We start from the raw sequence: 288,358 nt of genomic DNA on the forward strand, positions 1-288,358 counted from the left end.
TATACTTTTGTGAAATGTAATCTTGGATCACATAGAGTCCATAAATTAAATCACAAAAGAAGATTCCAAGATGAAATCACATTATTACATAGGAACGCTCAATTTGTCAACTTTGAAATCCCATAATGATGTCCTTTTATTTCTTGATATCCATTTGCTTGTTTTGGTGTTTAGCCCAATGGACGATATCTCAGGAGATCATGTTACAAGTGAGTGCAAACATATGAAGCAACTTGATGGTCTGGAGTTTATATTTAAACAAGTTTGCATTATCCTAGTTTAATTATGTTGCCCATAATGTAGACAAGTCATATTTTTATTTTAGTGAAAAAAGGCTGATCTCAGAAGCACATAAACTGGAACTGGTGGGTCACATGAATGTATAGAATCAACTCTGCTAATTCTATACAGATGTGCTAGTACATTCCTGTAAATTTTCAGACTGAAAAGGAAATGTTAGTTACACCCTTCCCCTTTACAGCCTTGGGTAAAATACTTCACATATTGTACATATGTTTTACTAACAGAAAAGATAAAAAGGTCAAAATTAAGAAGTAGTTACTTTGGGCTTAGTATTTTACAGTAAATATAAAAGAACAAGTGTGTTTAAAACCTATATACAATTCTTTTTCAGATATCAGTCCCTGTATTTCAGTGTATAAAAGTGTGGTTTGTAGTTTTTTTTAGTGATTCAATTACACATATATGTATATCTATTCTTTTTCATATTCTTTTCCATGAATGGTTATTACAAGATATTAAATATAGTTGCCTGTGCTATACAGTAGGTCTTTGTCCTTTATTTATTTTATATATAGTAATGTGTATCTGTTAATCTCCAAACTCCTAATTTCCCCCCACCCCCTTCCCCCTGTTTCTTTTCTAGATCTGTGAGTCTGTTTCTGTTGTCTAAGTTCATTTGTATCTTTTTTTAAGATTCCATATATGTTACATCATGTGATATTTGTCTTTGACTTCTTTCACTGAATTTGATGATCTCTGCTGCTGCTGCTAAGTCGCTTCAGTCATGTCCGACTCTGTGCAACCCCATAGATGGCAGCCCACCAGGTTCCACCATCCCTGGGATTCTCCAGGCAAGAACACTGGAGTGGGTTGCCATTTCCTTCTCCAATGCATAAAAGTGAAAAGTGAAAGTGAAGTCGCTCAGTTGTGTCCAACTGTTAGCGACCCCATGGACTGCAGCCCACCAGGCTCCTCTGCCCATGGGATTTTCCAAGCAAGAGTATTGGAGTGGGGTGCCATTGCCTTCTCCAAGGTCCAACCATATCATGGCAAATGGAATTATTCCATTCTTTTTATGGCTGAGTAATATTCCATTATATATGTATGTATACCATACATACATATATATATATATGGCTGAGTAATATTCCATTGTGTATATATGAATGTATATATATATATACATACAGGCTTATATGTATATATATGTGTGTGTGTGTGTATATATATGTGTGTGTGTGTATGAGATATCACCTCACACCAGTCAGAATGGCCATCACCAAAAAGTCTACAAATAAATTCTGGAGAGGCTGTGGAGAAAAGGGAACCCTCCCACACTGTTGGTGGGAATGTAAATTGGTATAGCCATTATGGGGAACAGTGTGAAGATCCCTTAAAAAACTAAAAATCAACAGCTACTATATGATCCAGCAATCCCACTCCTGGGCATATATCCATAGAAAACTCTTAACTCAAAAAGATACATGCACCCTCAAGGTTCACAGCAGCACTGTTTACAATAGCTAAGTCATGGAAACAACCTAAATGTCCATGGACAGATGAGTGGATAAAGAAGATGTGTTTTATATGTGTGTGTGTATTGGAGAAGGAAATGGCAACCCACTTGAGTGTTCTTGCCTGGAGAATCCCAGGGATGGGGGAGCCTGGTGGGCTGCCGTCTATGGGGTCGCACAGAGTCGGACATGACTGAGGCTACTTAGCAGCAGCAGTGTATAAATAAACCTGTATATGTATATATACATTCATATATATACACAATGGAACAATGGAACATTACTCAGCCATATGTATGTATATATGTGTGTATCTCTCTCTCTCTCTCTCTCTCTCTCTATATATATATATATATAGGCTTCTGCCGGGAGCCGGCATATTGCATATTGAGTGAGGATCTGTAATAGCTCAACTGGAATTCTATCACTGCCGGGAGCCAGCGTGAGGCACTCCGCCCATGACAAAGGTCATGAGGAAGGAGGCTCGGCATACGCAAAGGCGGGATCGAGCCTCAGGAGTCCCCCTGGAAATTCTCGAGCATCTACCCCCAAAACCAGAGTCTGCCTACTTTCTGCTTTGTGCTTTCACCTACACCTCTGACTTTACAGGGGGCTGTCCCCCACTACCTCTCTCTGAAAAAAAAAGAGTTAGCTTACAGCTCCAGTTAATAATTCCTGGGTGTGACAGTGTTTCAACCTACAAACTCCTTTGGAAATCCTCTAGCCTGCCTGAATGGGTTTTTCCGGCCACATGTGATTGTTCAGAGCCTCCCAACTGTGAGAGGCAGGAGATGTTCTAAACTGCCTAAACACAGATTCCTTTGAGTAGTTAAAAGATTGATTAGAAATTGTATTGGTGAAGGGTTTTTCACTTATTGGGCCAATGTGCTGCTAAGTCTCCATACTCCTTACCTACTGTGTCCTTGGCAGTGTATTGATTGATATAATGGGCGTATAGAAATGTAAAATGCAGCTTTGTCCAGTGCTTTTTTGGAGGCTGGTGCCTGACTTTGGAATAATCACCTTTAGAGAAAAATAAGTTTCTTAAAATGTTAACAGGCCTCCGGGCCAGAAGATGATGTCAATCACCTGAACTTTTGCATATGATAAGTTTGAAAGCCTGGCTTAGATTAGAACCAGGAACTGCTGTCCTTGCATGACTCCACCCCTTCCCCCATTATCCTCTATGCATACCTTAAGGTATAAAAACTACTTTGGAAAATAAAGTGCGGGCCTTGTTCACTGAAACTTGGTCTCCCCATGTCACTCTCTCTCCCAAATTCTAGCTGAGTCTCCATCTGGAGCGCGGAACCCACCATGCTTGCTAATTATGCCTGGGCTTCTAAGATCCGACCGGGGAGGCCTCAGTGTCTCCTCTCCTTCGGGAGAACGGAAGGACGCCTGCGGCCTACGTAAGTGGTGCAAACTTCTTGTCTTGAAGTTTTATTGGTCTCCCGCGTAAACCAAGCTACTCAGCCTCTTTTCTCCACTGAATTTTCCTACTGAGCTATCCTCATTCTATTACTCTTTGTATCCTTAATTAACGTGTAATTAAGCAGTTGTTTCCTGACCCTCGCCTATGCCGTCTCTCCTTCGAATACCCTGGATCAGCCGGGGCTGGACCCCGGCAGGCTTCCCTGGTGGCTCAGTGGTAAAGAATCTTCCTGCAATGCAGGAGATGCAGGAAACTCAGGTTTGATCCCTGGGTCAGGAAAATCCCCTGGAGGAGGGCATGGAGACCCACTCCAGTTTTCTTGCCTGGAGAATCCCATGGCCTGAGGAGCCTGGCGGGCCACAGTCCATAGCATCACAAAGTGTCAGAAACAGCTGAAGTGACTGAGCACACATATATATATGTGTGTGTGCTTTTCTCCACAGCTTCTCCAGAATTTATTATTTGTAGGCCTTTTGATGATGACCATTCTGACTGGTGTGAGGTGATATCTCATTGTGGTTTTGATTTACATTTCTTTAATAATTAGCAATGCTGAGCATCTTTTCATGTGCCTGTTGGTCACCTGTATGTTTTCTTTGGAGAAATATCTATTTAGATTTTCTGTCCATGTTTTCTTGGGTTGTTTTATTTTTTGATATTAAGGTATATGAGATGTTTATATATTTTGGGAATTAATTTTATTTAAAACCTACACACAACTCTTTTGCAGATATCAGCTTCCATATTTCAGCATATAGAAATGTAACTGTATTTCTAAAGAGTGATTGAGGGAAACAGTTGATTGAGAAAACTGATATTCATTTCTATTATTCCATGATAAATAATATAGTTATCATGTGGGCATGTTCACCTTTGGAGAATTGATATAATTATACTCCACAGATATTAACAGGGGTATTGACCTCCCTGAAGGAAATATATAGTGACTAAGATGGCACTAACCTGGAATCCTTGACTGGTATTTCTGTATTCTCCAGACCAATACATCCAGAATGGCTCTTTCGATAATAGGCCTATTTAGAGATGAATCACCGGACCAATGGTCAGACACAGAAGAAAACTTTAATGTCTGCCATGATTTTGCTTCGAATGGAGGAATTAGAAATCATCTAGTCCAGGAGGGGCAAATGCATAGTATGAGTACTGACCCTTCTCCTCTCATAATCTCCTTCCCCAAAGAGTTTGAACTTTACTATAGAATCTTTTTCAATACAGCACTGTGGTTAGCCATTGCTATTCACACAGAAATGGCACACGGACTGTCATCCCTCATTTAGCCCAGTGCTCTCAAATGGCAACCCACTCCAGGATTCTTGCCTGGAAAACCCCATGGACGGAGGAGCCTGGTAGGCTACAGTCCATGGGTCACAAACAGTTGGACACAACTGAACGACTTCATTTTCTCCTTTTTTGAAGAGTAAGTGGAGGCTGGAAACGGCTAAGAAACTGGTTAGAAATACCTGGCAAGTAAGTGGCAGGAATAGAACCTGAGTCTCTGAATTTAGTCTTGAAGATTTGTATTCCAATAGTTCTCTGGTGGATATGGAGATTTCTTAATAATCATTAATTAACCAACGAATATCTAAAGACAGCTAAGATCAGGCATTCTTTGTTAAAGTACTTTGCTATAGGGAAAACTATCTGCACCTAAAATAGTGCATGGCACAGAACAAGGACCCATTTTTTTTTTTTTTACTGAAATAAACAAATGCATGAATGAATAAATAGACTGAGAGCTTGATTCAAGCTAGTGGCTGCTTCTGACATAGGAAGCCAGGGGGAAGTAAATGGTGATTTGCCCTTTCCAGAAGCAAATCACCTCCTTTCTTTTGATTTTTCCTTCTTAAGTTTCCTGTTTCGTCATGTGGAGACAGGAGAGTTGGGCAGGCATGGAGGCCTGTGGTACTCAGCCACCATAACTCCATCCAGAAATAGACAGACAGGAGAGGGGTAGCCCTGCTGGAACCGTGTAAGTCCAAGAAAATGTGTCTCATTCCTGCATGGCTTTCCTTCTGAGCTGCACTAAGAATCTAGCCACCTACCGCCCTACTGTGGACAAACAGCACCCTTGCCAACTCACTATGTACTTTAAAGGAAGGGGCCATCTCACTGTGTACCGGAGAGGACTGCAAAGGAGGAATCTTTGTAAGGACTTTGTATGGATTCTAATTTTACTGCCCATGTCATCATTACACTACACTCTGAAAATTCTGTTACATAGGTATTATACCTGAGTAGATTGATAGTTTATCTTTATTTACAACTGTTTTCAATGATGTTACACTTTCTCAACAACTCAGTGCTTGCTGATGAAACACAGTGTCTGTGAACATTCCACGGCAATAGCTTTTCCACTACTCCTGCGTTCCTTCCTGCCATTGCCTTTTCATCATCAATACAGATGTCTCTATATCTTTGCCAATTTATTTGATGTGTTCTAAAAACTGATCTAAACACTGAAGAATTCATTCTCCTGTTGTATATGTTTCAAATGCTTTATGAAGCAATAAATCAATGTAGGTGAACATGGACAATCTACAAATGTCCTTCCTCTTTTCTTCATGAACCATAAAAATTTCATATGTCTTTGTCTAAGGACTAATTTTTCAAGCATGTCCAGAGTGCATTGTTCCTGAGACTAACTTACCAGATGATGTTATTAATTGTGTTTTTGTGGTATTGCTTATACTTACTGCCTTAATAATACCTGTTAGTGTTCATAAACTCATCTCTAGAAGCATCTATACTCTTTTATGTGCGATGTTGTAACTTGTTTTCAGAGAACTTTTTAATGAATTCTTAATGTTGGGGCAGTGGATAAGTCAAAATTGCGTTTGTATATACTTTTCAATTTCATTAATCTGATCCATTTACATCAAAGGAAGCTGAGACCCTCATTGTTATGTTTTATTTTATTTCAGAATGATGTAACTTAGTAGAGACTATAAAACATTGTGTTTCCACAAACATAAGATGGTCAAATCTAAACATTTAAACATAAATGGCAACCCACTCCAGTATTCTTGCCTGGAGAATCTCAGGGACAGAGGAGCCTTGTGGGCTGCCGTCTATGGGGTTGCACAGAGTCGGACATGACTGAAGCGACTTAGCAGCAATGCCATTAAAAATGTAGAATTTTTATTCTTTTCCAATAGATATGTATGATTAATGTGGTAAGGGTCCTAGGGTTTCTCTCCTCCAATAAAGGCTGTTTTTAAATTGGTTGTTAAATTTTAGATATAAGAAAATGTGTTATTCTGTGTGTTTTAACTGCATAAAACATATTGCACTATGTACCTGGGTGTCCTAATTTTTGAGTGATGATCTACATCTTTGCAGTGCTTTTCCCCTCTTCTCATTCCTCCCGTCAGTATAAGCAACAATAGTTGAGGTTTAGTAGACCCAGTATGGTGTTATTTGCTGTTTTTGCAGTGAGAATAACTGACACTCACCCATCTCGTTCTGGTTTTGCAGGTGCCTCACATGAGTCCTGGGAGAGTGTTTCTTTCTTATACTTCCCCTAGTCTTTCCTTCTATGAGAAGGCGTGAGTTTAAAAAACCCACCCTCTCTGCGTCTATGAACTAAGAATTTGCGGGGAGGCACAGACAGCACAGTTTGGGTGCTGGTCTAAGGCATGGGGCAAGATACAGAACATGTTCCCAGCCGAGTCTAGCTCCTTTTTATGTGTCTTTCCAGGTGGAAAGTTTCCAAACCAGACAGTTCACAGGGAAATCCTCTAAGGGTGCCTAGGATCTCTCTACGTCCCTTTTTCTTATTGTGAGGGTCAAGGAGAAACAGGAGAAGACAGGACATTAAGGAGGGCTACTCAGGAGATGAGGAGGCCCATTTAATTTATTTTACAAGGTGTTGGTTTCCTTTAGGAAATTCCATAGAACATGAAGAGTTTTGGTCACTTGTTCATTTCTTCAAGGGCAACAAAGTATATTTCTTGAGAGATCATAGTCTCTAGAGGATAACAATCATGACTTCATAAATGTGCTAATTTTATTCAGATCTCATCAGACCTTCGGTGAAGTATCTCCTTGGATCCACCTGTGAGGGCTCTCATCCCTAAAACATCATCCCATATTTTCATCTTTATCAGTTTTTCCTAGCACCCAGCTTAAAAAACCAATAAATCCATCAGGTCCTCCTGACTGAGGCACTCAAGGCCTCAAGTTTACCCCATCATTTACACAAGTCCATTGTACCCACAGAAAATAGAAGACAATTCTCATAATCTGACCAAGTTACAGTCAGATTACTTCACCACCAAGTAATTGATTTGGCTTTTGAAAATACATAGAGGCAATGCATTTCAGCTCTGACATACAAAGAGCTTGGAAGGGGGTATTTCTGTTCTCAAGAAGAAAAATACTGAACAAATAGGAAACCAATGACTTAGATACATCAGAAAACTGGGGTCACAGGGAAGACTAATACTGTGAAATATGGAGAGTCAAGGTGAACACAGAAATTCACAGTCACAATAACTTATTATTTGGAGCAGAAGCCACTAGAGCCATAAACTGGTAAGAAAAGTTTGAGCCTAGATATATCACCCAACAACAATTTCCATTTTTCTCAAACTATCAAGGAACATTTTAATGAATTGGTGGGGGCCAACTATGAACTAGCTTGAGAGAGAGAGAGAGAGAGAGAGAAACTCATGTGGACCCAGTCTTGGTGGGGATCCAATACTTTGGTGGTTATTACCCTGTTCTCAAGGTGAAGATCTAAGAAAAATCCTCTCATGTTTCTGGCAGAAAGAGGAGAAAAGCAGCCATTTGGAATTATGCCCACATGCTTTCTGTAGCAAAGGCCTACTAACCGCAGGAAAGGACTTAAGTAGATCTTTTCTGACCCGGGGAAGGGCATTTAGCCAAATCAGTTCCCTCTAGTTCTTCTGTTTTAGGTTTTTGGCGTGGTGGGGGCGGGGGGTGGGGAGGGGCTATAAAACATTTTTGAAAGTCACAGTCCAAGGACTTAGGCCCATTCAAAGAATGAGATAATATTTTAAATTATTGAACCTTTCAATTTCCCACATCTTACCATCATGTTTCCACGGCCACAGAGTATCAAAATAGGCAAAAGCTGATAGAACTGCAAGGAGATAAGATAAATCCACATTCTAGTTGGAGATTTCAACACTCTCTTCCTTTCCAGGAACTAGAAAATCAGGAAGGGTGCAGTCAAACTGAAAAGTATCACTTATTGACTAGATCTGACTGATATTTATAGAACACAACACCCAATAACAAAATACTGGACACTTTTTTTTCTCAGTCTTACACAGACAATTCATCAAGGAGATCATATTCTTTAAAAGTATATAGATTATTCCAAGTTTTTTCTCAGATTGCAATAGAAACTTATTAGAATTCAGTAACAAAAAATTAGCTGGAAAATCCCAAATGTTTGCAGACTAGATAGCATGGAGATAGACAATTAATGGGTACCCAATAGCAAGTTCGCAAGTCACAATTCAAAGATCCATTGGGTTGGCCAAAAGGTTAAGTTTCTTACTTTTTTTTTTTTTTAAGTTTTTGCCTGCAATCTGAAAGGAAGGGAATAATATGAAGTTTTACCTTCCTCTTTTGACCAGGCACCACAGAGAGAGATTTGGGACACCTGTCTTTGAAAATTCTCACCTTTCAACCTCCTTTAGTTTCCCCAGGAGCCCATCTGCAGGGTGTGGAGGGAGCAGAGTGTCCCAGTGGATCTCATCCTGGTCACCAGAAACTGAAGAGGAGAAAAAAATAATTATCCCTTCACACGTTATGGTGGGGGCTTCCCTCATAGCTTTGTTAGTAAAGAATCCGCCTGCAATGCAGGAGACCCTGGTTCGATTCCTGGGTCAGGAAGATCCTTTGGAGAAGGGAAAGGCTAACCACTCCAGTATTTTGGCCTGGAGAATTCCATGGACTGTATAGTCCTTGGGGTCGCAAAGAATCAGACATGACTGAGTGACTTTCACTTCATTCACACTTTATGGTGAGTGCTTGACTGAGACTGCTTTTTCTCTAATATGCTGCATAAATGGTTAAAAATTCTCTACTCTGACCACTATAATTCAAAATTGTTTTTGGTAAGATTAACCTGCTTATTCAGCTTAAAAACAACAGTTGGATCACAGCTCAGCTTAAGTCGGACCCAGCTCATCTCCCCACCCGGTCCGATTTCCAGACAGGACCCAGTCCGTCCCCAGACGCAGTCCGGTTCCTAAGTCAGACCCAGTAGACTCACGCTAGTTTCTCGAAGTCCTCTGGAAAAAGAAATACTCAAAGTCTGAAAGCTTGTAAATAACACAAGCTGTGAAGCTAGAATCCGCGAAGAACTTCCTCCGGACCTCCTGGGGCATCGAGAGAGCAAGAAGCTCAAGGGGCTCAACAGGTACCTCCGTTTTTGCGGTGCTCCTGAGGGTCGGGTCGCCTTCAGTTTCCTCTTCTGACGCCAAAACTCCTAAAAAAGAAATTGAGATACCTGACATTTTTTGAGTTTATTTCAATAAAAATCATTTGAATCTGGCAGCATCCAATCTAACAGATATAAAAGGTGCTCTGAAGAGATGTACACACTGAGACTTTTATAGGTAGAGGGGAGCAGGAAGGTGGACCTTATTATATTGAGGCAAAAAAACAAAAAAGCAGGTTGGTTAATTGCATAGTTACTTTCCTTAGGGGATGGCAGGGGTGTTTCGGGGAGATTACCTTCCTAATGCTGATGGATTGGTTTAAGATTCTGTTTCTGAGAGAGCTGCAACTAATTAAAGTCTTGGTTTGGTTGTGTGAGATTTAGATTAAGTGACCTCATTTGGGGCTTGTCTTTTTTTCTAAACAGAACCAAAGCTGCCGCAATTATGATTACGGCTAAAATTTGAGTCTTTATTCTAAGAGTTATACAAATGTTTAATACGTTTTTATCCTCACAACAATCCCCAAGAGGTGGCTATTATTATTTCTATTTTTGAAATAAGGAAACCTAGGCACAGAAAGGTTAAGTAATTATCCATGGTGTGTAACTGAAGGCAACAGAGAAGAGATTTGAACCCAAAAGTCTTCATTCCCCAACAAGTACCTTTAACAGCCTTGGAAAAATCTCTGTGCACATGTGCAAGGTGTTCTAGATTACAAAGGCAGAAATGAAATTGTTGGATTACACGTGTGATCATGGTCTTCCCAGCTGGTGCTATCTTAAATAACCTACTTGCCAATGTAGGAGATGTAAGAGACACGCAGGTGGATCCCTGGGAGATGTGAGAGACAGGCAGGAGGATCCCTGGGTGGGGAAGATCACCTGGAGGAGGTCATGGCAACACACCCTAGTATTCTTGCCTGGAGCCAGTCCACAGTGTCACACAGAGCCGGACACGACTGAAATAACTTATCACCCAGAACACGTGTGAGCATTTTGCTACTTATAGAGTTACAGTACCAGTTTGTAGTCACACCATCGCTAAATGAGTGTTTTATGTCCCAGTCTCGCTCCTCATGCAGAGAGCAGATATTCTGTGTGGTCTAAACTGATCATATGTACTTGCTGATAGCTTGAAGCCTGGAAGTTCTGTGCCTTCAGCTACACTTACAACATCAAATTTTGTTTTGGTTCTGTTACATTTTTTGAACATGGTTGTCTTTAAAATTTTTTCTTTTTTAATCTTGTTACAAGTTTGAATAGACAGCATCCTCAAAACATGAACTTTAGCACTACTTGTATCCTCAATTCATTTTTCACTATAACCACCAAATATTTCTTTTAAAAAATATTTGATTGAAGTTTAGTTGATTTACAGTGTTAATTTGCTGTATAGTAACATGATTCAATTATACATATATATATTCTTTTTCGTATTCTTTCTTTTATGGCAACCGTAAGTCTGTTCTCTAAGTCTGTGAGTTTGTTTCTGTTTCACAGGTAAGTTCATTCGTGTCATATTTTTGATTCTACATGTAAGTGATATCATGTGGTATCTGACTTTCTCACTTCATTTAGTATGATAATCTCTAGTTGTATCCTTGTTGCTACAAATGACCTTCTTTCTTTTTATGACTGAATATTATTCCATTGTATATATGTTCCACATTTTTGTCCATTCATCTGTCAACAGACATTTATTAGGTTGCTCCCATGTCTTGCTTACAGTACATAGTGCTGCTGTATTATAGAACATAGGGGTACATGTATCTTTTCAACTTAGTTTTCTCTGGATATATGCTGAGGAGTGGGATTTCTGGATCATATAGCAACTCTCTTTTTAGTTTTTTGAGGAACCTCCATATTGTTTTCCAGAGTGGCTGAACCAATTTTATATTCCCAACAGTGTAAGAGGTTTCCCTTTTCTCCACATCCTCTCCAGCATTTGTTATTTTCAGACTTTTTCATGATGGCCATTCTGACTGGTGTGAAGTTAAACCTTATGGTAATTTTGATTTGCATTTCCCTAATTATTAGTAATATTAAGCCTTTTCATGTCTTTTGGATGTCTGTATGTCTTCTTTGGAGAAATATCTATTTAGTTCTTCTGCCCATTTTTTGATCAGGTATAACCACCAAGTATTTCTTAAAACTCTTATTCCTTTATTGTATTTACCAAGGCTCAACATGTCTTTGTTGGTCATCTTTCTGATGAATAAGACACTGTGCTAAATTCAAGGGAAACAAAACCAAATTAGGCAGATTTCTTTGCTCTGAAGAACTTATTAAGGAATTAGCTACATAATCAACTAATTATAATGAAATTTGATAAATACTGGAATGGAAGTATAATCATATCCTATGAGAATATTCATAATAAAGTACTTCTTTTTGCTTTAGGTGGGGCTTAAGGATGGTGATGTATATGCTGGAAACTAAAAAATAAGTAGATTTTTTTTTAAACTTTGAGAAGAAAGTGAAGTTATTTACTGAAAGGAACATAAACAATTTCTCGAAGGCCTGAAAATTCATAGCATATTAATAAATCAGCAAGTAGTATCAGTCAAATGGTGGATGATGGGATTTGGGAAAAGAACTTATAGTTTATATGACTGAGAAGATAAATCAGTCAAAACTTTGCAGGTGATTGCCTGGGTGGCAACTGAGAGGAGAGAAAGGGTTGTAGTTCACTTTACCTTCCCAGTTGGGTTTTTATTGGATGGCAGAAAGTGAAGAGGAACTAAAAAGCCTCTTGATGAAAGTGAAAGTGGAGGGTGAAAAAGTTGGCTTAAAGCTCAACATTCAGAAAACGAAGATCATGGCATCTGATCCCATCACATCATGGGAAATAGATGGGGAAACAGTGGAAACAGTGTCAGACTTTTTCTGGGCTCCAAAATCACTGCAGATGGTGACTGCAGCCATGAAATTAAAAGACGCTTAGTCCTTGGAAGGAAAGTTATGACCAACCTAGATAGCATATTCAAAAGCAGAGACATTACTTTGCCAACAAAGGTCCGTCTAGTCAAGGCTATGGTTTTTCCTGTGGTCATGTATGGATGTGAGAGTTGGACTGTGAAGAAAGCTGAGCGCCGAAGAATTGATGCTTTTGAACTGTGGTGTTGGAGAAGACTCTTGAGAGTCCCTTGGACTGCAAGGAGATCCAACCAGTCCATTCTGAAGGAGATCAGCCCTGGGATTTCTTTGGAAGGAATGATGCTAAAGCTGAAACTCCAGTACTTTGGCCACCTCATGGAAAGAGTTGACTCAATGGAAAAGACTGTGATGCTGGGAGGGATTGGGGGCAGGAGGAGAAGGGGACAACAGAGGATGAGATGGCTGGATGGCATCACTGACTCGATGGACGTGAGTCTGAGTGAACTCTGGGAGTTGGTGATGGACAGGTAGGCCTGGCATGCTGCGATTCATGGGGTCGCAAAGAGTCGGACACGACTGAGCGACTGATCTGATCTATCTGATGCATTTTAACTTCACATATCACTTGTTTTCCTTAAAGAAATTTTTACCTTAACAGCTCTTGAAAACTTATACCACTTTTAGACAATTGCTTCTTGTTTTCCAGTATAATGGAGTTTCCCTCTAAAGTCCACTAAATAAAAGTTGGATGAAAAGTTATACTTCAACGTTACTATTTCAAACAAAGGCACACTCACACATTTATTTTATACAACAGTTTCTAATCAAAGAATATTACTTGGAGCAAATTTGAAATACATGCTACATTTGGATGAACCATAATGTGTTTTGCCTATGGCTGCCAAGCAAGAGAAATTAATTGTATCCTTTGTGCTACTCTTCATTCTTGTGCATGTATATGATTTCCTCATGTTTGAAAGTGCATACTTTTCTACTCAAAGATCCCAATCTTTTCTATTTATGTCAAAGCCTTCCTTTTCAGGTAGTTATTTTAGGGTTAAAGTTTTAAGAGGAAGAGAATTCTCAAGTTCATGCTGCTGCTGCTGCTAAGTCGCTTCAATCGTGTCTGACTCTGTGCGACCCCATAGACGGCAGCCCACCAGGCTCTGCCGTCCCTGGGATTCTCCAGGCAAGAACACTGGAGTGGGTTGCCATTGCCTTCTCCATTGTGTGAAAGTGAAGTCGCTCAGTCGCATCGGACTTGTAGCGACCCCATGGACTGCAGCCTACCAGGCTCCTCCATCCATGGGATTTTCTAGGTAAGAGTACTAGAGTGGCTTGCCATTGCCTTCTCTGTCTCAAGTTCATACAATACTTATATTAAATGGTTGCCCAATATTCAAACAAGTGACTTTCCTCTAGCTTTTAAAGAATGATGTTTTACCACTCTTCTTCCAGCCATAATAAATCATCCTCCTTGGGGAATATTATAAAACTTCATTACATTAATTTATATGTACAAACAGCATTTATTCACTGTTACATTGATTCCTTTTATAAGCATTTTTAAAAGATTTATTTGTTTGTTTCTTTTCTCTTTTTTTGGCTGCTCCGGGTCTTTGCTGCTGTGCACCAGCTTTCTCTGTTTGCAATAAGTGGGAGCTACCCTTCGTTGTGGTGTGCAGGCTTCTCAGTGTGGCATTTTCTCTCGTTGTGGAGCACAGGCTTTAGGCACATGGGCTTCCGTAGTTGTGGCTCCTGGGCTCCAGAGCACTGGCTCAGTAGTTGTGATGGGATAAATTGCTTCACAGCATATGGAATCTTCCCTGGTCAGGGATCGAACCTGTGTCCCCTGAATTGGCAGGTGTATTCTTAATCAGTGGACCACCAGGGAAGCCCTGTAAGCATGTTTTTGTTATTCAGTTGATGTACTATCTGTCTGAGAAAAGGTTGGATATATTAGACTGGTATGGACACATCCCATATTTTTATAGTTACCAACTTTTCACTTAGTGGCATTATTTTGGAGAATAAGTTAAGGCCGTTACAGGAGAAATAGGTGCATTTGGATTTCACATAAGATCTCATTTGTGAGAGCACAACTAATAAAAAAAAATTGTAATCTACTTCTGTAGATTGACACGATTATGCCTATTACGTTTGATTTCAAGAAAATAATTAAGTTCTAATCACTTAAGCCAAAACAGATAATTTATTGGGAAAAAAGAAACAAACGACTGTGTATCAGTTATTTCATCACAGAGTGTTCTAAACAACCAGTCTGAGAGGGTAACAGTGAGGGCTGCTAAGGTTCCTGGTAGTTAGCAATCCAGGACTATCTTTTTATCTGTGCTGTGGTTCTAGTTGGCTTAATTCTTGTCTACCTCTGCATCAGTTTTAGATTCCAAGGAAAGATATCTAATTAGCCTGAACTGGTTTACTCCTACACTTCAGTGATGACTTTAAACAGGACACAGTTTCCCAAAGTAGGTTTTTTATTGACTATAAAAATGAGAAAGGTGCTTGTTATAGGAAAAACAACAGATGCCCACCGAATTTTATCAATACCCTCCCCTGTGGCTCAGATGGTAAAGAATCTGCCTGCAATGCAGGAGTCCTGGGTTCGATTCCTGGGTTGGGAAGATCCCCTGGAGAAGGAAATGGCAAACTGCTCCAGTATTCTTGTCTGGAGAATTTCATGGACAGAGAAGCCTGGTGGGCTACAATCCATTGGATCATAAAGAGTCAGACACAACTGAGTGACTAATACACACACACATACATACCAGTTCATACACACACAGAGGAATATATTTTCCTCCACATGTTGTTGTTCTTCAGTCGCTAAATTGTGTTGGACTCTTTGTGACCCCATGTACTGCAGCACATCAGGCTCCCCTGTCCTTCACTATCTCCTCAGATTCATGTCCACTGAGTCAATAATGCTATCTAACTGTATCATCCTATGCTACCCTCTTCTCCTTTTGCCTTCAATCTTTTCTAACATCAGGGTCTTTTCCAATGAGTTGGCTCTTCGCATCAGGTGGCCAAAGTATTGAAGTTTCAGCTTCAGCATCAGTCCTTTCAATGGGTATTCAGGGTTGATTTCCTTTAGGATGGACTGGTTTGATCTCCTTGCTGTCCAAGGGACTGTCAAGAATCTTCTCCAGTACCACAGTTTGAAAACATCAATTCTTTGGCATTCAGTCTTCTTTATGGTCCAACTCGCACATCCATACATGACTACTGGAAAAGCCATAGCTTGGTGATATGGACTTTTGTTGGCGAAGTGATGTGTCCGTTTTTTAATATGCTATCTAGGTTTGTCATAGCTTTTCTTCCAAGGAGCAAGCATCTTTTAATTTCATGGCTGCAGTCACCATCTGTAGCGCTTTTGGAGCCCAAGAAAATAAAATCTGTCACTGCTTCCACTTTTTCCCCTTCTATTTGCCGTGTAAACTTTTAAAAATCCCTTTAGCTGACATAATGAATCTATATCAAATAGAAAGTGCTCTCAGAACTGTAGAGCAGACTAACCAAATGATAACCATTTAGTGTATTCAGCTTCATTTGGAATCTCTGGATTCTACACCATCCTTGTTTCTGCAGCTAGTCATAAAGCCTTACCCCAGCCTTTTATGTTTTTCCTTCACAATGCTTTGTGTGTGTTGTTGTTGCCATTGTATTGTTTTTCTAAACACCTTTTAGACAGTGATGACCTTCTGGTGAACAGTCACATAGTGCATAAATATTTTTAGCCCTGGTCTATTCTGAGAGTTCCACTGGGGAAAACTATTGGTCAATGTCCATACATCAGTATAGAGACTCTTCTTATGTTATCTTTCTTTAAAAAATAGCAGATAAGAAGAGGTGCAATTCCAAAGACTGCCCATTGGAAAGATTGTCTTTCTCCACTGTCTTTCAGGGCCACAAATAAGTAGGACTGTAAATCAATAGACAATTATACTAGCTGTTGGTGAAAGCTGTTGGAGAACCATCTGAACACCAGTTTTCATCCTCATTCATTCAATCAAAAGGAACTGCTAATCTATTGATATAGGTTTAGGAAGAAGTACATCTTTGAAATGTTTGACATAATACAAATCTTTGAAATTCTCCCATGTGGCAGACTACTGTCTGTTCACCAAAATCACTGTGCTTTTATTCTTCCCAGAATTATTTGTTGGTTATGTCTAGCAGCTTCCTTTATAGTTAGTTAGGTGTGATTATGTGACTGTGTTCTGGCCAATGAAATGTAAGCTACCATTTTCAGGGGAAGGCATTTAAGAAGTCTTGTGCTGCTTTTGCAGTCTTACAGACCCCATGTGATCAAGTAGATGCAGAGGATAACAATGTTCTTCTTAGAACACTGGCTGGAACATTTGGTTATGGCAGAGATTTAAGAGGCAAAGATGCTGAATCTCTGTGAATGAATGCCACTGTCCAAGAACACTCATACTGGAGTTTCACATGACAAAGAAATTTACTGCTATTGGGTTAAATGCCTGAAATTTGTATGTATTATGAAAGTTAGTATATTAGGCTCTGGATTGAGGAACACTCATATGTTGCATTTGGCCCTTCCTACCATAAACTTTTACTCTAGATCAGTGAGCTAGGATAGGGATTCAACCAGTGGCTAAAGATAGCCATTCAAATATACATCATTAAGCTAAGAAAATAATCATTGAATAGGTTTGTTGTTCCACTGGCCTTGGGCAAGTACTCCATTTTGGAACTTACCCTATTAACCTTACTCTGACTGTCAGACCACAATAATTTAATGGGTTTCTGGAACTAAGGTTAGCTCATAACCCAAAACCACCTAAAATGTTTTGGTAGTAAACACCTAAAATACTACCTTTCTTTAATTTTCACAATGCAAAGCATCTTAAGTTTCTTTGGGGAAGACTGCAAGAAAAGGCTAGAGAACCTATGTATGGTGTTATAGTAAATCCTTCTTTAGAGTGTGATTTTTGTCTTTACTCAAGGACCTCTAAGTTTGAAAAACTGGCCCAGAGGCCATGACTGTAGTGGATAACTCAGGTTGGTCTCTAGAATATTTTTGGTTATACAGAGCTAGTAAAATCTTACTACCTACCATTGCTACTTCTGTGGTTCCACGATTAACACACTTCAGCTAGAGGTCTCTGTGGGTCTGGCATTCTTGGAACTAGCATGGTCATACTGACTCTATTTTTGATGTGAAAACCAAGATGACATTCCACTAGTACACACTGGAATCTTGTAGTGCCCAGTGTCCATTTTGATTCCTGGTACCTGTACTGTACTGTTTGTTCTTTAACTATGTTGAATTTACCCATGGTGATAAAGATGTATACTGTACTTCAGCCACCACCTGGACTTGGCAACCCAGAGATATTTTCATTAAAGCCCAATTATGGTGGTTCGGAGAAGGCAATGGCACCCCACTCCAGTACTCTTGCCTGGAAAATCCCATGGATAGAGGACCCTGGTGGGCTGCAGTCCATGGGGTCGCTAGGAATCGGGCACAACTGAGCGACTTCACTTTCACTTTTCACTTTTCAGGCATTGGAGAAGGAAATGGGAACCCACTCCAGTGTTCTTGCTTGGAGAATCCCAGGGACAGAGGAGCCTAATGGGCTGCCGTCTATGAGGTCACATAGAGTCGGACACGACTGAAGCCACTTAACAGTAGCAGAAGCATGGTGGTTGGGGGCTAGTGGAGATGATATGTTTATCTCAGAGGATATATATTTTAGAAAAGTTGTTACATTTCTCACATGATTTTACAGTGTGAAAAATCTTTATCAATTATAATAATTGAAATATTATAAACCAGATTAGTCAATTACATACTACTAATGAAAACTTTCTACTCTTCAGGTTCACAGAAAGAAATATAAGACTGGCCACCATGGAAAAGCCACAGTTTGCTAATATTATGTCCATGTGTTTGTGCAACTTTTATAAATTTAATAATTCACATCTTTTCATCACCAAACATTTTAGTATAAACTAATATTCCAGGAAGCTGTGAACCCATTACTCCACCACTTACCTGCATATACACATATAATGTACTATGAGATGCATAGCGAAAGGTTACAGGCACAATTGGAAGTCTACTAAAAATGTTTTAAGGTCATTCCAGTGCATCTATTTTTTTTTCAGTAATTAAGGATTTTGTAATGCATTGAGAGTCAAAGAGTGGTAGAAGAATGATAAGCTTGAGGATAATGATAAATGGTTGAAACTTTATACTTAGCTTTGGGAAATTGGAAACACAATGGATTGGTAAAATGACTACCAATCAATCAGTAATAGCCCTCCTTTTTCACACAGCTGAAAAATGATGATCTTGACTAGAATTGAAGCCAAAGTACCATGAGGTCTTTGCTCCTTCTGCTTTACTGTATTGCCTGCCATGGGTACTTGATCCACCTCATTACATCAGTCTAGATCTATGTAGTTAATAAAATGATGTTTGCTTCAGGTATTAAGATGGATTTACGATGGTGGACTTGGAATAAATATTCTTTTTCATTGATATTCCAGGGCTGAGTAATCAGGGAAATGGTGAGATGGAAGCTAACGCCCAGGGGCTGTAGTACTGAAAGTAAAATGTAGTGGAAGCCTTCCTTAGATCTCAGAGTGAGCAGCATGTACCAATGCAACATGAAAATTCATAGATCCTCTGTGTTTCTCTTTAGTGCTACACAGAAGTGAAAGAAATGGCCTAACTTATCAGACATGAGTTTGAGTAAGCTCTGGGAGTTGGTGATGGACAGGGAAGCCTGGCGGGCTGCAGTCCATGGGGTCTCAAAGATTTGGACATGATTGAGCCACTGAAATGAACTGAACTGAACTGATTAGATACTTGGAAGGTAAAAGGGTTTGTTTTTCTGGTATTGAAATTTTTCTATGGTTAAAGCACTAGTTTTATAGTGTTGTAGAATAAACACTGTGAAGATTCTGTGTCTTATCATTGGCCTGAATGTTTTGTCTCTCTGTATGAGAATGTCAAACTGTTATACAATATTACTTCATACAAGATTAACAACCCTCACTTCATTGTTGAGACAATACCTGAAATAGAGTATCAACTATATTTTTTTTCAGTTAGGCTGAATAGAACAATGAAATCTGAATGGTTATCCTTGTCTTCTCTTTCAAAAAGGGTTTGTCAAGGGACCAAATATGGCAGTAGTCTTTGAAAAGTCTCTCTAGGTTCAACTCCAGGAAGCTCAGATCTTTTATAAAAAGTCCAGCACTCACTGAGTCCCCTAAGAGTGATCAACTGAAGATGTGTAATATGAAACTTCTGTATGAATTGTTAACTTCCCTCAGATGGGGCAAACCACGGTGTCTTTTAATGCACTAATGGTATCAAAATTCATAAGCATCAGATGCAACTGCATTCTCACATTTGATACCAATCTGGTATTTTAATAATAAATTATAATGCAGGGCATGAGGGAAATTATAGCATATCCTCACCTTCAGCTTACTATGGCTTGACAATTTCATAAAGGCTTCTTCAATCAAACCCCCTTCCCAGGTTTGAATAATAGGATCATAACAGAGAGAGAGATAAGGCAGAAATTCAAATTTAGGACTCCTTTTTGTTAACGAGTAATGGATTTCCCATATTCCATTGAACACTTTAACCATTGCTCATTGGCTCATGGGGAGTATTACTTTCCCTCTAGTCTCAAATGAAATATAAATAATAAAAATACTTCAGGAAACTTTTTTTTCAGGATCTGCTCTTAACTCATATTAACACTTATGGAAAGTTATGCAACTACTGGACTTTGAAAACAAATGGAACCTTTAAACACCTTTTTTTTAAAATGCAAAGTTCCAACTATGAGATTTGACCATAATCACATTATTGTGGTTCAAATGTTCTCATTCACAATTTCCCAGCTTTCGTCAGTTCATGTGCTCAGTTGCTCAGTCGTGTCCATCAGTATTTTATATTAAAATGGAAAAATTAATACCCTATGCTTTTCCTAGGAACATATCTTAGTTGCTAAAAATTTTACAAAATTAAAATGTCAGCAGGGTCATACGGATACCTAGTCTTACAGGCACTCAAAGTTTTCATTTATTTCTGTATAGTTCACAAAATGCAAAAGAGAGAAAATTATTTAAAATATATACATAGTAGTAGAATTCTGTTGCTGTAATGTTTTATAACAATCCTAAAAGGGAACTTCAGGCCCTTCATATCTCATCTTTTTAATAAATGATATGAATCCAAAATTACAAGTCTTATTGCATCTCTAACTTCTGCAATATCTGTTTTAAGAATGAATTAACTCAGCATCATTAATATCCTTTCTCTTCCATATCTTTTAAGGTAAAGCATATGGAAGAATTGACAATTCTAAACATAGTTTCCCAAATTAGATATATTGATGGTATACTTGACTGTAAGAAAGGTGATCAGGGTTGTCAGTGAAAGTGGCTGTATTGTAAAATGGAATTTCGTCATATATTTCATGTTTGTCAGTTGAACAGTAATTTTCCTACTTGGGCTTCAGAGAAAACAGCCACTAAAACTTTCATTTTTACTTGAATTTCAGATGAATTTTTAGAGAAGACAAGTTTGGAGGTCTTTGCATTTTAAGTATAATTGTACATTTCTCTTCTGCAATAGTGTATGATTTCAGGCCTCAATTTTAAACAACAACAAAAAAAGATTAGAATAAAAAGATGAAATGTATGGTCAGCCAGGGGCTGACATGAATTTCGGGTTTCCAGAAAACAAGGAATTTTCCTACAAAAAATAGGCTGAATGTTTTTTTATAAAGTTCACGAGTTGTAACCCCTGGGTGTGACAGTGTGTCTTAACTCTCACTAGGTCAAGCAAGTGCCATTCTTTTCAAAGTGATAGGTTCTTATTTCTTTAATATCAAATGACAAAGTACAGTTTCAAAATGTAATAATCTTGTCTTCTGCATTCAGCAATGTTTTATCTCCATCAGTCAGCTTGGCTATTTCTGGCTTACATAATAAATAAATCAAGGATTGCTTTAGTATAGACGTAGAACTTGAAGGTCATGGGGACAGGGATGAGACTCTAGAAAACAAAACTGAAGAATATCTTATTGCCTACAAAGTGTGGAAATTAGCTATGGAGTGGAAATTAATAACAGAAAAGCACTCAAGTTTATGAATCATTCATATATTCAGAGACTTTTTATTGCTTACTGGGTAGTAGATAGACTGCTATTGAAGAGCACACAGTTGGCTGCCTTGGGGATACTGACAAATAGGCAATGACAACTTGGCGATAGCCTTTCCAGAGCTTCAGACACAGTGTTAAGGTTTGAGCAATCAGCAAGGCTTCTGGCGGAGGCAATATCTGAACTGCAGTTAGAAGGAGGAGCAAATTTAGCTAGGGGAATACGTGTGTGGAGAAAAAGACATTCAAAGCTCTCAAGGCAAAGCCTAAGGACAAGAAAACATGATATATATGGGGAAATGCAAGTAGAACTACAAGGCAAGAAGTGTTAAAAATTGCACTCAATTGGCAATAGAGGCTACTTAGCATACTGAAGATATGCTAAGGTGCTTGGACTTCTTCCTAAGGCAGTGAGTAGCCACTGGATAATTTTAAGCAGAGAAAGGATTTGTTTTAAGTAAGTCATTTTGGTGTGCTGTGTGGTCAACGTGCATACTATTGCGGGTGGAGCAGAGGAGGTTAAAGTTCTAGAGGCCTTGAGGGGCTACTGCTTGTAATTCATTTGTGATATCAGAAGGGTCTGCCCAAGGGAATGGTAGAGAAGTGGACAGCTTTGAGAGAACTGGTGAGGAGGGGAGAGGTAGGCCTCTAAGTCAATTCCATTTATTTGCTTTGGGGAATCTGGATGATTGTGTTGAGAGAGGGAGTGCACGGGAAGTCTGGGGCTCACCAGGAACGTCTGAAATAGAGATTGCATTTGGGCATTACGCCGCCTTGCTATACCTTCAAATAAATTCAGCTGTATCTGGCTGAACGGGGATAGCTGGCCAGGACCAAATCTTTATTTCCGGTGCTAGGTTTAGATTAACAGAGGAAACTTGAATTATTGGCCTCTATGAAAGCCCCTGACTGCAGAGGAGAAATTCTCCCTTCAGCAATGTTGGGCTGTAGTCCATTTGGAACAAAAAACCTGGAAGAGGAAAAGACAAAAACTTCATTTGGATATTGTAAAAGGAAAGAAGATATTTCAAAACTGACTGAGTAAAGAGGAGTTAATACCAGTATTACACTCTGCAGCAAAACTCTGTTTTATGTATAGTCATTAAATTGTAAAGAAAAGTTATTTATGTGGAAAGTTTATACAGTTTTTGAGTTTCTGCCTTGACTTACAGAAGTTCACTTTGTAGACTTTTTACCCCCTCTGCTGTCTTGCTGAATATAATTCTCAATTCTGTGCTGTTTCCAAAAATTAATCAGTAGTTTAATTAGCCATACCTATTTCGGGGGTTCCATTATGGCAGCATCTTTGCACTTAATTACTTCTTATCTGCTGAATTACTCTGTTTTTGGACATCTAGGACAGGGAAGATCTTTTGGGACCTGAATTTCTGAAATTGTATATAAAAGTGTATGCATAGGTAGTTGACACCTTTGTCAAGCAGAAAGTGTATTAGAGTTAGTGCCTGGACAGGCAAAGGGTCAGGCTTTTCCAGGTCTCAGGTGTAAATCCTGTGATGTTTCTTCCTTTATTTTTCTCTCATTTATATTAGCTCGAGGCAGAGATTTTGGCTCAGCATTATCTGACTTTCTGACGTCTTTGGTTCCTGGCTGTAGGCAGAAAGGGTCTCTTAACAAAGCCATATATTCTCCCCTTCCTGCTTTCAGATGGATTAGCCCTGATGAAGTGGCCGCCTCATCTAAAGTAGTGAAGCAATTTTGTCTCACTTGGCTCTTCTAAGTAATGGAAAACAACTCTGTCTGATTTAAGGAGAATGAATTTATTAGAAGGATAAAAGGTAGGAGATGAGAAGAGGCCAGAAAATGAGAGCCCGGGCAGGGTCTTGCCTCTGAAATGCTCCGGTTAGAGCGCTGCCTCTGCTATTGCCAGTGTACCGACAGTAAAGCTATTATCACTGCTCATCCCTGCTACTGACAGCGCACCATGAACTTTCATCTCTGCGTCACTCACTGAAGGTACAGAAACTGGGGAGGAGAGCTCCGTGTACGAGACTAGGCACATGTTCCTGTTGCTGCTGAGGCACGAGGAGGAGGGCACACTTGGCTTCCTGTGTGTCAGGAGTGAGCCACGTCTCTCTCCCAGACTCACACAATCAGGATTCCTCCCAGTTAGGAGGGGTTTATGTAGCCAACAAATGACAAATATCCATCCTAATTTATTCTTTTGTCTACCTCTATTTGTTCTGCACACATTTATGTTAAAAATACCTTCACCCAAGGTAATGTAACTATTCCACATACAACTTAAGATGTGTTTCTTCCTTTTCCAAAGGCAGAGAGCCCAAAGTGAGTCAGGGTCCAAGTCCAGAATCTCTGGATGATGTCTATTTTCTCTAGTTTTGGTGCAATCCCACTTCAGAATTCTGCCATTCGTGGCATGTATTACATCAATACTTAGTACCAGAAAACCTCCTCCAGAAAAGGAAACTTTATTAAAATGTGTAGATAAAGCCCTGACTCAACAAGGAAGGAAAAATAGATAGCGGCATTAGTCTTTGTTTCTGCAACTGGCCGCAAGGCAGTAGCTGGTATTTATAACTTTCTTCCTCCACCAAGTGTTTCTGTTTGCTTTGCTCTCTGCTAGCACCTCAGCTGGCCGGAATTCATTACCCAGTGGGGTCACTCAAACCTTCACTCCTGAGGGATCTAAGCTTTTGGTGGTTCTGCCTGAATAGATTGCCAGAGTCTTTGATTAACTTTTAGCACTGGACTTGGTAATATGAGAAGGTGTTCTGTTTATTCTCCTCCCTGCTTCCATTGTATAACAGCAATCCTATTTTTCCTTGAGAACTAGAATCAAACAAGGAAGGCTAAAATACTCTCTCTCTCTTTTTTCTGTCTTCCTTCATAATGACATGAGGAGTGTAAAATGGCCCAGTGGAAGTCTCACTTCCATTAAATGTTGAAAGCATTCCTCTATTTTCTATTATTTCCACACCAGTAGTAGAGCCTGGAGATGATGGAATGGAAAGAAAAATTTTGTGAAGTATCATTAGTAATGGCAACCTACTCCAGTATTCTTGCATGGAGAATTCTATGGATACAGGAGCCTGGTGGGCTATAGTCCATGGGGTAGCAAAGAGTCATACACAACTGAGTGACTAACACTTTCACTTCCACACTAATTGTGAATAGCACCATCTTTCCAGTCCTTGGTTCCTGGATTAATACAACTTGGCTTTGAGAAAAACAGAATCCACTTACTTCTTGCTGGTTCAAAACAGGTACTGCATCTGAGGAACCACGCCATTAATTTTCAAGGTATTTCTCCTACATGATGACTTAAATCAATCTTCACCAGCCTATTCTACTTATTTTGACTCTAGATGTTGCGTACATGATAAAACCAATGTGTCCACTGGTCTTGTTTAATGTAAAGTAAAAACCTTGGTCAGAAGCAATGTTGTGTAGGAGGCCAAGACCCAGTTTACCTTGATGTGGACAAATGCACATTAGTTTTCATTTTGTGGATAGAGGTGGATAGCACTAGAATCCTAGGTTCTTAGCGATCAGTGTTGGCTCTCAGTGTGCATGTGTGCTAAGTCCCTTCAGTCGCGTCCAACTCTTTGTGACCCCATGGATTATAGCCCGCCAGGCTCCTTTGTCCATGGGATTCTCCAGGCAAGAATACTGGAGTGGGTTGTCATGCCCTCCTCCAGGGGATTTTCCTGACCGACATCATTTGTCTCCTACATTGCCAGGTGGGTTCTTTACCACTAGCACCACCTGGGAAACCTTTTGGCTCTCAGACAATGTCTTATATTTCTCTAAATATTTGAATTTTGTCTTTCTCTGTAACACAGTTAATGTAATAAATATCCCAAATCACACAGTTGGTAAGAGATGGAGCCAGAATTTGAATTCAGGTGGATTGACTCTCAAAAACAGGCTCTTATCTCTATGCAATGCATCTCTTCCCTGAAATTTGTTACTTGCAATTGTATTATCTTTCAAGATCACTAACCTCTTCTTTATTGATAGAGGCTTGGGTCTGTGAAATAACTGTTCTAGGAACTGAGAGAGATATCAAGGATTTAATATCTATTTTGGTAGTCTTTTTTTTCTTTTTTTAACCAGACCCCAGAGTTTTTCTATTATTTAAGTCAAGTAAGACTTTAGTGGGTTGTCCTTCTGTTTCAACTCCAGAAACTCCAGAGTTGATTTATCATTGCCAGACTATCTTGGCTGGAACGTTCTGATTGCTATAGTAACTATACTTTCTTTCCCTCAGCGGATTAAATGCCACATAATGGACATCTTACTAAAACCAAGGAATCTGATTCATTGGACATTACTCCCAGTAACATCCCCAAGAGAACTATTATGAAAATACCTTTCTAAAATGTTGGTGCTATTTTCACTAATGTATATCTCCTTGGTGAAAAAAGTGAGTTCTGGGCCCTCTCAGGGAATGTAGAGAGTGAATTAGACAGCTCACACATGGTAAATCCACTATGGTCTTCCTATTTTCTGAAGTATTTGCATTCCTTCCTTTTTGACGTACCAAGGAATGTCTGGTATTTCAACGGATAGGATATGGAAAAATAAACCCTTACTATACCTGTAACTGCAATAGATAGAAACACTTTTTTAATTAAATTATAAATTTTATAAAAGCAAGTGAATGCACACACTTTCAAACATGAAGGAAGAAAATAAGGCCTATGACAATAGGCAGCAGCCCCTCTTGCATACCCGTTTCCCCCGTTTCTGCTTTCAGGGACAAGGATTATCAACTATTAGTTCTTTCTTCTGCTATATTTCTAAATAGTCTGCTTTTTAAAGTTATTTGGAATTTTCCTGATTCTCAGTTATAGATACTATCCATCACTTCCAATGTAGTTATAGCATAATTTTTGGTTATATCAATATTGAAGGTCTACATTCCTTTGACTATATTAATGTTATTATCAACTAAGCTTATAGTGTAGAGATATTTTACTGTTTGGTAAAACTCTTAGTTTTTCTTGGAATTGGTAATGAATTCTTTTAATATTTTTGTTTATTTTGTATTCACTCATTGCTAGCAATCTTCAGATATGTGGAACTCACATAAAATCACAATAAAATCATAAATCAAGTACAACAGATAAGACATCAATCTCACTTTTTTTTTTCCCCATGAGTGACATCCCTTTTTGAACTTTCTGTTCTGCAGTGTTTATTGTTAGACCAAGTGCACATTTGGTGTCCTGAGGCTTCTTGTTACAATTAAGCTAAGACATCTTACATTGCCCTTATATTGAGTTTCATTTGCTGGATGCCATGTCTTCCTTTTTCTCAATTTACTCTTTTGTATTGGTAGAGCATATCCTACTGAGAAAAGATTTTTATAGGCAAATTTTCTGAGATGGTTAACCCCAAAATACCTTTATTCTACCCTTACATTATCTTCTAGATTCTAGTCTGATGCCATTATTTTGTTTTGCATATTTTTTTGTGTGTGTGTATAGCCTCTTGAAGTCAATAGGATTTTTAAAAAATCAGCAGTGTCTGGGATTTCTTATGAAAATTTTTAACTGTAAGGCAGAAAGTGAAGAGGAACTAAAAAGCCTCTTGATGAAAGTGAAAGAGGAGAGTGAAAAAGTTGGCTTAAAGCTCAACATTCAGAAAACTAAGATCATGGCATCTGGTCCCATTACTTCATGGGAAATAGATGGGGAAACAGTGGCAGACTTTATTTTTCTGGGCTCCAAAATCACTGCAGATGGTGATTGCAGCCATGAAATTAAAAGATGCTTACCCCTTGGAAGGAAAGTTATGACCAACCTAGATAGTATATTAAAAAACAGAGACATTACTTTGCCAACAAAGGTCCGTCTAGTCAAGGCTATGGTTTTTCCAGTGGTCATGTATGGATGTGAGAATTGGACTGTGAAGAAAGCTGAGCACTGAAGAATTGATGCTTTTGAACTGTGGTGTTGGAGAAGACTCTTGAGAGTCCCTTGGACTGCAAGGAGGTCCAACCAACCCATCCTAAAGGAGATCAGTCCTGGGTGTTCATTGGAAGGACTGATGCTGAAGCTGAAACTCCAATACTTTGGCCACCTGATGAGAAGAGTTGACTCATTGGAAAAGACCCTGATGCTGGGAGGCATTGAGGGTAGGAGGAGAAGGGGACGACAGAGGATGAGATGGCTGGATAGCATCACCGACTCGATGCACATGAGTTTGAATGAACTCCGGTAGTTGGTGATGGACAGGGAGGCCTGGCGTGCTGCAATTCATGGGGTCACAAAGAGTTGGACATGACTGAATGACTGAACTGAAGCTTCATTCTTTTTAAAAAGCTGTCTATTGCTTATGAAACCAACTGTCTTAAAACATAGTGACTTAATACCATAAGAACTTATTATTTCTCATAAATCTGTGGTGTGACTGGGAAATGTTTTCTGCTTAATATAGGATTGGTTGGGGCACAGGATAGGTTAGAAAGTCCAAAATAGTCTCATTCACATGAATAGCCACTGGTACTGGCCCCTTGCTGGAAGCCTAGCTGGGGCCCCAGTTCTTCTATACTTGGGCCTCCCTGCATGGCTTCTTGGATGTACCCAGAATTGGATTCCAAGATGGGGCATTTCAAGAGAGTAAGTCCTAAAGTACAAGCACACAAGCTTTTGCTTACATTATGGGTGCTAGTGACCCATTTACCAAGGCCAGTCACGTGCAAGACTAGAGTCAGACAGAGGAGAGACTCTTGGGATGTGTGCTTCATTGAGGGCGTTTGAAGTTTACAACAACCTCCCTTAAGTGTTCCTTGCTCTCATTCTCTGTTTATGTAGCTATTTCTTTTTTCCTTGATGGCTCATTTGTGATTCCTTCTACAATGCTAATTTTATAATCTTCTAAAGGTTTTTTTTTTTTTTTGGTCTCTATGCAATGTTTGAGCTATCAGGGAAGCCCTGCATGCAGGTCAGGAAGCAACAGAACTGGACATGGAACAACAGACTGGTTTCAAATCAGGAAAGGAGTACATCAAGGCTGTAAATTGTCACCCTGCTTATTTAACTTCTATGCAGAGTACATCCTGTGAAATGCCGGGCTGGATGATGCACAAGCTGGAATCAAGATTGCCGGGAGAAATATCAATAACCTCAGATACACAGATGACACCACCCTTATGGCAGAAAGTGAAGAAGAACTAAAGAGCCTTTTGATGAAAGTGAAAGAGGAGAGTGAAAAAGCTGGCTTAAAACTCAGCATTCAAAAACCTATGATCATGGCATCTGGACCGATCACTTCATGGCAGATAAGTGGGAAAACAATGGAAATAGTGAGAGACTTTATTTTTTTGGGCTCCAAAATCACTGCTGACGGTGACTGCAGCCATTAAATTAAAAGACGCTTGCTCCTTGGAAGAAAAATTATGACCAACCTAAAGAGTATAGACATTACTTTTTCAACAAAGGTCTGTCTAGTCAAAGCTATGGTTTTTCCAGTAGTCATGTATGGATGTGAGAGCTGGACTATAAAGAAAGCTGAGCGCTGAAGAATTGATGCTTTTGAACTGTGGTGTTGAAGAAGACTCTTGAGAGTCCCTTGGACTGCAGGGAAATACAATCAGTCTATCCTAAAGGAAATCAGTCCTGAATATTCAATGAAAAGACTGATGCTGAAGCTGAAACTCCAGTACTTTGGCCACCTGATGGGAAGAACTGACTCATTTGAAAAGACCCTGATACTGGAAAAGATTGAGGCAAGAGGAGAAGGGGACGATAGAGAGTGAAATGGTTGGATGGCATCACCAACTCGATGTACATGAGTTTGAGCAAACTCCGGGAGTTGGTGATGGACAGAGAAGTCTGGTGTGCTGCAGTCCATGGGTTGTCAAGAGTCGGGCACGACTGAGCAACTGAATTGAACTGATGCAATGTTTGAATGAAAATTAAAAAAAAAACAAAAAAAAAACATGTTTTAAAACAAATATAATTTAAAAGCAAACAAAAACAAAAACAAAAAAACCCATGATGTTAATATAAGAGATAACGAAGAGGTCCTAATTTTTCCCTTTTTCCTTATACTGACATCTTAAGTTATATCAGCATTCAATTATATATATATTTAAGAAAATATAACATCTTGGTTTTTCATTTTGGTGTTTTTGCTTTTTACCTTGAAAACATTAAGGATGTTTGGAAGGAGTTTACTTGACAGTAGTTGACTTGACTCCACTGTTTAAATTAACTTTTAAGCCTGACATTATAGAGTGGTATGAATCAAAGTTCTTTCTTAAAGCCTTTTACTTTTTAAAAAGCCATGCTTATTTTTACTATACAATGATAAAGGACCTTGGTAATTGTGGATATCACTGTTTAAGCACATTATGTTTTAGAGTGGTGATGGTTAGAGATAGTGAATTCTGAGTACATCTTCTTTACCAATACGGTGTGAATGATTTATATTGAAATGTATCCCATGGACAGAGAAGCCTGACAGGCACAGGGTTGTGCAGAATTGGACATGACTGAAGTGACTGAGTACGTATACCGTATATAATTTCACGTATAACTTTCTAGATGATCCTAACCTTCCCTTTTCCCCACCAAAGCTAACACTGTGGATTCAAATATATGTCACCACACCTTTTAAAAAACTAAATCTGTGGTATTGAATTTAAATTAACAGTAAATTATAGTTAAAAACCAAGGGTAGAAGCAATTGATTACACTGACCAGCTCACTATCAAGGATGCACTAGTAACAAGCCATCCTGAAAAATGTGTGAGAATTCTAATTATTGTCTCACTGCTAATCTATGTATGGAAGCCAGTAGATTCAACACTTTTCTTAGGAATGCAACATAAGTACTTAAGAAACTTATTTTTCTATTCTTCTAGAAAAACCACTAGAATATGGAAAATTCCAGCATTTTAGAAATTTTACTCCTCTTCTGGAAAAACTATTTGTACTTTCAAATATATTAGAAATACCCTAACTTCAGGGGTGGTCTGTTTTCCTCTTCTATAAAAATACACACACTCAAAACTGTCTACCCTTCAGCATCAGGAGGGACAATCTACTTTGGAAAATTGGTTATAAAACCCCAATTGTGCTGGGGTTGAGTAGCTGTGAGATAAATTTTAATCTTACTAGTCAAACCATGGCTTGTGCTTGATGTCATTGGGAGTGATATAAAATGTACTAGGTCTGCCACAATAAAATGTTCATTGTTTCTGAATTCTACCAATTTTTTGAATTATGAAGAAAAGTTTTTCTCTAAGAAAGTGACTGAGGTGAGATAGGACAAATTGAAGTGGTTTTTTAGTCCATTTTTTTATATGAATGGGGACCCAATGGATGCAACTGTCATTTTCCCACTTCTCTGTTAGTGGCTGGTCATTTCCTCCTCTTTCCCCCCAGAAACTGAACAGTATTTTTATTTTTTTCTAAAGTTTTTTTTTTTTTAAGTTAAAATAGAACCTATGTATGCAGTCACTATTGACTAAAAATCACATGCCATATATACTACAGAGATATATTTGCCTGATTTCAAATTGCAAAATCTTCTTGGCATTCTTAAATGAAGGAAGCATTTAACTTTTGAATTAGTTAACAACAAACCCAGGTGCACACTTTTAAATGAAAAATCAACATTTGAAAACATCATAAATATTCATTCATTATAAAAAACCTGAAAAATATGACTGAAAGAAATAAAAAGCAATTTAAAAGCTCAGGAACCCATGAAACACATTATTAATATTTTAGACTATATCTATTTTGACTGTTTAAATATATATAAGATGTAAGATAATTTACTGAAGTAACAATTCTTCTTTTGTCCTTTTGCCGTAGGCAATTTCTTCTTTCATCTTCCAAGATAGTGGCCAAGTCTTTGTTCCTTTACCTTAGGAAGTTAATAATGACTTTTGTGTGGCAGAGCCAGAAGTAAAAGTTGCCAGACAAAAAGCAATACCTGTTGAGAGTTTTTGTTAAGGGTGGATTCATGGAGCAGTGAAGTCCGATTGTCTAAGTGGAGAAGGATCTCCAGGAACTGGGTAGAGCTGAGGAGGAGCTTCTAGGACTGGATGTGGAGAAAGTTGTCTGAGGCCTTCTGCACCCTGCGGTTTCCCAGGACTCCAGGGACTGTTGGGGCTTCTAGGGGACTAGATGGGTGGCTTCCTCGGAGGCTGGGTACCAAGTACTGTGGTACTCCATCTTGGTACCGGTCCTGGGCTCAAGCTTGCCATCTCACCTGCAAAGCCTTTGAGTTCAAGTTTCCAGGCAGAATGGGATGATGAACATAACTGCTGCGACCTGTTTGGACTACAAACCAAGGGGACTAGAGCACGGAGAGTTTTCCCAAGTGTCCTGGCCTACATGTGCCTCTGGGCTTCTTGCATAAGCCAAAAAAGGAAGAAGTCCTTACAAACTCAACTGAAATAAAATTTCCTACCATTCAAGTTGGTGGAGATTTGGAGGAAATGCTATTTTAGAGACACATATTAATATGCAAAATGCTAGGCTGGATGAATCACAAGCTGGAATCAAGATTGCCAGGAGAAATATCAGCAACCTCAGATATTCAGAAGAACTATACAAAAAAGATCTTAATGACCCAGATAACCACAATGGTGTGATCACTCACCTAGAGCCAGACATCCTGGAATGCGAAATGAAGTGAACCTTGGGAAGCATCAATACAAACAAAGCTAATGGAGGTGATGGAATTCCAGTTGAGCTATTCCAGATCCTAAAAGATGATTCTGTGAAAGTGCTTCACTCAATATGCCAGCAAATTTGGGAAACTTGGCAATGCCCACAGGACTGGAAAAGGTCAGTTTTCATTCCAATCCCCAAGAAGGACAGTGTCAAAGAATATTCAAACTACTGTCCCATTGCGCTCATTTCACATGCTAGCAAGGTTGTGTTCAAAATCCTTCAAGCTAGCCTTCAATAGTACGTGAACTGAGAACTTCCAGATGTACAAGCTGTATTTAGAAAAGGCAGAGGAACCAGAGATCAAATTGCCAACATTTGTTTGATCATAGAGAAAGCAAGGGAATTCCAGAAAAACACCTACTTTGCTTCATTGACTACGCTAAAGCCTTTGACTGTGTGGATGACAACAAACTGGAAAATTCTTAGAGATGGGACTACCAGATCACTTTACCTGTCTCCTGAGAAATCAGTATACAGGTCAAGAATCAACAGAACCATGTTCCAACAGACATGGAACAATGGACTGGTTCAAAATTGGTCAAGGAGTTTGTCAAGCCTATATATTGTCATGCTGTTTATTTAACTTATATGCAGAGTACATCATGCAAAATCCTAGGCTAGATGAATCACAGGGTGAAATCAAGATTGCAGGGAGATATATCAACAACCTCAGATATTCAGATGACACCACCCTAATGTTAGAAAGTGAAGAGGAACTAAAGAGCCTCTTGATAAAGGTGAAAGAGGACAGTGAAAAAATTAGCTTAAAACTCAACATTCCAAAACCGTAGATCACGGAGTCTGGTTCCATCACTTCATGGCAAATAGATGGGGGACAAAGTGGAAACAGTGTCAGATTTCATTTTCTTGGGCTCCAAAAGCATTGCAGATGGTGATTCCAGCTATAAAATTAAAAGATACTTGCTTCTTGGAAGGAAAGCTATGAAAAATCTAGGCAGTATATTAAAAAGCAGAGACATTGCCGACAAAGGCAATGCCATATAACCAAAGCTACAGTTTTTCCAATAGTCCTGTACAGGTGTGAGAGTTGGACTGTAAAGAAGGCTAAATGCCAAAGAATTGATGCTTTCAAATTGTGGTGCTGGAGAGGACTCTTGAGAGTCCCTTGGACAGCAAAGAGATCAAACCAGTCAATCCTAAAGGAAATCAGCCCTGAATATTCATTGGAAGGACCATGCTGAAGCAGAAGCTCCAATACTTTGGCCACTTGATATGAAGAGTGGACTCATTGAAAAAGACCCTGATGCTGGAAAAGATTGAAGGCCGAAGGAGAAGGGGGTGGCAGAGGATAGACGGTTAGATAGCATCACTGACTCAATGGACATTAATTTGAACAAACTCCAGGAAATAATGGAGGATGGAGGAGCCTGGTGCGCTATGGTCCATGGGGTCACAAAGAGTCCAACACAACTTGGCAACTGAACAACAACAACTAATGTGACATTTTAAGGTGAAATTCTGATCTACTGTACATAAGAGTTCATCTGGGACTGCACTCAAGATGAGTCCCAACCCATGGAACTGCAAACATTTGATTAGGTACTCTAGTATGACTAAGATGACATTTCCTTCCATCTGAGGATCCAGAAAGTGATATAAGTTTATTTGAAGAAAATTTTAATACTGTCCTAGTTCTTAAAACTGAGCCCAGTGGTTCAGAGTGGAAACTCTAAACTGCTTCATAGGTTCAAGATGTACCTCTGCCATTTACGTTCAGTGTGACCTTGGAAAAGTGACTTAGCCTTTCTATTACTTGGTTGTTTTAGCTATACAATGAGATCAACAGTAGTACCCATGTCATAGGGTTGTTTTCAGGAATGAATGAGTTAGAACAGTAGAACAGTGTTGGGCACACAGTTGTTGACATACCTGACACAGCTGCTAAGTTGTGTCCGACTCTTTGTGATCTCATGGACTGAACGTTAACTGTTGCTGTTAACTTTTATGGTTGCCTAGACTTGTTCCCATTACTTTTGGGTCCACATCCAGGATTGCTGAGCATGTTCTGTAGCACATATTGTTCCAACAACTCATTAGAACCTTCAAAGAAGGTTTTTTTGAATCAGTATTTTCCCCCTTGTTGGTAAACTGTTGGTCTGAGATGAAACCAACTATCAGAAGGCATTGTGGCTTCTGGGTTCATTAAGAGACAGTAATGAGAGTGAGTTAGAAAGGATCGTAAAGAATGCTTAAAAACCTCTTAGTGGTTAGAAGACGATAAAGGAAAGAAGGGAAAGCAAATGCAGCCTTTTTCGTATTTGCTTATGACATGACTTTCTCTAGGATTTTTAGATTACAGAAGAGATGTAGCTAGTGACTATATCAGAGAAGGCGATGGCACCCCACTCCAGTACTCTTGCCTGGAAAATCCCATGGACAGAGGAGCCTGGAAGGCTGTAGTCCATGGGGTCACTGAGGGTTGGACACGACTGAGTGACTTCACTTTCACTTTTCACTTTCACGCATTGGAGAAGGAAAGAGCAACCCATTCCAGTGTTCTTGCCTGGAGAATCCCAGGGACAGGGGAGCCTGGTGGGTTGCCGTCTATGGGGTTGCACAGAGTCAGACACGACTGAAGTGACTTGGCAGCAGAGATGTAGAAGGTAAACTCTGAGAGCTCTATTTGCACTTTGAATTTCCACAAAAGCAAAAATTGTTCTTGGAGAGTGGGAAGCATCCATTGACTGCTGTTGGTCTGAGTACTAGGGTAAAAACACGCAGTGGTACTGCTGAGAGCATGGGCTAAGATTCTGGGCCAGGAAATGAGGGAGAGTGTTCTGCTGTGAGGATAATAATAAATTATTGAAAACTGAGGGTTGGTTTCTTAAAGGAAAAAGTCATTAACCACCCTCTAGCATACCACACATACCCATCTGAAACTTGCCTTGGACATTTAACTAAGAGGTAGTGGCAAGAGTGGTTTCTTGGGCTGAGAAATGGTGACTGATGGAAGAATTTAGGTAGAGTGGTGGCAGAATTCCTTCTGCTGTTTCACTCTTAGGTGTCTTATTTGGTGTAGATTTTTGGTATATAAGCATTAACAAGTTAAGGAAATTCTCTTTTATTTTTACTTCATGGGTTTTGTTTTTGAATGGTTTTGTATTTTATCAAGAGCTCTTTCTGTATTTGGGGCTTCCATGGTCGCTCAGTGGTAAAGAATCCACCTGCCAAGGCAGGAGACTTAGGTTTAATCCCTGGGTAGGAAAGATCCCCTGGTATAGGAAATGGCAACTCATTCCAGTATTCTTGCTTGAGCATTCCCATGGACAGAGGAGCCTCGCGAACTACAGTCCATGGAGTCCAAAAAAGTCATACACAATTTAGCAACTAAACAATTACAACAATTCTGTATTTGCTGGGATAATCATATATTTCTCCTTTAATCTGTTATACTGGTGAACTATAGTAATAGGTTTTATATTAAATCAGGGTTGTGCTTCAGTGATGAAGCTTACTTGGTTGTGGTATATTGCATTTATACATGGTTGGAATCAATTTGCTAATGTTATATTAGGGTTTTTTAAATCTATGTTCCTAAGTAAGATTGGCCTATAATTTTCTGTTTTTGTAGTACCCTTGTCAGATTATGATATTTGAGGCTATATTCATCTAATTAAATGATTTTAGGATCTTTCTACTTTTTTAATTCTCAGAAACTTTAAGAGATGATCTTTCTCTTGAATATAAGTTAGAATGTGCCTGTTTGTCTGGTTCTGGTAGGATCTACGTGATTCCTCCAGATTAGGGCTGTTTTTGCTTCAACTAATCTTGGGAGCCTTATATTTCTTAGATCACTCTGAGTTACATTTATGAATTGAGTAATTTTGGTCTGCCTGGGTAGTATAGGTTTAGGTTGAAGAAGGCTACTTTTTAGACCCAGATTTTCAATAATAACTACTCCTCTATTTTCAGTGTTTATATAGGGAGAGTTTATTTCTTCTCATGTTTGAGCAGTTTACAACTTGAGAGTCAAGTTTTATAAGCAGAGGAAATTTTCTCTCCTTTGAGTCTTCCTTTTGATTAGGCTTTGAAGCTTATCCTTATCTCTTACTCTTACCTACATAAGATTGTGAAAATCTAAGTTTGGGGCAGCATCAGGGAACTGTTTACTGACAGCTCATCTTTGCTTTTATGAGGATTATTTGAGTTTTAATCTAAGACTTTCAGTTGACTTCAAAGAAAGGGTGATCCAGAGCTTACTTTGTTAATAGAAACTCAACAATGTTATATATTTATCTTAACATGTATAAGAAATCATTTAACTAGCATGTCAAATCTGTGGTTTTACTGATTTTTTTTAATATAGTATAATACTAATTTCCTGGTGGCTCAGATGGTAAAGAATATGCCTGCATTGTGGGAGACTTGGGATCAATCCCTGGTTCGGGAAGATCCCCTGGAAAAAGGAATGACAACACACTCCAGTATTCTTGCCTGGAGAATTCCATGGACAGGGGAACTTGGCGGGCTACAGTCCATAGGGTCATAAAGAGTTGGACATGACTGAGTGACTAACACTTTTCACTTTCAATATTCATTAAAATAAAGAGTGAATTTAAAATTGGTTGAAAAGTATGCCAATCAGGTGTAAATCATGAAGACAGTAAGCCACATGACTATTGTGTTAATAAATGTAAAGAGTAGGTTTGCACTGATTGTGAAAGCAGATGCAGAGATACTGGGGTACGTTATATAAAGCTGATATAGTCAGAGAGTGGAGAATGAAGCCAGAGAAGCCACAGTTAAGAACAGAAAGAAAAGCAACATTTCTTAGGTATATATGCAAGCTCTTAGACCTCAAAGGAGAAGGCAATGGCAACCCACTCCAGTACTCTTGCCTGGAAAATCCCATGGATGGAGGAGCCTGGTAGGCTGCAGTCCATGGGGTCGCTAAGAGTCGGAAACGACTGAGCGACTTCACTTTCACTTTTCACTTTCATGCATTGGAGAAGGAAATGGCAACCCACTCCAGTGTTCTTGCCTGGAGAATCCCAGGGACGGGGGAGCCTGGTGGGCTGCCATCTCTGAGGTCACACAGAGTCGGACACGACTGAAGAGACTTAGCAGCAGCAGCAGCAGACCTCAAAATCTTATCAGGGTGTCAGACAGTTTCAAGTGGTAACATGAATTACATCAGAGCTTCTGGAAGCTAATCTGTCTCCTCTAGGTCTACCTTAAATATGGAAGGCTGGAGTTATTTATAGGCAGACTGCTGGGCTATGTGCTGGACATCCCCTCGTCATGAGGTGCTAGGTACAGCTCATCAGTCTCTCAAGATTGTACATGAATATATGACTGCAGAGCACATTTTGGTACAAAACGCTCAGGGCAGGAACACAACCCCCATCTACTACCTTCTCCCTAGCTTAGGCTGCTCAAATCTGGTTCAAGGATGCTTCTGAACTCAGTGCTATGGCACAAGAAAAAAGATAAGTTTCTTAGACTTATCTGACTATAGAGTCCTTACATGAACAGCAGAAGTTTTAGAAATGCAGGTCTAGCAGAGATAGCTTGTCAGGAATTATGTGTATCAGGCAGGACCTCAAAGGAAAAAGCTATCACACTCAAATTAGAATAATTTGAAAAGAGTTTATTTATAAAAGAGACTGATTACCAAGGTGTGTGCGTGTGGTACTGGTGGGTACACAAGAGGGAAAGAAAGGCAGAAACCTGGAGCTAACAGAAGCAAGCTTTCAACATCCCCAGAGCTGAATGGACAATGGGAAGGAGATATTACCAGAATCTAGGAGAGATTATCTCATAGAGCAGCCACCTAGAGTGGAAAAGTGACCTTCTGTCAAGGACACAGGCTGTGCAAAGTGAAATAACAGAGTAGCAATTAGGAAAACAAATACTCTGGCCTTCGTTTCCTCCCATTCTCTGTATCCTTCTGGCCAAACCAAACTGGAGGTCATAGGACTTGGGAGCCTATTGGTATAATCCATGCAATTCAGCTTCCCTAGATAGTGAGCAAGGTAGAAAAGGATAGGGAGTCAATTTGGAGGAGGAATGAAGTCAGTAATTTTTGAAATATCAGAACTGAGCTGTAATTGAAGATTAATCAATAACTGCATCAATTTGTAATCAACTGAAATGTCTAATGCTTCACATGTGTTGAAAGTTGAAAGTGTTAGTCACTCAGTCATATCCGATTCTTTGCGACCCCATGGTCTATTCATGGAATTCTCCAGTGGGTTGCCATTGCCTTCTCCAGAGGATCTTCCCAACCCAGGGACCAAACCCAGGTCTCCCACATTACAGGAAGATTCTTTACTATCTGAGACACCAGGGAAGCCCATGTGTAATTATCAGTAAAATTTTTACACTCTTATTTCAACAAGAATTTATTCATTGTGTCAGTCATACCAATTTTCTTCATATTTTGTAGTTCAGTCTTTCTAATTTCACCTATTTTATTCTCTTTGGATGTTATTCTGATTATAGGTCTTTCAGAACTTTCTCAAAATATCTTAGTTTTCCAGGAACTCTGCCACTGGCCTATTTTTCACTCCTCCAAATTTTTGAACTGTCTTGGATAAAATCCATGCAGACAGAATATTTATTGATATTGGGTCATGCTAACTCATTTATCACTTCTGTCTTACTGACTTTGAACTCAGTGCAGTGGGGTATGGAGCCAGTTCAGAAGAATGTTCACTAGGGCTTTACCCTTTTCAGGAATCATGTTGATAGTGATTGTATGGTGACTTTTATTGATGATTATAGTACACTTGAGTGCATAGATGAATGATATATAGCTTTGATGTACTTTGAAATTTTTATTTAATAACAGAATTTGTAAAAACTTAAAACATTTGAATATTGGGCTATATTATATTTCTGAGAGGAAATCACGGTTTAAATGAAGTAATACCAATATACCATGTTGTAGAGAAGATCATATAAAGAGGAAGTGCCAGGAGTTATTATTTTTCAATCACTTACACTAGTCAGTTGATGTGTTTGATATTTTACAAATGGTATTTAATTGAGTCACAATAACATTACTAGTCAGATTATCTGAACTGAGAGAAACATATCTTGTGCTTCCAGAAAAATATTATTGGATAGCATTTTAAGGTCCTTATAACCAACATAAAGTAAATATTTAATGTGGAAGTCTCTCTGCCCAGTGGAAGCCAAGTAATCCAGCTACTATTCAGTAGAAAGGTTAAATTTCCAGGGACACTTGAGGATGGCGAGTGCCCTGGATGACTATAGTATTCTCCCTGTTGTTCTCTCTGCTTTCCTGGGTGGTTCCTCCATTCTGTCACTACACTATTTCTGTGAAAGTGCTGTACTCAATATGCCAGCAAATTTGGAAAACTCAGCAGTGGCCACAGGGCTAGAAAAGGTCAGTTTTATTCCAATCCCAAAGAAAGGCAATGCCAAAGAATGCTCAAACTACTGCACAATCGCACTCATCTCATATGCTAGCAAAGTAATGCTCAAAATTCTCTTAAGCCAGGCTTCAACAGTACATGAACCATGAACTTCCAGTTGTTCAAGCTGAATTTAGAAAAGGCAGAGGAACCAGAGATCAAATTGCCAAAATCCGTTGGATTATCGAAAAAGCAAGAGAGTTCCAGAAAAATATCTATTTCTGCTTTATTGACTATACCAAAGCCTTTGACTGTGTGGATCACAACAAACTGGAAAATTCTTAAAGAGATGGAAACACCAGACCACCTGACCTGCCTCATGAGAAATCTGTATGCAGGTCAAGAAGCAACAGTTAGAACTGGACATGGAACAACAGACTGGTTCCTAATCGGAAAAGGAGTACATCAAGGCTGTATATTGTATATTGTCACCCTGCTTATTTAACTTCTATGCAGAGTACATCATGAGAAATGCTGGACTGGGTGAAGCACAAGCTGGAATCAAGATTGCTGGGAGAAATATCAATAACCTCAGACATGCAGATGATACCACCCTTATGGCAGAAAGTGAAGAGGAACTAAAGAGCTTCTTGAGGAAGGTGAAAGAGGAGAGTGAGCAAGTTGGCTTAAAACTCAACATTCAGAAAACTAAGATCATGGCATCTGGTCCCATCACTTTATAGCAAGTAGATGGGGAAATAATGAGAGACTTTATTTTGGGGGACTCCAAAATCACTGCTGATGGTGACTGCAGCCATGAAATTAAAAGACGTTTGCTCTTTGGAAGAAAAGTTATGACCAACCTCAGTTCAGTTCAGTTCAGTCGCTCAGTTGTGTCTGACTCTTTGCGACCCCATGAATCACAGCACCTGTCCATCACCAACTCCCGGAGTTCACCCAGACTCACGTCCATGGAGTCAGTGATGCTAGACAGCATATTAAAAAGCAGAGACATTACTCTGCCAACAAAGTTCTGTCTAGTCAAAGCTATGGTTTTTCCAATAGTCATGTATGGATGTGAGAGTTGGACTAGAAGGCTGAGTGCTGAAGAATTAATGCTTTTAAACTGTGGTGTTGAAGAAGATTCTTGAGAGTCCCTTGGACTGCAAGGAGATCCAACCAGTCCATCCTAAAGGAAATCAGTCCTGAATATTCATTGGAAGGACTGATGCTGAAGCTGAAACTCCAATACTTTGGCCACCTGACGGGAGGAACTGACTCATTGGAAAAGACCCTGATGCTGGGAAAGATTGAAGGTGGGAGGAGAAGGGGACGATAGAGCATGAGATGGTTGGATGGCATCACCAACTCAATGGACATGGGTTTGGGTGAACTCCGGGAGTTGGTGATGGACAGGGAAGCCTGACGTCCTGTAGTCCATGGGGTCACAAAGAGTCAGAACCAACTAAGTGACTGAACTGACCTGAACTGACTGACTGACACTATTAGGTGTATTCTTTTGGGAAATTCAGTCTAGCCATATTGCTTTTTTTTACTTAAAACTTTAATTTTAATAGTGGTAATGGCACTGAAGCTAAAATAGAAATCCTCAGTATGCCCCTATGAAGCCCTGGGTGACCTGACTCTCTCTTTCCCTAGCTTTATTTCACCCATTTCCTCTACTTTTATTGCCTGGATCATCCTTACCAATTTCTATTTCTGAAAAATTCCTGTCCTTTCAGGTTTCAGATTAAATGTTACTTCTTCAAGGAGGCTACCACTCACCTCTCCACCTCAGTAAGGTCCCCTGATATTCTTTCTAATAGCATCTTTCATTTTTTTTTTTTTTTCAGATTTCTTACTTTGTAAGTATACATGTGTTTCTGTCATTGGCTGCCTTTCCCATCAGACTGTATGTTCCATGAGATGTATGTGGTTCATTGTGGTATCTCTATGAATGGTCTAAGGCCTAAGCACTAACTAGGAGGCACTTAACAACCTGTGCCTAATGAGGGAATAAATGACTGAAGTGCTGTCCTTGTCCTCAAGGGGTTTCATGTTAGAGGTGGCAATGTAAAGAAATATGATCCTTTCAGTGTGGTAAGTCCTAGGAAAGCTGGTGCACAGTAACACACACAGAGCACATCAGAAGGGTCCTACATGTAGGCTCAAGCCATTGGTTCCTTGGAGAAAAAAATAAACTCTTTCTTTTTAATAAATACCATATTAAATATGTGATAACTCAGCTAGTGACAAAGGGCTGAATGGTAGAGACACTCAAAGGTGATGAGAACACAGTCACAGCCTTCCTGGCATTTGCATCAATTTATACCATCAAGGACTAAACAAAAAGCAAAAGAAAATTAAATGTAAAATGTAATTTGTGTGCTCAGTTGCTTCAGTTGTGTCTGACCTTTTGCATCCATGTGGACTATAGCCCACCAGACACCTCTGTTCATGGGATTTTCCCAACAAGAATACTGGAGTGGAATGCCATGTCCTCCTCTATGGGAGTCTTCTCAACCCAGGGATTGAACTTACTTCTCCTGCATCTCCTGCATCACAGGCAGTTTCCTTACTACTGAGCCACCCAGGAAAGCCTGATCAGCCAAAACAGTCTTGAGAAAAAAGAACAAAGCTGGAGGTATCATGTTCCCTGAATTCAGACTATGGGACAAACCTACAGTCATCAAAACAGCATGATGCTGGCGCAAAAATAGATACATACATCATTAGAAGAGACTGGAGAGCCCAGAAATAAACCCCACACATATGCCCAATTAATCTATGGCAGAGGAGGCAAAAGTGTACAGAGGGTAAAAGACTGTATCTTCAATAAGTGGTGCTGGGAAAACTGGACACATAAAGAATGAAAGTAGAACATTTTCTCATACTACATACAAAAATAAACTCAAAGTGGATTAAAGACCTAAATGTAAGACTGGAAACCAGATAGCTCTTAGAAGAAAACATAGGTAGAACACTCTTTGACATATATCACAGCAATATCTTTTGGGTCAGTCTCCTCAGGAAGTGGAACCCAAAACAAAAATGAACAAATGTGATCTATGTAAATTTAGAAGCTTTTGCACAGCCAAAGAAACCGCTGACAAAAATGAAAAGACAGTCTACTGAATGGGAGAAAATATTTGCAAATGATATGATCGAAAAGGGGTTAATATCCAAAGTATATAAATTGCTCATACAACTCAATATAAAAAAAAGTAAACCCAATTTTAAAATGAGCAGAAGACCTCAATAGACATTTTTCCAAAGAAGACATACAAATGACCAATGGATACATGAAAAGATGCTCAACATTGCTAATCATCAGAGAAATGCAAACCAAAACCACAATGAGATATTGTTTCACATATGTCAGAATGGCTATCATCAAAAAGGCCCAAAGTAACAAATATTGGCAAGGATGTGGAGAAAAGGGAACCCTCCTACACTGTTGGTGGGAATGTTATTGGTGTGGCTACTATGGAAAACAGTATAGAGGTTCCTCACAAAACTAAGAATAGGACTATCATGATCCAGCAATTTCACTCCTGCATATGTATCCAAAGAAAACAAAGACACTAATTCAACAAGATACATGATCCTTCATGTTCACAACAGCATTATTTAGAGTAATAATAGTCAAGATGTGGAAGCAACCTAAGTGTCAGTAGAGGAATGAATAAAGAAGATGTGATGTATATATATGTTGTTGTTCAGTCACTAAGTTGTGTCTGACTGTTTGCAACCCTGTGAACTGCAGTATGCCAGGCTCCTCTGTCCTCCACTTCTCTTGGAGTTTGCTCAAATTCATGTGCATTGAGTTGGTGATGCTATCTAGCCATCTATCTCATCCTCTGCTGCCGCATTCTCCTTTTGCCTTTAATATTTCCCAGCATCAAGATCTTTTCCAGTGAGTCAGCTCTTCACATCAGGTGGCGAAAGTATTGGAGCTTCAGCATCAGTCTTTCCAATAAATATGCAGGGTTCATTTCCTTTAGGAGTGATTTCCTAAAGGAAATCCTAAAGGTATATATTTATGATATATTAAAGTATATATTTATGATATATGGTGTATATATTTAAGTATATTAAGTGAAGTGAAAGTCACTCAGTCATGTCCAACTGTTTGCGAGCCCATGGACTATACAGTCCATGCAATTCTCCAGGCCAGAATACTTGAGTGGGTAGCCTTTCCCTTCTCCAGCAGATCTTCCAACCCAGGGATCAAACCCAGGTCTCCTGCATTGCAGGTGGATTCTTTACCAGCTGAGCTATCAACTTTAAAAAAGAATGAAAATTTGCCATTTGCAAAAACATGGGTAGACCTGAAGCATGTTATACCTAGTGAAATAGCTCAGACAGAGGAGGAGGAATACCATATATTATTGCTTATATATGGAACCTAAAAAGTAAAACAAATGAGTGTAACAAAACAGAAACAGACTCATAGATATAGAGGACAAACTAGTGGTTACTAGTGGGGAGACGGAAGGAAGGAAGGCCAAGACAGGAGTAGGCGATTAAAAGATGCAAACTACTATGTATAAAATAAATAAGCAACAAGGATATATTGTACAGCACAAGAAATATAGTGATATTTAATAATAACTTTAAATGGAGAATAATTTATAAAAACATAAGATTCCTATGGTGTACACCCTAAAAAAGTTATAGCATTATGAATCAACTATACTTTAATTAAAAATATAATGGGAGCCATGCCTGTACAGGGCTCACCTAAACAGACCCTCTGTGGGTTATCTTCCATATTCTCTGTTTACCTTTCTGCTAGGTGATTGGAGAGGACCCACAAACACCTGAGGGTTGAACTTGAAGTTCCGAGAGACCATATAGAATGTCTCTCCCCACCAGGAAAACTCATGCTGGACGTTAGTATAAATGAATAAATATATATTGTGTTTAGCTAGTGAGAAAAATTGTAATTAGGGTCAAAATAGAGGTATACCTTAAGCTGTGTGGGTAGTAAAAGAAGGAACTGGGTCACCCTTAGAGGGACTCCTAATGCAATACCCCTTTGATGATGACCTTGAAGCATCGGCTAGACCTAGGTAGGTGAGATTGGACAGTGGAGTGGAAAGGGAAAGATTTATTACAGGCAGAAAAAATTAGGTATGAAAAGGTACCTGATATAGTATCCTAACATAGTCAGGATACTATGCGGGTGGTTTGCAGTAGGGACTTGTCTTGATTCAGCTGGGAATATTGATTAGGGCCTTAGGTAAGCAGAATTCTAAAATACCAAAGATTTCATTTTCTAATCCTTGGAACCTATGAATATGATGAAATTGCACAATTATAAATACATTACTTTACATGAAAAAAGGGGCTTTGCTACCTTTCAGCTTTCACTTTACCTTTTCTGTGCTCTTCAGTCACAGCTGTGGCCTCCAAGCTAGATTTCCAGGGGACTGTTCTTCTCTACATTTCTTCTCAAATATGGACAGAAGCTCCTCTTTCCAAGTGCAGTTTACACAGGCTGGAGTATCAAAATGACTTGGGGAAAAATGAAAAATATATAGATAGTATAAGCAACATCAGCATTTTAGTGTGCAAAGCACACAATTCTGAGTTGTTCACTAGGGAGCACTCCACTTTGCATCCTGTCTGGAGTCAACTGCAGGCACCCACAATTTTCAGGAAAGTCTCTACATCCTGGCTCTCACATCCCTGTGGTCACCATTATCCTAATGCCTTGCCATTTGGGCATGACCCTAGGGAGATAAATGTTTGTCTTGTAAACATATTGATCTTAATGAATCAATCAGTGTTTTAGGATTTAAAAAGTATTTTTTTATTGTGTAAAACTTGAAAATAGGTTAAATTATAAGGAAGAAAATGAAAAATCTCGTAATCTCACCATGTGTTTACTTTATACATGGATATATTTTTAAAATATAGAATATTTGGATATTAGCTCTCTTCTCTTAATTACAGATTAGATAGCTTGATCTTTCTTCCATTGTTAAGATCAGGAGAGGTAGAGTACCTCTTGCTTCCCTTGGGATCTCAATTTTATAGCCTTAAATTGAGAGTCTAAAACATCATGGTATCCACCTGTTAAGCCTCCTATTTCTTACCACAGAAGTGTGACTTTGTTGTTGCTGCTGCTGCTGCTGGTGCTAAGTCGTTTCAGTCGTGTCCGCTCTGTGCGACCCCATAGACAGCAGCCCATCTGGCTCCCCCGTCCCTGGGATTCTCCAGGCAAGAACACTGGAGTGGGTTGCCATTTCCTCCAATGCTGAAAGTGAAAAGTGAAAGTGAAGTCGCTCAGTCGTGTCTGACTCTTAGCGACCCCATGGACTGCAGCCCACCAGGCTCCTCCATCCATGGGATTTTCCAGGCAAGAGTACTGGAGTGGGGTGCCATTGCCTTCTCCAGACTTTGTTGTTACAGGCCTTTAAACAGACAATGTAAGCATGCTTCATTTAGACAGTATGTTTAAGAGTTGAATTTAAGTACTTCTAAGTAGGAGTGTGTACTGCAAGAATCACACATTCACTTCACCTATCTAGCTTTTGAGGGCATTTGAGATTGTGACCATCACCTTAAGGAGATAATCTAAAGTAATGAATAATATAAAATAACAAAATAACCATCTTCTTATAACGTGAATTACGTAAGTATGTAATAGGAGATTGTTCCCTTCATACAAACCCACTATCCCATTGTACATTAAGGAGGAAATAAAAATAATGGCCCCTTATGGAAGAAGAAAGCCACAACTGTGGTACAGATATGGCTCACATTTGAAGGCTGTGGAGATGTCATCCTATACATAATGCCTTCAGAATTCTCTATCAGCTGCTAGGAGAAAAATGAAAGTTTTCATATCCTATAGGTCTGTGTTAAAATACTAATAGTTGTGAACAGAGTGACACACCAAGGCACTGACATGCACTAATGTATTACTGCAGATTAATTTATTATATCAATACATGTCATCTAGGATAACAAGGAGGGCTGGAGGAAATGGAGCTCGAGATGAAAGAACAAAGGAAGAAAAGGTCCAGATTGTGGTGCACAGTCTGAAGTTATATGCAAGCTGAGCCTCACAGTGAGGGACTCACACTGAGGTTAAATAATGAAAGGGAAACAATCAGGAATGCTAGAAATAAATCTCACTACACTGTTTTGGTTGAATTCAGTTCTGATTCCCAGGCCTCAACAGTTTGTTCTCCAACCTTTCTGGTCAAAAGAATCATTATTCCTCCAGTGATGATAACGGTTCCAAAGAACAATCAGATACTCCCCATCCAACCGTCTAGTTCTGAAATATGCCAGAATATTCTTGGTTTGTGCTGGGATGAATAAATGGATGAGGGGAATTAAGAACTACTGACTGGAAAATGATTTTTAAATGCAGCCAAAGAGGCATAATTTTCTTTTTTTCTCAAGAGGTCATTCAAAGCAGACAGAAAGACAAATAGATTATCTTTCTTCTAAAGAGACTGTAGCAGGGGTGTTCCATAAAGAGAGTCCTTTAAAGCTGTTTGATGTAAAGTGTTCTCTTACTGTATATTAGTTAAAAATATTAGAAATATACAATTGAGGTATTTTGTTTCATAGTTTAAAGTTTTTCTGGATTATAGTTTAAAACATCATGTTCTCTTAGGACACTTAAAGAATTTTCAGTGAAACATCTTAAATTAATTATTTTGAATATTTTCATCAAATTGGATTTGGTTATTTCACTCCGAATTATAAATTAAAAAGAATGTTTTTAGAGCTCTAATTTATGTAATTCTAGCTTAGTTTCCCTTGGGATGAACCTCTATGAAGTATATTCTTCATATTTTTAATTATTATTCTATTATTTTCATATCACATTTGGTTTTCATACAGTCTTCTAGAGTTTAAAATAAACATATTGTGTTTCTATAGTTTGTAATTGTCTTTGTGTAATAAAAGCCTTTTTATTTTTCATTCATTTTAAAATATCAAATAAGTCAATCAAACAACTTTTCTTCAATTGAAAATCAGTAATAACAATGAAATTTGCTTTGAAAATCATCTTTACTCAGTGCTTCCTTTCCTAAGAGGTCATATTTTCTGAGTATTAAAAAAAAACTACTATAGAAGTAATATCTATATTCTTATATCTAAATGTATAATACTATGGAAAGCAAGTATCAATGCACATCAAAACGATGAAATAGCTTGCTTATGGATAGCAATAATCTAGAATATATTATAGTACATTACAGGAAAAATTCAGCTTAATTCTTTATGTTAAAGAGGGCAACATTGCTTGGAAGGGAGAAAATTTTCCTCTTACCTTTTCATGTGTGTGCCAAGTTGTTTCAGTCGTGTCCAGCTTTTTGTGAGCCTGTGGACTGTAGCCCGCCAGGATCCTCTGTCCATGGAATTCTCCAGGCAAGAATACTGGAGTGGGTTGCTGTGCCCTCCTCTGGGGGATCTTCCTGACCCAGGGATCAAACCCACATCTCTTATATCTTTTGCATTGGCAGGTGGGTTCTTTACCACTAGCACCACCTGGGAAGCCCTTACCTCCTCATGTTTACTTCTAAATATCATGACACAGGACAAGTTTGTCGTTATGTGTTGGGAACATTATATGAAATAGAGGACTTTTGTTGTGGAGGCTGCCACATGCTCACTCATACTTGCTTCTTCCTCCAGAACACACAGATGTCCTATATATCTTAGTGTTCTTTGCAGTTTGATGTCTCCAGGCAACTGAATTCTCTCTAATGCCACATGGATAGAATTGATGTGCCTTTCAGGCCTGGTCCACTGAAAACTCTTGCACTGTTTCCAATTGTTATTCTCTGTGTCAGTTTCCTAGGTGTATGCAGAAAAGTGAGCAAAGGATTCTTAGGCCTTAAGGAAAGCTTGAGCCAAGTAATAGGAAAAACTTTGGTTCCTGAATGATGCCGAGCAAGAACTCAGAATTAGACTTTGTAAGAGTGATAGTTGAATTTATATTGTGTACACCACTGAGATTTGAGGATTTATTTGCTAGTTGATTGACTTACCTTAGCTAATACAGCTTAGAACCAAGGATTAGAATCTCTGATATGAAATTATGAGATCTCAAATTTTATTTTTTCAGTAAACTTACATTGAAGTTAAGGAAATTGGGTTTTATCTGGCTGTGGGCAATTTGGTTTTCTCCTTCCAAGTAAAAGCTGATAACTTAGACATGTAAAAATGTTTTTCATCTCTTGAAGTCAGTAAAAATTTTAAAATATAGAAAACATATACTAGATCTAAACCAGTACCAAAAATTATTTAAGAAAATGAGAAACTCAGTTAAATAAGTTAAATTGATAGTAAAAAAAAGGTCTTTTTTTTTTTTTAAGTAAGTTGTGTGCAGAGGAATATTAGCCTAAATCCACAGTCTGCTTGTGATTCAGAGAAGATGAAACGATGCTTTTAGAATGCCGTTTGATTCTCAGAGCAACCAGAGCAGAGCAAGAAAAGTGAACATTTTCTAGGTATTCCTTAAATAATCAGGATATTTTGCTCCCTAGCATATTAAGTTCCAGGTTTAGTTTCTTTAAAGAGGGGCAAGAACTTAAAGAGAGTTGTGATGAAATCAGAGTGCAGAATCTTTCTGCATTTTTGTTCCAATCTTATTCCATTTTATCACTTATGCTTAAAATAATATCTTTTTATAGTGACTTGCCATTATCAAAAATTACTTAACATCAGAAAAAAAATTATTTTTTGCATTCATTTTTCATTGGTTTACATAACATTTGATAAAAATTTGTTTTCACAGTCACAAGGATAGTAAGTTTTATAGCAGAATGATTGATTCTTGGTAACCACCCATGTAGTGGTAGCCAAATTGGGTGGCCATGGCAGAGAAAACTCATAGCAGTGAGTATTCAGCAGACCACTGTTGGAGAGAGTCTGCTACTTATTAATGTTATGCTTGGGAAAATGGTCTTTAAGGAGAAGATACAAGGAGAAAATTTCTTAGGAGAGAACACAGGGTGCTGTGAATAGCCATCTCTCCTCTCAAAGGTGTAGGGATGGGGTTGCATTACCTCTTAAGTCTCACATGTAGAGAGGAGGTTTTAATGAGACCATTCTAAGAGTAAGGTATTACTCTTACCTATGAAATCTCTAGAATGAGTGATACCAGGCATCATGCTGGCAGTTAGCAAAGGAGAGTGACTTCATTTAAGGGCTCACTTTCAGATTTTCTCAGGACTAGGAAATATTATCCATGAATCAGGTATGGAGATAAAAGTCAACACAAAGAAGGTCCTATGAGGGCAAGGCAGCCTAGACTGAGGGATAAAGATTTTTGAAGGAGGAAGCTGAAGTTACTGTTATATTTCTTTGAGCTGAGAAAGAGCTACAGAAAGGATAGAAGATGGCTTAACTGTAAAATAAACTCAGAGTTTTAATTATTAAAAGGTTCTGGACATTTTAACATTTCTCTTGGGACTGTTACATCCAAGGACAGGGAAAATCTAGCCACATTAAATAAAATTAAGAGATAGTTGAAGACAAAACAGTGTTTTAATATAATATCCCCAGAATTAGTTGTGTTTCAACTTAATTGAATATAACTTTACACAATACAGCATTAATGCTGGTTTTCAATATTCAAATACATTAAACTGCTCAGAAGAATGATATATACTTAGAAGTCTATCACAGGAATAAACCTATGTTATCTATTTATATTTTCAAAGTTTAATTGTCATGCTACTTTCTTAAAAGCTCAAATATTAACTCATTATATGTTATGTACAGAATAACCTGAATACTAGCCAAAATAGCCTAAATGAATAAGATAAATCTGTCAACCACTAATATTTAAAATAACTGGTTTGTTTTTCATTTCTAATCCAAGTTATTTTTTTATCTCTTCATAAAACCCACCCCCTTCACCTCTAGTATCATCATATTTCTTTGAGTCCCATTTTTGGTATGATTATATCTGTTGCGCATGTATCATCTCCTGTATTTCAATTAGACACTGAGGCAGAACCTTACTACCATGAAAATCTCATAATGATAACCTTTCTTTCCATTAGCATCTTAGGATAATCTGTCACTGTGTACACTTATTATGTTTAAGTACAATCACAACAACATTAAGACAGTGTCTTATTTTATGAAACATCTGCATCTTCTCATTCACAGTTACTTGCTGACTCTTTTATTTATTTATTATTTTTTAATTTCCCAGAGGCTATTCATGGTAATTGCCTCTTATTTTCCTAGTAATAAATCCCAATACTTCAATAACCTCATCTTTAACCCCATTAATTACATCTTCATTAAAAGTTTTCTTATCACAGTATGTTTCTTATGTTTGTTCAGATGGCAGTTTCTTTTATTTCCTTAATAACAGAATAAATTGCTGTTATTCTTCCTGATAATGTAATTCCCTATTCTTTTATAACTGACTTCAAAGTTCCATTTTCTTTTTATTACTAGGTGAAGGATCTAAAGTACACTCTTTTCTCTAAGTAGGTTGGATTCAGAATTTGTACAGAGAAAGTGAAGTATGTAAGTCTAGAAAAGTAACATAAAAGGTAGATAGAGTAATCTTAAATACATACTAAATGAAGGAAGCCTTTCTTAAAATCAACATTCATTATGATTTCAAATATATGACATTCTAGAAAAGGAATAATTGTGGAAACAGTAGAAGTATCAGTGGTTTCCAGGGGTTAGGGGTGTGGAATGGATGACTAGGTGGAGCTCAGAGGATTTAGGGAGCAGTGAAAGTATTTTGTATGACTCTGTAATGGTGGATACACATCACCATGCTTTTGGCAAAACCCATAGAACTACAACACCGGGACTGAACCCTAATTTAAACTAAGGACTTTCACTGACTGTGGTATCAAGGTTGGTTTATCTATTGTAATAAATGTACCACTCAGGGAGGAGATATTAATAGTCAGGAGGGCTATAAATGTGGAAATGGGCATATAAGAATTATCTGTTCTCTCAGCTTTGCCTTGAGCCTAAAATTGCTCTAAAAATAAATTATATTTAGAATAACTTCTCATTTTAGTAAGTGGAAATTCTATTTCCATTCTTGTGATTGCTCAAGAAATCAAAACCAAAAAGCCCTAGACCCCTAGCTCCAGAGTCATTCTTGATGTCTATTCTGTTCATATACCATATCCTATTCATTAGCAAATTTCATTGGCTCCATATTTAAGATTTACTGAAAATCCATGTACTTCTCAACCACCTGCACTGTTACCACCACAGTCAAACCACCACAATCTGTTGTATGGATTATTAGAAAAATATTTTCTAAAAGGTCTTACTGTTTTACTTTGGCAAGTTCAGTTCAGTTCAGTTGCTCAGTCATGTCCAACTCTTGTGACCCCACGGACTGCAGCACACCAGGCCTCCCTGCCCTATCTTTTTGCCTTTTCATATTGTTCATGGGGTTCTCAAGGCAAGAATACTGAAGTGGTTTGCCATTCCCTTCTCCAGTGGGCCACATTTCATCAGAACTCTCCACCATGACCTGTCCATCTTGGGTGGCCCTACACAGCATGGCTCATAGTTTCATTGAGTTAGACAGGCTGTGGTTCATTTACTTTGCCCACCCTTCCCTAAAAGCCATAAAAGTAGACCTCTTAAAATAGATTCTAGTTCACCAAAAAATTGATAGCTGTAAAGAAAACATTTGACAAAGCAAATCATCATTCATAATAAAACCTTTCAACAAACCGAAGAGAACTTCCTTAAGCAGAAAAAATACGTTTATAAAAAACCTACTTCATACTTAATGGTGAAATACTGAATGCTTTCCCTCTAAGATTGGGAATATACAGAGATGTTCACAGTCACCACTTCATTTCAACATTATATTGGGGATTCTAGCTGGTGCAGTTAAGCAAGAAAAACAACTAAGTCATTCAGATCAAAAAGGAAGAAATAAACCTCTATTCACAAATACCATAATCTTTTACCTCAAAAATTCTAAAGAATCTATTTTAAAAACTACTAGAATGAATAAATTAGTTCAGTATTCTTGCAGAATACAAGATCAGTACACACAAAAAAATCAGTTGTATTTCTACATACTGGCAATAAACAATCCTAAAATTAAATTAAGAAAACAATTCCAATACTTAGGAATAAATTTACCTAAAGAAACAGAAGACCTATATATAGAAAATTATAAAACACTGATGATAGAAATCAAAGATGACACAAATGGAAAAATATACCATGTTCATGGATTGGAAGAATCAAGATAGTGAAAATGAGTATACTATCCAAAGCAATCTATAGATTAAACACAATCCCTATCAAGCTACCAATGGTATTTTTCAGAGGACTAGAACAAATAATTTCATAATTTGTATGGAAATGTAAAAAACTAATAGCCAAAGCAATCTTGAGAAAGAAGAATGGAACTGGAGGAATCAACCTGCCTGGCTTCAGACTATACTTACAAAACCACAATCATTGAGACAGTAAGGTACTGGCAAAAAGACAGACATATAGATCAATGTAAGAAAATAGAAAGGCCAGAGATAAATCCAGGCACCTGTGGACACCTTATCTTTGACAAAGGAGACAAAAATATGCAGTGAAGAAAAGACAATCTCTTTTACAAGTGGTGCTGGGAAAGCTGGTCAACCACCTGTAAAAGAATGAAACTAGAACACTTTCTAACACCATATACAAAAATAAACTCAAAATGGATTAAAAATCTAAATGTAAGACCAGAAATTATAGAACTCTTAGAGGAAAACAGGCAGTATACTCTCTGACATACATCACAGGAGGATACTCTATGATCCACCTCCCAGAGTAATGGAAATGAAAACAAAAATAAACAAATGGGACCTAATTAAACTTAAAAGCTTTTGTACAATGAAGGAAACTATAAGCAAGGTGAAAAGGCAGCCTTCAGAATGGGAGAATATAACAGCAAATGAAACAACTGACAAAGAATTAATCTCCAAAATATACAAGCAGCTTATGCAACTCAATACCAGAAAAATAAATGACCCAATCAAAAAGTGGGCTAAATAACTAAACAGACATTTCTCCAAAGAAGACTTACAGATGGCTAACAAGCACATGAAAAGATGCTCAACATCACTCATTATCAGAGAAATGCAAATCAAAACCACAATGAGGTACCATCTCATGCCGGTCAGAATGGCTGCTATCAAAAAGTCTACAAACAGTAAATGCTGGAGAGGGTGTGGAGAAAAGGGAACCCTCTTACACTATTGATGGGAAGGCAAACTAGTATGGCCATTATGGAGAACAGCTTGGAGATTCCTTAAAAAGCTGGAAATAGAACTGCCTTATGACCCCCCAATCCCACTGCTGGGCATACACACCAGGGAAGCCAGAACTGAAGAGACATATGTACCCCAATGTTCATTGAAGCACTGTTTACAAGAGCTGGGACATGGAAGCAACCTAGATGTCCATCACCAGATGAATGGACAAGGAAGTTGTGGTACATTTACACAATGGAGTATTATTCAGCTATAAAAAGAATGCATTTGAATCAGTTCTAATGAAGTGGATGAAACTGGAGCCTATTATACAAAGTGAAGTAAGTCAGAAAGAGAAACACCAGTACAGTATATAAACACATATATATGGAATTTAGAAAGATGGTAATGATGACCCTATATGCCAGACAGCAATGGAGACTCAGATGTAAAGAACAGACTTTTGAACTCTGTGGGAGAAGGTGAAGAGAGTAACATTGAAACATGCCCATTACCATATGTAAAATAAATGACCAGTGCAAGTTCGATGCATGAAGCAGGGCACTCAAAGCTAGTGCTCTGAGACAACCCAGAGAGATGGGGTGGGGAGGGAGGGGGATGGGGAGACACATGTACACCATGGCTGATTGATGTCGATGCATGACAAAACCCACCACAATATTGTAAAGTAATTAGCCTCCAATTAAATAATTTTTAAAAAAGAAAACAATTCCATTTGTAGTAGAATCAAAATATGACTGTGTCATATTTCAGTTCCGAAACCTTTAACACTTTCTTTGCATTCATAGAGTAAAATTCCAGTGTGCTCATCATGTCTTGTAAGGCTCAGCAGTGATCTTATTTCCAGCTACTTCTCTGATAGCATCTCTCTCATTCACTCTGCTTCAATCCTGTTGACATCTTTTCTGTTCCTCAAGTATGGCAGGTATGCTGCATGGAACTCCTGCTTCTCAGATAATTGCATGGTCTGCTTCTTCACTTCTTCCTGCTACTTCATCTTTGCTCAAATATTAACGTATTAGGATCTCTCTCATCACAGACATAAAACAATACCCTTACCTCCATTCTCATTACTTTATCCCCTTATTTTTCTGTATATATATGCACATACACACATACACTCTTATTATGCTACAGTATTTCACATTGAAAACCTTGAAGATTATAGAAAACCTGCAAGAAGAGTCATTCAATACCTTATACTGTGTGCATTTCCCAAGATCACGATCATTCTCTTAATCATGCAGGCTTAATCTCTGCATAGGGAAGATCCCCTGGAGAAGGAAATAGCTACCAACTCCAATGTTCTTGCCAGGAAAATCCCCTGGACAGAGGAGCCTGGCAGGCTATAGTCCATGGGGTCACAAGTGTCGGACATGACTTAGCAACTGAACAAGAAAAATTATATTGGTCCATTGCTATTATCTAATCATTAGTCCATATTTAAATTACTCAGTTGTCCTGATAGCTTTATTTATATCTGTTTTTTCCTTCGATCTATGATCCTAGCAAGAATCACACATTATATTTTATTATATCCTTTATTCATCTTTAATCTAAAACAGTTCCCCAGATTCTTTTTGTCTTTAATTTTATTAAGAATTTTGAAAATATCCTTTAATTTTAATGTATTTAATTATTTTCTCACAATTAGGGTCAAGCTCAAGAGTTTTGTCACAAATATCATATCAGTGGGGCTTCCCTGGTGGCTCAGCATTAAAGAATCCACCTGCCAATGCAGGAGATCCAGGTTTAATCCCTGGGTGGGGAAGATCCCCTGGAGAAACAAATGGCTACTGATTCCAGTATTCTTGCCTGGGGAATCCTATGGACAGAGGAGCCTGGCAGGCTACAGTCCATGAGGTCACAAAAGAGCTGGACATGACTTAGTGACTAAACAACAACAATAACAAGGAATCACACCAATAAATACCTCTGTCTCAACCACAGAGGATGTGATGCTGCCTGGTTTTCCACACTTTCTTGCTTGTTTATCTTTCTCTCTATTAGACTATAAACTCTATAAAAGCTAAAGGTGTGCATTCTTTGTTCACTCTTCCATCCCTAGATCTCATGGGTATTTGGTAAATATTTGTTGAATGAATGAGTACATCCACAATCCACCAGATTTTTCTCCAGCAGAACAGCTGACCGCCCTAGACTGCCATTAGGGAGTGGCAGGCAGTAGGTCCACTGACTCAGTATTCCACATACAGAGATGGCTGAGAGGTCCCAGAATAGGGGGCTGCCTCAGAATTTGGGATATCCATTTAGATAAACATTATTAATCATGTTTCCAAACGTATGTATTATCTATTCATTTATACATTACATCCATATGCTACTCTTCTATTCTAGGTGCATACTAAATGTATACATAAAGGGTTTTTTATGAGTTAAAAAGTAAATGTAAGAAGTTGTGTTGTTTTCTTTCCAGACCCCGGTGGCTTGTTTCCCCATTCCTGGGCTGGGGGAAGGTGGTGGGGTTGGTCCACAAACTTCCCTTTTGAAGAACACTATTTTTATCTTTCTTTGAGCAGAGAAGTTTTAGTGTTCTGAGTGACCTTAGGAGTCTCTTCACTGTTTAGAATCTTGAAAAGGGTCCCACAATTCTGAGCTGATTTTTGGACAGACAGTCGTATGTTGCCTTGTCCTGTTAAATTCCAGTTGTGTCTTTTGAGGCCTACCTGAGAGACTCCTGAAAGTTGCTCAAGCTTGATAATATTTAAGATAAAGATGCTCAAAATTCCAATTTTTGACTTCTAGACATTCAGCCAGGAAATTTCTTTAGTTCTTGGAAAATGGTAGATTCTCAGAGGATAGCCCTTCCAGACCAGGCTTTAAATGATGCAGCTCAAAATGTTACTAGGAATCTGAATCATCTAGCATGCCTTTGAAAATCAGTCCCATAATTATCTGAAGGGATCCTTTAATTAAATCCATGTTTCAGGATGCTTAATCCAAACTGAAACATTCCAGAAGTGTACTTACCGAAAATAATATATTGTGACTGTTTAAACCCCTGGTGCTTTAAATCAGCTACACTAAAGTTGGTCCTCTAGTATCAGGGCCTTTGTTCCCAATTCAAAGTCTCATTTAAGAAGGATAACTTCCCAAAGTATAATATCAATTCATGTTACTGTTTCTTTACAATTTTTTTTTTTAGCCTGGTATGTCCCTATGTACCCTCCTTTCCTTATGATATTACATCAAATAGATTTGTCTTCAAGGCCTTAGATGTTTACATTGTCAAAGTTTTAAAGTTACTCTTCACCATAGTCCTGTGATTTAGGGCACTGTTGCTTAATGAATAATCAAATCACCTTTGAAGGTGCAAAGACCAAGTCTTCCAGAACAATTAAGTGTCTTTTGTGAAACACAGATTTTCTGGGAAAGTATAATTTTGCTTCATCTCCTGAATCATGTATCCTTCAGTGGTCTCAGTGTTATTTACAGTGGGGTTGGCTGTCCAGTGAATGCATCACGCCATTTGTTTAAATTAAGGAAATTGCTTCTTAGTGTTTTTCTTTGTTAACATTTTTACAATAAAGGCAGCTTTACATTGTGAGACTTCAAAAAGCTTTGATGATATACATTTACTTCAAATGAGTGTACAACTCCTAAGGGGACGAAAAGTCCAGTCGGTGTTATAAATTATGCTTGGCAAATGTTATTGGAGAACATTTAAGATGTTTTAGCAATAATTCCACTCAATCTTTTATTTGGGACACGTTGTCATTTTCCTTGTGAGCCTGTGAGTGATTAAAGGTCTTTTGGCCCGTCTCATTAGGCAGAAATCGTTGACCCTATAAATAAGACATCTTAAAAGACTAATGTCCAGAGTCATAAGCAGAAAATAAAAAAATAAGAAGCCATGAATTCAAAAGCATAACAGATACACTCATATTTTTTTAATGTATAATCAGTAGCTGTGGTCATTGGCATCTGCTCTGGGTGTGCAGTATTAAACTTTACAGTTTTCTAAGCATCTCAGGTACCATTTTATACCATTCACTTGTATCCAGCTTTCCATTATTGCTGGCAGTACACCCTTTGGAATGTCTGCTGTACTCAGGGAATGATCTGGTGCCAGCCTCTCATGGAGAAAGAGACCAAAAAAAAAAAAAAAAATCTGTAATTTAAATAAAAAATTGTGGTATAATAATGTTGGCAAGGAGGTAAATGTCTTTAAAATCTTCATATCCTGAACAAAACTCCATTTCAGAAGGGTGGAGTTTTCCCAAAACATTTAAAATGATAAGGATTCTTGAGAAAGATACCTTTCCTTAGTCTCAGTGAGAAGTTACTTGGATTCTAAGTCAGTAAAACATCTTAGAGACATCTAAGCATGTTTTAAAATTAAAAATTAAAAGCTGGCCTTGCTCAAAGTAAACTGAGACAGAAATGATCTTGGATATATTTTCCATAGAAGCACCTGCTTTGGGTACAACCACACATAGAAGGATTTTGGCACAATAAACTGTCTAACCTATTCAAGGGATGATATTTTGGATACTGTTCATGGCACCTTTTAAAGGCAATTTTTAGTGTTCTGTCTAGACTTATGTTCCAAGGTCAGCACACAGTGTTAGAAAACTTTTGTTGGTTGAAATCAGAGACGAGACGAGGAAATTAAAATTAAAGCCTCACCCTCTTTAATGAGACTGTGCCTCAGCCTACAGCGATTCTGGGGAGAACACTGTAAGAGGCCAAATACATCAATATGAGCCAAAATGGATTGCCTTTGTGACCAGGATTACCTTCCTAATATTACCTTGTAATACACTTTAAAATCTAAAATATATATATATATATATATATATATATATATATATATATATTTAGCTTTTATGAGTTAAACATAGGAGGATGACTCAGGTCACTTGACAAAATTATATTACAGTTATTCTATGTGTGCATGTATGCTAAGTCACTTCGATGGTGTCCAACTCTCTGTGACCCCATGGACTATAGTCCACCAGGCTCCTCTGTCCATGGGATTCTCTAGGCAAGAATCCTGGAATGGCTTGTTCTGCCCTTCTCCAGGGGATCTTCTCGACCTGGGGATTGAACCCGTGTCTCTTAGCATTTCCTGCATTGGCAAGTGGGTTCTTTACCACTTGTGCTACCTGGGAAGTTATTCTATATTGTTCATGAAATATGTGTGTATGTTTTTTCTGGTGACATAAACATCTTTTCAGCTTATTACTTTTTTATTCACTAATACTGGAAACAACCTTGTAAAACACATCACTCTATGGGATACTTGAGATACTAAAGATGTTAATTGTATCCCTTGACATTAATTGTGTCTTGTCACTTGGTGGCCATGAGTAATCCCTAGAAGGTACCCACTACTCCCCAGAGTGGAGTTCTACATGAGCAGTGTGTATCTAACACAGTGAAGCTATAACCTTTCAACTCTGCAATTAGAAAGTAGTACAGCCACTATGGAGAACAGTGTGGAGATTCCTTAAAAAACTGGAAATAGACCTGCCTTATGATCCAGCAATCCCACTGCTGGGCATACACACTGAGGAAACCAGAAGGGAAAGAGACACGTGTACCCCAATGTTCATCGCAGCACTGTTTATAATAGCCAGGACATGGAAGCAACCTAGATGTCCATCAGCAGATGAATGGATAAGAAAGCAGTGGTACATATACACAATGGAGTATTATTCAGCCATTAAAAAGAATACATTTGAATCAGTTCTAATGAGGTGGATGAAACTGGAGCCTATTATACAGAGTGAAGTAAGCCAGAAAGAAAAACACCAATACAGTATACTAATGCATATATATGGAATTTAGAAAGATGGTAACAATAACCCTGTGTACGAGACAGCAAAAGAGACACTGATGTATAGAACAGTCTTATGGACTCTGTGAGAGAGGGAGAGGGTGGGAAGATTTGGGAGAATGGCATTGAAACATGTGAAATATCATGTATGAAACGAGTTGCCAGTCCAGGTTCGATGCACGATACTGGATGCTTGGGGCTGGTGCACTGGGACGACCCAGAGGGATGGAATGGGGAGGGAGGAGGGAGGAGGGTTCAGGATGGGGAACACATGTATACCTGTGGCGGATTCATTTTGATATTTGGCAAAACTAATACAGTTATGTAAAGTTTAAAAATAAAATAAAATTTAAAAAAATAAAAATAAAAATAAAATCTTAAAAAAAAAAAAAAAGAAAGTTGGAGCCTGAAATAAACTTTCTGTTTCTGGTTCTTAATACAAGTCTAACAGATACAAACGTGAAAAGCAAAATCTAAATGAAAAAATTTTATGCCATTAAGAAACATTACATTTAAGTTGTTTCCCTGATATTTAAAACAATACTGGTACTTTACTTGTTACCTGATTTAACCGTTACTCCAACCCCATTTTACCTATCAGTGTCCTTAAGCTAAGAGTTAAGTACCTTTGCAAAGAACATCCAGCTAATTCAGTTCAGTTCAGTTCAGTCGCTAACTCATGTCCAACTCTTTGCGACCCCATAGACAGCAGCACGCCGGGCTTCCCTGTCCATCACCAACTCCTGGAGCTTGCTCAGACTTGGGTTCATCGAGTCGGTGATGCCATCCAACCATTTCATCCTCTGTCGCCCCCTTCTCCTCTTGCCTTTAATCTTTCCCACCATCAGGGTCTTTTCCAGTGAGTCAGTTCTTTGCATCAGGTGGCCAAAATACTGGAGCTTCAGCTTCAACATCAGTCAGTCCTTCCAATGAATATACAGGATTGATTTCCTGTAGGATTGACTGGTTTGATCTCCTTGCTGTCCAAGGGACTCTCAAGAGTCTTCTCCAACCACACAGTTCAGAAGCATCCAGCTAATTAGTGCCCACTAAATACTAAGTGTTAGACTTGAATCCAAATTTAACTAGCTCCAAAACTAAAAGTTGTACTTCTGAATTATGGTGCTATGCTACCTATACTGTGTTTCTTATGTTTCCTTTGACACTATGGGAAAAAGTTTATATTCCTCTATATCAGGTGTTTTTTTAACTCTAAAAGCAAATGCAAAATTATACATATATGTAGGTATATGCATTTCTTCTAGAATCATGGAACATAATTTCTATCAGGTTTTCCAGCTTATCTGTCACTTAAAAATGAAAAACCCTGATACAGCAGCATTTTAGTAACTAGCAAAGAATCACCCCTTAAACAAAAAATCAAGTACATCACTAGACTGTTCAAAGAATATGTAATGTGAATGCAAATTACATGTTGATGTGTTTAAGAAAAATGCGTGGTTTGTTTCTACTCTTATTTATACCAATAATGTTTTGTAATTTGCTACAGTTATGCTTCTCTTCAAATTTTAGATTTAGGTTATGTCAACCAAAAAGAAACTTTGTTCCAAAAAAGTGATGGAAAATACATTAATTTATGTGCAGCATGTTACTGGGAGACGTATTTTCTTCATGTTGTATACATTAGCTTAAGGGGAAAACTTGTTTAGAGAGGCATAGCATTACACAGAGAAAAGTGATGAAACCAAAGGAAAATAATGGATAAATCATGAGTGTTTCTGTTATAAGCCAGGTGTATCAAAAGTAGTTACTATTTCTTTAGTTAATGACAATTAGGTAAAAAATAAAGTTAGGTTATATACAGATTATTGTAATTGATGTTTAGGGGTGATAATATGCTATTTTATGATTTATGTAAATTGACACTCGCATTATGTTATATTTCTTGTTCCAATCAACTTATACCTACAAGACTTAATCCCTTCTCACTGTAATCATGATCTCCACTTTCTTCTGTACCTTCAGATGCTTTTTATGTCAGTACATAAGCATGATTTAATCTTTCCCATCATATGACACTCACCTTAATAAGTCTTCAAGCTCTTTCCCCTTCCTTTCTTATCCATTATGAATCTGACCTATTATTGCAGTGCTCATGGCTAGGGTTATTCATTACCTCCTCAAAGCTGTCTTCTATTGTCAGTTTTTAGACTGATTCTTAAATAGTGGCTTAGAAGAATTTGATACTATTAAACATACTTTCCTTACAATTCTCTCTCTCTTTTTTTTTCTGTACCAACACTTTTTCATGCCACATCTTCAAGTTTGATCTTTCTTCCATTTTAGTCTCTTGTCATGGGCTGCTTTTCTTTGGCCAACTCCTTAAATGTTGGTGTTCTTCAGGATTCTGTTGCTAACCTTTGTCTTTTTTCATTCTATATTTGCCTCTTCTGCCCTCATGCATTATTCTAAACCACCTAAATTATGAAGACTTTTTTTTTAAATAAAGAATATCATTTTGTAATAATAAGAGAGTAAATTCATCAAGAGGATATAAAAATCCCCAATATTTATGCATCTAAAACAGTTCAACATTTGATATGCAAAAATGGATAGAACTATAAGCAGAAATAGATACATTATTTTAGTTGGAAATTTTAAGTCTTTCTTATTAATTAATATAATAGATGAAAAATATGTGTGTAGAAGACTTCACCCAACTTGACCTAGACACTGATATTTATAAAACAACTCACTGAATAACAGTAGACCACACATTATTTTCAAGTACACACTGACCATTCATCAAGATAGTCAATGTGATGCATTATGAAACAAATCTCAACAAATTTAGAAGGATTGAAATCACAAAGAGAATATTCTCTGATCAAAGCAGAATTGTTAGAAATCAATAACAAAAAAATTTGGAAAATTCTCAAATATTTGAAAAAAATAAACAGCACACCTTTAAATAAGCTTTTGAGCAAAGAAGTTACAAAGGAAATTAAAAAGTATTTTGAACTGAATGAAAATAATGCAACATTAAAATTTATGGATTACATTAAAATAGAAAAAATGTAGTTTTAAATGCTTAGCAAAGGAGATATATCTAAAAATCTATCATCTAGACTTCTACCTTAAAAAGCACAAAACAAGGGAAAACTAGATCAAAAGTAAATTAAAAAATAATGAAAAATCAATGAAGTAGAAATCAAGAAAAGTAGAGAAAGTACATGAAACTCAAAGATGGTTCTTTGATAAAAAATCAGTGAAGGTGATAAACTGCTAGACTGAACAAGAAAGAGAGAGAAGACACAAATTACCAATATCATACATGAAAAAGGAGACATCAAGATATATCTTACATTGACCAAAAAAAATGCAGCAGTACCATACACAACTTTATACAACAAATAGAGCAACTTAAATGAAATGGAAAAAAATTCTTAAATTAATCCAATTACAAAAACTAATATAAGAGAAATAGGAAATCTAAACATTTTGGTATTTATCTAAAATATAGAATTCATAACTCAAAATTTTCCAGCATGCACACACATAATTCTAGGAAAGAGGACTTCACCAGTTAATTCTACCAAATATTTAAAAAGAAACTGTATCAATCCTATTAGGACTGAGTAAAGCAGTAAAGAAGTTGGGAGTACTTCCCAACTCATTTTACGAGTTCAACATTACTCTGTGTCCAAAACTAGATATTATTAAAAGAACTGAAAACATTAGACAAATATCTCTCCTGAACTTAGGTATAAATATGCTTAATGAAGACAAAGTATACCAGATAATATATAAAAAGAACAATATATTAATATAATGGTCATGTCGAGTGTATTCCAGGAACCCCAGATTAATTTAGCTTTCAATCAATATATAATTCATCATATTAAGAACATTAAGGAAAAAGTCATGACCATATCAATAAATTCTACTGGGAAATATATTTGACAAAATTTAATACTCATTCACATTAAAAACTCTGAGCAGACTGAGGATAGAAAGGAGGTTCCTTTAAGTATGTGAGATGATATGTTAATTAGCTTGACAATAGTAATGATTTTACTGTATATCAAATCATAATGTATTCCTTAAATATATACAGATTTTCTTAATGTATATCTATATCTAAATATTTAAATCTACCAGGCTAATAGGTAGAAGGTGTATCTCATTTTAATTTTTAAAATTTATGCTAGTGAAATCAGTTTTTTATATATATTGGCCATTTGCATTTCTTTCTGTGAAATGTCTCCTCATATGCTTTATTTTGTTTCTATTTAGTTATTCATATTTGTCATTTGGATTTATAAAAGCTCTTTATATTAAAAGCTTATATCCTTTTCTGTCATAAAAGGAACTTCCTCATCTATCTCATCTAAGAAAAACTTAAAGCTAACATCACGTATTTTAGTAAAAAACTGAAAGTTTTTCTGTAAGATCAGGAAATGGCAAGTAGGTTTGTTCTGAAGACATCAGCTCACGTTGTACTGTAGATTCTAGCCAATATAATTAAAGTAGGACAAATAAGTAAGAGGCATACAGATTGGGAGGGAAGATTACATAGATAACTCAGAGGAATCTACCAAGAAAAAAAAAGAGCTACTATAACTATTCAGTGCATTTGGCAGAGTTGTAGAATATAAGCTCAAATGGCAAAAAATCAGCATATTCCCATATACTAGCAATGAAAAAATTGAAATGAAAACTTAAAAATAAAAAAATTTAAACTATAAAATATTTAGGGAAAAACATAATAGCATATGTGTAAACCTGCACAACGGAGAATATGCAAAAAAAAAAAACACCCTTAGAGAACTTTTTGACACCTAAATACATGTGGGTCTTAGGAAGCATCACTATGAACAAAGCTAGTGGAGGTGATGGAATTCCAGTTGAGCTATTTCAAATCTTAAGAGAAGATGCTGTGAAAGTGCTGCACTCAATATATCAGCAAATTTGGAAAACTCAGCAGTGGCCACAGGACTGGAAACGGTCAGTTTTCATTCCAATCCCAAAGAAAGGCAATGCCAAAGAATGCTCAAACTACCACACAATGGCACTCATCTCACATGCTAGCAAAGTAATGGCTCAAAATTCTCCAAGCCAGGCTTCAGCAATACGTGAACGGTGAACTTCCAGATGTTCAAGCTGATTTTAGAAAAGGCAGAGGACCCAGAGATCAAATTGCCAACATCTGCTGGATCATCAAAAAAGTAAGAAAGTTCCAGAAAAACATCTATTTCTGCTTTATTGACTATGCCAAAGCCTTTGACTGTGTGGATCACAATAAACTGTGGAAAATTCTGAAAGACATGAGACAACCAGACCACCTGACCTGCCTCTTGAAAAACCTGTATGCAGGTCAGGAAGCAACAGTTAGAATTGGACACGGAACAACAGACTGGTTCCAAATAGGAAAAGGAGTCTGTCAAGGCTGTATGTTGTCACCCTGCTTATTTAACTTATATGCAGAGTACATCATGACAAACGCTGGGCTGGAAGAAGCACAAGCTGGAATCAAGATTTCTGGAAGAAATATCAATAACCTCAGATATGCAGATGACACCACCCTTATGGCAGAAAGTGAAAAAGAACTAAAGAGCCTCTTGATGAAGGTGAAAGTGGAGAGTGAAAAAGTTGGCTTAAAGCTCAACACTCAGAAAACTAAGATCATGGCATCCCATCACTTCATGGCAAATAGATGGGGAAACAGTGAAAACAGTGGCTGACTTTATTTTTTGGGGCTCCAAAATCATTGCAGATGGTGATTGCAGCCATGAAATTAAAAGATGCTTACTCTTTGGAAGGAAGGTTATGACTAACCTAGACAGCATATTAAAAAGCAGAGACATTACTTTGTCAACAAAGGTCCATCTAGTCAAGGCTATGGTTTTTCCAGTTGTCATGTATGGAGTGAGAGTTGGACTATAAAGAAAGCTGAGCACTGAAGAATTGATGCTTTTGAACTGTGGTGTTGGAGAAGACTCTTGAGAGTCCCTTGGACTGCAACGAGATCCAACCAGTCCATCCTAAAGGAGATCAGTCCTGGGTGTTCATTGAAAGGACTGATGTTGAAGCTGAAACTCCAATACTTTGGCCACCTGACTAATTTGAAAAGACCCTGATGCTGGGAAAGATTGAGAGCAGGAGGAGAAGGGGACGACAGAGGATGAGATAGTTGGATGGCATCACTGACTCAATGGACATGAGTTTGGGCAAACTCTGGGAGTTGGTAATGGACAGGGAGGCCTGGCATGCTTCGGTTCATGGGGTCGCAAAGAGTCAGACACAACTGAGCGACTGAACTGAATGAAATACATGTAGCAATATACCATGTTCATGAATTGGAAGATTCAGTTGATAAAATGCTAGTTTTCTTTAAATTGATCTATAGATTTCATGTGTTGCTGTTCAGTTCCTAAGTCTCATCTGACTCTTTGCCACCCAAAGGACTGCAGCACAACAGGCTCCTCTGTCCTCCATTTTTTCTTGGAGTTTGCTCAGATTCATGTGCATTGAGTCAGTGATGCTATCTGACCATCTCATTCTCTGCTGCCCTCTTTTCTTTTGCCTTCTATCTTTCCCAGCATCAGGTTCTTTTCTAATGAGTTTGCTCTTTGGATCAGGTGGCCAAAGTATCGGAGCTTCAGCTTCAGCAGAAGTCCTTCCAATGAATATTCAGATTTAATTTCCTTTAGGATGGACTGGTTTGATCTCCTTGCTGTGCAAGAGATTCTCAAAAGTTTCTTCAGCACTACAATTTGAGAGCATCAATTCTTTAGTGCTCAGCCTTCTTTATGGCCCAAGCTTTCACATCTGTACATGACTACTGGAAAAACCATAGCTTTCCCTAGTGGGTCAGAGGTTAAAGCATCTGCCCACAATGCAGGAGACCTGGGTTCAATCCCTGGCTCAGGAAGAGCCCCTGGAGAAGGAAATGGCAACCCACTCCAGTATTCTTGCCTGGAGAATCTCACGGATGGAGGAGCCTGGTAGGCTACAGCCCATGGGGTCGCAAAGAGTCAGACACAACTGAGCGGACTTCACTTCACTTGACTATACAAACCTTTGTCAGCAAAGTGATGTCTCTGCTTTTTAATATGCTGTCTAGGTTTGTCATAGCTTTCCTTCTAAAGACTAAGCATCATTTAATTTCATGGCTGCAGTTACTTTCTACAGTGATTTTGGAGCCCAAAGAAAATAAAATCTGTCACTGCTTCCACTTTCCCCCTTCTATTTGCCCTGAAATGATGGGACTAGATACCATGATTTTAGGTTTTTTAATATTGAGTTTCAAGCCAGCTTTTTCAATCTCTTTCACCCTCATCAAGAGGCTCTTTAGTTCCTCCTCACTTTTGGCCATTCGAATGGTATCATCTGCATGTCTAAGGTTGTTGCTATTTCTCCTAGCAATCTTGATTCTAGCTTGTGATTCATCTAGCCCAGCATTTCACATGATGTACTTTGCTTAGGAGTTAGATAAGCAGGGTGACAATATGCAGTTTTGATATACTCCTTTCCAAATTTTGTGCCAGTCTGTTGTTTCATGTCTGTTTATACCTGTTGCTTCTTGACCTGCATACAGGTTTCTCAGGAGATGGTCTGGTATTCCCATCTCCTTAAGAAGTTTCCACAATTTGTTGTGATCCACACAATCAAAGGCTTTAGCATAGTCAATGAAGCAGAAGTAGATATTTTTTTCTGGCATTCCCTTGCTTTCTCTGTAATCTAATGGATGTTGGCAATTTGATCTCTGGTCCCTCTGCATTTTCTAAACCCAGCTTGTACATCTGCAAGTTCTCAGTTTACATACTGCTGAATCCTAGCTTAAAGGACTTTGAGCATAACCTTGCTAGCATGTGAAATGAGCACAGTTGTATGGTAGTTTGAACACTCTTTGGCTTTGCCCTTCTTTGGGATTGGAATGAAAACTGACCTTTTTTAGTCCTGTGGCCACTGCCAAGTTTTCCAAATTTGCTGATAGATCAAAATTCCAGGAGAATATTTTTGTTATAAACTGACAATCTGATTCTATCATTTATGTGAAAATGTAAAAGGACTAGATTAACCAAAACAATTTTGAAAATTAAGGACAAAATTGGAGGACTGATTTCAAGACATTATAAAACTGAAGTTATCAAGGAAGGGTGGTATTGGTATTAGAATAGTCATATAGATCAATAGAATAGATGAGTAATTTCAGAAAGTGATCTGCCCATATGTGCTTCTATTTTTGTATAAGATTCCAATGTAATTCAAAGGGGGGAAAAGGTCCTCTCAATTAATGATGAACTGAATTTCCATTTTGGAAGAATAATTAACTGTAAGCCTTAACTTGATGCTTTTGAATTTTGGTGCTGGAGAAGACTCTTGAGAGTCCCTTGGACAACAAGGAGGTCAAACCAGTCAGTCCTAAAGGAAATCAGTCCTGAATATTCTTTGGAAGGACTGATGCTGAAGTGAAGCTCCAAGACTTTGGCTACCTGATGCGAGGTACTGACTCACTGGAAAAGACCCTGATGCTGGGAAAAGTAAGGACAGAAGCAGAGGGAGGAGACAGAGGGTGAGATGGCCACACACCATCACCAACTCAATGGGACTTGAATTTGGGAAAACTCCAGGAGATAGTGGAGGACAGAGGATCCTGGAGTACTGCAGTCCATGGAGTGGCAAAGAGTTGGACATGATTTAGCTACTGAACAACAACAACAATGCCTTACTTCATTCCATACTGAAAAATAACTCAGAATGGATCTATTCTTAAAAGTATATAGTGGTTTTAAACACATCTGTGAAGTTAACGTCCCTTCAAAATGCTAAGTTTTCTTAAATATAGGCCAGCTTTGAATATGACTAGCCTTAGCAACTTTAAGAAGAGAATGTAGGTGACTACCTGACTCTGGAGTCAAAGTCATAAGAAGTGTGACATCTTTCTGGATGTTGTTGTTCTTGATGTTGTTCATGATGTTGTTTGAACTCAGCCACCATATTGTGAGGAAGTCCACGTGTAGCTGTTCTGGTCAATAACCTCAGCTATGATCCCAACTGACAGATAATATAAACCACCAGGTATGTGAATGAACAAGCCTTCAGATGATGAGGAAGTCCACGTGTAGCTGTTCTGGTCAATAACCTCAGCTATGATCCCAACTGACAGATAATATAAACCACCAGGTATGTGAATGAACAAGCCTTCAGATGATTTTCACTCCTGGCCTTCAAGCTGCCCCAACTGACACTGAGGAGAGCAGATATAAGTGCTTCTCACCAGGCTTGGCTCATATTGTAGTTTCATGAGCTAAATGAATGTTGTTGTTCAAAGCCACTAAATTGTGGTATGTTTTGTTATGCAGTAATAAGACAACTAGAACAATGTAAAAGCTGCTGCTGCTGCTAAGTCGCTTCAGTCGTGTCTGACTCTGTGCAACCCCATAGACGGCAGCCCACCAGGCTCCCCCGTCCCTGGGATTCTCCAGGCAAGAACACTGGAGTGGGTTGCCATTTCCTTCTCCGATGCAGGAAAGTGAAAAGTGAAAGTGAAGTCACTCAGTCGTGTCCGACTCTTAGCCACCCCATGGACTGCAGCCTCCCAGGCTCCTGCGTCCATGGGATTTTCCAGGCAAGAGTACTGGAGTGGGGTGCCATTGCCTTCTCCAATGTAAAAGCTATAGAACTTTAAAAAGGAAAACATAGGAAAATATTCATGGCTAGGGTTATGCAAAGTTTTCTTAAAGTGAAACTAAAACCACACAAGAATAATATTGATAAATTGTTCATCAACAAAATTAAAGAACTTCAACTCTTCTAAAGATCCTATAAAGAAAATAAAAGGGAAAAATTCATAGTGAACAATTATTGATGTTTTCTAGATATTGAAGGTAGTAGTTTTTTTTAATGTATCGGGGCTTCCATTAAACTTTAATTTTTATCAGATATATAGTTCCACATAAGAATATTCCTGGATATTTATAAATAAAAATTTTTCCAGAATATATAAAAAGTGTACCAATAGAATCAACTCTTTTATGCTATGTTAATTTATTTACTCTTGGCTGCACTGGGTCTTCATTGCTGCATGTGGGCTTTCTCTAGTTGCAGTGAGTGGAGGCTACTCTGTAGTTGTAGTGTCTGGGCTTTTCATTGCCGTGGCTTCTCTTGTTGCAGAGCACAGGCTCTAGGGTGTGTAGGCTTCAGTAACTGTGGCATGTGGACTTCCCGGCTCTAGAGCACAGGATCAGTAGTTGTGGTGTGTGGGCTTAGTTGCTCCACAGCATGTGAGATCTTCCCAGACTCTTTTATCACTGAAACATCAAGGAAGTCCACAATCAACTCTTTTAAACTCAGCTTTCCCAAATACAGATAGAGCAGTCTCTTTATTGTCTACAGGGAATTGATAAGCATGAATGAAAGAAGTATTATATTTTCTCTGGGGAAAATATACATATTAATAAAAAATTTATATGCTTTTTCAGTAAATAGTCTGGAATAGAATTTCTATCCTTGAGGACAACCCAGTCTCCAGAGTATATTCCTCTACTGTAAACCTCAGTTGAAGGATTAATTTACATAGCTCATGGATCAGAATTTCTATAGAGAATTGTGAGAACCTCCTATAAGAGCGGGGCAAAAAATTCAAATCAATTCCAAATGTTTTATGCTTCAGTTAGTGTTTATCTTGAATTTTTATTCATTACTGAGAAGAATTGGCTGTGTATACATAAAAAATAATATCTTAAGTGTCTAAATTTTGAAATATATGTGCTTTGTGACTGTTGACAGGCTAGTCTAATGGCATTTTGAATTATGTTTTTATTACATACTTTTATTAAGAACTGTTTAAGTTTGCATTTCATTATTAGTTAAGCATTTCATGTTCATGGTTAATATATGTTTATCTTAATATAATGTTTACTTTTCTAGGGGTAGAGAGGAATCATTTCTATCCAGATGAAAACTATAAATGACTATTTACATGAACATGGAAATAAAGGGAAAGTGAAAAATTTTACTTGGTTCTTGAAATTTTGGGGAAAAGAGCATCTGTGTTTAGCTAAAAAGTCTTTTAAGTGGAATGATTTGTGGAAAACCAGTAACTTCAAAAACAGAGGTCAGATGAGAAGAAACAATGGCACACAAAAACCTCACATTCCATATATCTGAAATATATTTCTCCAAATTAGTTCTTGTTATGGTATTCTAGACCCACAATATATACTAGTACATATGCCATAAATCTAGAATTTATGCTAATCCTGTCCTTTTACTCACCTTCCAAATTTAATTGGTTGCTGTCTTGTAATTTTACCTTCAAAATTAGTCTTGAACGTAACTTTTCCTCTTTGTCAAGCTCCTCTCTTTCCTTCTGAGTTATAATAAGACTTTCTGAATAAATTCCCTAACAGTAACCCTAAATCTATCAGGCCAGGCTGCTAACATAAATAATGAGCAATTTGAAGGCTGTGGCAACAAGAGAGTTTAAGCCCTATTTAAACACAGCAGTTGCTAATCAACCTCACTGATTGTTACCATGAGGGACTATGGCAAAGTCTCGAGTTTAGCAAATCCATTCATTTTCCCAGAAACTGCATACTCCTAAACACACACACACACATATACACACTCACCAGCTGGCAATGGGTGGGGGGCGAGGAGGGGAAGAGAGAGTGAGGGAGAGGGGGAAGAGAGAGAGAGAGAAACGCCCACAGTATAAGAAAGCTCATTAGTACAAAACTGGCAACTGCGCTTTCCTGGAAGCACTGTTCATTCTCTATCATGTCCTATGCCTCAAAATGTTGACCTTTATATACTACATCCTTGAGATCCCTTGGGTTTGTCTAATGAAAGATATAAATAGACAATCAGAGTGAGAAGAAGAAAGTGAGATCAAGATATTTATTTCCTTGGAACCTCCCTGCATATGTGCCTATGTCCCCATTCTATTTTGGCTGTGTCTCTATCCTAAAGCCCTCAGCTTCTGTCAGGTATCTCTCACCATACATTTTTCTGAGCTCCAGTGACTACTACTTTAGCTGTTCTGAAGGCTTCTGCCAGTCTTAGTAGCTGCGAGTCAGGGTGGTGTGTACAGTCAATGCTGTTATGCTCAGAAGTTCCTTGGAGTTTAATGCTCTGTAGTTGCCCTCTTGACATTCTTAGTAATTTTATCTTGGAATTTGTGGTTTATAAGTGAAGTTTGATGGGACAATAGAACAAGTAGCAGGGCCCCAGAGTCTTAACTCAAGCATTGTCCTGCCTCTCACCACCTGCCTGAACATCTGGACAGGTTCTCTGCTGCCCAGTCCCCCACTTCTAGGACCCTGACCTCACTTGGCATCCCCCTTTCAACCCTCACTCAGTGACTGCCTGCTGCAACCCACTGCAAGGCCTCATACAGCCTCCCTTTCCTATCCACTTCAGCAACCATCGTTGCTTCTGTGCACAGTGGGGGCCTGGGTGTGGACATGAGAGAAGACTGTGACTTGGGGGACATGGCCATGGCTGTCGATAGCCTGAACTGGCAGTGGGGTTTCAATGAATGACTCAGTAGGAGTGAACCACTCACCCATCCTTGATCCTTTTGTGTTCTAGCACAGAGGTTGCATTCCCACAGATGTTGCTCATCTCTTATGGGTTGATGAGGTATAAGGTGGGAAGTGGGCACTGACTCTCCCAACCCTGGCTGGCAGGAGGAGAAACCCAGCAGTATGTAGGCTGTATGTGCCAAACCATAGGGCAGACTCTGAGATGACTGTGAGCATCTGCATTCACCCAGTGAGTATTCCCATGCTTGATACTAAATAGCAAATGAATAGCAAATGTGTGATACTAAAGAGCAAACAAAAATCACAATGATCTGACAAAAGAGAGATTCTGAAAGAAAGGGAGATATTTTATATTTTAGTAATTTAATGGTACCTTTTATTCTACTTTTGGAATAAGAATCTCCATATTTTCACTTTATGAAGCGCTTCACAAATTATGTAGCTGATCCTGCTGAGATTCCTGGGTTCTATTAATCATAGGAGATATTGCCTTGAGTTATGTAAAGTGAGAAGTTTGAATTTATACTCCTATGTAAGTCAAGACCACTGGAAGGCCACACTGTGAAAAGGAAGACTAGGGAAAAACATCCATGGTAGCAAAGGGAGACAGTGAAAACAATCTTGTATCTCAGCCTGGACTCTGGGTAGAAAATAATAAAAATTTTCTTGTGTTACTTTTAAAAGATAGATAATGCTCTCATGTAGATCTTGGGTTCAAGATATTTCTATTTAGTAGTTAAGTGAAACTACAAATCAAGAAATTTAATCCGTTATCCCAGAGTAATAAGGTAGTGCCTAAGGGCACCTCACAGAAGAAAGAAAACTCTTTAACTCAGACCTACCATGATTTCCAAATGAAAAACCTAGACATTTGAACATTTGAATTGTGGAGCTCACAATCCACAATTACAAAGCACAAAAAGAAGAGTAACTAAAAATAGAATAGACTAAGGCAAAGCAGAACATTCACACAAGAACTCCTAACATTGAAATTATCTCATATACAATGTAGAATAGTTATATTTGAATTGTGTAAATAAATGATTACTCTGCACCTCTTCAATCAGTTGAAGGGTTTAAGAGCAAACCTGAAGTTTCTGGAAGAAAAGCAATTCTCAAGACTACAATATAGAAATTTTGAGTGGGTTTCCAGCCTATTTCCCTGTGAAATTTGGGCTCAAAGACACAACATCAACTCTTGAATTTCTCTCCTGCCCTACAGATTTTGGACTTACTGTCCCCACAGTTGCATGTGAATTGATTTCTTAAACCTCAGTTGCTCTCTTTCTCTCACCAGAATGGGATATTTTAATAATACACTTGGCTCTCAGTATTTCAAGTATCAAGCAGACAAAATCAGTATGATTGTGGACAATTTTAGCAATATAATCAACAGTGGGACCCTGCCTCTAATAATTTGAATGTGTACATTCTTCTTAAATACACATGGAATGTTTACAAAAATCAACTGTTAGGTTCATAAAACAAATCTTAAGATATTAAGAAAGCAGTATTGCAAAGGCCACATTTGACCACAGCACAATTTTAGAAATCCACAAATTTACCTAAGTACATTTGATTAATTCAAAACATAGTTTTTAATAACTTATAAGTTGAGGAATCAAAAACAGAAAATATTTGGAACTAATATTTGGACCTAAGTGATAATGGAAATCCTCTATCACAATTAATGGAATATTGCCAAAGTTCTTGTAATTTATAAATCATGTATATAATAGAAAAAGAACAGAAAAAATAATGAACTACATATTAAAACTTAAAAAGTTAGAAGTAAGACAGAATAAATGAAAAGAATAAGAAAAACAATGAAGAAATCTGGAAATGACATAGAAAACAAAAATTGCTTTGGATTTATATGGAATTAACATATTTGCTGGTCAAGGATAGTTGAATCCTAGCAATTACGGTTTAACCTAAATACAGTTGAGATAGTAAACTGTAAACTGTAAAGCCTAAAGTTGATCCTGTGGAAATATGAGTAAAATAGAAAGAGAATGGCTGTGAGTGTGAATGAACAAAGCTGGAAAATTCTCTTGTCACTTGTTATTTGTGTGACATTGAACAACTGACTTTTTGACCCTCGATTTTCTTATAAATAAACATGAACAATAATAATTATCTTCTATTATATAAGAATTTAATAAGATGTAATATGCTTATAACATTTCTTGCAGTTTATTTTATATATGTGTGTGTGTGTGTGTATATATATATAGTTACCTTTCCTTTTCCTTAGAATACAAGATAGCATTCATTCTTTTACCCATATTTTCTTTGAAAAAGCAGAAACATCTGCTAGGTTTTATTTCTTAAATTAGAAAGCAGAACCTTTAAGCTCATTTTTCTATAGAAGAACCTCAAAGAAAATGCCATATGAATACAGATGATTTGTCCAGTGCAGAACACATTATAATTAATATCATTATGTTCAACCAAATTATGTTGCTAAGAAGCTATCATTCCCAACTAGCAATGAGATACCCTCTTGTAGCATTTTACTATGGATTAAGAAGAACTAAAGAGGAGAACACATACCAGAAGAAAAGATCCTCAAATAGGACTTTAATCAGGAGTCAGATTCTAATTCTGTGCCAATTGGATAAGCTTCCTCCTGTCTTCACTGTGTAGCTCTCCATATGTCTCCAATTTTAAACAAAACCACTCCCAACAGGAGCTCTACCTCAAAGAGGCCTGAGAAATGGCTGAGTGTCAGAGTCTTCAGGGTACTTAAAATACATTTGCTCTGACAGGATCTTGAACACCTGCAGTTATTTCAAAGGAATTTTGATCCAACAATAATTCACATAATTTATCATCTGGAGATGCCAAAAATTCTTTGAAAAACCGTGCCGTGGTTAGCAAAAGGAAAAAAAAAATGATGGTGGGTGGTAGTATTTTCACATAGGATGTTTTCACAGGAATCATTAAATTCTTATGTTTTTTCTTTCTGGTCTTTGTTTTCTTGTGGTTGAACCATTGACTGTTGATTTATTTTGGAACTTTATTGCATGTTTACAATTAACACAATAGAACTATTCTTTCATTTCAAAGGATTTGAGTTTGCAGTTTTGTTTTTATCTCAAATGAGAGAATATCTGGGAGTCTTGCCTTAAAAACATTGATCATTTTTAGAAATTCCATGATTTCCCTTTGAGCAAAATCACACCAAGATTGAAAATATTTAGCAAATAAGTGAAGAAACACATTTGATCAGAAAGAATAGAGATTTGGATTCTTTACAACCACAGTCATAAAATAAATGTCTTTCATCCAAATTGAGGGAACTTAACAAGCTAGAGCAGCCAGGACACTGTGTTGTGATTCCCTTTGTGAAAACAATCAGAGTGCTCATGAAAAATATCTGTGGGGAGATAGGGACAGTCTGAACATTGTGGCTTATAGAGAACCAGCTTTGACTGAGAGAAATTAGGGAACTATTGGATCCATTCAACATTCAGAATGAGTAAGAGAATTAATACTTTCATAAGCAGATGAATGCAAAGTAGAGTTCACTGAAACAAATCTGTAAAAAAGCTCCAGGTCATCATGATGGAAAAGTTATTTAGAAAATAATGTTTATAAAAGTTCATTTCTTTTTAAGTCATTTAATGTGTATCTTTGTATTAAATAGAAATACTAATATCAGATAGAAAGAGGGGAGCTGGTGTTATCATCTAGCTGCTTTAAAAACAAAAATTATTGAATCAATAGATTCAATAGATGCTCTCCTGCTCCTCTCATAGCAGCTGAGTCTGATTTTGGAGAGAACTCTGATTTCTCCTTTGGGCTGGCCCTCTGTGGAAACCACTGAGCAGTGTTGTAGCTTTTAAAGTGAAGGCTGAGTTTCTTGGAGAAAAAGGGAGCCTTCTACATTTTCTCAGTCTCAGGTTGTTCCTGTTTAATAGAAGAGATTCTTCAGAAGAACAGAGTTATAAAAAATCAGTGTCATTTCAATCAGCTTAACACTTGAGTAATATTTCTGATGCTTCATCCTGAAAAACCTGGATTTCATTGATTTCCAAGAATTAATGTGAATTCAGAAAGGGTGGTTAAAGGATGTAGTGTATGCAAAAATGAAGTGCCCATTTTCAGATTGGATCAATTTTGCCATAGAAATTATTGCCAATGTCATTTTCACTTAGCCCTTCCAAACCTCAAGATTTGGCTTTCCTGCTTGGAAAAAAATATATTGCATGATGCTCCTGAAAGATTTTGTTTTGCACCTCAGAAAACCAAGTTATACCCATAGAGGTGAATGAAAAAGCATGGATGGCCTAAATGAGTCTCTCTTCCAAATGGGTAAGGGAGATTAGGCCGTGGAACATGAAAGCAACATATTTAAACAAGCATTTCTTCTTCATCATTTTCTTAAATGTCCAGATTGATTGACCTACCAGAGAGCAGAAGTGAAGAATGTTGTGGTTTTACTTGGGAGGTGGGTTCAAAAGCTTTTTGCTGCTTAGTAGTATGGGTAATTTTTATTTTATATTATGATGGAAAAACAGGCTTATCCTGAGTAACCTTGTTAGCAAAAAACCCAGTCCAGTTTTTCAAATGGATACTATTGAATTAAGTGTGCTAAGTTAATCTTCAGTTTGCTGGCTTCAGAGAAAAAGCATACCATGTCCATTCTGAAATGGAACGAACGTTAAACACAGCTTTCTCTTGTGCTCCTGGGTGGTTTGACACAATTCTAAACTAAAGACTGGTGCACTCACAGCATGACCAAGACTGCCTCCCCCTCCCTCTCCTGCTGTTTCTTTATGGTGGCCCTTGATTGCAAACCTGCTATTACAGCCTTCTGGAATTCTTAACCCTTTCAAAGTAGTTTTTCCTTTCCTCTCTTTCTTAGTTTGCTCTATATTTCAGTGACGGGTCTCAGAACCTGTGATTTTTGTAGACCTATCATGTGATCAAAATGTTCATAGGTTTCTATGGTGCAACAGTGGTGTTTATTAAACTTTAGTTGTTAGATTATACTCTTATTAAAGGCCTGCTTACAGCTTATGAACAAGAGTCTTGGTTCAGAGAGTGAGGTTTAGAGCCAGACAACACTTCTTGATTGTAAAATGGAGCATTTCTTATTGGCTTTGTGACTTTTGAAATATTTTGGCCTCTCATTAGTTGTCTTATCTAAAAAAGAGTTGAGCGTGAAAGCTACTTCAGAGGGTTGTGAAGATTAAAAAAGCCAGTGTATATAAAGACTCTAATTGTGCTTGTCACATGTGAGCTCAGTAAATATTCATTGTCAATCACTAAAGGCAGAATGTAACTCTTAAGATGTGGGATAGAGCAAATTTTTCAAGATTTAAATGATTCTCAAAATCCAACACTGATGATTGATTTAAACTATCTAGCCATACTATGGATGCTATTAAAAACTAAGATATAAGATATGTAAAATTTTAATCTATATGATAGAAAAAGATTTCTAAAATTTTATACAGCCTTAAGAAGAAAGTAGGCTTATTATAAAAAGAATTAGCCATATGAAAGCATTATAAATAGGTATCAAATGAAAATGTTCCATCCTAGGCTTGTGAAATCCAGTGATGCTCAGAGTTTATAGAGGAAATAGCTTCTTGCTGCCCCATAGTGGCAGTTAATGTCAGTGCAGTTCCTCCTTGCAGGTGGACAGTGGGACTCCTTGAGAATACAAGTACTCAAGTAAAACTGCTACAAAGGTAAACAATCTACTGTAGTCTTATTAGTGAAGACCATTGGGGAAATTAGCTGATAAGAAAAAGAACAGGATTCTAGCTACATACGGAAAAAAACAGATGGGAATTACCTGGTGGTCCAATGGTTAGGACTTCATGCTTTCACTGTTGAGGGCCTGAGGGCCCAGATGTTCTGTCTTTGGTCAGGTAGCTGAGATTCTCAAGCCATGCAGCCAAAGCAAACAAACAAAGAAAAAGACATGTCGGAAAGAGACATCCTGGGATCCTGAGAAGTATGTTGTCTAGGAAGATGCCATTAATTTCTCTCTTTCTATTTTTCACATAATACTACCTTTGTGGTAGTACCTGACATAGGTAACTTGGAAGCCTGGTAACTTGGGTGATGCTTCAAGCCATTAAATATTTTTTAAAGTATCTTTTATTTAAAAGGGAGGCTGAGCTTATAGGCTAAATGCATGCTACTGAACATTGCAGCTACCTTATCTTCTCTGCCATGTTGAGCAATTCAGCTCTGCCTCAAAACTTGCATTTCCTACTCAGCAAGCAGAAGTTATAGGATTAACTAGACTACCCATTCTTAGAAGGCAATTTGTGATCACTAGTTTTTCTAGAGAATGCCCCTTATTAATGCCAAGAAGCTTATCCAAATATTCACACCCCACATATAGATATCTCCCTATTAGGAGTCCTGATAGATAGTTTCTTCATCTCACTGTAGTTTTGATCAGATATTGGCAACTGCTAGATATTGATGTCTCAGATATTACCTGGTTCTGCTCTTTCTTTTAAACTTGAATTTCACCATCTTCATGGTTCCCACACCTAGTATGTTGTCTGATTTGGATCATTTTGACCTCGTGGTATCATCTCTCCCCACCATCCTTTTTTCTCCATTCTCCTGATGCTGCCAAGCTCAAGCTCCAGTGACATCTAAATTTTGCCATAGCTTTCAAACTTACTTCTCTCCCACCCTCCATCAAAAAAAGTATGGTAGAGATAGCATATGCTTTAAAGTCAGAAATATTTTGGTTTGAATTCCAGTTTCATGACTTTGCTGAGTAATCTTTGGCAATTGATCTTAATATTCTTCATCTTAAAATGACAAAATAATTTACTCAAAGGCTTATTCCTACATAATATACAACATACTGTTAGGTACAATGTTGATACTTAGTGAAATGCCAGTTTCCATTTCATTCTCTTCCCTGTGGAGGATTTAAGAGCAGGGTAGTGGAAGGAGCCAGGTAGGCTGCAGTCCATGGGGTTGCTAAGAGTCGGACACAACTGAGTGACTTCACTTTTACTTTTCACTTTCCTGTATTGGAGGAGGAAATGGCAGCCCATTCCAGTGTTCTTGCCTGGAGAATCCCAGGGACAGGGGAGCCTGGTGGGCTGCCGTCTATGGGGTCACACAGAGTCGGACACAATTGAAGCGACTTAGTAGCAGTGGAAGCTGTTGCCTTGGTTACAGGTAATGAAGGAGTGCATTTTAAATAGTAGATAATTTAAAGCAGTAGTGAAAATGACTAAAAGATCATTTACTTGTTATTACGCCAGACACTTGTAACTCTAAACAATGTCAGTGATAGAATATTTCTCCTTTAAAAATCATTTTTGGTATGTATTCTAAAGAATTGATGCTGTTGCTATTGAATTTCAACAGTAAATTCAAGTTATGGTAGCTTCAAGTCAGCATGTTTGTATTAATTACCTTTTAATAAACATTGAATTGTATGGAGCCATTAATGAAGAGAACTTGCTGTAGACTGTCTATGACACATGCAAACTAAGCTTGTTCCTTTAGTACATTCATAGCCAGTTGTAAGAGTTTAAAGATGCTTCAGATATGATTTGGATCTCCCAACCCTGTGGTATTAAATATCTTGCATTTAAACAGTAGATCTGGAGTATCCAATGGTAGATCAAAATCTGTAAAGATAAAAAGTGGAATTTGAGTTTGTTCCACTCAGTTAAATACTCCATTTGGAGTATTTATTTGTGTTTAAATTTTTATGAATTGCCAAACATCTTTATGTTTAAGGCTGTAACTACCAATAGAATATTGATTGCTTCAGGCTATAGTCCATGGGATCTCAAAGAGTCAGACATGACTGAGCATGCATGCACATGTGAAAGAACATTTTCAAACTTAAAATTTATAAAATATGCTTTTCAATCAACTCAGTGAAGACAGACTGACAAATCTGGCTAAATTTACTATTGACTAGGAATATGCAGAAATCTCAGTTTTGATAAAATTGCAAAAATAAGACTCTTAACAGAAACTTTAAGGTTAATATTTATGATTGTGACAGATACATATATATATATGATATTCCCTTTTTCTAAAAATACATTTAAAGACATTAGCAAGTTTATCTATATATGTATATGATTGATACAATATTGATTTTATTTAAAAATTTTTAATGCCATAATTATATCACAAGGCTACAGGAAAAATCTTAATTGTGGCTTTTCTTTCCTGTATATTATCATTATTTACTTTATTTCATGGTTATTAATAAAAATAATTTTGTGATTAAAAGGGAAGTGCTGCTAAAAAAGTGATTGAATTTTCATGTGAAGTGTGCCATTGACCCACCTTAACTCCAATCTTTATCTCTTCAGTTATTTTACACATTAATGCAGTTATATTTCTTGAAGCACAGGTTTGACCATGCCATTTACTTGTTAGATATTTTCTAGGGTTTATTCTTCCACATAGAATAAGACCATATTAAACTCCATTAGTGTATGGCATTCACAGCTTGCTGCCTCCTAGAGAACATTATCTCCCCGTCCTCTTTTCAGGTGTCTTCTGCTTCAGCTACTTGCAAGTCTTCACGTAGGTCCTGTCAGGTCTTGTCCCCTCCCCTGTGCCCTCTCTCTCCATATTCTACTCCCACACTGGACTAAGGTCAACTCTATGCTCTCCAGTCATATAGCCTTTCCCGATGTTCTCAGGGCAAAAATCATGCTCTTTTATTCTGTGTGCCTATTGAGTATAAGATCCCAGAAAGCAAACTATCATGTCTTATCTAATTCAGAGAACCATTGTGGCTGCTTGGATAAGCATGCTGCCTCTTTTGCTTCCTGTTTCCCCTCAGTGTTTGTGCTGAGAATGTCTCATTTGGGGATCTTCACTCAGCCTGGGATCTGAGAAAGCTCTGAAGTTGAACATAAAATTGTATGTTTACCTGTGTAACTGTTAGATTAAATGAACTGAATTCAAAGGGATTTATTTAATGAGCCACGATTCTTTTCAAATATGTCCATTGGGCTAGTTTTTCTTGATCTTGGATAAAATTTTTGAAACTTTCATAGATTTTTCAGGTCCTTTCCTCGCTACTACAGTTTTATTGCAGAAATTGAAAAGTCCTGACTACGCTAAATTTTACTTGAACCCTTTGCTACTGGAAAACAGTGATGTCTAAAAAATTCCCTCAACTCCTTTGTATTCTGGGAAATAGCCTATTGCAAATTACCACCCTTCCCTATGTGACTTAGAGAAGACAAATGGGTGCCCCTTGTTTACCTATGACAAGGCCAGACACAGATCCTGCAAATTCTCTTTCTTTGCCTCATAAATGATTGACTGAACTGCTTGTCCCCACTGATCAATAGAAACAAAATCCTTTATTAACCAAACTTTGGTTAAGTTTCTGTTCTTCCTCCAAGGCCCTGAATTTTGATCCATCCTCAGCTTGAGCATTATACAGTCTCTCCTGAGAGTAGGCTGACTTCAAAGTAAAACATTCTCTGATCTGTTCTCCAGTCATACCACCCTTTTATCCCACTTTCCAACACCTGGTTCTTTCTAGTCTTGTTTAATCCTCCCCATAACAGAAAAACTCTGCCTAAACCCCTTATTTCAGTAGTCCTTTCTTTATTTTTCTGTAATCATTTCGAATAAAGTCTTTCCTTACAAAATCCATATCTTTAAAATTTTGATGTTATAATGCAGTGTAACAATCAAAACTGCAAATTCTTCTCTAATTTAGAACTTCCTTCTGCTCAGTTTAGTACTGCTTTAGATCCGGATGGTCTATTGGCATCTTTTCTCCTTACTTTGTCAGCTCTTCACCTCTTACTAGCTAAGTAATCAAACCATAACCTGCCCATGGGAAACAGCATTTGTAGAAGGGATTCGAGCAGATACCATTAGGATTTGTTATTGATGATATCTAGGCCTTTTTTTCCCCTTTGTATATTTTTGTGAGGTTCTTGGAAAGTTCCACCACCGAGAATATCCAATGCCATATTCCCTCCTCCAGTCAGCCACCTCAGTCTCTAAGCCTCAGAAATCCATCTGGAACTTTTGCTTACCAACTTCTTTTCCCCAAAACAATACCTTTGGGTGGAGTCCTTTTCAAAAGGATCTTAGGCCAGTTCTCTCCTGTGGTGCCATTTCTTTGGAGAAATATTACTCGCTCCGCGTGTACCCCAAGTTTTGTTTTCTCTCTCTGCCTCAGTCACTCAGTGTTTTTATACTTCTCAGTCATGAGACAGAGCCTAGCTCCTGTGTGCCCCACATATCTCAAGTGGATCCCTTGTAGTCTTTCACTTGACTCTACCCTTCCCTCTGCTCTCTCCGCCCAAACATGAAGCAATGAAGGAAGTACCACGTCCTCACTCAATTCTCCCACCTTGTGATAACATCCTCCTCCTCCTCCCTCAAAACTCTTATATGACCTCAAGCCACATGGTGAGCAAAAGATTTCAAAACTAGTTTTTGCAATCCCGTCATAGGTGTTATAGGAGCTTAATCTAGAATATGGGGATCTGTGACACCTACTTTGGGGCCTTTGCTAAAACTATGCAGAAAAACACCCTATAACACATATTACAGTGATTTTTGCATATACATATTACAGTGTTTTTGTTTTTTCCCTGGAGCAATTTGATCAAAGCAATCATCAGATTCTCAAAATAGTCTCCACCACAAAGAATAATAAGACTAATTGGTCATACCAGAAGGCCCACCACATGCTTTTACATCTTTCATGTTGTTTGCTCAGCCTCACTGCTCTTATCTCTTTCTCAGTTTAATTTCTGTTTATCGACGGAGGAGCCTGGTAGGCTGCAGTCCATGGGGTCGCTAAGAGTCGGAAACGACTGAGCGACTTCACTTTCACTTTTCACTCTCATGCATTGGAGAAGGAAATAGCAACCCACTCCAGAGTTCTTGCCTGGAGAATCCCAAGGACGGGGGAGCCTGGTGGGCTGCCGTCTATGGGGTCGCACAGAGTCGTTCACGACCAAAGCAACTTAGCAGCAGCAGCTTGCTTGTTTGAAGTCACCCTTTCACTGATCCTTCATTTGGAACAAATTCCTACCTTCCATGTGCTTTACCACCAGGCTTAGTCACATCTCTGCCTAATACATCCCTTTTAATTAAATCTTACATTTAACAAATACAGACTGCCCCCAACGTATCAGGACTTGTGTCCAGTCATGAGGGTACAGCGGGGAGCAAGGTCAGTGTTGTCCCTGGCCTCATGTTGCATTGTTTCTCCTGCCACCTCAGGAGCTCAAGAACAAGGGCTTTCTGTTTATTAATGTTTCATCTTCAGTATGTACCTTATGGGAAGTGTTCAATATATATATTAAATAAAGGAATTAATGTACACACAAAACATTTAATGTGTAAGACTTTGTGTTAAACCTCATCAGCTGAATGCAAACTATTATGTATGGAATGGATAAACAACAAGGTCCTACTGTATAGCACAGGGAATTATATTCAGTGTCTTGTAATAGACCATCATGGAAAAGAAAATTAAAAAAATATATGTATGTGTATACATATATGCTGGAGAAGGCAATGGCACCCCACTCCAGTACTCTTGCCTAGAAAATCCCATGGGCAGAGGAGCCTGGTAGGCTGCAGTCCATGGGGTCACTAAGAGTCAGACACGACTGAGTGACTTCACTTTCACTTTCCAGTTTCATGCATTGGAGAAGGAAATGGCAACCCACTCCAGTGTTCTTGCCTGGAGAATCCCAGGGATGGGGGAGCCTCGTGGGCTGCTGTCTATGGGGTCACACAGGGTAGGACATGGCTGAAGTGACTTAGCAGCAGCAGCAGCAGCATACATATATGCTGTGCTGTGCTTAGTTGCTCAGTCATGTCTGACTCTTTGTGACCCCATGGACTGTGGCCTGCTAGGCTCCTCTGTCATGGGCATTCTCCAGGCAAGAATACTGGAGTGGGTTACCATGCCCTCCTCCAGAGGATCTTCCCAACCCAGGGATCGAACCGAGGTCTCCCACATTGCAGGTGGATTCATTACCATCTGAGCCACCAGGGAAGCCCAAAAATACTGGAGTGGGTAGACTATTCCTTCTACAGGGGAACTTCCCAACCCAGGAATCAAACCATGGCCTTCTACATTGCAAGTGGATTCTTTACCAGTGGAGCTACAAGAAAGCTACTGAATTGCTTTGCTGTATAACAGAAACTAACACAACATTGTACATCAAGTATACTTCAGTTTAAAAAAACTCATCAGCTTAAAAGATAACTGTCTCAGAAGAAAGAGAATAATCTCATGAGGCCTAAAAAAAGCTTGTAAAACCAACTATACTGAACACTCAGAATTTGCTAGCCTAGTAGCTTCTGTGGTCTTGGTGTGTTGCTTGCCTCTGGAGCTAATGCCTTCCAGAGAGATACAATAGAAGGAAGGTCTGCTCATACATTTTTGTCTAAAACTATACGACACCTAAAACTATAGGACACCACTGATAAATTGTTATGGTATTGCATTTACGTAATATGTACTTAGTATCTACAACATGGGAAATATGTGCTTGGCAGCAGTGAAGATCAAAGTATAGTAAACCAAATTGTCTGTCCTAGAGGAGCTTACAACTTGATGAGGAAAAGAAAGGCAAAAAGCTAACTGTATGATGTAAAGCAAAATATATGGTAAATTCATACTTGGGAAAGTATAGATGATGGTATGGAGGCTCCAGAGGTGGAAGGAAATCACTTGGATTATGGTTCTGGAGAAAATCTTCATAAAGTCGATACCATTGTAGCTGGAACTTGAAAGCTAGAAATTGTGAAAAGCAAAGCTCTTCAAGTGGAGAAGAGCAGAAACAAAAGCAGAAAGATGGGAAAGTACAGTTTATGTTATAGATCTGTGAATATTTACATGTGTGGATTTCTCAACACTGAGCATTTTCAATGTAGAGTCTGTCATTTGTCCCTAAGCGCTTCCTTTAATCTTTAAAGAACAAAGTGATATCTTTAGAGCTTGTGATACCCCCTGATGACCTATAGATGCTATAGGATGTGTTCAAAGGCTTTGGGAGCCCAGGGGCTTGCCCCTTTCTTTGGTGTCTGCTTTTGGTGGGAAGCAAAACAAGTGGACAAATCTCTTATTTTAAACCAACAAACTATTTGCAACAGTTTTCTTGTTATAGCTAAAAGTCTTCTCATATTTTAAAGTTACCGTTAACTTTACATACAGATGCACTAAAAAGCCAGAATCTAGGTCAGTATGTTCTTGGGATCACATTTAAACTTGGAGACCACCATCTGCCCTGCCTGGGAATGGTCACAGCTTTATCGGTCAAATATTTGACTCAGAATCAAAATAGTTTTCCTCTTAACTTAGCCTTTTTCTCCCACATTTATCTGTATTCTCATGTCGATTTTTCGTGTTTTTGTCAACCACCTCTCCCTAGATTTTTTTTTTTTTTTTTGGGTGTACTTCCACTTCCTGGCTGCCTGCACAAAGCCAGGAAAATGCTCCCTTGCTTGCTTTATTTCTCTGAGTCTTTAAATCTGCATGGATTGCTGCTTAAATGATAAGACTGATTTCAATTAGTCATTAACCCCACTGGGTGTAGCCAGCACTGGGCTATCTGACTTACACTGTTTATGTTTTTAATTCTCATCATAATCCTTAAAACAGATAATCCTAGACCACAGTTGAGGAAACTGATGCTCAAAGAGATTAAGTAAATCCCTTAGCAAGGGTCAGGGCCAGACATTCAAAAGCTCTGCCTGCCTTTGAAACCTCTTCTTTCATTGCACAATCTTTAGGCTTTGAGTTGTGCAGTTAAATTTGGGTATATGAAAACAATTTGCCATAAATTTAAAAAATTGGTGAATACTTAAGAAAATATATTTTAAAAACTATTTGTATATAATAGTCATTTTGTTTAGGCTACAGCCATCAATGTTAATACTATAGATCATCTCCCCTTTTCACATGTTCCATCTGTTGCTATTCTCAAATAATAGAACTTGTAAAATACAGCTCAGAAATTGCTTAGACTTACAGGCTGAGCTTAGAGATGCTCCTAGCCCCACTTGCTCCTCTACAGACCAAGAAACTGAGGACTGGGAAAGCTGACTTCTCTTCTGAAATCATCTCTTCTCTTTGCCACCATCTGAAACATAGATGGTGGCAAAGCATGTCTAGAAGATGATTCCTGATCTCTACTACAGGACTTTTTGTGACTAAAGCATATGGAAATTCTTATTTTAACAGTATTAAGTCTTCCAATTCATGAACACAGAATGTCTTTCCATTTATTTGGGTGTTCTTTAATTTCCTTCACTGATGTATTGTAGTTTTAATTACACAATCTTTTACCCCCTTGGTGAAGTTTATTTCTAAGTATTTTATTCTTTTTGATGCTCTTGTAGAGGGGATTGTTTTCATATTTCTTTTTTTCATATAATTCATTGTTAGTGTATAGAAATGCAACTGATTTTTGTGTGTAGATTTTTTTTTTATCCTTCAACTTAATTTAATTCATTTATTAGTTCTAACAGTGGTTTTCTCAGGAGGCAGGTAAGGTGGTCTGGTGTTTCCATCTCTTTAAGAAATTTCCACAGTTTCTTGTGATCCACACAGTCAAAGACTTTGGTGTAATCAATAAAACAGAAGTAGATGTTTTTCTGGAACTCTCTATTGCCTTTTTGATGGTCCAATGAATGTTGGCCATTTGATCTCTGGTTCCTCAGCCCTTTCTACATCCAGCTTGAACATCTGGAAGTTCGTAGTTCACGTACTGTTGAAACCTGGCTTGGAGAATTTTGAGCATTACTTTGCTAGTGTGTGAGATGAGTGCAATTGTGCAGTAGTTTGAACATTCTTTGGCATTGCCTTTCTTTGGAATTAGAATGACAAGTGACCTTCTCCAGTCCTGTGGTCACTGCTGAGTTTTCCAAATTTGCTGGCATATTGAGTGCAGCACTTTCACAGCATCATCTTTCAGGATTTGAAATAGCTCAACTGGAATTCCATCACCTCCACTAGCTTTCTTCATAGTGATGCTTCCTAAGGCCCAGTTGACTTCCAATTCCAGGATGTCTGGCTCTAGGTGAGTGATCACACCATCGTTATTATCTGGGTTGTGAAAATCTTTTTTGTATAGTTCTTCTGTATAGTCTTACCACCTCTTAATATCTTCTGCTTCTATTAGGTCCATACCATTTCTGTCTTTTATTGTGCCCGTCTTTGCATGGTACGTTCCCTTGCTATCTCTAATTTTCTTGAAGAGATCTCTAGTATTTCCCATTCTATTGTTTACGTCTATTTCTTTGCGTTGATCACTGAGGAAGGCTTTCTTATCTCTCTTTGGTATTCTTTGGAACTCTTCATTCAAGTGGGTATCTTTCCTTTTCTCCTTTGGCTTTAGCTTCTCTTCTTTTCTCAGCTATTAATTATTATATTAATATTAGCAACCTTTTTAGAATTTTCCCTGACATTGACTTTTTCACCTATCCTTTTGAATCTTTCTTTGTTACCTCCTGTGTATTTAATATTAGCTGTCTTTTGTTGTTTTTATGTAATCTATCAAAGCTAGCTTTCATTTCCATAGAGTAAGCACTGTTGGTGTATTTCATCTTTCCTAAGAAAAGGCAGAGGAACCAGAGATCAAATTACCAACATCTGCTGGATCATTGAAAAAGCAAGAGAGTTCCAGAAAAACATCTATTTCTGCTTTATTGACTATGCCGAAGCCTTTGACTATGTGGATCACAATAAACTTTGGAAAATTCTGAAAGAAATGGGAATACCAGACCACCTGACCTGCCTCTTGAGAAACCTATATGCAGGTCAGGAAGCAACAGAACTAGACATGGAACAACAGACTGGTTCCAAATAGGAAAAGGAGGCTGTATATTGTCACCCTGCTTATTTAACTTATATGCAGAGTACATCATGAGAAACGCTGGGCTGGAAGAAGCACAAGTTGGAATCAAGATTTCTGGGAGAAATATCAATAACCTCAGATATGCAGATGACACCACCCTTATGGCAGAAAGTGAAGAGGAACTAAAAAGCCTCTTGATGAAAGTGAAAGAGGAGAGTGGAAAAGTTGGCTTAAAGCTCAACATTCAGAAAACGAAGATCATGGCATCTGGTCCCATCACTTCATGGGAAATTGATGGGGAAACAGTGGAAACAGTGGCAGACTTTATTTTTTGGGGCTCCAAAATCACTGCAGATGATGATTGCCTGGTGGCTCAGAGGTTAAAGCGTCTGCCTCCAGTGTGGGAGACTGGGTTCAATCCCTGGGTTGGGAAGATCCTCTGGAGAAGGAAATGGTAACCCACTTCAGTATTCTTGCCTGGAGAATCCCATTGACGGAGAAGCCTGGTAGGCTACAGTCCACAGGGTCGCAAAGAATCAGACATGACTGAGCAACTTCACTTTCTTTCTTTCTACTCCTTGGAAGGAAAGTTATAAACAACCTAGATAGCATTTTTAAAAGCAGAGATATTACTTTGCCAACAAAGGTCTGTCTAGTCAAGGCTATGGTTTTTCCAGTGGTCAGGTATGGATGTGAGAGTTGGACTGTGAAGAAAGCTAAGCACCGAAGAACTGATGCTTTTGAACTGTGGTGTTGGAGAAGACTCTTGAGAGTCCCTTGGACTGCAAGGAGATCCAACCAGTCCATCCTAAAGGAGACCAGTCCTGGGTGTTCATTGGAAGGACTGATGCTGAAGCTGAAACTCCAATACTTTGGCCACCTCATGCGAAGAGTTGACTCATTGGAAAAGACTCTGATGCTGGGAGGGATTGGGGCAGGAGGAGAAGGGGACGACAGAGGATGAGATGGCTGGGTGGCATCACCAACTTGATGCACATGAGTTTGGGTGAATTCTGGGAGGTGTTGATGGACAGGGAGGCCTGGCATGCTGCAATTCATGGAGTCGCAAAGAGTCAGACAAGACTGAGGGACTGAACTGAACTGAACTAAAGTGTTAACAATATAGGTGCTGCTGCTGCTACTGCTGCTAAGTCGATTCAGTTGTGTTCAACTCTATACGACCCCATAGACGGCAGCCCACCAGGCTCCCCCATCCCTGGGATTCTCCAGGCAAGAACACTGGAGTGGGTTGCCATTTCCTTCTCCAATGCATGAAAGTGAAAAATGAAAATGAAGTCGCTCAGTTGTGTCTGATTCTTGGCAACCCTATGGACTCCAGCCTACCAGGCTCCTCCACCCATGGGATTTTCCCGGCAAGAGCACTGGAGTGGGGTGCCATTGCCTTCTCCGAATATAGGCACTAATTGTGGCTAAAAAGTTTGCTGTGGTTTCTAGTTCTATAAAAAATGGCATGGCTATTTTTATGGGGATTGAATTCAATCTATAGATTGCTTTGGATAATATGGTTATTTTAACAGTATTAATTCTTCTAATACAAGAACACACATGGTAGCTTTCCTTTTTTTTTTTTTTTTTGTATCACTTTCAATTTCCTACATTTTTGTTTTCTAGTTTTCGGAGTATAGATGTCTCACCTCCTTGGTTGAGTTATTACCAGATTTTTTAGGTGTTTTATTTTTGCTTTGTCTTGCTGATAGTTCATTATTGGGGTAGAGCAACAAAGGTGTGTATGCTAGTCTTATATCCTGCAACTTTACAGAATTCATTTATTAGTTCTTATGCTTTTTTTTCTTTAGTAGAAACTTTAGGGTTTTCTATATATAGTATCATGTCATCTGCAAATGGGGACAGTTTTACTTCTTCCCTTCCATTTGATTGACCTTTATTTCTTTTTCTTATCTGATTTCTATGGCTGGGACATTGAAATTATATTAAATAGAAATGGCAAGAGTTGAACATCCTTGTTTTGTTTCTGAATTCAAAAGAAAATCTTTCAGCTTTTTACCACTAAGTATGATGTTAGCTCAGAGAAGGCAATGGTACCCTACTCCAGTACTCTTGCCTGGAAAATCCCATGGGCGGAGGAGTCTGGTAGGTTGCACTCCATGGGATTGCCAAGAGTCGGACACGACTGTGTGACTTCACTTTCAGTTTTCAGTTTCATGCATTGGAGAAGGAAATGGCAACCCACTCCAGTGTTCTTGCCTGGAGAATCCCAGGGATGGGGGAGCCTGGTGGGCTGCCGTCTATGGGGTCGCACAGAGTTGGACACTACTGAAGCGACTTAGCAGCAGCAGCAGCAGCGTGATGTTAGCTGTAGGTTTGTCATAAATGGCCTTTATTATGTTGGGATATGTTTATGCTATACAAACTTAGATGAGATATTTTATCATGAATGGATGTGGAATTTTATCAGATGCTTTCTCTGCATCTATTGAGATGATTATGTAAACTTTATCTTTCCTTTTGTTAATGTGGTATATCACATTGATTGATTTGTGACTATTGAACCATCCTTGTGACCCTGAATTAACTCTCACAGGAACATGGTATATGATCCTTTATATTGCTGAAGGTTTCTAAAAAAACTATCACTAGAAATACTATATGATTTAGCAATTCCACTCCTGGGTATGCATCGAAAGAAGACAAAAACATTAATTAAAAAAGATACATGCACCTATGTGTCCATAGCAGCATTATTTACAAAAGCCAAGATATGGAAGCAACCTAAGTGTCCACCAACAGATGAATCGATAAAAAGGATGTGGTGTATATGTGTGTATACATACAATGGAATGAAATATTAGTCATACAATGGAATATTAGTCATAAAAAAGAGTGAAATTTTAGCATTTGGAGCAACATAGATGTACTTGGAGCATATTATGATTAGTGAAATAAATCAGTGAAGGATGAATATTGTATGTTATTGCTTATATGTGGAATCTAAAAAATAAAACAAGCAAGTAAATATAACAAAACAGAAACTAACTCACAGATACAGAGCACAAATTAGTGGTTACCAGTGAGGAGAGGGAAAGAGAAGGGGGATAGAAAGGAGTATGGGATTAAGAGATATAAACTGCTATGTACAAAATAAGTAAACAACAATGTTATATTGCAGAGCAGGGAGAAATATAGCCAGAAGTTTGTAATAACTTTAAATGGAGTATAGTCCATGAAAATATTGATTCACTTTGTTGTATATCTATATCTCTTTCATTGTTTTATCTTCAAATACAAAAGGTTGTAGCAAATTTAGAATTTTATGACTTTGCCTTTATAACTCTTACTATATATTCCAATAGATTACAGCAAGATTCCAATACTGTCAACTTTATTATTGTTTTTGTAACCTGGAAGAAATTGTGTCAGAATTTTTACAGTAACTCACAACTGGCATAGATGATAATTATTCAAATCTGATTTCTCATTTTCCAAGGGTGTTTTCAGGTATCATTAATATTTTGTGTAATTCCTCAGAGGATTTTCTAATTTCAAAAGTATCTGTTGGAACAAAAGATAAAAAAGATTTACAATAAACTAAATTTCTGAAATTGCAAATCAATTCAGCAAAATATGAGAAGTGAATTTTGGATCCATGCAGAACCCTATCTTTTTTGTTCCATGATTCTTTCAGAATATCTCATTGCTTGGTGCTTTGGATAGTTGTCTTGGGTAGGTTTTTGTTTTTGTTTTCCTTATCCACTTTGGATTTAAAACACAAATGGCATTGAATTAGCAGTTAATAAAATATACCACATACCACATTTATTGGTAAAATAACTTTGAGTAAAATCTTTTCATCTAAAAATATGTGTAAGGATTGAGTTAGGAAAGGTCACTGCAGGCTATTAAATACATTAGAATTCTAGGAGATATAAGACATGAACAGTTATTTGAAAGACTAAAAGTCAATTTTAGTTAGGAATATAGTGATCATTATATTTATTACTTGATATGAATTATGTTAAAAGTGTACCTGAAAATTTTTGGTAAGCTTCCAAACTGACACCATTCAGGTTAATCATTTTGGGAAGGAGAGGATACAGAGAATGAAGCTCAGTCTCTGAAATGTTCTTTGAGCCAAACTTGCGGTGACTTTCAGCTTTCATTTCCGAGATCTGTTTTGCAACCTTTTAGCAGTGAGGGCTGAATTGTTGACAGAAATTTAACATTCATGTTTCTGAAGATAAACACAGGCTTATATTTTCAAACTCATAGTTCAGATGCAAAAGGGTCAGAACTTGGTTGACACATAGGACAGATCTCTGATTTTTCTTGCATTGTTGGTATCTTTTTTGTCCAGGCGGTTTTCAATTACAAGCCCAAGGACAAGGTAACATTCAAGTGATGTGATCCCAGGATAACTAGGAGCCCTTCTCCCCCTGCCAGCTTACCCAGATTTCATCCATCTGCTCTCTGGTACTTGAAATTCCCTTAATAAAGAACCTAGATTTAAATTCCACACTTGAAGATAAGAGAAGTGGGGATTAAAACACAAATACTCCCTTTGAAAGAGAACACATTGACTTAAAGTCACACTAAAATATCTGGTTATATCAGATCCTTGACTCAAAGCAGGTTTTGTTGTCCAGGTAAGAGGAGAAGAAGTGAACTTAATAGAAGGAAATATGCATTGCTGCTGCTGCCAAGTCGCTTCAGTCGTGTCCGACTCTGTGCGACCCCATAGACGGCATTAGCAGAGTTTTATAATGAACACTGTTTCCACTTTTCCACCTTCCTTAGGCAAATTCATTTCAGCTACATTCAAGCATAGGTCCCTTTCTTTCATTTGGTAAATACAGTAAGTACTTCTCTTTTTTCCCCCTAGAACAGTTTGCTCTGAAATATTAAATGCTCTAAGTGCAGCTCAGTCTGCTAGTTTGGAAAAAATTACAAACCAGAATTTTGTAATTTGTGTGATTGGCATTTTTGAGCCTCTGCTTGACAACCTGTGAAGTGTTATGAGAAACTTATAGATATTTGAAGATGAGATTGTTCTTTTTTTCTGAAATTCACAAGAAAGTAAATACTTCAAACTTTTTACTGGTCTTGAGAAACATTCCAGAACAAATTATTAAAAGATTGGCTATGTGAGTTTAATAAAATGTAATCACTGACTTTATAAAAAAGGCATAACCAGTTTTGGATTTATTTTCTTTTTAGACTGTGGGCCAGGGCCCTGTTGTAGCCATAGTTCTTCCTAATTTTGCTAAAGCATTTGCTAGATTCTCAAGGTACTAGATGGAGAAATTTGAGCTGGAAAATAGTACAGTTAGATGGATTTGTAACTTGTTGGGGAACTATGTGCAAAGATTACTGATTAAAATTAATTTATGTTATCCTTGGCCCTGTTCTGTTCAATATTTTTAAATGTGACCTTGATAAAGTTGTAGATGACGTGAGACAGCAGAATAGTGTATCAGATGATAGAGTCAATGTCCAAAATTGATTGGCTGCAGTATATACTGTCAAGCTTACAGTGAATAGGAGTAATGTAGCACTTCAATCTCACTGCACAAATTTAAAATGAATTACATATTGGTTAAAAGCAACATGTGTGAGAAAAATTTATGGGTAAAAGTAGTACATGAAAGCAAGCATGGTGGCAGACCCCCTTTACATAGGTCAGATCATACAATGTGATATGCATAAGACATGATGTCACATTTTTAATTGGAACACAGATCAACTATAGTGTGCAAGGAGACAGACTAAAGTAGTGAAAAACCTTGTTGCTTATACTATGAAAGTTTTATGTATATAAAATCTATATAAAATTTTTTTCTGTATATAAAATCACTGTCTTCTTAATTCTCTGTCATGTGGGAGCTGTCATTTGTTGAAGAACCATGAAATATTTCTTGAATTTTTGTCAGTGCTGGGGACAGTGATCATTTCTGTATTCTGGAGAGAGTATCATCCTCTCTCTCCATTATGGACTATGGGAAGTCATGGAATATAGCTCCAATGAATTAGAGAAAACATACCTTGCTTTCCCAAAATTGATGACAGAAGAAAAGAGAGAGAATGCATGGATCCACTGTATATCAAAAAGCAGTGAAGTAATCCAAATATTTTGTTTCATGTTGAATTGCTAAGAACACTTATTAAATGGTAGGAACTAGTGATTTCTGCCTTTTTTCCTTCCACCTTAATGATAATTTTCAGTTGAACTTTTTGCTGTATTATTCCATTGATAATCTGAACATTCAGAAAACTAAGATCAAGGCATCTGGTTCCATCACTTCATGGCAAATAGATGGGAAACAGTGGAAACAGTGACAAATTTTATTTTGGGGGGCTCCAAAATCACTGCAGGTAGTGATTGCAGCCATGAAATTAAAAGATGCTTGCTCCTTGGAAGAAAAGTTATGACTGACCTAGACAGCATATTAAAAAGCAGGAACATTACTTTGCCAACAAAGGTCTGTCTAGTCAAAGCCATGGTTTTTCCAGTAGTCATGTATGGATGTGAGAGTTGGACTATAAAGAAAGCTGAGTGCCAAAGAATTGATGCTTTTGAACTGTGGTGTTGGAGAAGACTCTTGAGAGTCCCTTGGACTGCAAGGAAATCCAACCAGTCTATCCTAAAGGAAATCAACCCTGGATATTCTTTGGAAGGACTGATGCTGAAGTGGAAACTCTAATACTTTGGCCACCTGATGTGAAGAACTGACTCATTTGAAAAGACCCTGATGCTGGGAAAGATTGAAAGCAGGAGGAGAAGGGAAAGACAGAGGATGAAATGGTTGGGTGGCATCACCGACTCAATGGACATGAGTTTAAGTGAACTCTGGGAGTTGGTGATGGACAGGGAGGCCTGGTGTGCTGCAGTCCATGGGGTCGCAAAGAGTCGGACACGACTGAGGAAGCGAACTGAACTGACTGAATCTGAAGGTTATCTGCCTTCAGTGTATGTTAAATGAAATTGTTAATTGACCTCTTTTAAATTTATACATAAAACAATGATGACAAATATTTTCAAAGAACAAAAGACATATTTTTCATACAAAAACCATAGAGAAGAAAACCTGGAAATTTTGAAGTGACCTGTTTGTAGAGCTGCAAAACCAAATTCTGTTTAAAAGTCCGGAGTCCAAAACATTTGGCTTGGGTATTTCTTTAACCTCTGTCAAATTTAAGGAACTTTATTTAAAATATAATTTGGAAGCACATACTAGCCACTTCATAGCACAAAGAGGAATGGAACGGCGAAAAATAACAGCAATTATAGAATTTGTCATTCCAGAGTCTACAAGGTAAAGTATTAGCAACCAAAAGGGATACAGTTACACATCCTTTTGTTGCTGGCACCAATAAGAGAAGAAAGAGAAACTGGGAAAATAAAAGAATAAGGTATTTGCAATTTTGTGGCTTGGGTTACTAAGCACTTGCAATAAATAAAGCTTAAAACACAAGCACATCATCTAAGACAGCTATGTATTAAAAACCCAAAGACCTTCAGAACTAAAGGACTTTTTTTCCAGAGACTGAACTAAATTATTTTGTAGGAACAAAATACTCAGAATGACTGGCTAATTTAGATCATTTAAAACGGCCATATTTGATTGTTTTAGCCATAACTTTTAAAGTGTGCAGTTGTTTGATAAGATAAAACCATAAATTGAGGAGGGGCTAGTTTAAAGTACACAAATGAGTATACAGATGATATTTATGTGTTCCTTTGCTATTTAAGTACTCGTCAGGGTCAGAAATTAAATGATTGATCCCAATAGTAAATTCTTCTGATAGCTACCAAATTTTCCCCAGAAGAAAATGTTTTGCAATTCATCAGGAGATAATTAACCTGTGATTATAATATAGAGAAATTTCTAACTTTCAGTGTGATCAAAATGATATGAAAGTTGGTGATTTAAGAGAAATTTTAGTTGTTACTGCTGCTTTGCTAGTAACACTGAGGTAGCATCTCTAAAGCAAATGAAAATAAATGTGGGCAGAGCTTGCAATTTTGTTTTTATGAACCTGAGTACTTTGGCATGCAAGAAGGCAAAATCGTTATTTTAGGAGGCTTTACAAATCGCTGAGGAAAGAAGAGAAGCGAAAAGCAAGGGAAAAAGGAAAAAATATACTCAACTGAATGCAGAGTTCCAGAGAAGAGCAAGGACAGATAAGAAGGCTTTCTTAAGTGAACAATGCAAATAAGTAGAGGAAAACAATAGAATGGGAAGGACTAGCAATATCTTCAAGAAAATTGGAGATATCAAGGGAACATTTCATGCAAGAACGAGCACGATAAAGGACAGAAACAGTAAGGACCTAACAGAAGCAGAAGAGATTGAGAAGAGGTGGCAAGAATATACAGAAGAGCTATACAAAAAAAATTCTTAATGACCCGGATAACCACGATTGTGTGGTCACTCACTTAGAGCCAGACAGCCTAGAGTGTGAGGTCAAGTGAACCATAGGAAGCCTTACTACAAACAAAGCTAGTGGAAGTGATGGAATTTCAACTGAGCTTTTAAAAATCCTAAATGATAATGCTGTCAAAGTCCTACACTCAATATGTCAGCAAATTTGGAAAACTCAGCAGTGGCCACAGAACTGGAAAAGGTCAGTTTTCATCGCAGTCCCAAAGAAAGGCAATGCCAATGTTCAAACTTCCAGACAATTGTGCTCATTTCTCATGCTAGTAAGGTTATGCTCAAAATCCTTGAAGTTAGGCTTCAGAAGTATGGAACGAACAACTTCCAAATGTACAAACTGGGTTTAGAGAAGGCAAAGGAGCCAGAGATCAAGTTGCCAACATTCATCAGATCATACAGAAAGCAAGAGAATTCCAGAAAAACATCTACTTCTGCTTCATTGACTACTTGAAGATCTTTGATTGTATGGATCACAACAAATAAAATTCTTAAAGAGATGGGTAAATCAGACCACCTTACCTGGTTCCTGAGAAACCTGTATGCAGGTCAAGAAGCAACCTTATATGGAACAACTGACTGGTTCAAAATTGGGAAAGGAGTAAGACAGGCTGTATATTATCACCTATATTTAACTTCCATGCAGAATAGAAGTTATTCACACACCCTGTGAAATTCCAGGTTGGATGAATCATGATTGCCAGGAGAAAGGTCAACAACCTCAGATATGCAGATGATACCATTCTAATGGAAGAAAATGGGGAGGAACTACAGAGCCTCTTGATGAAACTGAAAGAGGAGAGTGAAAAAGCTGGCTTAGAGCTCAGCGTTCAGAAAACTAAGATCATGGCATCTGGTCCCATCACTTCATGGCAAATAGAAGGAGAAAAGGTGGAAGCAGTGAAAGACTTTATTTTCTTGGGCTCCAGAATCACTGCAGATGGTGACTGCAGCCATGAAACTAAAAGATGCTTGCTCCTTGGAAGGAAAGCTACGACAAACCTAGACGTCATATTGAAAAGCCGAGCCATCACTTTGCCAATAAAGGTCCATTTAGTCAAAGTTATAGTTTTTTCAGTAGTCATGTATGGATATAAGAGTTGGACCATGAAGAAGGCTGTGCGCCAAAGAATTGATGCCTTTGAACTGTGGTGCTGGAGAAGACTCTTGAGAGTCCCTTGGACTGGAAGGAGTGCCAACCAGTCCATCCTAAGGGAAGTCAGTCCTGAATATTCATTGGAAGGACTGATGTTGAAGCTGAAACTCCAATACTTTGGCCACTTGATGCGAGGAGCTGACTCATTGGAAAAGACCCTGATGCTGGGATAGATTGAAGGCAAAAGGAGAAGAGGGTGACAAAGGATGAGATAGTTAGATAGCATCATTGACTCAATGAACAGCAATTTGAGCAAACTCTGGGAGACAGTGAAAGACAGGGAAGCCTGGTGTGCTGCAGTCCATAGAGTTCCAAAGAGTCGAACACGACTTAGCGACTCAACAGCAAAAAAGGTTGGATACTTTTCCTGTATTTACTTTCTATTTGAACGTTCTCTTTTAGATGAGTCTGTTCAAATCTTTTATCTGTTTGGGGAGGCATTTTTTTCTTTTCCATTTTGATTTAGGGAAGTTCTTTTTGTATCTGTGAAATGAGTTGTTTTTCAGTTTTAAGTACAGCAAAACAAAACAAATCAGTACCTTGTATTATTTTCACTCTCTTTATGGTGTACATTGATTTTAAAAATGTTAATCTTAATGTGGTCACATTTGTCAATGTTTTCTTTGAAAATAATGCTTTCTTTGTTGCTTGAGATGCTTTCCCTGCCCTAAAATTATTGATGTATTCTTCAATGTTATCTTCTTAAAGTTCCCACTTTTCTAGTCTCTGAAAAGGTTTGTGTAAAAATTAAATTTGTTCCTTAGATTTTTGGTAAAATTTACTGAGAGTCATTTCCCATCTTTGTAGGAAAAGTGTAAACTATTGATTCATTTTATTTAATGATTATAAGACTGTTCAGGCTTTCTATTTCTTCTTGAATTAATTTTTTCAAGTTATATTTTCCCCAAGAATTTCCCACTTCAACTGTGTTTTCAAATTTATTACTAAGGTGTTCATAACATTCTTTTTATTACCTGTATGCAGCATGTATATCTTTAAAAATCTTGTTATGAAATATATTTATATATTCCTCTTTTTACTGGTCTTTTAATCTCACAATATTTTGTCAACAGTTGTTTTCAGAGAAAAAATTTTTGGCTTTATGTTTATATATTTGCCTTTCTTTTCATTAATTTGGATTCTCTTTATCATTTCCTTTTTTCTTTCTTTATGTTTTTTTAATATTTTTCATACATGACCTATTAATTTTAATTATTCTTAATTTTGATATTAACATCTTAGGACATATATTATCTCCAAAGGACAGCTTTAGATGTATCACTAAAGCTTTGATATATTGTATTTCCATAATTATTTGATCAAAATGTTTTATAAATCTGTTTTCTGGACTCTCTGAATACCAAGATTAGTCATCAATAAAATTCTTTTCATATGTAAACCTTAGAAAGTGAAGATTTTCTTTACCTTGAGATTCCTTTATGACTGGGCCCAGTGTTGGTTAATTGTGTCCTTGCTTCTTTCCTGATGTTTCATCATTCTTTTCACCTTGCTTCTTAAAATCACTTTGCTTCTCATGTCTTTAAGCTATATCAGACATTATCCCTCTGTTGATTTCATCTACAGTTCCCTTGGTCAGTCTTTCAGTGTTCAAAAAGTTTTGGTTCTTGACTCATTGCCACTTTTCCCAACACCGCTCATCAGAATTTCTTGTGAAATAAATATCCTCATAGATATTCTTTCCAAAGTTCTGCACTGTTAAATTTCCTCATCTCTCTCCTCAATTCATCTTGTCATCAACCACGCCTTGGCTCTTAATCCTTTGGTCATATCCTCGATGTTGTTATTAATAAAAAGTTTCATGAGCTTCCCAGGTGGTGCTAGTGGTAAAAACCCTCCTGCCAATGCAGGAGACACAGGAGATGTGGATTCAATCCCTGGGTCGGGAAGATCCCCTGGAGGAGAGTATGGCAGCCCACTCTGGTATTCTTGCCTGGAGAATCCCATGGACAGAGGAGACTGGTGGGCTACAGTCCATGGGGTTACAAACAGTTGGGCACGACTGAAGTGACTTAGTTTGCACACATGCAATAAGTTTCATGATATCACTTTAAAGCAGCTCACCCCTCCCCCACCAATAACTATTTTTCCTTTCTCCTTTATTTCCTCCAAGAACCTGAAGCAAAGACTGTTTATGTTCCATATGTCCCCTTGGTCCAACTGCGTTCACCTGAGTTCAGATTTCCCAGCATATTGACAGCACTCCAGCTCAATCACCTGTACCTTTCTTCTGTTTCTCTTCTTTTCTGAAGGCTTTCTCAGAGAAAAACAATTGATGTCACAGGAAGTTCTCCCAGTATGTGTAGGCATACCCCAGAAGTAGGGAAGTGGCACCTAACAGTCCGATGGAAAATCATCAGCCGTTAGGGATAGAGTCAGTGAATAAGATCACAGTCTCCCTGTCTTTGGTAGGACAATTCTGAGGCATACCCTACGTGGTTTTCAGATTGTCCCCTCTAAGACCGAACTCTTGTTGCTCAGCTTTGCTGAGTTTACTTGCTTCCTTGTCTTACTTCCCCACTTTCTCATTTCTTCACTTGTGTGCTGGAATTGTCTGCACTCAAGTCCTTGCCTCAATGTCTCTATCACTCAGTGCATTTTTTCATGTTCTCATTTTTCTTCTCAGTCATTTTAGATTCCATGAGACAAGATTATATTCACTTCCTTGACTATGTCCTCAATTCTCTTGCCCTTCCCAGTCTTTGTCATATTGGACTGAATAAACCCTGACATTTGTTCAACTTGAATCTTAGACTACTATTTATCCCTTTCTCTGGTTTACTATGGCAAATCTGGAAGAATATATGATCTACTAATTTGTTTATCTGTCTATTGCTCCCTGCTAGAATCTAAATGCCATGAAATCAGAAATTTTTGCCTGTTTTATTTCTGTTTTCAGACTGCCTAGAAATGTACACAGTTGAATTAATACTTAATACATATCTTGAATTTCTGAATAAGGCTAGAATGTATGTTTTAGGCAGTGTGGATCTCAGAGTTATCCTCAGATGGTTTCTGAGGAGGAGGAGGACAACATCTTTCCATATATTTCCCTTTGTTTAACTCTCACCTTTCTCTATTCATGTCTTCTTAAAACAGGTGATAGATATCATGACTGAAAAACATGTGTAAAAAAAGATATGTTGGTACAAAAGCTGGTATTTTGGAAATTATTTTCAAATATTTAGCATCTGCCACAGTAATTTTCCTCCCTTTAGGATGGATCAAAACATATAACTAACTAGCTTAGAATAGTTTAGTACATCTTTCCCTCTTGCATAAAGGAGTAATAGTATAGAGTTGTACTAATTTTCTTCTCATGTAAAATATTTTAAATTGTAATAATAATTTTTTGAACACTTACTATGTAAAAGGCACTGCTATGAATGCTTTACATATGTTGATTCCTTTAGTATATGATCAATTCTATGAGAAAGATACTATTAGTTTTATGTGAGGAGGAAGAGTTGCAGAGAGATTACTGAATGATTTTCTCAAAGTCTCATAACTAGAGAGTAAGGGAGTTGGTGTCTCTGTGCTGAACATCAAAGCCAGGTTTTTTTAATTTCAAACTCTAGGCTCTTAATTGCTGTTCTGTTAAACTGTTCTCTTTTATTCCACATAAAAATAAAATAAGACAGACAATATGCTAGTGGACATTTACAATGTGCCAGGCATTATTTTATGCATTATATGAGAAAGCCCCTGAACAGAAACATGTAGCTATGACATTGGATTGCAAACTGGGAGACTAAATCTGTTTCTGTTGTCCCTGGAACCATAGACAACACGTTTTAGTTCTCTGGTCTTAATTATTTTCATCCACCCAACCATATGTTACTGCTGCTGCTAAGTCGCTTCAGTCGTGTCTGACTCTGTGCGACTCCAGAGAGGGCAGCCCACCAGGCTTCCCCATCCCTGGGATTCTCCAGGCAAGAACACTGGAGTGGGTTGCCATTTCCTTTGTGTTAAACACCTCTTAAATGCCTGAAACAGTGGCAGATCTTGATCGAAAACAATAATGAAGGAGAGTGTATCCAAAATACACTCTCAGAGGTGATTGTGGTCTAGTGGAAGAGACAGTCAAAAGTGGCCAGTTAATACACAGTGCAAAAGGTGCTATGACAGCGGAAAGTATGGGATGTTTTCGGAAACATGAAGGACATGAACTGGGGAGGATGTTTCCTCTGTAAAATGAAAGCAGAGGCCCCTACCAGTAGCCCATTATACCCCAGTTAATTAGGGAGGAGTCTCAGAGAAAGCAGTCACACTTCTTTGACTTGAGTTACTATCTGCAGAAAGTTAAGGACTCATTTTAACATTATCACTCTATATCTTTAGCCTTTTTTTTTTTTTTTTTTTAACCCAAGTCTAACCATCCCTTTCACCCTATCTTGACACTGTCTTTTTCACATGTAGAACCCCTGTGTCATTTCTACTTTACATTCCAGAAAAAATTTCCCAGTGCCTGTTCCTCCCCCACCCACTGATTCTGACTCTCAAGAGTACAGGCTGTAATGATAACTCTTTAACTAGCTTCCTAGGCGATACCCCAGAATGTACATTGTGCTTAGAAAAGAAACTACCTCATAGTAGAAACCTTCATAAAATAAGGTTCTTTGGATAGTCAGAAATTAAACCCTCTATGACAAGATCTAAGCCATAATAAAAATCAACTTCAAGAGTAATGTTATATGGTATGCCTTTATTTTTACTTTATAATGATCATCTGTAGTATATGTGTTGTTACAGTGTTTCAACTTTAAACCAGCTTCTCTGTCAAAAGGGGAGCAGCTAATAGATTTGATGTCTCTACTAGCAAATGACCTGAGCTTGGGCCTAAGTCTTTGCAACATTAACCTTGGGAAGTGTTGTCCATGTGGAGAGATACATTAGGCTTCTCTAGAGGAAAGCTGAAATGTAGTTACTTCCCATCATGTAACTTTGATTTGGGGCGGTAACTTTGGAGGAGCAAAGATTATGTCTGCAGATTTTGTCAGTGGACTCTGAGAGGCTCTCTTTAATTGTTAGCAAAATATTAGAAGATCTGGAACCCTTGATGATAACTCTGTAGTTACCTCAAGATTCATCCTATTTCAGATTTAGGAAATTATGGGTCTTAGAGTTATCCTCAGATGGCTTCTGAGGAGGACAGCATCTTTTCATATATTTCCCTTTTTTTACTCTCACCTTTCTCTATTCATGTCTTCTTAAAACAGGTGATAGATATCATTACTAAAACACGTGTAAAAAAATGTTTTGTACATCTTAATCCTGTTTGTAGGATTAAGCCATCAAGATTTGTTTTTATCTCAGTGCCACCAGCAAATAATGATTACACTTTGCAAAACATGAGTTCATTATTGTCAATACCTTCTATATCGATGGTCATATGATCCTTATAAGAAAGAAGTAGATATATTACATTTACTAAAAAATGAGGTAAAAGGCATAGAAAAGTTAAATAATTTGCTTAAAGCAAATAGCTCATAACAGAGCTATCTCTGTGGTTCCTTGGTGTCAGTTCCATCTCATGCTGCTTTTTCCTTGAATAAATCACGCAGCTCTGAGAGTAAGTGAAGGTTTGTTGCCTGGTTAAAAGAAATGAGGCATTAAAAACTTATCTTGGTGTGGGAGATTAAAGATGGTCACCTACTGTTTGCTATTCCTCCTGTAAGGAGGTAGAATATATTCCTTCACCATCTTTGTTTCTGGGCTGGCCCACACAACTTACTTAACCAATCGGTGGGGTAGAAATCACATTCCAATGCAAGGTTACAAAGAACAAACACTAAAGGAAGTACTATTGAAGTAAGTATTAAACCCTCAGTAAAATCTCCGATTGCAGCATTCGTCTAAATATCCATTGTTTCAGTTCCCAAATGATCGCTACTCTTTAGGCTTGAGTCACAATGAACTACAGGCTCTTTTAAACTACTGGTAAGTCAACCTTACATATTAGAGGTGAACTGTATACCCCTTGATCCTTCCTATCACAGATTGTTCATCATTTCATGACTTCAGTATCCAGATTCTTGACCGCTCTCACACTCTGCCTCATGACTACCCAACAACCTTGATTTTGTTTTGGCATGTCCAACTCTTTGTGACCCCATGGAGTATAGCCCACCAGGCTTCTCTGTCCATGGGATTCTCCAGGCAAGAATACTGGAGTGAGTTTCCATTTCCTTCTCCAGGGTATCTTCCCCATCCAGGGTCTGAAACCACATCCCTTGCATCTGCTGCATTGGCAGGGGGATTTCTTTGCCAGTATTGTCAGCTGGGAAGCCCATCCAACCCTCCTTAATTCTATTTAATTTATCTCCAGTTTTCTTCAGCCTTTGGCTGGTAATATTTTTCTTTGACCTAGTTATTCTTGAGAAGTGTTCAGTCTCATCTCTTACTCCTTACTCTGATCACAACATCCTTTCTCACATACCTAAAATTTTCTCCGAAGTTTGATGGTAGTTTTTCTCTTCTCTTTACGTTATTATTACATTATTCTTGTGGCTTCTTCATTGCCATGGAGATAAGGATCCAGGTCAAGATTTCTCGTTATCAAGTTTAAAGTCATATTCTTCTGCAGCCAAACCCCTTATATTCAATATGCCATGAATCTTACTTTTCTTTTCTTAGCACCCTATTTCTGTAAATTTCACTATCAGTTTTCTGAACTCTGGATTCCACTCCCCAGACCACCTAAACTCTTTCTTTCTTGGATCTTATCTCATTAGGCTCATCTGATTTCCCTTTCCCTGTTCTTTTCACCAGTCCAGCCACACTCTACTTCCCTCAGTTTCTTGAATAAATCTCAGTCTCTCCCAATTTGAGCCTGTCCCACATACAACTACTTTTATTTCCTAGAATGTTCTTCTCCCTTCCCTCATGTAGCTGTTTCCCACTCATCTTCCGCATCTGTCACTGTTACTTGTCTCCCTAACAGCTCTTTCCCTCTTCCTCTTTACTGATAGAAATCTCCTCCACAAAATTTATTCAGATACTGTTTCTCACATACTTCATGAGTCTTCCTCTATGTGCAAAGTTGAATTTTTATTAATAGCAAACATTTCTTTATTTATTATAAATTTATTTATTAATAATAATAAACATTATGGTGATTCTGTTTTTCTCACCAGTGGTTGCTTTCAGCATTAGCACAGGAATAATAGGTAAAAGATCAGATCAGATCAGTCGCTCAGTTGTGTCCGACTCTTTGCGACCCCATGAATCGCAGCACACCAGGCCTCCCTATCCATCACCAACTCCTGGAGTTCACTCAGACTCACGTCCATCGAGTCAGTGATGCCATCAGCCATCTCATCCTCTGTCGTCCCTTTCTCTTCCTGCCCCCAATCCCTCCCAGCATCAGAGTCTTTTCCAATGAGTCAACTCTTCGCATGAGGTGGCCAAAGTACTGGAGTTTCAGCTTTAGCATCATTCCTTCCAAAGAAATCCCAGGGCTGATCTCCTTCAGAATGGACTGGTTGGATCTCCTTGCAGTCCAAGGGACTCTCAAGAGTCTTCTCCAACACCACAGTTCAAAAGCATCAATTCTTCGGCGCTCAGACTTCTTCACAGTCCAACTCTCACATCCATACATGACCACAGGAAAAACCATAGCCTTGACTAGCCGGACCTTTGTTGGCAAAGTAATGTCTCTGCTTTGGAATATGCTGTCTAGGTTGGTCATAACTTTCCTTCCAAGGAGTAAGCGTCTTTTAATTTCATGGCTGCAGTCACCATCTGCAGTGATTTTGGAAACCAGAAAAATAAAGTCTGCCACTGTTTCCCCATCTATTTCCCATGAAGTGATGGGACTGAATGCCATGATCTTCATTTTGTGAATGTTGAGCTTTAAGCCAACTTTTTCACTCTCCACTTTCACTTTCAGAAAGAGGCTTTTGAGTTCCTCTTCACTTTCTGCCATAAGGGTGGTGTCATCTGCATATCTGAGGTTACTGATATTTCTCCAGGCTATCTTGATTCCAGCTTGTGTTTCTTCCAGTCCAGCATTTCTCATTGATGTACTCTGCATATAAGTTAAATAAACAGGGTGACAATATACAGCCTTGACGAACTCCTTTTCCTATTTGGAACCAGTCTGTTGTTCCATGTCCAGTTCTAACTGTTGCTTCCTGACCTGCATCCAAATTTCTCAAGAGGCAGATCAGGTGGTCTGGTATTCCCGTCTCTTTCAGAATTTTCCACAGTTTATTGTAATCCACACAGTCAAAGGCTTTGGCATAGTCAATAAAACAGAAATAGATGCTTTTCTGGAACTCTCTTGCTTTTTCCATGATCCAGCGGATGTTGGCGATTTGATCTCTGGTTCCTCTGCCTTTTCTAAAACCAACTTGAACATCAGGAAGTTCACGGTTCACATATTGCTGAAGCCTGGCTTGGAGAATTTTGAGCATTACTTTACTAGTGTGTGAGATGAGTGCAATTGTGCGGTAGTTTGAGCATTCTTTGGCATTGCCTTTCTTTGGGATTGGAATGAAAACTGACCTTTTCCAGTCCTGTGGCCACTGCTGAGTTTTCCAAATTTGCTGGCATATTGGGTGCAGCATTTTCACAGCATCATCTTTCAGGATTTGGAATAGCTCAACTGGAATTCCATCACCTCCACTAGCTTTGTTCGTAGTGATGCTTTCTAAGGCCCATTTGACTTCACATTCCAGGATGCCTGGCTCTAGGTCAGTGATCACACCATCGTGATTATCTGGGTCGTGAAGATCTTTTTTGTACTGTTCTTCTGTGTATTCTTGTCATCTCTTCTTAATATCTTCTGCTTCTGTTAGGTCCATACCATTTCTGTCCTTTGTCGAGCTCATCTTTGCATGAAATGTTCCTTTGGTATCTCTGATTTTCTTGAAGAGATCCCTAGTCTTTCCCATTCTGTTGTTTTCCTCTACTTCTTTGCACTGATCGCTGAAGAAGGCTTTCTTATCTCTTCTTGCTATTCTTTGGAACTCTGCATTCAGATGTTTATCTTTCCTTTTCTCCTTTGCTTTTCACTTCTCTTCTTTTCACAGCTATTTGTAAGGCCACCCCAGACAGCCATTTTGCTTTTTTGCATTTCTTTTCAATGGGAATGGTCTTGATCCCTGTCTCCTGTACAATGTCGTGAACCTCATTCCATAGTTCATCAGGCACTCTATCTATCAGATCTAGGCCCTTAAATCTATTTCTCACTTCCACTGTATAATCATAAGGGATTTGATTTATGTCATACCTGAATGGTCTAGTGGTTTTCCCTACTTTCTTCAATTTCAGTCTGAATTTGGCAATAAGGAGTTCATGATCTGAGCCACAGTCAGCTCCTGGTCTTGTTTTTGCTGACTGTATAGAGCTTCGACATCTTTGGCTGCAAAGAATATCAGTAAGGGTATATTCAGGAGACAGAAACTATATCTGTTATTACAACAGAGAGATTTAACATACTAACGAGGATTGGAGAACTGAAAAGGCAAAAGTAGAATACTCAAGTATTGTGTAAGAAATAGCTGCAGGAAGAAGCAAAGAGAAAAAGTTGAAATTATTAAATTTAGATGTGCAAAGATGGGGCTCCATAGAGGGAGGCCCCAGATATCTATATTCAAAGGAACATAATGAAATTGGGGCTTTCCAGGTGGCTTAGTGGTAAAGAACCTGCCTGCCAATGCAGGAGACACCTGTGATGTGGGTTCAATTCCTGAGTCAGGAAGATCCCCTGGGGGAAGTGGCTACCCACTCCAGTGTTCTTGCCTGGAGAGTCCCATGGACAGAGGATCCTGGCGGGCCACAGTCCGTAGGGTTGCACAGAGTCGAACACAACTGAGTAACTGAGCACACACATACATAATGAGGTTGGTTCTGGTCCTGTGGCAGACAACAAACTGAAATTATTTTGCTGCTCCTCCAGAAACAAACAGCTGCCCCCAGACTGAGGAAACATTCTTGGGGTTACCCTGACAAGAAGAGAAAGCAAACAGGAAGGAAAAAATGCCTTCCCTCATGCAGCCTCAGAGTCTCTCTCTCTCTCTCTCTCTAGCACCCACTATTGGGAAAGCAGGACAGTTAGCAAGAATTCTTTATTCCCAAGCATCACCCATGTTCATGTTTCTTTTATGCATTTTTAAATGCCATTGCTTTGGATTACTCCAGACACAGACTCCTCTCATAAGTTCATAATCCTCTCCATCCTACATGGTCCAGCTCATGACCTACTATGTCCATTATACTTTCCAATTTAATATGACCTTTTCCTTTGCTGATTTGCATGCCTCTCTTATGATGTTTATTTTTCTGTCTCCTGTTATAGTTAGTTATGTGAATGCCTTGACTCAGACATTAAAGGCATGGATTTGGAGTCAGATAGAACAGGGTTCAGATTCTGGGTCCATTACTTAGTGACTCTGTGACCTTAAGTAAATTATTTAAACTCTCTAAATCTCAAATTCTACATGTGTTAATTTAGAGGCACAAGGTTCTTAAACAGTCTCTACTTAATGAAATTCTTTTACTAAATAGAATTTAAAAGATCTTGGTATAGTTTAGTGATCCCTGTATGATATTACATTATATCTAAATGTTAATTGTTTTACATACTGCCCTTTTGTCTTACTAATAAAGGTATATACATCACCAGAAAGATTTCTCTGTAAGTTTAGTGAATTAAAATGGAAATGGATACAATGCATTCTTTTCTTTCTTGATGAGTTAATACTAGTAGATTCATTTAGATTCTTTCACAGAAAGACAGGCTGAAACAAATGGCTCATTTCAAGGATGATAGACTATTAAGGTTCTAGCCACTGAAAGTTTCTACATAACAATTGTGGGTGTATTTTCATCAGTAAAAGTCAAAGTCCTATTATCTATAGCTTTATAAATTATAAATAAGTCATGAAAGATTTAACAAAGGTTAAAAGAGAACATAATTTATTGTTATGTTTTGTTTATAACACATATACTTAGAAGACTATTAGGAGAAAACACAGAATTCTGATAATGTTGAATTTGAGGGATCCTAAGAAATCCTAGGGATTTGTTGGCTAATCTTTTGTCCTTTTCGAAATTTGCTATTAATCATTAGACATAGAATTTTCTGAACATTTCTCCAGCTGTTTCAGATTGAAAGTGGTGCTGTCCCGCCAAAGTCTGGCTCTGTAAGAGCCCAGTGTATTTAACAACAGTGAAAAGGACGGGAGGAAAATATCACCAACCTGGACATGGGCCAAACTGAAAGGGAGTTAAATTCCTGCTGTTCTATTCTTGTTATGGACAGTACAATAATGAAAGTTTTGCATAATCTAAAGGAAATTTAATTTGCCTAAAAGTCTAAGCTGTTTCTAAAATATGGTGAAGGGAGATGAGGGGTTAGGGTAAAGGAGAATTTTAGAGATAGATTGGAAAGAGAAGGATGTCAAATATGTAAACCTAAATTGTATATGCATAGTTTAATGGGGCTTTGAAAGCAAAGCTTAAATTTCCCTGCTATGCTTTAGAGTTTTTCAAGAGTGAATTGCATCTTTCCTAAAAGCCGGTTTAACCTCTAGTAAGGAGGATATAATCTAATCTCCTGCAAGGACTATATTAGGAAAATAAAGGTTGTATTATTCCACATGGTTTGAAAGTGAATGGAAACTCTAACCCCCAGCTCCATCAAGATTGGCTTAACCACCAATGTAAATCACTCTTATTTGGTTATTGATGTCATATGCTAATGATTTTTGAAGCAAGAACAGGCAAACAGTTCAGCTTTGTAGTGAAGTAGGCACGGGCCTCAGTGCTGGGAAAGCTTGGTGATCGTGGAAAAATTACTTCATTCCTCAGCCTCAGTGTCCTCTTCTGTAAAGAGTCAGTAATGCATAGGTTGCAGTTCTGAGAGTCCTGTAAAGTGCCTGATACAATTTCTGTAACACTGAGGACATACTCATAAGAGATAACTACTATACCTATTATGTTTTTTAGTGTTCAGGTCTGAATTATAGGTCCTAAAGAGACTTTGATAAAAAAGTAATAATGCATTTCTATTATACCTAAAATGGCAGATTCTTAATGCATACTCTTCTGTGGAAGAGAGTCAAACTAATAGAAAATTTTCATCCACTTCCACTCTGATCGTAATCCTGAGTTACCATCCCTGAAGTTATTCCTGTTGTCTCTGTCACATCCGCGGCAGGGAAGGCAAAGTTGATCTTCCTTAGGCCTCAGATAGTTTCAACATTGTTATGGAGAAAACAGCAAAAAATGACCAGTACCAGCTTGGCAGTTTCAGGAGGAGGCAAAACTATTAGAAAGCTTTTCTGAATGTGATCTTTATTTTGAAACTGTACTGGAAATTACAGAGTTTGCCTCTTCTATTCCGTTATCCCCCTGAAGTTAATTGAGGCTAAATTACATACTGCAAGCTTAGACGAGGAGACTCCTAGGAAATGTTTCCCGCTCTCTATAGTGTATTATTCTACATGTCAACTTTGAGAATTGCATAACTGAATAATTAAAGTTCACCGGGTCACAAATAAGGTAATATGATACAATTAATTCTTTACAGTGTAAAGCAGGTCGTCTTTTCTTAGAGTTCTTGTTTCAGGTCCAATGAGGAGTAGCTGGGTCCAGATGGAGAACATCAATTCTTTGTAAATAAAACGATTCTTATATTCTGTTCAGATTCATGTGCGTGTCTAAACAAATAAAGGCCAAGAGGCAACTTTTGTGTATGATTGAAGGAACAGAGCTTGTTAACTGTTTTTCTGTAACTTTCTGATATTGCTTCATTGTTTTATTTTTTATTTTCACTTGGTCATAATTATTCATTCTTAAAGAAGTTTTGTTTATTTGTTTTTACAAATTTTTTTTTTTTTTTTGACTGTCCTGGGTCTTTGTTGCTCTGCGCGGGCTTTTCTCTAGTTTCTCTAGTGGCCAGTGGGGACTTCTCATTGTGGTGGCTTCTCTTGTCACGGAGATTGAGCTCTAGGGCACGTGGGTTCAGTAGCTGTGGCTTGAGGGCTCCAGAGCACAGGCTCATTAGTTATGGTGCACAGGCTTGGTTGCCCCACGGCATGTGGGATCTTCTGGACCAGGGATCGAACCCAGTGCCCCCTGTATTGCAAGGTGGATTCTTAGCCACTAGACCACCAAGGAAGTCCCAGAAAGAAGTTTTAATCATGTCAAAGTACTTTTTCTCACCCCTTATTCACCTCCCTTTCTTTAATCTCATGGTTGACTGGAAAAATGAATAAATAAGTTCCTAAGAGGCCAAACCCTGGGTCTTTTCATGATACAGAGGGAATCCAGATGTTCATCCTGCCCCTTACCTCATATAAAGATTTTCATGGAATATCTTGCTGGCCATAATGTGCCTCCTAAAAGAGAGGAGATTTTTTACATCTAAAGTAATATTAAATTAACTTTCAACATCTTCTTTGAAGTAGCATAGGAAAATCCTCTCGTTCAAGGCTGACTTTTTACCTTCTCTGACTAGATTCTGTGTGTTCTCATAGGTGCACCATGTCCAATATGATGTCATTTAAGAATTAGTTATATTTGAGATGATTCATTTCAAGTCTGTCCTTCTGTGCCTCTAATTAGTCACACAGACAACTACTCTGTTATGCTGTTCTTTGAGGGGAAGGTAGACACCAGGATGATCACCAAAACTTGAGGCAGTAGGATTCAGTTTTATTCAACGTGATTTAATTTAACTGTGTGGAAATTATTTTTTTCTTGACTAATTTCAGACAATTAAGTCTCAGAGTTATAACAGGCTACTTTCTCCTAGAATTTTTTTTCCAACTTCAAAGCACATATTTAAGAAATTTATTTATGAAATATGCTTCTGACAAGAAAGAAGAATGTTCGTAAAACCCACATACATTTGGTAATTCTCTGGCACCATAAACTGTTTTCTCTTATGATCTTATCCCCACTGGAATATAACTGAGTGAGCAAGTGGATCTTGCCCTATACCTGAGAAGTTAAAATAAAACACAGATATAGTTTAACAAATAAAATTCTTGTCACTGTTTCCAAGGATAAACACCCAGACTACCCCTAGAAATTCAAGCCCAATAAGTTAAAAGACAGATGACTGAATAAACTAATAACCCCCCAAAATAAAGAGGGTAGGATAGAGAGGTACACCCCAAAGCAGAATGCTTCTAATTTAGAAGAGAAATTTGAAAAGGAAAGTCAATAAAGTATATTAGTGTAGTAGCTGATTTCAGGGCCCAAGTAATTCTGAACCAGTATTTTATGGCTGAATGAAATTCTGAAATTTGAGATGGGTCTTCATGAGTTTCAGGGCACCAAATAGCAAATGAAATCACAGCTGGGCCCCTTGCTTTGAAAAAGTCTGGATTTTTTTAGTGGGTTAATAATGGTAGCAATTCTTAAGATAAAAATCTTTTAGAAATGTACAGTTGGTTTGGATTTTATATGTTTGCCTAACAGACTATGGAAACTCAATATATAGTATTCTATTTGCAAAAAAAAGAAGAAAAAAATTAGAAGAATGTATAAACTATCCAAGGTAAAACAAAATCTCTGTCCAAGTTTTTCTGAAAATATAGGTTATGTTTGAAGAATAAAAGGTTTCAATTATTACACTCTTACTCTGCCAAGAGAGCAAACACAAGCAGACACTTGGATTTATGAGACTGTCAGTGTTGTTTTACTTAAAACAGAACTTTCCTCCCATATCTATTCTCACCCTCTGAGATATGGGATTAAGATACTATTCTCACATTCTGGGATAAGGGATTAATAGTTCTCCACTGTTGTTTCTCATTCTTTATAGCTCTATTACCATGCTCCATTGAGAATATAGCATTACATGTAAAACTACAGCAGAAATTGCATCAAAGAAGTAATGAACAAAAAGATGTAAGAAAGGAAAACTCTGAACCTCAGAATATATTTCTAAAGTCTTCATGTCATTTACTAAATACTTTATATGATTAGAAATACTACAAGGAAACTTTGTAAAATGGAATTTTTGTACCAGACATGTCAATCACATGGAATGTGCCCACTCTCATGAAGTGAAAGTGCAGCATGGCAAGCTGCATTCTGGAGCCTGGGGCCCTTTTCAATGACAACAACCAATTGGCCCAAGAATAAGCACCAGATACCAGGGCTACTAATCCATAGGTGGGGAAGAAACCCTTTCCTTTGTCAAGCATACATAGCTTAGTCCAAATAAGGACAGCAGTAATCACCTAGACCTATCAAATGTTCTTTCCTCTCAAGGATTTGACCAGGGAGTATGAAAAGAATCAACTAGACAGCAACAGGAATAAAAGTAGATTGCTATAGAGGGAGGCACACACGTTCAAAATAGTTATGAAATGGTAATGCTGCTGATAGAGCTAGCAAGACATCAGATTCAGTATCCATGAAAGTGGGTTTAGATTCCTGCCAAACTTCCTTTTCTCTTACTGTCACAAATATTTTAATCAACTCCCATTGCAAAAGCTAGCCTAGTCATGAATTCTGGCAGTCAAAATAACCTAAACCGAGCAGAGAGGGAGATGACTGTCAACAAACCAACCTTTACAGAGCTCGTGATTGTGCAGAGCGCTGCTTTGGACAGGGAATGCCAAGGGGGGGCTTATTCTATATGTGCTCTGAGTTGAGGGATGGAAAATAATAAACAGTATGAAATACACAAAGTGCCAAATATATAATGCTCACCAAAAACCCAATTGGAAAGGATCATTTTAGCACTAGAGTACTAGGTAAGAATGCAGGCTTTGGAGATATCTGAATACAAATCCTACCTGACTCTGCCATTTGTTGACTCAGTAAATTTGAACAAGTTATTTAGCTTGTATGTGTGTGCTAAGTAAATTCAGTCATTTAAGACTCTTTGTGACCCTATGGACTGTAGTCTGCCAGGTTCCTCTGTCCATGGTATTCTCCAGGGAACAATGCCAGGCTTTTCTGTCCATTGGATTCTCTGGGCCAGAATATTGGAGTGTGTTGCCATGCCCTCCTCCAGGGTATCTTCCTGACCTAGGGATTGAACCCACATCACAGGTTTCTCCTGCATTGTCAGGAGGGTTTTTTCTTTACCACTAGTGCCACCTGGGTTATTTAGCTTAGTGGTTCTCAAAGAGTCTCCATACCAGTAGCATCAGCTTTCTTAGAACTTGTTAGAATGCAAGTTCTCAGGCCCTACTCTATATCTATTGCGTTAGAAACTCTGGGGGTAGGGACACTTTTTATCTTAACACACCATCCAAGGGATACTGATGTACAATGAAGTTTGAGAGCTACAACTTAAACCCTTTCTCAGGATCCTTGTTGTGTGTTGTTATGAAGACTGACTGTTCAGGATGTATAATAATGGGGTCTGGAAATTGCAGCTAATGTATTATTATTGTCAAAGTACAGAGGAGAAGGTTGTACCTAAACTAAGCTTAGAAGATGAATAGGATTGAATAAATATGAAGGAAGAGGAGGTGGTACTAGGGAATGAAAACATATAGTGTTTCCAAGGGTAAATGACTAGAGATTTCATCAGATATTTGAATCACATTGATTCTAGGCAATGTTTGCAGGTAGACAGATAAAGGCTCAAATCTCTCCTGTTCCCACCACTTATGTCTTCTGTGATCTTAGATAGTTTACTTAATTGAAACAAATTTATGTAAAATTAGAATAATAATAATCCTCTTAGAGAATTATTGGGAAGGTTAAATGAGATTATATAAGTGATCTCCATATCAGAATGTATAATATTTACTAATATTAGCTATTGCTGTTATCATTATTATCTGTTCATTGCTAAATTATTTCTTATCTCTTCTTTTGGTTTTGTATTTATCTGTTTGTTTTGGTTTTTGTTGTTAAATAGTTAATTCCTCCTCAGGAATTAGCTTAAATATCTTCTCCTCAGTGAGACTTTCATGATGAAATAGAGTAAATAAAGGCCCTTCCCCTTTCTGTATCTTGGACCCTGCTTGTTTTCATCTTTATTTATTTACTTAAAGGATTCTCCCCTGTTAGCAATACCTTTGAGCCTTGGAGTAGTGCCTAGTCATAGTAGAACTCAATAAATATATTTAATAGTTGAATAAATTGTTATGATTCACATAATTATTCACGGAAATCATGCCTACCTATGGCATCTTTGAGCAGGTATCCAACTTGCATCAAGCCATTCTCCAAAACATATCTCTGTTCTACCTGTGGCCAAAGATAGATAATAAAAGGGGCTATCTAGAAAGAATAAAAATGGAAAAATGCCATTTTTTTCTTTTGGGGATGAATTGATGATAGTGATCAAAACAAAGCCATTCTGGTACATATCTACTCAGGGTGACAACTTGCAGGTTTACCTTTTACACATCTTTCTGGCTCTCCCTACCTTTGTGGTAAATTCCTCAAACACACATTCATAAGTTTCCCTGAAAAGGTGTACCTTTCTTTTAGCAGGCAGCAATGGTTTAAGTTTTGTTATTTCTTACTGAAATTTCTGAAAATGCAAAATCAACAGATCTCCAGCAAGGTCCTTTTTGAAAAGTATGTCTTTAGGGGAGATACTTACATCCTGCTGTAGCTGAGAATATTTGTCTTATTCTTATATTTCCCTTCTCTTTATAAATTTTTGCAAGATTATTTTAATAAATGCAGACCATTAGTATGTTAATACTATCATGCATTCTTGGTTAATGCAAAGGTACATGTTTAATTTCCTGAAACATTAGCATAGAAAAGAGTATACAATGGTTACATTATTCTGAAAAACAGAATCAAGCTATATACTTTTTAAAAAAGTTATTTATTTATTTTGCCTGTGCTGGGTCTTCGTTGCTGTATGGGCTTTTCTTTAGTTGCTACGAGTGTGGACTTCTCATTGGTGTGGCTTCCTTTGTTGCTGTGTATGGGTTCTGGGGCACGTGGGCTTCAGGAGTTGTGGTGCATGGGCTCAGTGGTTATCGCAGAGTCAGTTCAGTTCAAGGTCAACCTCTGGACAAATGCAGGAGTGGAGGAAAACTGGGCTACTGATTGGGATAAGAATATGGAACTTTCAAATAATCTTGAGGCAGAAACAAATGAAATTTAGGAGGCAGGCTGATGTATAGCAGTCAGCACTGCCACCCAAACACTGTCTAGGAAAGAACTGGGGGCGAGGGTGAAAGAAGGATGACCTCCAGCAGCTGGGCATGTCTTTACAGTCTGGGGAAGACCTGGCCTATGAACAGTTGTGACATAGGGGCTCTTTGGTGGCTCCACTGAAGAGAGCTCCCAACATTTCTCCATGTTTTAAAACAGCTGTGCACTGAATTCCAAACCAGACTCTGGACCGTCATTCCTCTTCAGTGTTATGTCTTAGCCATCATGAGTCATGCATCAAGCTTTTCCTAGCAAAGCACCACTACAACAGGGCTAGGCACGTCCTGACTTCTAGGAATGGCTAGTAGGAAGGCGAAAGGAGGAGAGCAGAATAATTTTAGATCTTGGCATAATTATAGTGGAAGATTGTAGGGACAAATGACCACATACGGTTTTGATTTTCTGTTTCTTTTATTTGTGATGGGCTGCCTTCCCTGTTATTATGAATAATGAAGCATAATCCCCAAATAAATATCTTTTCTGTTAACATAATATAACATGTATTTGGTAACTGTAGGACATAAAAAGTACATTTCGGTAAACAATTTCAAGATTCAAATGATGCGTTCTACGATGATTATTATCTCAGAGGTGTTTCTTTGTGATTATTCCTAAAACTCAGAAAATTTATCCAGTAATCAATCCATCACAAATCAAGATGCTTCTTTTTATTTTTAAGTATGAATCATGTTTTAAAAACATTTTTGGTTTTTAACTAATAGGGATCTTAGATTCTCCAACAGGGAAATACACATGGCAAAGATAAAAGGGAAAAAAAAAGAGAAAAATTGGAATATTTTTCACCCGTGTTGTTCCTTTCAAGTGGTCTGGAAAGAAGGAGTTCAGTGATAGAAATTGGAAAGACTTTGTCCATGTTTTTGATAGTACCCACGACTTAAATTCCCATCATGGGTTGAAGATATATTATTTATATTTTTGATATTTCTTTCACTAAGAAAATGATTACAGAATGCAAGCTCTTAATTACACTTTAATTTCTTCAATGAGCCCTTGGCAAACAAAGATAATAGTGTCATTTTGGATGCAATTCAGCTATCTGATGAGTGCTAAATTGAAATTTGTTTGATCTAATCCCTCTCATTGGCTCAGCTGATAAGTTAATTCCAAGTGATTGCCATGAAAGCAAGCATCACAAGCCTTATCCTATTGTTGGAAGGCATGTTCTTGGCAAGAAAAGACACCCATGTCTGTGAAGTCTATAAGCATGTCCCTTTATTTTCTTTCATTCTGAGATCAATTTTTTTTCTATTTCATTAAACCTAGGTACACATCCAGTTGGAATTCAATCCCTATGGCTTCACATACTTGCATTTGAACTGATGGATGTTAAACATGGGTTTGAAACTGTTATCTGAGTTCCTTTTTAGTGCTAAGACTCCTTCAATCAGCTTAGGTTTTCCAAACCAGTCCTTGTTCAAGCCCATGTTTCACTGTAAACAAATAACCCTTGATCAAGAAGAGAACTTTTTATTTTCTATAAGGTGGGCAAATATTTCCCTCAAATTCTAGCCCGTCCCTGTTTGGCTGAGTTGCTTGTATATATGAAAAAAGTCTTTGCTGCAGAATTTCAGTGCAATTTCTGATAAGTCACTTAATGAGAGTGTTTTTATTCATAAAACAAAGGGGATAGAATAGGGCTAGATCATTAAATAGTTTCAAATTCTGAAAACTTTTAAATTGAGAGCTTATAAATGTAGCGTGTGATTTGAGAATTTATTCCAACAGTATTATCCTTATTCTAGATAATGTTTTTTTAATGTCATGTTGTCAATGTAAATAATTTTTTTCAAGTAATGATCTCATTGCAGCTACAGTTACCTAAACTTGCCCTAACCAACTCATATGTTCCATACTTTTTCAGATTTGCTTTTGTTTAATTTTAATCTTATTGTAAACAGTGTCATCAGAAAGTATACCTTTTGCTTAGATTGTTTTTGGAATTCAAGGAATGTTTAATGATACTTTAAAAAAAACAAGTACCTCTTGTACTTTATATCTGTTCTTTATTCAAATCTATATAGATTTGAATATATAGAATTATTTATATATTTTATATAGAATTATTTTTCAGCCTATGAAATGTTTTGCATATTTCCTTCCACTTCTAAGCTTCCAAAATAATCTGAAAAGCAGCAGAATCACCACAAAGCAGCACCAAAAGAGGGATAAAAAGCCCCTTAGATTTGTTTTTTGCAATTAATTAACTACACTTTTTAAAAAACCCTGTCATATATTTATCTACTTGTTAAAATGTTGTCGTATATTTAGAATAATTTGGGAAAAGGTAAAAGAGAAAATGGAGATATCCTGGATGTTTGAGAGTCCTTTGATAGAATTATATAAACTAAGTTCAAACATGAGTGGTGGGAAACCCCTGGTGCCCAACACACAAATTTCTCCTTTAGAAGGAGGACATCTGGTGATGCCAGCTTTTGGCTTGAAGCAGTTACCAGGAGAGTTTCAACTACAATTCCACAGGATTCCTTTACGGCTCTTTATGGTCTTGCTTTTTTCCTTGCTGGCACTAAACAGGTGAGATACGTTCTCCTTTGATAATTAGTGTCATCTTCCTTTGGGCCTCTGCATCTCTTCCTAGTTTCCAGTGTAGTTTGCGTTTATTGCATCTTCTCCCATTTTACATTTGTCACGTTGAACCAGCTCAGATAATTCTAAAAAATAGAACACTCTGAATTTCTCTTCCTTTTGATGCTTCCATTTCCCCTTAAGTGCAACATTTTTTCTTTTAAAGGTATGTATTAGGATCTTCCCTGGAGGAGGGCATGGCAACCCACTCCAGTATTCTTGCCTGGAAAATCCCATGGATAGAGGAGCCTGGCAGGCAGTCCATTGGGTTGCACAGAGTCGGGCATGACTGAAACAACTTAGCACACATGCATTAGGATATCTTAGAGGTCATTCTAGTCTCACCAGTATTTTCTGGATTCACAATTTGCATTTGGTTCCAGTTAGCTCCTTGGGTATTTGCATGTACATATTTACTGAGTATAAAGGCCTTTAGATCAGTGATATGATACAACTCTTTAAAGTCAGTCAAAATACTAGCGTCATAAAACTCGCCACACTGATCATGCTGCTGCTGCTGCTGCTAAGTCACTTCAGTCGTGTCTGACTCTGTGCGACCCCATAGATGGCAGCCCACCAGGCTCCCAGTCCCTGGGATTCTCCAGGCAAGAACACGGGAGTGGGTTGCCATGGCCTTCTCTGACACTGATCACAGTTTGGTTTAATTACTTTTTTGTTGTTGTTTTTATTGAAGTATAGTTGATTTATAATGTGTCAATTACTTCAGTAGAGCAAAGTGATTCAGTTGTATGTATATATACATTCTTTTTTTAATATGTTCTTTGCCATAAGGTTTATCATAGGATATTGAATATAGATAGGTCTTGGCTATATAGTAGGACCTTGTCATTTATCCATTCTATATGTGAAAGCTTAGATCTACTAACTCCAGCCTCTCACTCCATCCCTCCCTCAGCCCCCTCCCCCTTGGCAACCACCAACCTGTTCTCCATATCCATGATTCTGCTTCCATTTCATAGAAAGGTACATTTATGTCATATTTTAGATTGCACATGTAAGTGATATCATATGATATTTGTCTTTCTGACTCACTTCACTTAGTATGATAATTTCTAGTTGCATCCAGATTGCTTAAAATGGCATTATTTTATTTATGTCTGAGTAGTGTATTCCATTAAATATATGTACCACAGCTTCTTTAGCCATTCATGTGTCAATATTTAGTTTGCTTCCTTGTCTTGGCTATTGTGAATAGTGCTGCTATGAACATAGGGGTGCATACATCTTTTTAATTTATAGTTTTGTCCAGATATGTGCCCAGGAGCGGGATTGCTGAATCATATGATAATTCTATTTTTAGTTTCCCAAGGAACCTCCATACTATCTTCTATAGTGACTGCACCAACTAACTTTCCCACCAACAGTTAATTATTTTTTTAATGCTCTTTTTTTCCCTAGCAATAAGCTCCATGAGGTCACAGCACTTTTATTTTGTTTTCATTTAGTTTGGTTTCCTTCTGTATCTCACAGTATCCAGCACAGTGCCTAGTACACAGTAAGAACTCATAGAATTCTTGCTGTTACTGAATGTTGGTGATGATGATATTCAAGTCACGTCAAACAATGATAAACATTTATTGAGATTACTATGCATAATTCATTTGATACTATTGCATAATACATAGATTATTAAAGAAAATCTTCAATGCATGATTCATAGGGAAAAAATTTAAGGAAATTTAGAAGATCCCTTTTTCTCCTCAAATGACATGCCCATCTTCTAAAACCTAGAATGTGAGTTATAATGGGCCAAATGTGAAAGTTGGACATAGACAAAGGCTGAGGTCAAAGCCAGACTGGAGGTTAAGTAAAAGATTTCCATGTAAGACGAGTCCTCTGAAAGATAACATCTTCACTCATCACTGAGAGGTTCCTCTTGGTAAACAAAAAACCCCAAGAAACAATGAAACAAAACCCACACCCATGGAGGTGGAAAGTGACAATATATACCTCAGTTCTGCATAGAGCGTCCCTGGTGGCTAAGATGGTAAAGTATCTGCCTACAATGAGGGAGACCGGGGTTCGATCCCTGGGTCAGGAAGATCCTCTGGAGAAGGAAATGGCAGCCCACTCCAGTACTCTTGCCTGGAAAATCCCATGGACGGAGGAGACTGGTAGGCTACAGTCTATGGGGTCGCAAAGAGTCGGACACGACTGAGAGACCTCACTTTCACTTTCTGCATAGAGCAGAATATAGAAAACAACCCCCAGAGAATTTGTAATCCATATTCTGCACCCATTCAGATTGGAAGTCAGAATTCATACTTGCCTGGTGTGACACTTTAAAAAAAACACTTGTAAACATTATTTAAAGTGGCTCTAGACTGATAGTCCTCCTAGGCATCTGCCAGAAGGAAATGTTCACTCTTCGGAGAGAGAATAAATTTCAAACCCATACTTCAAAGAGTTCTCCCAGACTGCGGTTCACAATTACATTATCTCACCATTAAAAAAAACACTCATTCACAAGAAACAGATTATTACAAGTGAGAGTCATGGAAACAGTAAAGCACAGAGTCCAATTTGCAAGAACCATGATACTTGAGTCAAAACTGTATGATATAATGTATGCTCTGCTGCTGCTGCTAAGTCGCTTTAGTTGTTTCCGGCTCTGTGTGACCCCATAGATGGCAGCCCACCAGGTTCCCCCTTCCCTGGGATTCTCCAGGCAAGAACACTGGAGTGGGTTGCCATTTCCTTCTCCAATGCATGAAAGGGAAAAGTGAAAGTGAACTCGCTCAGTCGTGTCCAACTCTTAGCAACCGCATGGACTGCAGCCCACCAGGCTCCTCCGTCCATGGGATTTTTCAGGCAAGAGTACCGGAATGGGTTGCCATTGCCTTCTCCGAATGTATGCTCAACATGTTTAAATGAATGAAGACATTTAAAATGTAATTTAAAATGTAATTTAAAAACAAGAGATTAAAAGATTTAAGTAGTCATATTTAAAAATTAACTAGATAAAATTTCTAAAAATGAAAGTTTAAATTATAAAAACCCTTTAGAATAACTAAACAGCAAATTTGACACAGCTAAATAATCAACTGAAAGACCTGTATGAAGAAAGTATAAAGAATATAGTCCAGACAGGAAAAAGACAGAAAAGGTATCAAAGAATCGTTAAGAGATATGATGGACAGAGAAAGAAAATTCAATGTACATATAATCAAATGAAGGAACAACTAGAAAGAATGAGTGAGTGGCAACTGTCTTTAAAAGTAGCCGAAAAAATATCCAGAATTAATGAAAGATACCAACCAACACATGGATTCAGGAAGCCTGAGTCTTAAATAAAAGTGACTAAAGACAGAAACAATGTGTACGTGGTCTCTTAAAATGCAGAATACCACAGGCAAAGGAAATTTTAAAGCAGACAAAAAGAAAAGGGAGAAAGGCATTTCTGAGTAGCACCTAAAGAACAACAACTCTGGAATCAAGATGTCTATGTTCACATGCTGCCTCAGACCCTCACTAACTGGGTAACTTTAGGCAAAAGGGTGAACTCTCCGTGCTTTAAAATAACAAAACAAAATAGGAATAACAATTAGAATATCTACATCAAACTCACAGAGTTGTTATGAGGATTAAATAAGTTAGTACTTGTTAAGTACTTAGAATCTAGCTTGTGGCCAATGCTAGATGACTATTTTATGAATAAAATTTAAAAATACAAAGGAATAACAGATACTGACTTCTCAACAGCAGCAGTGGAATAAAACAGAATAATTATTCAACATTATAAAAGCAAATAACGATTCATCTGGAATCGTGCAAAAGGGGTGTTTCTAGAAATGTGCCAAACAAAGATATCTTTAATCAAACAAAGAATAAACAAACTCTGATAGTCCAATGACTCTTTGCTAAAAATCCTTCTAAAAAATGTACTTAAGGGAAAATAAGTGATCCCAGAAGAAAGGTCTGAGATCCAGAAAGGAAAGATGAACAACAACATCAAAAGTGGTACACAAGAGTGTAGATTTAAACAAATGTTGACTACTTAAGAATATAAAAATAACTTCTTAAGTAGCATGGAATAAAACACTGGATAACAACAGCGCATAATTACAAATGAGGTGATACGGGTTGGTTAAAGCATTTTTTGAGATCCATTTTACTCTTTGAGAAGAGGGTAAAACGTTACCTAACGTTATAATATGCAAGGATAAACATTAATATACAACATTAATATGGATCCTAGAGATGGGAATGGCAACCCACTCCAGTATTCTTGCCTGGAAAATACCATGGACAGAGGATCCTGGAGGGTGGGCTACAGTCCATGGGGTCACAAAGAGTCGGACACGACTGAGTGACTAACACTTTTAACATGGAAGATGAAATTTCTAGGGGAACCTAGAGAACACTCAAAGAATAGATTTAGAGTATATCCTAGGAAGAGACAAGAGAGTGACTGTTTGGAGTAAAATCAAGCCTCTATAAGACCTGAAGTAAGACCACCCCTCTTTAAGCCATCACTGCATCACTTTCGAGTAAGACTACACTTGATTTGACCCTGAATCTCCATCAGCAGGAGGCACTGGCAAGAACTGACCTGCTGCTGCCTCTCAACACTAGCAGTTTCTAGAGCAACCACAGCCTCTCTGCCTTGGGATCTTCAGTTCCAGATCCTCCAGTTTCTTCATTCAGTTCAGTTGCTCAGTCGTGTCCGACTCTTTGTGACCCCATGGACTGCCACATGCCCGGCCTCCCTGTTCATTGCCAACTCCCAGAGTTTACTCAAACTCATGTCCATTGAGTCAGTGATGTCATCCAACCATCTCATCCTCTGTCATCCCCTTCTCCTCCCACCTTCAATCTTTCCCAGCATCAGGGTCTTTTCAAATGAATCAGTTCTTTGCATTAGGTGGCCAAAGTATTAGTTTCTGCTTCAGCATCAGTCCTTCCAATGAATATTCAGGATTAATTTCCTTTAGGATTGACCAGTTGGATCTCCTTGCAGTCCAAGGGACTCTCAAGAGTCTTCTCCAACACCACAATTCAAAAGCATCAGTTCTTTGGCACTCAGCTTTCTTTATAGTCCAACTCTCACATCCATACATGACTACTGGAAAAACCATAGCTTTGACTATACGGACCTTTGTTGGCAAAGTAATGTTCCTGCTTTTTAATATGCTGTCTAGGTCGGTCATAACTTTTCTTCCAAGGAGCAAGTGTCTTTTAATTTCATGACTGCAGTCACTATCTGCAGTGATTTTGGAGCCCCCCAAAATAAAGTCTCTCACTGTTTCCACTGTTTCCCCATCTATTTGTCATGAAGTGATGAGACCAGATGCCATGATCTTAGTAGCATTATAAGCCAACTTTTTCACTCTCCTCTTTCATTGTCATCAAGAGGCTCTTTAGTTCTTCTACACTTTGTGCCATAAGTTATCTGCATATCTGAAGTTATGGATATTTCTCCTGGCATTCTTGATTCCAGCTTGTGCTTCTTCCAGTTCAGCATTTCTCATGATGTACTCTGCATAGAAGTTAAATAAGCAGGGTGACAATATACAGCCTTGACATACGCCTTTGCCGATTTGGAACCAGTCTGTTGTTCCATGTCCAGTTCTAACTGTTGCTTCTTGACCTGTGTACAGATTTCTCAGGTCAGGTGGTCTGGTATTCCCATCTCTTTAAAAATGTTCCACATTTTGTTGTGATCCACACAGTCAGAGGCTTTGGCATAGTCAATAAAGCAAAAGCAGATGTTTCTCTTGAACTCTCTTGCTTTTTTGATGATCCAGTGGATGTTGGCAATTTGATCTCTGGTTCCTCTGCCTTTTCTAAATCCAGCTTGAACATCTGGAAGTTCATGGTTCACGTACTATTGAAGCCTGGCTTGGAGAATTTTGAGCATTACTTTGCTAGCGTGTAAGATGAGTGCAATTGTGTGGTAGTTTGAGCATTCTTTGGCATAGCCTTTCTTTGGGATTGGAATGAAAACTAACCTTTTCCAGTCCTGTGGCCACTGCTGAGGTTTCCAGATTTGCTGGCATATTGAGTGCAGCACTTTCACAGCATCATCTTTCAGGATTTGGAATAGCTCAACTGGAAATCCATCACCTGCCCTAGCTTTGTTCGTAGTGGTGCTTCCTAAGGCCCAGTTGACTTCCAATTCCAGGATGTCTGGCTCTAGGTGAGTGATCACACCATCATGTTTATCTGGGTTGTGAAGATCTTTTTTGTATGGTTTTTCTGTGTGTTCTTGCCACCTCTTCTTAATATCTTCTGCTTCTGTTAGATCCATACCATTTCTGTCCTTTATCAAGCCCGTCTTTGCATGAAATGTTCCCTTGGTATCTCTTATTTTCTTAAAGAAATCTCTAGTCTTTCCCATTCTATTGTTTTCCTCTATTTCTTTGCACTGGTCACTAAGGAAGACTTTCTTATCTCTCCTTAGGATTCTTTGGAACTCTGTATTCAAATGGGTATATCTTTCTTTTTCTCCTTTCCCTTTTTCTTCTCTTCTTTTCACAGCTATTTGTAAGGCCTCCTCAGACAGCCATTTTGCTTTTTTGCATTTCTTTTTCTTGGGAATGGTCTTGATCCCTGTCTCCTGTACAGTGTCAGGAACCTGTGTCCATACTTCTTCAGGCACTCTGTCATTCAGATCCCTTGAACCTATTTGTCACTTCCTCTGTATAATCATAAGGGATTTGATTTAGATCATACCTGAATGGTCTTAGAGAAGGCAATGGCAACCCACTCCAGTACCATTGCCTGGAAAATCCCATGGGAAGAGGAGCCTGGAAGGCTGCAGTCCATGGGATCACGAAGAGTCAGACATGACTGAGGGACTTCACTTTCACTTTTCACTTGAATGGTCTAGTGGTTTTCCCTACTTTCTTCAATTTAAGTCTGAATATGGCAATAAGAGAGCTTCCCTGGTGGCTCAGACGGTAAAGCGTCTGCCTACAATGTGGGAAACCCGGGTTCAATCCCTCCGTCGGGAAGATCTTCTGGAGAAGGAAATGACAACCCACTCCAGTATTCTTGCCTGGAAAACCCCATGAATGGAAGAACCTGGTAGGCTACAGTACATGGGGTCACAAAGAGTCAGACACAACTAAGCAACTTCACTTTCTTTCTTTCTTTATGGCAATAAGAAGTTCATGATCTGAGCCAGTCACCTCCCAGTCTTGTTTTTGCTGACTGTATAGAGTTTCCCCTTCTTTGGCTGCAAAGAATATAATCAATCTGATTTTGGTATTGACCATCTGGTGATGTCCATACATACAGTATTCTTTTGTGTTGTTGGAAGAGGGTGTTTGCTATGACCTGTGCGTTTTCTTGGCCAAACCCTGTTAGCCTTTGCCCTGCTTCATTCTGTATTCCAAGCGCAAATTTGCCTGTTACTCCAGGTATCTCTTGACTTCCTACTTTTGCATTCCAGTCTCTTATGATGAAAAGGACATCTTTTTGGGGTGTTAGTTCTAGAAGGTCTTGTAGGTCTTCATAGAACTGTTCAACATCAGCTTCTTCAGCATTACTGGTCAGGGCATAGACTTGGATTACTGTGATATTGAATAGTTTGCCTTGGAAATGAACAGAGATCATTCTGTCATTTTTGAGATTGCATCCAAGTACTGCATTTTGGACTCTTTTTGTTGACTATGAGGGCTATTCCATTTCTTCTAAAGGATTCTTGCCCACAGTAGTAAATATAATGGCTATCTGAGTTAAATTCACCCATTCCAGTCCATTTTAGTTGGCTGGTTCCTAAAATGTCTATTTTAAATCTTGCCATCTCCTGTTTGGCCACTTGCCTTGATTCCTGGACCTAACATTCCAGGTTCCTATGCAGTATTGCTCTTTGCAACATTGGACTTTACTTCCATCACCAGTCACATTCACAACTGGGTTTTGTTTTTGCTTTGGCTCTGTCTCTTCATTCTTCTGGAGTTATTTCTCCACTCCTCTCCAGTAGCATATTGGGTATCTACCAAATTGGGGAGTTCATCTTTCAGTGTTCTATCTTTTTGCCTTTTCATAACGTTCATGGGATTCTCTAGGCAAAAATACTGAAGTAGTTTGTCATTCCCTTCTCCAGTAGACCACATTTTGTCAGAACTCTCCACGATGACCCACCTATCTTGGGTGGCCCTACATGGTATGGCTCATAGTTTCATTGAATTAGACAAAGCTGTGGTCCATGTGATCAGTTTGATTAGTTTTCTGTGATTGTGATTTTCAGTCTGTCTGCCCTCTGATGGAGAAAGGTAAGAGGCTTATGGAAGCTTCCTGATGGGAGAGACTGACTGAGGGAGAAACTGGGTCTCTTTGTGATGGGCGGGGCCATTCTCAGTAAATCTTTAATCCAATTTTCTGTTGCAGGGCAGGGCTGTGTTCCCTCCCTGTTATTTGATCTGAGGCCAAACTATGGTGGAGGTAATGAAGATAAAGGTGATCTCCTTCAAAAGGACCCATGCATACACTGCTACACTCAGTGCCCCCAACCCTGCAGCAGGCCACCGCTGGCCCACACTTCTGCCGGAGACTCCTGGACACTCACAGCCAGGTCTCAGTCAGTCTCTTGTGGGGTCACTGCTCCTTTCTCCTGGTCCTGGTGCACACAAGGTTATGTTTGTTCCCTCCAAGAGTGGGATCTCTCCAAGGATGGACATCTTCTTTTCACGCATCTCACATCATTAGGCCTGCAGGTTGCATGGGTTTTTTCCTAGATTTCTTTTTCATAGACCCCTCTATCTTTGAATCACACATCATCAGATTATACTATTTACTACTTGAACTAAGTTAAGTTATCTGTTTCCCCTTTATCAGGGACATATCCCTTCCTTCCTTAAAAATTAGCTCCTGGATTATTCTCTGCAAGTTCTTATAAATTTAAAGTGCACATCTCAGTGGATTATTTTTATTCAGAGGCTGGTGGTGAAGAGGGAGACTCTGCTCTGTGTGGTCATTCACAGATTGAGGGCAATGTATGCTCTGCTATCTTCACCATATGATTTCTAAGGACACTGTTGAGGTCAAGGTCCTAGTGGCAGACAGCAAAGAGAGAACAGGATCATGAAAAATGTTTTTCTGAGGTGGGAAGGGAGACTGAGAAAGGTAAGTCGGGTGGAGAGTACCCAGTAAGAAGCTAATTAGTTAGTGAATAGCTAACCAGTCTCTGTCCTAGTCTTTGCTTCTGGCACCAACTCGCTCTCTTTTTTTGTTTTCCCCGTACACTCATCCTCACCAGGAGGGAATAACCAAAAGTCCCATTCATTTACTGCATCCATTGCAAAGGTCTGGACCTCTAGGTGCTGATAGTACTATTCATTAGGTCTAAACATAGCTCTAGAGGCCTATAGACTAAAGACAGATTTATGGTCCCTACCCTTCCAATTCATCCATACACACACACACACACACACACACACACACACACACAACACAGTGTCTAAGCAGGGACAAGATAATTACAATTCAAATTTGTGCTTTGAAAAGAGATTCACAGCCATGATGAAAGCCTGAGGGGTGAGCATTGTCCGTGCTGTGACCCCTGGTGAATGGAGTTCCTCTCTTAGACCTAGTTTGCTCTCTGGTAGGAATGCTTTTGTTCATTGTTCTTTGTGAACTCTGGTTCCACTTTCTGGGTGGTTTGTCCTTGCCTATTATCTTCCATGGCCACAACTGAAGTGGATTTAAGGGACTATCAATTCTGGGGCTGTAAAACTTTTGTAGCCCACTCCATTCTGGCACACAGTTGGAACCCCAAGAATTGTTTTTTGGCCCTAAAACTCAAAGTGCTTTTCAGTTGGGTTTGTTTTATTTTGTCATTACAATTCCCTTGAAAACTTAGTAGGCTTTGGGTTGATTTGTTATTATTAGTTTACCCACAAACTTCCCTTGACATATTGGTCAAGCCCAGTGTCTGCTTCCTTGCTTCTAGGCCACTCTCTCCACAGAATGTCACCAGATCTGAAGCCATTAGTTTAAGGGAGAAGACCTTTCCCTTAATCAGATCATTGCCACAGAGTTGAGTCTTAATGGGGCTGTGTTGTTTAAGGGTTTTTTATTTGTATTTCCTATGTTTTGAGTTGGTAGCTATGAGCTTTGCTAGCATTGTGAGGCCACAAACCTCTATTTCCTTTTATTGCTGCTTCTAAACAGCCAGTTCTTGCCTGAGCTTATTCTTTCTTCTGAAATATTGCTACCTGCATCTAGTAAAAATCAACCACACTTTTAACATTTTTCTAACTTTCTCACCTTTGAACCAAAGATTCAAAGGTAGTTGATTGGCTTTCCAAGTAATAGAAGTGTCAGTTACTAAGATGCTTGGTCACAGCATAGCAAGGGCCTCCATCTTTCTAGTGTCCAACAGGCATCATTCTTAGTTGGCCATTAAGCCAATGCCATATGTTCCTTCTGTGATCTGGACCGACTGTTGCTCCTGATGTCATCTTTCACTAGCCTCCCCATGACTCCTCATACTCCAGCCACACTGGCTTTCCAAGATTCTATTTACCTTCCTAGTTTAGAGCCCTTGATGTTATCTTTCTGGGTTTAGAATATTCTTCTCTCAGATATTAACATACAAGTTTCCTCTTACAGATCTTCACTCAAAAGTCAACTTTTTTTTGTGAAGCCTTCCATAGCTACCCCACTACCAATCAGTTAAATGGTCATTTTGTTTTACTTGTTTTATCCACAGTTTTGGCTAGTGTGACACCTTCAAACTAGCTCTTCTGTAGCTTCACTTAGTGTGACTTCCCCCATAACCCCCGATTTTGGAAAGCTTCTTTATTTCTGACACACACAAAAAATGTGTTCCAGACTCACATAAGGCCTTCTTTATTCTTTATCCCAATTTTAAAATTAAAATTTTCCAAAAAAATCTGATCTTTCTGAAGATGAAAAAGAGTTTAAAATCTGGATGCTATGGGTACTCATTTAGCTGACATTGCTTTTAGACCATTAGTAGACAATTAATTTCAGTTTAGGGAATTGTTTAATAATTAGTTTAAACTTTTTCAAGTAATAATGCATTTTCATGATTCAAAAGTTAAAATTGTACATATATATATATATACACATATATACATACAGTGTTTTGCTTTCATTCCTGCTCCTTGCATTTTTATTCCCTTGCCCTCTACAATTGACCTTTGAACCACACTGGTTGAAATTACAAAGGTTCACTTACATACAGATTTTTTTCAGTAGTGAGTACTACAGTACTATGCTGCATGATCACTGTTGGGTGAATCTGCAAATATCACAGAACCAAGGATATAAGAAACCATGATACCAAACACGCTGAGTCACTTCAGTCATGTCCATCTCTTTGTGACCCAATGGACTATAGCCTGCCAGACTCCTCTGCCCTTGGAATTTTCCAGGCAAGAATACTGGAGTTGGTTGCCATGCCCTTCTCCAGGGACTCTTTCTAACCCAGGGATGGAACCCACATCTCTTTCATCTTGTGTATTGGCAGGCAGGTTCTTTACCACTAGTGCCACCTGGAAAGCCCTGTACAAAAGGAGGGCCAACTGTAAGTTACATGTGGATTTTTGACTGCATAGAGGGTGGCACCCCTAATGCTGACATTACTAAATACTCAACTATATATTGATTAATTTCTTTCTTTCGCTTAACCCTTTCCATCTTACTCTGTGACCTTTTCCCTACAGATATACAATTTTATTAGTTTCTTGTTTACCTTTTCATTGTTTCATTTTGCAAATACTCATTGCATTTTCTTCCTTCTTATGCAAAATATAGCATAAGATAGATACTCCTCTGTACTTGCATATATTTGCTTAAGAATATATGAAGGCAATCTCTCCACATCAGTGCATGATCTTCCTTTTTGAAAACTGCTTGGAATTGCACTGAGTGGCTGTATCAGACTTTATTCAACTAATTTTTTATTGCTAAAGACTTGGGTTTTTCCCCCCAGTCTTTTGCTCTTGCTAACAATGTTGCAGTGAATACCCTTGTGCATACATGATTTCATACTTGCAAAGACATATCAGTAGAATAAATTATTGGAAGTAGGTTTTCCCCGACTAAACATAATATCTGGAATTTTGTTAAAGGTGGTGAAACTCTTCTGCATAGAAGTAGCATGATTCTGTTTCCCACCAACAATATGAGCTTTTTTCTGCCAAGTTGATAAATAAGAAATGGTACCTTACTGTATAGTTTTACTTTACATTTCTTAATATGATTGAGAATGAGCGTCATTTAATGTGTTTAAGGGGCATTTTTTTCCTCCTATGTACTCTTTGTTCAAATCTTTCCCTCATAGTTTGGTCAGGAATTTTTGGTCTTCTTTCAATTTCTAGTCGCTCTTCACATATCAGGAAAATTTACCTTTATCTGATAGTTGTTGCAAGTTTTTTTTTTCAATGTGTTATTTGTCTTGCAATTTTCTTATACTCAGTTCATTTCAGTTCAATTCAGTCGCTTAGTCGTATCCAACTCTTTGCGACCCCATGAATTGCAGCACGCCAGGCCTCCCTGTCCATCACCAACTCCTGGAGTTCACTCAGACTCACGTCCATCGAGTCAGTGATGCCATCCAGACATCTCATCCTCTGTCGTCCCCTTCTCCTCCTGCTCCCAATCCTTCCCAGCATCAGAGTCTTTTCCAATGAGTGAACTCTTCACATAAGGTGGCCAAAGTACTGGAGTTTCAGCCTTAGCATCATTCCTTCCAAAGAAATCCCAGGGCTGATCTCCTTCAGAATGGATTGGTTGGACCTCCTTGCAGTCCAAGGGACTCTCAAGGGTCTCCTCCAACACCACAGTTCAAAAGCATCAATTCTTCGGTGCTCAGCTTTCTTCACAGTCCAACTCTCACATCCATACATGACTACTGGAAAAACCATGGCCTTGACTAGACGGACCTTTGTTGGCAAAGTAATGTCTCTGCTTTTCAGTATGGTATCTAGGTTGGTCATAACTTTTCTTCCAAGGAGTAAGTGTCTTTTAATTTCATGGCTGCAGTCACCATCTGCAGTGATTTTGGAGCCCAAAAAAATAAAGTCTGACACTGTTTCCCCATCTATTTCCCATGAAGTGATGGGACCAGATGCCATGATCTTCGTTTTCTGAATGTTGGGCTTTAAGCCAACTTTTTCCACTCTCCACTTTCACTTTCATCAGGAGGCTTTTTAGTTCCTTTTTAGTTCCTTCTCTTATACTATTTTCCCCCAATTCTTGACATGTGTAAGTTTTTAATATTATGTGTTTTCCTTTGTCAGTCTTCTCTTATGGCTTTTGGAATTTATATATTTAGGAAAGTCTTCCCTAGTTTAAAGTAATAAGACAATTCACTCATGTTTTCATATCATATTTTATATGGTTTTCTTTTAAAAATATATATATCTGTATTCTTTTTTGGAGTTTTTCTTGGAGTATATAGTGAGGGATCAGTCCAGTTTTATCTTTCTCCAAGTGGCTATTCAGTTGTTCCAAAACCAGTTGTTTAAAAGTGCATCTGAAGCTTATTGATATGAAAAGCCTGGTTTATCATATTTTTTATTTCCCACATGTATTTGAGTCTAGTTCTGGAATTTCTATTCTGTTCTTTTGGTCTACCTTGTTATTCATACTGAGTACGGTACCATTTTTCTTTCTTATATTTTGTGGTATATCTTAGTACCTAGTTCTTTCAATCCTCTATTGTTCTTTGTCTAAGTTTCCCTGGATACTATTGTTTATTGTTTATTTTTATGTAAAAGCTTTAGAATAAAATTTTCAAGTTGCAGAGAAAAAATTCTTTTAGCGCTTTTATTGGGATCTTGTGCCTCTTTTTATTATAAGATACTTAAACTAAGATGGTCAGACTGAGTACTCACATCTCAGTTCCTAAAGTTCCTAACTACTAAAAAACAGGCTTTTCTTATTCAAATTCAAAAATAGTAATCATATAAAACTGATCTTTACTTAAGGCACTGCATATTTCTGGTACCTACGATTCCAGATTTTTCCATTTATAGACTTAAAAGCTTTCTGGAAGCTTTGCCCGTACTGGTCACTTGCAGGTGAAGAGTTCACTTTGCAAGGTCACTTTGTCAGTCTTTTTTCCCAACACTCTGTACAGTTCCAAGTTTTAAGCTTTTGAAAATAAAACTATTTTCTCTTAGAATGATTAAAAGTGCTCTAGGGAAGAACCACTGGTTTGGAGGTCTGTATACAATTGTGTCATTTCTGGATCAAATAACTTCTAGTTTGCTTGAAATTTTAACAATAGTTCTGAGGTTTTGCACATTAAACAAACTTTGAGCTTTCAGCTGAGGAGTCCTGGTTGACTGATTTGAATATTCTTGAGAGATCTACACCTGTGAATAGCAGTGGAAGAATATATTTGTCTCTCTACAAAAGACTCCATCCTGAAATTTAAATTGCATTTTTTAAGAGAAATTACTTGAAAATATATATTCTACTAAAATGGAGAAAAAGTACTATCTGAAAAGAAGAAAAGAGTCTAGTAATATATGAGGGAAAGCTATCATAATAACTATATTTCTCCAACACTGCACATATATAATTTTTGTGATTACTACTTACAGTATTAATGGGGTACCTTAGTAGATATTAGGGGCTTCCCTGATTGCTCAACAGGTAAAGAATCTGCTTGCAATACAGGAGCCGCGGGAGATATGGGTTTGATCTCTGGTTCAGGAAGATCCCCTGGAGAAGGAAATGGCAAACTACTCCAGTATTCCTGCCTGGAGAATTCCATAGACAGAGGAGCCTGGTGGACTACAGTCTATGGGGTCGCAAAGAGTTAGAAATGACTGAATGACTAATACACACACACACACACACACACACACACACACACAGACAGACAAACTAAAAAACAAAGTGTTGGTAGTACTTAGGCACATAAGAAATACCGTAAGTAACTGTAAGACAAAGCGATAAGAACTTTTCAAGCACTCTCATTTAAATTTATAACAACCTGATGGCATAAAGGGAAGCCCAGGTGACTCAGCAGTAAAGAATCGTCTGCTAGTGAGGAGCTATAGGAGAAATGGGTTCAGTCCCTGGGTCGGGAAGATCCCCTGGAGGAGGAAAGGGCAACCCACTCCAGTATTCTTACCAGGATAATCTCATGGACAAAAAGTCAGACATGACTGAAGCATCTGAGCACACATGCACAATAGCTTAAATCCTATTATTACTTTCCATTTTATAGACAAGGACTGTGATGGACTTAGCAATGTCAGTTATAATATGGAGGCATGCTCAAAGCATTAGGAGACTGCCGAGTAGCCTGGAGCTTGGAGAAGTAGGGTGTGATGGTCATCTGTGTCTTTGTGAGAAGCAAAAAAAAAAAAAAAAAAAAAAAAAATGGGCTCTATTCTAGATAACATGATACAGAGAAGGTGATCAGTAAAGAAATATGTAGTATGTAGACTAAATATCACATGTTGATAGACTGGATATAATTGAGTCAAGGGTAATTATGTCTTCCATTGTTTCTTGCTTAGATGATTGGTATAATGAAGTGACTGATGGAGACTATAATTATGGGAGGTGAAATGAGTTATGGAGAGATGATAGCTTGCTTACTTAAATATAATTTTAGATGTTTCTGATTTATTATTTATTATTCTTCTATAAATATTTTACTTTTATGTTGTGTATTTTCTTTGCTTATAAGAAAAGACAGGTATAATGTTTTAAAATACTTTCATTTCTTTCAACTGAACTATAAAAAAAAATCCATAAAGAATTATCTAAAATCAAGGCAAAGGCAATTACAAGAGGCAGAGTTGGAGAGACCTTTGAAGAGGTTACTTTTCCTCTGTAGCACAGTTTATGGACACACCTTCTTATTTTCACTTTTCTGATTCAAAGTCATTGTTGAATTCTCTCACCAAACACTCTCCTGCAGACAGAGTACAAGATCTCCTTCCTTTGTCCCTGCTGTTGTTGATGTCCACACATAGGCCTTATCCTCAGTCAAGCAGCTTGGGTGGGTAGGCAGTGATGGGCCGGGGTGAAGGAGTCTTAGGTCTAAAAGGGCTCTGCTGTAGCTGCTGGACGATCATCTAGGAGGCACATGCTGCAGTGAATCTAACTGACTTGGAGGTTAGCAGGAAAGCTTGATGCAAATTTACTAAAACTCTGGGGCATCAATTTCAAATTTAACTTTTACTGGAGCTGCCTTGGTATCACCATGATAAACAGTATTATATAAAAACACCAGGATGATTCATTCATTCCACAGGGCTTGGTTCACACAGTAAAGAATCTGCCTGCAATAAAGGAAACCTAGGTTCTATCCCTGGGTTGGGAAGATCCCCTGGAGAAGGAATAGCAACCCACTCAGTATTCTTACCTGGAGAATTCCATGGACAGAGGATTCTGTTGGGCTACAGTACATGGGGTCATAAAGAATTGGATATGACTGAGCGACTTTCACTTACTTTCTTTTTTTTTTTTCAGGATGACTCCATGGTACAGAGTATACATAAATCTTAGTGAATATTTAATAAAGCTTAGGTCCTTGAGACTCAGATAGAGAGATACTTCTTGGAGCTCCCCAGCCCTGTTTCTTCTTCTTCCTGGGCTGTATTCCCAATCTTCCTTCTAAGTTGGGTGTAGCCATGTAAGAGGTTCTCACCAATGGAAATATAGGAAGAAGTGTGTGTCATTTAAAAAGTAAGAATAGCTTCTCCAGACTCTCTTTGCCTATTGACTGGTTGCATTTAAATGACCATGAGGTCACCATGATGATGAATACTCAAGGTGGAAGGATGCTTTGTTCCTGAATCTTATGTGAAGTCGCCTGCCCACAAGGAATATCAATTTTGGTTTTACATGAGAAGGGTACTTGTCTTAGCTGAAGGACCCAGACAGTTTTTCTAGAGGAACTAATATTTAAATTAAGACTTTAAGTTGAAAAAGAGACCAAGTGATCTAAATAAATTTTCAATCATGTTTGGATTTATCTATACCAAATCAAAAATTTCATGAAGGATATTTTTAACTCACTCTAGCACAAGCTGGAATCAAGATTGCTGGGAGGAATATCAATAACCTCATATATGCAGATGACACCACCCTTGTGGCAGAAAGGAAGAGGAACTAAAGAGCCTCTTGATGAAAGTGAAAGAAGAGAGTGAAAAAGTTGGCTTAAAACTCAACATTCAGAAAACTAAGATCATGGCATCTGGTCCCATCACTTCATGACAAATAGATGGGGAAACAATGCAAAGAGTAAGAGAGTATTTTGGGGGGCTCCAAAATCACTGCAAATGGTGACTGCAGTCATGAAATTAAAAGATGCTTGCTCCTTGGAAGAAAAGCTATGACCAACCTAGGCAGCATATTAAAAAGCATAGACATTCATTACTTTGCCAACAAAGGTCTGTCTAGTCGAAGCTATGGTTTCTCCAGTAGTTGTGTACACATGTGAGAGTTGGGCCATAAAGAAAGCGGAACGCCGAAGAATTGATGCTTTTGAACTGTGGTGTTGGAGAAGTCTCTTGAGAGTCTTATGCACTGCAAGGAGATCCAACCAGTCAATCCTAAAGGAAATCAATCCTGAATATTCATTGGAAGGACTGATGCTGAAGCGGAAACTCTAATACTTTGGCCACCTGATGCGAAGAACTGACTCATTTGAAAAGACCCTGATGATGGGAAAGATTGAAGGTGAGAGGAGAAGGGGATGACAGAGGATGAGATGGTTGGGTGGCATCACCGACTCAATGGACATGAGTTTGAGTAAACTCTGGGAGTTGGTGATGGACAGGGAAGCCTGGCATGTTGCAGTCCATGGGGTCACAAAGAGTCAGACACGACTGAGTGACTGAACTGAAACTGAAAAGGGGGATGTGCTTTGAAATCAATAAAGTTGACCAAAAAATACCCTTCATGGAATTTCTAAATGATATTTCAATATTAACCAAAAAGTAGTCATTGAATGGAAAGAGGGTATTTTAAAAATGTGTACAGTAATGAGATTCACTTCACAGTCATAAATATATTCTATTTTCTTCATTTATTCAACTTATTAAAGATCAAATATCAGGTGTATTATATCTTGGGGATATAAATTATGAATGACAGTCTCTCCCCTTATGGATAGTCTATTGAAAAAGAAAGCAGTTACACAAAGGATCATGTGAAGGGAAATATAAAGACAAACTGAAATTAGTATGAAGGAAAAAAAACAAAACAAAACTGGGAGATATGAAATACTCCAAGGGTTTCTGATCTAGTCTGAGAGGTAGTTCGGAAGTACTCTCTGAGGCAAAGTGTTTTTGATTTGGGATCTAACAAGTGAGCAAAAGTTAACATGATGAGAAGAGACAAGGGTGAGACTGCTGGGGAGGTCTGAGCAAGGAGGAAGGATGAGAAATTCTGTAGGCCAGAGTGGTTGCAGTATGATAATGCAGGAGGTTTTAAAGCTGCAGCAACCGAGGTCAGAGAGGGATGATGTGAGGCCAGTGAAGAACTTTGCTGTAAGAATAGTAAGATATCATTGTTATTAGTAACATTTTTGTTATCATTTTGAAAATTCATTCTGGTTTAAATGTGGACGGGAATTAGAAGAAGTCAGAGTGGATGTTGGTAGAGCAGTAAGGAACCTATGGAAGTCCTTGCAGGAAAGCCAAGATGGTGGCTAAGCCCAGGGTAGGCTGTGGAGCAGGAGAAAAACAGATGGATTAAGAAGATATTTTTAAAGCCTGAATAAACAAAGCAACCAGTAGTGGCATGGAAACAATATTCAAGAGAGTTCATTTTAAAATTTCTGATTTATTGCCTAAAATCCATGGAATAACATTAATAGGACTGAAAATGTCTTTCATGATCTTTACATTCCATCCAATCAATTTGTTCACTTTCCTCTCAATGTTCATACATTTTTCCTGCATATGTGTATCTAAGATATTTTCTAGACTTTCTGCTTGTCTGTCTTCAATAAAAAACAATTTCTTCAAGTAACCTAAAACTACAGTTCTTTAAAATTAATTGAAAACTTTACAGTAGTTTTCTTAGTAGAAAGCAGATAGGGTTTAAAGCTCTGAAAGGGGATTCTGGATTTAGTGTGGAAGGATCTTGCAATAATGTATTCCAGATGAAAACACAGAAAGATTGGAAAGCCCCAGTCCCCAAGGACTCTTACTTCTCAGTTCCTTTTCTGTCCCCACAGCCTCAACTCTCCACTGTACAAATGGAGAATTTTTCCAAATTTCCAGAATTCCTAATGTTTTTCCTGTATTTCTTCAGAATTCTCAAATGATAAAGTATCCTACTCTCATTGTCTTCTTTTTTCCTTTACTAAAACTGTACATATACATCTTTTGAACAACCATATTTTTAAAAATTATTGGAGAAGGAAATGGCAACCCACTTCAGTACTCTTGCTTGGAAAATCCCATGGATGGCAGAGCCTGGTGGGCTGCTGTCTATGGGGTCTCACAGAGTCAGACACAACTGAAGCGACTTAGCAGCAGCAGCATTTTAAAAATTTACTTTCCTAAACCCTGGGTTCATATCCTATGCCTCACATTGTTCTTTCTTGTCCTATGTGTGAATCTTTTCTTCTGCTTATTTGTACTTAACCAATTTTATTGTTTCTCATTTTGAAAGATTGTTTATTTACTATCATGACTATATAAGTCATGTATAGAGAAATTTTTTTTCAATAATTGAGGAATGTCTCTTAACAGATAGTAGAACAACTATGAGGTTGGAATGATGTAGGTTTGACCACAAATAGCATCAGAAAAATAAATGTGAATCACAAAGTCTCAGTAGAAATTCCTGGAGGTGGACATAAAACTAAGAAAATAATAGTATTATAGTTAGAATATGAATTAAGACAGTATTCTCCACAACAAATTTTGACTTTTATGGTTTCATCAGATCAAAATTCTCCTTCATAGAAAGCAGAAGAGGTGTGTATCAGCATTACTTTTAGGAAAATGAAAACTTTAACATTAGTTTTTAATCTTCTTGACAGCAGAAAATTGAAAGTAGATAGATGGAATGTACATATGTGGGTGATTATTAAACTTTCATTTATGCATAACCACTTTGGCCAACCCACTTCTGATCAACACAAAATTGGAAGACTTTGCACTTCACTGTGGGAGATGGTCCTAGAGAAGTAGATTGAAAGAGAAGGAAAAGTATGAAGTGGTGACATGTGGTACCCCTGCATCCCTCCCTTCCCAGAGGGGTGAGGTGCAAGTTGAGTTTGGGGAAGCAAGGCAAGCAATTGCCCTCAGTATGCCTCAGCCGGAAGATGTTGTATTCTTGGCTACAGATGTGGCTTTGAAAGAGAAGCGCAAACTATAAGACACTGCAGCTGTCCTCTTACTTGACTATAATGGGATCATAAGCAACCTAACACAGGCTCTTTGTTGAGTGAAGAAAAGCATTTCCTTGGGTATTATTTTGAACTGTGTTCCAAAAATTCCATTGTGAATTAGCTGTTTGTTTTTTAGAAAGCCTCTTACCACAAACCGTATTACAATTTAATGTATATAATTATAGTTCCAGCTGAACTATATACTAGCTGAAGTTTCGGCTTCAATCAACCACCCAGTGTAACATTCCTTTCATGGCAAGGCATTCTAATTTGGAAGAAGAAAAATATCTTCCCATTTCTGGCATATTGCTTATAAGCAAAGAGAGGAATGCTTGGTGTAGAGAAGTTGACAGACAATAATATTCTAGGGATCATCCCACTGCTCATTCTTTCTTCTCCCCTGTCCTCATGGGCATTAGTCCTGGAGCTAGGGTTTGTGGATCTTTAGAGAACTCAACTGGCCCATTAAGGGGGTGAGAGTCCAGAGCCAGTAGACATCCCAGACAAGAGTAGTTTGTTTTTAAATTTTATTGAACTTCAGTTGATTTGCAATGTTGTATTAATTTCTGCCGTATGGCAAAGTGACTCAGTTATATATATATTCTTTTTGGTATTCTTTTCCATTATGGTTTATCACAGGATATTGGATATAGTTCCCTATACTATAAACGAGGACCTTGTTGTTTATCCATCCTATATATAATAGTTTGTATCTGCTAACCCCAAACTCTCAATCCTTTTTTTCCCTACCCCCTTGGCAAATACAAGTCTATTCTCTATATCTGTGAGTCTGTTTTGAGTTTTGGAGAAAAGTTCATTTGTGTCATATTTTATATTCCACATATAAGTGATATCATATAGTGTTTGTCTTCCTCTTTCTGACTTACCTCACTTAGTATGATACTCTAAGTCCATTCCTGTTGCTGCAAATGGCATTATTTCATTCTGTTTTATGGCTGAGTACTATTCCATTCGGAGGAGGCAATGGCACCCCACTCCAGTCCTCTTGCCTGGAAAATCCCATGGACGGAGGAGCCTGGTAGGCTGCAGTCCATGGGGTCGCTGAGTTGGACACGACTGAGCGACTTCACTTTCACGTTTCAGTTTCATGCATTGGAGAAGGAAATGGCAACCCACTCCAGTGTTCTTGCAACCCACTCCAGTGTTCTTGCCTGGAGAATCCTAGGGACAGGGGAGCCTGGTGGGCTGCTGTCTATGGGGTCGCACAGAGTTGGATACGACTGAAGCGACTTAGCAGCAGCAGCAGCAGCAACACTATTCCATTGTGTGTATGCATGTGTGTGTACATATATACCATCCATGTGGTCACAAAGAGTCAGACACGACTGAGCAACGGAGCTCATAGCACAGTATTCCATTGTGTGTGTGTGTGTGTATTTACATTCCTCCCAACAGTATATTCCTACCAACAGCTTCCTAGGTGGCGCTAGTGGTAAAGAACCCACTTGCAATGCAGGAGACATTAGAGACATGGGTTTGATCCTTGGGTTGGGAAGATCCCCCGCAGAGGAAATGACAACCCACTCCAGTATTCTTGCCTGGAGAATTTCCTGAACAGAGGAGCATGGTGGGCTACAGTCCATGGGGTCACAAAGAGTCAGACATGACTGAAGCAACTTGGCACCCGTGGGCATGTAATGTCTTCTTTGGAGAAATATCTATTTAGATGTTCATTTTTTGATTGGGTTGTTTTTTATTGTTGAGTTGCATGGCTGTTTGTGTATTTAGAAATTAAGCCCTTGTTGATCACATTATTTGCAAATATTTTCTCCTAGTGTGTAGGTTGTCTTTTCATTTGTTTATGGTTTCTTTTGCTGTGCAAAAGCTTATTAGTTTAATTAGCTTCCATTTGTTTATTTTTGCTTTTATTTCTGTTGCCTTGGGAGACTGACCTAAGAAAACATTGCTATGATTTATGTTAGAGAGTGTTTTGCCTATGTTCTCTTCTAGGAGTTTTATGGTGTTGTGTCTTATGTTTAAGTCTTTAAGCCATTTTAAGTTTATTTTTGTATATAGTGAAAAGGTGTGCTCTAGCTTCTTTGATTTATATGCGGCTATCCAGCTTTCCCAGCACCACTTTCTGACAGGCAACAGTAATTTCTTAATTTGCAGTAAAGAAAATAATTTTCTAGCTTTTTTTTTTTAAATAAGGAAAGATTATTTTTTTCTATATTTACATAAAACTAAATAAATTCCTGTTTAAGTTGCTCTCAACCTAGATGCTGTAAAGTGAGAAATAGTGTGAGGATAAAAGGCAGTCTACAGAGTGGATTCCCTTCCAGCCATTTGTTTGCAGAGGGGGAAATGCAGGGGTGTAAAGCAATGACTTTCTCTGAGATTCATGAGGACTAGGAGCCTTTTACAAAATCAGCAACAGTGTGAAGGATACATCCGTAACTAATAATTTTATACACACTATTCACGTATCTTAGTTGGATAAACCTTGAAAAACCATTTACACATAGCCTTGCTTAAGCTGGCCTTCTGCCCTGTGGGCCCTGCCTTCACTGTGGTAAAATTGCTGATGGCTTTCTATATAGATAACATTTGGGATAGACTTTGTTCTAAAGCTGTCTTCCAGATGTCTCATATGTAAACCTGTACTCAAAGGTTTTCAGTGTTTAAAAATATATTAAAATGGCTATAATTTATATTCGTATATGTTGAAGGAAAATGTTTATAAAATTTTAGTCCTATCCCAATCTGAAAAATATGAAACAACTTGCAATACAAAAACAAAGATTCTATAACAGTGTCAAAAAGTGTAGTTTTTAATGCACATCAATACTGGTATATATAATTATGATAATTCTCTACAACTAATAAGGGAATCATTTGATGCAGGTGATAATGATAATATTCCACAAATAATATACTAGGTACACTACAGTGTATAGATTTACTTATTATATTTTGTTACTCATTCATATTTGTATTTTCTTCCCTACCATTGTTAGGGGAAGCACACTGACTGAAACCTTCCACCCTGGCCAGGTACCATAGTAACCATTTGCATGCGTTGTTTTATGGCAGGAGGTCCTGGTAAGGAACATGGAACTAATAAGCCACCACCAACCAGAAGAGTTCGGGAAAGATCAAAAGGAGACATGACATGTCAGACCACCTCCCAGAATCCTCTCTGGCATCCATCTTGGCTGAATAAGGCGTGCACCACCAGGAAGGACTCTGAGTCAGAATGATTGGCTAAAGACAACCCGAAAACTAATCCCTTCACCATAAAACCTGAGACTGCAGCCATGTGGCAGAGCAGTTCTTCTGGATTCCCTTACTCTACTGCTCTCCACCCAGGCACCCTTTCCAGTAAGATATCTTGCTTTGTCAGCACATGTGTCTCCTCGGACAATTCATTTCCGAGTATTAGACAAGAGCCCACTTTCAGACCCTGGAAGAGGTCCCCTTTCCTGTAACACCATGACCAACTTTTTAAGACATGTCTAGTTTACTTTTATACATTTCTGATGTTAAATATAGTAAATCATCAAATATATTAGTTGAAGAAATAAATATATTCTTATACAGATACCTGTTTCCTTTTTTTCTATTTGTGTTATGGCTAACAGAGACAGTCTGTGGACCTTTGAATATCTTAGAGGAAATGACAAACTAGCCAGTTCTTAAGAAATTTTCGTCAACATTTTCTCCTTAAAATTTTGCACTCCAGTGGATTTTACAGAATTTTTTTACTTTCTTTTCCAACCATAAAATTATGTTCACTACAAATTCCCATTTATACTAGATTTAATTTGATAAATAACTTTTAAGATTTTACCAGTTTTCAACTTTATATATTACAAAAGTTCATTAAAATCTATTCATATTTGGGTTGATAATGTATCTTCTTCATCTCTGTCCTAAAGAAAATATAACCAGTCAAATGTATGATTTACTTTCATAATTGTGTCCTCAATCCAGTTCTTCATTAGTATGTGTATTTGTCAGATCCTACGATAAATTTCCAGATAATATTAATTTTAAAAAGTAGTCCTTTCTTCTTTGGACTTATTAAAAAACTTGATTTCTGGACATTGTTGCAAAGCTGATGGTCTTCTATAAATTTTTGAAAATGTTTGAGGATTTATTTTGCCAACAGATCAATACCGATAATCGAGGTATCATCCTTACTCCAGACAGCACGTTGTAATGAACAGAGATGCCCTTATACATGTTATATAGGTTCTGATCACAAGATGACATGTCAGGGATGGCCTAACTTAATAGAGCTTTGTTTAGTCACCTTCTGGACAAAAAGCAGGTGAGTTTTCCCTTTATCTTAAAACTTGGCTCCCTATAAGAAGGCAAATACTCCTGTAAGGGTCATGCTTGAAATTCTCAGCCATTTTTATTTTGATATAATAAAGGAAAACAACGCTCAATATATTTATAAAAAGCAGAGATCACAAAGATGAATGGCTAAGAAAGATAAGATGTAGCACAGAAAGCCAAAAAGGACCTAATGAGACAATCCTGTGGCCAAGGATAAATGTCAAAGACTATTATCTCAGTGATAGTTTTCAAGATTGAATACCATGCTTATTCCAGTGACCACACACTATAGTCAGTCAACAAGTTAAGCATTAAGCTTTTCTAGGAGTAACATAGGACATGCTTGTTACTTCAAATGACAGATTTCAGTGACTTGAAACCAAGTAGAAAAAATGAAAGTCATGGTTCAGAATAACTGTGCTGAAGTTAGGAGCAGAATCCTGGTGTACACTAATTGTGTGGCAGATAAAATAGTTCTAAGGAACAGCTGTAGGGTAATGGAAATGGCTATGATGAATATAATTCTGTTGGGATGAAGCTCAGGTACTGCAGGAACAAATGCCAATATTTTTCCATACAGGATTAATTACATGGTCAACAGCTGGAATTTACAAGGAGGTGTATTAAATAAAATAGCAGGCAAGCTTGAACTGCATTCCCACAAAAGCCATAAAATGGGAATACCAAGAGAACTGGCAAATGTAATCTTTCACCTATTTTTTTAGGCACAGCTGTCCATATACAAGTTGGGGAGATGGAAATTTGTGGTTAGCCAACTGTGTGCCACATTAGAAAGATTTGATGTGAAAAATTTTATGCAGCAATGAAAAACAAGCAAGCAAACAACAAAAACTTGTTCCTTTACAATGGAAATTGTCTCCAATGCACTTGAATTTGAGTTTGCACTATTGTTATTTCCATTCCCAAAGGGAATTCTTCCATTTATTCGTTGGCTGCATGAGCTTACTTTGTACATGCTGCCTCCAAAAACATTGGAAAGTCAGTCAGTTTTCTTGGAACTTGGTAAGATTTTGAAAATGTGAGATGGAATCTTCAACAATCAAGGTCAAAGAATGATTTACAATAACTTTAGCTGCATAGCCTGATTTATCACAATTCAAAAATTACTCAACCCCACTATACTTAGAAATAAATACAAACTCTTCACTATTGCTTACAAACCCTTGCGTGCTATGCCCCTGCCTCTCTTTCCAACTTCATTTCCTAACCCCTTCTCCTCTCTCACTACAGGGAGATGCACTGGCCTCCTGCCAGTTCTTCAAAAGGCTCCTTCCAGCCTAGCGGAATGTGGTCGCCTCTCCCAGGAATGCTGTTCCCCCTGCCCTTGGTATGTTTGTCTCTTTTTCATCTTTTGGGTCTCAGCTTAACTTACTACTGCTTCAAAGAGGTCTTCTTTGACCACTCTTTACAAATTAGGTCTCCTGATTTTATCAGAATTCCGTCCTGGTTACCTTCATAGAATATACTACAAATTATAATTATTTGCTTACTTCTCGAATATCTCCCGTGCTTAACTGCAGCCACAGTGAAGGTTGAAAGTGCCTTCTGAATGCCTAATACAAGGTCCAAACATTCTACACTGCTCTTAAAAACTAGGTCATAGAATCTGATTGTGAGATATGATGAACATTTAAAAAAATTAATAGAATGGAAAATATCAGAACGCATTGTACAGTATAAGTAATTTTTAATGAAAATGGTGTTTCTGAAGTTGGCATCTGTGTGTGTGTGCATGTGGATCATGGTATGAAATGTGGGCCTCAGGAGAGAAAAAGTAAAAGCCACAGAAAAAAAGGTCCGGTAAATATTCACCGAATCAATGAATTTTTTCAGATGAAAATGCTTGTCTACAAGTCTGCCTATACTTAAGACTGTTCAGAGTAGGAAGTTGCTGATGTGCATTTTCAAATGTACTAGAAAGTTGTCTTTGCTCAAGAAAAGAAAGCTTGTGCTGGTTCCCATCTGAAATTGCTTAAGGTTTCATTCCTTTGCTTTTTACTGTGTTTCCATTTTCATTGCAGAAGGTGTTGTGACATGTAACACTTTGATACTTACTGATTATGTATACATTAGTATTCTTAAGACCCTTTCCCAAAAGGAGATTTTGATGGAAGGAAAGACTGAAGGAAGAGCATGAGTCCTTCAGGGAAAACAGTAACTTTTGGAATGGGAATATATTGTCAGTGGAGTTGAAGAATGTGAAAAGTAGCACATCAAGTTAGCTTACTCCAAATATTTGTCTACTTTACAATTGGCAAAAGCGGGGTCCTAATGCTTCCTGTGGTCAGCCAAAAAAGTGTAGTAGTGGAAAGGAAACCAAAGCGTGTGTTTTAATTTACTTTGGTTATTTGAACCGATCTGCTGTGGTCCCATTGAGCTGTATCCGGTTAGGTCACTGGCTTCTAGTTCCCATGTAAAAAATGCATTCCACATATTATAGTGATATTAAAACATAGTTGAACATTGCAGTTGAGCATTCACATTTGAAATGAAGGATAATGAAGAATAATTTGCTTCCATTCAGCAGTGTAACTCACTTCAGAGACTTAAGAAATCTTTCCAACATGGTTAAAATTTAAAATACTTCCAAAATTTCTTAAAGATCAGAAAGAAAAAAAAAAAACAAAATAAAGAACAAATAATTAAAATGAAAGCATGGTTGTCAAATTGGGAGCTCAATATAATTGGATTTTTCTTTGGAGTTCAGTTTGCTGCGGCAAGGTCTTTACTCACATTCCACCTGAACGACCATCATCCACACCCACTTTCTTTTTAAAGGAAACATTTACTTTTGTGACTTGGTCATAATGAAATACAAAGGACCTCTTTGTGTGTGAAAATGAAACTGGGTGTGAGCCTTTTAAGGAAAAATTAAAGAAGGATGTGTATGTGGGGGGTGAAATTCCCAAGTCTTGCTCAGCTGTTCCTGCCTACCTCCTACTTAGAAACCAGGCTGCCCTGCACAGCCAGGCCCAGATGTTGTGTGTCAGGAAGCAAAACAGCACCTCCAATGGCTCACAGATGAGGGGCTCAAACAGCGCTGGGCGAAGGCTGTGAACAGTGCTGTTACAGCGTCCTGGCCAGAGAGCATCTCAACCAGGCAGCATCTGACAAATGTTTTCCACAGGAATGACTTGTATCTCTTCCTGAAAGTTTTGAATCCTGTTTAGATTTTCAGGAACAGCCGCGTGCAGTTAAGAGTAAAGCAAACGGGGATACCCTAGTTGACGTGACTTATTAGTCACCTGGGACAATTTGGGATAGGATTGGTAGTGCAGGAGGACAAGTCAAACACTCAAAACTGTAAAAAGGAACAGCACCTTTAAGGAAATTTCTGGAATTGGCTAAGAGATTCTTGGAAACTTCTTCCCTAGCAGTACCCCCCTTCTCCATTCCCTCCAGCATTTTTCCAATCTTCAACTTTCTGTCTGTCATCCAAGTTGCTTCCAGCACACCGAACCTTTCTTCTAGTAGACCTTTGTGGTCTAGCCTATCCTGAAACCAATCTTTGTTTTCCCCTCACCGTCCTCTAACTTCTCACTGGCAAATTTCTTAGGCAAGTAGTTTGTACCATATCTCTATTTGTTGAAAACCCAGTATGGTCCCACCATGGTACCAAGACTGTGCTATAGAAATTTACCACTTTTTTTATGCTTAAAGTTTAAGCTTAAAATGAAATGGTCTTCTCCTAGCCTTGGTGCTTCTTATTCTTTCTCTAAAGCCTTTGACACTATCTCATTATATGTTTTGATAATCCTCTTTTAGTTTCTTTTTTTTTTTTATTGTAATCAGTTTATCTCACTCTTTATCTCCTGTCTATCTGTGTGTTTTGTTGTCTTTTTTTCCCCCAACATTCCCTCTAGAGTCTCTCTGTGCTATGTCCTGTGACTCTAGATTAACCTTTGATTAGGTCCTACTTCTCACTTCCCTTTTGCCCTCTCTACTGTCTTGGACCTCTGTTCTCACTGCCTCAGCCCATAGTAATTCTTTGAAAACATTTAATCATACAATATCAACTCTGAACTCAAAACCCTTCAATAGCAATCAGGCAATCAAAGCCAAATTCCTTACAATTGTTATAAGATCCTGAGATCTGGCCCAGGCTGTATTCCTGAGCCAGGGCTCCTGACTCTGTCCTCTGCTCACTCTCACAGGGACTCACTCCTTCAAGACCTCCCTCAAAGTAGCTTCACACATCCTCTCCCCAGGATGGCATGCAGGTGGCTTGCTACACAGGCCACAACATTTAAACTATCGAAAAATAGTTTATCCCTGTCACTCCTTAACTTCTTTTCTTGCTTTTATTTTCCTTTCCTGCTTTTACTTTCCCCAAAGGACTTATCACTATTGTATGTAGTATTTATTTTTTTTATTTATTTTGTTTATTTTTTCCTTCCCCAAATGGAGTATAAACTACTGGAGGATAAAAATATTTGAATGCTTTGTAAATAGTCCTATTCTCAGTGCTTATTATGGTGCCTGGTGTGTAAAAGATACCCAATAAGTATTTGTTGAATAAATAAATGAATATTCAAATATCTTTAATGTTGAAGATCAATAACCATAAACGTGTGGGTTTGTTTCCTGGTGCTCTATTCTGTCTATATTAATCTGTGTCTATCCTTATGCCGACACCACACTGTCTTATGGTGAATCTATATAGGAAGTATTGAAATCAGATACCAAAAGTCCTGCAACTTTGTCCTTCTTTTTGAAATTGTTTTAGCTTTTCTAGTTTCTTTGCCTTTTCATATACATTTTATAGTCAGATTATTATTAAGTTTATTTAAAAGTCATCTAGGATTTTGATTGGGATTGCCTTGTGTGTGTGTGTGTGTGTTAGTCACTCAATTTTGTCCTACTCTTTGTGACCACACCATGGACTATAGGCCATCAGACTCCTCTGTCCATGGAATTCTCCAGGCAAGAATACCGGAGTAGGTTTCCATTTCCTACTCCAGGGGAATCTTCCTAATCCAGGGACCTCCCACATTGCAAGGAGATTCTTTACCATCCTAAGCCACCATGGAAGCCTAAGAAGACTTTGGAGGTCAGATGTTAAAGACAATTTTTAAAGTTGAAGAACACAAGATAAAACAATAAATATTCACTAGTAGAGTTGAACTATTCTTAGTTATTTAAAAACCAGTGATACTGTGAAATGAAAGTACTTGCCTGTCTTAAATAAAATAAGAATTAACTGACTCCAACTACTGTTCAAAGAAAAGGAGAACACCTCAAATGTACAAAGGAAAAGTGAGGGAAAGATTTATTTCCAAGAGGATGAAACATATACAATGAGGTGGGGAAAATCACATTTCTGTAAGCAGCTGATATGACAATTTCATTCTTATGACAACTTCTTTTTCAGGAACTATTTGATAGGAGTAGGGTTCTAAGAGAGACAGAGCACTGGGTTCATGAGGCTATGAAGAGTTGAGGAAGAACTGGCTCTCCTCAGAGAAGACATGGGGAAGTGAGGAGAAAGAGAAGCAACAGTTTCTCTTTGACTTGTTTAGTCAGTTAGACTGACTTTGAAACAGAAATGAGAAGAGTCAAAACACAACACAAGGACATTTGTAACAGAGCTAGCTGTTATTTAAACACCCAGCAGAAATATCTTTTGAAAATGAAGATGAATAAAGATGTTTTCAGGAAAAAAAAGATGGTTTGTTTCTATAAGATCAAAATTATAGGGAGTTTTTCAAGCAGAAAGACCATAATCACAAAGGGAAATTAAAAAACACAAAATGGACTAAAGAGCAATGGGAAGAATAAATAAATGTATAAGACAAATGAGTTTTGAGTGCCTCTTGATCATACAAAACAATGATAGTGATAACAAAATTTTATGAGGTTTAAAATATATAGAATGAAAATGCTATCACAATAATGCAAAGGGAAAAATAGAATTAAGATATTTTAAGTTTCTAGAATAATAGGAAAGTTACAAAAGTAAATAAAAATATTTTAGGCTACAGTATAAATAAAAAAACTTCTATAAATAATAGGAGACAAAAGAAAAGTAACCAATAAACAAATAGGAACAGTGATTTTATCTGGCACTTCACTAAAGAGGATATCTAAATTGCTAATAAACAAGAAAAGATGCTCAAATTGCTTAGTCAATCAGAGAAATGCAAATTAACTTAGCAGAATAAGTAAAAAGGCAGAAAATTTAAGGAGTTGGTAAGAGTTGCTAGAAGGAATTTTGCCGTATTGCAGGAGGGATTGTAAATTGGTACAACTGCATTGAGAATAGTTTGGTTGTGCCCACTAGAGCCAATATATGCCTCCTCAGTCAGAGAGGATTGAGCAACTAACACACACTTGACCTAGCAGTTCTCTGAGATAGGCAGTCATTTTCTTCAGATATATTGTAAGTTGTGAGGGCCCGCTACATAATTTGCAGTGTTAAATGCAAAACGGAAATGAAGGACACCTTGTTCAAGGAGAGATTATTACTGAAAGCTGGAAAATTTAATACAAATCTCTCAGCAGACTAGGAAGACAGAAATAATTAAGGATAGCTCAGGAACTGAATGGGCTTCCCAGGTGGCACTAATAATAAAGAACACCGCTGCCAATGCAGGAGACATAAGGGATGTGAGTTCAATCCCTGGGTCAGAAAGATCCCCTGGAGGAGGGCATGGCATCCTACTCCAGTGTTTGCACCTGGAGAATCCCGTGGACAGAGGACCCTGGTGGGTTACAGTCACAGGGTCACAAAGAGTCAGATACAACAGAATCGACTTAGCACTCACATATGCAGGAACTGAATAATTAACATGGTAAACCTCTTGCTCTTTTTCAGATACACGTATGTGCACACACATGCATGCACACACATGGGCACACACACACAAACACATACCTTATATAGCAGTACCCATAAAATATTTGTAAATGTCATATTAGATTTCAAAGGATAAGTAATATATTCTAAAAGAGTAGAAGTTGTATATAATGTATGCAAAAAATTCTCTCCCCTTGTGGAATAGAACCAGAAAAAAAAAAAAAAAATCAAAAGTCTCACGACTTGTAAAAATTTTCCCTTTAGCCATTTTGAATTTCATTAAATCAAGAACAAAATTTCACAATATTTTTAAAACAGCAAAAAGAAGATATTGCATGATATAATATCCAAAGGAAAATTCATAGAATTAGAAAAGATTCTAACTTTTTTAACTCTAGGAATTCATAAAGAAAAGATTTGCAAATATTAATAAAGCATTAAATATCTGAAAGTTGACAAAAGAACAAAATAGTCAAAATTAGAGATAAAACAGAATTATTACATATGACAGATAATAGTTAATCAGCAAGAAAAGGAAGAAAGCACACGTAAAATTAAAAGATAAAATTGAGAAAGAATAGAGAAAATACTGTTAAACTTTAGAAAATACTCTATTTAACTCTAGATACATACAGAATTGAAAACCTGTAAGAAATGTGTGATTTTCTAAGAAACCAAGGACCAACCCCCATAAAAGGTAGAAGTATTAAATGAAATGAAGAAAGTTTTTAGACTGCAATCCTTTCTTCCATAGCATAAGAATGAAATGTTGACAGGTGAGTACATTGTGAAATGAACAACTCCAATCTTGTTTAAGCTATTTTGAAACACAGAGAGCTCTTAATTCTTTTTAAGAAGAAAATCAGCATTGCAATGATACTGAAACCTGACCAAGGGGGTATTAAAAAGAAAAATGAAAGTCTTGGTTCTTTTCTATTTGTGCAAACATCCCAAATGAAACATTAGCAAACAATATACAGCAACAATCAATTATCAACAAATAGGATACAAATAATATAATTGATCACAATCATGATAAAAGAAAAAAGATCATTTCTCCAGATGTTGAGCGAAATAAAAGCTTATAAAATCTAACATGCGTTTCTGATACAAATTTTATTAAATAGGAAGAGAATTCTACATTTTTCGTAATACTTTATAATCTTTTTCAACTTAAAAAATTTTAATATTTATGTAATCAGATCCATCTCAGAAAGGCACTTCTCACTTTAATATTGAAAATGCATGTACCCTTTAAACTACTGACATTGCTTATTAGACCTGTTTTATAAAGAAGCATTCATATTCAGAAAAGGATGTGTATAAATAAAGATAGTTATTGAGGCCCTTTTGTTCACAGATTAAAAAATGGGAGAAACTATTCATCAGTGGGGAAATAATTAAATACAATTTATCTGTACTTCAGAATAAAAAGTCATTTTAAAGTATGAGATAAAGATGTCCAAAACATACTGTCATGCATGCATTACTTATTTAAACACAAATTTTTAAAAGGATATTAACATATCTTAAGGGACTCATAGGACCTCTCGGTTTGAGAGAAAAAGACAATTGCTGGTTTTCTGTAAGTAAAAATTCAACTTTAGTTTAAAAAACTAAATTATCTAAATCAGAGTTATTGGATTTTGTTAGGTAAAAGTGTCCCATTAAGAAATACATTTTCATTCAACATGTTTAAGAAATAATATAAAATTGTTTTATGCAATGATGGTTCAGAAAAAGAAAGTAAAAAGTGACCAAGATGACATTAAAGTTAGAAACCAATGATTGAACAGGTAAAGAAAATGATTGGAAAAATGAAGTAACGTAGAATGGAAGAAGGAAAGAGGCACAATCACAGAGCCATTTAACACCAAGAGTTAGGTCAAACTTGAGGGAAGCACCAAGAACCAAAACTAAATTCATTTGAGGGAATAACACAGAAATAGAAACCCAGTCAAATAGAAATAGAAACACAATCAAGAAACACAGTCCACCTTGTGAGCATTTTAGAATTTTACCCTAAAAACCAAAAGCTGTGCTTCATATGCAAAACCCTGTACATGTGTGTGAGTATTTTTAATAGAATAAGTTAGTCTGTGCCATGACAACTAAGAAAATGACCTCTAGCAATGCCTGATTTATGGACTGAGCCTGTTGATGTTTAGAGAAAATTCTAGAAGCTGCTGAGGAATGTGGGGAGGAGTTTGTAAGCACTGTTGGAACCAGTATTTGTGAACTGACTAGATGCTATTTATCTTCTCTCACTGGGACAAGCTTCTCATATATTTATTGACTGTCTAATTAAAATAAATTCACAATTAACTATTTCAGTTGTTGAAGTAAGAGTGTTCACATATCTATTAATATCTTGGCATAATATCTGTGTGTATATGTGTGTGTGCATGTGAGAGAGAGGGAGACACAGAAAGAATTGAGCACTGTAAAATATAGATCCCGCGAGAAATTTTGGTGTTGTATTTTCACCTAGACCATCCTTAGTCGCCTCACTGAATAAGTTGCTGATGTTTTACAAAGACGGATGTTATTCAGTGACGATCTCTCTTTGGTTATTGTACCACGGCGATGATGGCAGCTTCGCTTGATTGTTACCATATTCGTTTCCAAATCATCACAAAACACGGGTCAATGGCCCTTTGACTGTTGGCCTATAGGATAGTAAGGTTAGAATTTCTAGATTGTAACAATGTTGAGATTATTGATAAGTTAATTCTTACAAACAAGGAAGATTTTGTAGGAAAGGAAGTAGCAAAAGAAAGACAAAGTAAATCCTATCTATCATTCAGTGAATAGTTACTGTGGACCATGAAATTGTTAAGGGGCTTACAACTACTGTTTTCTTCTTACAAATGAGGTAGCTGTAACACAAAGACTTTCTTAGGGACACACAGCTAGTGAGAGAACCTAGTCTGGCTCTAGAGTTTGTGTTTGACCATAGTGCTATACTATCGCTCAAATGAGAGTGATATTTGTAATGAGACCAAACTAGGGTAAGAATAATTCTTAAAGAAAAGTAAAAAGTGATGGAGAAAGCAGTAGGCCAGAGAGTCATTCATGCTTCACACTCATAACCATTCTCTAAAAGAAACGTGCAGATGTTCTGGCTTGGATAGAGCCAACTTACTACAAAGCAGATTTAGCTTATAAATAGTATAAGCAAATCATTTTTATGTTTTCCTCTTATTGCTCTGTTCTAGGACATGTATTGGGAACTCTTATTCAGGGTTGTGAAATTTCTTTCCGATATATAATTACATGTAGCTGTCTGAAGTATAGTTAGAGAAGATGCTCAGAAAAAGGGATAAAAATAACTTAAACACCAAAGATCTATAAAACTCTTAATCTCGTGTGGGTATAAAAAAGCTAAAGGAAAAGTTATATAGCTTATAAACTTTTAAAAGTATAAAAATTTGATAAACACAAACCTATGTATATGTACATATAGATTTATATTTAAAAGTATTAAATATTTACTAAATTCCTAAGCCCCTAACATTTTTTTATTATTGATGAGAAGTTGGTTTAAATAATGATGCAGGGTAAATAATTATTGGCTTTTGAGTGAAAGACCAAAACTTTATAAAAACAGATTTATGCAGAAAAATAAGGTAAATACAAAATATCACCATCCCGTATTTGTAGTCATCGTTATTGTTGTTTAGTCTCTAAGTCATGTCTGGCTTTCTTTTATGACCCCATGAACTGTAGCCCACCAGCCTCCTCTGTCCATGGCATTTTCCAGGCCAGAATACTGAAGTGGGTTGCCATTTCCTCTTCTACGGGATCTTCCCAGCCCAAGAATCAAACCTGCATCTCCTGCATTGGCAGGTGGATTCTTTACCACTGAGCCACCAGGGAATGCTAGTATTTGCAATGGGAGCCATTAAAGCCACCTCCTAATCAAGAGCTACGTTTTATAAAGGAGGCTGGTTAGTTGGGTTAAATGTTAATGATGTCAGTAAGGCAAGTAATCAGGGAAAGAAATGCTCGCTGAGCAGGCAGCATGGTGGTCATCAAAACTTGAACGGATTGCTCAAGAAAAGTTGCCTTACAGAAGAAAAACTTTGCAGGAGGGTGGACAAGATGGCCCAGGAAATCTTTTGTGGCTCCAAGAACTCTGCATTTGGGATTTTGCCTTTGCCCTCCATGTTATTTGTCTCCTCTTCTGGGCTGTGTTATTTCAGGCTCCCCGCAGAGTGAGGCCCCTCATGTTAACTGTGGATGCAGATTATTCCCATGCTAAGACAGTTTCTCAGTTCCAGTCTAGACCTGTTAAAAACATGTACAAGAGGTGCATTCAACTCATTTTCTTCTGTGTTTCTAAAATAAAGTCTGGAAAAAGTCCAGGGTCATCTTTTAGGCATAGTAAACCACACCCCAACCACAGATTGATTATGGATTTCATGACTTTTAAATGCATCATGAATTTAAGGAACTAAGGTGGTTCCTTGCTTTCTGGAATATGGCAGTTGGAAACGACTTTAGTTCAATGTAACACAAAAATTACTTTGTGTGAGAACACAACATTCTCTGTAGTGTGTTTTGTTCCTGGCAAAGGAATATATCATGTAGCTGGCTTGCTCCTCTTGCCCATCTGGAGGGAGTGGTAACCGAAATGAATGTGCTGGAGTCCGCCTCTCGAATGTTGCATGTTTTCTTTTCAAACATCCTTTTTCTTTAAGGGGAACAAATGTTTTCTCCACAAAGGCCGCCTCTGCCTCCCTCCTGGCTGCTCGGGTTTCTGCCTGCCTTTTGGTTACCGTGTGGCTGGCGATTTTTCAGGGTCCCAGAGGAGGGCTCATGCTAGCTGTTAGGACTGAACAAACAATCCCAGCCGAAACCAGAACAGAATCTCAGCACACGGCTTTCACCATCCCAAGCTTCAGCTCTGTTTCAGTTTCCTGGCCAAATGAGATATAATATCAAACACTGAGATGCTGCCAAGCTCAGCAGCAACACACACTCAGAGTAATCTCTGCCTCCAGATGCCAGGCCTCGTACCAGGCGGTTTACGTAATCACGCTGCATTTAATCCTCACAACAATATTCTGAGGTAAGCATCACCACCGCTGCTTTACATTCAAGAAAATGGAGGTTTAAAGACCCAGAGAGGTTAAGGAAATTGCTCATGGTCGCAGGTCAAAAGTGTCTATGTCCTAATGTTTCAGAAACGTGTCACTCAGCTTTTCCTTTGTCTTGTCCTTTAAAAAATTAAAATTTGACTTACTTCTTGATCTAGCCCCTGGCTATCTTTCATTCCCAGTGAACTAACGTTTATGGAGCCTCCGCTACCTAACAGGCTTTGTGCCTGGCACCAGGGGAGGAGGTGGACAGAGTAGACACATCCTGAATGAATGGAGCTAATCTTTCCAGCCTCATCTGTTAACACTCTCCCCATGCAGCAAATCTTCCAGGCACACCACATGGCTTGAAGTTGTTGACTGCCTTAGTCCTCTCTCATCTCTGTTTCGAAACTGCTGCCCCTCGTGGAATGCCCTTCTCTATGGTTCTCTGCTTTTCTAGCTCCTGCTCTTCTTGCCAGACTCACTGCACGTGCTCTGCTCCACGCAGCCTTCCTTGAACTCCTAAAGTAGAGTAAAGGATCTTTCTTCTGTGTCTGGACTCCACAAGGCCCAATACCACTGAGCCTAGCTATTTGTGTATTATTTATGGCTGCTTTTGTGCTACAATGACAGAGTTAAGCCATTACCAAAGGAGTTGGCAAACTTTTTTTGAAAATGGCCAGATAGTAAGTGTCTTAGGCTTTGTGAGGCAGATGGTCTCTATCACGAAAATCCTGGGAGGTGAGGAAAGTCCTGTCTCTATCTATGAACAGTAGAATGGCCTCTAAACCAGGCTTAGTGGATTGTGTAGCTTAATAGTTATTTTAAAAATCAGAAGTTAAAGTATGCATGGTTGGGAATATAAGAAGTAGATTGTATTGGAGAATCTCTCTTCACCATGAGAAGAGACCATATGATATTTTTGTCATCATCTTCAAGAGGTTTATCCACTCATCTGTGAAATCTCTCTCATACACAAAGTTTTAAAGAAACTTGGAATTCAAAATAATGAACACTCATAGTTATTTATTTTATCTACCCATTTATCCAACCACATGGTGTTTAATGAGGGACTTCCCTGGTGGTCCCGTGGTTAAGACTCCACACTGCCATTGCAGGAGGCATGAGTTCAGTCCTTGGTCAGGGAACTAATATCCTGCATGCTGCATGATGTGGCCAAAAAGGTGTTTAATGGGCATTTACTACTTCTAGATTCCATGGTGGGAAAAGAATACATAGCCAAGAATAAGGCCTGCTGCTGGTAGCCGTTACAGGTTTTAACCTGATGACCAGAGCCTCCCATGATTTCTCCTGTGGTCTCACTTCTTGACTCAGCACCTTTCTCACAGATAACATGCTAAGGTTGTTTTATTTAAATCTGTTTATAAAAATTGTTTAAATGAATTTTAGATGCATTTACTATAATCATTTATTAAACAAATATCTACTATGTACCAGACCCTAGACCATGTTCTAGATGCTCAGGATATAGTGTTGAATAAGACATCAAATTCCTTGTCTTCTGGAACTCATATCTCAGGGTATTGCTTTATATGATAGTAGTATTGTCTGTGCAAAGGTAGAGGATCCATCTCACCATATTTAGTTCCTTATGTGTTACTTTGTGACACATAGTAAATTCACGTCTGATAAATGCCAATGATAGTTTGGCTCCTACTGTGGTTTTTGCCAACTTTAGCCATTCCACATTCTTCTGATATCAGTACCCCATATTTCTCTTGGGAAATGCAAAGAAGCTTAATGATACAGAGGTGAAGTATTAGTCTCTAGAATCAGACTGCCTTTGCAGACACCCTGATATGACTATTTACCATCTCTTTTATCTGGAATCAAGGAACTTCACTTCTCAAGAACTCAGCTTTCTTCTCAGTATGAAGGCGTCAGTAACAGAAAGAACTAGCCTCACAGGGTCGCTGAGCTCCCTTTGGGACCCACATTTTGAGGATTATCAGTCAGGCTTCCTTCTCCACGTTTCTTAGGGCTGGACACAGGACTCTTCCCCAATAATTCAAATCTTATCGCTTTTCCATCCCAAGGGAAGTGTTCAAATGAGTCTGTTAGTTCCTGATATTTAAGTCTCCAGAGCTTCTCTGGATGCTGACCTTTCCAAGCCTTGATCTTCAGCTCCTCATGGATTTCAGAAGCTACTTCATACCTTTACAGTAAAATCTCTGCTTTCTTAAGTTAACTGGCATCTCTATCAATTGCTTACAACCAGAGAACCTGGAAGCTGATATAATACAGTGGTTCACCATGGTCCTCATCTGTGCTGTAGACTAGGATTCTCCTCATAGGATGAGTGTTCATTTTGCCTCATCTTTTTAAATTTAAAGAATGGATTACATAGTCAAACTGTTGGAATTGACATACTCCAGTTGTAGCCCTAGTATTGCTAATTCCTTTTCCTCTTTCAAATGTTTGAATCTTTGACTTTTACTTTACCCTATCAAAAAAACATGTGTGAAACCCAACACTGAAAAGTTTTTAGTCTGTACCAAGGTTTTAAAGAGAACTATAATGTCAAATATAGTCTTTTTTCCTACTGCCCTTGGGGGAAGATAAGAGTCAAGCAGATCGGAGGTCCCACTGATGTCACCCATGTGAGTACTGCTGGGATGCTACATCTGTCTGGGCTGACCTGGTCACTTCATCCGATGTTCTTCAGAAGCTGGTGCTCTCTTTCTTCCTCACAGACTTCTTAGAGAGAGCATTTTCTCAAAATCAAGATTACTCTTAGTCTCATGGTATGTAGAACTCCAAGAGTATGTGAGGAAGAATTTCAGGTTCATGATCGGATTCTTTACTCCAGAGCAAGAGTCCCCAGAACTAGTGATAACAGTTTCACTGAATCTCTTAGAAAAGTATTAACAGGGGAAGTTGGATATTGGCTCTGTATTAGTTTGCTATCGCTACTGCAGCAAATACCAGAAAATGAGTGGCTTAAAACAACACAAATTTATAATCTTGAAGTTCTGGGAATCTTAAATCCTAAAGCAAGGTGTCAGCAGAACGTTCTTTTTCTGGAATTTCTAAAGGAGAATCTGTTTCCTTGCCTTTTTCAGCTTCTGCTTCCATTTCTTGGTGCACGGTCCCTTCCTCTACCTTCAAAGCCCACAAGGCAGCCTCTCCAAATCTCTCTCTTTCTCTGAGCTTTGCACCTGTCATTACATTTCCTTCCCATTATATCTTCCATTTCATCTCCCTCCCCCTTTGCCTTACAAGCAATTTTGTGATTACACTTTTCCCCACAAATAATCTAGCATGTGAGATGGGGACCTCTCTAGATGACATCTCAATGTTCTTGCCTTAATCATGTCTGCAAAGTCCCTTTTGCCATATTTACAGGTCTGGGGTTTAGGACATGGACATCTTTGTGGGGCCATGATTCTTTTCATTGGCTCCATTTCAGTGTAAAACCAGGTAAGCAAGTGTGCAGCTTTAGAATACAAAGGGATTACAGAAAAGAAAAAGGAAGCCCAAAATGATTCACCAAGCAGCAGTCCTACCCTATACACATCCATCAAGGGTGGCATAGCATCGCCTGTAGCTTGATTGCCTAGGTCATCCTTGAGCCACAGCAAACTCTTTTCTCCCAGGGAACCCTCTTACACTGTTGGTGGGAATGCAAACTAGTACAGCCACTATGGAGAACCGTGTGGAGATTCCTTAAAAAACTGGAAATAGAACTGCCTTATGATCCAGCAATCCCACTGCTGGGCATACACACTGAGGAAACCAGAAGGGAAAGAGACACGTGCACCCCAATGTTCATCACAGCACTGTTTATAATAGCCAGGACATGGAAGCAACCTAGATGTCCATCAGCAGATGAATGGATAAGAAAGCTATGGTACATATACACAATGGAGTATTACTCAGCTATTAAAAAGAATGCATTTCAATCAGTTCTAATGAGGTGGATGAAACTGGAGCCTATTATACAGAGTGAAGTAAGTAAAAAAGAAAAACACCAATACAGTATATTAATGCATATATATGGAATTTAGAAAGATGGTAACAATGACCCTATATGCAAGATAGCAGAAGAGACACAGATCTAAAGAACAGACTTTTGGACTCTGTGGGAGAAGGTGAGGATAAGATGATTTGAGAAAATGGCATTGAAACATGTATATTATCATATATGAAACAGATCTCCAGTCCAGGTTCAATGCATGAGACAGGGTGCTCGGGGCCAGTGCACTGGGATGACCCTGAGGGATGGGATGTGGAGGGAGTTGGGAGGGGAGTTCAGGATGGGGACACATGTATACCCATGGCTGATTCATGTCAATGTATGGCAAAAACCACTACAGTATTGTAAAGTAATTAGCCTCCAATTAAAATAATTAATTAAAAAAAAGATCTTTAGACAAAAGTGCCATTATCAATTCCATCATAGAATCATTTGGACTCTAGAATAATGCATCTAATGAGATCACAAAGATAGTATTTAAGCATGTTTATTCTTAAATATTATTTCAAGTTATTTAAAAAAAACACAACTCTTTTCTCCCCTTCTTTTCTCTTTCTTCCATTTCTCTCCAGCTCAGCCAGCCCCATTATCACAGGTGGCCTGAGTATACATGAGGCAGGAGGGTACCCAAGCTCTAATTTGCATCATGATTCCCTTCTTCAAAACTATAACAATACCTTTATTTGTGTGGTTGTTTTTTTTTTTTTTTAATATATGGTTCCCACACTAGATTATAGGTTTCACAAGGCAAGTAAATATATCTGTGCTTGATCACCACTGTATACCTGGTACTTAGCACAATGCCAGCCACCTTAGAAACACTAAGTACTTGTTGAATAAAAACAAGTTATATCATTATACCTTCACTATACTGTGTCTGGGACAAGAAGATTTAACTCACAGGTTTTTTCCTTCCCTGCCAGGAAGGGATGTTCTTCGAGGAGATTATTTAGCTTCAAGACAACATAAGAAATCCCTTCATTTTAGAGATAAGGAGTTGCAAGTCAGAGTAGTTCAATGACTTATTCACAGATCTAAGGCACTCACTGGCTGAGCCTATTTCATCCGGAACAGCAGTTGAGTCAGTCAGAGGTGAACTTGGCAGAAGAAGCAGGTCAGTTTGGCTTTCAGGCATTAGATCCTGATGTTTCTGGCACAACATTAACCAAGAATCACATCACAAGACTTCTTTTCTGATTGCATAGGCTATGAAATTAATCTTAACAGTTTGAACAGATAATGATTAGATGAACCCCAGTTGGAGAAGTTTATTAGGAAAGAGTTGGCAGTGGAACAAATAACCTCCTCCTTAATCCCTGAAACCAGGCGACCATCAAACTATATGTCCTCAGTGATTAAGCTATTTAGGCAGTAACATATAAACCTCTGCCTCATGCTTCCGCTCTCTAGAGTGATTCATGTCCATAAAGATGCTGCTGCTTCGAGGAAAACGTGAGCCTCTTTGATGACAGTTGTTGCAACAAGACAAAAGCATTTTTAGAATTATTGCTATTATCTCATGTGAGAGATGCTGACAGTCTCTCTCCATCTTGCCCCCATAATCCCATTAGATTTCACAAACTTCACAAGGGCAGCCTTGAGGCCATGGCTGAGATAAAGTACTTTCAGGAATGTTTCTTTTCTGCAACTAGAATTGTGATTCATATTTCAAGGGATTTGTAAAAACAGATCCTGTCCACAAAAGATAGAAAAGCCTAGAGTTGCAGCAGGGTAGTGAGGGACTTTGGAAATCATCAGTTTTTTCCCCTTCCATGTAAATTGAATACAAAGAAAAAGTTTTGTGAAAATAGATAGATACCAACAGACCATTCAGGTATGGCCTAAATCAAATCCCTTATGATTATACAGTGGAAGTGACAAATAGATTCAGGGGATTAGATCTGATAGACAGAATGCCTGAAGAACTATGGATGGCATTTGTGACATTGTACAGAAGGCAGTGATCAAGACCATCCCCAAGAAAAAGGAATACAAAAAGGCAAAATCATGGTCAGAAAGGCCTTAAAATAGCTGAGAAAAGGAGAGAAGCTAATGGCAAAGGAGAAAAGGAGAGATATACCCATTTGAATGCAGAGTTCCAAAGAATAGCAAGGAGAGATAAGAAAGCCTTCCTTAGTGACCAGTGCAAAGAAATAGAGGAAAACAATAGAATGGGAAAGACTAGAGATCTCTTCAAGAAAATTAGAGATGCCAAGGGAATATTTCATGCAAAGATGGGCACAATAAAGGACAGAAATGATATGGACCTAACAGAAGCAGAAGATATTAAGAAGAGGGGGCAAGAATACACAGAAGAACTAAACAAAAAAAGATCTTCATGACCCAGATAATCACGATGGTGTGATCACTCACCTAGAGCCAGACATCCTGGAACGTGAAGTCAAGTGGGCCTTAGGAAGTATCACTACGAACAAAGCTAGTGAAAGTGATATAATTCTAGCTGAGCTATTTCAGATCCTAAAAGATAATGCTGTGAAAGTGCTGCACTCAATATGCCAGCAAATATGGAAAACCCAGCAGTGGCCACAGGACTGGAAAAGGTCAGTTTTCATTCCAATCCCAAAGAAAGGCAATGCCAAACTACCGCACAATTGCACTCATCTCACACGCTAGCAAACTAATGCTCAAAATTCTCCAAGCCAGGCTTCATTCAATAGCACGTGAACTGTGAACTTCCAGATGTGCAAGCTAGATTTAGAAAAGGCAGAGGAACCAGAAATCAAATGGCCAACATCCGTTGGATCATTGAAAAAGCAAGAGAGTTCCAGAAAAACATCTGCTTTATTGATTATGTCAAAGCCTTTGTGTGGATCACAACAAACTGTGGAAAATTCTTCAAAAGATGGGAATACCAGACCACCTGACTTGCCTCCTTAGAAATCTATATGCAGTTCATGAAGCAACAGTTAGAACTGGACATGGAACAACAGACTAGTTCCAAATTGGGAAAGGAGTATGTCAAGGCTGTATACTGTCACCCTACTTATTTAACTTATATGCAGAGTACATCACACAAAATGCCAGGCTGGCTGAAGCACAAGTTAGAATCAAGATTGCTGGGAGAAATTTCAATAACTTCAGATATACAGATGACACCACTCTTATGGCAGAAAGTGAAGAAACTAAAGAGCCTCTTGATGAAAGTGAAAGAGGAGAGTGAAAAAGCTGGCTTAAAACTCAACATTCAGAAAACTAAGATCATGGAATCCAGTCCAATCACTTCATGGCAAATAAATGGGGAAACAATGGAAACAGTGACAGGCTTTATTTTCTTGGGCTCCAAAATCACTGCAGATGGTGACTGCAACTGTGAAATTAAAAGACGCTTGCTCCTTGGAAGGAAAGCTATGATCAACCTAGACAGCATATTAAAAAGCAGAGATATTACTTTGCCAACAAAGGTCTGTCTAGTCAGAGCTATGGTTTTTCCAGTAGTCATGTATGGATGTGAGAGTTGGACTGTAAAGAAAGCTAAGGGCCGAGGAACTGATGCTTTTCAACTGTGGTGTTGGAGAAGACTCTTGAGAGTCCCTTGGACAGCAAGAAGATCCAACCAGTCTATCCTAAAGGATATCAGTCCTGAATATTCATTGGAAGGACTGACGCTGAAGCTGAAACTCTAATACTTTGGCCACCTGATGTGAAGAACTGACACACTAGAAAAGACCCCAATGCTGGGAAAGATTGAAGGCAAGAGGAGAAGGGAACGACAGAGAATAAGATGGTTTGATGGCATCACTGACTCGATGGACATGAGTTTGAGCAAGCTCCAGCAGTTGGTGATGGACAGGAAAGCCTGACGTTCTGCAGTCCATGGGGTCACAAAGAGTCAGACACAACTGAGTGATTGAACTGAATTAAATAAAGCCAGAGGTTCCCTGGGAAATATAACCCTGTAACTTTCCTTATAACCTTCTAATTTGTCCCTGAGTCTTTTGGTACATGTTGTGTGAGTAAACGTGAGCTGTTATAATTCTATTTTTGTCCTTTCCTTGAGGAAGTCTCTGCTAGGGTGAGTGGGTGAAGCCTGAGTAAGAATTCTTTGCTATCAGTTTTCAGTACTTCCACTGTCCCATCTATTAGCAGTGTTTTTTTTTTTTTCTCCAATTGAAGATTGAATGTCATTTTTCAGATTTTTTTCAGCGAGGGAGCCTCAGAACTTAATAATGGGTGAAAGAGCCAGAAATTATATAAATAAATACGACCCAGTCTTGGTTATTTGATTTCTAAAGTCCTAATATTTGTATAATCGTAGCCTTATTTTCCCTCCCATTGCTCAGTGTCTCACCATGTGATTGCTTTTAGGTTTTCTAATAGGAGGAATGGAATGGGAAGGCTTCCCTGGTGGCTCGGACAATAAAGAATCCACCTACGATGCAGGAGACCTGGGTTCGATCCTTGGGTCAGGGAGATCCCCTGGAGAAGGGAATGGCTACCCACTGCAGTATTCTTGCCTGGAGAATCCCATGGACACAGGAGCTTGGCGGGCTGCAGGCCACGTGGTCGAGAAGAGTCAGACATGAGCTACAAACTCACATCCACACACACCCCCGCACAACAGAAGAGAAACACAGAGTGCTTTTTTTCTGTTCGACTCATTTCATTTTTATTGCTTTCTGTTGGGTAAGGAAGTCATTACACCCTGAAGGAATAATGAGAGAAGAAAATATGTGAAGAAAAAATATCCAACAGCTTATACTACTATGACATTAACACAAAGCAGCTAAGGGTAATATAGGCAGTCATAGTCATTTCTGGCTGGGTTAGATTGTTTTAGAAAATAAAACTGGACCTGGACATTAGAAGTGTCTGCAAAATAAAGTGAAAAGGAAGGGGAAAAGTACTGGAAACCGTTGGTGGTGATGGCGGTAGGAAGGGTGGGAGCTGTGGTGGTGGTGGGGAGGGTGGGGAGGGAGGTGGAGTATGGACACTGCAGGCAGTGATGGTGGCAACATCATGAGGGTAGAGAGGTGCTGAGGGGAATACTCCTCTTCAGTGACGCTTCCTATTGTCTATAGAGATTTTCCACCACTGGGCTGAGAGACCTGATGTGGTGGTAAATGCGGACGCGGAAAGAGACCCCGCCATCCCTAAGGGAGATTCACTGCTCTCTCTGCTGCCCCCGTAGCTATTTCACAGTGTAGTCCCTCTTTGAGACCAATCTCTTTGTCTTATGAGTTAGACACATCATCTTTCTTCAGTAAATGTTCTAAAATGCTAGTTTGTATTTCGAAGTACCAGAAAATGATTTCAACAATGGATATACCTTAAAACAGAGGGTAGAGTAAACCTTTAATACAAAGGTGTTCTTTCCAGCTGAGTATAATGTTGATTTTTTTTTTTTGTGATTAGTAGGAAAGAGAGCATTTGAAGTGCGATTAGCTTCATTGCCAGTATATTTGTAAAGTTCTTGCAAGAAAGACATTACCTAAGTTCTGTGTCAGTTCAGGAGAACAGTATTTAATCCAAAATGTGCAGGCTGATGCCAAGGAAAATGTTCCCAATAGAGACTGGAGCTGCACTCACTCTGTCCCGTTTTTGAACTCCAATATGGAACACGATGTATTTCATTCTAGGAGTGAACAAAAGGCATGTTCCTTGCATAGTGAATGTTGGTCTCTTTCTGCCACAGGCTCTTTCTCATTTTATCAAGAATTTAACGTCTCTTTACTTCCAATCTCCCCTGCCTAGTGCAGATTTGCCAAGAAGAAAAAAAAAAAGCACCACATGACCATATTTTCTAGATTGCCATTTGAATGACTGTAATAAAGGGATAAAAGTTATTTGCCATCTTGTCTCTCCTCTGTAGCCGCATGGCTGTGTGCACGAGGTGTTGCTGATGTAGTTCCAACAGCAACATCTGGCTGCCTGGCAGTGTGCTTGCTAACTGTGCTGACCCACTGATGGCTCCAGAACTGTTCAGAAGTGCTCTACAGCTTGGCCAGAATATGCGGAGGCCGTAGGGGTTTTCTGTTCATTCTCCTGGGGACTATTTGTCTGTCAGTCACATTTCATGCTAAGGAATTTACTGTACTTGTCTGTGTCTATTTGAAATGAATAAGGAAACTCCTCATTAAAGATTGGGATTTATATGGCCCAAATGGGAGTATTCCCAATGCTGTATTTAGGAAAGTGGAGGAGCTATGCTATTGGTTGAATTGTCCTTAAAATGTCAATTTTCCCCAAGATGGTTTTGGAGTGTTATACACCAATAGAAGCCAAGATGAAGGCTTTCCCCCGCCCCTCCCCAGGGGCTTATGGGATGGGGGGATGTGTATAATGATTGCTAATAGAAATTAAAGTTTTAGAGATTTATGTCAACGTTCTCAAGGGGAAAAGGTCCTGGTAGAGAAACAAAGTATGATTGAGATCTGGTGGAAAGGAGCCAGACGATATGAAGAGGGAAAAGGGAAAGGAAAGGAAGTAAGATTGTGATGCCAGAAATGGGAATTCAAGTTTAAAAAGGAGACAGATTATTGAATATGAGGTTGTGATTAATCAAGAGAAAATGTATGTTGATGGTAATATAAAGTGGTGAGCTTTGAGAAGAGAAGCAAAGGAAAAAATTGCTTTAAAACAAACTATTAAAAAAGGGAAGAGATGTCTAGAAAATTGAAAGTGTATCTTAAAAGGAAAAGGATATATGGGAAAAGAGATTTATCAAGCTAAGAAAGAAGTAAATAAATGAATATTAATAAGCTTATTTAAATTGGACATTAAACTATGATGAATCACAGCATGTTCTCCAGAAGGCAAACTCACATCCTGCTTTTGAAAAGATAATCTATACAAATAACACAAGAGTGTGTATTTTTCACTGGGGTGAGTGATTTTTCTCCCTGGTTCAATTGTAAATGAGAGTGTCCACATGGAAATAAAATGCTTTCTTTGGAATCATGTGGGAAAGAAATGAATAGTACTGAAGCTACAGTATGGTTTACTTCATTTACAGACTTATGACATTAAAATTATTATTATAATAGTAGCCAATACTTACATACAACTTGCTATATGCCAGATAGTGTTCTTAGCAATTTTGATACATTAACTCATTTGATCCTCACCAGCAAATCTATGAAGAAGGAACTGTTTTAGTACTCCTATTTGTGGATGGGGAAACTGAGACATAGAGAGGGTGAGTAACTTGTCCGAGACGCTAGGATGGTAAGAGATAAAGTTGAGATGTAAATCCAAGCAGTTCAACTTCAGGTTCTGTTTCCTAACACTCTGGGAGTTGATGGCAAATATCAAGCTTTCATGTGGAGATCCCTGACCCATGTGCCCCTAAAGTGAGGCTAATATATTAATTTTTGTTCAAAGCTAATAAGAGATTGTAGGCATTAGGCTACAGCTATTGCTGTCTTCCCCGTTCCCAGCACAAGTTATTTAATCATCATGAAAAGTAGATAGAGTTTTGCACAGTACCACATAAGAGTGGCAGATTTTGACATGGTAAACAAAACAATTGCTTTGTTAAAGGTTGTATGATGTCTAGAAAATAAATGGTTCTGCCATCATCCCCCTTGGTGAAGGCTATCAGTGCTTCATAATTACTAAAGTGATTGTGAAAACTCTCAGACAGGTGACTAACTGCATTGCTAATTACTTATTCCCAAAATGATTTAAATATCAATACCTCTACTAGGAGGAGATGGTGGTTTGTTGACAGAATTAGGGAAGTCTTTAAAACTTGTTATCTAAAAGGCCTGGTAGAAGTGCAAAGTATTATTCTCATTTACAGTCCAGCCAGATTTAACAAAAGGCCGAGCATCATAAACCTGCAGACAGAAGGAGTTCCAGGGGGAAAGTAGAGGCTTGCTCATAAGCCAGCTGTGTGGAGGGCTGGACTCCAGCTTCCCATCACGGGTGTGCAGCCCAAAGAATGTTGGCTGCCTCTGGGGCCAGCTGGCTCACACAGGGACCGTGCTCCTGGAAATCCTGAGATGTCTGAGCAGAACTCCAGCAAATAGAATTTTGGTTAACAGAGGAGCAATCTCATCGGCCAGATTTGAGTCAAGCTGTTTTTCAAAAACTTGCTAACTTTAACACGTGACTGGTGAGATGGTCAAATGGGGCTCCCAATACCCGTGTTTAGGGTTCTTGTGAGACTTCAGTTAAATAATTGATACAAAAAGCTTAGCACAAAATCTGGCCCAAGCTAAGAACTCAATAACTGGGTAGTCATGGTCATGGTTTTGAAGTTGCTTTTCTATGGTCCCATGCCTTTGGTGCCTCCTTCACCTTCCGATGCATCTCTTCTTCATGGTTCATGACTGTGTATGACACACACGGACAGATTCCTGCCTAGGGAATCGATGGAATATTACAACATAATGGCAGGTACAGGCAGCCCTCCGCATATGAGTACCTCGCTTGACGGCAGCAATGGCAGATTCTTACCACAATTCCTACGAGACTAGAGCTAGGGTGGCCTCCAATTCTAGAAGGGCAGTGGGGCAAACGGCTTCCCCAGAAATGCCCTCTATCTCCATGGCAACCACCTTGGTCTGCCAGAAGAAATTCTCTCCCTTCCAAGAACTTTGTGAGTGATGTTTAGTCCCATGACTAGACCCTCCACCGTGCCAAAGTAGACCGGTGTGGCTTGTGGCCAGTGCTCCTGCTGGTCGCTGCCTAAAAGAGGCATCACCTGACATTCCTTAGATTTTGCTGGAACTCCTTTGGGCCAGGTTAGGTCAAAGGGCAAACTGAGAGGAGTTAATGAGTTCAAAACTCAGCAGAGCTGGTCTGCCTGCCAGTGTTAGGTCCAGCAAGTTTTCATTGTCCCAAAATTCTCTTTACCCCAGTGACCTAGACACAGCATTGTTTTTCTCTTTTTCCCCCTGTTAATATTTTACTAACATTAAGCTAGTTCTTCTATAAAGAGGGTGACAAAGAGCTCCTGGCAAACATACAGTAGTTTGTATAATTTAAATAATAACAGTCTCCCATATGAAATAAAATTTGTAGGCAAAACATGAAGTAAAGTTGATTCTTTGGCAAATGATACTGGTCAAGAATTAGTGAAGAGTCCAGACTCTGCCTTATAAAAACAGTGACTTAAATAATACCCCTCCAGTCATTAATTCTGTCCTGGCAATTTTATTAATGGCCTCAGCTAGGGCCTTGTTTATTTCCTGTTCATAATATTGCTTGCAAAGCCTAAAATAAAGTATGTATTATTGTTTTATTGATAGTGTGCTATGTTCTAAGATTACACCCAAAGATGATAAAAGGAATGATGATAAAAAGGAATTAGACTTACTGGCTTAAGTGAAAATCAGAACGAAACTGAGGTAATGAAGAATAACAGCTCTGCATTTTCAGCATTTCCAAAATGAAGTATCTGTCTATAACCCTATCTGGATGGGGACCAGCAGGTTCTGGGAAGAATATTAACCTGAATTTGTTGCAGTCTTGTTTCCCAAACTGCTTTATAAACACTTCCCCATATGTGCTGCCAAACTTTGCATTTAATGAATCATCCAAATCTTTTTGCCATATATCCTGTGTAGCAACTGATGATGGAATACATGTTCCTGATTTCTGAGGAGAAATGAGAGCAACACCTAAATTGCCAACCAAAATTGCCTTATAAGATAAGCCTCTTTTAATGTTTGTTTTGATTTTTAAAAATACTGACTGTTAAATTTTAGACCAAATTGCCTTGTAATTTCCTATGGACCATCTCATCTACTTGATACCTTGTCTTTATTCTGATTGAACAGAAAGGAAGTGTAAATTATTGCTTAGTGAACACTCCTATTCCTGCTTTATGATCTTTTGCACTCTTGATTTTACCTTATTTTATGAAGAATTGAGCAGTAAAGGACAGAGGTTCAGAGCACAGATTTTAGAGTCAAGCATGTTATAATTCATGTTCAAGTTCTGCCTCTGAGTAGTTATATGAACAGGGCAAATTACGTAATATCTCTCACCCTCAGCTTCCCCATCTATGCAATGGGAAGTGACAATACTTTCCAAATCTTTTGGCTACCATTAAAAAAAATGTAATGAGTTTTTAGCCTGTTCCATGATGCCTGACTCTGGAACAGGAACTGGCAACCCACTCCAGTATTCTTGCTTGGAGAATTTCATGCACATAGGAGCCTGGCAGGCTACAGTCCCTGGGGTCTCAAAGAGTTGGACACGACTGAGTGACTAACACACACACACACACACATGATGCCTGACACATCAACTATTATGTATATATATGTTGTCTAATTAGTCAGTTTTGGATCTCCACTGTTGAAAAGGGCTACAGAATTAAAAATTCGTCATAATTGCTTTACAGCAGTGTGTTGATTTCTAGCAAACATCAACATGAATCAGTCATAACAAACTCAACTCTTAAGTCCAGGGTTTTCTCAATCATATCCTTTTGTTGTTCAGCCGCTTAGTCGTTTCTGACTCTTTATGATCCCATGGACTTCAGCACACCAGGCTTCCCTGTCCACCATCTCCCTGAGCTTGTGCAAGCTCATGTCCAAAGAGTTGGTGATGCCATCCAACCATCTCATCCTCTTGTTGTCCCTTTTTCCTCCCACCTTCAATCTTTCCCAGCATCAGGGTCTTTTCTAATGAGTCAGCTCTTCACATCATGTGGCCAAAGTATTGGAGCTTCACTTTCAGCATCAGTCCTTCCAATGAATATTCAGGACTGACTTCCCTTAGGATGGACTGGTTGGATCTCCTTGCAGTCCAAGGGACTCTCAAGAGTCTTCTCCAACACCACAATTCAAAAGCATCAGTTCTTTGGCTCTTGGGCTTCTTTTTTTGGCGCTCAGCCTTCTTTATGGTTCAACTCTCATATCCATACATGACTACTAGAAACACCATATCCTAGGCATTGCTATTATAAATAATAATACCCCACCCACAACTCAATTGTGAGCATTCTGTTCCTTGACAACCATGTCCTATATTTCCTAGTTAAAAACAAATCCAACAGTACTTCAACTTCACCAGGATTTCCAGTCCACTGATCTTAACGCTTTGCTGTTTACCACCTTTATCAGATGTATTATTTGTAAATACTTCTCTTATTCTGAGGCTTGCCTTTTTTTACCCTGTTGATAGTATCTTTTGATACACAAAATTTAAAATTTTTCATTAAGCCCAACATATATATATGCATATTTTTTCTTTTGTTGCCTATGCCTCTGGTGTCATATACAAGAAATCATTTCCAAATTCGGTGGTCATAAAGATTTTGCATTATGTTTCCTTTTAAGAATTTTATACCTTTAGGGTTTATATTTAGGTCTTTGATCTGCTTTGAGTTAATTTTTGTATGTGGTATTAAGTAAGGGATAAACTTCATTTTTTTTTTTTTTCTTTTTGCATGTAGATAGCCAGTGTTCCCAGCAGCATTGGTTGAAAACACTGTCTTTTTACCATTGAATGGACTTGGCACCCTTATAAAAATTATTTGATCATAAATGTAAAGGTTTATTTCTGGGCTTTCTATTTTATTCTATTGGTCTATAGATCTGTCTTTATGCCAGTACTATACTTTGATTGCTATAGCTTTGTAGTAAGTTTTGAAATAAGGAAATGTGAGTCCTCCAGTTTTGTTTTTCTTTTTCAAGACTGTTTTATCTATTTCTGCTCCCTTGAAATTCCACGTGAATTGTAGGGTGGGCTTTTCTATTTCTGAAAAAAAAAAAATTCATTGGGATTTTGGTAGGGATTGCATTGAATCTGTAGATCACTTTGAGTAGTATTGACATCTTAACAATTTTAAATCTTCCAATATGGGATGTGTTTCCCTTTATTTGTATTTCCTTTAATTTTGTTGAGCAATGTTCTATAGTTTTTATTATAAAAATATTTTACCTCTTTGCCTAAGTATTTTATTCTTTTTGATGCTATTATAAATAGAATTGATTTCTTAATTTTCTTTTCAAATTGTTTATTGTTAGCGTACAAAAATGCAACTGATTTTTGTGTATCAACCTTCAGTCTGCTACTTTGGTGAATTCATTGATTGTTTCAATGATTTCTTTAAAGAATCTTAAAAATTTTCTGTGTATAAGATCATGTCATCTGCAGGCAGATAATTTTACTTCTTTCTTCACAATTTGGATGCCTCTTATTCCTTATTCTTATCTAATTACTCTGGTTAGAACTTCTGTGTCAAAAAGAAATGGCAAAAATGGACATCCTTGCCTTGTTCCTGATATTAGAAGAAAAGCTTTCAGTTTTTCACCATTGAATATACTAGTTTTGGGTTTTTCATGTATGGTTTTTATCATGTTGAGATAGTTTACTTCTATTTGTAATTTTTAGGTATTTTATCATAAGGAGTATTGAATTTTGCCAAATGTTTTTTTCTGCATCAGTTCAGTTCAGTTGCTCAGTCGTGTCCGACTCTTTGCGACCCCGTGAATTGCAGAGCGCCAGGCCTCCCTGTCCATCACCAACTTACCCAAACTCACGTCCATTGAGTCGGTGATACCATCCAGCCATCTCATCCTCTGTCATCCCCTTCTCCTCCTGCCCCCAATCCCTCCCAGCATCAGGGTCTTTTCCAATGAGTCAACTCTTTGCATGAGGTGGCCAAAGTATTGGAGTTTTTCTGCATAGATTGAGATTATTGTGTGGCTTTTTTCTTTCATCCTATCGATGTGGTGTATTACATTAATCTATTTTTGTATGTTGAACTGTCCTTACATTTTTGGTTTAAATCTCACTTGATCATGATGAGTAATACCTTTTAATATGCTGTTGAGCTCAGTTTGCTAGTATTTTCTTGAGGCTTTTTGCATCAATGTTTATTAGGGATATCATTCTATAGCTTTCTTTTCTTGTAACATCTTTGTTTTTGGTATCAGAGAAACACTATCTTCAAAGAGTGAGTCAGGAAGTGTTTCCTCCCCTTCGTTTTTTGGGGGAAAATTTTAAAAAGATGGGTTCTTGTTTAGATATTTGGTAGAACTCACCAGTGAAGCCATCTGTTCCAGGTTTGGTTTTATTTCTGTGGGTTTTTTGTCATTGTTGGGAGATTTTTACTGCTAATTCATTTGCCTTACTAGTTATAGATCGATGTAGATTTACTATTTCTTTGTGATTCAGTTTTAGTAGGTTTTGTATTTCTAGGATTTTGTTTATGTAATCTAAGTGGTCCAGTTTGTTGGTATACAATTTTTATAGCACTCTCTTATAACACATTTTATTTCCATAGAATCAATAGTAATGTTTCTAATGAAGTAAATTTCATTTCTGATTTTAATATTTTGAATCTTTCTTATTCCATCCAACTAAAGTTTTGTCAATTTCACTGATTTCAAAGAATCAACTTTTGGCTTTATTTCTTTTCACTATTGTTTTTCTACTCTTTGCTCTTTGTTTCATTTATCTGTTCTAATTTTTACTGCCTTTCTTTTGCTAGTCTGAGGTTTCTTTTTTTTTTTTCTTTTTCTAGTTCCTTAAGTTGTAAATTTAGGTTTATGATTTGAGGTCTTTTTTGTTTTTTAATGTGAGCCTATAAATTTCCCTTAGTATCACTTTGACTGCATTTCCTAAATCTTGATGTGTTGTGGTGGTGTTTATATTTAACTCAAAGTATTTTCTAATTTTATTTGTAGTTTTTTTCTTTGATCTTTAGGTTTTTTTTTTTAAGTGTGTTGTTTAATTTCTACATTTTTGTGAATTTTCTAGTTTTCCTTTTGTTATTGATTACTAACCTCATCCTTTGTAGTTCTGAGAAAATTCTTTGTATGTTATCTATATTTTCAAGTCTACTGAAACTTTATTTGTGGTCTAAATAGTTATCTTGGAAAATATCCCATGTGTACTTGAGAAGAATGTGTATTCTCTTGTGTTGGATAAAGTGTCCTGTATGTGTCTGTTAGATTGTGTTGTTCAAGTTTGTTTTTCCTTACTTATCTTTAGTCTGGTTGTTCTATTGTTGAGTGTGGGCTATTGACATCTCCAGCTCTTATTGTAGAACTGTCTATTTTTGCCTTCAATTATGTCAGATTTTCTTCATATATTTTGGTGGCCGTAATTGTGAAAGTGAAAGTGAAGTCGCTCAGTCGTGTCCAATTCTTTGCAACCCCATGGACTAGAGCCTACCAGGTGCCTCCATCCATGGGATTTTCCAGGCAAAAATACTTGAGTGGGTTGCCATTTCCTTCTCCAGGAGATCTTCCTGACCCAGGGATTGAACCCAAGTCTCCTGCATTGTAGGCAGACACTTTACCATCTGAGCCACCATATCTTTTTGCTGTTTTGAAACTTTTAAAATACATAATGCCCTTCTATGTTTCTTTTTTTATTTAAAGTTTGTTTGACTGATATTAGTTTAACCAACCCTGCTCTTCTTTGGTTATTATTTGCATGCAATAACTTTTTCATCCTTTCACTTTCAATCTATTTGTATCTTTGGAACTAAGATGAGTCTCTTAAAGAGGGTATATAATTAGATCATGATTTTGTGTGTGTTTGCTATCTCTGTTTCTGATGAGAGTTTAATCCATTTACATTTAGAGTAATAACCACTAAGGAGGAACTTATTTCTGCCATTTTGCTGTTAATATTTACTTTTCATATGCCTTGTAGGTTTTTTTTTGGTCTTCCTTACTCCTGCATTGCCATCTTCTTATGTGTTTAGTTGATTTTATGTCTTGAAACATTCAAATTCCTTCCTGATTTCCTTTTGTGTATATTCTATAGCTATTTTCTTTGTGGTTACTGTGGAGACTACATTTAACATTCTAAGTTAAAGCACTATAATTTGGATTTACATAAGCTTAACTTCAATAACATACAAAAACCCTGCTGCTTTACGGCTCCAGCCCACCTCTTAGTTGTTGATGTTGCAAAATTATATCTTTACACATTGTGTCCCACAAAATCTTTTTATAATATAACTAATTTACAGGTATATTAGATTTTTTAATTCCCCCTTGCACCTATCTGGATTTTTAAAATTACATAATTTATATCATAATCTAAATATATCCTATAACTACTTGTTTTTACTTCACAATATTAATACATAAGATAATTTTTGATACCATTTTATATATGTGTGTGTATATATATGTTGTACATATGTATGTATATGTGTGTATATATATGTGTGTGTGTATATACTTACCACATTATACTTACTAGCCCCATATTATAGTATTTCATAGAATAGATATATAAAAATTTATGTATCTAACTACTGCTTATTTTTATTTTCTAGAAAAGTGAAAGTGAAAGTCCCTCAGTTGTATCTGACTCTTTGTGACCCCATGGACTATACAGTCCATGGAATTCTCCATGCCAGAATACTGGAGTGGGTAACTTTTGCCTTCTCCAGGGGATCTTCCCAACCCAGGGATCGAACCCAGGTCTCCTGCATTGCAAGCAGATTCTTTACCAGCTGAATCACCAGGGAAGCTCTTATTTCTAGAGGACCCTGACGAAATTTTCAGTTGAGATTCTGAAATATCCTATTTGCATTTCTGCTCTTACTCTGAGACTAATCAGTATAGAAACAAAGAAGCAGCAATAAAAAAGGAGAGTCCCTAGCTTTTCTCCTAGCAGACCTGGCCAACACATCTTTATCTGTGGCATGGTTAATTTTTGAGGGAAGTTACATTCTCTTTCCTCAGGACAGGAAAGCCTGGCGTGCTGCAGTCCATGGAGTCACACAGAGTTGGACACGACTGAGCAATTGAACTGAACTGACATTCTCTTAAGGACCAAGACATGTAAGTAAATAATGTTAGTAAGAAATCATAAGTACTGTAATGAAACTTTTTTCAAAAGCCTAAAATTTTATTCAGAAGCCTGTTAGATCCCATTAGAAGAATTTTTTTTCTTCTTTGGTGGATTTGGGAAATTTTCAGCAGATGATATTTGGGTTATACTTTATGGATAAGTGGAGAGGAATGGGGTAAGTGAAAAGTGCATTGGAAGTTTGGTTAGGATATGTGAAAAAGGGAACTATTTTTCTGATAGTCACAATCTGAGCCCATATTTTAAAGAGTTAATAAGGTTGTTCTGATAGGACATTTAAGGCAATTAAATGAGAAGAAAAAAGAGAGGAAAGTAGAGAGGAAAGAGTAACAGAGACTGGGCAGGGAAAGTTGGAGGTAAAAACCAGAGAGAAAGTAAACTGTGTGCTGGGAACCAGATAACTGCCAACAGGGTCTTAGAGTCAGGGTCCTTGCCCTTGGGGTGAAGAGAGTAGGCCAAGATGACGGATAGGAACACCATGAAAATGTTCAGGATTAAAGTGGTCTGCAGTCAAGTCCTGCCCTGTCTTCATGTGAGTGCAATCCTTCTGAATCACCATTTTACAAATCCTCTATCTACTGTTTCTTCTGGGAGGGGAGATCTACTGAGATCATCTCTCTGCCATTGTCCGGTTTCTATAAAATCATTTTCTAAAGGGTGTTCCTCAGCACAGCCCTCAGAGAGCTGATGAGCCCTGGGAATTTACTGAGGTAACAGGAAGGAACTCTATACTGGCATGAGCTGACCATGTGGTAGGACAGTGGAGACACAAATAGCTTTGGTACAGGCATCGAACATCCTAGCAATAGACTCATGCATTGGAAATTACTATTCTCATTTGTGAGGTTACTACAGTCTCAGTAAAATTAAGCTCTTTGTCTGAAGTCAAGTTTTTTTCCTGAGACTGTGTTTTGCCTTTCCAAAAAATTTTACTCATATAGTAGACACTGTGTTTTTTATTCATGTGTGTGTCTGATTGTATCTAGTACAGATGCTTTTAAATAGCAAGAAACTGTAATGTGTGGGTAAGGTTGTGATGATAGAGACAGTCAAATTTGAGTTAAAAGTCAGATACTGCTAATTTCTATTGGTGAGATCTGGGCAAATTACTTTTCCTATAGGAGCTAAAATTCCCTCATTTGTCTGGAAAAGCTTCTAATACCTCTTGCATCACTGTAATGAAATAACTCATAAAAAGCAGTTAGCCTAGTGTTCTACATGATCATTATATAATTATAAGTGTTACTATAATTACTTGATAAATATTTCTAAGTGAATATGTCACATGCCCATCAAGGGAGATAATTCTTTGTACAAGAACTATTTTTACTATCATCAACACATCAGTATCTGACATAATGATAAAGGAAGCAGAGTTGTTTAGGCATGAAAAATGGCATTTGGCCATTTGCGAGAAGAAACTCAATCTCTTTCTAGCTTGGTGAATTCTGTTCACAAGCCATTATGAGGCAACTAGCTATCATGGTTTATATTTTAGGCGACATCAAAAATGAATGTAGGTGAAGCAAGGGCCTTTTCAGCTTTTGATGGGCGACTGGAGAGACAGAAGCCAGGAAATCTTTCGTTTTGGTGAATATAGCAAAATACGTTCTTTATATTGTGTGTCCATATCTTTTGATGAAATTGCGTTTTGAAGATATCACAATCCTAACAAATGTTTCATAAGGTATAGTAATATGAAGCATTCATAGTATAGTAGTATGAAACAAAACAGAAAACAAATTACCCGAATTTCCCTAAAGATCAGCCTTAGACAAATGTCTTTCACAGCACTTCATTTTCTCACTCCCATCTTCCATTCCAGAGTGACTAAAATCTTTCATCTTTTACTCCTGTGACCACCCATAGGAGAAAGATAATCATGAGATAGTTGCCCTGCAGATGACTGAGTAGCAGAGAATAATAGCCCCACCAGCATCTTGTTTTTGTTTCTATCTAGAAGGCAATGTCTTAGCAACCACTGTGCTAACAATGAAAAAAAAAAGGACAACTGTGAAAAATCTAATAAGTAGAGAAAAAAATAATATCAGTCACTATCTCTTTCTTAAAGAGTAGTCACCTTTGAAAAAAGACTGACTTCATGGAATTTTTAAGCCTACCCTGTGCATCCTTTAGTTTCTGCTTCTTTCTAGCTGCTGCTGCTGCTACTGCTGCTAAGTCGCTTCAGTCGTGTCCGACTCTGTGCGACCCCATAGACGGCAGCCCACCAGGCCCCGCTGTCCCTGGGATTCTCCAGGCAAGAACGCTGGAGTGGGTTGCCATTTCCTTCTCCAATGCGTGAAAGTGAAAAGTGAAAGGGAAGTCGCTGAGTCGTGTCCAACCCTTAGCGAGCCCATGAACTGCAGCCTACCAGGCTCCTCCGTCCATGGGATTTTCCAGGCAAGAGTACTGGAGTGGGGTGCCATTGCCTTCTCCCTCTTTCTAGCTAGGTGGTATTTATTAGTAATTACATTTCCAACTTCTTTTTTGCTAAGCAGTACAAAGACTACAAGTCATATAGTACTTTAATTGGAAAAAAACAAGAAGGCCCATGACTTTTGTAGTAGCACAATTACTTCTGAGTTAGGGTGACCGTCTAATCCTGGTTTGCCCAAGACTCCCCAGATACAGCACTCTAAATTCATGCCCTAGAACCCTTTCACCCTGCAGTGAGCCAGGAATGTTGGTCACCCTAACTGAGGTGATTTCTAACCCCACATAGTAGTGACTATTCATGAAAGTATGAATAGCAACAAGAACAACAATCACTTAAATATGACTGTGTACTGAAAACCAACTATTTAAGTGCTGTAGCTCAGTATGTTCATAAGAGCACTCTGAGGGAAGTATTAACTTTACTTTCATTGTGCAGAAAAGGAACCTCACATTTAGACAGGCTAGATATTTTGCCCCAAATTACACAGGGGGTAACTGTTAAATGTAGAATCTTAACTGAGACTGATTCCATTTATTCAGCTGCTACCCCAAGCTACTTCTGTGTTGCAATGTCCCCTCATATCTGTGGTCACCACGAAGAGTTACTTTTAACCCTGCGTTTCTGGTTAAAGCTGACTCATCCAGGGACGAGGACCTGAGCCAGAGGCCAGTGGTCTTTAAGGAGATTTGGTGTGGGAGTCTCTGCTAATGGTTTCCTGTTTCCTTGCTTCGCTCTGTGTCCTTTGCTTCCAAGGCAAACTGAGTATTTCATTCTTTCTTGCACTATGCAAGAGTGTATTTATAAGATCAGAATAGAATTAACATGGTTCGCTATAATAGTACCCAAGCCCTCATCACTGCCTCCCTAACAAGCCCAAATGAGCATTCCACACTAACTGTGGTTTTGATTATTTAATTTGTGCTTAGTCCCACTGACCCACATAGTGCTCTAGCAGTATCCACATCATATGGTTCATTATGTAATTGAATTGTGTTCATGCTATTTGGAGCCAGGAAAACAACATTCCATGTGGTGAGCCAAATGAAGCTATTCTTCTAGTATGAAGTGGGAAAGTTGAAGAGTCTGAAGACAGGACTTTTAGATTTTGATTAAGAGATTATTTGCTTCTTGGGGACGTGGCCTTGGGCCAGGAATTATTGTTTTGAAACATTTGAAAGGATAAAGACCCTGGATTCAGAATTTAACAGTGTTCCCAGTATACCCCTACATACCACTGCTCAGAGTGTGTAATTGGCTCTAAGGGAAAAAAAAAAAAAAAAAAATATATATATAGCCCCCAAGCTCCAGGGAGGTGCACTAACATGTACAATGTCACAAGGGCTGGCACTTCTAGTTCTCTGCTCTTTACACCAAGGCATGTTGGGACCATTAGAGAGAGACTCATTAGTGGTCACATCAGGGGAAATGATACAGAGTATTTTTAGTTTGGATTGTGGGTCTCTAAGGGAACTAAGCAAGTAGTTTACATAAATGCTAAATAATAAGACCTTTTCTGTAAATAGAACATCAGTGTAATGGTATTTAGTTTGTTCAAGTTGTCGTGGTAGGGACTATGTTGAAAGTATATTAAAGGAAGATATGTTCCCTCCACTTTGCTAAAAGTCATAAATCTAAAGTAGAAGTCCCTACAGTGGAGACAGATTAATACATTGCAGTCGAATGGGATACAATTGGGTTCTTTTGAGGAGCATGATGATAGACCCATTTTTAAAGTTCTGAATCAAATTGACCATTAAATTGCTCTTGGGCAATATTCATGAAAGGAACATCACCACAGATGATAGTAAGTTGATGGCTCAACTTACTGGTAAAGAATCTGCCTGTAATGCAAGAGACACAGGAGATGCAGGTTCTATCCATGCATCGGGAAGATGCCCTGGAGAAAGAAGCGGCAACCCACTCCAGTATTCTTGCCTGGAAAATTCCATGGACGGAAGAACCTCATGGGCTACAGTCGATGGGGTTGCAAAGAGCCAGACATAACTAAGCCCCCCGCCACACACAAGGGACCATTTGAACATCATCTGCAGCATTTCAGAGTCATACGAGGCAGAGTGTGAGCACATGCTTTTCATAAGGGTAGTAAACTGACTTTGGTGGACAGAGAAAAACATAAAATAAATCCTCTTGTTAAACTCCTTTCAACTAATAAACAGGATGTGTGGTGCATGGTACTGCGAAAGCAGGCAAGTGTCCAGGGAAAACAAAAGAGAGGAAATACTACCCATGTGAAGTGAGATTCAAGGATTTGGCTTGTTAGAAGTAATGTTTTATTCCTATTTGAGCCTAAACCTATAATTGCCAGTATTAGACATTTTATATCATTATACCAGAGACATTTGAAACAAGATAAATGACATGCTTGCAAAACTTGGACAGAATTAAAAACAAACAACAGCTATACACCTGAGAGGTCATTTCTTAATATGGGAGAGGCTTATGCGATAGCCTGGATGCAAATAGATACAATAACATGCCAACCACAAAACTTTTTACACTTTAAACACTTGTTCTTATTTAAAAGCATGTTTATTAAGCAGGTTTACTTTTTAAAAGCATCCTTATTTCCAATGATTAAATGGGCACCTGGGAAAATCTCTAGATAGTAAAACCAAAACACTTTTATCTAAATATTTAAATAATTGACAAAAGGTTTTTTATACATTAATATTCATTTTTAAATTAGTTATAGTTTCATTTTATGTTTTTTAGATCAATATTTAAATAAATTCTTTCAGCAGTTTTGGTTTTCTGATTTAAGAAGCAATGCACACTTCATTTTAAACTCATAATGTCTTCAGTGTTAAGAAGACACTTGAGAAAAATTCTCAGGGGAGCTGCAGTTCTAGTCTGCAGAACATCAGAATAAGCAACAAGAATACAGGACAGTTTGGCAAGTGGCTTTGTCCATGTATTTGATTGTGGACTAACTCTTGGATCTGAAACCTCTTTATAATACAACTACCTAGATTAGTTTAAGGGGAATGCTTGGTGATATTTCTCCTGGTCAAACAGATGTTGTTTTTACAAGAAAATCAGTGTCTTTGTTTCGAGCCCTTGCTCTGTTCCTCCTCATATTTCTGACCATGGTGGAAATGTGATCAAGAGCATGGGGTAGAACAGAAAAAGTCAGACCCACCAGGGCTCAGATTCTGGTTCCCCTAGTTATCAGATAGATATTTGATAAGTTTCCCAGCTACGTGTCTTGTTTCTTCACATCTAAAATGAAGATGATGCTACTGAACTTGCAAATTTATAGTGGTGTATTGTGTTAGTTGAGAAACCGGCCAACAAGGAGTGCTGTGAGATCTAGCAATCCTGACATTTAGATGACAGACCACAACTGTGCATATCATTATTGGGGGTGTTTATTACACCCCTGTGGACCTCTTTTACTTCACTGTGAGCTTCTTGGCTTATCTAGCTCTCCTATCCTTCTGCTACCTTTGACTCTGTCCCTGAATGCAGGCAGTGGGTGAGGCTACAGCAGATTTTAAGAAGCCAGATCTAGGTCTGTAGACCAGCCATGTTCCCATTCTCAGTGTAGTTCTGAGCATCATCCCCATCTATTCTACCATCAAAAGGAACATTGTCATTCCAAACTGGTAAATGTTTGAGGGAGAGCCTCAGGAAGGTCATCAGTACTTTTCAACCTGGGTCAACACATTAATTTATTCATCAAAGAAATATATATTGGGCCTAGAATATATATTTATTGTTGCACACTAAGTGTTAGAGATTCAGAAATGGAAAAAAACAGATATGGCTATTAACTTCACAGAACTTATAGATTAGTAGAGAAAAGAGACTTAAAAAAAAAGAGCCATATGCTGCTGCTGCTGCTGCTAAGTCGCTTCAGTCGTGTCTGACTCTGTGCGACCCCATAGACGGCAGCCAACCAGGGTCCTCCATCCCTGGGATTCTCCAGGCAAGAATACTGGAGTGGGTTGCCATTTCCTTCTCCACCATATACGTATAGTGACACAAAAGGTAACTGTTGATAGAAAGCTTGTGAGTTTTGAGGAGATAACTGATCTTATTTTAAGAAACTGTCTTGATGACTTTTCTGGGTGTCCACAGGACGTGGCTGAGATAAACTAGGTCGATCCAAAATTAGAAATAAATAACTTAACATATTAAAATTGGGAAAGTTTTTAATTTTCTGAGGCAAATTGGAAAAGAGCAATTCAGGGACCCAAGAGCAAAAAGGAGATGGAGTGAGACAGACATCCAACAAACAACATGATCAGATGCTGGGAAATACTTAGGAGGAAAATTGGCTAGTCAGAAATTCTAGAGCATTCTATGCAGGGGAATGGAAACGGATCTTATTATTGAAACATGGAGCTCACTTTTCCAAATCAGAGCCCAGTTATAATGACACCTACTGTTTCTGCGTATTCAAGTATAATCAATTTTTGTAAATTATTTAAACTCTTTTTCTGTCTTAGTGCATATATCATTTGCCTCTCAAGCTGGTAGTCTATTACCTTGCTAGACTTGGCTCAGCTACATTTGAAAAGGCATGACTCTCCAAGGTGATGCTGCTATGGTCCTAACTTTCATTTGGAGTTGATTATACTAGAGGATAGCTCCTTCTATTTGGGTACTTAAACTTTGCTTGTGCTGAGCATCAGTGCCTTCCAGAACTGTATTCCTCTCAGTGCTTTTAATTCAATGATGCTTTTGTTTGCCTCTGAGAAAGCCTGTCTTTCCTTAGTTACCATCAAATGATTGTCCATCTCCAATGATCTTTTGATCTATCTCAAAATTCTTACTTAGGGTCTTGTTAATGAGGAAGTGAGATTTACCTGTCATCAGGGTGGCATTTGTTATACACATATATATTTACTACATAAATATAACAAAAGAAAAATTAATATTAAATTTATGAAAATTTGAAATCCTCCAATACCCTTTCTCCTTCTTGACCAATTCTTAACACATGATATTATGAAACAATTCAAAGAATTTAAATTTTAAAACTCTTAAAAATTTCACATACATTAATCATTATGAAAGAAAATATTATTAAGGTCCCTCAAGCCCCAGAAAGTCCATTTTTTAATTATATAGCTTATATTTTACATTCAACCATCTCAAACATATATGAGATCTAGATTATATCTAACAATTTTTATATAGTTTTAAAAGTTAGGAACTAAATTCTGTTTATAGATATTAAAGGAATGGTGATCCTACAAGGCAAAATTATTTGGGATCTCAATTGACTGTGTAGTCAGAAATGTAATAAGTGCTATGGATGAATAACATGGATTGTTTTGAATTCATGGAACAGAAGAACATGATCTGTAATGCAGTGTCAGGAAAACTTTCTATGAAGAAGTGAATTTTAAGCAGGGACTTTTATGGACATTTAATTCCCAAATACATGGAGTTTTACAAGTATCTTAGATGTTAATTTCTCATTTAAATACATTCTTCTCTGCAATTACCCTCTGTGTTTTTTTAGCTTTTTTAACTTTATTGAGACTTTCAATGGCTAAGTCATATCTCTCTTGGTAAATATATTGGTAAATATATGGGTTATTTTCAGGTATCTTCTGATACTGATTTCTAACATAATTCCACAGTGATAAGAGAACAGATTCTGTATGATTTCAATACCTTTAGACCATGAAATTTTTTCACCTTGTTTTATGTCCCTGGATATGTTTCAGTATCTCCTGGTTTGTAGTCTATGGGAACTTGAATAGAATTTGTATCCTACTGATGTGTGAAAATTGTATAAATCTTAATTATGTTGAATTGGTTCATAGCACTCATTTTCAGGTTTACTATATCCTTCTACTATTCTGTCCATTCTATTAATTTTTGAGAGTTTGTTATTGAAATTTCAACTAAAAATCTTAATTTATCTACTTAAAAAATAATTGAAATAAAGAGTCAGACATGACTGAAGCAACTTAGCAGCAGCAATGGAACTATATGTAACTTCATTTTGTATTTTCCAAGTCTCCTGAAAATGTATTATCATACTTTCATAATTAAAAAAAAAAACACACAGGGACTTTAAAATTGACAGTAGGATCACGAATTAAGCCAGATGAGCAGAGTGGGTGTGGAGATAGTGGAATGGGAGGGAATGTTTGAGCAAGGGATGGGCTGGGAAAAAAGACTTTGAGGTTGAAAAGAGAACAGTCTTATAACTAGGGGGAAGAAATAGGGCAGTTTGGAGTCCAAGACTGGAGAAGATGCACAGGGGCCAGATTATTGTGACTGGAAGATTATGCTAGGTAAGGGATTTTGCTCTCAACCTAAAAGCAACAAGATGGCACTGAAGAGTTTTAAACTAATGATCGATTTGAACGTATCGGAAAGAAACAAACAGTTTCTGCAAGAAACATCATGGTGATCCGTTAGAAGGCAGTTTCCATGGGTGAAGTCAGCATTACTAATGTCAAGATAAGGAATTTCAGATATGGTAGATTTTAAGATATTGAAAATAATTTGAAGGTAGAATTGTCAAGTTTCAGTGACTGGAAACGACTGTGAAGGACAATACTCAGACCCCTAGTAGAACAATTGAATGAATCATCAAAAGTAAAAGTGAAAACTGAAATTTTAGGTTCACAAATATATTGTTTTTTGCTGTCCTAGAGTTATGTGGACTAGGTTCTTAGTCATCGATTTCACTTTACTTTAAATCTACAAAGACTCACTGATTCAACTTACAGTATCTTTACTGACCCCTGGTGTTAGTCAGACAGTTTGGTTGCAAATAACAGAAACCACTCAAACTAATTCAAGTCAGGGAATAATCTGTAATACCAATTTTCAGGGAAAAAAAAGGAAGATTTTTCAGCCATGGTGGTTAGGCTTCACAGGCACAAGGTAAGCCTGCACATGCTTAGATAGGCGAGGGCTGGCATCCAGAAAACATTTTAACAAATGGTGGGCCATTCAGGGGTGCAGTGCTGCTTTTTCATCAAATAATAATAATGCTTATTATTTGCCTATTATTATTATTATTTGAGAGCCCTCTTTTAGCAGTTAATAGGAAGTAGCCATTCTTTTCATCTCTGTCTTTTCTGTATATCTTTCCTCTTCAGTCTCCTACCCAGCTCTGAGTTCCGGACCCCTGACTCTTTCTGAGTTCCCAATTCTAATTCCTGGGAGAGGTTCCCTGTGGTAGCTATTGAGTGAAGCTCTAATGCTAGGCTACCTCATGAGTTGCTTGTCCACCCTGTAGATCAGTTTCTTCTCTGTCATATACCATCCTTGGTCCAGCAATTCCTACCAGGGGGTCCCCATCCATGGTTAGAACATTACCCCTTTCGAATAAGGGGTTTTATGAAATGCTTCCTTTGGCAGGAACTGGAGAGATTAACAGTTTCTCTTGAAATAAATCTATGGACAAAGCAGGTACTGTGAGGTTAAAACATTCTGTTCTAGCATATTTCATTAATAATTTTATAGATTTTCTTTTAAGTTTTATTTGTTTTGTGTTTTTCTTCCCCCTTCCGGGCAATGAATAGGTAGACCCAGGCTGACCATGAAGAACTCGATAACTTCAAAACACCAAAATAGAAAATGAGGCTGAGATGAGATTAGGCTTTAAGATTTAAGATTGATTTAAGATTAGGCTGAGATGAGAATGGGGATGCAAACAAGTGGTGCCAAGAGTCCCTCCAAAGGGGATGACACAGAAGCACCACTATGAAGAGTGTTACAAGAGATCCTTTCTCACTGGGGACCCCTTTTGTACATAGAGTCACCTTTGTTTATCACCACACTACAGGAAATTTTTTAAAAAATTGACTAGCAATTATTTCCTGTCTCTCTCTTTCACTTTGAAAAGCATGAGGTGTCCTGGTGAGCTCAACATGCCGTAGTGATGACGACTAACTTCTAACAGCTAATAATTTCAATAAAATGACCTGTGTGCAGACTGCACTTATTACAAATGGGTTAGAAGCCACATTTTAAAATGTTTCTTTCCCTCTTTTCTGCCCTCTCTCTTTCTTCCTCTCAGTTTTCAAAGTCCATGTTTTTTGGACATCCTGAGCTCTTGCCTGTAAATCTGCGTGGGTGGATGTGATGAGAAGCAGTTGAATAAACTTCCCTCAGAGCCTCTAAAACTCTTGTAGAGGCTAACAGAGGCCAGGGACTGAACAAATGGTCTGGAGTTAATGAGAGGACCCTGAGTGCTGATATTTAATTCACCGGTCTCCCCTTCCCTAAAACACAAAAGAAAATGTTTTCATTAAAAAAAAAAAAAAAAAGAAATCCTGATTAAAGTTTATTGAGGAATTACAATCTGTTATATGTCATAATCTTTGTGTGTAATCATTAAACTGCAGATTTACCTTTTTGCTTATAAGATAAAAACCAAAAGCATTTAAGAAACTTTTTGTGCTAAGTTGCTCAGTCACATCAGACTCTTTACGACCCATGGACTGCAGCCCACCAGGCTCCTCTGTCCATGGGGATTCTCCAGGCAAGAGTACTGGAGTGTGTTGCCAGGCCCTCCTCCAGGAAAACTTCCCAACACAGGCATCAAACCCAGATCTCCCTCCTTTCAGGCAGATTCTTTACCAACTGAGACTAGAGAAGCCCTTCAGTGTTCCCTTTAGGGAAAGTGTTCCCTAAGACACACTGATTTTGGTGCCCAAAATAAAGTCTCTCACTGTTTCCATTGTTTCCCCACTTATTTGCCATGAAGAGATGGGACAGGATGCCATGATCTTAGTTTTCTGAATGTTGAGTCTTAAACCAACTTTTTCACTCTCCTCTTTCACTTTTATCAAGAGGCTTTTTAGTTCCTCTTCATTTTCTGCCATAAGGGTGGTATCATCTGTATCTCTGAGGTTATTGATATTTCTCCCAGGAATCTTGATTCCAGCTTGTGCTTCATCCAGCCCAGCATTTTGCATGATGTACTGGGTATATAAGTTAAATAAGCACAATGACAATATACAGCCTTGACGTACTCCTTCCCCAATTTGGAACCAGTCTGTTGTTCCATGTCCGGTTCTAACTGTTGCTTCTTGACCTACATACAGATTTCTCAGGAGGAAGGTAAGGTGGTCTGGTATTTCCATCTCTTAAAGAATTTTCCAGGTTGTTGTGATCTACACAGTCAAAGGCTTTGGCATAATCAATAAAACAGAAGTAGATGTTTTTCTGGAACTCTGTTGCTTTTTCGATGATCCAACGGATGTTGGCAACTTGATCTCTGTTTCCTTTGCCTTTTCTAAATCCAGATTGAACATCTGGAAGTTTATGGTTCATGTACTGTTGAAGCCTGGCTTGGAGAATTTTGAGCATTACTTTCCTAGCATGCAAGATGAGTGCAATTGTGTGGTAGTTTGAACATTCTTTGGCATTGCCTTAATTTGGGATTGGAATGAAAACTGATCTTTTCTAGTCCTGTGGCCACTTCTGAGTTTTCCAGATTTGCTGGCATATTGAGTGTAGCACTTTCACAGCATCATCTTTTAGGATTTGAAATAACTCAACTGGAATTCTATCAGCTCCATTAGCTTTGTTTGCAGTGATGCTTCCTAAAGCCCATTTGACTTCACCTTCCAGGATGTCTGGCTCTAGGAGAGTGATCACACCATCATGGTTATCTAGGTCATGAAGGTCTTTTCTGTATAGTTCTTCTGTGTATTCTTGCCACCTCTTCTTAATATCTTCTGCTTTTGCTAGGTCCATGCCATTTCTGTACTTTATTGTGCCCATCTTTGCATGGTATGTTCCCTTGGTATCTCTAATTTTCTTAATGAGATCTCTAGTCTTTTCCATTCTGTTGTTTTCCTCTATTTCTTTGCATTGATCACTGAGGAAGGCTTTCTTATCTCTCCTTACTATCCTTTGGAACTCTGCATTCAAATGGGTGTATCTTTCCCTTTTCTCCTTTGCCTTTAACTTCTCTTCTTTTCTCAGCTATTTGTAAGGCCTCCTCAGATAACCATTCTGCCTTTTTGCATTCCTTTTTCTTGGGGATGGTCTTGATCACTGCCTTCTGTACAGTGTCAGGAACCTCCATCCATAGTTCTTCAGGCACTCTGTCATTCAGATCTAATCCCTTGAATCTATTTGTCACTTCCACTGTATAATCATAAGGGATTTGATTTAGATCATACCTGAATGGCTTAGTGGTTTTCCCTACTTTCTTCAATTTAAGTCTGAATTTGGCATTAAGGAGTTCATGATCTGAGCCATAGTCACCTCCCGTCTTGTTTTTGCTGACTGTTTAGAGCTTCTCTGTCTTTGGCTGCAAATAATATAATCAATCTGATTTCAGTATTGACCATCTGGTGATATCCACATGTAGAGTCTTCTCTTATGTTGTTGAAGGAGGGTGTTTCCTATGACCAGTGTGTTCTCTTGGCAAAACTTTGTCAACCTTTGCCCTGCTTCATTTTGTACTCCAAGGCCAAATTTGCCTGTTACTCCAGGTATCTCTTGACTTCCTATTTTTACATTCCAGTCCTCTATGATGAAAAGGACATCTTTTTTGGGTATTAGTTCTAGAAGGTCTTGTAGGTCTTCATAGAACCATTCAATTTCAGCTTCTTCACATTACTGGTTGTGTGTAGAGTTGGATTACTGTGATATTGAATAATTTGCCTTCAAAATGAACAGAGATCATTCTGTCATTTTTGAGATTGCATCCAACTACTGCATTTCAGACTCTTTCGTTGACTATGAGGGCTACTCCATTTTTTCTAAGGGATCCTTGCCCACAGTAGTAGATATAATGGTCATCTGTGTTAAATTCACCCATTCCAGTCCATTTTAGTTGGCTGACATTTAGTTGACATTCCTCAAATGTTGTTTTTCACTGTTGCCATATCCTGTTTGACAACTTCTAATTCACCTTGATTCATGGACCTAATATTCCAGGTCCCTATGCAAAATTGCTCTTTACAGCATTGGACTTTACTTCCATCGCCAGTCACATCCACAACTGGGTGTTGTTTTTGCTTTGGTTCCGTCTCTTCATTCTTTCTGGAGTATTTCTCCACTCTTCTCCAGTAGCATATTGGGCACCTGCTGACCTGGGGGTTCATCGTTCAGTGTCCTATCTTTTTGCCTTTTCATACTGGGTGCATTGGGTTTTCTAGGCAAGAATTCTGAAGTGGTTTGCCATTCCATTGTGCAGTGGACCATGTTTTGTCAGAACTCTCCACCATGACCCATCCATCTTGGGTGGATCTACGCAGCATGGCTCATAGTTTCATTGAGTTAGCCAAGTTGTGGTCCATGTGATCAGTTTGATTAGTTTTCTGTGATTGTGGTTTTTATTCTGTCTGCCCTCTGACGAATAAAGGTGAGAGGCTTATGGAAGTTTCCTGATGGGAGAGACTGACTCTTTGACTTTAAGGAATCTAAATCTATATTTAAAATCTCATCATTTATCTATGTGGCTTTGTATTTGTTTTTGGGTCAATAAATTTATGTGTGTGTTTGGGAATATATTTCATGTCCCTGGAAATGGAATATTCAATTCCTGCTTTCCAAGTATCTCCTAACAAATAGGTAGATACACAGAATGAGACAGAAGTGGATGGACAGGACTATAGGTCCAGGCTATGAATGCAATGAAGCAGATTAGTGTTATCTCATAAACTGGAGGCTTGACAGGATTAAGCCTGACTTGAAAGAAATACTGGACACTGGTATATAGAGACTGAAAAAATAATTTATTTTGTATATTCCTTTTCATTATGAAAATTTGTTTCCATAGTTCTTTGTGAATAGTAGACATTCAAAACAGGACAATTCTTTTCCTTTGGCTGCTTTCTCTCAATTCTCTCAGGTCTCTATATTTTATTCTGGGATGTATTTTCCAAACATTTTTTCATCACTCACATAAAAATCAGTTTCAGTAGCTTAAGATATGCTGATTCCATCCACTTAAAATGTAGTGAAGTTTACTACACACATTTCTTATAATATGCGATGGTTGTTTACTTATTACTGTTCTTGCTAGATATACTTGAGTATCTCTAAAAAGAATACTTAGGCCTTGAAGACTATGGTAAAAATATATACACACAGACTAATTTTATTCTATAGTGTGAACTAAGCAAGAATATGAGAATGTAAATTTCTGAAATCAGAAAATAAAAGTGCAAAATATATTTACTTGGGTTTTGCTGGTGCATGAAATAGTTCATACAGTTATTTATTTCTTTTTGCGATTTAAGAATTCTTAAAGGGAACAGTGATGCAGACAACCGAGTTCAGCAGTGGTAATGGCGTTAAGTGGGGAAGCAGTTTATATCAGGTTACATTCCCTGGGAATTGGTGTCATTTTTTGAGAGCACTAAATTTAAAATTTCTCTTTTTCCACTGATTTTAGGGAGCTCTTACCTAAACATTATAATGTTCCTTTGATAAAAGAAAAGAGAAGTAAGACATATTTGTGGAAAACTGAAAGTGAATTTCTTTCTGTTGTAAGAGCATAAAATTTGCTGAATTATGTAAACATTGTTCCTATGACTTTCATTTAACTTTATTAGACATTAAATTTTAAAATATCAATTCTCAGTATTTAAGTTGCCTTCAGTATAAAAACCTAAGGAGATTCTGGTGGCTCAAATAGCAGTTAGAACCTGGAATGGCTTGATGGATTTAACATCTGCTTCAAATTATGAAAGTATTTGATTTAGATTCTGATGTTATTAGAGTTAGATTGCTGATGTATTTTTAAAATTTCCATTACAGATTAATTCTTGCTAATTTTAAGATAAAGATCTCTAAACAATCTTATTTCAACTATAAGATTATGAAAATTAGTGAGTGAACAATTTATCATTTATCTGTAGAATTAGAGTGTCTCTCTCAATATGCCCTCTTGCAACTGAGTATTTATCTATAAAACATGTAATGTACAACTGTATGGACATTTTCTCTTTGTTTATTATTTAGATTTTGAAGTCACTTAATGACATTCATTATGTAATATGAAATCAGATAAAATTAGCATCTCTACCACAATACCTTCAACCAGAGTTTGTAGCCATACCATATGGATAATATATAATTGAACCAAATGCTATAGTACCTTGACTAAGCCAAAACCATACTTAGAAGATCACACTCAGGTATAGCTAGACAGCTCGTCATGGTTACCCAGATTGGTTTTTATGAATAGCATGTCTTGTTTTGGCTTGTGCAGTATCCTTCCTCCTTATATCTGGTAAGTTCAGTTCAGTTCAGTCGCTCAGTTGTGTCCAACTCTTTGTAACCCCATGAATTGCAGCACGCCAGGCCTCCCTGTCCATCAACACCTCCCAGAGTTCACTCAAACTCATGTCCATCAAGTCGGTGATGCCATCCAGCCATCTCATCCTCTGTCGTCCCCTTCTCCTCCTGACCCCAATCCCTCCCAGCATCAGAGTCTTTTCCAATGAGTCAACTCTTCGCATGAGGTGGCCAAAGTACTGGAGTTTCAGCTTTAACATCATTCCTTCCAAAGAAATCCCAGGGCTGATCTCCTTCAGAATGGACTGGTTGGATCTCCTTGCAGTCCAAGGGACTCTCAAGAGTCTTCTCCAACACCACAGTTCAAAAGCATCAGTTCTTCAGCGCTCAGCTTTCTTCACAGAACAGTGGTAAGAACAACCCTAATTCATTTAGACATGGTTGTACACGTTCTCCTCCCTAAAATCCTGCTCTTTATCCCAGTCTATGTGCTAATTGAGAACTCTTTAAAGAGCTATTAATTGTTACCAGTCAAGCAAGAGATGCTAGCCAGAAGTGTTTGGGAGGAGAGCAGACATTTAGTTTTCTCTCTTCACTAGCCTCTTCCTACTGTATTTAACTCCTGCTCTAGTTTCTGAGGGGCTTCCCTTGTGGCTCAGCTGGTAAAGAATCTGCCTGCAATGTGGGAGACCTGGGTTCAATCTGTGGATTGGGAAGATCCCTGGGAGAAAGGAAAGGCTGCCCACTCCAGTATTCTGGCCTGGAGAATTCCATGGACTGTGTGGCCCATGGTGTCATGGGATTGGACATGACTGAGTGACTTTAAATAAAAATTCCAGTTCCTGAGTCCCTGCCTTTGTTACACCAACTTTAACTTAGAACTAATAACTTTTGGACAAGCTTCTTTAGTTCTGCAAGAAAGAGATTATCTTTGGTCCAAATTGGCCTGTCTAAAATCAGAGCAATACAAACATATAATATTTCTAAAATAGGCCTTTCTCTTGGAAGTATTAATCCTCTTTGACTGAGTCAAGTCAGCATATACACCATACATACTTCTCACCAAAGGGACAGGTAGAGGACCCAGGCCAGGCCACCAGATAATGGTCCATGTCCAAGGAGATTAATTTAAAGAGGACATTGTGACTCAAAGCAGACATTAAGAATTCTCCTGAAGATTTGGTACATGGATGTTGAAGACCAAAGAATGCCTATTTTTCTGTTGTACTAAAAGCTGTAAGAACAATATAAGCAGGAGATATATGTTGCCATTATTTCATTTTATTTTGCTTTGTTTTATTATTATTGTGGCTGAGCAGGGAATTAAGATAGGTACATTCTGACTATGGAGAGCTTGGCATACCAAAGTAACCAGCTTGGTCTTAATTCTAGTGGAGAACTACTTGATATCTTTAAATAGAGGAGAGAGATGAGCAAATTAGTGTTTGATATTCATCACTTTATCCATTTTTTTGCAAAAATGTCTTTATCAACTAAGAGTGATTTTAATAATGCCAGAGATGGTAAAGTTAATAAACATAACTTATGTCATAAGAGCAACTTATGACACCATTATAAGAAATGAGTTTTGAAATGTATTTTGAACAAATAATGTATATTCTCATTCTACTGATTACTGACTGTAATTGTGGTTACCTATCCTACATATCAAGTATTTTCAATATTGGCATGTTAACATTTTTTAAGACAATTTTTTTAGAGTGTGACTATCTTTTCAATTTATGGAAAGCTCTCTTCTGTGACAGGAAATAATCTACAAACGGAATCTGGATTGAGACATTGAATAGCTGGATGTACAGTGCTTGAAGTTAGTATACCCTTGAATTTTTAGTTCATTGGCAAAAGAAATTCCTATTTCTGTGAAAACATAATTTGAAATGTCTATCATTTGTAGCAGAAAAACTTCTGTTTACCACATGTAACAAAATCACATTAAACCAAGTCTGCAGATTCATATTTGTATGTTTTACTTACTGATTAAGCAATGATTGGAAAAGTTCATGTATTCAGTTTAATGCTTTATGCAGTTAGTTTTATGCTCTTAGCATTGGAGATATCTAAGCTTAATTGACTCAACTGCTAGGCAAGTCAAGATATTGTTTGGAGACCAACTTTCCCCCCCCCCCCTACAAAGAAGGTCAGCTGTTTTTTATTATTGTGTCTGGGGTAGAGATGCTTTTAATCTCTGTGGTTTACTACTTACAGAAGGATACTCTTCTTAAAACTGCAATCCCAAGATTCTTTGGGCAATAACATAGAAGATAGTACCAAGAATAGCATATATTTGTGTTAATTGATAGGGTGGCTAATGGAAAGGCTCTTAAAAGTACAGACATGATTAAAAAGAAAAAAGTAAGCAGATTTTTGAGGAAGTAGGTTTAATTGTCCTACTAATGACATCTGCCATCTATATTGTGTTGCCATGTCCATTTTATTCAGCTTTAATCTTTTTCCTTAAGCAGCTGTTAGTAACCACTACATATTTTTACAGGAAAAGTGACTTTGAAGGTTGACTGACAATCATTTCAGTTTTTAAGTGTAACTTTCTCAGGAAGGGAGAAGGCCAAAACATTTAAACCTAATCGAATATAAACTGGTATTTCTCTTTCTTCCGTCTAAGCTTATTCAGAGCCCACTCCATTTCTAGTGCACCATTGGGGCAGGATGCATAATGACTATCAGCCTGGCAGAGACTTGAGACATGTGAACAGGGCACCTTGGCTACAGCCAGTAGCCTGGGGCAGACGCTAAGGTTTATTGTCATTGCAGTTTCCTGGCCTCCACCAGTAAGAGGTGTCATGGCTCTCACCAGACTTCTTAGCTAGACTATTCATGAATTGCCTATTTATAGGCATTTCATAGCAAGAGATCTTATTGTATGTAAGTCCATGGCCAGAGAAGACTCACTCATAATGCAATTAGAAGAGAGTCACATTATTTTATGGTTATGTTAGGCTGCAAAACAGAGTCCATGTGTCCCTCTGTTTGTCATTATACTCTTATATATAAACAGACATGAGAACAGGAAAAGGTATTTATAAACTTTGTTGTGTGTCCTGAAGTTACCAGCTTATAAATGAGAATGCTGGTTTAGCAGAGGCCTGGTGACTTAAGAACAGTCTCAACTTGGAGCTGGCCTTGATCAAGACTCCTTGTTCAGCTTTTGAGATCATTTAACAAAGAAGCATTCCTCATACAAGTGGAGAAAATTCTTATTCTGACCCATATTTATTTTGTTTTCTTTAGCCATCACTCTCATGGAGATGATCCTTGAGTTTTCCTGGTCTTAACATTGGAGATAAAAAATGAGAAGCAACTCCTCTGGGGTCAGTTTGGAAGTTCTACTCACTCCTCCCTATTCTGGTCTTCCAGGATCCAAGTTTCCCCATTTTCATTAGGAGCACACCTAGGTCTAGACTTTCCAAAATTGTCCAGGTGCAACAGAGTGAAGACTAAGACAGTTCATTCGCACTCAGGGTTCACTTTTTAATGCATAAGATACCTTGTAATAAAATCTAGAAATCTAGTAGAGAGTTATTTAGGATTCCTAGTATTCTTGTGATTTGTCCCCCATAATACTTTAGGAGATATTGTTTTGGGTTTTGAAAGACTTATTTGTAAAATGTACTACTTCACTTGAAATTGATTCAAATAGTTCATACTTTGTTATAGCATCAATAAAACCCAGCTTGAGATACCAGTAGTAGAGAGAAGAAACACCGCATATTCATTTTCTGCCAGTGGGGAATTTTACATCAATAATTGTCCCAAAGGGTCTAGAATCTTACCTTAAGCTCCCTAATTGCTTCACTCAAAAGCCTGAAAGATATGTCTTTATGATTCCTTTGACTCACCCTCTAAAATGATGACATTAATAGAGCAGATCGAAAACACAAATTTCATGCATAATATCACAAAGACTAACATCTCCAGTGTTTCTGGACTGCTGAGAGAAATGCTTCATTTACTGCAGCAGTAGCATATGCCTAGACTTCTGTTTTTGCTAACAAGTTGATAGAGATCTGGTTTATCTACATGTTGATATCCATCATTGGTCTTCTGTTTTTGTGTGTATTTATCAACTTAAAAAAAACAATTTTTTCCTGAAGATCCCTAAAGAATTTCCTGACCTTTAAACTACCACAGAGATGAGAGGGTAAACCTAGAAATGTAGCCAGTTTGGGTATACAGCCATAATAAGTTCCCCAAGTAGAAGCAGAGGGTTTCACCCCACCCCTCAGCTAAGGACAATAATTCCTAGCCTCAGATCAGATCAGATCAGTCGCTCAGTCATGTCCGACTCTTTGCGACCCCATGAATCACAGCACGCCAGGCCCCCCTGTCCATCACCAACTCCCGGAGTTCACTCAGACTCATGTCCATTGAGTCAGTGATGCCATCCAGGCATCTCATCCTCTGTCGTCCCCTTCTCCTCTTGTCCCCAATCCCTCCCAGCATCAGAGTCTTTTCCAATGAGTCAACTCTTCTCATGAGGTGGCCAAAGTACTGGAGTTTCAGCTTTAACATCATTCCTTCCAAAGAAATCCCAGGGATAATCTCCTAGCCTAGGTTCTCTCTATTCATTCCATGGAAACCACTAGGTTCTGTGAAACTCATCAGTGACTTAGATGCAAGACTAGCATGAAAAGTAATCAATATTTCTTTGATTCCCAGCATCACAGAGTTTTTCCAGGATCATCTTCCCTTATTCTCAAAATATGATGTTAGTCAATACCCAATTAAGTAGTTATAATGTAACCCTAAGATAAATAAGATATTTCTTCCAGTTGTGAAATGAATTAGGCATAGGAATCTAATGTATAGCATACTGAAGACTGTAAGTAATACTGTATTGGATATTTGGAAGTTGCCAAGAGTATAGATCTCAAAAGTCCTTATCCCAAGAAAAAACATTTGTAACTATCTGTGGTGACAAATGTTGATTAGACTTATTTTGGGGATCATTTTGCAATATATACAGACATCAAATCATTATGTTGTGTACCTGAAACTAACAATGTTATTATACCTCAGTGGAAAAAAAGACATTTCTAACATGCAGTCCTTCAAAATATAAAAATTTTATATTAGAAAATAAAAATATAGTAAAATGAACAAAGTGTAAAGTTTAAAGAGCTGAGAAAGGAATAAAAATGCACAATGAAAACCAAAGGAGTGAATCAATAAAATTAAAAGTAGAGATCAATCAAATATACACTATAAAAAATAGTGAACAAAACCAATATGCTTTAGCTGTAAAGTTTAATGAAATAGACCTCTGGGAAAAATAAGAAGGCCCACTATCAACATCACAATTTAATATAGTACTGGAAGTCCTAAATGATCCAATGAGTCAAGAAAAATGCAAGCTACATGTCATTAAAGAGTGTGTGTATATCAGATACATGTGTGTTTCAGGTATCTGTATCTATATCTATATTTATATATATATCTTTCTCTGAATGAAAGAGAAAACAAAAATGATAGTTATTTGAAAGTAAGTAACTTAGAAATCACTGATTTAATAAGATAATTCAGAAGGGCGATTGAATAAAAGACTAATTAATATATGAAAATCAGTAAGATTCCTATGCATCAATGATAATCAGTTAGAAAATCTTATGCCAAAGTCCTATTCACAAAATCATAAATGACTTAGACATAGACATAGCAGGAACTGTATGTGACTACCTGAAAGAAACTGTAAGCTGTTGCAAAGAATTTCCTCCCCAGCTGCCATAATGCTTAGACAAATAGAAGAGGCAGATCATGGTTTATATAGACTCAACTCATGAAGGTGCTAATTTTTGAGAAAATTAAAAATCAAATTCAATGTAACAATGAAGATCACAATAATATTTTTCATATGCAGTGACAAGCTTATTCTTAAGATTATATGGACATGATGCATAAAATAAACAAGAAAATTTTGAAGATGAACAGTTACTCCAGATATTAATCATATTACAAATCTGTGCTTTATGTAGACTAGTATTAGGACAGGCAAGTACAGAAGAAAAAGTGGAAAACAATGGAGTCCAGAAAAATTCTATATATTAGATAATACAATTTATGATAAAGAAGATTTTAAAATCAATAAGGAAACAGTAGATACTTTATAAAATGTTCTGGGAAAATTGACCATCTTTTGGAAAAAATTAATTCAAATCCATAGTTTACAGTATACATAAAGATAACATGAAGAACTATATGTAAACTTTAACTAAATAAAACTATAATGTTATTATAGGAAAATCTAATAGCTGTTAGTCACAAAAGGAACCAAAAATATATGAATATTTTCTCAGCTTCACTGACAATCAAGGAAATATTAACATAATAGAGATTTTTAATTCCTTCAGAATATTGTTTGTAAGATATTTTGAATCTTTTTTATAATCTAACTTTCAGAAGTCAATTGATTAGTATTTCTCAAACTTAGGAGTACATATATCCTTACATCCAACAATTGCAATTCTGGGATGTAACTTAAAGAAATAGTTACTCATTTGTGCAGAAGTGTGAGAGTACTTTTAATGGTAAAATGAGGAAACATGGTAACTGTTCAACATAAAGAGGTAGTTAAGTAAATTATAGTGGTGGCGTACAGTGTAGTGCTATGCATTTAAAAGAAGTGAGCTGAATACCTATAGACACTGACATAAAAAGATCCCCTAACATAATGGAGAAGGAAGTTTCAGAATACTGTATTTAATGTAGTGTTATTTATAGAATGTAAAAGACATTTGTTTACTTGAAAATATATATGTGAATGTGTAGGAAGAGGACAAGAAGGTGGAAGAACGCATCAGATCAGATCAGATCAGTCGCTCAGTCGTGTCCGACTCTTTGCGACCCCATGAATCGCAGCACGCCAGGCCTCCCTGTCCATCACCAACTCCCGGAGTTCACTGAGACTCACGTCCATCGAGTCAGTGATGCCATCCAGGCATCTCATCCTCTGTCGTCCCCTTCTCCTCCTGCCCCCAATCCCTCCCAGCATCAGAGTCTTTTCCAATGCATAACATAGGTTAAAACTTTCACCTCTGGGAGGAAAATGGGGTTGAAGACAAGAAAATTGAGAATGTCATATATTTTTTCTCTGAATATGTCTTTATTCTTTCAATCTTGTGTAGCAAGTATTATTTATGTACTATTTGTATAATTTTAAAATGTTTCAAATAAATTTTAAAAAAAGGTCCAAAGAAAGGCAGATGAAGGCTCAGAGTAGGAGAAAAATACTTAATCACAAGGAAAAAGATCATGGTTAGAAAATAAAAATCACACAAGGAGGGTGGAAAGTTGGGTTTATTAGACAAGATAAAATTACCAGTTTGAAAGTCAATGTAATTGTTGGGAGATTATGGAAACACAAATAAGTTATAGTTTGATGAAATGAAAAGTGTTTTGAAAGTCTGGCTGTAGAGGGATACTGTGCAGAAATAGAGAGGAAGATGATTTAAAGGGAACCAGTTTAAGCCACACAACCATTGATCATATATACTGAACATTACTTAAAATTGTTCCTAAAAAGTGAGTCAAGGTAACAATTGTGGGGATGCAGAAATTTTTAAGAAAGGAAAAGCATTACATTTTTATGAAGTATAATTTTTAAAAATTCCTCTTATGGATTGTGCTTTTGGTGTCAATGAAAAGACCATATTTCCTCTATTGAATTGTCTCTGTACCTTTGTCAAAAAATCAGTTGAGCATGCTTGTATGTATCTGGTTCTGGGCTCTCTATTTTGTTTCATTAATTTATATGTTTCTCTCTCTGCCAACTACCAGTGTTGATTACTACAACTATTTAGTAAGACTTGAAATTGAATAGACTGATTTCTACCACTTTATTCTTCTTTAAAAATTATTTTAGCTGTTCTGTCCCTTTGCCTTTTCACATAACATTTAAGATGATCTTACCTATTTCTTCAAAAATCTTGCTGAGATATTGATAGAAGTTACATTGAACCTGTCTATCAATTTGGGAAGAATTGACCCCTTTATGGCCTGGTGGGATGGAAGTTCCAGCTTCCTACTTAGCCTTCTCTCATATCTCCCTGTTACAAGTGGAGAGAGAGAATGGGGCTGAGATACCTAGTTACTATTTGGTGAGGCTGAGATTCTAAGATCTCTGTTCAGCTTTGTGGGTGTGGTTTAAGATGGAACCATAGTTTTATTCTGTTGTATTTGCCTGCCATAGAGTGGTGTTGTTGCTGTGTTAGTCACTAAGTTGTGTCTGAATCTTTTGTGACCCCATGGTCTGTAGCCCGCCAGGCCCCTCTGCCCATGGGATTTCCCAGTCAAGAATACTGGAATGGGTTGCATTTCCTTTCCTTCTTAAGGGATCTTCCCAACTCAGGGATTGAACCCATGTCTCCTGCATTGGCAGGTTGATTCTTTACCACTGAGCCAGCAGGGAAGCCCTGTCATAGAGTAGTTGTTATCTAAAGTCTTCTGTCTTGCTGGCTACCTATTTCCTGGTACCTTGTCCAGAGATAGAAAGCTCTTCCTGGGGATTTTTTTGGTCTGTACTCATTGAGGTTTCCAGGTTGCTATCTCTTCCAGCTCCTACTCTGGGATATATGAGGCTCCTGTGTTTAGCTGGTCTGCCTTCCAATCTCCACCTTTCAGATTCTTCCTAGTATGTTTTATATATAACATCTTGGATTTTTGTTGTACTTGGTAGGAGGAATAGGGGAAAAGTCAAGTTTTTCAAAGGAGGCTGGCTTCTATTAATGACACCTTCAAAGAGAAGGGCTGGCTATGACCTGGCATTTGATAAAACTCTCCACAAGTTTCATGCCACAGTTTCTGCACCCATATCTGACTTAAAACAACCTGCTTAATCCCAAGCATCTTCTAGGAAGATACCATCCATCATACCAGACTCTTTGGTGGTTTTGCGCTTTGGCCAAACACACTGAAAACTAACGTTTAGAGTTAGACCACCCAAGATATTTTCGCTTCTGTGGTTAACCATCTTTGAATTCAAGTTTCTTGGGGTTAAAAGGGTGTTCACATTCTGAACACATTAATGCTTCCAATTTTCTATATTCTTACCACCACATTGATACTACAGACATTGGCTTCTCCCTGTATATACACTAGGAAATTTGGACTCCAACAATAGTTTTTTAGCTTTAAATTCATCAAAGTCACCTATTTTATTTTTCACCATGGTATTTATTATTTCTCCTGAATTTTATTTATTGGCGAATAAATATAAAAATGCTTTGGGTATCTGGTAGCCAGTCAGTTGACTACCATGCCTAGCAAAGTACAGGAAAGAAATGAACCAGAACTGTGAGTAGAGCAAGGTGGAAATATTTTTTTCACTATAATTTATGTTGACTTAGAGAATCTTTACATAGCTCCATCCTACTTGGTTCCAGATGGATTATAGTTCTCTGTGAACCAGGATGCAGGCATAGTATAATTTATAGCCTGTTTTGGCTTGCATTGATAAAGAAAATGTTACCTTCTTAAAAAAATATAGGCTGCATAGATTATGCCATTGTTTATGGAGGTTATAAACTTGATGTCAGTCCTTACCTTGCAGAATCTGCTTTTTCATGTATGTAAACTGATGTTCTTTTATTAAAAATACCCTAAGATAGACAGTAGCAATGATATTGGAAAACAAAGCATCATGACTACTTGAAAGCAAAGCAACAAATTCATCTTTTGAAATTATTTTAGGTTTAAGGAAAAAAAATTACATCTTATTTTGGATTTAGCTGGGATATTTTTGTTTTAGTTCAGTTCATCTAAAAATGTGCACTGATTATTTTTATTAAGTACTGTGATCACAGTTTAAAGACTTAAATCCTATTATACAGCTTGCAATGATAAAAGTACTTCAAGTCTTACTCCCAGAGTCTGTTATTACAATTTGGATTTTTTTTTTAATTTTTTTATTATTACTATTTTTTTTTTACTTTACAATATTGTATTGGTTTTGCCATACATCAACATGCATCTGCCACGGGTGTACACGTGTTCCCCATCCTGAACCCCCCTCCCACCTCCCTCCCCATACCATCCCTCTGGGTTATCCCAGTGCACCAGCCCCAAGCTTTGGAATTAATAGAATTCTGAAACTCTTCTCAAAATAATTAAACACTATAGGTAACCAATGAGTTCTGTTTTTCCCACTCAAATATCCCTTTTTGAATATCAAACATTTTTGTCCCAGATCATCCCTTCCAATAAATCACCCTGACATGCCTATTTGTCATCTACATTCCTCATCCCCTGAATCCTGAATTCCTCTTTCTTGGTTTACAAACTTTATTTTGGTGGTCCACATGCTCCTGTAGCTTCTTGAGCAAGAGTTGATAAGAGGTACAGTTGTTGTTGTTTATATACTTTAGTCTGCTTGTGTGGAGTGTCTTACCTTAGGTAGATAATTATTTTCACTCAATTTCAAAGGCATCTCTCTACTGTCGACACCTAACATAGTGGCTGGTACAGAGTAGGCATTAAATAAATCATTGTTGAATGTTTTCTAGCTTGCAGTATTCCTATCTTGAAAAATCCAATACCATATGCCATTCTAATGATTACTTGTTCATATAATACCTTGCCTTTCTGTTTGGAAACTTTCAGAATCTTCCCTTTATCTCTAGAGATCTTATTTTTTTAAACTTTAAACTTTTTATTTTGTATTGGGGTATGGCTGATTAACAATGTTACGATAGTTTCAGGTGAACAGCAGAGAGACTCAGCCATACATATACATGTATCCATTCTCCTCTAAACCCAACTTCCATCCAGGCTGGCACAGAACATTGAGCAGAGTTCCAAGTGCTGTACAATAGGTCCTTCTTGGCTATCCATTTTAAATATAGCTGTGTGTACATCACGTTCCCAAAGTCCTTAACTATCTCTTTCCTGTGGCAACCATAAGTTCATTTTCTAAGTCTGTGAATCTCTTTCTGTTTTGGAAGTAAGTTCACTTGTATCATTTCTTTTTAGATTTCATGCATAAGGGATATCATACTGTGTTTCTCTTTCTCTATTTGACTGACTTTATTCAATATGACACTCTAGGTCCATCCATGTTGCTGCAAATGGCATTATTTCTTTCTTTTTAATGTCAAAGTAATATTCCTGTGTGTGTGTGTGTGTGTGTGTGTGTGTGTAACATCTTCTTTGTCCATTACTCTGTCAGTGGACATTTAGGTAGAGATATTATTTTTTTCAATAAAGTGCATTGGTTTAGGTTTTTTAAAAACTTATTCTGCTGTGAATACATCAGTTCAGTTCAGTTCAGTTGCTCAGTCGTGTCCAACTCTTTGCAACCACGTGGACTGCAGCACGTCAGGCCTCCCTGTCCATCACCAGCTTCTGGAGCCTACTCAAACTCATGTCCATCGTGTCAGTGATGCCATCCAACCATCTCATCCTCTGTTGTCCCCTTCATAGAGCATTCATTGAGCCTTTTTATAGAGAGATATATGGATTTGTTTTATTATGGAAGATTATTGATGGATAGGGAGGCCTGGCATGCTGCAGCCCATGGGATCACAAAGAGTCAGACATGACTGAGTGACTGAACTGAACCAATTGTATCATATTTGTTTTTAGTTTTGGTAATTTCCCATTTTCCATTCCTTTAGTCCCTTTTACTATAACTTTTAGTAGCAGAATACTGAATTTCTTGAATAGACTGTCAATTTTTAAAATCCTTCTGTCAAAATTTTTGTTATTTGGACATTTAATTCTTTCTGGGCAATGTCTTCCATTTTATCTTTCAATCCTCTGTTGTACTTTTAAAATACTTTTATCAATTTTCAAACTACCAAGAACCCTTTCATTTTAGGTGTCAACTCGAGCAGCATCTCATCTGGGGCTATACGTTTGTGAATTGTCCACACAGATGGAGTTTAAAATCTTGAGAGTAGCTGGGATCACCAAGGAAGTCAATGGAGATAGATAAGAGAAATCCAAGTACTAAGGCATTCCAAATTTTAGAGTTCATTTTGATGAGGAAGAACCAAGATAGGTAACAGGCCTGTGAGCAAGGGAGAAGGAACACAAGAGGGTGTGGTGTCTTGGAAATCAAGGGACAAAGTGTTACATGTGATGAATGCCACTCATAAGCCAAGTGAAATGAGAATTGAGAATTGACTACTGGACTTAGCAATAAAGAAGTCATTGAATCGGGGGTGTTCTCAAAATCATGCCGTTTAAATACAGAAGCTGGTGGCAAAACCATGAATGCAGCAAGGTTAGGAATGAATAGGAGGATGCGTATTATAGCAGAAATTATACTCAATTCCTTTGCCATGTAGGAGAGCAGAAACGGATCTGTGGAAGGGAAAGTGGTGGACATAGAGGTTTTTCTGGAGGAGTGGGAAAACGAATGCTTCCCAGAGAATGGCAAGCACCACAAAAGCTGTGGAAACTCAATCACTTCCAGGCAGGAAGAGTTTTAAAAGATGAGATAGAGCATAATATTTAAGTGACATGGAATTTTCACCAAAAAATACTATATTTATCAAAATAATTGTTCCTGTAGTCATGATTTTGCTGAGTACTATCAAGCTAATGCAAAATAGAGAGTGAATTTGGATGTCTTAGCTTGTGATATGTTTTTCATTAAATTCAACTGCTATTAATCAGTATTTAATTATCCTGACTTTTTGCAAGTTTCTGCTACAAAGTGCTTTCAGATGTTGAGAGGGGACTTTCTTGTTTGATAAATCTTTGTCTTGACTATGCAAGGAGTCCGTTTCCTATATGGGTGTGAGCCACCTACTTTCGTGGAATAATACTCTTTTATTATTCAACTCCACTTTCAACTTCTTCAGTCTTTTTGCAAGATTGGCAACAGAGGATGCTAGTTTTCTTAGGGATATATTTATACTTAGGTTATGATGATTTCTTCCTTTTTATTTTTGAGGAAAGCGTTTCACTGTGCTTTGTAAATATGCCATTTTATTTTAACTGGGAGAATCTGCGTATTAAAAGAGCCAAATTTTCTTCTATGGAAAACTTTAAGGCTTAGAGTCAGCATAGTGGAACCATTCTGTTTTAAGTTTGTGTGTTTTTTTTTTAATTGAGTGAAAGATTCTTTTAATTCTATAGTGCTTTACAATTTCCAAAAGTTTCAGGAACATGATTTCATACATTCCCATAAAAACCCTTTTTCCTCCTATACCCCTTTATTGCCCCTCCCTCCATCCCACTTCCCCCTGGTAACTACTAGTATGCTCCTTATATCTGTAAGTCTGCTTTGTTGTTGTTTTTGCTATTTTATTTACTAGTTTATTGTTTTTTTATATTCCACATATTAGTGATATCATATAATATTTGTCTTTCTCTAATATTTCACTTTTAGCATAATGTCCACCATGTTCATCCATGTTGCAAATCTCAAATTTTCATTCCTTTTTATGACTGAATAGTATTCCATTAGATATATACAGCACATCTTCTTTATTCATTCAACTCTTGATGGACTCTTAGGTTGCTTACATAACTTGGCAATTATAAATAATGTCAGCAGAACCATTTTTAAACAGAGCCCTCCTTTCATAGCAAAGTCTCCAAGAGAATGTGGTGACAGGTATGTAAAGAATACAGTATTGGGCGAATTACTGAAAGGCTCTGAGTGTTACTTTCTCCTAGTCCCAAGGCCTCCTGCCTTCTCTGTCTATGTACTCTGGCTGAGCCCTTTGTTTTAGTATGTGGCAAGCCTCAAAGTCCTTTCCAATGAGCTGCCTCTTGGCAGCAGGTGGCCAGAGAGGATGAGGAAGAGTTGGTTGGATAGCATCACCAACTCAATGGACATGAACTTGTGCAAACTCCAAGAGATAGTGAAGGACAGGGAAGCCTGGTGTGCAGCTGTCCATGGGGTCACAAAGAGTCAGACACCATTTAGCGACTGAACAACAACAGTCCTCAAAGTGTCTACAGGGTTGTATCTCTGCCGATTTTCCTCTGAGATCCAGTTCTCCCTGCTGCTGCTGCTGCTGAGTCACTTCAGTCGTGTCCTACTCTGTGTGACCCCATAGACGGCAGCCCAGCAGGATGCCCCATCCCTGGGATTCTCCAGGCAAGAACACCAGAGTGGGTTGCCATCCTTCTCCAACCAGTTCTCCCTAGCATACATTTAAAACACTTTAAAATCTTCATTTAACATGATCTGGAAAGCCTTACATGTTCCATCTCTGCATCCTCTTTTACACCATCCTGCACAGAATTTGGAAACTATACACTGGTCCCATACTCTCCTCATGAGAGCCTTCCTAGGTGCACTGGCTTGCTGTTTTTGGCTATTGGTTGCCCAAGTGGTATTCTGGCACTCATTTTTATTTCAACTAGTAATTGAAAAGAAGTAACACCATATCAACTTGCTTTCTAGTTGTGACCAATGTTCCATGTGGTTACCCTTAAATATTACAAGGAAATAATATTACTTCACACAGCTATTTTTTCCCATATATGTTCCAAACTTGTACTAATTCTTTGTCAGAAAGTATTTCAAATACCAGTTTGTGAAACATCAGTGAATGTATGCAAATAAGAGAACACACACTCTGAACACTCCTAACTGCCTGACACATTCAACACTAGGGAGAACACTGCCAAAGGCATTTCCTCCTTCCTTTCCTTTTCTCAAGCCCATGAGATAATCACCTATTCTGGAGATCCTTCCATTCTAAATGGATTATTTTATAGTCATTTCCTAGGGCTGTGGTAAGAAAGAACCATAAATGAGATGGCTTAAAATAACAGATATTTATTGTCTCACAATTCTGAAGATCAGAAGACTTAAGTCACAGTGTCACCAGGGCCATCCTTCCTCTGAAACCTGTAGGAGAGATATTCCCCCTGCCTCTTTCTAATTCTGGTAGCTTGCCAGGAATCCAAGGCGGCCCTTGGCTTGTGGTAGCAGTGCTTCGGTCTCTGCTTCCATCATCACAGACATGGGCACGATGGTAGACTTCTTTACATATGGAATAAACCAACCAGGATAGTAAATAGACTTTAAAGAAAACCCATGCAACTTTGTTTTTTCCCGGCTCTAAAAACAAATAAACTTCTTGAAAAAGATATAAAATAGCTCTTAAAAGGATCAATGGGTTGACCAGAGTGTAAAGAATTCTTAGTCTAGGGACTGAGGACTAAGTGGACCATAGCAGCTGGATTTTAGTCAGATGCTATTTAAATTAACTTACACTAAATTACTATTTACATTACTTTTTATGATATTACATGGATGAAAAAAGAGACAAGGTCGAAGTTCCACTCATGATGAAGATTCTGATAGACAGCCTCGCCCTCTCCAGACATCTGAGACCCCAAATGGTAACACTCTCAGTGTAAAATTACATTGGGGAAAATTAATCCCCAATCATGGACCTAAAAGGAAAGTCAGCCCTTTCAAACAGAGGAGCTGAATGGGAGGGAAAACAAGACTGTTGAGAGTTAAAGCCACAAACCAAGAGAATACCTAATTACACAAAAATACATGGGTGGTCAAAAATCTCAAACCAAGAATTTAATTTAGAGAGATTCCCAAATCATTGAGGTCCCAAAGACCACCTGGCAGAAGCAAATGCAAATCTCTGCAAAAATCCATTGTCTTGCCAGTCCCCAGTGACTCCATAAGAAACCCTAAGGCAATTAAGAAGCCCACAAACAAAAATAACTAAACAAACACCATGGGGAAGAACCAGCAGGAACAGACTCTCAAGAATTTTAAGGACAATGAAATATAAGACACAATTTACAAAATACCTTTGATCTCTTATATTTCATTGAAAATATGTGAAAATGTGTGTAGGGTATGAGGAACTATAGCAAATGACAAAGTACCTTTGAAAAATAACCAAGTAAAATTTCTAGAAATAAAATATATAATTGGAATAAAAATGTCGAAGGATATTTTTGATAGAAAATGCTCTGACAAAAGAAAGATTTGGTGAGTTGAAGATTAAATCTGAAAAAACAAACAGGCAAAGAAATAAAAAAGTATGAAGGATAGATTAAGAGGCATTGTGAGAACATGTGAAAAATATAGCATTTGTCTCATTGGAATCTAAACAGAAGAAGAGAGCATAGAGTAGGGGCAGTATAAGAATAAAAAATGTACAGGAATCTTCCAAAATTAAAGAAAGATCTCAGCATCAGATTCAAGAATCTAAACAAATCTCAGGCAGATTAAATGAGAAGAAATCCACACTTGACAAATATTGATGAAAGCAAAGATCACTGAAAACAAAGGATAAGTCTGTTAAAAGAGTGTAAGAAAAAGAGTAAGTTAAAAGAGGGTAAGAAAAAAGCATAGATTATATCTGAATATTCATCAGCAATAATTATGAAGTGGAACAACCTAAACAAGAACAAAATAAAATAGGAATCCCAAATGGCCAAAACAGCACCTGAAAAGATGTTTAGTGTCATGGGAAATACAAATTTAAAACAAATTAAGATACCATTATGTTTCTACCAGATTAAAGAAAAAACCAAAAGTCCAACAATACCAGGGAATAGCAAGGGTGTAGAAAAATGAGAACATTTGTACATTGCTAGTGGGAGTATAAATTGACCTGATCAACTTGGAAAATAGTTTGGCATTACCTGTGAATATGAAAATATGTCTAATCTATCAGTTCAGTTCAGTTCTGTTGCTCAGTCATTTCTGACTCTTTGCAACCCCATGGACTGCAGCACGCCAGGCTTCCCTGTCCTTCACCATCTCCCGGAGCTTGTGCAAGCTCATGTCCATCGAGTTGGTGATGCCATCCAACCAGCTCATCCTCTGTTGTCCCCTTCTCCTCCTGCCTTCAATCTTTCCCAGCATCAGGGTCTTTTCAAATGAGTCAGTTCTTTGCCTCCGGTGGCCAAAGTATTGGTTTCAGCTTCAACATCAGTCCTTACAATGAATATTCAGGACTGATTTCCTTTAGGATGGACTGGTTGGATCTCCTTGCAGTCCAAGGGACTCTCAAGAGTCTTCTCCAACACCACAGTTCAAAAGCATCGATTCTTTGGCTCTCAGCTTTTCTTATCGTCCAGTTCTCACATCCATACATGACTACGGGAAAAACCATAGCTTTGACTAGACGGACCTTTGTTGGTAAAGTGATGTCTCTACTTTTTAATATGCTGTCTAGGTTGGTCATAGCTTTTCTTCCAATGGGTGTCTTTTAATTTCATGGCTGCAGTCACCATCTGCAGTGATTTTGGAACCCGCAAAAACCTAGCAATTTTACTAGTGGGCAAATACCCTAGTAGTTTATTTAGTAAATACACATATGCAGTATTTAGGTAGACCCAGGATTCTCATAGCAGCATTGTGCTGTAGTTGTGAAGAATTGGAAAAACTCTGATATCCATCAACATTCAAAGCAATAGTGTGCAAGAGTTTTTCTTTCCGCCACATCTTTGTCAGAATTTGTTATTTGTGTTTTTGATGATTGTCTTCCTCACAGGTGAGAGATGATATGTCACTACAGTTTTGATTTCTATTTCCCTGATACTTAGTGATATTGAGCACCTTTTCATGTACTTGTAGGCCATCTGTATGTCTTCTTTGGAAAAATACATGTTCAGATTCTTTGCCTGTTTCTTAATTGGATTATAATAAAGTAATTAACCTTTTGAGGTTACTGGTCTGCTTCATATTTGGGAGACCTAAAGTCACTGTGAATTTTTCTTGCTCTAAGATGAGGGACTGAAGAGTATTGTAAATGCTCAGAGAATCAACCTTGCATTCTTTAAAATGGGATGTTAGTTATAATTGACATATTTTCACTTATTAAATATGCTATAAGAATTACATTTTATCTGGGATCACCAAATGAAAACAGTGTGAAGTTGCAGCTTAGAGTATTTTGTTGCTATAGGAGTGTTTTCCTCATTTATTATAGAGTTCCAAATTCAAAGTCTTAGAAGTCAGGAAATTGCTAATTAAATTTCTCATAGTAGTAATGTCCCTTGAATAATTTTGATCGCTTTTTTATAGATAAAGAAAAGAACCTCAAACTTCCTGGCCTTGGGGTAGATCTGAGATCACCCCCGATACATTTTATTTTACCTTTTTAGCTTTATTATTAAGTAAGGGGAGGACGCCTCCATCTTGTCACTATTCTGCTCAAAATTCTCCAATACCTTACCATCTTGTTCATAGTAAAATGCAAGCTCTCTGCAGGGCCTGGAGAGCCAGCCCTACATGACCTCACCTCTGGACATCACCCTGACATCCTATCCCGTCCCTTCCCCTTCCTTGGCTGTGTGTGTGTTCCTCCCTCGGGGCTTTTGCCCTGGCTTTCCCTTGGCTGGGAATACTTCTGCACTGCTGTATTATGTGGCTCCCACCTGCCCCATTTTTTAGGTCTTTGTCCTCTTTTGGAAGTCTTCTCTGACAATCCTACTACAAATCACAATACTCTCTCCTAACACACATTCCTTTTACCCATTCCATGCTTTATTTTTGTTCATAGCATTTTGAACATGGCACTTGAATATTTTACCTATCAAGATAAACAGGCAACTGTCTTCATTAAAATCTGGCCTTCATGAGTGTAGGTACTTAAGCTTTTTCTTTTTTCTCATGGCTATGCTCAGTACCTAGAATGCTGCCCAAAGTAGATGGTCAGTGATTTAGTCATTGGGTAAGTGAATGCCTAATAGTGTTGTCCACAGTCTTTAGGATCATTTGCTGAGGTTGTCTATCCAGCTGGAACTTTGGCTATTGGCTTATGTCCTGACGCATCCATAACTAAATCGTGGAGTTTTTGTCATGGCCTCTGATTTCAAAGTCTCAGCAATCTGTGCCAGCCTTGTTCTACATAAGAACCTTTGATTCTATCAACTTCTTTGATGCTTCCTTTTCCAACTTTCCCCTAACTCTTCTAGAACTCACAGGAACGTCCTTCTGATATTCCTCTTGGTTGTGAATGAGGAGCTTGAGATGAGTTTCACAGGCCAATTCTCTGCCTGAACAGAAGCCAAAATGGGATTTGTGTCCTTCTCTAGCTGTCCCAGGATGGTGCAAGGCAATTGCTATAAGCTGATTCTTCTCAGAGCTCAAGCAGGAATATGGTTATATGCTTCTCTGCTTTGTGATTCTTAAAACTATGCATTGGGTCTCTGGTCCCTTATTTTTTTAATGCTGCCATGTGTAACATGCATTCCTCATTATCATTCTTAATGATACTAAGATATTAACCGGTAAATAGGTAATTCCTCTTGTTGTTTAGAAGAAAAAAGGGAATTGTCTTTGTTGTAATCATTGCATTTTATTTCAAAAGATTGGAAAAAGGAACCTCAGATATGATTAACAATGTAAGCTTTTTATCAGAGCCCAGTACAAGTGGTCATATTATCAAACACTTTAGTACTGCTTCCCTTTTAATGTGCTTTCCACTGTAGTGTTTATATTTGTAGAGCAGTTTCATAAAAATAGGGCTTACAACCAAATAATTTACTGTGATGAGCTTAACTTTCAACTCAATTTATATCTGAAGTGAGGCTTTGGAATTTAATTAAAATTATTGACATTAAATTACTCTTTTCATATTCTGTATCTTACCTTTCAAAAGTTGACATTAAATTACTCTTTTTATATTATGTATCTTGCCTTTCAAAAATTGATTTTGGTATTTATTTTCTATGTGGTAACAAAATGCATAATTCTTTGGTATAATATCCACATTGAACTAATTTCAGTACTTATCACCAGATTGTTAATATCAAGATCTTAGTTTTACACCTGTTCCTAATTTTTTTCAAGTATTTCTATTATAAGAAACTTTGCCTGGGTGGATAAACAAAACAAACAAACAAAAATTAAAATAACAGAACTTACCAGCTCTTTAGCCTTACAACGTCTGTTTCTAAAATTTAAAGAAGTTGGATTAGAATCTGACCAATGGTTATCGTCATTTACCTACAGATTAATCTTAGGAAAACTTAAAAAAAAACATAGCTAATTCCAGTGTATATATCATGAAACAGCAAAGTGTTCATTTATTTGTGCCAAAGAAAGAAACTTTTTCTAAGGTATATTTTAAACTTTCAGTGGAATTTTAAAGTTAACCTCCTTATGCATGCAACTTATTTTATAGTTGATACTTTTCAAAGTCTCATTCAGCTCCAAGAACTACTGCCATTAGCCATACCTTGAAACCTTTGAAGCAATCCATAGGATTGAATTTCAGTAATTCAGGAAAGTCTGGTGCAGGCAAAAGACTGTTTGGGGATCTGGCCTTGCCATAGCAGCTTCAGGTGTTCAGGTCTGCTGAGAGGCCAATGGCTTCTTGATTAGTGATCATCCTATCCTGAGACAGGAAGAGTCAAGGGCAACAGAGCTCCAGTTGGAGAGTATACCTCCTGAACCGGAAGCTGTGACTCCCTTGTTCCCTAGGGCAGAGTGAATGCTTTCCACATTATATTTTACTGAATCACAGTTTTCTGAGAATGTCCTAGAAATTTCAAAATGACATTTTTATGTGGCCCTAATTTGCTACAACTTACGTTACATCTCTACTTAACTAAACCAAGGACCAGATGGAATACATTCTGGTCAGGCATCCAGACAGTTACTATTTAGGGGATAATGTAGCCTTTTAAAAATTTTCACAAGAGAGTAAGAGTCTGATTTTAGTACTCTATATTCACAGGATATATTTTATGCCAAGATAAATTTTAGCTCCCAATATTACCTTTTAGTCGGAAACATTTTATCTTGGTTTTAGGGACCATTTGGTTTTCTTATAGTTTTGGGTAACAGTTTGCTAACATTTAAAATGAGATATAAATATTTGGTAAAGCATATAAACACTTTCTTTTATCTACTGTAAAAAATATTGAATTTCTGTTTCAGCATAGATACAGTTAATGCAAATTATGAGATGTAAGAATGGTTGTATGTTGAGACTTTTAAGTACTTGAAAACATTTCTCTTTAGTCAGTTCAGTAACAAATACAATTTGAAATAAGTAACTTTTGGGGAAAAATGTATTTCTCATAGACCAACTACTCTTTAAAAAGACAAAGTCGACATCCTGTTTGTTGGACCAAGTAGCCTTTTTCCAGTCATTCTCTTATTTAATCACTGACCAACTGACACTGCTATTTCTTCTCTCCTTTAGAGTTTCTTCCTACTTTGCTCCTGCAATATCATTCCTGGTTCTTTATCTCTGTGAATGTTCCCATACAGCTTCTGGTATTAATTTCTTTCTGTATTTTTACTCCATGATTATAGGTATTCCTTGAGATTCTACCTTTTCTTTTTTTGATTCTGTCTCGTGTACTCCTCAAAAACTTAACCCAACTAAACCAGAACAAAACCCCTCATCATTTGTGTAGCTTCGAATAGGTACTGTTTCAATACAGATGCCCTAATTATTCTCTCCTGAATAGTAATTCTGAATTTCTGGCCAGCTGCTTATATTTTTGCATTTGCAATCCATACAACCATCACATGTAACCATTAATAATTAAATTCATTACTTTTCCCTTAAAACTGATGTCCATCCTAATTTCCCTCTGTATATGCAACAGTAGTCTCCTTATCACTCAAGCTGAAAACCCAGGGCTTTCTTTAATCCCTCCTTTCTACTACCATCTAATTTGCCACCATATTCTGTTCAATCTGATGCTAAAGTGCCCTTAAGGAAGATTTCACCAAATTATAATTTACAGTCTCTACCACTAAATATGAACATTTTTCTCCACAGCAGTGTCAACATTGTGTACTAAAAAATGTTTTAATCTTTAGAAGTAACATTACTACCAATCTTTCAGAAATAAAAAGTACTATAAGGTAATACTGTGAACAATTGTATGCTGAAAAGTAAGATAACTTAGACAAAATGAACAAATTCGCAGAGAGACACAAATTATCAAACTCACTAAATAAGAAATATAAAACCAAATAGATCAATAATAAATAAAAAAATTAAATTTTTAATTTTAAAACTCCTCTAAAGAAAAGCTGAAGTCCATATGACTTTGCTCAAAATTTTATCAAACATTTGCAGAAGAACTAATAATTCTTTACAAATTATTCCTCAAATATAGCAGTAGAGAGAAAACTTTTCAATTCTATGATGTCAGTACTATCTGGATACCAGAACTCAAGAAAGACATCACAAGAAAAGAAAAAGGCAATAGATCAGTATCTCTTAATTATAGATGCAAAAATTCTCAGTAAAATAATGGCAAACCAAATCTGGCACTACTTTAAAAAAGGATTATATACTACAAACAAGTGTGATTTATCTCAGGAATGCAAGGTTGATTTAACATTTGAAAATTAATTAATGTAATGCACCACATCAATAAAATAAAAGACAAAGACCAGGATCATCTCAATAGACACAAATAAAACATTTGACAAAATTCAACATATTTCATGATAAAAACAGTGAAAAGTTGGAACAGAAGGGAAGTTCCTCAACCTGATGAAGGGCATGTATAAAAATCCAGTACTAATGCTGGGAGGGATTGGGGGCAGGAGGAGAAGGGGACGACAGAGGATGAGATGGCTGGATGGCATCACTGACTTGATGGACGTGAGTCTGGGTGAACTCCGGGAGTTGGTGATGGACAGGGAGGCCTGGCGTGCTGCGATTCATGGGATCGCAAAGAGTCGGACACGACTGAGCGACTGATCTGAACTGAACTGAACTGAATATCATACTTGATGGTAAAATCTAAAAGTTTCCCCCTTAAAATAAAAAACAAAACAAAAATGACCACTTTTACCCCTGGAGATTCTAGTCCATATCAATAAGACATGAAAAAGAAATAAAGATCTTCCAGATTGGAAAGGAAGAAGTAAAACTGTTTTCACATAATGCATGATCTTTTACGTAGCAAGTCCAAAGAAATCCAATAAAAACCGTGAGAACCAAAAATAAGTTCAACAAGGAGGCAACAAAATCAGCATACATAACTCAGTTGTATTTCTGTATATCAGCAATAAAAATCTAAAACTGAAACTAAGCAAACATTTCCACTTACAACAGTATAAAGAGTGAAATTCTTAAATTTACTTAAATTTACTTAGCCAAAGAAGGGCATGATTTTAAACCGAACACTGTAAAACATTGCTGAAATTACAGAAATTAAATGAAAGAAACTAAATAAATGGAAAGACATCTAAAGTTAATTGATTAAAAGATAATAATGTTATATGTTAAGATGCTCCAAATTATCTAGAGATTTAACACAATTCCCCTCAAAATCCCAACTGAATTCTTTCTAGAAATTAACAGTTATCCTAAAATGAATATAAAAATACAAGGGACCAAAAATAGTTAAAAGAATCCTGAAAAAGAACAAAGCTGGAGAACTAATACTTCCTGTTTTCAAAACTTACTAAACTCACTTACAAAACTTACTAAACTATAATGTGGTACTGGAATCATGACAGACATACAATTCTGTGTAATTGAATTTAGAACCTACAAATAAACCCTAAAACTATAAATTCTTAGAAGAAAACATAGTAAATTTTTGTAATCTTGGTGTAGGCAGGGACATCTTAGACAAAAATGCAAATATTAAAGGAAAAAATAAGTAAATTTGATTTCATCATTATTCAAAACTTTTTTGCTTCAAAGGGCAGTATCAAGACAATGGAAAGACAGTTCACAAAATAGAAGAAAATAGATAAATTTGCAAACCATTTATCTAATAAAGAACTTATGGCAAGAGTATATAAGTTATACTTGTGTGAAAAGATACTCATTTTCACATAGTCAAATGATTAGGGAGTGATTAGCAATCATTCTCTAATTCCTCCCAATCCTAAACAATAAAAAGACATTCCAAAAACAGACATTTCTCAGAATAGCTATTAAAAAAGATATTAAGAAGTGTCGGTAAGTATCTGGAAAAACTGAAACCCTTATGCTTTACTAGTGGGAATGAAAAATGGTACAGCTGCTTTGGAAAATAGTTTGGTTGTACCTCAAAATATTAAATATGCAGATACCATATGACCTAGCAATTTCACTTCTAGGCATATACTCAACATATGTATATACACGTCCATTCAAAGTTGTGCTTGAATGTTTATAGCATTACTATTCACTGTAGCCAAAAACTGTAAATAACCCAAATGTCCATTAATTGATGAATAGATAAATAAAATTGGACATTATATGGCAGTTTAAAAAGAATAAGAATACTGATACTATGCTTGCAAAATGGATGAATCTTGAAATTATGCCAAAAGAAGTAAGCTGGTCATGAAAGGCTATTTTATGACTGTTTATATATGACTATGATTCCATTTAAGTGAAATGTTAAGAACAGGAAAATCCATCAAAGAGAAAGATTAATGGTTATCTGGGGTTGATGTATAGGATTGGGAGGAATTAGGGAATGATTGCTAATGGGTTCAGGGTTTCTTCTGAGGATTTGAAAATGTTTTCAAATTGTATGATAGTTGCACAGTTCTGTGAATATATTCTAATTGGGTGAATTGAGAAGTATATGAATTATATAACATCACAACAAAGCTGTAAAAATGTTTTAATCTCTGCAGTAAAGTGAAAAGTATTTACATAATTGGCATTTTAGTTTGTATATATTTGACTATGTGAAAATGAGTATCTTTTCACACAATTATAAGCTGTTGCAATTTTTTGTATATGTTGACTATTGATGAATTTGACATTTTTCAGTTGGGCTGTTGGATTTTCCTTATTGATTCATAATTAAAATAATACTTTTAATTTCTAAGTAATGTAATATTTTTATTTATAAGTAGAATAATACATTCATTGCCTGATGTGTGCTGTAAACACTTTTTTCATTTATTCACTTATCTTTTTGTTTATGGCAACTTTTGGCCTTGTTTAAAAATTTAATGTGTTCAATCAGTTATCGACTTTTACTTCCTGGTGTTCTTGAATTGTTTATTGCTTATTTACAAAGACCTTTTTCAAGATAAAAACTCACCCCATATATTCTTCGATTATTTTTCAGATGAACCATTTGGAATTTATTTGAAATTCAGTTTGAAGTAATAATCTATTAACTATTTCCACATTATTAGACAGTTATCCCTACATGATTTACTGAATTCTCTTTTATCCACCATTTTGAATACATGGGGGCTTCCCCAGTGGCTCAGTGGTGAAAAATCCACCTGCAATGCAGGGGACGTGGGTTCCATCCCTTGATCAGGAAGATCCCCTGGAGGAGGGCATGGCAACCCACTCCAGTGTTCTTTCCTGGAGAATCCCATGGACAGAGGAGCCTGGCAGGCTACAGTCCATGGTGTCACAAAAAGTCAGACATGACTGAAGTGACTGAGCACGGAGCACAGTGAATACTTAGAGTGCATTGGATTTGCATGGTTACTTAGATCTTTTTCATCTCTTCTATTGCGCTACCTGTCTAATCACTCTTTTGTTTAAAAGCATCTTGCCTCACAATGTTATATTTATTCTCATGCTTGAATTTGAGAGTCACCTTTTTTTATTTTTAGTTGTTTTTTGGCCATATTTGCACATTTACTTTTCTACACAAACATCAAAATAAACTTGTCTAAAAGGTAAAATAGTGGGAACCATATAAGCATTCATATAAGGAACCATATACACATATGCATCTTTAAGATGTTGAACTACATGATATTTTTAAATTAAGAGAAAGTTTATATCTTTATTTGAATTTTCCTAGTTAAAACAGAATATAACTTTCCAACTCTCAATTCTTTAAAAAAATCATTTCTCCGTAAATTTTCTATTTCCTTAAATGGTTTGTTTATATGTATGTCTAGGTACTGTAGCATTGCTGTTGGCTCTTTTCTTTCGTTTTGTTTTCTATAAACTAGAATCATGAAATTGGCTTGTTTTCTAGTCAAAAGAATAGAGGAATTTTGGCAATTTTATATGGTTCAAACTAGTAACGGGTTGTTTTTTAAGAAATGGGACAATTCTTTTCACTTATTAATTTGTGATTTCACTTATTAAACTAATAATTGGTTGTTTTTTTTAAAAAAGGATAATACTTCTCACTTATTAATTTGTGATCATCTAACTTCTTAAATTCTTACTGTTTTAATTTTTTTCATTTGATCATTTTGGGTTTTTAGTCTAATATCAGATTATCATTTTTATTTTATGTTGTATTATTCTTCCTTATTTTCAAAGTGTTGTATCTTTCCTTTGTTATTTGACTCGACTAGTACATCTGGGACATTTAACAATTATGATAGTGATGCTTGGCATTGTTCATTCAATAGATTTTCATTGAGTATCTACCATGTTCTAGATCTTGAGATTCATCACTAATCAAATCAAATAAAATTCCTAATGGAAATTCTAGCATTTGTCTACTCTTCTTGATTTTAATGTGAATGAGCCCAGTGATATTTAAAATACTATACTACTTTTTTTTTTAAGTAGGGCATAAATATTTCCTATGTTAAGAACATTTCCATCTTTTCCTGTTTTATAATGATCATTTCATATGAATGTATGGCTTTTGTCATCTACAGGAATGAGCATATGCTTTTTTGTATTTGATCTATTAATTTTGTGAATTTTTAAAAAAATTTTCAATCATTTTATTTCTGAGATGAGCACCAATTAGGCAAAGTGAATAATTCTTTAAATATTTTGGAAGGTTTTATTTCCTAATACCTCAGATTTTTGTGTTGATATTGATAGAAAGGCTACTTTATAGTGTTTTATAATCTGTGTGAGTTTTGTTCTATCGGCTTTGCAAGGAGGAAATTTGTCTATTCACTTAAGAAAGAGCTTAAATAGCATTAGAAATTAACTGTTCCTTGAAACTAAAAAAATATAGCTTTGAAACTAGACTTAATGTATACTTTCTTTTCGTGAGATTTTCCTTTAATAATGTTTATTTCCCATATGATAATTCATTTTCTGCTCGAGTTCAGTTTTGGAAATGTATGTTTTTTGAGAAAATAATTTGTTCATTCATGCCTTTGAGTTTATTAACATAGATGTGAGTGAAGTAGTTTGTGTAATTACTCTATAGTCCCCATATTTATAGTTATTTTTCTTAGAACAGATATGTTTAAATGACTCAAGTGTAAGCTCTTTCATGTATGGCCGAATCTCCGGGTGGTACAGACTGGATAAAGGGAGAGAAATGTGGGAGGGGACTGAAGAAGGGTCCCTGTCCCATGAGGGGTGTTTGCTGGAGTGAAGATAAAGAGTAATAAAGGCTAATGTTTACTGAGCACTTACTTCTCCTATAGGAGCTTCACCAGTAAATTTTTACAACAGCTGCCAGGTTTATATGGCTGTTCATTCCTTTTCACAGATGAAGAAATTGGGGCACTGAAGGGCTCAATAACTTACCCAAGGTTGTATGATCACAAGAAGGCTGAATTGGGATTTGAAAGGAAGCAGCAGAGCCTACTCTTCATAATCAGTGCTGTGAGCTGAGAAAGCGAAGGGTTGCATGATATGGAATGAGGAATTTAGACAGTTCAGTAGTAACTAGCAGGAATATCGGCTTTTAGAAATTTGCAGACATTTTGGAAAATGAACTCCCAGATACTAACCAGAATGTAATGGGTTCCAGCTGAATTGACCTAGGTCTTCAGCAGCACAATGTGTCCTCTGCCTATCAGGATGAGAAACTAACTCCACAAGGGGGTAAGGGTCAAAACACATAAAAATAAAACTTTGACCCACCCCCTGCAGCAGCCAGCTCAGGAAACCAACCCATTATCTAGTTAAAGACAGCTACCCTACTATCTACAGGAAATCCGACTGTCTTCTCTAGTCACTGGTACTGGAAGCCAAGCAATAATCCCTTTAATGATCAATTCAAAATTTCCAGGACTTGATTAATAACTGACTGATTCCTTAATTGTGTCCCCACTTCCGAATTTGACCCAACCACAGAAAGCCAAATACACATCCCTAATTACTCACATAGGATGCCTGATTCTGGCTAAGCTGCCTACAGCCAAAATGCCAACAGCCTCTAACCAGGGCACACTGAGCCTTACCTTTCCCACTCTGAAGTTCTCCTACTCCTCTACCTGCCTTTGTGTCTCTACCAGATGCCAGTGGTGGTGGCTGACTCACTTGCTGTACCAGGCTCTGAATAAATATTGCTCACTTCTTCTCATTTGGTGGGCCTTCATTTAGTTCCACAAGTGTTACTATTCTGGGTATATATGTCTGTGTTTTCCATTGCATTGCATTTCCATGGCAAGAGCTTGAAGACTAGGGTCTTGATTTATTCTTAGTTATATCTCCCTGAGCATAACCTAGTGTGTTTTACATTAGAAGAGAGCCAGAATATTTGCTGAATAGAATTTTTATGAGAATTCGATTAGCTTATGTTTCCTTGTATGATATTTAATACCTCCCTCTGTAGTAATTATTTAGAGTTTAATAAATTATGTTGAAAAGGTATTGCCCTTGTTTTATAGTAGCTTAGATAATAATAACAATAGCAGATTAATATTTGTATATTAATAATAGCAGTACTAATCACACACAGGCATTAATTTAGTTGTTTCAAATATATTAACTCTCAACACAGCCCCAGAAGGCAGGTATTATGATGACTCCTGTTTTACATATGACAAAGCTAAGGGGAAAAAAGCTTAAGTTACCCAAAGCCACAGAAACTGGAAAATAGTGGAGCTGATATTTAAACTCAAGGAATCTAGTCCTAGAATCTTAAGTGCTCTTAATTACTAAACTGTAATGTATCTCAATTTTAAGGAAAGATTTAATATTGTCCACTTCGGTTCTGGGATCTAGGCATCAAGTTCTGGAGGCACAAAGGTAAATAAAATAGGGTCCCTGCTTTTTTTGGAATATGGGAATTTTAAAAAATTCCACCTTTGGGAAGAAGAATGAGGACATTGAGGGACTTGTAAAGGAGGGGATCTGGGGTGGGTGTTGGAAGATGAATTTTGTGGTGAGAAGTTTTTTTTTTCCCCCAGAGACACAGCACAAGCATGACTGGAGATGAGATTTGTGGAGGGAGTGGAAAATGGAAAAGTTCTTGAAGGAGACAGAGATGAAATCCTGGAGTTTTTAGTGGGCTACATGCAAGAGCTTGGATTTTATCCAAGTTTTATAAAAACAGCACATCAAAGAATTTGAACTGTGGTGGGGGAGTGTGAGTTGACATTATCTAAATTAAATATGTATATATTCCCTTCATTTGGGGTTCAGTCCTCTTTCTTTTATAGAACAGAACATACAATAAATAAGAGTTTTTGAGAGGACATAGTGGAAGGCCTGGGCTTGGGGATAGGTGGGTAATACATTTAATCTCACCACATCCGCTAAGGGAGATGGCACCAGATAAGAAGCCAAGCCAAAAGGTGAGAAAGGGGTGAAATGGGATAGAGAGTCAGGTCTGCCTGACTTGTATAGTCTCACTGAGAGTTGCTCCTAGTCCTCATTCTAATATTGAATGAATCGCTTTAACTACTTCCAATTCCTGTTACCTTAAGTATAAAAGAAGGCAATTTTGGAAAAGACCCTGATGCTGGGAGGGATTGGGTGCAGGAGGAGAAGGGGATGACAGAGGATGAGATGGCTGGATGGCATCACTGACTCGATGGACATGAGTTTGAGTGAACTCCAGGAGTTGGTGATGGACAGGGAGGCCTCGAGTGCTGCAATTAATGGGGTCACAAAGAGTCGGACACGACTGAGCGACTGAACTGAACTGAACTGAAGGCAATATTACCCCTCAATCTTTAGGATTCTGTAATTCTAATCACAGAAGTGATTCAAATTTGGTGAAATGCTTAACCTTCTCGAATGCAGACAATATTAACAATGTCCAAGTATAGTGGGCTGAGGTCTTGTCATTCCTAAAAGTGAACTCCAGTGGGTTATTGCTTTCCAAACAAAATAAAGGGGCCATGAAACAAAAGTGATTGATATTCTACCAATATAAACAGAATGCTGCTTCTCTATGAATATATTAAAACAATTATATAAAAATAGAAAATTCCTTGCAGCCCCAACTGTCAAATCTGCCCCTGAGTTCCAAGGAGTGTACATCTCCCAGGGCAGATTCTAGATTTTAAAGATGCTCTGAATGAAGAGGAAAAAATTCTCTCTGTCCTGGGCCAGTCCCAGGAACATCAACACTGGCGGCCTGTGAGATTCCGCCTCTGCTGCTGTCGTCTCTAAACAATAATCCTCTTAGGTGTAGCTAGCACTAGGCAGGAAAGGTGAGTGGCAAAGAATGGGACAGAGGTCCTCTGAGTATGATTTTCTGCATCATGAAAAGGCCAGTATGATGGGAGACCTTATATGATACACATATTTCTAAATTTGCTCTTTAAAAAGTGTATGTTTTCCAGTATAAAGTTAACATTTTATAAAATTAGTTATGTTTATTAAAGAAAATCTAGAAAATACAAAAAAGTAAGAGCTAGAAAGATTATTCCTGGCCCCACACTGGTTCCATTATCATTGGTGTATTTTTCCCAATTTTTAGGATAATGAATACATTTCTGATTGCCTTTTTACATAGGTCCTACAATGTTATAAACAACTTATATCCTCCTAAAACTTATTATTTTTAACTTAATAAACAATGAAATGCTTTATTAAAATTAATTGATTAATTTAAAGTCCTAAAAATAAATCCAAGGACCCCTCCACAAAGAAACATAATAGAAACATAAAATAACCAACATTGTTCAGCATATTCTAAACGAAAATTACAAATTCCAAAATAAAATGACACCTGATAAGTATTATGTTTCCATATGCCAAACAAATGTGGTTATTCAATTTTAATACAAAAATGCCAAATCACTCTAGTTATGGAAATTAACTGAATAGAAAATGAAGTACAGAAAATGTTAAAAGTTTGATCAAAATTAGAATATGGATAGAAGTCTTTGCAAGGAAGAGAGCCAAAGAAAGATAAATACCCATTCATATAGGAGATTGGGAGGTACCTGTCTCTCTCCCTGTAATTTTTGATCATGAGAGGAAAAAAAAAGCTAATTAGGAGGGATATACCTACATTAGGAAGATGAAATAAGACAAAGAAAGTGAATAACTTGTAACATTGTTGTTGTTCTTCAGTCACTTAAGTCATGTCCAACTCTGCGACCCAGTGGACTGTAGCACACCAGGCTTCCCTGTCCTGTATTATCTCTTGGAGTTTGCTCAGTTTCATGTCCATTGAGTCGGTGATGCTATCCAACCATCTCAGCCTCTGCTGCCCTCTTATCCTTTTGCCTTCAATCTTTCCCAGCATTGGGGTCTTTTCCAGTGAGTCAGCTCTTTGCATCAATTGGCCAAAATATTGGAACTTCAGCTTCAGCATCAGTCCTTCTAATGAGTATTTAGGGTTGATTTCCTTTAGCACCACAATTCAAAAGCATTAATTTTTCAGTGTTCCAGCCTTCTTTACGGTCTAGCTCTTATATCCATACATGACTACTTGAAAAACCATAGCTTTGACTATACAGACCTTTATTGGCAAAGTGATGTCTTTGCTTTTTAATATGCTGGGTTAGGTTGCCATAGTTTTCCTTCCAAGGAGCAAGCAAGCATCTTTTAATTTCATGGCTGCTGTCATCATCCACAGTGATTTTGGAGCCCAATAAAATAAAATGTACTGTGTATTATAAAGAATTTATTTTCTAAAATGTAAAAAACATTAAAGAATAAACACTGAATATTGTCTATTTTATCCAGTAAAATAACAGACCTTTCAAAAAAAAATATAATTCAAGAGCAAAGCAACCTGGAAAGAAATAAATTTCCTGGAATGTGTTAACATAATATTAAATGGGTGTTTTTAGAATATGTTTTGGCCCAATTAATGACATGATTACACAGAATTTTAAAAGAAGAGTATTCAAATAAAATGATAATTAGTGGTAACGTAATTATTTTGCCAGTTCCTAAGCCAGATGCTCATTAATTGAATCATGGATATTCATGGAATTTTTATTTGTGGAGTAGTGATACGGTTGATGTGTATGAATTTTTCATATAGTGAGGAAGAATTTGTGCTGCTTCCTGGTTTCATAATCTTGGGTCAGTTACTTAATCTCTCTGTGCCTCATTTTCCCCATCTGTGAAATGGGAATAATAATATCAACCTCATATGACTATCATGACAATAAAAGGAGATGAGATATTTAAAGAATATGACACAGTGTTCGCATATTGACCCAGAAAGAACCAGTCATTGTATAAGATGAAATAATTGTGAGAATCAGATTTAGAATTTGTGTTTTCTTCCCTCCTGCTTGTTGTTACTTAGCAAGTACTATGAGTATTTTTACCAAAGACATTATCATGGACAAAGTCAGCAACCTCTCACTGATACAGTTTGTGCCCTCAATTTATGCAAGACAGAAGCAGAAAAAAAGAACACTAATATTTATTACTTCTGACCTGAATTCCTATGCTTTTGAAAACAGAAGCATGAGTCAGAAATTTAATAACAAAAAAAGAGGTAAGAATAATCAGATGGGGGGAAAAAAAATCTCCCCAGATGACATTTGAACATGGTTTAATTATCTTTTCTGTGCCACCTGATGTGAAGAGCTGACTCATTGGAAAAGACCCTGATGCTGGAAAAGATTGAGGGTGGGAGGAGAAGGGGATGACAGAGGATGAGATGGTTGGATGGCGTCACTGACTCAATGGACATGAGTTTGGGTAAACTCTGGGAGTTGGTGATGGACAGGGAGGCCTGGCGTGCTGTGGTTCATGGGGTCACAAAGAGTCAGACATGACTGAGCGACTGAACTGAACTGTACTGTGCTATTTAATGTTTCACTAATTTTAGTTTTGAATATAATCTCATCCTGGGCTTAGTGATGGTTAAACAAGAGCTGCCTAATCTCTACATTAACTACTAAATAAAAATGTAAAAGTGCAAATGTAAGCATGTGGTCATATGCTCATCCTTCACTTGACTTGCTAATAGATATCTAGTGTCTGGTGAAATAAAGACAGGTCCTGGGGCTGATCCCACGTGAGCCAGTTAACTGCTTTAAGACATGTTTACCTCAGTCAAACCTGGCTGATCAACCTTCAAATGCATGATTTTGGAAGGAACAGTAGTAGTTAAGTTAATGCATAAGTGATACTTAAGAGGGTAGGGGAAAGGGTTTATTCCTAGTGATGGCAGGTTACTTCAATAACGGAAGATTCATCCTGAAAAAGATTGTATAAAGTGATACCTTCATGTAGAAATACCTTCATGTAAGTCATATTGTAGAGGTCAAAATATAAAAAGTTTAATTTCAGTTTGCTCTATGATCATATTCACCAAAAAAAAGTTAAATATTCCAATAATCTCCAAAACCCATTCTAACTTCCTCTTTGTTCCAGCTGTTTTCATTAGCTTTACTTCTCCAAATAAGACCACATATTGGGCCTGCTTCATATTTCTGTAATCTTCTTAGGAAGCCAGGCCCCAGATTCCTGCTATGGCCTTCATTACTCATAAGATAAGAGCAGATTGTTTTCTCACCTTGAGAGACGTGACAAAACGCTAGTGTAACTTAGACTCTCTTCCAGTCTTTCCATCTGCCTGGACTAAAGATTCCTGGTAGGGCTTGATTTCTTTCATCTTTTATTAGGTCACAGTTTGATAAGTTGGTCTGTAACATCCTAGCATCTCACTTTCTTTTTGGTCTTTTATTGAATTAGATTCCCTATGTTTTGGAGTTGGGAAGGAAAAGGACAATTTCTTAAGAGTAAAGGGTTGCAGGATCTCTGAAATGTCATTCCATATGATCTTCCATTCCGTTATGAATTGTGTGTAGAACATGCTCCTATCATCTTCCTTTGCTTGCTGAGTGCACACTGGAAAAAAATGCTGCGATGTGAGATTTATGAAGCCCCCTCCTTCTCCCAGCCTATTTAAGTTTACTATCCAAGCCTCAGGCTCCTCCTGATAGATAGGATGGACCTGGTGCTGGTAGGCACTCCCAGCCAAGTCTGTCTTTGATGTTTTATTAAGTGTATGATTTACTGTTTCTTCCTTTGATTTATCAGTGGAAGTAAGAAACAAGAATCTTAGGTTGGTAACAAAATCCAAATGATCACTTTTATGGAGTTGCTTTAAATGTGTTAGTTTATAGAATAGTGAGACCTCCACTAGGAGTATTTTCCCATCATCACACATATGTTCAAAGTTGAAAATGGTTCTGTGATCTAACAGTATCATTTGAAGAAATTTACATGTTTTGCACTGGAAGGAAACGTGGTTATCCTGTGTGTGTGTGTGTGTGTGTGTGCGCGCGCGTGTGTGTGCGTGTATTCATGTTTGTGTGTGCTTGCACACATGCCCAAAGGTTAGCAAATTCTTTATGCTGGTTAAAAAAAAAAAGCAGCAATGATGTCACTTTGTCTAGTTCCTTGCAGCCTTGAAAAGAGTTAGAAATTGATCAGTGTTGCAGGCTTTTCTTCCTTCCTCGAAGGTCCTAATAATCCCTCTATGGTCCTAATATTATCATTTCTGAACACTAGAAAATAAAATGCCAGATGTGTATCGCTACACAGTCATTCCAAGGATGCTACAGGGAGTGCTGACATTTTGGATCTTGGGACCTTGTTATGCTTGAAGCTTAACTGGTGGGACATCAACATTCTTTGGTTTCTCTTTGCAAAATATTTGCTGTAAGGTGTAAATAAAGAAAGGGAGTATTTTTTCACATTGCTATGCTAAAACATCTGGCATCTGAGGTTGTGTTTATACCCTTCTGCACTGCAGGCTCGTCCTTCAAAGCAATCTGGATTTTTCTTTCACCTCCTTGAATGTCCAAAAAGTAGCTTTTATGTTTTTCTTAGGAAGACAATTTTGTCCAGGCATATGGAGCATCTTAAATACTGGGGCCAAAAAAATAAGTCACTAAAAGAAAATCTCCAGTTTATCTTTACAGCACACCTGTTTATATCCCAAGGGCTCGGTGTCATTCAGGGCTCTGTCTCCATTCTCAAAATGTCAGATCCAAAAGTAACATAGTGCTTTTTGGAACATAATTTCACTCAAAAATGCATTTCCACCTTGCCTTGCTCCAAACAATATGATTACAAAGAATCCCTCAATATGATAAAGCAAATAAGTAAGAACTGAGAGAGAAAATTGTGTATAAAATATTATCATGGAAATTGAACATAAAGTAAGGACAAAAAGCAAGAAGTAAGCATATTACACAAAACAGTGCTGTACACTCACAAAAGGTGAGCTATAGACTTGGCTCTGAACAAGTCTAGTAAACAAGCAAAGAAGAGAAACTGGATTAATCATGTGAGTTTCAAGGTGGAGAAAGAAAAACAAACCAGCTGCTCAGAAGAAATTCTCTCTTTCTGGTACAAAGCATCATGAGAATTTTTCCTCTGTGTCATCATAAAAAGAACATGTTAAGGGTGAGAACAGTATCTTCAGTATTATTCTTGTTATGATTTTGCTATGTGAAGCAATGGGCTTCACAAGGCTGTTGAAATAATGTTCCTTAAAGTAGATCCATGAAGTTCCTCCAAAGCAAAGTTCCATAATAGGAATCCTAAGATGCCATCCAAGATCACAGATCACTGGTGGTGTCACAGAATCTGAAATGATACTTTACTTTATGACTGTTTAGACTTAAGAAAAATTCTTCGTAAATATCCATTCATGCATATAACAACAACAACAAAAAAACCCGTATTTGTTAAGCACTGGCTATGTGTCAACCACTGTTCCTGGTACTGGGTATGTAGCAAAATAGACAAGTCTCCATTTTCATGGAACTTAAATCCTAGTGAAGATGGGAGAAACAGACAATTAAAAGGTTAAAAAAAAAAAAAAAGAATTTCAGAAAATGATAGTACTAATGCTGAATCAAAAATTCAACAGGGTAATGATCCAAGAAGGGACAACTTTTGATGGGTTGTTCAGGAGGTACTTCCCTCAGGCAGTGGCAATTGAGTTGATTTATGAATGATGAGAAGAACCAGGGAACAATCTGGAAAACCCCAGCAATCCCAGCAGAGTGAACAGTGATGCAAATTTCCAAGAGTGAACTTGAGCTTGATGTGTTGCTAGGGCTTGTGGGACTGGACTATGTTGAACAGGGGAATGGTAGCAGGAAGACCTTGAATCCGCATGGCTCTGTGACTCCATGTGCAGATTAAGAAAAAGCCTCATATACTCTAAAACATTTGAATTCCATCACTTGATAGTTTTCATAGTGCTGTATAATCACGGTAATTGTCTGATGGTGTTGTAATGTCAGAAGAAGACCTTTGGCATATGTTAGAAACTATCATGATAAATACAGGCATCTATGATGTCATGTGAATCATACTGATTGAGATCATAAAAATACTCCAATATAATTTGGGGAAGCATCACAGTTGGTAGGGAACCACAGCTAGCATGGCAGTTGAGGTCAATCAATAGATCTTCATATTGTGAAATTAGACTCACTAATTTCAGTGACACTTTCTAACATGAATGTTCACAGATCCCGAATGTCTGTCAGATGCAAGCCATTCAGTGTCAGATGTGGAGGAATTCTTTCAGGTGCTAAGGGGTCCCTGGAGCACTGGATTAGAGAGTGATGGTTACTAAATCATCACTCAAGCTGCAAATCATCTCCACTGGTCTTTAAATGTGAGCAGTGTACTCCCTCACTCTTGATAAGATTAGAAAATTACAGTGAGGAATGGGACCATACCTCCTAACTAGAAAGATAATCTAAAGTTTTGAAAATCTCTTGCTAGTTAAGCAATAGCTTGCTGAAATTCATAAAATACCAAGCACAGTGATAGGACTGGAAATGGAATATGTAACAGAAGGATGAAATCCATCATTCATTCAGCTCTTAAATGAATCCTAATGTTTAAAGATGGCCTCCTTCAATATTCTATTAATTGTTATAAAGGATGCTTATAAATGCAGATTTTACTAGGAAAAAGAATAAATGCACTTTAAAATGAAAGTGACATCATCCTGTAGGATTTGACAACATCTTGGAAACAGCTGCCACAACAAGTTTTTATCATGTTTTCTTAATTAACACCATTGTGACATCAGTCTATGCCTGCCAATAAATTATCACTAAAAAAAGAAATCTGTTTAATACTGCAAGATTCCAGAAGGGAAGCTAGTATTTAAATCTGGAAAGCAAAATAACTATATTCTTTAATAGACAGTTGATAAAGCAATTATCCTCCAATTAAAAAATAAAAAATAGAAAAAAGAAAGTTGTGCACAATATTTCCTTATTCTAAACGCTATATAAGAAGTTAATTAATAGGTAGTAGAAGTAGAAAAAGTTCTTAGAAAACAGTAAATATACTCCTACTTGCACAAATTGTTTAAAATTTGCTGTGAACTCCAAATTGCTGTTCAGCTAGAGTACGTGATATACCCATTTCTTTGGTATTATATCTTCTTCCCTTTAGTTCACTATGAAAGGAGGACAGGAACCTCCTTCAAAGAATTCCTAGCCTTTTATTGACTGTTATTAACTGATAGCTGGGGCCTATTCATGTTAGAGCTTTCTTAAGTCTCTTAAATTCATGTTCAAGTTTTCTTTCCTTCTAAGAATCAGTGAACAGGCACAAATCCATTCTTCCTATTTATTCCCTCCTTGCCTTTGTGTATATATCATCAACTTGTGTGAAGGACTGATAGAACTGTGTAAAAGGAAATAAAATGTCAAGACATTTTGAAAACTTTAACAGCCAAATTATGTCATTAGTTAAGGGGAAAAGATTAGTTGCTCTACGTGCAAAAAGTAATAGAAGTTCATTCATATTAGTCAGAAATTTCCACACTAAAATAATCTCATCATTTATCTAGGCTTGAAGATTCATTTCCACCCCTCCAAGAGCTAACTAAAAATGCCTTGCTTTGCCACTGTTAGGCACAGCATATTTCTAGAATGTGCAAACATTAATTCTCTGTCTGTACTGCAGAAAGTTAAGCAGATACTTGGCAGTTGTTCAGTTACTTGCACCAGTGGAGACAACCAGCTGTCCTGAATTATTTTATCGAGCTTCACAAACAAATGCTCACTTAACCTGATAGCTGTGTAGACTTCACTGACAGTGGACTGTTAGAATTAACATAAAACAGCATAATTTGCTACAAATTATGCTAAAGAGCATAATGACCTTCTTCAAATTTTTCTGGAACAAAACCAAACAAATATTCAAGATCCATGGTATGCAGACGCTTTGTTACCCCCCCAAAAAATGGGCATTTCTCTTGAAGAATGCATTAGAGATAAAAGGACCCCATGGTAATAGCTAATATGTCAGTAGGCTCTTCCTCTACTCCTGACTTCTTGCTGAGCTCCTTATGTGCGTTATTTCATTCTTTCATCACAAAATCCCTGTGGACTCTTTATTATCATTGCCATTTCACAGCCTCAAGGTTTAAAAATGTACACTAACCTCAAGTTTAGACAGCTAGTAGGTAAGTGAAGTAGTTGATCTTAAATCCTGCCATCTGCCCCCTTAGCATCTTTACTAGAATTGTGGGAAGCTCAGCTCAGGATCATCCAGGATCTGAGTTTTGATGGGCTGAGAGATATAATATCATGAATACAAAATAAAGGCAATAGCTATTTTCTGAAACTAATACAGCTAGTCTTGGAGATAAGAATGTCAATTAAAGCCTGAATCATGCTGATTATTTACAAAAGAAAGTCACCCTGGATCAGCTGGGGCTGGACCCCATGTCACTCTCTCTCTCCAATTCTGGCTGAGTCTCCATCTGGAGCGCGGAACCTGCCATGCTTGCTAATTATGCCTGGGCTTCTAAGATCCGACCAGGGAGGCCTCAGTGTCTCCTCTCCTTCGGGAGAACGGAAGGACGCCTGCGGCCTACGTAAGTGGTGCAAACTTCTTGTCTTGAAGTTTTATTGGTCTCCCGCGTAAACCAAGCAAAGTCAAAACTGACTCTTCAAAAATATGAATTTCTAACTTTTATCAGTTGATTCATTTCCATTTCACTTCTAATCTCTTTTTGTCTTTGAAATTCTAAAGCACTATGGGATGAAGGGAACAGAAGGGCTTCCCAGGTGGTGTGGTGGTAAAGAATCCGCCTGACAATGAAGGGGATGTTGGTTCAATCTGTGGGTTGGGAAGATCACATGGAGTAGGAAACGGCAACCCACTCCAGTATTCTTGTTTAGAAAATTCCATGGACAGAGGTGCCTGGCCAGCTACAGTCCCTGGAGTCGCAAAGGGTCAGACATGACTGAGCATGCATGAGTATGGACTGTTACATCTCTGGAGGGGACAGAGAATAGTAGAGTGGAATTTTATGTAGAATTTAGTAAAAGAAAAATAACTTTAAGATGAAAAAATTAGTTTACATAGTAAGGCATTTGCAATGAACCATGAAAATAACTGAAAATTTATTTGATTGAATGAACAACCTGATTGAAAGCATCCTCCTCATTCCTTCAATACTTTTATTTTTCATATTAGAATCCCAATCTGGATATAGAAAGTATAAATAGTTTAATGTTAATAAGACAGCACTACCCTCTGTGTCTCATTCCCTCTTTATAGTTTTATAGGAAGAACAGAATGTAGCAGCAGTAAACTCTGGCATAATTCTGGTACTTGAACATCACATGTATTCAAAGAGTACCTGCTAACTGAATTAATAAAAGAATATCTTAAGTAAGTAAGTTATATTAGAGTCATTTTTAAAAGTCAATTAATCATATTTAAGGATAGAACATGATTATTTCTAGATGTATGAGGAAAGGAACTTCACAGTTTATATTGTTGTTGTATATAAATAACAGAAATGCCATCTGTATGGTGGAAAAAATGAGTTTACAGGTACATTTGTTTATATCCCCCGAAATAACTTTACTGTTTATGTCCATCTCACTGTCCCCCAGGCATTTAACTCAGAGTCAGAACCTATTCCTCCCACAGCCTGAGAAATCCATGATCCATAGGGCAAGTAAGGAAGATCAAGAGGATTTTTGTTTTAAATTCCATGTAAATGATGCCAATATTGAAATTCAAAGTGCTTCTTCTAACCAGGGTGGTCTCAAGAACTATTCATTTTTCAGAGAAAAGGGGTCTGGCATTATTAATTTTCTTTTCTTTTATTTGCCTTGTTAGTTTGTAAGGAGCTGAAGGCAATCAATGAAGTGTCTATTTGTTGGTTGTCTTTCCTCATCCTCCCTCCTTTCTTTCCTAATTTCACTCCGAATTTTCTGGCCATGTGGTTTTCTAGGAATTTACCACACCCAACTTCTATGGAGTCCTAACTTAGACCAATCTCACAGTTCATATTCTGAACAATAACTGGGTCAGGGTAGACATGTAATATGTGCCAGGCAAGTGAAGACTGCTGCTGCTGCTAAGTCGCTTCAGTCGTGTCTGACTCTGTGCGACCCCATAGACAGCAGCCCACCAGGCTTCCCCGTCCCTGGGATTCTCCAGGCAAGAGTACTGGAGTGGGTTGCCACTGCCTTCTCCAAGTGAAGACTAGAAGATGCAATTCTTGCATTTGGAACTGATCTATCTGAGAAGCAGGCATTCTTATTTTCCACTTGAAATGGACAAGAAAGTATTGAACACCTGTAACCTCTGAAAGATAGCTTGTTCCACCAGGAGACCCATCTGAGAAGGGAGCATCCCCGGGAAACCAGAGCTGACAAACAGGGAGAGAGAAACCAGGGTTTTGGTTATGTCGTTGAGCCGACAGATCAACTGAAGCCTGTAAACATGTCAGTCTGATAGTCCCCAAACTTCCCTTTATTTTAAAAGACAATTCGACTTGGCTCTAGTGTTAATTAGTGACATAGCCATATCTACTTTTTATTAGGCAGTGCCGTACACAAAAGAGTTAAAGAGTGGAAAGTCCCTGAAACATGTTCTCTCAAACTTTGATTTTTTCAAAATGACACTTGTCTTGTGTTTTATCATGCTATTTCAGGACATCTGAACATTACTTTATCTAAGGTCAACCAGAGAACTGCAAACTATTAAAACTTATAGTTCAACAAATTTACCTTTAACTTGTGAGTTATTTAATTCCTTGGACATTTGTAAGGTACAATGTACATTCCTTTCCTACAAATTATTTGTAATTTGTAAGTTTTTGTCAGCCTATCATTTGTATTTGCTCAGTTAGTATAAACAAACTTGCTTTTAAAATATATCTTAGACTACTAGTGTTCATTCTGATGAAGAACTTCAACTGCCTTTAAAATGTTTTTAGAAGTCAATATAATTTTTTTAGGCATTTTAATATACTGTCCCCATACTAGGCTTCCCTGGTGGCTCAGATGGTAAAGAATCTTCCTGCAATGAGGGAGACCAGGTTCGATCCCTGGGTCGGAAGATCCCCTGGAGGAGGGCATGGCAACCCACGCCAGTATTCTTGCCTGGAGAATCTCATGGACAGAGGAGCCTGGTAGGCTATAGTCCATGGGGTTGCAAAGGGTCAGACAATTCCTGCTAGGAAACCCTAGATGTCTTGCTGATGCTATGCTAGGCAGACATGAGTCAGGGTTTCATGGTGTGCCACAAGGTACTGAAGTTACCTGTCACTCAGACTAAAGTGTGCTGCCAGTATCTCAATAGTCTTTGTATTGACTGCCTACTAGTGAATTAATTACTTCATGCTATTATTTATGACTCCAGAGATAAGTCACACCTCCATTAAAGCCAATATTTTTAACTTTAGTCCCTGCAAATAAAACCCTAATCTTGGGTTAGATAGCTCTTTTTACTTTGAAATGGTAGAAGGACTAAAGGAATACTCAGTTCAGTTCAGTTCAGTCACTCAGTCATGTCCGACTCTTTGGGACCCCATGAATCGCAGCACGCCAGGCCTCCTTGTCCATCACCAACTCCCAGAGTTCACTCAGACTCACGTCCATCGAGTCAGTGATGCCATCCAGCCATCTCATCCTCTGTCATCCCCTTCTCCTCCTGCCCCCAATCCCTCCCAGCATCAGAGTCTTTTCCAGTGAGTCAACTCTTTGCATGAGGTGGCCAAAGTACTGGAGTTTCAGCTTTAGCATCATTCCTTCCAAAGAAATCCCAGGGCTGATCTCCTTCAGAATGGACTGGTTGGATCTCCTTGCAGTCCAAGGGACTCTCAAGAGTATTCTCCAACACCACAGTTCAAAAGTATCAATTCTTCGGCGCTCAGCCTTCTTCACAGTCCAACTCTCACATCCATACATGACCACAGGAAAAACCATAGCCTTGACTAGATGGACCTTTGTTGGCAAAGTAATGTCTCTGCTTTTGAATATGCTATCTAGGTTGGACATTACTTTCCTTCCAAGGAGTAAGCATCTTTTAATTTCATGGCTGCAGTCACCATCTGCAGTGATTTTGGAGCCCCCAAAAATAAAGTCTGACACTGTTTCCACTGTTTCCCCATCTATTTCCCATGAAGTGATGGGACCAGATGCCATGATCTTAGTTTTCTGAATGTTGAGCTTTAAGCCAACTTTTTCACTTTCCACTTTCACTTTCATCAAGAGGCTTTTGAGTTCCTCTTCACTTTCTGCCATAAGGGTGGTGTCATCTGCATATCTGAGGTTATTGATATTTCTCCTGGCAATCTTGATTCCAGCTTGTGTTTCTTCCAGTCCAGCGTTTCTCATGATAAAGGAATACTAATATGTATTAAATGGTGCCTCAGTGTCAGATGCCATAGTATATGTTACCTCATTTTAGTCTTACAGAAACCTTAGGAGTTTTATATCATCTTCATTTTACAGGTGAACTTATGTTATATCTCATTGACAATATGATAAAATTAATACTGGAAGAAGAAGATAGAAATTGGACTCTCTTGCCAGGGCTAGCCTGACCTCATCTTTTAGCTTACCAAACTACCTCTCAGGGCAAATGGTTGTTTCTCAGGACTTCATAGGACTGACCCTAAGTGTTTTTTCAGGTATAACCTAGATTATTTGTCAAGGTAAAAGTGTTGAAAGTGTTAGTCATTCAGTCGTGTCTGAGTCTTTGCAACCCCATGGACTGTAGTCTACCAGCCTCCTCTCTCCATGGGATTCTCCAGGCAAGAATACTGGAGTGGGTAGCCATTCCTTTCTCCAGGGGATCTTCCCTACCCAGGGTTCAAACCTGGGTCTCCTGCATTGAAGACAGATTCTGTACCATCTGACAATGGAACCTAAAAGTCAGTATGTATCTTAAAGCGCATATATGATAAAGTTGCTATTTCCTTAAAGCACAAATAATTTGCCTTGCATCCAATGTTGTAAAAAAAAAAAAAGAAAAGAAGAAGAAGCCATAAGTATACAAATCTTCAAAACTGTGAGAGACACCAGGGATTGTTTGATCTGTCTTTTTCATTTTTTTCAGAGGAGGCAACTGAACATATAGGCTCATAGTCACAAAACTCTTCATACAGAATGACTTGAATTGGAACTAAATTGCCCTGGGTTGATATTTCATGCTCTTTATCCAATTCTAAGAACAAACTAGTAATAAAGTGAATTAAGAGAATTTAGAGAAAGAGAAAAGGACTTATTGGGGGAGAGCTAAATCCAAGTCAAAAGTAAGTTACCCAAGTGACAATTTAATATGTTTGTGGGTGAAGAAACACAGTTTTTATTACTAAGGAGAAAAAATAGACTAAACGTAGTGAACACTTGCTTCTCTCATATTCGTTATTAAGAACTGCAATATGATACAGGTGCATTAACTTTTATTATTTTTTGGAGAAGAGTGAAAAAAAGGAAAATAAATAATAAAATAGCATAAAACTACAGTAGCAAAGTAGAGATCGGTGATAGAAAACAAAAGAGAGAAAATGGATTTTTTTAAATGATTAATAAAAAGTTAAGGCAAAAAACTCCTAGGGCAGATTTTAATTTCTTCTATATATTACGGCATCCCAGGTGACTCAGTGGTAAAGTATTTGCCTACCAAGTTCGAGATGCCAGTTAGATCCCTGGGTCAGGAAGATCCCCTGGAGAAGAAAACGGCAACCCACTGCAGTATTCTCGCCTGGGAAATCCCATGGACAGAAGAGCCTGGCAGGCTACAGTCTATAGTATCACACAGTCAGAGACAACTGAGTGACTTGAGCACGCAGCACATATACTGTGACATTTTCTTAAACATTTTGATGGCACATATCAGTCAGTACTTTCATGGGATAAGCAAGAGAACATAGCTGGAAATAATTCTGCACTCAGATATAACCTTCAGCTTTGTCAACAAGATTAGGGTGTGTGGCCACACATGTTATGCATTGTAAACTCAAGAGGGCACCATTCATATAGACTATGATGGTGCCTGAGTTGGTCACTGAATGACATACTTAGTTGCATCCCTGTCTGATGGAAGTTATAGGCTAGTTTGTTATGTCACAAATGCTATAACCCATGCTGCTGCTGCTGCTAAGTCGCTTCAGTCGTGTCTGACTCTGTGCGACCCCATAGACGGCAGCCCACCAGGCTCCCCCGTCCCTGGGATTCTCCAGGCAAGGACACTGGAGTGGGTTGCCATTTCCTCCTCCAATGCATGAAAGTGAAAAGTGAAAGTGAAGTTGCTCAGTCATGTCCGACTCTTAGCAACCCCATGGACTGCAGCCTACCAGGCTCCTCCGTCCATGGGATTTTCCAGGCAAGAGTACTGGAGTGGGGTGCCATGTAGCAGTAAATAAATTATTTCCTCTTATTTTTCAAGGTATAATTTGGAGATATGTTGTTAATTTCTTTCAAAAACAAAAATCAAGATGGTCATGGGAATGGGATTTTCCTAAAGGATCAAGCAAGACACACATATATTCCAAAGCTGGTTACCTGGTATGTTCACATACACAGACTTCCAGATTCAGACAAGTGGAGAGGAAGATTTATTTGAGAAGTATCTATGTTACTTTAAACAAAGGGCACAACATGCTTTCTTAAAAGGTCATCTTTTAAATATCTTATTGTCACACTGTGAAACCCCACTCACTGCTGACCAGCACAGTTACTACACCTAAATAAATAGAGAGGAAGGGTAGCCCCATGAAATACTTAAAGAAAGAAATGGAGAAACTTGCAGATTCTAACCTCCCCTCTGACCCTAACATGGTGTGTGGTCCTGAGAAAGCCATTTAACCTCTTAGTGTCTCAGATTCCCTTTAAAGTCTCAAATTTCAGGGGGTGAAGTGAGGATAGAGTTTTGGAATTATCTCCCTTAAAGCCCAGGAATGCTCCAAGAATGAATGAGTATTTTCTAAATGCAGAATAAAATGAAGTTTTCAGTAGGAAAATATTTTGGCTAGGAGCTCTGTGTGAGGTAGATAAAGGAGTTTAAGTGATTTTACATTTTGATATCAAATTACTTTTTTTTTTTTAATTTCCCAGAGGAAAACTTAAAATCTTTGTGGTTTAAAGAAAAATGCAATTTTTACTAATAAGAAAAAACAGATTCAATGGTTTCAGCATATTAATATTTGCTACCCCCATATCCATTATTAAGAACTGCAATATGATATAGGGTCATAGCTCTCTTCTGTGGTATGTAGAAAAGTTCAGTAAATGGGATATGTTTCTATATGGTAACAGGTCAGTTTGTATAGGACTATAAAAGCACATTTCTGGCATCTAAGGAGTGAAAAATCATTTCCAGCAATTCCAGGCCCAATTGCAAAAAAAAAATGTGTGTGTCTGATAATTATGTATAAAATATAGACATTTTAATATGTGCAAATGCTCTGGAGACCTTAATCTTTGGAGTTTTGTGCTATAGGTCTTTAGGATAAACTCAAAATATGGCTAACATTAAAAGTAGTTACTGTTAATTGAGCAGCTAGTATATAATATTTACTCATTTTATATTTAAATACTTAACAAAGAAGTATTTAATGGAGAGGGAGAAAATGATTCAGAAAATCTAGTTGAGAGACTGTTTTAAAGGCCTAGACCAGAGACTGTGAGATAGGGACTGTTGGCAGCTCAGTTTTAGAAATGAGGGGACTGAGGCCCAGATAGGTTGTCATTTGACAAATGTCAATGGGGAGCAAACAAGAGTTCTAGAGTAGATTTAGAGATTATATAAGATGCGGTACATTATGGCTCTACCGTAAGAGCAAATGACAACTCAAAATGGGAGAGTTAGGGCTTTAGGAAATATGTTACACATACCTAATTTGAAACTTGTTCTTTGAGGTAATCACTAGGTGACCCACGTCAGGGCACATCTGTGTCAACTGAGTAAGTACTCCAACTCAGTAGTTTTGGGAAGAAAAAAATAGATATTACAGTCCCAGCCACAGTGGCTTAAAATCCATCTCTCATGGATATTTGTCTATCCTACTTTATGACATTTGTTTGACTGTAGGACTTCAAACTAAATATTTCCCCAAAACCTTCTATCTCCTAAGAACTGTGCTAGGTACCAGGGATTCAAACATGACTGATACACAGCTCAGGCTTTCAAGAAGTCTCAAACTCAGCAAGGTAGCCTGACAAATATACAAAGCTCATGATACCAGGTGGGAAAGTTCATCAAGGCTGCATGAACAAAATATGGGAGCCTAAGAGAGGGCTATTAATTGTGTGGGGAGTTGGAAAGACAGGTGAGTGTTGGTGAGTGTGGATGACTGCAAGGTGAAGGGCAATACCCCACATGAGTGTACATGTGAATGAACTGTAAGTGGTTGATTCTGGATGTGGTGAGCACTCAGGTATCCCCATACATCTAGAAACAAAGGGGTAACTCACAATGTGAAATCAGGTGGGGGCTAGATTGTGAATGCCATGCTAAGACATCATAACTCTCTGGTATTATGGAGATAGATAATGGAGAGTCATTAAAAGTTTTGTCTCTATGGAAGCGTCAGGTAGCTGGATATGAATTTTAGGAAGATAAATTTTAAAACTGGGTGAGAGAGAATGAGAGCAGGAGACTCAGCTAGGGTATGTTTGTGATACAGGAGATGAGAAGCATTAGGGAAAACAAAAGCAGAGAAGTATATTGGAGATAGAGTTTACAGGAGTTGGTGAACCATTGTTGTGGGGGCAAGAAGGACTGAGATCAAAGGAAGTGGAAGTTGAATTTAACTCCCAGGTTTCTCACTTGTGCAGGTGAGTTGCTCGTGACAAGTGAGAAAGAAGCATAAGCAGAGAAGTCCACTTGGAGTGCAGGCACAATGTGTGCTATACTGGACGTACTGATGTGAGGAACCTGTGAAATATGTAAACAAAGGTGGGATGTTTTGTTGGCACTAGTCAACCTGGGTTGACCTGGGTGAAGATTCAGCACGGGGATTGATTGGACCTTTATATGGGTTTAGGAGGGCTCATTCATACACAGATAACAGAAGATGCATGGTAACAGGTGAATTCTCTTAAAAAGAGAGTGTAAAATAGAAAACAATGTACGTGAGAGAATAGAATATGTTTATTTCAGGCAGCATGTGTGTACACTAAGTTGCTTCAGTCGTGTCCGACTCTTTGTGACCCCGTGGACTGTAGCCCGCCAGGCTCCTCTGTCCATAGGATTCTCCAGGCAAGAATACTGGAGTGAGCTGCCATTTCCCTTCTCCAGGGGATCTTCCCGAACCAGGGATCGAACCCACATCTCTAACGTCTCCTGCATTGGCAGGCAGGTTCTTTACCACTAGCGTCACCTGGGAAGCCCTAAGACCTTAGATTAGCAGCATCAGAGTCAGCATTTGTCAGAAATGCAAATTCCCAGGGCCTACCACAGACTTACTGAATCAGAAACTTTTGAGTAGAATACACATATCCATGTTCTATGTGTTTCTGATGCACAGTAAGGTTTGAGGTCCACTAATGTACTACATTGAAAGAGGACCAGGAACCATCAGTAAATAGAGAAGTAGGAGGCAGTCCAGGAGATATGATGTCACAGAAGTTTTCTTGGAGAGAAATTCAGGCATGGTCAGCGTGAGATACTGCAGAAATTTTAAGTATGGAGGGGGGATTTCTGGATCTGTGTGTTAGAAGCTTTGTGAGAATAAGAACAACGAAAAAATTGGAAGTTAGAGGGTAGCTGGTGGAGACAACAATTCTTGGTCAAGATTACATCAATTCTTAGTCAAGTTACTTACTCAATACTTTGTTAAAGAAGTAAGATGTTGCTGTGTTGGTGACACTTTAGGGAGGTAGGGATACAAAGAGAGTTTCAGGGGGGTTTTTTGAAGTGAAAAAATTGAATATGATTTTATGTTAAAAGGAAGTAAGATACTAGTTGATGGAGCAAGATTCTGAAAGGATAATTCGATAGAATGGAATGAGATGAAGATCACAGTCTGAAAGACTGGAAAAAGTGTTGGAGGCAGTCCTCTACTTGAGGAAAGAGTTGAATTTTAGTAAACATAAGGCTCAGTTTGTATCAGGAAGAGAAAGAATTTGAGGAAACTCGTGCCAGCACACCTCTGTTTCCAGAGAAGCAATAGGCAAGCCTATTTTCTTTGAGCTGGCAGGACTAGAAGAACTTGAGAGTGGTCATGATTTGAAAAAGATCTGTGGAAATAGGAACACTGGAGGAAACCCAATGACCTGTCAAGCAGAAATGGCCTCAGTTTCCTCTTGTTGCTCAGCCCTTAGGTTTTTGCAGATTTCCCAAGTTACAGTATGTCAACACATTCTTAATGCCCCACCTTGTGGCCTGGCAGAAGGAAAGATTTTCTTTTGCTTGAGAGACTCACGCTCCTCTGGCACCAGTTTGACATCAAACTCCAGTCAGCAAAATGGGTAACGGAGGTACTCTTTAGTTCAGTCCACCCAGGTGATCCAGATAAGAGACTGAACAGCATTGTTTATAGGCTTAAAAAGACCTAGCCAAAGAAGTAAATGAATTAATTTTGAAGATCTGTATGTCCAGGAGTAATGATAATAATGCTTGAGTGTTAAAGTCTTGCACTTACTCTGCATATCGGTGTTTGCATGGGCCCAAAATGAATTAGGTAAATGCCTTTTCCAAATCTTTCCCTTATTTTAAAACATATAATGGCATTTCAATTTATGTAGTCTAGACTTATTATCTCATACTGCTATTAAGCCATCAAACTCACAGAATTTCCCAGGCCACAGATTTCCTTTGTGGCCATTTTCACTCATCACTGCGTCCCACCAAAGTGCACATTACTTATAGATGTGAGACATAAAAGGAGAGCGAAGTTAATATTGTTGGGTAACTATGCAAATTTGAGAACGAATCCTATCCTTTTGATGCATTTCTTAGAAGTAATCCAGGTTAACATTTGTAGATGCTCCAAATAGCTGAGGTCTTTGACCAGGGATAGTTTAAATTTTGGAAACTTGCTCTTTCAACCCATCCAGAGATAAAACTCTGGAGGACCAAAGAATTCAGTTTGAAAACTGCTGAGAAGGGATAAGCTACATAATACATACTTTACTTCCATTCATTAACAAATGTACCCTAGCTTTAAAGTTCATGAATGGAATCTGGGAAACACAAAATATCAGATAGCTGGATATGCCTATTAGTTCACCTCCTAAAGTCTCATCAAAAACTTTGAAGGTCGTGGACATGAATTAAAAAGTGGAAAAGGCTTGGGAAGTGGCGAAAGGCATAACAATGTAGTAGACAGAATTTGTTTTGACTTTGTATCTTGGAATTTAGAGGAGTTTTCAAGAATGAATCATTGTTCCTCGTGGCATTTCTTTTTAACAGGCAATCTAGAGTGGCTGCTGAGTAACTATCTGCACAAGAGCTTCTACTAAGAGTGGAAAGAAGTAAAAATTTGATCATTTAAAACTTACCATCTGCATATCTATCTAATGATCTCCTTTTTGCAATTCTAAATACCTTTAGTTATTAAATTTATTCTTTGTTAGAAAACTTTTTTGTATAGAGACAGGGGATAGTGAAATCTCTTCTCACTGGAGTCTTAGTATACATCTTAGAATTGTAAAATTACCCAAACTATAACAAAGTATGAAAATTCCCAACTGCAATATTTACTACATTCTGTGTATTCCACTCCTAAATCCATAATCCATGATTGTATACAAAATGTTTCTCTCTAAAATACCTCTACAGCATTTTCTTTAGAAAGAAAAAAAAGCTTTAAAATTCAACTAAGGTAATAATATTTTTATTTTCAACTGGAGGATGCTATCAAGTCTATCCTTTTATAAAAAACATACAATGCTTCTTATATAATTCTTATATCATTCTTCTTATATATAATTCTAACTATACAAGAAATAAAGTTAATGGTGAAAATATACTTCACGTTTGCTCACACCTACTTCCTGTCCAGAGTAATCAGTGCATCAGCCAACATATTTCTTTCTAGAACTTTCATTATGCATTAATTTTCTTAGTTTTGAGAGTAGTCCAAAGAGTCATAGACTATTCTCTCTATGCTCAGACTATACAGAAAGTTTAAGGAAATGGCCTGCTTAGATAGGCCAATGAAAAATTTGAAGACCAGATAGTTTCTAATGCCAAATAAATAATCTTAAGCCCTAGTATTTTATTACATAGTCTCATCAGTGCCAGTTTGATGCTTCAAGTAGTTTGTACATTTGTTATCATTTATGTCCTGTTGCCTTATAAAAAACCAGTGTGCTAAATAAGTGTTCAATGTGCTCTTGGAATTTACATTCTATATGAAGATCTCCTCTATATGGTCTTCAAAACTCTGAGTTAATCATTGAAATAGTGAGAATTTTTTAAGAATTTTTAAAAAATTATTTTGTCAGGGAATTGACCATTCAAATTTCTAGGTGACAACAAAATTAAAATTTGTGAAACACTGCCCTCTAATGGATAAATAAGTATTTGCTATATTACACACACACACACACACACACACAGGGCATATTTCTGTAAAAAACACAAAAATTGAATTGCTAGTATCTAACATAGTGTACGGAGAAGGCAATGGCACCCCACTCCAGTACTCGTGCCTGGAAAATCCCATGGACAGAGGAGCCTGGTGGGCTGCAGTCCATGGGGTCGCTAACAGTTGGACACGACTGAGCGACTTCACTTTCACTTTTCACTTTCATGCATTGGAGAAGGACATGGCAACCCACTCCAGTGTTCTTGCCTGGAGAATCCCAGGGACGGGGGAGCCTGGTGGGCTGCCATCTCTGGGGTCGCACAGAGTCGGGCACGACTGAAGCGACTTAGCAGCAGCAGCAGCAGCAGCAGCAGCATAGCGTAATCTAGATTAGTACACACATACAATAAGGTAGAGTGGGATGTTTTGGAGCCAATATTATAACCTGAAGTTTTGAAGGCTTGTATACTGCAAAAACATCTCTTGAATACGAATCTTATATGACACTTCATGGAAATCATGCTGTAAAATACCAGACATCTTGTATAATTATAGGTCTGTGCCAACATAGACCATGTCATCTCAAACACTGCTGACTATTTCTCAGAAATAGTGGTTTTGAGCCCACCATACATACGTCTCAAACACTGCTGACTATTTCTCAGAAATAGTGGTTTTGAGCCCACCATACATACGTCTCACAAGCGTACTACCAACAGAAGGAAGATAATTATACACACACACACATATAAATGTAAAAAAGGGTGAAGAAGGGAAATAGCAGAGTGAGACAAATGTTTGGACTTCAACATTTCCAACTCCATGTAATACCCAAGCTCTCAGATGACCCCCAGTTAAAGAAAGGGCTCTCCACTCTCACCCTCCTTAGTCCTAACTTACAAATGAAACCATTTGTTTCTGGGCAAATTAAGTGAGAAAAGTTCAATTCACTCTTGTGATGTTCTTCATAAGAAGTCACTTACTCTCGCCTCTTTGGTTATCTTTACAACCAGAACAGTTATATTTGCCAACTTTTTTCCTTCATTAGGGTGGCTCAATAAATATTCTGCTTGCTTTTGAATGCTTAACTGTGATTGTTAACTCTTTGAAGGTAAGGACGGAGCAACTCATCAATCTATCCCTGTCTTAGAGCAATGCTTAATATTTTACAGGTCTTTTAAATCTTAGTGAATGAACTAAAATATGCCTTAGTTTCTGTATTGGTTTGCCAGGATTGCCATAACAAAGATTAAAAACAAAAACCTGGGTGACTTAACAGAAGTGTATTGTCTCAAGGTTCTGAAAGCTAAAAGTCCAGAAACAAGATTTGAGAGAAGAATCTATCCCCGGTCTAGCTCCTTGACCTTGTAGATGGTCACCTTCTCCTTGTGTCTCTTCATACCATCTTCCCTCTGTACATGCTTGTTTCTATGTCCAAATTTCCCCTTTTCATAAAGTCATTGTCGTATTGGATCAGATTCACCGCACTACAGTCAGATTGAACTCAGCTTAACCAGTGATACCTGCATTGACCCTATTTCCAAATAAGGTCACATTCTGGGCTGCTGGGAATTAGAACATCAACATATGAACTATTAGGGGATGCAATTCAACCCATAGCACTATTTCTTTAAGGACAATCTAATTATCAGCAAGAAACCTAGGCTTTGAACAGCATCTGATCTAAAATATAATGCTGTACATTTTGGGGAAGACTCTTGAGAGTCCCTTGGACTGCAAGGAGATCCAACCAGTCCATTCTGAAGGAGATCAGCCCTGGGATTTCTTTGGAAGGAATGATGCTAAAGCTGAAACTCCAGTACTTTGGCCACCTCATGCGAAGAGCTGACTCATTGGAAAAGACTCTAATGCTGGGAGGGATTGGGGGCAGGAGGAGAAGGGGACGACAGAGGATGAGATGGCTGGATGGCATCACTGGCTTGATGGACGTGAGTCTGAGTGAACTCCGGGAGTTGGTGATGGTCAGGGAGGCCTGGCGTGCTGCAATTCATTGGGTCGCAAAGAGTCAGACATGACTGAGCGGCTGAACTGAACTGAAGCTTTACCAGGAAGAAAGAAACTTAGTCCTATAAAAATATCTCCTATTTTCTTTCCCTCTCCATCTTATAATCTCCCTTTCTTTTTCTCTTATTCTTGTCACTATCCCTTTAAATAGACTACCCTCAGCATTTACGGAATGCACAATGCAGGCTTGAACAAAACTCTGGCTTTATAAGCACTTTTTTTTTTTTTATCTGACTCAATAATTTTTTTTCCTGCTTCACTGTTGACCATGTATAAAAGTCTTTTAATAATACCAAATAGTAGTTTGGTAGAGGCACTTATACTCATTTTTAAAAACTATACCATATTAATAAAAAGGATCACATGTAACAGTTCTCATCTCTCCATGCCCAGCTCCATTAAACCTCGAGTTGAGAGCCTCTAGAAACCGAAGACAAAGAAAAGAATGTGACGTTTCTTTTGCTTTGGATCACATCTACCTCTTTGTTCAGGATATAGACTTTGACCCTGAGCCATCTATTATGTGTTTTTGTTCCTGACCTTGGTTATATGTTTCAGATGTGGAATTGCTCACAGATGGCTCAGTGATGGTCTCCTGTTATACCTTGGAAAAAATTATTTTTGTGTCTGTACATAAGAAAAACAGTATCTGTGTATGAGAAAGGAGAGATGGAGGAGTGCCCTGTAATTCTATTGAGGATGTTCTGATAGTAAGCCTGATCCAAAATATTTAATCAATGAGACCATAATATTTTGATTTTCTGCAGCCTGTTCCATGCACTATCCAAGATTATGAATGTTTTAAAACTCGTTTTAAGATAGAATTGAACATCTTTCTAAATTCCATATATATGCGTTAGTATACTGTATTGATGTTTGTCTTTCTGGCTTACTTCACTCTGTATAATAGGCTCCAGTTTATTTAGAAAGATGGTAACGACAACCCTGTATGTGAGACAGCAAAAGAGACACAGATTTATAGAACAGTCTTTTGGACTCTGTGGGAGGCGGGGAGGGGAATGATTTGGGAGAATGGCATTAAAACATGTATAATATCATATAAGAAACAAATTGCCAGTCCAGGTTTGATGCAGGATACAGGAAGCTTGGGGCTGGTGCACTGGGATGACCCAGAGGGATGGTATGGGGAGGGAGGTGGGAGGGGGGTTCAGGCTGGGGAACACGTGTATACCCGTGGCGGATGCATGTTGATGTATGGCAAAACCAATACAATATTGTAAAGTAAAAAAAAAAAAATAATAATAATAATAATAAAATTTAAAAAAAGATAGAATTGAACAAATCAAAAATCATCTTTGAAGTATGTTCCTTGATAGGTTCATGAATTCCTATTGATCAGGATGTCAACATATCTAAGTTGTTCAATTAAACGTTCAAGATACAAATTATTGAGTGGCTTAAACCTTTACTTTTGTAAAAGTGTGTATTTCCAAATTAGGAAATCTTTTCTCTTTCCCTCCAGGTGTTCAATACTTTTTCCTTCCCTAGTCAACAAATCCTACCCTTATAGAAAGATCTGAAACTCATTTGTAAATATTGGGGTGTATGTGATAATACAGTGTTACGCCTTCCAAGAAGAATTATAATTATTAATAGTATTGTTAGCTGCAGTAGGTTGTTCAGTCGCTAAGTCGTGTCCGACTCTGCAGCCCCATGGACTGCAGCATGCCAGGCTCCTCTGGCCTCCACTGTCTCCTGGAGGTTGCTCAAATTCATATCCATTGAGTTGATGATGTTATCTAACCATATCCTCCTCTGCTGCCCCCTTCTCCTTTTGCCTTCAATCTTTCCCAGCATCAGGGTCTTTTCCAATGAGTCAGTTCTTTGCATCAGGTGGCCAAAGTATTGGAGCTTCAGTATCAGTCCTTCCAATGAATATTCAGGGTTGATTTTCTTTAGGATGGACTGGTTTGATCTCCTTGCAGTCCAAGGGACTTTCAAGAGTCTTCTCCAGTACCACAGTTCAAAAGCATCAATGCTTTGGTGCTCAACTTTCTTTATGGTTCAACTCTTACATCCATATATGATTACTGGAAAAACCATAGCTTTGACTATACAGACCTTTTTTGGTAAAGTGACGCCTCTGCTTTTTTTTTTTTTTCCATTGGACTTAAGTTTTATTTAAGATAATATTTAAATACTGTATCTCCTTGGCATTGAATAGCTTCATTAGCAGTTCTTAATCTGTTGCCTGCAACTCTTTGGATTGAGGGGTAGATGTTTTCTGTAGTTAGTAAAGCACTCTCAAATCCATTTGCTCATCAAATATTATCTGTAGACAAAAGTAATAAGGTCTAAATACCTATATGCATTATACTTACATGTGCTGTGTACTGTGTACTAAGTCACTTCAGTCGTGTCTGACTCTTTGCAACCCTATGGACTGTAACCCACTATACTCCTCTGTCCTTGGGATTATCCCAGGCAGGAATACTGGAGTGGGTTACCACCTCCTCCAGGGGATCTTCGTGATCCAGGGATCGAACCCAAGTCTCTTATGTATCCTGCATTGGCAGGCAGGTTCTTTACCACTAGCGCCACCTGGGAAGCCTTACACTTACATATATGTTTAACATTTATTACTTTGTACATCTATACATATGCATATACATTTATATTTGAAGAATTGTTGTTCTTCAGTAGCTAAGTCGGACTCTTTGTGACCCCATGGGCTGCAGCACACCAGGCTTCCCTGTCCTTCACGATCTCCTGGAGTTTGCTTAAACTCATGTCCATTGTGTCAATGATGCCATCCAACCATCTCATCCTCTGTTGCCCCCTTCTCTTAATGCCTCTGCTTTTTAATACACTGTCTAGATTTGTCAAAGCTTTCTTTCCAAGGAGCAAGCATCTTCTATTTTTATGACTGCAGTCACTGTCTGCAGTGATTTTGGAGCCCAAGAAAATAAAATCTGTCACTGCTTCTGCTTTTTCCCTTTCTATTTGCCATGAAGTGGTGGGACCAGATGCCATGATCTTAGTTTTTTTAATGCTGAGTTTCAAGCCAGATTTTTCACTCTCCTCTTTCATGCTCATCAAGAGGCTAGTTCCTCATCACTTTATGCCATTAGAATGGTATCATCTGCGTATCTGAGGTTAATTGCTATTTCTCCTGGAAATCTTGATTCCAGCTTGCATGGCATTTCATATAATATACTCTGCATATAATTTAAGTAAGTAGGATGACAACAAACAGCCTTGCTTTATTCCTTTCCCAATTTTGAACCTGTCAGTTGTTCCTTGTCCTGTAGTAGATACTGAATCTTTAACATAAGGCAGCTAAGAAATAACAGTCATAGTTCAGGTATCTGTAATATATTGGAGGGAACAATTTTAAAAGAGGATGGCAGAAACAATCTGTCTGCATCTCTGAAGTCCTCTTGTATGAGTGAAAACCATCTGTATAACCTAAGGTAGACTTTTCAATTGAAAGTTTGTGAACTATTAGATTTTCATGAAATTAATTTAGTAGGATACAACCAGAAGTTTTAAAATAAAATAGAACAGAGTTGAAAGGAATAGAATAGAAAATACCAGTCTTGTGTACATTTGTACATATCATCAAAACAAAAGCTTTATTTAAAGTACTTTTTATTAAGCACTGAGTCTCTGTATAAAGTGTATGTTTTATAGGGTGTCATGGTGGAAAACACTTAAAAAGTACTCACAGAGGTGGAAGACACGGTTCAGAGAATACTTCAATGACTATTCATAAGAATGACCTTAGGACTGGCAAATTTGTGTGTTTAGAAAGTCAACTCTACTTTCAATCAGAAGAGAAAATCTTCCATTCTTCTAGTATCATCAATCAATAGATATTTACTCAGTGTTCACTGGGTCCAGTAGTATTTAACACAGGAAAAATAAGTCAAACATGACAGGGTCTCAACCCTTAAGGCATTCACATTCTTCTGGAAAGGTAGAACAAAAAACATCTACAATGCAGTGTGAGAGTAGGAGTCATCACTCCTACAGAGAAATCTAGAAGACAAAAGAGGAGCTGCTAACCAAGACCAGAAAGGCTTCTTGAAGGTGGTGACCTCAGACTTTATGGACAGATAGAGTTAATCAGTTCTACTAAGGTCCAGTCAGAGAAATGGAAGCCACTCCATTAGTGCAAGAGAGAGAATTTAATACAAGAAGCTGCAAAGGTATGGTAGAGTTGATAGAGTAAGTAAAAAAGAGGAAGCAACTCAGAGATTGTTGTTGTTCTTCTTCAGTCACTAAGTCATGTCCGACTCTTTGTGATCCCACGGACTGCAGCATGCCAGGCTCCTCTGTCCTCCACTATCCCAGAGTTTGCTCAAATTCACGTCCATTGAGTCGGTGTTGCTATCTAACCATGTCGTCCTCTGCCGCCCGCTACTCTTTTTGCCTTCAATCTTTCCCAGCATCAGGTTCTTTTCCAATGAGTCAGTTCTTCACATTAGGTGACCAAAGTATTAGAGCTTCAGCTTCAGCATCAGTCCTTTAAATGATTATTCAGGGTTTATTTCCTTTAGGATTAACTGGTTTGATCTTCTTGCAGTCCAGGGGACTCTCAAGAGTCTTCTCCATCCCCACAATTCAAAAGTATCAATTCTTCATCACTGAATCTTCTTTATGGTCCAACTCTCATACCCATACATGACTACTGGAAAAACCATAGCATTGATTATATGGACCTTTGTAGGCAAAGTGATGTCTTTTGCTTTTTAAAATGCTGTCTAGGTTTGTTATAGCTTTCTTTTCAAGGAGCAAGCATCTTTTAGCTTCATGGCTACAGTTAAGCACCTGAAAAAACCAACCACTTTGGTTCTTAGGGATGGAGAGATAAAGAGAAGTGGCTGTATTGACAGGAGCAGGATGGCTGGGGTTACCAGGTGGGAATAAAGCCATGGAAGGGTCTGCTTACCAGGAGCTGGGACCATCAAGGACATGCGGCACTGTCAGAGAAGCTGCCAGTAGCAGAGATGTAAGGGAAAACACCCCGAGTTTTACCTTTCTCCAGCATGCAAGTTTCTCATCCCTGCCCCTTACTGCCCAGGCAGGGGAGTTGAGGAATATGTTTTGCAGAAGTCAGCTCCTAATGATGCAGAGCAGAGCATAGGAAAGATAGGAAATGGGTGGGAGACCCAATAGGCAAATAGCAAGCAGAAGAACATGCAAGAATGCTGAGGAGCAGGAGAAAAAGAAGAATCTGGAGGAGTTGTAAGTTGTTCAGTACAGCTGGATTGCAGATGGACGTTGGAAACAGGTAAAAGAGGATAGACGGGTAAGCATTTCCAGGTCAGGCATGGCCTCATGATCATCCTATAACTTTGCATTTTGTTGTCAGAAAGATGGGAACCATTGACAGTCCTGCTGTGGTTGTGTGCCTTTATGTGCGCACATACAAAAGTTTTGATTAAATCAAATTAGAACAGGTACGCAGTTAAATAAAAAAGTACAGCAGCAAAGGATTTTTGCTGAAAAGCAACTTTCCGCCCACCATCCATTCTCTTCCTATCTTTACTTTACAAAGGAAAAACTTTTAACCTTTTCTCCTTTAGTTCTTCTGGTAGTTTCACTGACAAATTTAAATGTAATGTTTTATATTATGGTATTTTCTTGATTTTAAAACTTCAGACAGTATATTTTGACCAATCTCCCATTATGGAAGATAAGGTTTACTTAAGCTGAACACCATTTCTCTCTTCTTCTCCTGGTTTTTGATGAGTAGATTTATTATTTTCAGCTCTCACATTTTTGTTTGTTTGTTTGATCTTTTGGAGCTTTAAATGATCATTCTTTTTGTTCCAGCAACATTTGACAATATCTCTTGATACCCTCTCCCACTTCCCAGGTGGTGCTAGTGGTTAAAAATCTGCCTGTGAATGCAGGAGACGCAAGAGACTCAGGTTTGATCCCTGGGTCGGGATGAACCCCTAGAGTAGGAAGTGGTTACCGCTCCAGTGTTCTTGCTTGGAAGATTCCATGGGCAGAGGAGCCTGGCAGGTGATAGTCCATGAGACCACAAAGAGTCAGACATGACTGAGCAACTGAGCACATCACACACTCTCTCCCATCTTGTCTTGTGAAGTGAGAACAGGAATGTTCCTGTATTCCCTGTTGCTGTTGATTACCTGCTTATGTCTCCTAATTTTTGTCACATTTAAATGGTTTCACATATTAGTCTGGTAATTACTTATTCATAGATGCAGTGCTCTGACAGTAACACAAGTGATGTGATTACATACCACATTCTTACCAAAATGATGGCTCTCTTATTATTTTCTAGAATTAGATGATCAAATAGACAAAATAATTTTAACTATCATTGAAATAATGGAAATTGTTTTCCTAAAGAGTCAACTTAAGGGAAAAGTTAGCTTAAACCTAAACGGTAAAATAAATTAAAACTGATCTGTCTTTGAAAAGCATAAACAGAATCTTTCATGAAAGAGAACCATCAGAGTGTCTATACCTTTCTATATACAGTTGATGAAGCTTTAAACACTTGCATGCTAATCACATGCTTATAAACAGAACTCTATTTCAGGATCATTAAGAGACCTCACTATTCAAAATAATTCCATGATGAATCATTCATAAAGCACAGAATTCTTTTATGGTGCAAATAATCATCTTCAGTTTATTTTTCAGTCAATCCAAATTTTCACATATTGAATTTGCTTAACTCACGACACAGCTGTGTTTATGGAGAAAACTGAACTCTTGTAGATGAGTAACATTATCATCATTCATTTTCTCTAGACTATGAAGGATAGTCAAAGAAGACAGCTATGATCCTTAAGTCTCGGCAAGAGCTTACCAGAGTGATCTTTTATAAACACGCTATGGATATTTTACCTAGGATACATACACTTTCAGTATCTTGAAGAAAGTTTCTGTGAAGGCTCAGCCAGGAAGAAAAGATAAGACTTGTTGACCACCTCTATCTGCCCTCTGTCCTCTTTGCTTCCTTCACACAGCCTCACTTATAGCTTAATAAGGAGGCTCTTCATTGTTTCTAAGAGTCACTCAAATGAGAAGCAACCACTTTCCTCAGCTACTTCCCTGTTAGTCCCAGAATTGCTCTTAGTTGTATCCAGGTGTCATCTGTCTTAAAATAGTGTGACTCCTCATGGCATGTGTTAAAAAATATTTCTTTTTAATAAACACTGGTCTATCTAGTCTACCAAAGGTGGATCATAATGTTGGCCTTATGTTTTATATCCATTCAGCCATTCTATGTATTTTGACTGGAACATTAAGTTCATTTATATACATTAAAAGTATATCATGACCCTGTCCTGCCAACCAGCACCCTGCAGCCTCTGCACAAGTTAGGGCCTGGCAACAAACCAGACTGGGACCAGTCACATCCACCAGACCACCCACAGTATCAGTCTGTCACAACAGAAGGACCCACACAGCCACACAGTGGGCACCACTAGGGCAAATAGCTCTGGTGACCAGAAGGGAGTGTGGCACTGGGGCATAAAAGACATCTTCCACAAAAGGCCGTTTCTCTCAGGTCAGAAAAATTTAACCGACCTACCAGATACATAGAAATAAAAACAGCAAGTTAGGCAAAAGGAGGTGCCAGAGGAACATGTTTCAAATGAAGGAAAAAGATAAAGCCGTACAAGAAGAACTAAGTGAGGTGGAGACAGGAAATTTATCTGAGAGAATTCAAGGTAATAATTGTAAAGATGATCTAAGAAACTGGGAGATGAATGGGTGAACAAAGCAAGAAGTTCAGTTCAGTTCGGTTGCTCAGTCATGTCTGACTCTGTGACCTCACAGACTGCAGCACGCCAGGCTTCCCTGTCCATCACCAACTCCCGGAGCTTGCTCAAACTATGTCCATTGAGTCGGTGATGCCATCCATCCATCTCATCCTCCCGCGTTCAATCTTTCCCGGCATCAGGGCCGTTTCCAATGAGTCGGTTCTTCGCATCAGGTGGCCAAAGTATTGGAGTTTTAGCTTCAGCATCAGTCCTTCTAATGAATATTCAGGACTGATCTCCTTCAGAATGGATTGGTTGGATCTCCTTGCAGTCCAAGGGACTCTCAAGTGTCTTCTCCAACAACACAGGTCAAAAGCATCAATTCTTTGGCACTCAGCTTTCCTTATAGTCCAACTCTCACATCCATACATGACTACTGGAAAAACCATAGCCTTGACTAGACAAACCTTTGTTGTCATAGTAAGTCTCTGCTTTTCAATATGCTGTCTAGGTTGGTCATAGCTTTTCTTGCAAGGGGCAAGTGTCTTTTGATTTCATGGCTGCAGTCACCCTCTGCACTGAATTTGGAGCCCAAGAAAATAAAGTCTGTCACTGTTTCCCCATTTATTTGCCATGAAGTGATGGGACAGGATGCTGTGATCTTAGTTTTTTAAATGTTGAGTTTTAAGCCACCTTTTCACTCTCCTCTTTCACTTTCATCAAGAAAGCTCTTTAGTTCCTCTTCACTTTCCACCATAAGGGTGGTATCATCTTCATATCTGAGGTTATTGATATTTCTTCCGGCAATCTTGATTCCAGCTTCTGCTTTATCCAGCCTGGCATTTCGCATGATATACTCTTCATATAAGTTAAATAAGAAGGTTGACAATATACAGCCTTGATGTACTCCTTTCCCAATTTGGAACCAGTCTGTTGTTCCAAGTCCAGTTCTAACTCTTTCTTCTTGACCTGCATAGAGATTTCTCAGGAGGCAGGTAAGGTGGTCTGGTATTCCCGTCTCTTGAAGAATTTTCCACAATTTGTTGTGATCTCAACAGCCAAAGGCTTTGGCATAATCAAGAAAGCAGAAGTAGATATTTTACTGGAACTCTCTTGCTTTTTCGATGATCCAACGGATGTTGGCAATTTGATCTCTGGTTCCTCTGCCTTTGCTAAATCCAGCTTGAACATCTTGAAGTTCATGGTTCACGTACTGTTGAAGCCTGGCTTGGAGAATTTTGAGCATTATATTGCTAGCATATGAGATGAGTGCAATTGTGTGGTAGTCTGAACATTTTTCAGCATTGCCTTTCTTTGAAATTAAGCTTTTAAAGAATAGTTAGAAAATATAAAGAAGAACCAACCAGGGATAAAGAACACAATAATTGAAATGGAAAGTATGCTAGAAGGAATCAACATACCCTTTAAGAGAGGAGTCTATTTCCCATAGTCCTCTGGGTCTCCCAGGCTTCCCTGGTGGTTCAGATGGTAAAGAAGCTGCCTGCAGTGTGGAAGACGCAGGTTCGATCCCTGGGCCGGAAAGATCCCCTGGAGAAGGAAATGGCAACCCACTCCAGTATTCTTGCCTGGCAAATCCCATGGATGAAGGAGTTTGGAGGCTACAGTCCATGGGGTTGCAAAGAGTTGGACACAACTGAGCGATTTCACTTTCTTTATTTCTTTCTGGGTCTCCCAAAAGCAAACCCACAGGCCTTTAAAGCCAAACATTCTGGGGACTCATCTTCCCAGTGAGGGTTCCTAGGCTAGGGAACACTTTGTGGGGCTCAGACCCGTCACTTCTAGGTGAGAAACTCTGCAGCTGTAATTATTCTCCTGTGTGTGGATTGCCCCCTCAGGAAGTGGTTCTTCACTATATTGTGAGACTGTCCCTTCTTGTCTGTCTTGTTGTGGTTTCTTCTTTATATCTTTAGTTGTAGAAGATCTCTTCTGGTATGTTCTGGTCTTTTTCACTGAAATAGTATGCCATTTGCTCTGTAAATGTAATTTTGGTGTGCTCATGAGAGGAGATGAGCTCAGAGTCTTTCTACTCAGCCATCTTGGGAACTCCTTGGGATAGAAATATCTTCATGATGAAAATTATACTTCTTAAATACCATGCAGTGTAGACAATCTGAAGAAGTTAGGCCTTTCTGAGACACATGAGTTTCCTGCTCAACTCATATTTCGTATACTTCATGTATTATGTGCTTGCTTATAATTGCAGAAACCAAGCACTTCTCTTTAGAATAGAAGGATAATTACCTAGCTTTTTCGTCCAGGCTTCAGCAAAAATTCCTAATTAGCAGGCAATGGCTCACTCAATATCTTCTGTTTTTTTCTTGTTCATATTCCTGGCTGTGCTGTGATCTTCATGAAAGCCAACATGCAGTCAGTCTTATTCCCCACTGCATCATGAGTGTTTATGAGATTACCTAGCAAGAGGTAGGACTCAGTAAAAATTTTTGAGTGAATAAATAAAAGAACTAGAGTAAAAGTTACTGTTCTGTGGTGGTTAATCTCAGATATCAGCTTGGCTAGACTATAGCGCCCAGGTGTGTGGTTAAACTCCAGTCTAAATGTTTTCTGTGAAGATTTTTTTTGGATGCAATTGGCATTTAAATTAATAGACTGAGTAAAGCAGATTAGGTAATCCTCATGAAGTTGGTGGGACTTAACCAACCAGTTAAAGGCCTTAAGAGAAAAATTTGAAGTCCCCTGAGGAAGAAGGCATGCTCCCTTCAGATTGTTTTCAGATTCAAGTTATGACACCAGTTCTTCCCTGAGGCTGTAGCCTGCTGGTCTGTTCTGCAAATCTTGGACTTGCCAGCGCCCCCCCCCAATCACATGATCCAATTTCTTAAAATGAACAGTTTCCCTCTTTCTCTCCTGTTACCCCAAAGAACCTTACTTAATGCATGTGTCTTTCATTCTTCGACACAATATTTAAGGGTCTACGGAATGTAATACTAAGATGGTTTCTGGCTTTTTAGTAGATGTGGCTGTATGCAGTATTTCCAGTTCAGCTGGGGATGTTCACTTGGAGTCACAGTCCTGGATCTCTGCTCATCATGTTGCTTGTTTTCTTACTCAGAACTTGGTAAACACTAGCTTTCTGGGCTGTGAAAGGAGAGGTTTACCTGTTGTGACTTTCTTCTAGCAGCCAAACCACCAACTTGGGGTTCCAGGTTACAAGTCCAGTCTGTTCCATATGAATGATACTTGGGCTGCATTGCAGTATCTCAAGCCAATATTTCAATCATATCATTCTCTAATCCAGTTTGTATGGCTGTACCTGGATAATTCACCTTTTAATTTCCATATTGGCAGCCAGGTATGTGGATTGCTCCACTATAGCCAAAGATTTAAGTCAATTTATAGCATTAAAAGTAAATCAAATCACAGTCAAGGCCTATTGGTTAAATTTCAACATTTGAGAAGTTGTTAAAAAAGAAAAAGAGCACAGAGTCCCTTTGACAGATGGAAACAAAGCAATGACTAAAAACAGAGCAGAAAGTGTGTTGATTTTTTTTTTTGTTTAAGCCAAATTGTCTAAGGAACGTTTCTAAATTGAGTGTTTTAAGCAGAAAACAATCCATCAACCAAGGAGGACTGCAAATATTGCCAACTCCTTGTCATTTTCACCAATTGAGAACCAGCAAATTAAATTAAGAAGACCATGTAAATATTGTAGCTTCAGTTCAGTTCAGTCGCTCAGTCATGTCTGACTCTTTGTGACCCCATGAATCGCAGCACACCAGGCCTCCCCGTCCATCACCAACTCCCGGAGTTCACTCAGACTCACGTCCATCGAGTCAGTGATGCCATCCAGCCATCTCATCCTCTGTCATCCCCTTCTCCTCCTGCCCTCAATCCCTCCCAGCATCAGAGTCTTTCCCAATGAGTCAACTCTTCGCACAAGGTGGCCAAAGTACTGGAGTTTCCGCTTCAGCATCATTCCCTCCAAAGAAATCCCAGGACTGATCTCCTTCAGATGGACTGGTTGGATCTCCTTGCAGTCCAAGGGACTCTCAAGAGTCTTCTCCAACACCACAGTTCAAAAGCATCAATTCTTTGGTGCTCAGCTTTCTTCACAGTCCAACTCTCACATCCATACATGACCACTGGAAAAACCATAGCCTTGACTAGACAGACCTTTGTTGGCAAAGTAATGTCTCTGCTTTTCAATATGCTATCTAGGTTAGTCAAAACTTTCCTTCCAAGGAGTAAGCGTCTTTTAATTTCATGGCTGCAATCACCATCTGCAGTGATTTTGGAGCCCAGAAAAATAAAGTCTGACACTGTTTCCCCATCTATTTCCCATGAAGTGATGGGACCAGATGCCATGATCTTTGTTTTCTGAATGTTGAGCTTTAAGCCAACTTTTTCACTCTCCACTTTCACTTTCATCAAGAGGCTTTTTAGTTCCTCTTTACTTTCTGCCATAAGGGTGGTGTCATCTGCATATCTGAGGTTATTGATATTTCTCCTGGCAATCTTGATTCCAGCTTGTGCTTCTTCCAGACCAGCATTTCTCATGATGTACTCTGCATATAAGTTAAATAAGCAGGGTGAAAATATACAGCCTTGACGTACTCCTTTTCCTATTTGGAACCAGTCTGTTGTTCCATGGCCAGTTCTAACTGCTGCTTCCTGACCTGCATATAGGCTTCTCAAGAGGCAGGTCAGATGCTCCAGTATTCACATCTCTTTCAGAATTTTCCACAGTCTATTGTGATCCACACAGTCAAAGGCTTTGGCATAGTCAATAAAGCAGAAATAGATGTTTCTCTGGAACTCTTTTGCTTTTTTGATGATCCAGCAGATGTTGGCAATTTGATCTCTGGTTCCTCTGCCTTTTCTAAAACCAGCTTGAACATCTGGAAGTTCACGGTTCACTATTGCTGAAGCCTGGCTTGGAGAATTTTGAGCATTACTTTACTAGTGAGATGAGTGCAATTGTGCGGTAGTTTGAGCATTCTTTGGTCATTGCCTTTCTTTGGGACTGGAATGAAAACTGATCTTTTCCAGTCCTGTGGCCACTGCTGAGTTTTCCAAATTTGCTAGCATATTGAGTGCAGCACTTTCACACCATCATCTTCCAGGATTTGAAATAGCTCAGCTGGAATTCCATCACCTCCACTAGCTTTGTTCGTAGTGATGCTTTCTAAGGCCCACTTGACTTCACATTCCAGGATGTCTGGCTCTAGGTGAGTGATCATGCCACCATGATTATCTGGGTCGTGGAGATCTTTTTTGTACAGTTCTTCTGTGTATTCTTGCCACCTCTTCTTAATATCTTCTGCTTCTGTTAGGTCCATACCATTTCTGTCCTTTATCAAGCCCATCTTTGCATGAAATGTTCCCTTGGTATCTCTAATTTTCTTGAAGAGATCTCTAGTCTTTCCCATTCTGTTGTTTTCCTCTATTTCTTTGCATTGATCGCTGAAGAAGGCTTTCTTATCTCTTCTTGCTATTCTTTGGAACTCTGCATTCAGATGTTTATATCTTTCCTTTTCTCCTTTGCTTTTCGCTTCTCATCTTTTCACAGCTATTTGTAAGGCCTCCTCAGACAGCCATTTTGCTCTTTTGCATTTCTTTTCCATGGGGATGGTCTTGATCCCTGTCTCCTGTACAATGTCACGAACCTCCGTCCATAGTTCGTCAGGCACTCTATTGTAGCTTAGTGAATATTAAAAATAGACATAAGAGAAGTGACCATAAAAAGTGATTTGAACCCAGTTTGGATAGGAAACCAGGCAGCTGATAGAGATGCTTTGTGTTGCTGAGCACGCATTTGGACGTAGGTTTATTGGCATGAAGTAATGATGGCTGAATTCTAGGGACAATGAGATGATAGGAAGGACTTAGTGGGGCATGAGAGTTTAGAGTATTAGCAGCAAGAGGATGGGAAAAATCATTAAAATGACCAAGATGTTGTACATTTCCATATATTGAGATTCTGATTGGCTAGACCATACATTTTAACACAATCATTTGAACTTTATATTCCTAAATTCTAACACAAATATCTAATTGCTCCATGTTACCACTGCTGCTGCTGCTGCTGCTAAGTCGCTTCAGTCGTGTCCGACTCTGTGCGACCCCATAGATGGAAGCCCACCAGGCTTCCCTGTCCCTGGGATTCTCCAGGCAAGAACACTGGAGTGGGTTGCCATTTCCTTCTCCAATGCATGAAAGTGAAAAGTGAAAGTGAAGTCGTTGAGTCTTGTCCAACTCTTAGCGACCCCATGGACTACAGCCTACCAGGCTCCTCCATCCATGGGATTTTCCAGGCAAGAGTACTGGAGTGGGGTGCCATTGCCTTCTCCACCATGTTAGCACATACTCCCCCAAATGGTTAGTGCAGAACTTCCTCTCCAGCTTTACCTACTACACTCATGCAAGCCAGCTATAAGGGTGCTACTGTGACTAACACGCTTGTTACAGATGAACCAGTTATGATGGTCTCTTTCTGGAAAATTAATGTGTCTGTGTTTTGGTACCATTTTATATGACATCCCTTCCAGATTCTCTGTTGTAGCTAGGGTAGTCTTCTACCATTGACAAATCCTAATAGGCCTCCTTCTTGGCAAACAGATTTACTGTATGCATAAAAATTGCTATATACTTTTCTTCTGTTTTGGAAGTTTACCCTCTATAGTATCCCCAGGTTAGTCAAGCTCTAATACTCAAAGCCTATGATACCCTCAGAGGTTCCACCAGGGCTGCTGCCAAGAGGAAAGAGGAGTGAGCTTCGACTGTGGGTCACTTTCAAAGTTAAGTTTATTATGCTTTGGTAATCAATATAAGAGTTTGTTAGAAAAAGGTTCCAATTGCTTTCAATAGAAAAGAAATTTGAAAACTGATACCTAAGGTTACTTTCTTTCTCAGATTCTGATCTGCACCATTAAAGTGGGCAACAATATAAAATTCTGTGTACAAATTTAGGAACAGTTTTGTTTTCAGGGATGAAACATAGCAAATCTATGGTAATAATTGTACAATCAATACTTGTGCACTAATGACATTGAATTTGGACTTTAACAAATAAGGGTATTCCCAATTAAATTTGTGTCTTAGAGCTAGATGAAGGTATATTCATTTCTGCTCAATTATTCATCTGTCAGGTGTTTAGGAACTTGTAGATTTATTTAGAAGCTGGTTCATGGAGTTTCTGATTTGTGTTAGTTTGAAGATTCATTATTGTTGTACAAGTCCTTTCTCTACATGTCTCCAGTGCCCTTATCATACAGCATGTGAGTGTCATTGGACAATGTAGTGTGTGACTGAAAGAAGCTCATGAGGCATTTGGTGTGGAATATGGCCTTTATTTTATTGCCACTCTATTGAGGGTTTTTTTTTTAAATCTTTACACTTATAATAAGTGGAATACTACCCTTCTCCCGACCCCCAGAAAAGCTGTCTACATTTTAATCCTTGGAACCTATTGTCTTGCTTGGCAAAGAGACTCTGAAGATCTGATTAGGTTGAGAATTCTGAGACAGAGAGACTATCCTGAATTATCTGGGTGGGCCAAATGTAATTACAAGGGTCTTTATAAGAGAAAACCAGGAAATTCAGAGTGAGAGGAAGGTTTAAAAAATACATTGCTGATTTTGAAAATAGAGGAAGGGGCCATCCAAGAAGTGCAGACAAGTTCCAGAAACTGGAAAAGATAGGGAAGCAGGGTCTCTCCTGGAGCCACCAGAAAGGAATGGATCCTTGACATCTTCATTTTAACCCAGCGATTACTTTTTTTTAGATTTATGAGTTGTTGTAAGCCATTGTATTTCTTCTAATTTGTTATAACATTAATGGAGACTAGTAAAATGCCCCCCAGAATTGCAAAATTTGGACAGGTGAATAACATCAAGTATTTGAAAATATGAAGAGATGGGAAGGTTGTAACTGCTTGTGAACGTATAGCCTGGTTTTTCCATTCTGGAAAGCAATTTGGAAATATTTTGTAAAATTAAGTGTGTATTTGTTCTATGACCCAGAGATCTTGCTGCTAGATATATATCCCAGAGAAATATTTTCATATAGTTCTATAAAGATAGTTGTGTTCAAGTCTATTTGTATAGCATAGTTAGTGCTAGTGGGAATTAGAAGGCTATCTAAGTATTTACTTTTTGTTAAAAAATTATTTATTTATTTTGTTGTTGTTCAGTCCCTCAACATCAGCTGTGTCTGACTCTTTGTGACCCCATAGACTGCGGCACACCAGGCTTTCCTGTCCTTCACTATCCCCAGTGTATGGTCACACTCATGTCCATTGAGTTGACTCATTGATGATGCCGTCCAACCATCTCATCTTCTGTCACCCTCTTTTCCTCCTGTCCTCAGTCTTTCCCAGCATCAGGGTCTTTTCCAATGAGTCAAGTCTTCACATCAGGTGGGCAAAGGATTGGAGCTTCTGCTTCAGCATCACTCCTTCCAATGAATATTCAAAGTTAATTTCCTTAAGGATTGATTGGTTTGATCTCCTTGCTGTCCAAGGGACTCTCGAGAATCTTCTCCAGCACAAAAGTTCAAAAGCATCAGTTCTTTAGTGTTCAACCTTCTGTATGGTCCAGCTCTCACATCTGTACATGACTACTACCATAGCTTTGACTAGACGGACCTTTGTCGGCAAAGCAATGTCTCTGCTTTTTAATACGCTGTCTAGGTTTGTCATAGCTTTTCTTCGAAGGAGCAAACATCCTTTAATTTCATGGCTGCAGTCACTGTCTGCGGTGATTTTGGAGCCAAAGAAAAGAAAGTCTGTCACTGTTTCCCTTTTGGATGCTGTTATTGTAGTTTTTGAATGTTAAGTTCTAAGCCAGCTTTTTCACTCTCCTCTTTGATTTTCATCAAGAGGCTCTTCCTTTCCTCTTTGCTTTCTGCCATTAGGATGGTGTCATCTGCATATCTCAGGTAATTGATATTTTTCTCGGCAATCTTGACTCATCCAAGCTAGCATTTTGCGTAGTGTACTCTGCATATGAGTTAAGTAAGTAGGGTGACAATATACAGCATGACACCCAGTCACCAACAAAGACTGGGTCTTTGTTGCTGCACGGGCTTTTCTTTTGTTGCAGTAAACAGGGGCTACTCTTCATTGCAGTGCACAGGCTTTGCTCATTGTGGTGGCTTCTCTTGTTGTGGAGCACAGGCTCTAGGGCATTTGGGCTTCTGTAGTTGTGGTTCCCAGGCTCTAGAACACAGGCTCAGTAGCTGTGGAGCATGGGCTTGGTTGCTCTATGGCACGTGGGATCTTCCTGGATGAGGAGTTGAACCTCTGTGTCTCCTACATTGGCAGGTGGATTCTTTACCACTGAGCTGCCAAGTGGTAAAAAAAAAAACAACCCAGTAGATTTATTTCTCAGTATACTGAGAAATAACTTTATGAAAAAAAATAAATCTACTGAGAAATAACTTTATTAAAAAAATAAATCTACTGTGTTTTTTTTTCATTTTAATTTATTTTGAAGATCTAACTTTATGGTTACATATATTTGCTTCCTGTTTCCAAACAATACACAGCATTTCACCAGTATACATATCCTGTATCTTAGAAATAAATACTTAGGGGCTTCCTTGGCAGCTCAGTGGTAAAGAATCCACCTGCCGATGTAGGAGACACAAGTTATTTCTCAGTACTATTTATACAGGAGAAGGAAATGGCAGCCCACTCCAGTACTCTTGCCTGGAAAATCCCACGGACAGAGGAGCCTGGTAGGCTACAGTCCATGGGGTCGCAAAGAGTCGGACACGACTGAGTGACTTCACTCACTATTTATATAACACAGAATATTGATTTACGTCTTCAGCTGTTGATTTATATTAGTATGGCCTCTTGAATATGTATTTCATTCTGTGGGTTATAATCTAGTACTACTATCACTTGTTTTGTTGCTAAAACTTTTCCATTTAGGGCCACTGAGAGCTCTTTCAAGTTAGCTTATGCAATACATTTATTTTTACCTTAATTAAATTGCTTATATCTTTACCATAATCTTTTCAGAAACTTTACTTGAAATTTGGTCATATTACAAAAGAAAAGGGAAGAGGAAGGGGGAGAAGGAGGAGGCAGCAAATAAGCAAAAGATCATTTGGGCTTAGCATGTACTTAGAGAAGAGACAGCATCATGGATTAATTATTAAGTGATGTCAAAGTCTTAATCATAAAAATATTACATCCTCCTCCTCTTTTATCAAGTTTGGTAATTCCTAACACATTAAAGATGCATCTTTAGGACTGGGTACAGTAACTGACATCCCTTTGCAAGACAGAAGAGGGGTACCTTGCAGCATCTCTCAGAACTTGCTCAGAAGCACAAGTGAGTCAGCCCCTGGTGATTCCAGAAGTAACTCAGTGTGTGTGTGTGTGTTATGTATGTGCATGTTTGTGTACCACATGTGCTTACTGTGCATGAACATGCAATCACATAAGTGTAGGCAAGGCAAGGGATAAAATCAAAAGTTGTACAGTCAGAAAGAGAGCAGCATTAAGCAAAAGAAAGGTATTTTTATTTCCAAATAGTAGCAGTATCTATATAGGCCTTCCCCAGTGGCTCAGCAGTAAAGAATCCGCCTGCAGTGCAGGAGATCCAGGAGATGCCAGTTCAATCCCTGGGTCTGGAAGATTTCCCTGGAGGAGGAAATGGCAACCCACTCCAGTACTCTTGCCTGGGTTGCCATTTCCTCCTCCAGGGAAATCTCTGTCCATGGACAGAGGAGCCTGGCAGGCTACAGTCCATAAGGTCACAAGAGTGAGACAAGACTAAGCAGCATCTCAGCTGCTGTATGTGGACTCGAAACACAAGAAAAGGGCTATAGTAAAAGATACTTAACTCAGAGTCCTGGAAACACCCCTTTCTCATCACTACCTAGCTTGGACACCTCAGCTTCATGATCCATAGCTGACTGCTCCCTCCCCATTGAGGACTCTTTCCTGTTGGCTTCCAGGACACCACATAAGGATCCATACAGCACACCACATACATTCCAGGTCTTGCTCCCGCCTCTCTGGCCATCCATTCTGTTTCTTTGACCAGCTCCTTTCTATTGATTCAGCCTCCAAATGCTGAAGTGTCCCAGGATCAGCCCTTGCACACTTTTTTGTCTACACTCTTTTTGTCTACACTCTTTCAATGGGGATCTTGCCCAATTTATGGCTTGAAATTTCACCTATCTGCTGATATTCCCAAATTTATATCTCCTGCTTGGACCATTTCCCTAAACTCCACACTTCTATCAATTTGCCTGTTCATGACCTTCTCTGGGTCTCTAAGAGGCATATGAAAATTAGCAAGTCCAAAGCTTAACTCTGCCTTTCCCCACCACACCATTCGTCCACCACCAGGAAATGCCATTGTTAGCTACTCAAGTCAAAACTTTTGCATTAATCACCCTTGACTCTCTTCTTTCTCACACCCCAGAAACAAGGCACTGGCAAGTCCTTGTGAGTTACATATTCAGGATGTACCCTGAATCTTTTTATTTCTTAGTACTTCAGTCTTACCACCTCACCCAAATTATTGTAATAGCCTCCTACCTTGTCTCTCTGCTTCTGCCTTCGTACCCTGACCACCTCAAGATCATCTTTCACAGTCATGGTAGATGGCATTGCCCCTCTACTCAAAATCTCTGATGGTTCCCAAAGTCAATGCCCACCTGCAAAATGGCATAAAGACCCTTGACATTGTGTACCCTTCCACTCCCCTTGACTTCTCTGATCTCATTTCCTGCTACCCTCCATCCTCACTGACCTTGCTTCCTTCTGGAACACACCAGGTGCCTTCATCTCTCAAGACATTAACAGTTCCTCTGCCTGCACGCCATTTCCTGAGACGGCTCTACTCTCTCCCTCTCTCAGGATTTTGTGCTTGTGCCACCTGCTCAGGGTTGTCTTCCACCATAGTAAATTTGCAGTCATTTCCATACCAGGAACTCACTCCCTCCTTTCCCTTCTTTATTTTTTTTCCATAGTGTTTTTAAACACTAGCTTACTATAGATTTTACTCTTTCTGTTTGTCTTAAGTCAAAAGGGACATTCACAAAGACAGGGATATTTATTACTTCTGTTGAACCCAGAGCAGTGTCTGGCACATTGTAAGTGTTTAGTACATAGCTGATGATTGAACTAGTTGAATGGAGGAACAATTTCCTTTGGTACTTTACCAGTCACAAATGGGGCAGATAGTAATACGTCTCTGTTCAACCTTTGTTGAGGCTGGATTCATGTTAAAATGCCATTCTTTGATAGAGGTTTTCCTCTCCCTGCACTGGAACTCGCCTGTAGTCAAGGAAGGAAGCTGGGCTTAATGGCCATGGCAGCAACAGGATAGTGTCAAGAAAAAGGGAAGAAAGTGGCAGGAAGAGAATGTGGGCAGGTTTCAAAGAAAACCCTTGCCTCCTGGTTGCACTCTCCCTGCAGACAATGCACTCCAGAGGCTACTGTCACCGTCTCTAAGTCGTTTCCAGCGGAGTTTTATTTCAGCTTAGTGGCCAAGGGTAATCTGAATAAAATGAATAAGGTGGGTTATTCAGTTTCTAATTGCTATTTGCGCAACTTTTTCCTAATTGCATTTTCCATGTGCAGTTTGTGCCAAAATGAACATTCCACTAATGATACGGGCAAGACAGTCTGTCAAACACTGACACCTAGTGAATGTTACTATACAGACCTTGTTCTGGGCTCGGTTTCAGGTCCAAGAAATTCCACAGACATTCAATTTAGGAGGCAGTCAAATCTCATTCACCTACTTTTAGTATTAGACTTGGCAGAGTTTGACTCTGAAGTGGTGCTCCTGCTCATTACCGGGCCCCCACGCACGAGTGAGTGTATGCTCTTGGAATGCTGGCGAAATTCTTAATCTTAGAAAAGCAACCAGACAGAAGAACTCCTGCAAAATTACCCAGAGATCCTCTCAAGTCAAATAGAAATATTTTGTTTTCGTCACCTGTCCTGGTGTGTGATCAGCACTGCTCCTTCATTGCCAGGTGAGAAGAACTCAGTTTTCCACTCTCAGGGGGTTCCCCAGGCGAGATGCTGGGCTTGATCTACAATAAGAGTGTCTTAAAATTGAAGAACTGGCACTTGAGTGGTATTTGCTGCCAACTGGTGTGATATAATGGAGGGGTTTAGACCCATCGAGAGACAAGGACTTTTGTGGGGTATGATGGAATCTCAATGGAACTTGGACAAACATCACAGGGAGCAAATGAGCACTCCACCAGAGTGGTGCTCCATTTATTTACTAAATTTCTCTGCTGTGCAGTTTATGATGCTATTAAAAAGAGAGCTCACCAAGGCCCACAGTTCTGAGAAGCAGTGAATGAGATGTGCAAGGAAAGTGTCTCAACCATTGCAACGTCCTGCCCTTTTCTTTCTGCTCCCTTGGAATCACTCAGCAAGGGGCTGGGCCAAGCTGAAAACCAGGTCTGTCTTTGAGCTGAATGTTTTCTTTATCTCTGTGTCTCTGCCTTGGCTGCAAGCGTGCCCTGACATGTAGAAAGCCCTAGAGCAGGTCCCCTTGCCCTTCTCACAGCTTGTGACCGGGACTTGGACCGTCCACACTGACATTGTCCAGAGAGAGGAGAATGATCTCAGGGCCCCAGCTTCTAGCCCTGCTTGCTTGTGTGCAGCAGGCTCTCACATCTGCCTCTCTGAAGACTTGAGGCAGTCATCCTTTAGGTTAAGAGAGAGGTTCTAAATCAAGTTACTTAGGTTCAGAACCCTGCTCCACCTGTTATTAGTCGTTACACCCCAGACAAGTAACTTACACTCTCTCTCTCTGACTTGTTACTCCCATCTGTAAAATGAGGACAAGACAAATCTCACCCCATAGGGCTGCTGTGAGAATTCAGTTAGTGCAGTGTGTGATCCCTGGGTCAGAAGATCCCCTGGAGGAAGAAATGGCAACCCACTCGAGTTTACTTACCTGGAGAATCCCATGGACAGAGAAGCCCTGGCAGGCTACAGCCTATAGGGTTGCAAAGAGTCAGACCCGTGTTATTAGTATAGCTAATAATATTGTTGCCATATTACTATAACGTAAGTTATGTCAGTGTGGGGGTGATGTGTGGAATGTTCCCTAGAGAAGACAAGCGTGATGGATTGTCAGCACCAGACTTGATTGTTTGTGTGGTTTTTGTTCTGGTTTGGCAGAGTTTAGATTATGTTATTGTCCCATCCTTTGCAAAGTCTAGCTGCTTGCAGTCTCATCTTACTCTTGGGTGTATTGCTTCAGCCCCATGTGGGCTTCTGAGAAGCACCAGCATTGCTCAGCCTCCTCCTTCCTATGCCCTCCATTCTCCTCCTCTCTACTCCTTTCCCTTGCCCCTTCCTCTTCCTCTTTCTTTTCTCCCTTATTCTTATCCTCTCTCTCCCCCTCTCTTTCTTCCCACCCAACTCCCCTTTTACTCTCTGATGGAAGGCTGGATTTTTTTTTTCCTTTAATGGCGCTTAGTACATCTTCAGCACCCTACTTTGTCCTGGCTGCCCCTACTTTGCCCAGAAATCTCTCAGCAGCTACAGGAAATAGCGTGCACATGCATATATATGTTCTGTCCATATATGGGTTCTGTCTATTCTTTGTTGATATCAAATTAGAAATGCTTGCCAAAGTAGGGCTTTGCCTTCCTCACTCAAGGTTCATCTCAGGTGGCAAGAAAGTCCAGTGGCTACCTGGGCACCTCAGAGTTACCTTAACAGCTCACTGTAGGTTGGAAATTTAGTCTTGGTTCAAGTAAGGTGAGATCTGGAGCAACTAGAGAGACAGAAGCAAGCTCAGTGCTTTGATCCTAAGGGACCAAAATAGATCTTTGTCAAGTGACATTCTTGTGCTTCTATTACTGATTCACAGGTCACACTAGACGATTTTCCAAGCACTTTGTATGATTATACAAAAACATTTTCAGGTGGCATTTTCAGTCCCAGAGGCCAAATCCTCCTCCTGTTAATTGACTTCCTTGGGCTCTTCTACATGCCTTTGGACTGTTTGCTAACTCAGAACCCTGGGCCATTTCCTTTATCTGCTTTTATTGTTATTAGGGAGTATTTCAGCTGTCACAAAAAGTTAGAAAGGTAGTATTATGTACCCACACCTGTCAAAAAACATGAGAAGTGCAGTTTCCTTTTGCCATAATATCAGATTGTAAAAGCTACAGTTGTTGATGTTATGTGCCTTTTTTTCTTTTTTAATGTAAGTTCCCCTGTTTTTTAAGTCCAGTCCTTGAATGCATGTATACTGAATTTAGCTTAATTAAACTTATTGGATTTTATTTCTGTGATCATATTTTATGTTTTCCATTGGTCCATGCTTGTTTTTCCCTTTATAAATTTTGTTTCGATTGATCATCTTCTTTTATTATCCTTTATTGGCTTAGAAACAATATATTCTATATGTATTTTTTATTCTTAAACTTTTACTACTTGTAGATAATTAAGAAAGTCAATCAATACTTTTACTGTGTCTAAACAATAACTTATAATATTTTAACTTCAAAGATTACCTCCATTACATTAGTTCCTTAACAAATTATTCTATTACTAGTATTTTCCTTAGAGTTTATACAATTATTTCTTATGTATATATTATGACAAATTAACCAACTCCATTGCTCATAATTATTTCTTTTGCCTAAGGTCTTTTTTTTCTGGGAGAAATTAGAATTCTAAGTGAAAGTCTCTTGGTAAAAAATTTCCTCAGTATTGTTCCTTTCAATATGTCATAATTTTAACCTTATGCTTGAAAGATAGTATTTCAGGGCTATAAAATCTTAGTTGACAGTTATTTTACCTCAGCACTTTGAGGCTTAAGGCTATTATTTTTCTTCTACTTTTAAGGTTGTTTTTTTTTTCTTTTTCTAGTCAATCTGTCTTTTCTGTCTGGCTGCTACAAAGCAGATCATTATAGGTATAAAATACTACTCTGGTTTAATTATATTGTATTTAAGTATGAATTTGGTCTTATGTATCTTGTTTGTGACTTAGTGTATTTTGTGAATTTGAGGACCCAACTTCCATTTGCACTGCAAATTCTGAGCCATAGTTTGTCAATATTGCCTTTGATTTGTTAGCTCTGTTTCCTCTTAAGATTCTCGTAAGATGCATAATGGCCTTTCTCCTCATCTTTAATTTCATTTTTTTGTCTGTTTTCCACTTCCTCTTTTACACAGACTGCATTATAGATGACCATTTTAGAACTTTAATCATTTAAAATTATAACTATAGTTGTGTCTGATGCTGTATATTAACAATTCATTGATTACTTTTAATTTCAGTGATTTTGTTTTCTTACTTAGTAGAAATTTTCACTTAATTTCTGTTCAAATCAACCTAGTATATTTTGAAAGTATTATATCTTTTTATTTTATTTTTATTTCATTTGTATTTCTCTAAACAATATAACATTTTAATGTTTTGACTCATGCTTTCATAGTCTGCTTTACATTATACTTATACCATTTGCTGTGTTTAAAGCCTTAATTGCGATAGCTTATATTCTCTTATGTCTTATAATTTCAGACTACATGCTTATGTTGGAAAGGATCATTTCAGTTCAGTTCAGTTCAGTCGCTCAGTCGTGTCCAACTCTTTGCGACCCCTTGAATCACGGCACGCCAGGCCTCCCTGTCCATCACCAACTCCCGGAGTTCACTCAAACTCATGTCCATCAAGTCAGTGATGCCATCCAGCCATCTCATCCTCTGTTGTCCCCTTCTCCTCCTGCCCCCAATCCCTCCCAGCATCAGAGTCTTTTCCAATGATGGTGGAGCTTTATTTAAGGAAGCCTTATGGGGACTGGATTGAGGGTGTGCCTCCAAAGTTACTTTATGCTATACTTTCTTCTTCCATGAACATTACTAGATGGGATGACCTGACTGCTTTTGTGCTCAAATACTAGCATCTGTATTCCCAGACCACACAGAAAATGTACACTTTATTTAAAATATGCTTGAGGGTACACCTTTGGCTACAAATTCTCAGAGGTCTTTTACCCAGATCCTTATACTTTCTACCCCAGTTAGCATGGATGAGATTTCTCTGCTCATCTCCATAAACTGGCGGATGACTATGGTTTTTCCCTGTATAGCTTTCTTCCACCAAGTGTGGGTCTCTTGGGTGGTTCTAGCTTGGCACACACACTTAGTCTGTTTTTCAACTTTCAAAGTCCCAACATTTGTCTCCTGCACCCTGCTGAAAATATAAGTAAGCCTCTTCCATACTCTGCTACCCTGGCTTTTACCTTCTTTCACCTTCTTTGCTTCCTGAGTGCTCAGATAGGGATTTAAAAACTTGTTTGTTACAGTTTCCCTTTGGGAGGGCCCCTATCAAAACATCAGAAAACAACAAGTGTGGGTGAGGAGGGGAAGAAATTGGAGCCCCTGACCATTTCTGGCAGAAGCATAAAATAGTGCAGCCACTATGGAAAACAGTATGACAGTTCCTCAAAAAATAAGATATTGAATTACCATATGACTCAGCAATTCCACTTCTGGGTATATTCCCCCAAATAATTGAAAGCAGGGACTTGAACAGATATTATCACACCAACATTCATAGCAACATTATCCACAATAGCCCAAAGTAGAAGAAATTCACTGAAAGATGAGTGGCTAGATAAAAATGTACATATGTACATATAATAATATTCAGCCTTAAAAAGGAAGAAACTTCTGATACATAGTAAAACATGGATGAACCTTGAGGATATTATACTAAGTGAAATAAAGCATTGGCAAGAGGACAAATACTGAATAATTCCATTTGTTTGAGGTTTCTTGCTAGTGGTAAAGAATCTGTCTGCCAGTGCAGTAGATACAAAAGACAGATAAAAAAGAGTAGATAAAAAAGATTGATCCAGGTTCAATCCCTGGATCGGGAAGATCCCCTGGAGGAGAAAATGGCAACCCACTCCAGTATTCTTGCCTGGAAAATCCCATGGAAGGAGAAGCCTGATGGGCTACAGTCCATGGGGTCACAAAGAGTCAGACATGACTGAACACAGTGGCAGTGGCCTGAGGTATCTAGAGTAGTCAAATCTTTGGAGACAGAAAGTAGAATAATTGTTGCCAGGGTAGAGGAGGGCAGTGCAGAAAGACCAAGGAGTTGTTTAATGGCTATGGAGTTTCAGTTTTGGAAGATACAGATTTCTGGAGATGGATGGTGGTGATAGTTCCATAATAATGTGACTGTAATTAATGCCAGTAAACTGTACACTCTAAAGTGATTAAAATAATAAAATTTATGATATATATATATATATAATGAAAAAAAGTATATTTGACACACATTTTATCCAGCATCCAGTGTTTCTAGGTATTTTGTATCAGAAAAATTTCTAGGCTCTTTGAACTGCAATTTTCCCAAAATAGGGATTCCCTAATTATATTACTCTTAGGACCTTTGGGTTTTTATTATATGCCAATGTATTGCTGAGACAAATAAGCAAGACAGCAGAGAAAATAAAACTTGAGGCTCCATTGTTAGAGAATTCTTGTTCTCTTTAGTCTTATTTGACTGCTAAGGTAGTTGTATTATATGAATCTATTAGGATAACAGGGATCTCAAGACTTCAAAGATGAGAAGCAAAGTAGTATCTGACCTCACAAGAAACAGAACTGTTATCAACATGTCCACGCTCATTCTGCTCGCTGCATGATAGTCCAATAAGTCTGGGAGATGAGGTGTTGAGGCAAGACTTTGACTTTATTCAGAAAAGCAGCTGACCAAGAAGATGGCAGACTAATGTCTCAAAATAACCATCTTTTGGGGAACCGGAGGCCAGGTTCTTTTATGGATCAGAGATAGGGAGAGGTGAGGAAACAAAGTAAAAATTCTTACAAGTATCTCTTAGAATATCAAGGCAGTGGATGTGTTCATTTCTTTCTTCTTCTGTCTACAGGTGGACACAGTTATGAACAAAGGCACTTTAGTTTAAGTCAGGCAGAGGAGGGAGGGTTCCATGAGGCAGGCCAGTACATATAGTCTAATAACAAAAGCAGCAGCAAACAAGGATTAAAGTCACAGAAATAGAGCCAGTATGGAGTTAAAGTTAGCCCTTTCGGGTTACAAATGCAGCTACATGGTCCTTTAGACATAACCTGTCTTAATCTCTCTGGCTTTTCTATTTTCTCTAATAATTACCCCCTTATTTTCATTTTCTCATGGTATCCATTCCTGTCAGCTTGTTGCAACCCATTGGAAAGGAACAAATTCTCTTTACCTCATGAACATTTTTGAGGTAGTATCTTGGCATCTACCTTTCAGAATAAGGGCTATAGATCCTTGACTTTCCAGAGGATCCCTCGTCTTGAGAGGAGTCTGATTTGATGATGATTTTCAGTTCAAACATCTGGTCCAGATATGTTCATTCACTAATAATGAATACACTACCTGTCAATGTGAGGGGCTTCATGGACCCACTCCCCAGCAAAACTGGTGGAAGTTATTTTTAAAAACCCAAATAATTTTAAGGTTCTTGAAATAGTCCTAAAGGCATACAACAGATAAAGAAACACTCAGGAAAGCCTTCTTAAAATGTGGTAAAAACAGCAAAAATGTGTGCCATTTGAACCACCACCAGCTCCCTCCACCCCCCTCCCACCCTGTTCAGCTCAGCATAATGGAAACTGAACTTCTGATGGGTGCAGCCAAGGACACAGGGTTTTCTCTTCCCCCAGCTCCCAAACAGAGACTATGGTATCTTCCCAGAAGGGCAAGATGTCAGTATTTCTCATCCTGCCCCCAACTATATGTGGTAAAGGCTAAGGTCTAGCTAAGTATTGCCAAGAGTTGGGGACTCTCTTCTTCCATCTAGCATCTTCTCATGGGACACGACCTCTACCTTAGATAGAGTGAATACTGGAGCCCCATCACACTTGGCTTGTTCACAGACAGAGGTTCCAGGTCACAGGTGGCAAACTGAGACTGGAGCCTACTGTCCTCAGCCTCTACCTCCCTTCCAAATGTCCCAGATCCTGAAGTAGGGGTGTTGCCAAGAGAAAGAAGTGTGTTACTTTCTCTACTTTGAGCTTCAGAGGAAACCAGAGATTTTGCCCAAGAATAAAGGTAGGTCAAAAAAAAGAGCAATTGTAGCCCTTCCTAAAGGAACTCACTTTATTTGCAACAGAGTTTGGGGAAATTCAAGGCTAAGGGCACTCTCAAAAACAATGGAGATTGTAGTAAAAAACAATTGAGTAGATTTATAGATTCCATTAGAGATATAAGCTAAACCACCATCCAGTTAGTTTACCAGAGAAAACCAGTAAAAGGGACAATTAAGAGGAGTCTTTCTAGGGTCAGAACAAATCTGAAACACTGCCCTCAAAAACTGTCACTAACAACACATCCTGATTTTAATTAGCTCAGTCTGTGGAGCAATTTATGCCCCAGAGCATTATTTAAAGCAATAGAACAGTCAGCTGGCAATCAATGGGGCTTAACAGCTGCTTGTGTTCAGGGAAAGAGACAGTCAAAGAGATCTCTGCCAAAATCACTGCCATCCCAGAGTGACTGTGCATGCTCCATGCTCCACAGGCTGCTCCATCTAGCAGCAACACTAGAAGTTTCACAATGTAGGGAGAAAACAGACTTTGTTAAACTCATCAAGCCAGTCTCTAAACAAATAAGCAAAGCAGAAGATCAATAGCAAACCCTGGTGTGAAGGGCCAGAGAACCAGTACCTAGTTTTGCTATTAATATAGTACCTAAAATATCTAGTTCCAAAAGGGTTAAAAATGATTGCAAGACATACAAAGAAAGGAAAGCCTACACATGAGAGAAAATAGCAGGCAACAAAAACTGCCTGTGAGAATAATCAGATACCAGATTTAATAAAGACTATAAAGAAGCCTTTATAAATATGTTCAGAGAAACAAAAGAAACCATGCTTAAAGAAATAAAGGAAGAAGTGTTGACAGTGTCATCTCTAATAGAAAATATAAAGAGGTTGTTAAAATTAATGACTTTTTCAATAGATTAAAAAAATTTTTTTTGATAAAGATATCATTTGAAAGGACCAAATGGAAATAGTTTTTACTGAAAAGTGAAATAACTGAAATAAAAAATTCACTAGAGGTTTCAACAGTACATTTTAACTGTCAGGCTAAAGAATTAATGAACTTGAATATAATTTTTAGACATTATGCAACCTGAAGAACAGAGAGAAACAGAAATGAAGGAAAATGAACAGAACCTCAGAGAGATGTGGGACACCACTAAGCACATTGATATTTGCAAAATGAGAATACCAGGAGAGGACAGGGAGGAACAAAAGAAATATTTATTGACAACTCAATGAAAAACATTCATCTACACATCCAAAATCTTGTCTGGTCTGAGAGTGGGGGCACATGAACACAAAATGAAATCATTGGTCTCCAGGAGCTGTTAGAAGTGGGGGAAAAAATCCATGTCTGTAGCAGAATTATTAAGTAATCAGCTGTTTTCAGGGAGACCTGGCATGCTGCGATTTATGGGGTCGCAAAGAGTCAGACATGACTGAGCGACTGAACTGAATAAAAATGTATCTAGTTCACATCAACAAGAATTCTCCTTTAATGTGAATCTTGAGGTTCTATAAAACACCAATCTAACTTCTTAATCAAAGATGTATTAAAATAATCAGTGATGATTTGATGATTAAATACTATCTTAAGTATCAACTTTATTGACATAAGTATTTGACTAATAGAATATTAATTCATGTTATCTAATAGTAGGGAGGATAGTTTCTAAACTAACTCTTCTACTCCTCTAGGATAGAGCATGTCTTACATGTAGAAATTAAGGTTTGAGGGTCTCAGTTTCTCCCCTTCCCAAATTTACTTCTCCTAAGACTTATTACTTCTAGTTAAGCCCCTCTTCCAGATGCAAATGGAAGAAGGACCCTATTTAAAGCTGGATCAATCTTTCACATGAATCTGAGTGAGCTAGTATACCTCCCTAAAGTATAAAGTATAAAGCTAGTATACCTCCTAAAGTGAAGGAGAGAAACCGGAAGGACCCTTAGAGTCACTAAGACTGGAAAACAACACAGCTCGGGCAGTGCCCTGATGGTATGAGAGTCAACTCTGATTACTTTTAGACCTTATTTATACCCTGCTCGTGTAGGGGATTTGAAAAGCAAATTACTTTTCCTTTAGGTTAGATAATTCAAATTTGTTAAACTTATTTGTCTCTGCTTTCACCCACAAAATTTTTAAATGACTATAATTTTAGGAAATGACAGAAAAACACATAAAGGAAAAAGTGTTCTGTAGGGAGCCATGTATATTGAAGCTATGTTGTAATTATAGAACATAATACAGTTCTGAGGCTTTTTGACCGAGAGGAAAACAACAGTAGGGATTGGTATGTACAAAGAGAAGTAAATGCTTCAACACTAATGAGTTTAATCATCACATTCTCTCGAGGATTATAAAATTGAGAAGGAAGGAACGCCAGATTATAGAGACCTGTTCTGTTTATGAACAAGGTGTATATCAAGTAGTTTCAAGAATCTGGTATCAGTCAGGCCATAAGAATGTGCCCTGTGAATTGCCCTAGTAAAATGCTGTAGCATTAGCATCTTCACTCCTTTGAGTTAATCTCAGCATCCCTACCTTCTAGGGTGCAAGGGTGTGGTCAAAAAGGAAATACTCATTATTTTTCAGTAATTCATGAAACCTGATGGAAAATATATTTTATTGTAATAAAACTACATTGTGCTAGTTAAAACATCAGTTTACTTTTGTCTTAAGTTTTGTTTTGGATGAAAGGACACAGAGGAGGGATGCCCATGAGACTTGTGGTGGTGGAGAGCATGAGGAAGGCTAATTACTGGGCTCAGCTCTGAAGGAAAAATAAGGACAAGACGTAGTTAGGGCAGGAGAGGTGTCCAAACAAAAGAAGCAGAACATGTAATGTCCAGAGGGTAAAAGTGAGCATGATTTTTTACTGGGACCTGTCAGTATATTAGCACTTCTGAAGGATCAAGTGTGAGAGGGAGAAGTTAGAATACTCCAGCTATGAAGAGATGTGGCTGAAGAAATCAGTTAGAGCTTCTCCCCTAATCTAGCACAAGCTGGCAGTGAAGTGAAGTAGAGCCAGTTGCGATGACGAGAAGTGAAGCAGTTCTCGAGATAGGATGAGGTACAGATAACAGAACGTGGTATCTTTTGTGAATGCTCAAAAAATTGGAGTCAAGCATTTATGTCCTGGAATCAAGATTGCTGGGAGAAATATCAACAACCTCAGAGATGCAGATGACACCACCCTTATGGCAGAAAATGAAGAAGACCTAAAAAGCCTCTTGATGAAAGTGAAAGAGGAGAGCAAAAAAATTGGCTTAAAACTCAACATTCAGAAAACTAAGATCATGGCATCTGGTCCCATCACTTCATGGCAAATAGATGGGGAAACAGTGAAAACAGTGACAGACTTTATTTTTTGGGCTCCAAAATCACTGCAGATGGTGATTGCAGCCATGAAATTAAAAGACACTTACTCCTTGGGAGAAAAGTTATGACCAATCTGGAGAGCATATTAAAAAGCAGAGACATTACTTTGCCAACAAAGGTCCATCTAGTCAAGGCTATGGTTTTTCTAGTAGTCATGTATGGATATGAGAGTTGGACTATAAAGAAAGCTGAGCACCAAAGAATTTATGCTTTTGAACTGTGGTGTTGGAGAGGACTCTTGAGAATCCCTTAAAGGAAATCAGTCCTGAATATTCATTGGAAGGACTGATGTTGAAGCTGAAACTCCAATACTTTGGCCACCTGATGTGAAGAACTGACGCATTGGAAAAGACCCTGAGGCTGGGAAACGTTGAAGGCGGGAGGAGAAGCTGACGACAGAGGATGAGATGGTTGGATGGCATCACTGACTCAATGGACAAGAGTTTGAGTAAACCCTGGGAGTTGGTGATGGACAGGGAGGCCTGGCATGCTGCAGTCCATGGGGATGCAAAGAGTCGGACATGACTGAGCAACTGAACTGAACTGATTTATGTCCTGGTGTCTGATTTAAACAGGGAGCTGGTATTCCCCTTTCCTGCAAAGGGGAGGCTATGGTTAGAAGGTGCAGTCAAGGTGGGGGCCAGGTGGGGGCAGAGGTCAATATAACTGACATTTCTACAAATGTCTGTTTCATCTTTAAAAGGCATAGATTTTATGAATACTTCTTTCTTTTTTTGGTCTGTTTTGTACAGAATGGGCCCTTTATCTCTAAATTTTAGCTGAAACGTTTGATGAGAAGAGCAGAAACACTCCTATTTGCTGCCAACAAGGCACTCGTCCCACTCAATCAAGGAGTGTCCACAGCTGAGGCATTGTTCAAGCAATTCAGGCCAAAACAAGTTTTCCTGAACCACATAGATCATCAAAGATAAATAGGGGGAGTAATTTTTCTGTTAAACAGGGGCTAGTATAATTTTTTCACATCTTCTCTTTGTTTGATGCATGTAATCACAGTGAAGCGTAAATAATTTTAAATAAGGGAAATATGGACGTTTAAAAATAAGTCTCCTTTAATTGTAAATAAACAGAATTTGTTTTTCATAGTGACTATAGTTAGAACGTGTTTTAGATCATCAGCCACATCTAGGAACATCTAAGAATGCTGTCTGGGGTCCAGAATTTTTTTTTTGTATATATCTTTAATGGTAAGTTAATTTGATCTTCATAAGAACTGCCTTGGCTGCTGTCAGAGTGTGACTTAAAATGTCTGAGGTTTGAGAGGAAACAGACCATTTGGGGAAGTAACTTCAGATGATGAGCGAACTACAGCATTCAAACCACATCAATCATGGGGGTGGAGGACTACCGCTAAGCACATATGAAAATAGTTGGGAAGTTTCCAAAGGCATGGAGAAGAGCTATAGCAAGCACTTAATGTTTAGTTTTAAGGGTGTGGTTCTTTCTTTTAAAACATTTGAATAATTTTAAAAGGTTACATTTCCTTATATATTGCACTTTTATTTTTTTAATACTAGCTGAGAACAGCACCACTGGGAAAAGATCTGGGTTGTCTTTGGTTGCTAGAGGATACCTATTCTGTTTGGATAAGAGACACGTGTAATATTGCTTACTGCCAAAATTATCATCTGCTAGTCTACTTTATATAATATAAATGTAAGTCCACCAGTAGAGGTTTTTTTTTTCTTAGGAAGGATAACAATTTCTGATATTTACAAATCACCTAATAATATCCTTCACATGCAACAGCAGGCAGAATAAGGTGAAGGAAGCACAAGATGGGAGATGGAGATGAAACTGACTACCTAGAGACACACAAGGTATCCTGATATGAGGAAAGAATGAGAGTAGGGGCAATGGTGGTTGAAAAGGGGAGTGGAAGAACACTAAAAAAATTGACGGACTTCACAGTTTTCATGGAGCTAAGTCCAGAGTCAGCAGGTAATTGAAGAGGAGGGGTTGGATGACGACTGCATATATGATCATGACTTATTTTCCATTGGGCTTCCCTGGTGGCTCAGATGGTAGATATAGAATTTGCCTGCAATGCAGGAGACCCAGGTTCGATCTCTGGGTTGATAAGATCCCCTGGAGAAGGGAATGGCTCAGTATCCCACTCCAGTATTCTTACCTAGAGAATTCCATGGACAGAGGAGCCTGATGGGCTACAGTCCATGGGGTTGCAAAGGATGGAACACAACTGAGTGACTAACACTATAATAAATATCATGAGTGACTTCTCTTTTAATTTACTCTAAATGCATTATTTAAAATTCAGTTTCTGAAATTTTCATATTATTTTTGGCTAAAAAGAAAATAACCAGCTTCCACTAACAGATTCATAGAAAAAAATGACTAGTTATTTTGACCATTCATTCAACAAAATATTTATTGCACATCTATATGGACAAGACTCCTCTAGATGCTAGAGGTATATCAATAACTAAAATAGGGGGAAGAAACCTGTCCTCACAGAGCTTATGAAGTAATGAGCTAAGGTTGTTCTGATACACCACAATGGATCTTCCCAAACCAGGCTTCCCTGATGACTCAGGTAAAGAATGTCTGCTGATGCCGGAGACAGAGGTTCAATCCCTGGGTCAGGAAAACACCCTGGAGGAGGAAATGGCAACCCACTCCAGTATTCTTGCCTGAAAAATCCCATGGGCAGAGAAGCCTGGTGGGCTACAGTCCATGGGGTTGGAAAGAGTCAGACACGACTGAGCAACTAAGCACGAACATGATATAACACAATACATACGTTAAGCAAACTGAATACACTGAATATATAGTATTTTAGATAACGATAAATATTGGAGAGAAAACATCAATCAGGAAATGGAGTTAGGAAAATTATGTGTGTTAGAAATGCACTAATTTTGAACAGGCCAGCCAGCCAGCCAGGTAAGACGTTACTGAGAAGCTGATATTTTTAAAAAGATCATAAAAGACTTGCAGAAGTGAACTTCATGAATACCTGAGGGAAAAGCATTCCAGATACGTAGAAAATAAATATAATATCAAAATGGCAGACATAGTGCCTACCTTATAAGTAAGTACATTAAATGCAAGTGGGCCAAATTCGTCAACTGAAGGCTAGATACTGGAAGAATTTGTATAAAAACATAATCCAATTATATGCTGTCTCAAAAGACAGCCTAATTCAAATAGCCAAAAAGTGGAAACCATCCAAATTTCCATCAACTGATGAATGGATAAGCAAAGTGTGGCACACCCATGCAACGAAATATTGTTCAGTCATGAAGTGTAATGAAGCACTTATACATACTACAATATGGATGAACCTTGAAAATATTATGTTAACTGAGAGAAACAATACATAAAAGGCTGCATAATATATGACTGTACTCTATAAAACATGCGGAATAAACAAATCTATAAAAAAGAATGTAAATTAAGGTTGACAGGAATTGAGTGGAAAAATAATGGGGGTACTCTTTATGATTTGGAGTTTCTTTTGGATGTGATAAATGTGTTATGAACTCAGATAGTGGTGATGATCGCACAACCTTGTGGCTATACAAAAATACTGAATCGTATACTTTAAGACTGTGAATTTTATAGTATGCAAATTGTGTCTCAAAATAATTACCACTGTTCAAGAGGACAAATAACATAGCAGATTAGACAACAAAATTGAAATTCTGGATTTGAAATGAATAATAATTAAAACCCAAACTAATGTATGGTGGGAGGGGGAAGGTTGAAGATGATGGAATAGGAAGACTCTGAGCTTACCTCCCCCATGATTACATCAAAACTACAAATACATATAGAAACTCTCTCTGGAATGACCCAAAGACTAGCAGAATAGCTCTTCTACAACCAAGGCTATAAATAAAGAACCGTGTAGAGTCTGGTAGAAGAGAAGGAGTGGTTGTTTGCACCTCTAGTGGGTGACCCAGAAGAGGAGGGGGATGTAACAGGCTTGGGTGTCCTCCCAGGAGAGGAAGGGGTTTAAGCAACATGTTGGGTATTCCAGCCCTGGGACTTGACACCAGGGCGACAAGTCCTCTTAGCTGATTTGAAAATCAATGGGGCCTACCAGAGGGCTGTAAGAGATGGACAAGTTTTATTCTTAAAATGTGTTGTCAATATTTAAGTATACAAAAAAGCGCTTCATAAACAAGTAAGTCCAAGCAATGTTCCATTGTTTGTATTACAAGCAGTTGTATCTTTTTGACTGAACAAATTCTCATGTCTTTATCCAGTGAGTCATAAGTAAGAGCATTTGACTAAAGATGGTTATATTTGTGTATTCTGAATACTGCTACCTCTCCAGCTTCCCCATGCCTTATCATTCTTATCTGTGTCAACTATTGTATGTTTTTTTTTCCCCCTTGCTATCACTATCTGAAGAAATCATGTGTACTTCTTTATGAAGAGAAATACTTGAGGTTAAAAACTGAGAAAAAATGGTCACGTATTTGTCAAAGTGGCCTTAGAATTATAATACTGAAGGTTAGACTTTGCAGCTTAACTAGATGAGTAAGGCTAATGGAAAATGTATCCATTTGTCAGGGGAAAAAAAAACTCCTGAAGACCGTTTTGAACACTAGTAGTGAGGAACTCGGGTGAGAAAGCTTAGTTAAGGGACATCATAAAATACGTAAGAACACTTAATGCACTAAAACAGTAAAATTGATTAAGATTACATTTGCGGAGAGAGAGATAAATAAAAAATATTTGTATAAAAATAGCAATGAGTTGACCAAACTTCATAGAATACCATTCTGTTTAGTCTACCACAGTAAGTTGATGATGAAAGGCAAAAAATAGAGATCAAGAAGAAAATATGTTGTATGAAGACATTATGATATAAAGGAAGAAAACTGACCCTGCAGTTAATTATTGTGCAAAGCAAATCTGATATGCTCCAGTAGATGGTCAAGTAAATCTCTTCAGGAAGAGAAAAGGCAGTGAGATTAATTGTGGCTTAGAGAATCTGGGAGGAGATGGGTCTTTCAGCTAGATATTAAAAAAGTGGAGAAGATTGCCACAGCTTGCTTTGGAAAGGAAGAATTCAAGATGTCAGAAAAGCACATCAGCAAGGTCAAGACATTAGAGAGGGTGAAAACATATTCAGGGAATGGACAGCAGTAGAAACAAAAATGAAGAGTGCTAGATTGGGAAAGAGTGAAATGAAGCTGACTCCTGCATGGCGAAAAGAAAAAGCAGTCTAATAATGATAGCATGTGACTGCAATGTGAGCACAGTGAAGAAGGGACTAGAGATAATAACTCAGCATTGCTAAATATTAGAGAAAAGCAAATCAAAACTACAATGAGGTGTAACCCACTCTGGTCAGAATGGTCATCATCCAAATGTCTACAAACAATAAATACTGGAGCCTGTGGAGAAGGAACCCTCCTACACTGGTGGTGGGAGTAGAAGCTGGGACAGCTACTATGAAGAACAGTATGGAAGTTTCTTAAAAAACTAGAAATAGGGGTTTCATATCCCACTCCAGGGCACATATCCAGAGAAAACCATAATTTGAAAAGATACATGCACCCGAGTGTTCATTGCAGCACTATCTACAATGGCCAAGACACGAAAGTAACATAAATGTCCACTGACAGAGAGATAGGTAAAGAAGATGTGGTATGTATATACAATGGAATATTACTCAGCCATAAAAAGAACAAAATAGCATCATTTACAGTAACACAAAAGGCTCCAAATTGGGAAAGGAGTACATAAAGGCTGTATATTGTCACCCTCCTTATTGCTAAATTCAGACTGAAATTGAAGAAAGTAGGGAAAACCTCAATGGCAACCCACTCCAGTGTTCTTGCCTAGAGAATCCCAGGGACAGGGGAGCCTGGTGGGCTGCCGTCCATGGGGTCGCACAGAGTTGGACACGACTGAAGTGACTTAGCAGCAGCAGCAGCAGGGAAAACCTCTAGGCCATTCAGGTATGACCTGAATCAAATCCCCTATGATTATATGGTAGAAGTGACAAATAGATTCAAGGGATTAGATCTGATAGAGGGCCTGAAGAACTATGGATGGAAGTTTGTGACATTGTACAGGAGGCAGTGATCAAGACCATCCTCAAGAAAAAGAGATGCAAAAAGGCAAAATGGTTGTCTGAGGAGGCCTTACAAATAGCTGAGAAGAGAAGTGAAACGCAAAGCAGAAAAGGAAACATACACCCATTTGAATGCGAGTTCCAAAGAATAGCAAGGAGAGACAAGAAGCCTTCCTCAGTGATCAATGCAAAGAAATAGAGGAAAACAATAGATGGGAAAGATTAAAGATCTCTTCAAGAAAATTAGAGATACCAAGGGAATATTTCATGCAAAGATGGGCACAATAAAGGACAGAAATGGTATGGACTTATTGGAAAAAAGATATTAACAAGAGATGGCAAGAATACATGGAAGAACTATACAAAAAAGGTCTTCATGACAAAGATAACCATGATGGTGTGGTCACTCATACCAGACTGGCTTGCTGCAGTCTATGGAGTTGCAAAGAGTCGGACACGACTGAGTGACTGAACTGAACTAACAGTTAACACAGCTAGACCTCGAAATTATCATACTAACTGAAGTAAGCCAGATGAAGACAACTATCATATGATATCACTTTGTATGTGGAATCTAAAAAAAAATGTGTTACAAATGTACTTATATACAAAACAGAAATAGACCCACAAATATAGAAAGCAAACTTATGGGTACCAAAGGGGAGGGATGGATAAGTTAGGAGTTTAGGATTAACATATACAAACTACTATATATAAAATAGATAACCAACAAGGACCTACTTATAGCAGGAAACTATGCTCAAAACTTTCTAGTAACTTATAAGAGAAAAGAAGTGGAATACATATATATATATATATACACACACACACACATATATATACACATAACTGAATCACTTTGTTGTACGTCTGAAACTAACACAACATTGTAAATCAATAATAGTTCAATTTAAAAGATGAAAAATAAAATAATTCAGGTTGGAAATAAGCAAAGTGACCACATAATTTATCCTTCAAACTGAAACACTGGAAACAAAGGTGAAAATTGTCAGTCATCTTCAGGCTAGACTTGGAACTAACATATTATCATTTCTTCAATACTCATTAGCCACAGAAGTCAAAGTTTAGCTTGGATTCAAAGGGAAGAAGCATCATACCAAGTTAAAATGGAAGAAGCAACAAAGAGCTTGTGGCCATCTTTAATAAGCTGCTGCTGCTGCTGCTGCTAAGTCGCTTCAGTCGTGTCCAACTCTGTGCAACCCCATAGACGGCAGCCCACCAGGCTGCCCCATCCCTGGGATTCTCTGGGCAAGAACACTGGAGTGGGTTGCCATTTCCTTCTCCAATGCATGAAAGTGAGAAGTGAATAAGCTACACATGGTCAAAGTGGGCTCAGGGTAACACCAGAATGTCTGTACACAGCCATTCACTTACTGTTAAACCCAAATACTATCAACTGTCCTTACTCCAATCTGGCAACTCAAATTTATATAGTCAGTCTCATGATAATACTAATCCCTTGCCTATCAATTAGTCAGATGAGTGACTACTGACACCATCTATGCACAAGACACTAGATCCATGTAAACTGCTATGGAATGAAAACATGAACCCAAAATTCCAAGCCTTAAAGAGCCAAGAATCTATGAGAAGGTAATCATTCTCAAGCAAGCTCCATAAAAAAAGGGATGTGAATTCATAGGGAAGTTGATTCCTGGTGCCCATTCAAGGGTATGTGCAGGCTTACTTATCATTGAAAGGAAAATGTTTATTAAAATTACATAACATTAATACATAACTATCAAGTCCATTTAACATTGTTTAATCTTCATTCTTAATATTCTAAGATATTTAGTTATGGTAACACAATTTAAGAAGTAACCACACAGTGTTAGGCTTCTTTTACCCTTAATGAAAGTGAAAGTCGCTCAGTCGTGTCCAACTCTTTGCGACCCCATGAGCTACACAGTCCATGGAATTCTCCAGGCCAGAATACTGGAGTGGGTAGCCTTTCCCTTCTCTGGGGGATCTTCCCAACCCAGGAATCAAACCCAGGTGTCCCTCACTGCAAGTGGATTCTTTACCAGCTGAGCCACAAGGGAAGCCCATTTGGCCTAGGTAAGGGTTTTGTTTTAAAACACTTTGTTTATCCTTAAAATTAAAGCCTTTGAAAGAAAGAAAATGATGTAATTTGTAAAGTGTGGCATTAATACAAGTGAACTTACAGATCTGGACATACAAAAGTATTACCTCAAGAGATGGACCCACTTGTGTGCCAGACCCAGGAAATCCTATAGAGGTCATACAGGAGTCTCACACACATGCACACACACACACACACACACACACACACACACAGAGCAAACTGTGGACATCTAAACTGTTACTTTGACTTATGATTATAACTATATGAAAAAAAAAGACAGGCCCTAAAAATAAGTGGTGGGAAAGAACTGGTCTAACCCTGCAGCTAGCAGCTCCAGAGAAAGCAATGAATCCTCTCTAAAGAAACATTAACTCTAACTCTGTAAAGAATTATGAGTTTCCCCACTCAAGGAATGCAACAAAAATTAGAAAAACTACATAGACTGAGACTACAAGGAAGAAGAAAGGACAACCACATGAATTATACCTCAGGAGATTTAAGTTTACAAGCCAGGTTCTCAGAAGTCAGCAAAAAGTAACTTATTCATTCTGAAATTTCTAATAATAGCAATGCCATCAGAAACCCCCTCCTCAATAAATCCTCAAACATAATCCCTGTTGATTAATCTAAACAAAGATATGTAAATGTGCTATAATGTGGGTCTCACTGCACACATTTATTATGTTCATCCTCTTCTTGACTCCAAGCAGATTCCAGCAGAAGCATCACCTAACAGAGATTGTAGAACTAGCTCCTTGTTTGTTTATTCTTTTTGGATATTGAAATATTCCTATCCAAGCTACAAAGTGTATCTCTACTCAACCTGAAATGCAGAAAAAGAGATTAGACTTGGGATACTTTATGTGCTAATCAGTCACTACAAGTGGGATTTGTATGATAAATTCCATCTGATTTATTTCGTATATCTGGTATTCCTGTTTGGTAGTTATTGTTATTATTATTAGATGTGACAAGTTTGGGGTGTTTTGTGTGTGTGTGTGTGTGTGTATGTGTGTGTGTGTGCTGCTCAGTCACTCAGTTGTGTCCAACTCTTTGCAACCTTATGGACTACAGCCCACCAGGCTCCACTGTCCATGGGATTTCCCAGGCAAGAATACTGGAGTGGATTGCCATTTCCTTCTTCAGGGGATCTTTCCAACCCAGGAATCAAACCCACGTCTCTTGTGTCTCCTGCGTTGGCAGCCAGATTCTTTACCATGTGGCATCAAAAACTGTTCTAAAAATAATGAATTTTTTTTTTTTAGGAAAAATTCAATAAAAAAGAACAATAAAAATCAACTACAATCTAGAGATAATTCTGTATACATTTTGTCACATTTGTTCAGTATTTTAAAAATCTGCATATGTATGTATAGGATCATGTTGTGTATTGTGTACTGTATATGTACATGTCTATGTATATGTGTATGTGTATATGTACTACACATAAATGGTAAGAGATGGGTTGATTTTAGCATTAAATACATTTAGCATCAAACTCTTTGTATTTCAGAAGAATGTATAAATCAGATAGGTCTGAATGGAGATGGGTAGATACTGGAAAATATCTTAGGTTGGATTCCCTGGAAAAGCACTAAGAAAAAGAATTACATGTGCAGAAATTTAATTAAGGGGGAATGGGATGATGCCCCTATCTTGTCACCTATAAGGAAATGGGAAAATCAGGACTGGGCAAACCGGGAAATTGAAACAGGGGTCTAAGACAATCCAGTGGGGAATTTAGAGCTTGAATGGTCCTTGAACAAGGGGGCCAGGCATTGAGAAGTGATAATTTTTCTTTTATTTTGGAGGAAATGTCTTGGCACACTCCATACTACTGGACTCCTAAAATCTGAACTGATGTGTTGTGCCCTTGAAATTTTGTACGGTTTATTTTTCATCTTATAGAATGTGTCTGGAGTCCCCCAACATACATTCTTCTTGGAACTGATTTAAAAAAAAAAAAAAAAACAACTAATGTATAGAACACGAGCTGTCTTTCAGAAAAGATTCCTGGAGAGAGTCACTCAGCACTTAATGCTTCCTTATCATGATCTAGAACTCAGTCTAATAGCCCTATCTTGTTTGGGAAATAGGGATTTTCATTCTGGGCAACCAAACGTGCAGGGGAAGGTTGAGTTTTCTGTTACAGACAATGAGCAAGGTCGGAAGGCCACTGACTATCTCTGCCATAAGCGTCCAATGCATTTAAACGTGGAACCAAGGATAAAATTGTAGAAATTAGGAATTACTGCTTTAGAACCAAAGTTAATATCAAACATTTTGACAGTGTAAAATCTCTGTCTAATAAATAAACAAATTACACAGAGAAAAGCAAACAAATACCATATGATATCATTTATACACTGACTCAAAAAAAAAAAAAAACAAACCCTCACAGATACATAGAGAACAGGCAGGGTGAGGGGAATGGGTCAAAGAGGCGGGGGATAAAACTTACATGTGTAAAATAAGTGTTGGAGACGTAATGTGCAGTATGTGGACTGTAATTAATAATTCTGCTAAGTCACTTCAGTCGTGTCCGACTCTGTGCGACCCCATAGACGACAGCCCACCAGGCTCCCCGTCCCTGGGATTCTCCAGGCAAGAACACTGGAGTGGGTTGCCATTTCCTTCTCCAATGCATGAAAGTGAAAGGTGAAAGTGAAGTCGCTCAGCCCTGGCTGACTCTTCGAGACCCCATGGACTGCAGCCCACCAGGCTCCTCCGTCCACGGGATTTTCCAGGCAAGAGCACTGGAGTGGGGTGCCATTGCTTTCTCCAGTAATTAATAATATTATATTGCATATTTGAAAGTTGCTAAGAGAGTAAATCTTAAAAATCTAACAAGAAAAACAAATTTATAACCGAATATGGTTGTTAACTACACTTATTGTGGTGGTCATTTCACAATATATACAAATATCAAATCATTATATTATATACCTGAAACTAATGTAGCGTTTTATGTCAATTATACCTCAATAAAAATATACCATCTAGTAGGGGAAGTGACTGTGTGACTCACAATAAACTGTGGAAAATTCTGAAAGAAACGGGAATACCAGACCATCTGACCTGCTTCTTGAAAAATCTGTATGCAGGTCAGTAAGCAACAGTTTGAACTGGACATGAAACAACAGACTGCTTCCAAATAGGAAAAAGAGTGTGTCAAGGCTGTATATTGTCACACTGCTTATTTAAATTAATACAGAGTACATGATGAGAAACACTGGACTGGATGAAGCACAAGCTGGAATCAAGATTGCTGGGAGAATTACCAATAACCTCAGATATGCAGATGACACCACCCTGATGGCAGAAAGTGAAGAGGAACTCAAAAGCCTCTTGATGAAAGTGAAAGTGGAGAGTGAAAAAGTTGGCTTAAAGCTCAACATTCAGAAAGCTAAGATCATGGCATCCGGTCCTATCACTTCATGGCAAATAGATGGGGAAACAGTGGAAATAGTGAAAGATTTTATTTTGGGGGGCTCCAAAATCACTGCAGATGGTGACTGACTGCAGCCATGAAATTAAAAGACGCTTACTCCTTGGAAGAAAAGTTATGACCTACCTAGACAGCAAATTGAAAAGCAGAGACATTACTTTGCCAACAAAGGTCCGTCTAGTCAAGGCTATGGTTTTTCCAGTAGTCATGTATGGATCTGAGAGTTGGACCATAAAGAAAGCTGAGCACCAAAGAATTGATGCTTTTGCACTGTGGTGTTGGAGAAGACTCTTGAGAGTCCCTTGGACAGCAAGGAGATCCAACCAGTCCATCCTAAAGGAGATCAATCCTGAGTGTTCTTTGGAAGGACTGATGCTGAAGCTGAAACTCCAATAGTTTGGCGACCTGATGCAAAGAGCTGACTCATTTGAAAAGACCCTGATGCTGGGAGGGATTGAGGGCAGGAAGAGAAGGGGACGACAGGATTAGATGGTTGGATGGCATCACCAACTCAATGGACATGAGTTTGAGTAAATTCCGGGAGTTGGTGATGGACAGGGAGGCCTGGTATGCTGTGGTCCATGGGGTCGAAAACAGTCAGACATGACTGAGTGACTGAACTGAACTGAAGAGAAGTGAGGCAGGTCTATGAGACTCACCAGGCAGCAATCCATATTAAGGTAAAAGTGACGGACATGGGATCAGACACATTATACAAACCAGCACTGTAAGCAGGCTACAGTCAAACCAGTGACCCAATGTTACAGTCCGGTTATCTCTCAAACAAGCAAGGCCTAAGGTAAATGAGGTTAGAGTAACACTGGTGATGTTCCATGTTCTTTAACTGGAGACAGAGTTACTCTCCATGACAGCTCGCTTCTTTAGGCAGCTTCCCAACAGGAACCCTATTCCTTCAAGCACAGTGCTCATAAATACTCTGACAACTGATGTGTTCAGGTGACTTACAGCTAAAAAGTATGAAAACCAAGGATATGGGGGAAGAATGAATATCACCCTCGTATATAACCTAGAAAGCAATTTATCAAAGAGTGTATGACAAGATCTGTTTAAGATTAGAAAGAGGTTGACTTGGGATTACAGAATAGTGAAATGAATCTGAAAAGTATGTATTGTGTATTGAGAAGAAGTTTTATGTGTGGTGAAGTGATTTTACAATGCAATTAATTATTTTTAAAGAAAATTGATAGTCTCAGATGTTTTTTTAATTTTACTTTTTCAATTGTTTTATTCAATGTTAATTTTATTCAAAGGTCTTTAATTTAAAAGATCAGTTATAAAGCATCCTTTTCTAGGACATGTATTTCGTCAACTAAGTGATCTAGAAGTAGCATCAATTTAGTCAGTTCAGTCACTCAGTTGTGTCTGACTCCTTGCGACCCCATGGACTGCAGTATGCCAGTCCATCACCAACTCCTGGAATTTACTCAGACTCATGTCCATTGAGTCAGTGATGCCATCTAACCATCTCATCCTCTATTGTCCCCTTCTCTTCTCATCCTCAATCCTTCCCAGCATCAGGGTCTTTTCAAATGAGTCACTTCTTCACATCAGGTGGCCAAAGTATTGGAGTTTCAGCTTTAGCATCAGTCCTTCCAATGAACATTCAGGACTAATCTCCTTTAGGATTGACTGGTTGGATCTCCTTGCTGTCCAAGGGACTCTCAAGAGACTTCTCCAACACCACAGTTCAAAAGCATCAATTCTTCAGCGCTCAGCTTTCTTTACAATCCAACACTGACATCCATACATGACTACTGGAAAAACCATAGCTTTGACTAGATGGACCTTTGTTGGCAAAGTAATGTCTCTGCTTTTCAATATGCTGTCTAGGTTGGTCATAACTTTTCTTTCAAGGAGAAAGCGTCTTTTAATCTCATGGCTGCAATCACCATCTGCAGTGATTTTGGAGCTCCCTAAAATAAAATCTTTCACTATTTCCACTGTTTCCCCATCTATTTGCCATGAGGTGATGGGGCCAGATGCCATGATCTTAGTTTTCTGAAAGTTGAGTTTTAAGCCAACTTTTTCACTCTTCTCTTTCACTTTCATCAAGAGGCTTTTTAGGTCTTCACTTTCTGCCATTAGGGTGGTGTCATCTGCCTATTTGAGGTTATTGATATTTCTCCCAGCAGTCTTGATTCCAGCTTGTGCTTCATCCAGTCCAGCATTTCTCATGATGTACTCTGCATATAAGTTAAATGAGCAGCGTGGCAATATACAGAGTTGGCATACTCCTGTCCCTATTTGGAACCAGTCTGTCATTTTATGTCCAGTTCTAAATGTCACTTCTTGACCTGCATACAAATTTCTCAGGAGGCAGGTTAGGTGGTCTGGTATTGCCATCTCTTTCAGAATTTTCACAGTTTATTGTGATCCACACAGACAAAGGCTTTGGCATAGTCAATAAAGCAGAAGTAGATGCTTTTCTGGAACTCTCTTGCTTTGTCTATGATCCAGCGGATGTTGGCAATTTGATCTCTGGTTCTTC

At 38.1% G+C, this 288,358-nt stretch overlaps 2 long non-coding RNA genes across 3 annotated transcripts; both read left to right on the plus strand.

Annotated features, from left to right (window-relative positions):
- The first annotated feature begins 3,112 nt into the window (after positions 1 to 3,112).
- Positions 3,113 to 6,505, plus strand: LOC123335251. Its single transcript, XR_006553655.1, has 2 exons — positions 3,113 to 3,169; positions 5,062 to 6,505. It is a non-coding gene; the product is annotated as an uncharacterized LOC123335251 (long non-coding RNA).
- Positions 6,506 to 9,397: 2,892 nt separating this feature from the next.
- Positions 9,398 to 163,379, plus strand: LOC123466171. 2 transcript variants are annotated; one of them, XR_006641424.1, is made up of 3 exons: positions 9,398 to 9,607; positions 144,261 to 144,357; positions 163,234 to 163,379. It is a non-coding gene; the product is annotated as an uncharacterized LOC123466171 (long non-coding RNA). The 2 variants fall into 2 exon arrangements; XR_006641423.1 differs by lacking the exon at positions 9,398 to 9,607 and adding an exon at positions 141,987 to 142,046.
- The last annotated feature ends 124,979 nt before the right edge of the window (positions 163,380 to 288,358 follow it).

The sequence above is a fragment of the Bubalus bubalis genome, chromosome 9 (assembly GCF_019923935.1).
Source record: "Bubalus bubalis isolate 160015118507 breed Murrah chromosome 9, NDDB_SH_1, whole genome shotgun sequence".
NCBI classification, from domain to species: domain Eukaryota; kingdom Metazoa; phylum Chordata; class Mammalia; order Artiodactyla; family Bovidae; genus Bubalus; species Bubalus bubalis.